Source organism: Strigops habroptila, chromosome 1, assembly GCF_004027225.2.
Source record: "Strigops habroptila isolate Jane chromosome 1, bStrHab1.2.pri, whole genome shotgun sequence".
Taxonomy (NCBI): domain Eukaryota; kingdom Metazoa; phylum Chordata; class Aves; order Psittaciformes; family Psittacidae; genus Strigops; species Strigops habroptila.
In genome coordinates, this window is record NC_044277.2 from 29328870 (window position 1) to 29614141 (window position 285272).

Sequence of the window (285272 nt, forward strand, 5' to 3'; positions counted from 1 at the left end):
CGCACGTGCCGGCGGGGCGGGTCCCTCCGCTGGGGCGAAGGCTCGAGGCGCGGCCGGGTGCGAGGCGCGCTCCCGGCGGGCGCGGGGCCGCGGAGAGCAGCGGTGACCCCGAGCGGCGTCCCGCGGCACGGGGAGCGCGAGAGGGGCAGCGGAGAAACTCCTGCGGCATCGCCTAGTGAGAGAGGAAGGGCGAGGAGAACGCAGGAAAACGGGACGAGTGATGCTGAGGCAGTCACTCTGCGCCTCACACGGGCGCACTGGTGCCCAGCCGGTTCCCGAGGAAAAGAGGATTGACTTCCCTAAATCCGCTTCTCGCAGTGCTGCTGCGGGTGTCACACACCATGGAACGGCTCTTTGGGTTCAGATCATCTGCACAGTGGTGTCACCTCCCAGCCTCTTCGGCACCCCCAGTGTGTTCACTGTAAGAAGCAGCAAAGGCCTCGGTGCCGTGCAAGCACTCTCCAGCAGTCACAAACCACAGCCCATTCAGCCTGCTGGGAGGAAAACTGACTCCATCCCAGCCAGACCCAGGGCAACAGGCAACAAACGATGTCAGAAAGAAAGGGCGATGGAGTCCTCCAGATGAAGTGCGGTGGTGTCGCTGTCCTGTAATGCAGGTACATACTACATTCAGCAGTAAAAAAAAGATACACCTCTGTGTCTTGGCCTGGAAGTACATGCAGGTGTCTGGGAGAGCTGACTTTGGGTTAAACTTTGGAGAGGACTTTGCAAAAATACTATAAATACTGTAAATACTGCTGTAAAGGAGAATGCTTTCCTCCTTCATAAGAGTTGCTTGGGATAGGAGACCTTCGATAGAAAATGAATTGATATTCTGGAAAGATTAAGAAAATCTTTTCTAAAATTATGGGGGAGAGAGGAGGGAAGAATCTGTCATGGAGAAATAGAAACTGTACAAGGCAGTATCAGATCTCCAGGAGAGGAGCAGAGATGGTCTGAATTTAGGCAAGGGCGCAGAGGAGTGATGGGAGATGAAGAATTCTGAAATTTGCTGTGCCTCACTGGGGCACAGGATGGAGATAGCGATTCAGATCTGGGTCCGTCAAAGCAAAGGGTTACCACGATGCAGCCTCCTTAAAATACAAAACAGACCCATATTTCATAAACCTTTAAGCTTTGCGAGGTATTGATGTTTTTGCATTCCTGCGGCACTTGCTCCTTGCCTGTTTGACAGCTGACTCAGCACTTAGCTACATTAAAATTTCTTACCCGTTTTATATTGCTTTTAAGAAATGTTTATAACTTGTTTCTCACCATATGTTTAAACTAGTGCAGATTGCAGCAAGTGTATACAGTAAGGTTACATTAAGAATCCCTGCTGGGATTCACATTTATGAAGCGGACTACTTGTGATCTCAGGGAACATACCCTGCACCCAGGACTGGTGTGTTTCAGACCTACCCAGCGGACGTCCAGGAATGAGCTGGGATAAGATACTTCAGAGGAATGCTAGGCTAACGAGCTATTGGGTCCCTGTCTTGGAGTGCAGAGAAATGTTATTTGATTGCAGCAGGTAATCTAGTGTGCTAACAGATCAATGCAGAATCATAAAATAATTTAGATTGGAGGAAGCTTCCAGAGTTCACTCAGGGCCAACTTCAAAGTGACAGTAGGTTGCTCAGGGACAACGTCTCAGACTCTCCTGGGCTGTGGGCTGAGAAGACCTTTGGTAATAGCTCCTCCCAAATAATCTCCTCATAGTTCTGCTTTGTCAGTTTGCTACCAGGGATTCCACCGCTGTGCAGCACACTCAGGAAAGGGAACTGAACCGAATCACTGTGCCTCATTTAACCGGTCTATAGTCAGTGTGGTTCTGTCACATCGGAACTGAGGTTGTATTGGTCTGTTTGATAATTCTATTTTACTGAGTGTATTAACTTTTGCGTAGCACTTTTTTTGTCACTGAGTAATTTGCAAAACTTTTCAAACCACTTGATCTTCACTGCAGAAATTCTTGTTTTCAGACTGATTTGTTGCAAGTGAGGTTTTATGTTGTATTCATGATGGGACTAAATATTTCAAAAAGCCTCTTGAGATGCTGTTATAAAAATGCAGTTATTTTGCAGAAACATTAATTTGCTGTTTCTTCATCAACTGGTCTTCAGTGCCCCTGTAAAACCCACATGCTACTAAGGTTCATAACTGAAAAATAATCATTGATGTATATACCTCATGGCAATTTTTCATCATACCTTTTTCACCCATAGTGGTTAACCATCTTCATCCTATAGGTAGCAAATGCTGGTTTATTCAGTCTGAATAAACTCTCCAGATACAACATGCAGCTTCATTTCTCTGATAGTCCTTTAGTTATTTCTGCTTCTTTCTGCTGTGTTACAGAAAGACATAAAAACCTCCTGCTGTTCACTGGGAAAGAATCATAAACTGATTTGGCTGCCTGCAAATGAAAAATCAGTGCCTCACACCAGATAGCGGAATTAATAATTGATGCATCATGATACATACACTGCTCCAGTGTGGCATTTTGCTCCAAATCTAAACTAACCCAAATCTAAACTATGCAGTTGCCAGTACTGGTAGTACTTTGTGCAGGGCACACACCCTAGGAAGGCATCACTTGTCACTTAGTTTTGTTTTCCAGCATCAAAAAGTGATCTTTAAAAACAATTAAATGGACATAATGCTGTGAAAGGGAGCGAACATGGCATGAAATCCTCTTCATCATTCCAGCTGTATATGTATTTGGGGAGAATGGTTTATAAACCTCCTTTGAGGGTGAATATCATCACTAATAAATTCCATATTTAATACTACTTAAAGCCCATTCTAACAAAACATTTAAATGTGCATTTGTATATTCTGCTGAATTAGGGTTTCAATGAACAAACTGCAAGCTCCTACACAAAGAGTAGGATCTTTTGCTTTTAGATAATAAAGCCCTTTGTGCAAGACTCCGAGGATTAAATTCTCATACTGGTATGATGCCTGATGTAGAGTACCCTGCTGATTAGGGACAGTGTGTTATTCGTAGGGGTAGTGAGCTTGTTATGCACATCCGGTGTCTCCTTTTTTTGCAGCTGAGGAGAGTATTTAAAGTCTGATCTAACTCTAACAGAAATGAGTGAGAAGTAGATCATGCCATGCGAGACATCTCGTGCAGTTCCAGTGTATACCAATCATAGCACTTCCGGAAAAATACTCCTGATACTAACAGCACGTTATACCTGGAAAGATTTGTGTCCTGCAATTCCTGCTGTGACCAAAGAAACATGTTCATGATGAAGCTGACTCCAAGACAGCTTCTGAAACCAGTGGGTTGTGGTCCTATATGCTAGAGCACATCTCTGCAATAAACGTTTCAACAGTAAGGAAGATTCAAGATTTGTTTCAAAGAGAGTTCAAGTTTCACTTACATGGATTTTATGTTACTGGAGCTCTGTATTCCTGGGCATATGAAGGTTTCAGTTGAAACGCTCCTGCATATTGAAGAATTTTGGAAGCTAGAAGTTGACCGGTAGGAGAGGAGGCTCTTCTGTCTCTCAAGCAAAAGCATTACTCTGCAGAAGAGGCTGATCTGCTGTGTGGATCACACAGCAAAGTGACTGTGTCAGAATCAGAGCCTTGTTACTGGGGCAGGAACAAGCGCATATTTGTTCTGATATTCTGAAAGTGGAAAAACAGATCATAGCAGAAAATAAATAGTATAAGCTGTCACTTTGTGCTGTGCTGCTCCACAGAGCAAGTACCAGGAAGAGAGTACAGTGATTGAAGCTCATGAGGAAGGACTCGGAAACCTCAATGCCATGCCTAGCCTGAGGTTATACTTATGCTGCATGCTCAGGTGCTGCTGAAGTAGACATACTGAAGTAGAATTTGGTGGCACGGGTTCAGCTGCCTAGGGAGCACTGAATGCCCTGGGAAAGCTTGTGTGCTGAGATTTCATTGCTGTCCAGCCTGACACAGGCGTATCCATGCCACAATCCTTGCTTCCAGATTACAATTAGAGAAGGCTTTTGAAAGTGTAATTCTCGATAATTTGTATCTCACACATTTGTAAAGTGTCAGCAGAATGTTTAGGCTACAGTCAGTAGCTGTTTCTGTAGTAAACTGAATTCAAATTGTGTTCATGCAGTTACTCCTATTGGAATGCTTTTTAAGTGATACTTGGAAAGGCAAATCACAACGTTTTTCAGATCAATTACTTAATTTTGCACAATACCACCTTCTGACCTTTGACAGGGTAGGAAGGTATCGTGAATTAAAACTTAACCATTCATTGTCTCATAACTGTTCACTCTCAACACACAGCAAATATGAGATAACGTGCCTTAACCTGGCCCACAGTGGAGGGATTTTCGGTGTAATTGCATTAACTTTGTATTTGCTGCAGAATAAAACATACACATGGACAGGTGTTGTGCATGTAAGATGTTGTGTGCGCGCTTGTAAAGCTATGGACAGACAGCATGTTCCAGATCTAACTCTGCCATTTGAAGATTTTGTCAGTTTGCGCCTACATACCACCTTTGATGCTGTAGTCACTACTGCCGTAGCTCTGCTGGTAAAAGGCTTTCTTTAAGAGCACTTTGGTTTGCTTCAGGCAAAGCGAGCAGGTTGGTTTAAACCCTCTTTGTTGCCTGATCCATCTGCCTTGTTGGAAGCACACGCTCATTGAATTCCTTCTGCCAGCAGAGCTGTGCGGGTGGAAGCGCTCAGCAGAGGAGTGGGAAGAAACAACTGGAAGAACAATAATGTCACTGGCCGGCTCACCCGTCTGCGAGCTGGGTGCCAGCGCATGGCTTAGTCCTGCACACGCTGTGGGTGTTACACCTCTCCCAGACATGCCCGTGCCTTGTCTGTTACACATGCCTGGCTTAATTCTCTTTCATACTAAATACTTTTATATCACTCTGGCAATACAAAACAATTTCAAAGCATCCAGAGATGTTAAAGACTTCTCATTGAGCAAAACAATGTGTAAAGGTCCAACAGATGAATATCAGTGACTAGTATTGCAGAATTATATCTGTCATTTTCTCATCCAGAACCTGAGCTATTCCTTTAAAGGGTGCCAGATGCACGAGGAGCCCTGAATGTGGAGTGGCACTGCTGCCTCTCAGTCAAGGCATGGGCTGTTTTGGGGCTGTGTCACACCGGTTTTGCATTACTAGGGGAAATACACATTGCAGAATGGGGTTCAGCCTTCATTCCCAGCTTGCACATTTTCTCATGGTTGGTGTGTGTGTGACTTCTGTTACTCTTAAACCTAGAGACAAAACAAAGAGTTTTGTCTGCCTGGCTGTGAACAGATGTCCTTGTCCCCCTCTTTCCATGTATCTGTTCCCATTGTTGAGCATTCTCTGGCTGCATCATCGCCTTGCCTGAAAGACCCATGGGATGTGCGGTGGCCTCCCTCTTGTCACAGATCCCCCAGCTGTCTTTGGCAAACTGTTGCTGTCTGGCAGATTAATTGCAGAGTCTATCTCCTGCTTTCTGCTTTCTTCTCCTGTTCAGCATTTTCCTAATCTCTTTAGTTTGTATTTTCTTGTGTTTTCAAGTTGGGGCTTCTAGACATTCTTACCAAGAGATTGTGCTACTGCTGTTGTTGCTATTATGACTTCTAACTATATTGCTTCTTTTGGAAAGTGCTGCTTAGTCTGATCTTCTTAATATTGTAGCTTCACGCAGTTGTTTTTGGTTATTTATTTTTTTTTCCTTCCTGTCTTTACCCTGCACAGGGACAGCACTACTATTGGCTTCCTCAGTCACCTGCAGCCTACATGAAAAATAATTATTCTTCCCAGCAAAGCACTTGAGCATGTGTTTACCTCTAGATAAGTGCGTTTTCATGTGCTTCCAGGAAGAAAGGACATAGGGTTTTGCTAAAGGGTTCTATTTTTTTCAGAAGTAGGACTGGAAGAGCTGATGTGAAGCATGCTTCGAGAGGTGGAAACCACTCACTCACTGGCCCGAGTGCTCAGAAGATGGAGGGATTTTTTTCTGTATTCCTATGGCTACAGCTATGGCCAGTTTAGCCCGAACAAATGCAAGGAGTTTCCTCTTAGTCCCAGCCCTCTTTTAGAGTAACATAGCTTGTTTCGACCTAACACTTGTTAGTCTTTTCGTGTTTACATCTTGCTTATCATTTTGTCTGTCTTTGGGTTAGGCATCTTCTCTGAATGGAGGTCAGCTCTGAAAGCAGCTGGATTCCAACCTTTACCTGACAGAAAAAAATAGTCCATTCTTGGTATTTCATGTCTTTTGTTTCCTTTGATGGTCTTCCACAGTAGCCCTGTGGTTTTTTTCAGTCTGCAGCTAGGACAGATGTGCTTTATCAGGAAGTGAACGAGCTGTGAAAGATACACTCTAATCAATCAGGAGGGGAATGAAGATCCTCTGCTGGGTATTTAAACAACTACACGTTTCCCATGGCTTTGATCAGTGTCTGTGAGGTTACAGCCTCCCCCTAATGCTCTGACTGCTGACTTCAGGGAATACAATTTAGCCCTCTCTTTTTAGCCTGCTTTCCATCTCTTGTTTTTCCTAGATGTTCCTATACATTTTCTTATTTCTATGTCTGCCAGTGGGCTGACGGTATTCTCTTTGTCTTAAGTTACCAAAGTTCATAGAAAGTATCTATCTCCATTAAACCTTCCTGATACTAATCACTGAGCACTTACTGCAGTTAGTATGGGCTGCAGAGTCTCAGCTGAGCAGTTAGTCCACGCAGCGGTGAACAGGAGTGAAACTTGAAATTTTGCTTATTAAAATGTCCTCCTCCTTGTAGGACAATGTTTGTGAATCCCTGTCTTGGGAGGAGATAAGGAAACAACACAAACTGATTTATTGTGGCACACTTTGCTAATCCTTCAATTCTATACAGCATCCATAATTATATTTGCTGGAGGGAATTCAAGGGATTCCTAAAAATACTTTTACAGGATATCTTTAATCACTCAGAAAATCAAATTTAAACAAATTCCTTAAATTGTGTTACATCTGTCAGCAAAGATGCAGATGCCAGGTCAGTAAGGAACAGTAAGTAACTCTCAAATGTTATTACTGAAGTACACATTATAGGACGCTGCAGTTTCTGCTGTTGCCCAATGCCAGACATGGTGACACAAATCTTTTCTTCTGGCAGTCTTTGGCAGGCGATGCGCAGGCACGGCTGCAGTGCAGCTGCAGTGTAGCTCAGGCAGGGACCAAGGAGAAGATCTTGGCTCGGCTTCAAAGCAGGTCCCAAGGGAAGGAGGAGCAGCCCTGGCCAAAGCCTCCCTGCATTGCTTTCGGGAAAAGCTTTCTCCAAGGTCACCAGCTGCATTATCTCTGAATTGGCCTTGAGCCTGGGCAGCCAAACCCCTGGGAGGATGGGAGTGGGCTTGGGGCCTTGACACTCTATTTTGTCCTTCTGACCTAATGCTCCCTTTTTTCTGTTCCAAAAGCAGGCTAGTGCAAGCAAGGGAAGGAGTCCACAACTGATTACCTTTGTACTGCCTTCATGCCATCCTTAATGTACGTTTCCCCAAACCATCCAAGTCCTCAGCCATGCCAACATGCTCCTCTCCACACAGAGTGCTGCATGGGTTCTTAACATCCAGTGTCCATGACCTTATGATTATTGCATTCCAAATTATAATAATACCCATGGTCATCTTCGCTACCCTGTTAAGTAGGGCCTGGGAAAGTGTTGCCTAAACATTGGTGGCTGTTCCCTTCACTATGGCATGGAGCTGGAGCATGCACCAGAAGCATTAGCACCTCTGATGCCTGCCTGAAGTATTCTTGCTCAACATCCTCCTGTTTTCCTCCTCTTCCTCCTGTTTGTGGTATGGATAGGCTGTTGTCCTAAGCTACTGAATCTTAACAGCTTTGTGTTGCTGTGGGGAACATTGCTGCCAAATGGGTGTTTCAGAAAGACATGTCTATTTTCACCAGGGAAAAAAACCCCAAAACTGTTTTTATAATACGGCTAAAATGCGAACTCAAATGCCTTGTAAAATCCTGGTTTAGTCAGGAAAACTTTAGGTTTACCTCAGTGTAACTACTCAGGATTTTTGGAAGTTGTAAGTAAACTGGAAAACATCGAATTGGTTTTGTGTGTGAGAGAATGGATGGAGGTGTAGTACTACTGACATCAAATCACAGTGGCTACTTGACTTCCTGTCAGTGTATTCTGTAAGCGTTCCTAGAAATTAGGCATATATCATAATCGAGTTAATTATGTCAAAGAAGAGTAAACAAAAAAAAAAAAGCCCTGCAGACACATCTATGCAAATGGATTTTAAAATTACACTTGGCACCCTCATAACATTTTTATTTAATCTGGGAAGGCTGCATTTTCAAACCAAGTGCTAATGCCAAAGCACTTAGTGCTGGTCACCCAACTACATCAACACACTCATTTCAGCAGTATGATTGAGTTTTCGAGGACACAAATAATGGCATCAGCTCTTGAGTCAGAAATCTCAGCAAGACAGAAGAGGTGCGCCCAGAAATTTGTCTGATGAATTTATGATACACTGCAGTTTCCATTGTGCAAACGCACAAACCCATAGTCTGTGCAGTCCACAGCTTGGGAGCAATTCTGGGTTTCTTGGTGATACTCAAACAGTAACTCATGAAGCCAGCACTGTTTAATCATCTCTGTTTGGCCAGGAGACTCCTCTGTCGGCAGATCTGTCGTGCCCTGTTCACACATCCCTTCCACCTCTTGGTTAGGCAGCAGCTACTTTCTGTGTCTGCAGGAGATTCCTGGCACCAGGCAAATCCATGTGGTATGGCAAGCTTGTAGCAACTCTCCACAAGAGAGCAGGGCTTCTTCTAAGTATGTTTGACAGATATTTTGGGTTATTTTTTTTTTATTTTTTTTTTGCATTGTCTTATGAATACATTGCAGCATATATATTAAAGAAAAGCACCCAAATTATCAAAGGAAATCATTCTACAAACCTCTCCCCTGGGGCAGAGGAAGGGAGAACAAAAGATGTGTTGCTTAATGCACTACTAGAAAGCAACTGGATATTGCTGCAATGGGGTGAGAACATGAATAGACTAGCATGTGATAAAAAGCTCTATCTGTTACTGTTTCTACTTGATTAAAAAGCTGCACCAATGTGAATTATATGTCCATTTCAGTTCAACATGCATTATATATTCATTTTTTTTAATTGGATACTACTTGTTTAGGATTCTTCTATTGTTTTCTTACTTGCACAGTGGCACTGTGAGTGAATTCCTTCAGTGACTGTGGAACCATAAGTTACTATAAATCATTGACTCTAGCTGTGTGTGGCTGTAAAATAAGCCAATTTCTTGAGCTCACTTCGAGTGGCTTTCTTGGGTCATATTTCAGTAAAGCTGGATTGCTTTGTTAGCACAGCTCTAAATATAGGTCAACCTTTACATTACTTGCTTCCAAAATTGGTTCAAAGAAGCATTCTGAGTCAGAAATACAGTTGATACAGAGGACAGTGAATGCTAACCTTCCTGGAGGTACATTACTATTTTACCTGAGGGGTGAAGTTTATTCCACACTGATGCCTGGCTAACTCTCCTAGTCACTCATTGCATGAGTTGAGACGAACCTGGAGTCAGGAATTTTTCCACCCCTGTGTCCTTCGCACAAGGGGAAGTACTAGAAAAGACATGCTGCATGCTCCCACCTCATTTATAGCAAGTTACTCACCCAGTTTCCAGGTGCATGTGGGAATGGGAAGAGGCTAACTTTATACTTCATTCACTGCTTTCTTGATTATGACAAAAAAGGACTCTAGGTTTTAGAAGTATTAGGGCTGGCTAGAAGCCTGTTTTGCATTGGAAATATACTTTCTGGGGGAAAAAATTTGCATTTTTATAGGCAATTTTTAATTTTTTGTTACAATGTCTTTGTTTGGCTGATGTATCCGGAAAAGTACTTCTCTCACTGTAGCACGATGCTTTCCCTCTGACTGCCCTGACTGGTTTGTTATGGGAGATGTAGTTTGGCCAGCTTGCCATGCCTGTGGGAAAAAATGGGACATCTTTACTTGAAACAACAAGCTCTTTTAAGCTATGGAGCTACACCACAGTGCAAAATGAAAGTTTAAAATTGAGATGACTAGAAGCAAAGTTTTTTTCAACATGATTCTCTACAATGATGTTTCCTAATCAAAAGCTTTGGAATTTATGTTCTGCGCTTCTCCAGGATATACCTTGCAACAGTACCTTCAAACAGTCAAATGCAGCTATCGATATCTTTGAGTGTGGGAGAGTAACCATTGGTGAAAAATATAAACAACTTGCTTGACTAGTATAACAATAAATAAAACTGCAGCAGAATTTGCATCTATTAATAGAATCATAGAATCACAGAATAGTTTGGGCTGGAAGGGACCTTAAAGCTCATCTAGTTCCAACCCCCCGCCATAGGCAGGGACACCTTCCACTAGACCAGGTTGCTCAAAGCCCCATCCAACCTGGCAATAAGGTCTCTCCTGAGCCTTCTCCAGGCTGAACAACCCCAACTCTCTCAGCCTTTCTTCATGGAAGAGGTGCTTCAGCCCTCTGATCATTTTCTTGACTCTCCTCTGGACCAGCTTTAACAAATTGATGTCTTGCCTATAGCTGAAGTCTGATTCTTGGTGGTGACTAAGTGCTGGTTTCATGTAGGAAATGTTGAAATGTCAACTTTCTTTGGGATCATAAACCAGGATGAAAACACATAGTGACACTTCCTCATTTCCTGAGCTTGATGTAAAACAACATCTTCCTTGGTAAGTTTGCATAAACCTATCACTTTTCTCAGGTATTAAATGCTTCTTATGAAGCTGATCTCAGTATGAAGTAGGACATTTTAATAACATTTCCATAACATTTTGTTTAATAGCTCAGTAAGTATGCTAGCAACCTGCCTCTTGTCCAGTCTTTCATAAATTAATGCATGTTTTGTATCAAAGCCAGTATTTTAAAACTACAGCAGACGTAGAAGTCACAAACAAATGTTTATGTGGGAAAACAAAAATGCAGGATTGACTCTCTTAGTATGGACTATTTTAATCTTGAATATATTAAACCTTATTTCTAAGTAACTGTTGACTATGAAGTAAAAGGTTAAATTAAAAAGTAAGCTGTGGTGTGATGGCAAGTAGACTGAAAGACCTGTGACTAGAAGTACGACTTCCTAGTATTTCTAGAAGAGTGTCTGAAGAAATTAGTGACTATTATTGAGAGTCAACATATTGCTCAAATGGCTGTTGCAGAAACATGTCATTCTTGTTCTGAAATTCTTGGCCAAAACATCACCGCTACCCTTCTTTGGGTATATTTCTCCATTAACAAATGCACTTGATAAATTTTTCTACTCTTTTGAGTGAATTAATTAATTCATGCTTGTGCAGTGTTTTCAAGACAGAGCAACCTACTTTGAACTACAGTAACCATGACTGCTCCTGAAAATCTAATAAAAACTTTATGTGGCATAACAAATCTGTAAATGACAATCAATACTAGTAGGGTTTTAGACAATGAAATTTTGCTTCAGACTTGTGGAAAAAGAGTCATTGCTGAATGGTTCCAGAAATCTAGTCTCATTTTGGTTTTACCCTCATATTAAAAAAAAATAAATAAAAATTCTATTGTCAAGTTATATGGAAATTAAAAACATACAAAGTTTCATTCTCTTGCTCCTTCACCTACCAGCAAAGGTGGTTTCACACTTATTACCGGAAAGGTTTTGGCCACTGTGTGCAAGCCAGTAAACACAGATGCAGACTCAGTCCTTTGAACTGTGGCTAAATGCAGCTGCTGTTGGAGCTGGAAGCACAGGCACAGGAAAGCTCTAGTGTTATGTGGTCTGGAGCGCATGTTAAACCAGGTAGTGCTCATGGGGAAAAGATGACTATAGACCCTTAGCTACACCCTGCTCCCTTTCCTCTCCAAGTACATATATCCCTGGATGTTGTTGCTGCTGCTGATAATAAATAGTGTTATTACTATAGACCCTCCATCATGTTCAGGAGAAATAAAGTGCAAATTTGAGTGCCCTGTTCCAATTATACATGCAATGGCATGAAGTATAGGCAGATGTTCATATTACTGCAAACAAGCTAAGATATAAACAGGCAGTGCCTAAGCTGCATTTTGATCCCTGTGTGGGTGTTCTCACTCTGCAGTGATTGTGAAGCACCATCACTAAGTGTGTGAACCTGCTTTTGAGTTGGGAGAGTGTTCCTCATAGCCCCCTCCAATGTTGAATGAGTGGGTTATATGGTTCAATTCTAAGCTCTGGAGATGCTGTTAACTCTTTCAAAGTTTCAGGACAGTGGAGCTGCACTTCTCTGAGGTTATGACCCTGCACCAAAGTTAGGAAATAGATTGGACAAAAATCTCACAACCTGCATCAGGTGTCTTTGGTCTGTCACATCACCAGCAAGCCCACGTGACTGCATCATCAAAACTTGCCTTCAGAGATGATGTATTATTGCTGACATGCCCTCTTCGTGTCCTGTATGTCTGATATAAATCTTTGTGGGTTATCAGGGTAGCTAAATACAAGAAGAAATCAGCTTCCTATTCTGGATCCATGTGGGGCAGCAGGGGGAAAAGAGGTGTGATGAGCTTGCAGAGCATGTCAGCAAACACTGGTGGATTAGGAGCCTTCTGCCCTGGGATCAGCAAGGGTAGACAAGTTCTCTCACAACACCTCATGTACACTAGCTTACTGCTAGTAAGCATAGATGTTTTCTCCAGAAGTCCCAGTAGATACTGTGACTTACGGCAAACACTGGCTGCTGTGCAGTTCAGTTAGGGTAGATGCTTGTTAACCTGTCCCAGTAAACTCTGCAAAGAAGAGGTTTCCTCAGTAACATCTTCTTCAGAGAAGTATGGAACAGAGTAATATTGCATAGGAAGAAGGCTGGAAAGTTCCATAGGAGTTCAGCTGGAAAGAAAATCTCTTCCCCACCCCTTTAGTTTTATCACTGTGGGCTCTTGCAAAATGTCTTAATTGAAGTTGGCAAACTATGTTTTGTGTGTGGCATTCAGCTTCTGATCTGCACTGGGGGCGTGTGGCCTGCAGGGTCACAAACAAGATGCCACGTCTCTTCAAGAAGAGTTTTGGCCATTGAATCAGACCACGTTTGGTTCAGCTCCTTTTAGGCAATACCACAGACTATAAAAATTTCCTTATTAAATTCTCCACCAACTCCATTGTCCTAGCATTTCCTGCAAATAACATGGTAACCTGGGGTAGGGAGTGTTTCCCCTGAGCTGGTTGTGGACTTTGTGCATCTTACCACTGTAATTCTTTGTCTTCAGTCTTCTTGTTTCACATTCTGGCAGCTGTGACTCTCCTTAGCATTGACTGGTTTCTGCTTTTCATCTTGCTCACACCTTTGGCTGTTGAATGGAGCTGGAGAAAGTCCAGACGTCTCTCGAGTGCCTAATTCTTCAAATCAAATCCATCTTTGCAGGTTTGGGTTTGGCTTTTATTTTTGGCTAATGACGATAGTGATAACAGCATTGCTATGGTGATACTTTTTATCTTCACAAAAATTGTGAAACCTTTCTTCCACCCTTTTCCAAGGTCTTTCTTTCATTTTCAGTCTCCTGTTGCACAGATGCATTCTGCTGCATTTTTAACTATTACTCATCCTTCACCGTCTGATCTCTTGTCCTTGTTTATGGCCTATGCCACAGAATTTGTCCTTTGTATTTTACTGGGTTGTCCTGGTCCCATATCCAGTGTTACTGTATGAATAAGGTAATCATAAACCACCTACAGTTGCTTAAGAAATTCTTCTAATAAATGTTGAGCAGGCAGAGTCAGTGCAACAGTCCCAGTGACAATCTGTCCCTTGCAAGGGATCCTGGCACAAAGACCTCTGTCAGGAAGCAGTTCCTGCATCCCAGCTGCTCAAACAGTTGAGAGACTCCCCAGACACCTTCTTGTTTTTGTGGCCAGCTCAGTTCAAATGCAAAGATGAACCTCGCCATGTGTCCTGTGACAGTTTTTCTTCTCCACAGACTACAAATGCTTTTACACCTTTCCTTTTTTCAGAGACCTGCCCTCTACAAAATTTAAACTTTATTTTGTGCGTGTATCTGAATCTTTTCTGCCTTGTCTTTTCTTCACACAGTGGGATGATGAGCTCTTCCAAAAATCTGTTATAGGCTGAAAAATCATTGCCTAATCTTTCTTCCTTTTCAGGTGAGAGGCTTCACAGTTTTCGATCTTCTTTTCTTTGCCATTTCCTCTTGGAGGTCCCCTTGAGTAAGACTTTCTTTCAAAGCATTTTGCTGAAGATGTGATTGCATCTCCTTTAGAGTTCTTCCTTGAATAAATTTCTCATTTATTCATATCCTTCTCAATCTTTCAGCTGCTACCATCTGTCAGGGGCTGCTTATGTCCACCTTTTCCTTAGCTGGATAATCTCTTTTTTTTCATAGAACCCATCTTACACTTCTGACTAGCCCCTCTGAATGGCTGCACTGACAGTTTTCTCTGTGTAATTATGTTCCCTTTCTTTTACTCCCTTCACAGACATTCATCTGGTATAACTCACTCCAGGTTTTCCTCAGGCTATTTTACAGCCTGCTGGCACTTGAGTATTCCTTTATTTTCTATATCATTCATATGAGCTCTTCTAATTCTTTTTGCTTATTTTTCACAAAACGTCTGGCTTCCCTAAAATCTGCATGCTGAAATATCCTTAGATGGTTACCTGTTGTAGCACCACTATCCACAATACATTTACACTGTGAATATCCTACACTTGAAGTAAAATGTTTGCATTATTTGCAAAGGCTTTGATTTTTTAAGCTTGTAAGAGCCAAGCTGGGGTCCATTGTCTACCACTGCCATTATCAGTACGCTATTCCTGGCAAATACCATGACTATGACATCGATTATATGGTCATCAGCTGTGTCATATTTCTGGACAGAAGAAATCATAACTGAGAGACAGCATGGAACTTTTTTCCACATGCAGTCACAGAACGGACAGGCCCTCTGCAAATTGTATGCTCAAAGAGGGTCAGCTGGAGCAGTTTGCCCAGGACCCCTGGCATAACCCCAGTGACCAGCCTCCAGCAAAGCTTTGTGCCTCTCATCACAGCCCTCTGAGCTCAGGTTGCGGCCAAGGGACAACTCTGCATCCATAAGTGCAAATACTTTTGGTTAGTACGTTAGTGTGCACTACTTTGGATTCCGGTCTTTGCTCTAACTTTTTCAATTCACACTTAGTAGTAGCAGAATTTTACCCATTTGCTATTTGTCTACTTCTTGTAAATTTTTATTTATTTTTTCCCCCCCATGATTTCTATACTTGAGTTTAGTGTTATTTTCTTTTGTCCTCATGTGCCTGTCTGAATGTCGTGAGTGCTCTTGCTAATGACACTGAAGCATCAGGGTCATTTTGCTGGACACTGCTAGCTGGTGCACCAGAATGTCCTGACTGGCATGTGAGACACCCATGTTCACTGATGGATAAAGCATGGGGCCTACAGGGCACCCATGCCCTGCTGGAGCAGCACATGGGATAAGACAAGACTCTCTAGGGCACCTTCAGGGCAGTAAATTTCTTTTATTTAGGCAACCGAATTGAGTTCCTATTACCAAATCCAGGTTTTTCAACCCTTCCCACCGGCTGAAATGACTGCAAATGTATTTTTTCCCAAAAGAACTGTTTTTTTCCCCTCTCTAAAAGGTATTACTTGTCACACCCAGATTTTCTTTGCAAAGTCTGTACTGCAACTGCAGATACCACATCAACCTGTCTGAAGTTTTTGCAGAACATAATTTTAGTCTTGCAAATATAGCAGCTGTGGGGAGGTGGGTGCTCCTGAGCTGAGCTTGTTTCCAGGCTGCAGGCAAGTCTTTATCCTGCTTCTGGCAAAACAGTCTGCTTGCCTTTTGAAGCCTCTCCCTAAGCTTTCACTTTTGCTCTAGCTGTGTATGCTGTGTATCAATCTGCGGTTTGCTAATTTAAACCGCTGTTTGTTTATCTCCTTTGTCCTCCAGAATTTGCTCTTGGGCTTTTGCCAGGCTGCAGAACACACATGCCTATTTTGTGGGGGGAAAAAAATATCCAATTTAAGTCAGGAGCTTTTTCTTTGTCTTGATCCTCTCCTTCCTATTGCTATAGATGACATAGATCTTTGGAGGCCACTGAACCAAGAAGTAGCTCATCTGTTGTAAATGACCTGAAAGTGTTTTGCCTCTTGTATGTTTATACATATATATTTAAATATATTTCTTACAGAAATATTATATATATATACACACACACAGTTTTGTCCCAGGTTCAGTCTTTGTAGGACTGCAGTATATTTGAGGGTGTGTCATGTCAAGATCTCTCCCTACACCTGCATGTCAGGTCTATCCCTTCTCCTCACTATCTGCCATGCAAGAAGAGCTGGACCCTTCTGGCCTGGCCTGCCCATCTCTCTGTCGCACTGGGGAATGGGTTGGAGATGATGGCCAGCTCCCAGCCTAACTGAGGAAAGGCACTAAAAGCCCCTGTTAGCCTGCCCAAGCAAAAGCAAAACAGCAAAGTGTGTTAAGCTGTGATGGCCTCTGGTCCCCCACTTCTTTGTACTGCAGACATCGGTCCTGGAGCAGAGCCCTGCTTGGGAGCAACAGAAGGATCATATGGGAAGTTACAGCAGTGTTTTGCTGTGACACATCTTTGCTGAGGAAATAGAGTGCTGATGGGCTAACAAGAATGGCTTCAATAGGAATCAGTTAACACGAGCCTGAAGCTAAAGCTGGGCTTTCAGCATAAATCAACTGACCTAGAAGCTTTTCACATATTTGTGTCAGAAGGGCTCATGTAGCCAAAAAGGGAAAAACAAAAAAAGAGAAATGCTTGTGTGGCCAGCTTCCCCTTCTGTAAATAGAAGAGGTCACTGCTCATATAATTAGAACTGAATGCAGGATGTATGTTGGTATACACAAAAAGCAATATGTCTGTCGGGAATAATACATATTTAGTCTAAATCTCTGCTTACGAGAGAGGTTTAGGTCACAGACTTCACAAGGTTTTCTTGTCTAGGTTGAATGGTAACAGATAGGATGGAGGGATTTCTTTACCACCAGTGGCCAAATATTCTTGTGTCCAAACAGGTGTTGCCCAGCCTTTCTGTAAAGAAATGAATAATTTCATGATCTTTTTTTACTGGAAAAGGCTCTACATAAAGCCCTCGAGCCTGATTTTCCTTTCAAGCCCTTGTAACTGCAGAGGAGGGAGGAGAGGGGCCAAGAATCAGTTATCACCACCCCCACCTTGCCATGCCAGAGCCTCAGCTGTGACACTGTTTTGAACAGAAATTACACCCAATTCATTTCTGTCAGTAGCAGCAGCCTTTTTGCTGCTCTGAGCTGTTTTAGTGAATTACAGTTTGAGGGCCGGCTGTGCTGCCCTCCTCTTGCCATGAAGCAGATGATGAGCTGCTCAGGATGAAGCACTGGTCTTCCTGCGATCTCGTGGATTTTTAAATGGAAAAATGTGAGCTGTCCTGGCTGAGATTTTGAGGTAATCTTCCACTACAAGTCCCTCCAGCAAACAGTACAGCTTTGTTACCAGGTAGCTGATGAGGGATGAGTGCCTGTTACCAGTTTATTGCTAAGTAGCAGGAATTTGAGACCTTTTTAAGACTCTACCTCAACTGCAAAGCCATCCCAGGTAGTTCCTTATGGCAGCAGGCTCAGCCAGGCTGGTGCTGCCCCAGCCAGCACAGCCTCTCACCCAATGTCCACTTCAGCGACGTGCAGGGAGAGGAGCCCAACTGAAACGAAGAGGAGATGCAGGGTTATTTATTATTACTTTGCTCATAAGATGACAGTGGAGCCTGGAACATTTCAAGGTCTCTTTATGTATACATGGCATGGGTGTGAGGCACAGGCAAATGGTCTTTATAAGGCAACGATTGCTGGGTGGCCGAGGCAACGCTAGCGGGGACGATCCATGCTCTGCTGCTGTGCAGCCGTGGGCAGAGGAGAAGCCTCACCCTTCCCCACACTCATTTCTCCCCTCTTTAGGTAAAATAGGCCAGGGGGCTGGGTGAGGGGGCTGTAGTGGGAGCCCACACCTAGATGCTGGAGCAGGGTTGGGCCGTTCGGGGCAAGGGGGAGCTCAGGGTCCTGGCAGCCACCGTGCAGGAGGCATCAAGGCTGAACTGTAGCTGAGGGAGAAAGAGGGAAAAATAGTTTGCAACCTAAATTCTTGGCAGCAGCAGAGGCTGAATGAAAGCATTGCTACAGTGGTGGTCTCTGAGCTGCAGGGAAGCCAGGATCCCCACCACATTTGCAGTTATATTTCTTCTCCACATCTGGGTTGCTGTCTTCTGCCCTTAGCCTGTGCTGTGGCTGCTTATATAGGAGGGCAGTACAGAACTTTTGGAGCCATTTTTGTCGCTGGCAGATTTGGATTGGACACAGCAACCAGAAGCTACAGTCTTTTGTCAAATATATCAGGTGCCAGTCGCCCTAAAATTTTGCTGTCCCTGATGTGGCATCACAGTTTCTGTGCATGCATCCATACTCTGGAGCAGCCCCGCTCCTCTTGCCTGTCCTGAGGGCTCCTTTTTGAGGTATAGAGAGTCCAGAGCTACAGACTACCTGGTTTCTTCCCAGAAAATAAAGCATACCTTAAAAAGAAACCCACCTTACACCAAAGCAGAGACATTTTTACTGAACATCAGGCTGGGCTAAAAGTCTACAAAAGACATAAAAATATTGCAGAGAGAATTTTCTTAATTTTGGGAGGAGATCTATAGTACACATTAAAAACAAACAAAAAAACCAACAAAAACCCTCACAAACTATTCAAGATCTATAAGCAGTGGGAATCGTGTATATGAGATGTACTTATTATGTTTTAGCTCTCTGAAGCAATGTAATGTAGTTGCACCTAAATCTGCAGTTTTATGTCTTCCTCATGTTGAGAGGCTGAATGCTTCTAAACAGATTTCTGCCAGGCATGTTTTGTATACTAAAGGTGGCATATGAAAGAAGAGGAGGAGCCTGGAAGGTATGGTGTGCAGCAGGGCTGCTTGGCTTCAGACAGGAGGTTTATGTGGACAGGGAAGATGTTCCAGCTGTGGTGCTCACTGTCCTTTGTACAGTCACGGACTCTGCTTGCAATCGTGGCCATCATTCAATAATAGTTGAGCAAAATAGATACAGCAGAGATTAAGTGGCTGGATTTATTCAGTGTGTGGTCTTCATTGTTGGTAAAGGTTGTGAAAGCTTCTTGTCTGTGCATGGGAGTGAAAGACCAAGATCAGTGTTTTACCTAACTGCTCCTGTTTAACTTAACTGCTTCTCCTGGGGAGAAAATTAACCTCTTGACTTGGGAAACAGGTCAGATAGAGAAGCATTAGATCTGTGTGGATTCCTGGAGGAGTAAAAGCATGAAACAGTTGTCTTTTGTCACAGGAGATTGTGAAGATGCTGAAAATGGCTAAAGTTCAGCTCCTGTGAGAGTGGGTCTGGGGTGTTTCATTCCTGGGGGGGTTTGATTCTGCATTTTCTCAGCCTGGGTTTATTATGAACTTCAGGATAGTTAATCCTGATCTGCTCTCTTACATGTGACAGCAGAAGCAAAAATTTTTGCAACTCCTGAGACTAACAAGGTGCTCCTGAACAGAATAATAGATGTGAATTAATACTGAGGAACTAAGGCTTGTTCGTACGACAGCCATGCTTCCTTTTTGTCATCCCTATCTCATTACATGGGAAAGTAATTATCATTCCCATTTTGCAGCTAAGAAAAGGGAGAGAGAGATTCAGCAACCTGCCAAAGGTGAAGCAGACAATTGTTGAAAGACCTCAAAATAAGAGCTAATTTCTCATGACTTTTGAGTCCTTTGCACATACAGGCACTATACTATATATCAGGACATGGCTTTGCTCTCATTAAAACTGTGGATAACCACCCACTAACCACCCTAATGCAGGTCTGATGTGAACTCACAATTGTATTTCTGATGAATTATCCATAACAGTAATGTTAAGGCCATCTGGACGAGGACAGATTACACCTGATGAGGAACAAAAAAAATGTCCTTTGGGGACAAAACTACTTCTTCAAACATCTTTTGAACACACTTGAACTGGCAGAAAGATTTTGCACCACTTCAACACCTTTCATCAGATGGCTGTGATGCATTTGAGCTGGCAGCAGGAGCCCTCCCAGTGGAATTAGCACCCCATGGAGTCACTGCTGGGTGTGACCCCCCTTCTCTCCCTCCCCCCCCCGAAGCAAAGGAGCAATCAAATGCTAAGCCTCTCTGATGGTGTTTTCCATCTGTTTTTTCCACCAGCATGCAACATGCAACTCACGACCATTTCTAGGGAAGCAGAACTGTGTGATCTCCTCTGTGTCCGTGTTTTCCTGTCATTAACATCTTTCGGTCTACTTGCAGCTTTGACCACATTTAATACAAGTGTATATGTCTCAATCTTCCTGCATGTCCGGTATAAATAAGTCACCAGGGAGAGGAGAGAACTCAGTTTGACTGAGCACAAGATCTGTCCTAGTGATTTCTGATCCTGATGTCTGGGTCACACAGCTGAGCTTGGCAGAGAACACGTGGCTGGCAACCACGTGTACCATGAACTGTGCTAAGGTTTTACCTACACAAGGCAGCCAGCCAATCAAGAAACAAAAATCCTCAAGATAAAGGACTTCAGTAATTACACTATGAATGGACCTGTTGAGGAAGAAATGAGATAATGAATGTAGTGAACAGTGGGTGTTATAATATTTGGGGTGTTATAATATTATAATTATTTTCTTACAAACTAACTGTATTGCTTTTCACAGATCTTAGGTTTTAACCTGTAAAATCCCCCACAGATTTTGAGATAGGAAGGTGCTCAAAGTGTTCATGTACTTAATTGTAAGCCAAACTAGCTAACCAGTTTACTCAGGAAAATAAGTCCTCAGGAACCTCTCTACTGATGAAGATCATATGTTGTGAGCTGAATATGTGTTTCTTCCCCAAGGATAAAGCACTGGGGGTTTTTATGTAGAACAAAGACATTCGGACTTTTTTCCATTTTTTTCAGGGATAAAAAATGAAGGTTGAGAGAGATATTTTGGGTTGCCTCCTTCACACATGCTTAGCACGTACTCTTATTTTAGGGTTTCTCCAGGACTAACATGATACTTGATGCACCAATCCTTCTCTCACTCTTCAGCTCCCAAGCAGAAAGAAGCAGATAGATAGACTAACATCAAGTGGACATGGTGCATGGCCCAAGCACCTAATTATCATGTATGTCAGTAGCATGGCATATAGCAGAAGTTCCCTGACTTTTGCACCAGGAGAAAGAGTATAGGTCAGACTTGACACTGACACTCCTTCAGTCTTGAGCTGGGGCTCTGCAAGCTCTCCATGTCGGTCTCTTCTCCCAAGTAACAAGTGATAGGACCAGACACAATGGCCTCAAGTTGCACCAGGGGAGGTTTAGACTGGATATTAGCAAAAAATTCTTCACCGAGAGGGTGATCAGGCATTGGAACAGGCTGCCCAGGGAGAATCACCGTCCTGCAAGTGTTCAAAAAACATGTAGATGATGCCCTTAGTGACGTGGTTTAGTGGTGGACTTGGCAGTACTGGGGTAACATTTGGACTTGATGATTTTAAAGGTCTTTTCCAACTTCATTGATTCTATGATTCTACGATTCTATGGCTTTAGGAGTATAGCTTTTCTTCTTGCTAGTTGGAGTTAGTCTGAAATCTCGGTTCGATATACAATATACAAGGTTCAGAGCTCCAAATGCTGCTGATTGATATACTTTAGTGGTGAGGGCTACCATGGTTGGGAAGGAAGGGAGGGAGGAAGGAAGAGAAAAAGGAGAGGAAGCACAAAGGAAGGGCGGGAGGAAGACCAGTTTAGGGTTAGGTTACCAAGAAAAGTGCTCAGAAAAGGAAATAATTTTACTGCTTGTGCCACTGTAATTATTTCCCCTCTGTGCATGCTTAGGAGGGTGCTGACATTAATGTCAGAACCGTAGTTAAAGTAGTCACTTATGTACTCACTGACACAAATGAACACTGAAGCACAAAATGAATTTAGAATAGAACAAAACTTCAGTTGCACAGATCTAGTATTTCCTAACTTCTAAGTGCCTGAATTTGCTATCCAAACAACATTGTTTTTAAATAGCTTGATATTTTATATAGCTTTAAATACTGAGTCAATGCAGTTTATAAAGCTCTTGGGATCAGAAGAAGGCAGAGCACAGTGCCAGGAAGCTTCACAGCCAAAGCAGTGACAGCTGGAGGTGGCGATTTGAGGCTTCTGTCAGTTTTTATAAGATTGGTGCATTTGGAGAACAGGACATCATGTCAGTGGCAGAAGAGAAACAATCTTTTATCCCACGGTAGGTAGTCTGATGCAGAAAGCAGTATCTGAATATCAGTTCTGCTTTGCCATAAACAAAGTGACCCCACGTGCAGGCTACCATGAGTCCTGCAGATTTCAATTGGTGTCTGGCTTCCAAAGGTCAGCCATGTTCATCCAGAGTGTCTTGCCCAGGTGGTTAAAACTGTCTTCTGACATGGGGCTCAGCCTGCGGACTACACAGGTATTTCAAAATACAACCTCTAACTCCTAAACCTCAAAGGACTACCATATAATCTCCAGTTGTGGTCTTCCTGGTGCCTGTCATCAAAGGAGGCTCTGTGGCCATGATGCCAAATGGATGGAGGGGCATAACTTTCCCTCCAGTTCTATATGTTGTTAGTGAAGGAGGTAAACAACATGCTTGAGAAGAGCGAATTGCTGCTGGGGTGCATATAGTCCCTGTGATATGTTGTCAGAGGAGAGGGGGAAGTGTTTGAACTTGATTACTCTCCAGTGGTTGTATGGAGCATCTGAGTGATATGTCATATGGATTGGATTGCTTCCCAGGGCCAAGTGCTTAAAATTATGATGAAGTGGCATCTATATTCCACCTCTTGTTTTTTTTTAACTTCCTACAGAACCTTTCTTACAGGTTTGCCAAAAGGAGAAGGCAGTTTCCTTTTCTGTATTTAAAAGACATATGGGCTTCAGTGTGAAGAGAAGAAGAAACTTGGTAAACCCAGCGTATTCTTATTTATCATGTCGATCCTGAGATTTGATCCAGCAACGTGTTTATAAGGACAATGCTGCTATCCCACTGAGCATTCATTTTAAGGAGAAGGGCAGTCCTTGAGCTCAAATGCATGTCGGAGGTAAGGCCAGCATTTAGGAAACCACCAAGTTCACAGAAAGCAAGCAAACAGATTGTGAGAATAGGAGGTTTTTATGGTGAGGGGTGTCTTATCAATGCAGAGAAATACCTGATGGGGGGGGGTGTAACAAGGACTTAATAAGAAAGACGTAATAATATTACTGAAGACATAATAACACATCTAGTAATCACATAATAACATTACAACGTATGTTACATTATGACATAAGACATAAATAAGAATGACAGAGCAGGACTCCTCTGAGTGGTATCCAGTGAAAGGACAAAGGGAAATAGGCATGAATTAAAACACAAGAAATTCTGTTTAAATTTAAGAAAGAGCTTTTTTTACTGTGAGGGTGATCAAACCCTGGCACAGGCTGCCCAGAGAGGTTGTGGTCTCCACCCTTGGAGATATTAAATCCCCAAAGAGGCATTGTCCTCGGCAACCAGTTCTAGGTGACTCTGCTTTGAGCAGGGGGTTGGACTGGATGATCTCTGTGATTCTGTGGCTCTGTGAAATCCACTTCTGATGATAAAATGTGGCAGCCTTGACAGCACTGTCTCCAGTAACAGCCACGTCATCATACTGGGAGCCTAGGAGCCACAGGTTGGATGCTGAAAGGCATCAGTGCACACTGGAAATGCTGCATTAATGATGTGCTTTCATTAAATAACTTATGAAGAATCATGGTAAACAACAGGTCACAGATCTCTTCTTCCCTATACTGTGGGATTTGATCACTAAGTAACACAGAAAAATAATAGTTCTGTGTACCGATCAAAACAGTTGTCATACAACAGAAGTGGAAATCTGTGCCTTTGCCACTGTCCCAGGCTTCAGTATTTGTACACACAGCTATGTTTCTTGCTTAATCATTAATGAAATAGAAGCAGTGAAACAGCAGAAACTGTTGTCAAAAAAAGATGTTATGGAATATTGTCTTTAAAATACTACGTTTGTATTGTGCCAGCAACTTCCTGGGTGCAGCTCAGTGGAAGTTCTTCAGTGTTTCGGTGTCTGTACTTTGTGAGGCAGAAGCATCATTAGTTAAGGAACCCGGAACCTTTGGGGATATTTTTAATGACGTACTTCAATGAATGTCATTTTAATGGAGCATAAATATATAAATAAAACCTGTGTATCCTTGTTTCTCACACTGTGTGTTCTCAGGCTGAATAGTTATTTTTCAATGAGGTTTAAATTTCCTTCTGTACCTTGTCTCACCCTTGCATCATTCCTTAGATGCCAGAGCATCCTATGAAATCTGATTCTGTTGGTTTCAATCTTTGATTGGGCATGTATGTACTGAATGGACAGGCAAGGCAACTACAAAGGCTGGGATTGTGATGGGGAGACAAGAGGAGGCAGATCACTGCAGGGTTTTGCTGTTCTTTTATCCACTTTTTTTTGTTTGTGTGTGTAAGTAGCACCAATACCTTTTGCATTTAAAGCCTTTTTTATGATTTAGTTATTTAACATGAGAAGTGGCAAAGGGCCCACTTGCTAATCCTAGTTATACAGCAGCATGAATAACATACTTGTTTATAGTAGAAAAACTTTCTCTGACAGCCAACATATTGAGGTTGAACTTCATGGTGAATCTGCTCTGAGTACATTTACCTCTGTCTTTCCATTACTCTTGGACGTTAATCTAGCATAATCGTCAGGTATTAACCCTAATGTTAAAATAGATTGCGGAGACAAAGCCCATTAAAATAATCAATGTTTGGTCTCAGACAAAAGAAACTCCAGCTGCTAGCATTTGGGGGTGGGAGGCTGTACTCATCAAAGTGACACTTAAATTATATCATTCACATTTAGGGACTATTTGTGTTTATTTTGTGCTCAAACAGCCTATTCCTGTTCTGGTATCAGTGCTAATCTGGAATAACTCCAGTGAAATAAATAGCAATGGCACGGTAGCATCTGTGTGAGGTCAGAGCCACTGGTGAGGGAGAAGCTTGTAGTTAAGGCAGTGGACTGAGATCCGGAAAATCAGAGGTCAGTCCCCTTCTCCACCACAGATTTCCTGCGTGAATTCAATATACAACCCAATCCAGAAAAGCAATCAGATGCCTAATGTGCATCCCAGGTGGAATTTGGCCTCCTAGACCCAAGTGAAAGTAAACCTTCCTCATTCCGGAGTACCTACCTCTTCTGAGACACCTGCATTTTCACCTGTAGTAACTAATAACTTCATATTTCTTGAGCACCGCTTGGCTAGTCTGTGCTGGGCCTTTTGTCGCTGTTTTATTTCCAGCTTTGGGCTCATGACCCGAGCACCCCTGTCCTTCTAAGGGACCAGTCTGATAGGTGATTATGCCTAATCTGGGCTGACCGGTCGGAGCCAGCAGCAAGGGCAGGCATTCAAGTTAAAATGTATCCTGCTTTAGGGCCGGTGCTGGTGCCAGGAGTGCTTCCTTTACACGAAATAGGTTTGTTGACAATCCTTTCCCAGAGGGTAGCAGACTACAAACATGAAGCCCTGTGGCACAAGCTTCTGTTTGTGTTACTTGATCAGAATAAAAGTCCTGCCTGTTTAAAGCCTTAAGCACCAGATATCCTCACCAGCTTTATATCATAAATCCTACCAGTACGTCTCAGACATCGCACAGGCACTTTCTAAATGGCCTGGTCAGTTTTCCTATTGGCAGAGACAACTGAAGTTACCATTTTATTAGGTAGTAAGTGTGATATTTGATGTACCAGAGGTGCTACATACAATAACTCAACGTCTGTGCAGGCAGTGTATGCAGAGGAGACCTGCTCATGTGCAGCAATCTTCTCCAGGGGCAGCTGTTCTCTATGAATCCCCCCAGAGCATCCTGGTGACAATCCCGATGGTACATGTGCACTGCAGACTGCTGAAACCTTTTCACCACAGATCTGTGTGACGGGACTCCAAGGAATATCCCTGTCAGACAGCTTCAGCTGTTACAAGAAAGATGAAGCCTGGAGGAGAATGTGCTATTTCAAAATGCATGCACATATATTTATTTTCTAATTTGCTAAGGTTTAAGATTATGCAGATATACAAAAGTGGTTTAGCCTGGAGTTAAGGCAGCTATGGAGGGTGTGCAAACATAAAAGGGTGTGTTGTTTTGGCTTGTTTAGAAAAAATATTAAGTTGGGGGTTTTTTTAGGTCTTGTTGGGTTTTTTTTTTCCTCTCAGAAACATGTGCAGCAGGAAGGATGAAGACTGGCACGTTACTATATAGAACTTCATTTAAGTGGCCACTTGAGAAGCTAGTGTGCTCCCCTGACTGCTCTTGCTAAATGCTTGGCGAGGCAACTGAGAGACAGACATGGATGGAGAACCTCATGGCTGTCACCCATCATTGCTGCAAAGCCCTGCCAGCTGAATGGCAGCTTAGGAGCCAGAAGATCACTCTGAACTGCCAGAAGTGCAATAGGGAAAGACACACTTTGGAAATATGATCTTCAACTGTATTATCAACATTTGTTTTACTTATCAACTGCAGATGCCCATGTCCATTTAAACCCTATAGAGTAAAGCCCATGTCTTTGCACATGGCCTGAAGTTCTCCTAAATAACAGGTAAGCCGGTAACAGACTGGGCATAATATACCATCGCCTATAGCTGAGTAACCAATTAAATTATCATCCTAAAAGCTTATGTTTAGTGGCCAAGCTTTCAGGCTTCATCAAGAATTGCACATTCTGTGGGAGAAGTTCTGCATCCTGACTTCAGCAGAGTTGGGAGGCTGTGAACTCCACCCACTGGTGACCTACATTTGGCTACCTAGTCAACCTCCTCGCAAGAACTACAACGAGATGCCACTAGCAAATTACTGAGCTTGCGTCCAACACTCCTAACCACACAGAAAACACTCAGTTTGGGAGCGTCTTGCCAAAATAAGCACATCCTCACCCACGCTGGACTGTCTGTCTGAAGGCAGAGGCAGTTAAATATTTCTCTGGAAGATGTTTTTTCTTGCTGGAAGGTAAAAGGTCCTTGTTTCTATGTTGGCGTACTTCCAAACTCTGTCAATCCTCTTCATGTAGAAATCCCTGTTCTGCAATACACACTGAAAAGCTTGGCCTTTGGATCTGTTTTTCTTCCTTACCCAGAAGTAGGTGGAGTAAAGGCATCTTTGAAAGAACAGGACTTGTGGAAAACCGAGTTCAGCAGGTCTGAATTAAAGCAAACAAAGCTTAGGGCACTCCCTATTTTGGTGGATTCTACTTGCTCCTTACCTGTGCTGGGTTTCATTTCCACCTGAGGGCTTTGTCCATCCCTGAGGAGGCAGCAGATGTCAAAGCAGAAATGGCCAAAGCAGTTCACTTAGACCCATGGCTTCTGCTGTCTGCAGAGGCAGGCTGCCATTGCTTATCTGGCTGCTAAGTTCTGCACAGCTCCACATGTGATGTCTTAGGCCCGTTTTGGAATGAACTAACATGCGGATTTGCAAATAATTTATATGAACATATGCCTCTGCTTGCAGTGAGTACATCTTTTCAGAGCCATGGCAGGCAACTGGCTGCACAAAGTCGTGAAGTTTGGGGAAGCAGAGTAGGAATGGGTTCCAGTTGGGGATGATGGATATTCTGAGTGAAGGGTGGAAGTATGGGGCTGTGTGGGTATGTGCAGCATTCGGCATTTCTGTGTTTTCTGCTTGTTGCCTAAGGGCTGGGTGAGAAACAGCCGGGATTTGTGGATAATTTTGAGGGTGCTGGCTGTAGGTGGAGGGGGCAAGTGGAAGTCCTGCTTCATGGTGGTCTCAGATGGATTGGGTGGAGGGACATGCAGTTCTGGGGGGAAGAGGTAAAATGTGCTGGAGGCTGGGAGTGAGGAGCTGTAGCTGGATCACTCTGGAGAGTGGAGATATGGAGTCATCTGCGATTATTTCAGGAGAACAAGAGAGCTGAAGGAAGCTATTCAGGGAAAAGAGGAGACTGGAGTTCCTCTGATGAGAGAGTCACACTGATGGCAGGTGAGAAGATTTTCAAGTCTGTCAGTGCTTGATTCTTTGTGAGGTGCCAGCATCCTTCCTCCTGGCCGCTTGGGAGGCAGCAGGGGAGCAGCTGGAGGCACATGGCTTCTTCCTGTATTCAGCTCTGCCAAAGATGAGGAAACCCTCAAGATGAGATAAGGCAGATCTGATAGGGAGCTTATACTTGCATGCTCTCAAGCTTTTGTTTCCCTCCACAAGATAAATGAAGGAAAGGAAAAGGGAAAGTCATGAGAGAAAAAAAAATGCATAGGGTTCAAAAATGCCGCTAAGAATCATCATTTTCATTTTTTGCCATTAAAAATATTCTTTTCCTGCTTTGAAAGAGCCCCAATTGTTTAATTAACCCCAATAAGGAAATGGAATTTCTGTTCTTTATAAAAATCTGATGTGCTGACATTTTCCATCCTGAATTAGAATTAGAACAGGCACAGTGAGGAAACGCAGTGCAACAAGAACTGAGACTGTGTTGAAGGAGGGGTTGAGGGAGGCCATAGTTTCATGTTACATTTTCTTTGTGAGCAGTGCAGCCCAGGATGTGCTTTGGTTTGGGGTTTTTTGGAGGCCTGTTAACCCAGTTAGAAGATCAGTTCACTGATCTGGTTTACTGGGCAGCCCTACGCTCGGTGTTGGTACAGCTGTGAGGGCAGCATGGTAACAGCGCAGGACTGGGAACAGGCAGCTCTGAACAGGCCTATCAGCCAGCTTTGTTGGAGAACAAAATGTAACAAACATGGAACTATAACATTGTATGTTTTCACCCATAAGTAAAATGCAGTCTTTTCAGGAATTAAAAACAATGGGTGGTTAACAATATTCAATAACACTGTACAAAAGCAGAGGTTAGGAGGAGAGAAAGAGCCTGGCTAATGCTGAATGAAGATTCTCAGGTCTATTATCTAGGTGTATTGGTATTCACTAGCTTGTGTGGGGGCTACATGTTTTAGCAAATACTCCCACCAGAGCTCAAGAAAATAAACCTGTTTGTTCTTTAAGATAACCACTCTCATCAGCTCAGGATATGTGTAATTAATAGACTTCAGTATCCCATGACGTTTTGGGAACTCAGTTTTGAATTGAAAGTCTATAATCGTGTTCATAGGAGAGGCTGGTCTGGAACAATGTTCCTTTATTTACAGTGACTTCACTTCTGTCCAAACTGATCCAAGTCAGGTAGCTGCAATAATTTGTGCAGGTGACTGTTGATACAGTAAGAGACCATGAATTAATGTTGAATAGCCACTTATTGAATAGGTAGGAGAACAGGTTTCTTGCATGCATCAGTTAATTAAAGGACAAGTTATAAAGGCAACCGAGCGTGAATTATGGTGAGGCTAAGTTCCTATTGTCTGAGTCACCCGCAGAAGGAGGAATTCAGAGTCCTTGCGCACTGCAGAACTCACAGTTAGACAGGGATTGGAAGGCTGCCTGGCATGAAATTAAGCAGCTGCAACTTGCCAAGGAGTAAGGACACATCAGTCACATCTCTTTTCCCTGAAGTGGCCTCAGAGGCTCCATCCCACCTGCAGCACCCAGGTGTGCTTTCAGATTCCAGCAACGGGCTGCACATCTTGGTCATGTCCCATTGGGCAAGGCACAAATATATGGGCTAGATGTGAGCCGTAGTGTGCTTCAGCAAGTGCTCAGTCTGGATACCTGAACAACCAAGGCCCATGAGTACGCTGTAACACACTTCAGCCACTTTTCAGCTGAAATAGCAGCCAGAATAGGTAATCCCCAGGCTGCAACCTCCAGGGACTGCCCAAGTCCTGTGCTACCTGATGTGCCTGCTGAGCATCAGAGACTCATGTGCTTGTCTTACAGTGCTTCTGCAACTTCAGGGTAGTAGAAATGAGTTTTAGTGAAGCAAAGGACCTGGCTCAAGCAGTTATATACAGGCGGTTTAAATGCCACCTGAGTCCCTGAACTTTCAAAGATGGCTTATCAATAGGAGACACAAATGTATATATATATGTACAAACATATATATGCACATGTGTTTGTAAGAAAGAGAGTAAGTACCAACTGGGGTAGAAAAGTTGTTTAAAAGTAAGAAACCTCAAGTGCAAATAAGGCAGAAGAAAATTGTTTTGAGAAACGATAACTTCTGTTTATATTTTGCTTATTATGGTCAAACCAATCCACACAGAATGAAAGGAAGGCAGTTGCTGGAGGAAAGCTGTTATCTCGAGTAGAAAATGTAATCACAGTCTTAGTCATACGGCTTAACAAAGCACATTGCTGTCCCATTTCTGTAAAATTTCTCCTTCATGTAATGTCACAGGTACAGAGAAACCCAGAACCACTTTCAGAGGTCTGGAGGTCTTGGGAATGGCATGTGCCTAACTCCTGGCTCCTAATATCCATAGTATTCCAGAGTCTCCTGGCTCTGTCTGGACAGACATGTTGGTGTGTGCTGACCAGCCGTGCACAACCGACCAACAGGACCTCTTTAAGGCTAGAGGTTTGAGTCCAAGTCCTGGTGGCCATACACTAAGATGGAGCAGCTAAATGGCTGAATCTGTCTTTTCATCTGGCTTTTAAGCTCAGCCTTCGGAAGGGCTGATGCATCTGCTTCTACCTTCACAGCAACTTGCATCCGGAGCTCACAGCATGTCTATAACCAGATCTGTGTCCAACCTAGTTCATGCTGACCTTCCTCTGTCAAGGGTTTTTAAAACACAGTCTGCCAGACATGGCAGCCAATTTGATGTCTGCAGTTTTAATAACAGCTAGACTCTCCCACTGGTGCATGAGTTGCAGGAGGACAAGCTGTTAGTTTCAGACCTCATGTGGTTTTGAAATGGTTTCATGTGGCATGTACAATAGCACTACAGAAACTGTAGTGATATTGTACACTCCCCCAAGCTTCTTTAAAAGTCAGTACTGTGTGTGGTTTCTGTAAGTAATGCATCCTTCCAGTGGTCCCTGAGCCTCTGTGTTGCTGTAGCTGCATATTAATCTAAAATTTAAACATAGCTGATGAACAGAGATTCCCAGTTAGGGAACAACCAGTTAGGTTGTTCCTAATGCCATTTTCTGTCTGTGTATGTACATAATTCATTATGTGCAGTCTCTTCTGTTTTGATCCTAATGTGTTAACCAGGTGGATGTGGTGTCTGCATATGGTACGGTTTACCTTTGGCATCTGCTGGCAGAACACACTTCCTAAGGGTATCTCAGAGGGAGAGTCACAATGGACATATTGTTCCCCTGGGACACTGTGGCCTCTCCTTGCTAAAAGCCAGTTTTCTGTTACATCTTTGGCAGAAGGAAAAGCTAAAGCTCAGTGGAGATGCAGGAATTTATTTTTCACTCAAGATTTACTTAAAAAAGCAGCAAAAAAAGATAAATAGAAGACACTTAAGAGAGCTGAGGTTTTGGATTTTTTTTTCTTCTTCATGGTGCTCTTTGATCATGCTATGAGTGAGGTGATGTAAAGTGAGGCATGAAATTCAGCATCCCATGCAGTGAGCGTGCAGCCTTCTATGCACCCAACAAATGATACGGCTTGTCATGTTGTAAGACATATTCTACTTCATGACCAGAAAACAGTCCAGCAGCTATGTTAAAAATGGCTGTGCCTTCAGGCAAGGCTCAAACACCACCTCTCTCCTCAGAGGACATGGAGATCTTTCTCTCCAAACAGCCAGGCCTGTTCATAGACCAGGCTGTCCTCGCCCAGAGCCCAACAAGGAGTAAAAGGAAGCTCCCTTGCCCCACATACCCGCTGTTATCTCCCCATTTTCCGCCCCAAGCCACACCGCAGCATTCCTCACTTCTTCTCTGACCACACAGGCAGAGCAGGCAATGTGCTCCTTGGACAAGCCTTTGGTTGGAGCTGCGAAGGCCATGGAAGAGGGCTGGGGCACAGCACACTCCTTAGCTGGTCCATAGCCAGCTGTGTGCACAGCGCCAGCAAAACATTGTACAGTTGGGTTTGATTTTGTAAAATAGTCATATATACAGTGAAGAAATGAAACAATTAATGAGTAAGTTCAGTACGATTTCCCTGGAGGTTGCTTCACTGGTTATGCCCCATTTCTGAATACTTTTCCACTTCGTGGAGACAAGGGATGTAAACCTGTCTGGGAGAAGTCTAGCATGCAATAAGCTCATACTTTCTTCAGCATCAGGCTTTGCTTTTGGCAGTGTCTTAACATTCTGTAAGTTGTATATTCATAGAACTAGAGGCAGCTTTGGTGTTAGGGGGGGACCCTGGCGACAAACAAGATTTCTCATTTCTTTATTTTTCAACATTTTCTGTGGCTAAAACCGACAAATTGTAATTATTAAAAATGCTTCGATGAATCAGTGAGAAAGTCAGAAAGCAATGTAGAGGAATGGTTTGGTTACTGGTCACACCAAAAGGGTGAAGTCTCAATCTGTACTTAAAATCCCTATGTGCAACAGAAAACATTAAACCACAAAGTCTGTTTTTCATATCTCACTTTTTATACTTTGTAGTTCATCAAAAGGTAGTCATGGCAATGACTTGGGGAACATTCTTAACTGACCTAAGATCTTTTATGCTTGCCCAGTTCAACTGGTTTGTCTCTCCAGGAAGCAAGACCTGACACCTCATGACCTGCCAGGAGGGCTTCTGGGCAGCTGAAATTTTCCTTCTCCAACCTCAAAATTTGGCTAGAGACATCCAGGCCAGAAGTTTTAAAAATGCGATCACTCGGTATTGTCCTGGGATCCCAGCTCAACTGATGGATGTCATAGACTTGTTTTGGGGATGGACCAGGCCTATTTGCTGAAGGAAGCTGTTGGACTGACCATATTATAGGGAGCTGAAAGAGGCATAGCCAAGGAGATGGGTGTCGTGGTGCAGAACTGTGCTCTATCCTTGGCTCTGTCACAGCAACCTCATACACACTGCTAAAACCAGACTTTTCAAAGTGGCTGCTGGTGGTTCTCTCTTCCAGACTGCCTGCTTTAGAGCTGGCTGCTTCATTTATCCTCAGGAAATCAAACCATGTGGAAATAAAGTGAAAAATGTAGGAAAATACAATACTCTCTCTTCCTGGTATGTGTAACTTTAACTCTTCTGCAAATGGATTCAATTTCCTTTCGCGTAGATATTCTCATTGCCTGCTCCAACTCACAGATTCACACAGCGAGTATGGAGTGGCACAGAGAAGGAGGAAGTGAAATAGGGCGGTATAGTTTACAAGCATTTTATAGCTGTAACTCATTAACGAAGAACTCAGTCTCCAGTGAGTGGAACAACTTTAATGTTCATTTTGCCCTTGACATTTTTCTTACACTGACACAGGCTTAAGGCAATGCCTACTGTGAATTTCATTGTAAGCCCATTTCTGATCCTTTTTTTCCTTTTTATGAAGCAGGATGTCTAGTTATCCAGTAAGTGGCAGCAAGTGGCTTAAAAATTCATCAACAGTAAATTGTTATCCAGTGAATCTTTGACCAGTGCATGAACAAAAGTAATGGATTTCTGTACATGACTGCAGCGGGTGAAAGAGAAAGGAGAGCTGTGTGCTCTCCACACTTGCTAAAAGTGTTCTCCTGAAGAACTTGCCTTTAAACTAAATGAGTAGAACTACCTCACTTCACAATATGCTTTAACAAAAATGATGCATCTATCCAGTTCGGAAGAGCTCATCCTGCCTAAGCCAAAAGATGATCCATTTGGCTTCGTGGTGATGTCTTATCCACATGTCTCCTGTGGATGGTGAGGAGGCATAAAACTGAAAACAAACAAACAAAAAACCCAAACCACCCCCAAATGCCAGGCAAATAACCACCTTATCCCTGTTTTGTTAAATACTTAGGAAGGTGAGTAAATAAAGAAATGAGGTGTTCAGAAAAAGAAACAGTCATAAAGAAATGTGATTCAAGATCACCTACAGCTTCCTGCTTCTTTTCGCCTTGTTTTTTTTTTAAATAAACTGGATTACAAACCAACATTATTATTCATGAAAGGAAATGGAAACAAGTATTTTCCGCAACCTGTGGCTAAAATAGCACTGAAGTTTCTAAAGAGGAAATGTCATAAAGGACTATCTAAGAAAGAAGCCACATCTGGTAAAAGTTTTATGAAAAAACCCAAACAATAGTATGTTGAAACAGCAATTAGAAACATTATTCTAAGCATTTGTTTTCTGTTTCTAATACAGACTTTTTTTCAAAGTGGAAAGGCATATTAGATTCATCTACTGCTGATGTGAAAAATCTCCTGGGCAGTGGGCTAGATAGCTCATTCAGTGGGCTAGAATGCAAGCCATTAACAAGCCATTTAACGTGCACATGAGGCTGCCCAAGAGGCAAATTTCGTGGGTAGTTCTGGACATTCTCAGGTGAGGTAGGAGTTACTCATTAGTAAATGCTGTCCTGGAGTAATCTCTTATGGTGAAACAATGAGTGCCATTTGCCAATAGTAGAGTATACAAACTCTTCATGGTTTTCATCTTATTTCCAGGCAGATACAACTGCTTATCAGCCTGAGATGTGTAAGTGGTTACCTTGCCTGTTTGCAATTTAAAGCAAGGCAGTGAGGCTGACAGGACTTTGTGGGGGCTCTATTTTCACTGTAGTACAGAAGATACTCAGTCCAGCACTGTCTTTCCATCTAATGGAAAGCACCCGGCTAAGATAGTCATATGGATGGCTGAACTACAAATGACCCAAGAAAACTAAAAAGGGAGTCATGCAGTGAAGCTGATTCTGTATGAACAGTCTTTCAAAGTCATATATTGAAATTACCCTTGAAAGAGATGACAGCTAATGGGTCCTACTGAACTCATCATGATCATTTGAAGCTGCTTTGATGAGGCAAGGGATTGGAGCCATCTCCTGTAAGGTGAGTGGGTCTAGGTGTTACAGTGTCTTCAACTTTGAGATGTTACTGAAGTCCACCTGGAAATGAGGTCTGGTACAGATAGGTTTTCCCTTCCCAACTATGGATGAGGATGACTACATAATTCTGGGGCTTGGGTTTCTGCTCTACTAGCAAGAGCAATTCAAAAGGTTAGTAGTGATATTTAAAGCTCTACATGAGTAATGAGCTGATTGTCGGAATGATCTGAGAAGTAGCTAACCTTTTTAAAAAAACCCAACCACAAGCCCACAAAAACTGTACCCAATGGCAAGTAGGGTTTTTGTTGTTGTGTTGTTTTGTTCTTACTAATTGAACAGAGCCTCTTAAACCCAAGTCTTCGTTTTTCCCATGTTAAAGTCCCAGACTGCAAATCTAGGGGTATTGAGGGTATGTGGGAGGTAGTGAAGAAACATGCAACTGGAAGAGACTGCCTGTATCACTGACTCTAACCCTTTCTATCACAGGCAACCCTATCACATGCTCACTCTTTTTCCTGCAAAGGAAAAGTCAACACACCTTCCTTGGGTTTCTGCCTTATTGCTGTGCAATGACACAGGTGGCAGTGTCATGCTGGTGTCAGCACTGTCCTAGGTCAAGTATCCCACTCAGCCCAAAGTGGAGGCCTTTTTTGAACTTTCTGTTCCCTGAATCTCATTTCTAAACTGGTCCCTCTGCATGCTAGAGATCTCTTTGCCATTTGGGTGTCCTGCTTCCTGCTGGGGAATAATGCCAAGTAGAGCAGGAGGTGAGGATTAGCACTGTTTGCTGGAGGGGACGGCAATCAGTGGAGAAGCTAAGGCAATGGAAGAGGAGAGATGAGAGGGCAGTGGTAAAATAGAACAAAAGAAAACAAAATAAAACAAAGAAAATGAAAAGGAGTAGAATGAGGTAAAGAGATAAAAGATAGAAGAAGATAAAGCCTCACATGGCCAGGCTGTACAAATTACAGGTTATGGGTTTCTTTTGCATGAAGCTGGAGTTTCTGCTGCCATGCCTGAAGAGTTACAATAGTTCCTCTCTTTGTATGCTCTAGTATGAAATCACACTGTGTGTATATAGGTGAAAAGAGTCATATTCAAGATTTCAGAGGATACCTAAGCAAGGCCTTGCAGTGCGGTGTTCACATTCCCCTTTGTCTCCCAGACATACCTCAGTAGTTGCATCCTGTGATCATGGTTTGCCTTTTCCATGGTCATTTCACAGAGATGTCTCATAGTGTTCTGTTGACTTCTGTGTATGGATCTTGCTCCATCATTCTCAGCTTCTCAGGTGCCAGGTCAGTTTTCTGGTTTAAAGTTTTTCAAGCTTTTGTCAATCAACCACCCACCCTGCCCCCCAGCTATTGCAATTACTGTCACGACTGAAGTGCACAAAAGAAGAAAATGTGGATTTTTACTATGGAAAGAAGTTCCTTATTTTTCAGAAAACGTGTCTGAAGTGCTGTCATAGTCTCTACTGTTGGGCTACACTAAACAGTGTGTTATTTTCAGTGTCATGTAGACAAAAAGACCTTAAGAAGGGCATCTGTGCTGATGACATAAGATGGACTCTCAGGCTTCTTGCTCGGGCTGTTATTGCTTGGTTTAAATGTCCTGGTTCTTTCCTAACAGCCAGGGCACACTACACTGTGCTTCCTGCATCAGGTAGACTAAGGTATATAATTAACCATATAGAATGATGCATGAGGAAAAAAGACATCAGAGTACCTGTAACCCTGTAGCGTACCTATAGGTAACAGTAATCAATTTTAAGAGGATATGTGTTCTACAGGGACCATGGTCACATCCAGAGTGAAGCAAAATCCACTGGAGTGGGGCAAATGTGGTAGAGCAGGCTGATAAATCTGGGCTGCTTTTTCCCTTTTGTATCTATCCCATCAGTATCCTTGTCTCAGCCAGTAAACAAGACAATCTGTGAAGAGCAGTGGAAACCACCCACAGGAAAATTAAGAGCCTTTTAATGACTTCTATAAAATCCTGATTGTCAGTGCACTTTAGTGCCACTCCTACAAATGTGAGAGGTGAACCTCAGAGCAGCTAGAAGCTTGCCCCAAGGTCTGTGCTGGGGTAAGATGGCACTCGACCACATGGCCACTAGCCTGTGGCTGAAGGTGGTCATGTCTTTGTAGTCTCCTGGCAGAGACACACACACTGAGGAGCTGGTGTACTGCCCAGGAACATCCACGAAGCAACACTGTCATTCCCGCGGTGATTTCCTGGAGGATAAATAGGGTCAACACTAACAAACTACACTATTTCCAAAATGCCCCACTTAGCAGCTTGCTGAAAGGGAAAATTTGCAGTGCTTCCCACAGCTCCAGACAGTGGCAGGCGCTTTAGCTCGGGCCTGATTGTGCTTTAGCCTGCTTACCTAAAGAAACTGCCATCTCCCAGTTACCATTGAACCTATCCAACTGCATTTCAAAGGAGGACTTGCAAAGAGACAACACTCCTGATGAGTTTTCCATGAAGATCAGCTGCTGTGCAGAAGAGAGAGACTCAAAGTTACCTTCTTCCCCGAGAGAAGAATGGTCATCACCAGCAGCTCTCCTGCAGTAGCAGGACCTGGGGATACAAGCAGATGTGGAAGGGAGCTGGGGGTGTTGGTGTCATGGGAGTCTGCCGAGAATGAGAAGCTCAGCTTTCAGGATGCAAATCCCCAGGAAAAGCAGGATTCATTAGTTTGCTGCTTACAGGAAACTTTCTGAAACTGTTCTCACATAATTTTCTCATATTCAATGAAGGCTGAGTTTTTGTCAGGAAAAAGTAGTAAAAGATACTTAGAAGGCTTGGGACTGGAGGCTCATAATGTATCTACTCCCAGCCATGGCCAAGGCTTTCTATACAGCCCTGAATAAGTCACTCAATTTTTCCATGCCTCAGTTACCTCATTTATAAAACTGGAACAAAAATACCTTTTATCACCAATTACCTTTGGTAGCTATAAGTAACATTTCTTCATCAGTGTCAAATCTGAAATGCCTTGGATGACATCTTTTCCCAAACTTGGTATCTGATTTCCTACTTTTGGAAAATGATTTGCCTTTCTGCACAGGTATTTAAAAGAACAACATGTAACATTGCTGTGATTGAGGTAATGGCTTTTAAGAAGGCAGGGATAAATAAAACCAGTTGCCTGACAGAGGAAGATTAGTCTAGACCATAGGATCAAAGCCAAGTCTTCTTTTTTATTCAGAGGAAGATCCACTCCCTACTGAGATGCTGATGATAAGGCCCTCAACCAAGGGAAGAGAAGAGAGCAGCCTTTGATTGCCTGAACCACCCCATCCCGAGTGTGCCCCCAGGGGAGAACAGGTTTACCTAACAGCTTATTCAACTCCTCCTTTCTGGATAACATCCTAAGCAATGCCTTTACTATCTCACCATGTAACACATAGGGAAAAACTCTTTTATTTTTTTTCTTTCCCCTAGCCTCCTTACCAGCCTTTCCAAGTTCCCCTTTCAGAATTAAACCCTCTGTATCTGAGAGAGCACATGTCAAAGCACTTTGATATTCTGGCAGCTTCTTTTCCTTCCAGCACTTTGCCATTTAACTTGCAAAACCAGCCCCTCCGGCACAAAGTTCAAAAATGACCGACATGGTCAGGGCCAACGCAGAGAAATATGCTTCCAAATACAACCTGCTCATGTCTGGACGGCCACAGATTCAACCAGTGACCTTCTCTTCCCTGGTTAAGTCCTGTATCCAGATCCTGCGCATCTATAGGCCAGATCAGGGCAAGAGCCAGGAAGGTCCATAGCTGCAAGGCGCAGTGGCGAGTTGGCATAAGTCCCTTGGGAAGGCTGTTGGTGGAAGACGCTTTCACTTCCCAGCAGGTCCACACTCCATACTCACCTTTCAGACTCTTCAGTCGGTGTGAGCAGCATGTTGTGCCCAGCAGGCATGCTCTGTAGAGGATCCCCTGAACTTTCAGGTTTGGCAGCATTTCTGAACGGGTTCTGCTTACCTTTCCCCTGTAAAGCTTTGCCTCCCTGACTCCTGCCTGGAGCCCCTAAGGGCATGTGCTCTCCCTGTGCCAGACTTCACCCTTCTCTGCCTGGCAGCTATGCAGGGATCTGCCACTCCGATCTTAGAGCACCGAAAGAACAAGCTAAGGAGCAACTTTGCTTTGGGAGAAAGATCCTCATGAATGTTCCTGCTAAACTAAGGAAAAGTGAATATACATCCTTGCATCCTTTGCCTGCCTCAAACTCTGTGCCTATGCACTTTTACCAGGAAACAGGGATTTTGGTGGACTGGAGTGCAGCATTTTGTGCAGAGAGAGGCCAAGCATGGCCTTTATCCCTGCCTCCTGGGTAACCTTAGGACATGCAAACATGGCTTGGATTTTGTGGTTGTGCTCATAGGATAAAGACTGAACTGCAGCGTTAAGCTTCTCAATGCTCAAGGAACACTAAGCCCACTATAACTTGCATGCTGAAATGTTGTTTATGCAGAGGATTAAGAGATCCCTCGGATAAATGTGTTTGTTTTGACTGCTTATCTGCCCTGGGGAGGGCAGAGGAACAACTCACATGCTTTTACATCCAACCGTAACAGGCATTTCTAAGAAAACTTAGAAGTAGCATGTCTGGAGTTAGACTGCAAATCTCCAGTTTCTGTTGAATCTATTTCTCTTACATGACATTTTCCTACTAGGCTTGTATTTTTTCCTTGCCCATAATATGATTGTTGGGTTTTGCTTTGTTTTCTACTTTTCAGTAAAGATACACGGAGAGTTACCTACCTGTGTGTTTTGGGCTGATAATTTTTGTCACTCTTCCAGTGATGGCAGAGGAAATAACTCCTCCTAGGAATCAATTCAAGCTTTGCAGCAGTATACACACTGGTATTACAGCTCTAGTTTCGGCTGCATCTGCCAAAGACACCTGGCTTTCTGAGACTGGCATAGGTAGTCCCAGGCTCTTTGCAAGTGCTTAATTTGCTTGTGTTTGGAGGTAAACCTACTTAGTATAAAGCTGATTTATCTAGGTTCTCACTCCGCCTTCAATCTTCTCTGTGGTACTACAGTTTCTAAGGATTTCCCCCAAGTTATCACGTGCCAAAGCAACTGGCCTGCAGCACACTGTGAGATACTTTCTGGCTGGCAAAGGGTCTCCATTTCTTGCCCTCTAACACATTTGCTGCTTTGCCAGTGCATGATCCTGCTCAGCTTCATGTGTCTGAGAAGCAACCACAGCCCCTCATGATGGTAACAATGCTCATCCATGATAAGTGGGCAACTGTTGGCAGTACCAGGGGCCTCCAGATCCCTGTGTGGTTAGAGGACAGAGGGCAATGAGGAGACCAACAGAGCACATGGCTGAAAATAGCCTTTCCTGTAGCACACAGAAGAGCTGGAAGCCCTGCCCAGGAGCCCCAGGTCTGTGCTCACCAGCCAAATGTGACAGCCAAAGGGTGGAGAGTTTCTGAAGCCGTTGCTTCTGATGCTTGTCTCTGGGTCATAGAGCATGTTTAATGTTAATCTGTCAAGACCATGCACTTATCCAGTGCCAGTGGCTTATGGTTCATTTTGTTTAAACATGGAACACAAAGGCTGTGAATTTATTGAGTATTGGCACTATTTGTTTTAACCATGGTATGGTAAATCTAAAAAGAACTGCATTGTTATTTTAAACACTGAGTGACATTTAAATGGATGAAACTTCACGGCAGCTCACTCGTGACATGTGTTTTATCTGAAATAGTGCTGTACACTTTTGGTGGTGAGCAGTAACAGTAACAGCAGCGGCTTTAAAGCTCTTCAGAATCTGATAATGCCTTTTTGCAAGGTCTGCGCCCCAAAGCAAGAGGATGGTTTTTAGCTTGTGTACATGGTCAGTTTTCCACAGGCAAAGAGTGACACAGTAAAAGTTGTTACTGCGTGACATGGTTCCCAGGGGCTGCCCAGGCTCTCAGGTGCTGAGTGCCAGGAAGCACACAGGGCTGGTGATGCTGGGTGCCGGCGATGCTGATCAGTTCTGCCTGTATCCAACAGTAGTGGCACGCATATTCATTAGTCAGCTTCTCCAAGTAAGTTATTTAGGTTGAAGAATTCCATTGGTCTATTTTGCTTTAAACGTACCAAAGATTTTGGTGGAGAGGCCATCTAATTATGTGCCCACTGTAAAGGGATCTGGGTATACATCCTCCAGCTGACACAACACAGGGTCCCTTCCTTAGTATGTTACTTGATCCTGTTTTCCTCTCCTCTTTTTAGGAGGATCCTTTAGGGTGTGTGATCTCATTGATATGATTAAAAAGAAGAAAGATACAGATGTGTGTATGAATGTTTGTCTGTAATACGTGTTGTAGCCACTGCAGCAGTTCTAGGGTGTTCTCTTCCCTCTATTTACTCAAAACTCTTATCTTACCATTTGGTAACACCATCCGGCCCTATGAGTATGTAAATGCCTTGTTCTCACCTGGGAGGGGTAAGGGAAGGAGGCAACAGATAAATGAGGGGACGTGGGGGTCCCGTTTCTGCCCATCCCTTCCTCCATCTCTCTTTTGCCTCCTGCAAGCCAACAGCTGCATGATGCAGATGTTTGTGGCCCAGGTACTCCCAGTCTGGGAAGCAGCTGTTAGGACACTGAATAGAGGCAGTATTTTTTTTCTTGTGGCTTTAAATACCTGACAGGAGAGGTCCTGGCTACCTTCTGCAGAGGCAGCAGCTGGGATTGGAGTCTAACTGTGACCAGGCATCACTAGCTCTGTCTGCTGCACCTATCTCCTGGCTGCATGCCTTCCTTTTCTCCTGCAGCTCAAATTAAAACAACCCTGTACCCATATGTCCCTGCTCCTGCACTAGTCAATATCAGGGGGCTGGGTGCAGGCAGTGAAGCCCACTGGAGATGTGCAGTAGACACCCCAGCAGCAGAGCTCTGATGGGTAATGGTTCAGCTCTGGCAGCCTTGTGCCCCTGACTGAAACCCATTTCTGTAGGGCTGTGGTGGGAAATGGGGCTGCCCTTGGCTGCGACACTGCTCACTTTGAGTGCAGGGCGTGCTCAGAGCCCTGCAGGTACCGAGATCCTCTCTGAGAGCACATGAGGTTTGTCAACAGGACAGCAGCCAGTCATGGCAGCAGGGTTGTGAAGAGGTTTATAAACTGGACTGCAGGCAGAGGGCTTTGAACCTCTGGGCTGTACAGCCCATATGAGGGAGAAAAGGTGCAGAAAGGAGTTGTCATCTTCTCACCTACTTAGGGATATGAATAGCTGAGCTGTTCTGCAGGTGAGCTGCTTTGGGTGTTGAGTGTTCTTTGTTCCCAGGAATGCTGCACAGTTCCCTGGGAGAAATCCTCCCACCTCTGAATTTCACAGGGTTTTAAATTCACGGGTCAGATAATCGGGAAGACCAGATGCTTGTTTGTCTTCTCCCATTTCCCCCTCTTTAGTAGCTGAGATGCAGCAGCGTGGGAGGCCGGAGCTGCTATTACCACTGCCTTTTTTTTCATCTTGTTTTTGTAGTTCGTTCAAATGAAAGAGCCAGTTGACTTTTTCATTGGCAGGCTTCCCCCCCTCCAGGAAAAGGAGAGAAATACAAGAGCTTGCTCTGCTTCCCAGCTTGCTCTCCTTCCAGTTCTGGTTCCCACCCTCCCTGGGGCTCATATTCTGCATGGATCAGACAGCAAGGGCCAGCAAACTGTCAGCAGAGGTCTGGTGCTGCACCGCAGATGATGTTCACCAGCACCAGCCTGTACCTCATGTACGTTAGTCTACCCTAGACACACTGTGTCATGGTTTAATTCTCAGTGTCTACATCGTTGTCAGACCTGGGCAGAAGTAACTGAGGTCCGTGTTATGCTTAAGAGAGTTCAGTTAATATTTAGACAAATGTAACTTCAACCAGTACTGGACAGGTAGCTTCACTGATACCGCACAATATGACTCTATACAACAAGCTTGCTATCCACCTGTACAGACTAACTGGGGCACAGTGAGAGTGCTTCCAGTTTACTGCGAGGTCCAGCTGTGTGAATTCAAGGCCTGGCTGAAGGCGTGCACAAAAGACCACCTAGATATAAAGGGGCATCCAGCTATACGGAGCAGGAAATAATAAATCATCAGATGCAAATGCAACACCACCACATTGCTCTCCTGTTGTTGGCAGTTGAATCTGCCTGGTCACAGCTTTGGGATCCAAATCTGCTCCTAATCTTACAATTTTGGCTGGTTCTTGGGCATTTCTGAAGAAAGCAAATTAGCAACTACTCCGTTGCTGATAAACCTCGTGGTATAAATAAATAAACCGAGATATAAACCTCAATACAGTTTGATTCCCTAGGCCTTATCTACTACAGAAGCTTCTGTCTTAGATGTAATATAACTTATCAGTTTAAGTATATTAAGCAACAGCCCTGGCATAGTAAACGCAGCTGATAACAGCAAAGACACAAGCATATGCTGATCTTATTTTAAGAGTTGCAATAACCTGGTAGAATTACCCTTTAAAGATACAAACTGCATTTATAAAATGACTCCCTGCCGACCCTTTTGGAAGGAGGCCAGGCTTTAGCTTGCAAACCATTATGGGCATGAATTGTATCTTCTCTCAGCCCCCAGCACAATAGAGCCCTATCAACGCTGTGGTTCGAAGAGCCTTCAAGCTGATTAGTCACACCGCAATTTGGGTTTCTTCCATTGGAGTACTTAATTAGATTGAACTCTGCTAATTTAAGAGATAACAAGATAAGGTAAGCCCAGTTAAGTATGTGTGCTGGCTTTATCTTTTATCAGCAGGAGGCTGCTTTTTTTCTCTTACAACTTGCAATTCCCCACAAGGTGTTATCAGCACTCACCTGAAAGAAAAGGAACCGGAGTTCCCATTCTGCAGGGAGCAGGCAGCCCTGGAGAGGAGGCCCTGCGGAGTGGGCAGGTCAATGAGCACTTTGCAGGCCTTCAGAGGGGGACAATGGCCATTGTGTAAAGCCAAGTGGGGGGCCCATTGACACGTAAACTGTGCCTGCACGCACACACAGAGATAGCTACACCCAGTACTGAACTCCCTACAGCTACAAGTACAAAATATGTAACTACTGTCATATAAACCACACTGATTGTAAAATTATGATTAATTTACTGCTCTGACTTAAACGACCCTGACTGGTTTCAGTGGAAGTGACATTCCAGGAAAAACTGTCCGTCCATCCATCCATCCATCCATCCATCCATCCATCCATCCATCCACCCATATGTGTAGATATACATGTACTTAGCCTCACAATTGATGTGCCTAACTTGAAGGTGAACTCTGTACAAATTTCTAGTTGTGGAACTTGTTTGACTTGAAAGGTTTGTTGGTTTCATAATTTCTAACCTCAAACACCCCCAAATAATGAATCAGATCTCAAAACTGGTATTTAGGATCTCAAAAATGTAAGGAACTTCTGAGCTTATTTGTTCTCATTTCTTTAAGCCTTTGATATCACGTTTCACTCTTTATAGCGGAGATGAAGACAAAATGATTCAATGGAAGTTGACATTCCTGTCTAATCACTTATTTCCAGGAGCCAGAGGCAGAAGATAATTGTGTTAAAAAAAAAAAGGGGGGGGGGGTAAAGAAAAAATAGAGAGGTGCTGTAAAATCACAGGCTGGAGACACCAGAGCTGCGTATTTTGTAAAGTACAAGGAGTTTCCAAGGTAGGGGAATGGTGTATGCTTGTGTTCGAGTGTGTAGAAGCCTGCAGCTCTGACTCCATGAGGGCATAGGAGCTCACTCACTGCTAGGACACAGGCGGCTGCTCCTCTAAGCCAGGGAAGTGCTGACCCCAGAGTACCTGCTGTTTGTGTCTGAACGATCCTGGAAACAGCCACCAAGACTTCCTCCAGAAGCTGGAGTTGCTCCCTGATGAGCAGCATCTCCTGGTTAGTGACATGCAATTGGGACCCCGTTATCTGTGCTTCTGTGCCGGTGTTGAGGTGAATGATCCAGCACTCAAGACATCAGGACAAACTGTAAGTGCTCCTGGCTACGGGTTATGATCTCATGTCATCTGCCCAGGTCTTCAGGGGAGCTACAGTAGGACGAACAGCACTTCCATAAGCTCCGTTTGCATTTTAAAAGAGCTGACTTCAACCTGCTTTAAGGATTGAAAGGTAAAAGGGAGAATAAGGATCTAGACACACTGTTCCAATGTCTAGAATGATAAAGAGGGAATAAATCAGCATAGATGAGAGAAAAGCTATTCTTGCTTTGTTGTTCTAGTTATACTTATTCTCATTAGTATTACTATTATTAGTATAATCTTATGTTAATAGTATTATATTGCCATTACCGTATTTTGTATTTCTACATAACATATATTATTACTATTTTATTTTATTTAGTTATTGATTACATTATCATATTATTATATTACACTGTAATATAGTAATATAATTAGTATCATTAATATTACTATTGGTAGTATTATGTAGAAAAACTGTGTGCCTGAAAAAGTTCTCCTTCAGGGAATGGACACTTGAGGCCCAAGTGTAGTGATAAATGCATAAGTTATGCAGGGAAAATATCTTCCCTTCTGTCATGCACCATCTCATAATAATGATTTGGGGCTTCAAACATGAAGAGTAGCTTCCATTGACCCTGTAGTAACTAAGCACTAAAAAGAAACAGCCCAGAAGTGCTTGCAACTTGTATATAAAGGCATCTGTCCTGCAGAGAAAGGATGCTGTTTTGAAAAGCTACCAGTATGCCTTTATTACAAGCACCATATTCAGCTGAATACTTGCACTTTACTTCATTACAGTTTTGGAATGAGTTCAAGTCAGCCTTTCCAGGCTCTCATCATGCTGTGATTCATGCAGGTCTCCCACCTCATTTAGAAATTAGTCCTATCTGAGGTCAGCCTATCTACAAGATGAGTCACCTGGCAAACGTTGGCACCTCAGCTGTTGTGCATGACCTTCTGCAGCAGATCACTGATAACATATGTAACACTGCCAAGCTCATTTTGTCATGCTAAAGCTCACTACTTATTCTACTTTGTTCTGTCTTTCTGAAGTTAGAATGTGTAAAAATACATGAACAGTATAATGATTTGTTCTTCTCATCTTCATAGTTTCTCAAAGCTCTCATCTTTATGGGCTTTTTCACCTGTGGCAGACTGAGGTCTTGAGTCACAAGCTTTCCACTTATCACCAACTGATGTGCATGACCTTCAGGTATGCTTCTCTCTTCCCCTTAAAGTATAGGTGTTTTTAAAAGGTTTTGATTTGAATCATCAGCAGATGCAGTGATTGGTCACCTAGTATCCGTAATTTGGGGCTAACTTCAGCAAATGGCAGTAGTTTGGGACAGATTGTCTATATAACATGTTGTCACTATCACATTTATCTAACAATATTCAGAGGTCTTTAATTCTGTATTCATTAATTCATTGGTAACTGAAGCTGTGCTGCCAGATAGCATTTGGCTACAGAACAGTTTAAAGGGGATTGTGAGGTCTACGTTTGGCATTGGGTTATCGTAGTTCAGGAGAAAAAAGGTGGTGCTGTAAACTGGTGCTTTTGACTGAAATGAATACTCCCCCTGCTCATTTCTTTGCACTAAATGGCATCACCACGGGTGCAGCAGCTAGGGAGAATCCAGAAACAGCCACAGCTTTTCTGTACATGCAGCAACATCCTACACTGAGCATAAATATTTGTCATATCCTACAGGCCCTACTAAGCTGCAGATGAGAAGTGAATTAATCTAGTTTCAGGCAACAAAGAAATTAATTTTACAGCTAGTCTTTCCATATATTTATGTATCACATCCCCATGTAATTTTTATGACAGTTTCCAGCATGTTCCCATGAAACATGAGAATGGGGGTCAATAAGAATTAAATATTAACACAGTAGCTGGGTACTAATGTCTGACCTTATCACTAGTCTAACAGTGGTTATTTAATAAACATTATGAGATTGGGATATCTCTTCTAACATCATCATGAATCCTTAAAATGTGGCTTCCCCCTGCTCTATTTCCTCTCTTCGCAGCCTCTGCAGACACTTTTCTAAAGCCTGACCTTCAAGCTAGTTCTCTTTAATCTTTCCAATATTGTTTGCAACACAGTTTTCAGTGCATTGTCTTCTTTAGGTCCTCCTTAATGCCTCTTCATTTCTTCTTTCTTTTCTTCTGTTTTCTAGTTCTGTCTTTCTTTTTCCTCAGAAGGCCTTGCCCATCATCACTCAGGCTCTTTTTATTTCCTGGTCCACACTCAAGGAGTTTGCTCACTCTGTATGCTCTACATGTCAACATTGCTTTGAGCAGCCTGGTCTAGTGGAAGGTGTCCCTGCTCATTGCAAGGCGTTTGGACTAGATGACCTTTTAAGGTCCCTTCAAACCCAAACTGTTCTATGATTCTATGAAATGACAAATGTCATTGCATGAATAAGGACTGTGAACTCCTCATGAGGTTATTTGTGGTGTTGCTTGTGTGGAATAGCTTGTTGAAACTATATTTTCACGACTTCTCTCCTGTATAAAACCTTGGACTTCATTGATAAAACTGGTACCTTCCACCAAAGCCCAGTTAGTCTTGTTGCGGATTTAATAATGTTAATGCTGCTTGCTTAGAAAATGCATGAATGCTCATTTCTTTTCCCTAATGTCTTGCTTTGCTAGCATGGTGAACAATGTGGCATAAGGAGCACCAGCTAACAGTGTTTGATTCTAAGAGAACCTGTTTACCTCTCCTACCTTGGACGATGAAAGCTTTTGCTAATGATTTTACTGAAATCTTTATAGAAAATAACTGCTTAGCTATAGGATGACAGTGGAGACTCAAAAGTAAATGTTCAGTGCTAAATGGAAGGCTTAAGGTGAGGAATAGTGTGTGTGACTCATGTTAATAAATCCACTTCAGCGCATAATATGGGCTCAACCATCACTAGTTTTCCCTTCAGGTTTCCAAGTCATCATGATAACCTTGGGTTATTAAGGCACCACATGGGAGCCCAGTTATAGTCTTGCTTGGCCAGTCTCTTTACTGCTTCTCTCAAAAACACCAGTTTCTGCAGCTGGGATCATGCAGCTCCCTGCATCACCTCCTTTTCTGAGGCCCTCTGCGTGGCTCCAGGCAGAAAGGCAATGCAGAAATACAGGGCAAGGGAGAAGATGAGGTCCAGCTCATCCCAAGGCAGGAGTGTGCACTTGCATTTGTGTCAGCATTTGTGCTGATGCTGGCATGGTGCTGTGACTTCAGCCACAGTGACCCTGGAGCTGGGCTGCACACGGGCCAGCACGTCAGCTGGTCACACACAGCGCAAAAGCCACATGGGAAGGCAGTGGGAGAAACACTGAATTAAACGTGGTCAGAGAAGGAATATTGCAGCATAAAATCTTTGTGGCTGATTTTAGCAGGGGAAGACCACCATAGTGATCTCAATACATCCCAGGAAGGAAGCACATCATGTGCATGTAGATCTTTATGCACGGAGGCAAGCAGCTCACTGCGTGTAATGCATACATGTAAATAACTCCTTAAAACCTAGGCTAGTCTGGATCCACCTGGCCATCTATCTATCTCAAAAATGCTCAGAAAGTAGTTCTAAAAATGCCACATGTGGCTGCTGTGGGATAAACTGAAGTTAAAACTTCTTGTAAATAGAGTCAACATTAGTGAGATGATCACTCGTCCACTAAAAGAAAGTCGTTTCTTTGCTCCTAAGGCTGAATAAACAAAGACTGGGGACACATTCACACATCCTACTGTTCAAAATAGAACTGTACATAAATTGTGAGGTTTGAGTAAGGGAAATGAGATCAGTAGCACTTGTCAGGTATGAGTCATCCCTTCACAGTTTTTTGGACCATGGGAGTGAGCAGCATGTTCCAGGCAATATGCTTACTGGAGTAAAAAATTCAGTCACCACAACCTATTTACATCAAACAATATTATTGTGGCTACAGCCTCCAGGGAGGACCTGAGCTGAATGCATAATGGAACTTTTGATAGCAAATAGAAGTAAATAGAAAGACTGGGAGTAAAACTAATTTAATGAATATGGTTTATTTAAATATTTATAGAATAAACGTTGCTCCAGTACACATTCTGCGCAACTGAAAGAAAGATCTGGCTTTCCCCTGTTTAAAATATGAGGTGGGTAATATTTAATTCAAACAAAAATGCTTATTATTAGATGCTGTAAGGTTGCATTGCAATATCTAACTTCTAGATGGCTGGCTTCTTTAGTTAGATCCTGAATGCAGAGCTAAGCACCCAAACTTCCTTTGTGGTGTATCAGGAAAGAAGTAGAATGATACAGAAAGAAGAAACTGCATAATCATTTGGGGTTCTTTTGTCAACTACGGTTTATTGTGAACCTGCAGCATGGTTCCTACACATCACACAGGGCAAACTTAGCTTCATTTACTCTAAATTTACTCTATTTCAAGCAGTTTTTCGCCTTACCTGCACTGGTGTTTTAGTTGAGGAATGTACTTTTGAAACCAATTGTCCAGTTGTCCCCACTTACTGCATCTGGTGTAGCATGATTGGAGTCTGTAACCTAAGACTCCTTTCAGATTAAATTAAACCATGCGATGTGCTCCAGGAGCACGTCTAATGTGCTCGAACCACATGTGCACGTTCAGTCCATTGGACCAGAAAAGAGCTCATCTTGAGTAACCCTCTTAAAAGGCACCTAATGTAGATGTCAGGCTTTCAGCATGAACTGTTTCATTCTGCCGATCCGCTCCTATCATGCTGCATTACTCATGATGTAGACAGAGCCCTTTTCTCAGGTCACTGCAGGCTGCTTGGACTGACATTTTTTCCTGCTTCCCATTTACCACTGGCCTGCAGCTAGCTCTCACCTTCACTAGCATTCAACTGCCCCTTCAGAAGTCATCAAATGGCTGCACACGCAAAAAAATAAAGTCTATCTCTGTAAAGTGCAAATCAAATATTAGCAGATAACTGACAGGTAGTGAATAACCAGCCTCCTGGCTATGGAAAAGGCAGTGAGAATTGTTACTTTATTGATCGGTAATAAAAATACCTTAAAAAGTTTAACATGTGTCTGCTTCACTTCCCCTTAGCTGCATAATCACTGACACCTTGAACTCTCCCAGCAATCTGTTAACACAGGAGTACACGGCAGAGCACATTTCTGCCAAATCCCAACTACCTTGCACCAGTACAGTCAGGCCTTTATTAGGTACCGGCATATGATTAGTAATATCAATACACTACATAACCAAATGCCTCTGTTTAGGTCAGTGAATCAGAGTTCAACAGACAATTTGGATCTAGGTGCTCCTGCTGCCCAGCTTGGCAAGTCCTCCTCCTCTCCTGGCCCAGCCATCGCTTTCTGCACAGAGAATTGTGTTCGGTGAGAGGGAGCAGGAATGCCTTTGTACAGAGCCCATCCTGTGGGCGTGCTCAGCATGCTCAGAGCAGATGGTGCTCCTCACACAGGTATGGGTGTGAAGAACCTGGTCTCTCAAACTCAGGCTTTTCAGCATTAGCTAGGTGCTGGGTTGCTCTCCACTGTCAAGGCAGAGCTACACCACAGCATGCTCTGAAGCAGCACTTCAGGCGTAGGAAAGAAAACAGAAGCAACTGAAATAAGGAATTTCCTGGGTTAGGTTGAGCTATGGAGGTGCAGCAGGTTGCAATAAATATAGTTTTAGGGCACCTGAAGTTTCAAAACTGGAACTTCTTTCAACTCACTGCACGTTAAGAGCAACGCAGGAGGAACTACAGAATAATTAGGGTGCAGCAATACATACTTCTGCTTATTTCACAACAATTTTCTACTGTAAACTTTCTCCTGAGTCCTGTTGGATCTGGCCTTTTCTTACCATTCACACAAGTGATTAAAAGTGTATCTATCTTAGTACTCTAGTAGGTGCTATTTCAACCTGAAATCAGATACCCTTCTATAGACAAAAGACAAACACAGTGGGTAATCTGTGTAGGGTTTCTTCAAGTTAAATGGAAAGAGAAAAACAGCGTCTGAAGGCTGTGATAGTTAAAGAATAGGAACTTATGTAATGCGTGACATGAAAGAGTATCAGGAACTAAAACCCGACCTGATGGAATGAGTTGCAAATGCTGAGGAAAGCAGGTTGGCTGCTGGAAGCATATTAGAGGCTGGAAGCCAGGAAAAGTAAGAAAAGTCATGGAGAGAGTTGCCCTGGGACAGATCTCCTGGAGACAGAGAATTTGGGCAAGCAGAGCTGAGAGGAAAAGCAGTCTTGGAAAGAGTGAGCAACACAACTGTGCGCTGTTTGTTTCCAGGTTGTTTTGGGGACATAGGCATGCATGGACTTCCCTGTAAACAAACAGGACTGCACAACCAAGAATAACCTTACTCATATAATAATTTTCTTCTCTTGCTAGAAATAAACCCACAGTGCCTCTGAATATAAGTTGACTGAAACAAAATACTCATTTAATAGGAGCACGTTGGAAAACTGGCTCCTGCTGCATCATCCGTGTTGTTGTAACTGAGCCCTCATGCACACGAATCCAGGTGGAGCAGGATCCCATAGCAGACATGTCTGGGAAGTTGTCATCCCACCTCTAAGCAGCATCTTAGCTTTGGAACTGGTGGCTTCTGATTGCATATGCGTGTCCAGGTCTGTCTCTGGTGAGCAGGAAGCAGCCAAGCAGCAAGGTCTGAGACAGCTGTACTGCAGTTACAGGGTCAGCTACTGAGCACCCTGCCCATTGCTCCTCCTGAAGCCTTGCAAGCAAAGTATGTGTTCCTACAGGGTGTCCATCTCAGTTTAAAGCCCTGGAGAGAAGCCAATGGGGAAAATTTCTGTGACAATGATCCTCCTTGTAGTTCCTTGCAAATGACGTATTTCCCTGGCCAGGCAGGATGCTGGAGGTGTAATCCTAAAATGTTACTTTGAGCAAGCTGTGGGAGATACTCAGAATTTCTGGTTGAAAGCTGAGTTTGTTAGGGATGGTTTGTTAGGGTGCATAACATTTAACATATTTTACAACAGCCTTTTACAACAGAAGGGTGGGAACAGAAATCTTGCTAATTCAGGAGTAAGCTTGCTGAATTTGTGCAGGGACTTGCATGAGGTGGTTGCTATGATAGCAGAAGGCTGGACTCAGCCTGTTTATAGAATCCCACAATCCTCCTGCAGCAGTGCCTTTGAGGCTAAGCTTTCTGACAGTCTACATGGTCTTGTCCTTTAAGATCACTTGAAGGTCACTATTTTTAGGTGCCACAGTACACCTATTGATCTTCATGGAAAAGCAGGAAGCTCAGCTCTCTCCCAGGCATAGTCTTGTTACTTCACTAGCAGCAAGATACACCGACAATATGGTAAGGCTCTGAGGGGGGCTTCCTGTGCATCTCAGGAGAATTTCACACCAAAGTTATCATGGAAAAGCTGTAACATATGGTCCCCCCTAAGTTTACCTCAGTCTTGTGCACTGAGAAACAGGAAACTGTCCAGTGAGCAACACACTGTAGCCCATCTGCAGCCTCTGTAGCTCATGCCTCCTCTGTGGCTATCAAACACTATCATAGAATCATAGAATGGTTTGGGTTGGAAAGATCATTTAGTCCCAATCCGCTGTCATAGGCAGGGACTCATCGCACCAGACCGTGCCACCCAAGGCTCTGTCCAGCCTGGCCTTGAACACTGCCAGGGATGGAGCATTTACCACTTCTTTGGACAACCTGTTCCAGTGCCTCACCACCCTCACTGAAAAGAACTTCTTCTTTATATCTATCCTGAACTTCCCCTGTTTCAATTTGAACCCATTACCCCTTGTCCTATGGCTACAGTCCCTGATGAAGAGTCTCTCTTTGGCATCCTTGTAGGCCCCCTTCAGATACTGGAAGGCTGCTATGAGGTCTCCACGCAGCCTTCTCTTCTCCAGGCTGAACAGCCCCAACTCTCTCAGCCTGTCTTCATACGGGAGGTGCTCCAGCCCCCTGATCATCCTCGTGGCCCTCCTCTGGACTCGCTCCAACAGTTCCATGTCCTTTTTGTGTTGAGGACACCAGAAGCGCACACAATACTCCAAGTGAGGTCTCACAAGAGCAGAGGGGCAGGATCACCTCCTTTGACCTGCTGGTCCTGCTGCTTTTGATGCAGCCCAGGATATGGTTGACAACCTCAGCTCTCTGAGCCTATCTTCGCAGCAGAGATGCTCCAGTCCTCTCATCGAATATGCCTTTCCTTGCTTAAAAGTTCCAACATTGATAACTGAGGTCCGAAATGTTGGTGCCCTGACAGTTATCAGCTAGACAGATTTGGGCTGTGTTAGTGCTTGCTGTGGACACCAACCAGCTAGTTCCCCTAGATGACGAGCACCATATGCTTACGTAGGCTCAATACCATTTTGTTCCCCTGCATCTACCACACACACTGAGGCTTGCACCTGCTCAGCTCTTTCCCCCACTGTCTCTTTCCATTCCCTACACAGCATGGGAGGCAGGCCCCTTATTTTAGTACCAGCGCCAGCACAGCTGTGAACCAGCATTCCCAGGTGAACTGTGCACAGGCAAAAGAAATCTTAGTAGAAGGGCTTTTTACTTGCCTGCAAATCCTTGACTGTTTTATAAGGCCCTAGCTACTCCTGCTGCTCCAACCCATGTGTTTACCCCATGGCCCTGTCCTCCATCCCTTCCAGCCCCAACCTGCGATGCTGGATGAGTCCCACGCCACTCAGGTGGAGCTGTGTGGGCCCCATGCTGGGCATTCCTCAGCTGGGCTGCGAGCACATATCAGAAACAGCTCAGGGCAGGTTGTGTCAGGATGACGAGGTCTTGTCTCAGGGACAAACAAAGCTGGACATTTTGGGGTCCATGACCAGACATGTCCTGTTCACTCAGTCCCTGCCCTCCACCACGGGCCATTTTTGACTACTGCTCAATGTTAGTCCCTGCAAAGCCTTCCTATTTAGTCCCCTGAGCCTTCATTTCTGCACAGTCAGCTTTTGAAAGCAGGTGGCAAGGCTGGTACCGCATCCATTCAGGTGGGCTTCCAGGGACAGGGGCTGTGGCTTGAGCACCGTCTGCCAAACAAGTGATCAAGGAAGAAAGGGAGCTGTTGGGGCAGCCATTTCAGAATGTTTCTCTGCACACTTTGTTGTCCTCATGCCTGCCAAGGTGGCACGCTGCCTGCCAGCCTGCTGCCAGCTCCCTGTCGCTGCCAGCCCAGCCAGTGTTACTGCCACAGGGCACCCATTTCTTGCTGCATATTCACCCACTCTGGAATGGAGGTAATCTGTAATGTGCTCACACTGCGATCCCTTCAGCCAAAGTCTTCTGTGCTTAGAAAATGAAAAACCCCAAAACCCTCTTTGAGCACCCTGGGAGCATTTATCCAGAACTGGAGGTGGAAACGGGGAACTCTGCCATACCTAAGCTGTACTGCAAACATTCCTGTACGTACCTGTACCACATGCCTGTGAATGCCTGAGGTAAGATCTTGTCTCATATGGGAAATCTGGAGCCTTCTGATCTGTACAGACTGATTTAGGCTGAACCTCTGTCAAATGCATTCAGGTTTTGGGGGGCACTGCACTGGAAGGCTGCTGCTCCAGAGACCTAGCTCCTTGCCAGTGTGGGAGAGCTCCTTTTCCCCCTGTATTGCTGTAAGGATTTGGTGGATATTGCCTGCCCTTGCATCACTCCATGTATAGGGTATAAGTCAGAGTGGTGGAGGAGATGATACGAGAAGGGCCTTACAGGTCAGCTTGCAAAGACTTACAAGAAAAGTGCCATGCCAAAGAGCCCAGGGTCTGCAGTGGGTGTGTAAGTTCAGTGCTTCTTCATGCAGCACCCAAAGGGGCACCCTCAGGTTTGACCTGCCAGAGCACTATAGATGTGACTCAGGATTCCTCAGAACAGTGTTCATCAGCAAGAGGATTCCTTAGGTGCACTCTCATTTGATGTGCCAAGTTACTGCTCTTCAGAAGTATTAAGATATTGGCACTCAGAAAGCATGAAGAACATTAGAGCTTTGTTTAAAAATAGAGGCCAAAGCTATGCATGCTAGAGAGTCGTATGGGTCTGGTTGTTTTGGGGGTCACTGTGCAGATCATATCCTGGGCAATAGCTCTCTTGACAAGCCCAAGCAAAATATATCTTAGTTTCAGATTCAGCAAACTGTTAATGACATAACTCAGTCATAATATTACATGCTCTAAAGGAATATTGCCGCCTGTTCACTTTCAGTGTAGCACTAAATAGAACCGTTGTCATTTGGCCATGAGTACGTTATCTTGGGAAACCCCCAGCTGTTTCAAAGAAAATGAAAAGTCATGCCCACATGATACACTGACTTTCACTGAGATAAATCAGATTTTACCTGGGAAGTTTTACCTGGGTCTAGTCCAGGGTAGTCCTTCTCAAGACCAGATGTTCATTTTCACATAGATATCTCCAAGACAGCTATTTCCAGACTTTTCTTTCCTGTCAACTGTATTCATGTAGAATCAGTTTGAGTTGTAAAGGGATCTTAAAGATCATCTAGTTCCTACCCCTCTGCCACAGGCAAGGATACCTTCCACTAGACAAGAATCACAGCCCTAAAAGCCGTGACGTACACTCTCAGGTATACGTCAGCTGCATCAAACTCTTATGGTCAGACTTTGCCATGGTGATTTTAAACTTTGTGCTTTACTCACCCCAATGGTGTAAGTGTAAGTCCATCAGGGAAGACTGCTTAGTAACAAACTCACGTCTGTTTGAAGTGGGACGGGCTCTTACACTAGAGGCACAACACAGTCCAAGCCTGCTTGCCACCTGGAAGGAGTACAAATGAAATGGGGGTTAGAGAAGGAGGAAGGACACACACATAAATAAGCCCTGAGGAAACAGATCTGTTTGAGCATAGCTGATGGAGGTTCTGCTTCCTCCAGGCCCTGTGGAGATCCACTGGCCCATCAGATCATATCCACAAAAACAATGATAGTGTTCACTGCTCCATAAAGGTCTCTGCCATGTACAGCAACAAATCTCCTGTTAATAATATAAATGAAGTTCATTTTTAACATCCTGCTTAATGGTACATTTATGGCAAAATGAATGACGGTGGCAGAATATGTAAACCACTATATTTAGTGACAGACTCACCTGTCTGTTGGAGGTCTCACCGTAATTGAAACTGTCACCTTTAGACTCTCATCCCTCATGAAAATTCTATCAAGCCTGCAGAAAACAAGTGGTGACAAGACTGGCTTTTGGCAGGCAGGCCTGAGGCAGAGTTCTTCCAGCAGCTTTGCATCTTTGGCTTAGGAATGAGGGGAGAAGGAGAGGGAAAATACTGTGCATCCTATGAGGAAGAGGTGACACCATGGCTGTGACACCGTTTGCTTCAAAAAGGAATATAAAGCAAAGCCACAGGGACAGCTGAGGCTGTGGATAAAACTCCATCACTGTTGGTGATTGTTACACCACAGTTTTACCAGAAAGAGACAGGGGCTTTACCAAACGTGTGCAGAAGTCACAAATTATCATTGGCTGCACTGTAGGAAAATCCCTTTTCAGCAGTAGCTTGTAATTTGCATATACCAAGCAATGAGTAAAGACAGGAAAAGGAACTGTGTGTTGCAGGTAATGCTAAAGTTCCAATTAATATTCTCAGTTTCATAGTTAGCCAGTGTGAGTGACAACAGCAATGTGTGGAGCAGTGAATATAAGTGGAACATAACCAGCGGCAACGTTTGAAATGACTTATAAAAATGGGAACAGGAAGTACAGAAGGTCAAGGAAAAAAAGCTCAGTACTCTCCGGATGATGTATTGCTACCATGTAAAATGCGCTTTAGCCACAAAAAATGTCAAGCGTGTAAAGCACAGTCAACCCTTCTGTTGAGTTGTCAGCTGAAACAAAGGTCTCATTTACATAAAGTATCCCTGTCAAAACAAATGCCTACTGTTCTACCTATCTTTCTGGGCATCTTTAATGGCCACGCATTCCTAAACATAGGCCAGGAGTCTGTGTGTAACATGAGGAAAACTGCTTTCACTAGAAAGGGAAATGAAGCATCAGCTTGGCAAACCTCCTGCCATTCTGAAGGCACGAGGGAGAAGATGCCTTCTCCTCCTGTAACATGAGAGGTAACCCACTGGCTAAGTAACCTAGCTAACAGTCCAGTTACCACATCACCATCTGGGATGGTGAATTATCTTCGCTACTCAAGTCTTTCTCAGGCTAGAATTCTGCTCGTGCTTTGATATTGATGGAGTATGTCATCCTACAGCTTTGACGGTCATTTCGACCAACCTCATGGAAATCCTGCCTCCTTCTGACAACCGTTAAAACCCAAGAAGCATGTTAGACACAAGCACTGAATAATAGTATATTTTCAAAACATTCTGACACATGTTTAATAAACGCCAGTTGCACCATAAAGAGGTGCAGTGCTATGTATTTGTATGCCATTATTACTCTAGAGAGGGGAGTTTTACTGACATACTCCCTTTGACTTACCACAAGGGCTGAAAAATGGAACAATAACTGAGGATTGCCCAGGAAACCCTCCAGACACAGTACAGGTGAAACATATTCTTTGGGCATAGCATTTCAACTTATATTTAATCTAACTTATTTTTTTTAAACTGCCAGCAATGAAATGTGCAGCTGGGCTCTGAGAACCAATGATCAAGAAGAACCCTGGAACAATAATGTGATGATAAATAGAGTAGAAATGATCAATAAATCACAACGGGTTAACAACAAGAATAATGCCTGGGACCTAGCGATTATCAAACTGTGTGAAGTCCTTTGCTGTGAAGCAATTACCTTCCACAGTATTTCCCATTTCCACAGTACGTGGCCAGGCCTGTTGATTGAAGATACGTCTATGATGTCAGGAGCTATAAAAAGTGTTTCTATGCCTTGGGAATGTGAGTTCTGTTAATGCATTACTAGCAAATACTGCTGCGGAATATGGGACAAAGCAAGAACATTGACAAATGCCAGGGCCAGGTTACTATGACACTGTTACATTGTACAATAATGCTGAGGAATAAGCTGACCATGCTGTTTAATTTATTTCCTGTCGTTCCCTCAGCTTTACACTTAGACTTGCTTTGTCTTTAGCTGAATGATTTGAAATTGTTCTCTTTCAGGTAGAAATTTTAGAGGGGAATCTTTGCACTTCTGTATCTGTGAAATATCAACCTGTACTAAAAAGATGGGTGCCTTCTTGTAAGAAGTTGCAATTGAGCAACTGTTTGCCAAAAGGAAAAGAATAATTGAATAAATGCAAAGTGTGATTTACAATCATCCATGAAAAATTTACCAAGTTACCAGATCGTGTTAGATAGCAACTAAAAAAAAAAAAGGGGGGATGTTTTATGGCACCCAGGTTAAGCAAAAGAGATGAATCTTAATGTGCTCACCTGGTTTGCTCTCCATCCCTGCAGTTCAGTATCTGCCATAATGAACAGGAAGAATTTGCAGAGAGTTTGCAAGCATTCTGCTAAGTGCAACAAGACTTGCCTGAAGTTTGGCTCTACCATTGACGTGTGTCACTGTTATGGTACTGGTGGGGATGTGGACATATAATATAGCCAATAAATGTAGTGAGGGTAGAGAACTTTGTAATTTTGGAGGTTATATTAGCCAAAAAAGTACTCTGATTGGTGCGACTGATTTTTTTTGGAAAACTGTTAACAGCTATGCTAATGAGATAACTCTTTGAATAATCCTCTACATGAAAAGGGACTTGTTAGCCTACATAAAGTAACAGTATTAGCTCAGCAAATGTTTTTAAATGTAGAAGCCAAAGTGAGGCCTGAATAAAACTGGAGACCCAGGATACCTCCTTGAAGCTGGACCTGTGAGGTAGGACTGCACGATTTAGCTTGAGTCTTTTCAAAATTGATGATGGTAGCTGAAATCATCCAGTGCTGGGTTTCCTCTCCCTCAGCTCGAACTCTCCAGGACACTGTGGTATCAGGCCAGCCTGAGATCCTGTTTAAGAAGAGTATTTCTAGTGAACAAAGCATGCATAAACCTGGTACTACAGCTTCAAGCTGCTTAGCATTTATTTGCCATTTATACCGGGTCAGTAAGGGAACAATGTAGGTCCCTGTACAGCCTCTGGTCCAGCGCCCACTTTACAGGCTTCAGGGCTAAGGCTGGGGAGCTTTATAATGATGATACAGCAAGGCTCATTTTTACGGACCTGCAAGCAAAGCAGCACATTGTAAAGCTTGGGTGTTCATATCCTTTATGAAGCAGGCACATGGGTGGGCACATACTATGCTCTTACATAGGAGTTATGTTTCTAGAGGGATGTTACTGTGATTGCACACAGGCTCTCAAAGGCCCAGTTTGGACCCAAACAGAAAGCATGGGATTTATCCTCTTGTTTTCAGCTATATAAAGGAAAATGCACTGGATATACATTTCAGTCACTGCACCATAGATCAGCAGATGGAAAAATCTGAGTTAAACCCCAGATATTGGAAAGGCTTTCTAATAAAAACTTTATTGTGCCCATCTGCTGCAGCACTTCAAGCAGCTGAAAATCACAAAGTCAAAGCCATTAAAATATTGCACAAACAAACACAAGATAAAACTTACATAGGCAAATACAGTTAAATCATTGTGCCAAGCTGAAAGCCTCTGCAGACACAGACTTCCAAGAGGATTTATCCAGCTTCAGAAAACTGGAAGTGGTGGGGAGGTTCTCATGGCACATACAGCTCAAATTCAGCTACATCACTTGCTGGTTTGAAGCTCTGCAGCCCAGCAAGTCAACCTTTAAACTACATCCCACTTAAACCCCAGTCTTTTTAAGACCTGAATACAGCGGCTTAACAAGGTATGGACTATAGCTTACGTTTTCTTTAACCTTTGCCTCTGATTTCTGCAGGGAACCTGCTGCTCTGGGTTCATCTTTTTCAAGGTTTCTCTGTGCACAAGCATCAGCTTTGAAATGGAGCACAGGGAGATGGGAAGGGAAAGGCAGAAACATGCTTGATGGCATATAGAGCTAGAAACTAGCAGAGCTGCCTGCAACAGAGAATGAGGAAGCTTCATCTGTGTTGAGACATCACCTATAGGGTGAAACCACATACAACCAAATTTCTGAGAGAGCTAGGCAGTGGGCACTGATTAAGACTATGTCTCTATTGCACCCTGCAGTTTGCTGTAGAGTTGGAGCTCTTTAAAGCTTGAGTACCAACGGAAACTACTATAATGTCTCAAGCATAGACCAGATCTACAGACATACAAAGGATAAGAGTTTAAGTTAGTTCTAAAGGTACAGCTGGAAAAACCACTGACAGATTTGTCTGCATTCCCCCCAGTGCTGGATATCATAAAAGACACCCACCACCTTTCCACTGTTCATTCAATGTTAACTGAGGCTCCTTTGTACTCACCAGGTGTGGTCTTCAGTTGTATCAACTCATAACTGTGCAGGATGTGATCTACTGCAGGGATTGATTAGATCTGGTGGGGAGGCTGAGGTCTGTGCTCTGAGACCTTTGCTTTAAATTTAACTTGCAAAAGTTTACTTTTAGAGCACATGGCAATGGAATGGAAAGGGCCTCACTTTACACTGCAGGGAAGGCTAGAGAGCCAGGCTCCACGTCTCCTGGGAAATGGGGGATTAAATAAAAATCATTAATGGGATAGAGTAACAAGGCCATGCAAAATATGACGTGCAAAATATTGCTTGATCAGCAGCACTGTGTTGCTGTCAGCTGCGGCTGAAAGTGTAAAACAAGAACAGACCCAAACTGCATACTAATTTACATACTTACATCTGCAAAAGCTTCAGTGTGGACTTACACAGGGGTAGTGAAAGTTATCTCGTAGCACAGTTGAATAGGGGAACTGGTATTAGCTGTACTAATGAAATAGCACTTTTGGTAATTTAAGCTGCATCTTTACTAATCATGCCCAGGAAAGCTGAAGGCTTTTGTTCTCAAAGAAATAATACTGTGGGTTTAGAAGAAAAAAACAACGCCCAAGGAAAGGGTGTTGTTAAGAAGAAAAATATTTGGAGTAGAGATACTGCTGATGAAAGAGGGGAACAATTCAAACAAAGGAGGAGAGATAGAAAGGAGCACTGTTCTTCTTACGTTCCTTTAGCAACCTCTTCTGAGGTGTCCACGCTCTCATTTGGGAAGGCGTTTCTGCTCACTCAGCTATCCCTGCTCTTTCCTCCTCTATCAGACTTCAGCATGGTACTTCCCGAATCTCTCAGGCGTGCTCTGCTGGCTTAACTTTGGTGTGGTAAATGGGTCACAGCGTCCAAGGTGGAAACATGATCCTGCTATGGCTGAATGTCTTTATTAGAGATTGAGAATACTGAGAGGAAAGCCCATTTATTTCTGAGGTGACAACCATCATTATAAACCTTCAACCTCTTACTAAAAAAACAGTAAGCAAAGAAAAGGCAGCTAGAATGGATAATCTGAAGTAATTACAATCACTTTCATTTGAACAAAATCTCATATTCTCATTTCTTCCAAGCCACAAAGAATATTAAAACCTCCTTTGGCATGGTCTTTATAGTGGTTAATGGTGGGAACAAGCATTCCTTTGGGCTACATAAGGAGGAAAAGAGTAAAAAAACATGTAGGGCTCCATTGCTGTAGCTAATGTACAATTCTGCTTCCATGAAGGAGAAATTAATCCAGAAGGGACAGATTTTTTAGCTTTGTTTTCACTAGAGGACAGATTTGACATGAGTTTCAGCGGGGAAGGAAAGCACCGGGAACAACAGGAGGTGGGGGAAGAGACAAGACAGGAGATCAGCTCTTAAATGTCAGATTGTCCTGGAGGATTTGGTCAAAGCCTCTCTTTGACTCGGCCACCTTGGGGCCCTAGGATGGTGGGTTTCCACACACAGAAACCGACAAACTCAGTAGCCAGCTCCTGCCCCTGTTGGGTGGCTTCACACCAGCCAGGAGCAGGGAGCTGGGGGGCACCAGAGCAGCTCCAGCCCTGGGCATTGGGCACCTCCTGGGGATGGGACCGGCTGGAACACGGACATGGCTCGATGGGGCCTATGGCGATGCAGGGCAGGGCTGTGGGAGCTGAAGGTTGAAGGAGGTATTGACTCACAGAGTTGCAGCGGTAGCGATGTCAGAGCTGTAGCACTGTGGAAATATAATTGGGGCAATATTTGGGGGAGAGAGGAATTATTCTGAAGCACAAGGTCACTTATTCCTCCAGTCATTTCAAGTGGTGTAATAAAAGCATTTAGTTTGTGCAAACCTTTGCATGCTGTCAGGTCTAAGGTAAAAGGAAGAGTAAACAAGGAACCAGAGTGACATTAGCTGCAGTCTGGTGTGTGCTGTCCTCCCCCTTATATCTGCCCATTTAGTTTATTTATGCATTTGAACTTGCTACAGTTCACCCTCCTGCCCCTCCACTGCCCCCTCTCCCTCCTTCCTCCTGCCCGGTCCCCCTTGCTGCCTGCCCTGGCAAGGCTGGTACAGGGCTCCTGAGGCTGGGGCAAAGCTTGGTAGTCGGCTGTGGAAATTTCGCACTGTGATAGCTTTCATGGGAAGGGTGAGTTAATTAAGTCATTAAATCCTTGCTTATCTCTGGCAGGCAAAATTAGGGAGTCACCCTTACTGGAACTATTTCAAAGCAAGAGAACTTCAGTTCTGTTTTCTCCTTGTTTCTCTTTCACACAAAGCCCAGCATTTTAAAGCAAGGACTGTTTCGAGCTTTAAAGTAGCTCATGTTGCCGTTTGGTATATCTTGTGGCTGATTGTACCAACTCTGCCTTAGCCTTTTGGAACATAACAAACGAATTTCTTTCTTTCCTCCTCTATGCATGCTCAGGAGCGCATAATCACCCTTTTGCTTTCTTTTAGCTATTTTACAAAACAAAAAGTCTTACCTGTGCAACACAAACAATTTAATTTGAACAATTAAAGGAAAACAGCTTAACTGGAACCCACTGCCATCATTTAAGTCTTTTTCCCAGTAGTGCTTTGGGGAAATGATGGTGACTGGAGCCAGTGAGGATCTGGTTTTTCCAGAAAGGGCCGAGCCCTGCCATCAGTAGTGTGCAGGTTGAGCTGAAACTGCTGAACAGACTTTCCAACAAGGCCCGATGAAAAGCTTAGAATATTGTTCTCTAAAAAAGGGAAATATTGTTCCCTATAATGGCAGAGCTATTGAGTTTTTATTGCATTTGAAAATCTTTCAGTACTTAGGAATACATATTGGAAGAGTCATATCACAGACCCTGCAACGCATTTAAAGTGTAAGTTTTCCTTCATTATTTCATGAAACCTGCTTCTTATTTTTATCATTTTGAATAGATTCCTCTGTTGGAAAAGTGTAAAATAATTTCCAAATAGAACTGGTAAATACCCTAGTTTTAAGTTCAAGTAAACAATGGCTGAACCCTGAAACCTGTTGCTCCCAAAATCAGCACATAAATTTTGAGGGATAAAAGGAGATTTGGAGACTTTATATGACTAAAGAATTTTAAATTTTTAGTTCTAGTGGCTGAGACTTCCTGTTTTCAGTCCTTCTCAAATGTGAAGAAGATTTTTCTTTAAAATCTTATTGTAAAGGTTTAAATCCCTCACAACCAAATAATTCCTGGAAACTTTAAAGAAAACAGTAGACATTGGAACACATCCTATAGAATTTCAAGAAAGCAAAACAGATCTCATTGGCTTGTAAGAGTTACTTAAAGCAAAAAGTATCTATAGCTACATCTGTTCTTTTGGAAAAAGAAATGCGGACCTGGAAATATCCCAGCCTTCTCAGACAACACTGATATTCTCCTCATGCAGCTAGTCATCTGGGGGTATTTCAAAGACTGGGGTTTTGTGCCGTGGGCTTCATCCTTTGAAGTTTCTCCCCTGCTGCATTTCAGTTATAAACTGTAATTTCCGAGTGTGGTATTGCTAACCTCAGAATATTCATTGCTCTCTGCTCGGCTATTTTGGTACTTTACACATAAACTTAATCTCAAAATTAGGTTAAAAAGTAGTCCTTTATATAAAGATAGGCTTCTTAAGAGCCCTTTTATTTACTTGCTTGTTTGTTTGCTTGAGGTGAGAAGTTGGAGTAGCCAAGCCCTCTTCTGTTGTAATTAAACGGTACACTTGGAGGCAAAAGGAAAATATGTAGTGGTTTGTTTATTCAGGAGGAAATGTTTGATGTAATTTAACAGATTATATTCTTAAAAAGAAACAGGACCAAAAATAGATTGTGAGCCAAATTCTGCCTTTAGCTACATCTTGCAATCTGAAGTGATGCCAGAGCCGTGCTAGGGAGTGGGTTCCTGAAAAACTGTGGAGGCTGTGGTGGGAGGGAGATAATTACCTTCCTCTGACAGCTAGAAAAACTGCCCTTTGGTCTGCTTCTCTGCCAGCTCCAACCTCTGCCTGCACCAGGGGGAGAGGCTGGGGAATGTGCTCTGCACATGAAGCTCCCTGGGCACAGCACAGACCAGCTGTGAACCACTGTGGAGAACAGGGCGAGCGAATGCATCTGTGACAAGTGAGAGATACCAGCTGAGATCACCACTCTGAGAAAATACACCATGGTTTTTGCAGTCACCTCGAACGGAGCGTGGAAAGTTCATGCATCTCTTCTCCAGTGCTAGCTCCCATAGGCAGTCCGAATACTGAATTCTGCTCTTGGAGATACCTGTATGAACCAAGGGCCTGAAACAATTGCTGTGTGTTGTCTTGTAGTTTAGTCTTAGAATCAAGATTTTGTACAATGAAGGCCCATTATTGCTTGGTCTTGGGGTACCTCTGCAATGCAGACACACATATTGGAGCTGGCGCTGCAGTGAGGAGCACGCTAGCTTCCTGCTCCCAGGTAGTGTAGTGCTGTTCTGCAAACCAAAAAAGGACCAGTCTTGGAAAGGGCATAGGTTTGTGAAGGGTAATAAAATCTTAAAGATTTTAGTTGCACTTAGAGTAATTCTTCCCCTCTTTTTAAGAGACAGACAAAATGCCCTGTATATATTACAGTGACAACATCCCATCCCTATTTACCTTCCTTCTCAATTCCAGATCTCAGTGAACACAGAAGCGAGGGAGAGCAGGGGGTGGGGAAGTGTACAGACCATTAAGCTGAGCCTTTTTTCTCTCTTCCAAAAAAAAACCAAACCCAAACCACAACTGAATAATTTTAATTACTGGGAGTCCTGGCTGAATATTTCAGGAAACTGGAAAATTTCAATTAGGAAATAAAAAGGAGAAAGGAAATAAAAGAATTCCCAGTGTTTGTCATCTACTATGCATTGCCATGATTCAGCTTTTCCACTTTTTGGGTGGAATAAGGTGAGGAGAGGGCTTTTGATGTTGTTAGGGCTTGGCATCCTAAAAGGGGAAACCAATAGCAGTGGCCAGTACAACAGCAGGTAGTTTTCAGCAGCTCCCTGACAGGGAGCAACAGCTACTGTTGAGGATGCTCGTGTTCAAGCTCTGCAATTCTATCATTTAAAGGTTTGAACTTTTGATCCTCATCACCATCCCTTCTTTACAAAAAGCAAAACACTGAACAACAGCAGATACCTAAGGAAGAATATAAACCCATGAAAAATACAGAAATACTATATAAAATAATTTCTTTGTCTCCAGCCATTTGCAGCTTGTGACCACCTTAGGTAGAAGGGATGACTCATACTAAACAGTATTTAGTGGCTTTTTCTGCCTTTTTTGTCCTTGCTTCTTGAAATTACAGATACTTCCCAGACTCTTGTCCTGTGACAAGGAGCTTCACAGATTAACACTGTATGGTGCTAAGAAGTACTTTCCATCATTTAACTTTTGTTTCATGCTTCCTGAATTTTTGTGTCATGAGAGAAGGTTGTTCTCTGCTTTTCTTTGCTGCATCAGACATGATTTTATCAGCCTCTGCCATAAGTTAGTTGATGTCCTTGCTCACTGCAGGTGGGTTGGATTAGATGACCTTTAAAGGTTCCTTCCAACCCAAACTATTCTATGATTCTATGATAAGTCCCTTGCCCCCTTAATTTCTTTTCCCTGAGGAACAGATGACCTGGAAAATAGAGGTGGATGAAATACTTCCAGGTATATTTAACAGAACACAGAGTCACGAAGGGTCTCCTCATAAAAGCAAATGCAACAACCTTAGTCTCTGCTACAGTCTCCATTCTTGAAGGAACGTCTTTGTGCAGGATAACACTCAAATTTGAGTCCTAAAAGCAAGACCTTGACCTTCTGCCAGTCTAGTTAAACCAGCTTTACAAGCATTATAAATCCTGGGCTGGTTCAAAGATTTTGAACAACTGCATATTGTTTTGAATCACAAGCAGCAGCAAAACCTTCGTTTCCCATGACTACTTCAGTGACAATTTTAAACTTTGGAGGAATAAAATGTTACTTTCAAGGCATTTAGATAAAGGGTCTACTTCAGGAAAGTATTCTTAATATTTGCAGCTAGTGTTTTTCTTTGCTCTTCTTTCTTTGGTATTAATTGTACCATATTTTCCAACAAACTGCACCTGCCCTCCTGTGTTGGGGGGCCCTATTTTGCAACTGTATATGAGATCTACAGGAATTTGAAGGTGTTAAGAGGCTCTGATGCTATTATGCAATGACTCTACTGCTCCACCTGCAGGCCTGGGTCTTATCTTTAAATGCACTTGGCATGGACCAAAGACCTGTATTTCAGAGGCAGAGGTATGTTCAAACAGTGTATGTGTCCTGACATCAGTGGAATTGAAGACCTGGTAAGAGATTTTATTGCTATTTAGTTTAGGAATAGTTTGGAGAAAATGTTGGAGAAAGTGAAAACATTTATTAGGTACCTATAAACCACACTGTTTGGTTTGACTACAAGCGTTTTCTGACTTCACTTTGCACTCACAGGCTATTCTGGTTACATCTGCAAGTGCCCAGAAGGATTCTGGAAGATGACTTGTGAGATAAAACCAGCCCTTGCTGCCCTCCCTGCAACAGGACTTTGACATGAGACCTTGGAGTGAAACCACACTTCATCTCAGACATAGCTAGGAAGCTCAAGGACCGAAGGGAGGACAAAACCTGGGAAACACTAAACAAATCAGCCTGAACACTCACATCTCATTCTACTCAAATGGCCTTGAAATGTGTTTACGGACAAAAGAGCTGTGAATTGTGCTGTTTGACTGTGCTGGAAATCACTGTAGGAAATCAGTGTAGGAAGCCAGCGTTAGTTCATTACATTCACAGATCTTAGGAAGTTGGTTTGCTTTCTGTAAAATATTACAGTGCTAAGAAGCTTTTGATAGCAGAGCCTTTCCTGTGAAGCATCAAATTTAATGCTGGCCTTATTTTAGTAACAAGCAAAGTATGAGGAAGGAGCACATTGCAAAGCAAAGCCACAAACCCCTCTGACTCTCGAACTGCTTGCAAGACAGAACTGATGATTGGACAAGAATCTGATCATGGCCACAGGGGAGAGGAAATGGTATTTCAGATTCAGAGAGGGCTCTAGCAAGGTGCTGTCATTGCTAGTCATGTCTTCCTCTTTGCTGGTCAGGAGAGATGCCTGCGTTGCCCTTGGCTGAGCACACTGGCAGGAGGCAGTGCTGTGATGAGCACCAGCCCCGCACTGCGCCTGCTTCTGATGACTGCTCATGAATGTGCTTTCTTTACTTTTTATTATGCAGCTCAGAATATGGTGTCTAACAGGCAAGAAAGCTTGCAGAGTGCAAACATGTAACACCTGTTTGCCTGCCTTCACCAGCAGTTCTCACCCAGATGGTCTCTTAGACCTCTCTTGCTTATGCTGCTAATTAGACTTCTAGTCCTATAGGTGCAGAACCAATGCAGCCTCCGCCAGGAATCAATAAATGCAAAGCAGCAGGCAGCCAGCATGCAGCCCATTAGATACCAGATGCTTGTACCAGGGTGCTTTCCTGTAATAGCATACCAACAAACCTGAGGGGAATATCTGAAAAGGACTCCCTATCTCTAGGGTCTTGCATATCTGCGCAGTGTCCTTGGAACACGGCTTTCCAGAATTGGACGTGATGTGACTTTAGCATCGTTACCACAGAAACTAAGCAAATGAGCCAACTCTTGTTATCCCTCAGACCTATGTCCAGGCACAAGACACCCTGCACAGTCTGAAAGAGAAGCGCCCACTGCAGCTCTGAGCCCCCTCCCAAACTTCCATCGTCTCAGTGTAAATCACTTCTATCCATTAACTTAAACTTCTCTGTTTCCACATTGTACGTGTTCATAGAATCATAGAATAGTAAGGGTTGGAAAGGACCTTAAGATCATCTAGTTCCAACCCCCTGCCATGGGCAGAAACACCTCACACTAAACCATGTCACACAAGGCTCTGTCCAACCTGGCCTTGTTATTGGTGTTTGCACATTTACTGCTGTTTGCTCTTTTAGTAGGGGCACTGGAGGGATACCAAAACTGCGTTTTGTGTAAGTATAGGGATGGTTTTGTGAACACTTGGAGTTTCCCACGCAGGATCCACAAAGCATTTGCAGGACAGAGCCTTTGTACAGATTATGAACCTACCTCGGCCTTGAACCCCAGTGTTTAATATTCACGGAGCACCAAAAGCACAGCATGCCCCATGGATGGTTCATAACACAGCTAAATGTGATGCATCATGGGACTTACGCATCACATATAATGTGTCCCATGCGGTCAGGTTTTCTGAAGGGACATCGAAACCTCTGGAAAGTTGCTGAGTCCTCATGTCCCAGCCATGGCAAAGCTCTCTCCTTTGCTTTCCCGTGTGCTGTGCAGGAACAATTATGGTTTGAAACAGGTATTGTTCTGTTGCCTTCATCTTTCTTTTAATAGCTACCATGTATGGCTCTTTTTCCCAGCCACTTTCAGTCTCATCTTTAGAGAGGAGGGTTAAACAGGTTTTGTTCTGTGAGGCAGTAGGAGGCTTCATTGCTTTATGCGGGAGAGGATGGGGTGCCTCAGGAGACCAGCTGATTCTGTTAACATGTATCAGGTGGAAGAAGAGGTTATGGTCCTTTAAGTTCCCATGCAATGGGGACTAGCCCATGTGCCAAAGGTTCACATGACCCTGTGCTCATGTGGCTACATCTGCCTGCTGTGTGTGGCATTTGTTCTTCCAGAGAGATCTCAAGGCACAAGCAATGGCATTTACTACCCTACCATCACGGCATGAAGAGCTGCCATGCCCATAGCTGTCTGATGGCAGTTTGAAAATGTCACAGCCTACCTGAGCAGCTGGATGGAGTGTGGAGAGAAGAACCTTCAGTTCGTCCCAAAGACTGGAGTTACCTGTATCTTGGCCGTGTATCCTGCCAAGACTCAGCAAGTGATCCCGTGGCACATGGGGCTCAGCACAACACAGAGAGCACTGCTGCTCCGAGCACATACATGGTAGAAAATTCCCAGTGCATTCCCAGGGAAGCAGTGAGAAGCTCTCCCATAAAAGGCTGTTGTTCTAGAGATGTTCCATTTCATGTCAGATAGTACGAACCTGCAGGAAATAATTTTGAAAGAACATCTATGCAGGCATGTGAGGCAGACTGGAATCTAAACAACATACCTGCCCTTGGGGCGAGCTCTCCCCTCATGTACCTGTATCTGACCCTTTCACAGTATTTTGTGGGGGGGCATACACAGCAGGAAGGATGGTGAGGGACAATTCCTCTTTGCAGCACCTTGGGCAAGCATGGGTCTGCATGAGAACTGCAAAATTTCTGCTGTTAAAAAGAGAGGAGGGAAAAGAAAGTGGGACAGCTCTCGCAACTGGTTCCCCTGCACACTGCACGGGGGCAGGGAGACGTCAGTGAGGCTCAGAAAATCATTAACTGCCCCTGCCAAGGTTCCTGGCCTCAAGGACACAGAGCAGTGGCGTGCTGGAAGACTGCAGGAGTGCAGCAAAACAACTCTGTTGATGCTGGGGGAACCAGAGCGCCTCGTCCATGAAAGGCAGAACTCTGCACACACTTGTAAAGCTGCATTCAGGTTTGCTCCTGGCATTCTTCATCCCTGATGCTGACACAGCACAAGGATGTGAGCGATTGACGTCCTTAAAGCTGTTTGTTTAATTCTTATTTTTTTATTGTTATTCTTTTCCTTTATTGCCGTTCCAGGGAAAATTATCCCTAGATGTCTGATAAATTTCTGACATCCTGGTCTAGTTGCCTTGTCATTGAGGTCTTGTTTTCCTGACCGGACAATGCGCTCTGGTTAGTACCTCTGTTGCTGGGAAGATTAAACTCAGCTCTCCCTCTCCCCCACAAACCTGGCAGCTCCCTCACTTGCAGTGCAATCAATGAAGCCTCTTCTCACAGCTGAGAGCAGAAAGCTACCTCCTTTCCTCATGACCTTGGGCACACACAGAGCCTTTATCTGAGGTTGCTTGTTTCTTGCAGTACACAAGGCGCAAGCAAGGATTGTTCTCTCAGTGTGGGATGCATATTTTGACCCTATTCCTCACTCCCCGGCCCAAGTGAAGATAAAGAGCATTTGGGGAGGCAGAAGGCAGATTTTCCCCCAAATTGTGTGCCCTCACCAATCAGGTGACTGCTTTCTCTAAAGAGATCCCCTCTCCTACCCCCTGACTATAAGAGTCAAACTCCACCTATGCTCCCCTGCAGTGCTGGCATCCAGTTTCCAGGACAGAGCTTATAGCTGCCGTGCTGTTTTGAGCTGTGTGTGGTACCTGAGGTCCCTGAGCTGGGAACGAGTCCCATCACTGCAGCATAGCTACCCCACAGTGTCCTGTGCTCAGGGCTTCATCCCCCAGGCATCAGCCCAAGGCCACAGCGCTTCCTCCTGTCCCCCATCCTCCATGTTTCCTTATAACACGACCTGGTGCATGGCACCCATATGCACTGACATCCATCCAGCCGGAAAGGTCCTAGTGTTTACAAACTTAAAGGTCAGTGCATCTCACTGGGCATGAGCAGGAGAAACACATCAACCTTGTAGGAAGAATGATGTGTTGCTGAGTGTAAGTTTACTTTTGTGCACTGTAAGCACAATCCTGAGTTTTCAAGGCTTGTTCTCACCTTCTGTTTTATTGCAAGGAAGGTGCAGTTGTAAGCGCATGCTGGCATGTGCTGCCAGCATGCAGTGCCTCATGTAATGTAATTAACATTTTGACCACTGGATGTTACTCTTGCTCCGAACACCGACAGGGGAACACAGGATAAAGACTTACTGGCAATGCAATCTTCTAATTTTTTAATTTAGAGCCTAGATAAATCAGACAGTGACCTGTGGGTAGGTGAATCACTTATTTATTGCCTGCCCATCAACTGAAGATAAATAGTTAGAAAGTCGTTAGTCAGATATAAGGGAATGTCTGCATCAAGCAACATGCAAACAATTCATTAAATTAATGGTACTGGACTGAAGTTTTAGTAATGAAGAAGCAAGTGATTTTTCAAACCATTGGGCTTGGGAATTCAAGCACACTGCCCCAGACTTCATGCCCCACTGGTGCATGAAGCCAGAGATAAACCGCATTTTTTAGGTACCTCTGACTGCTTATGCTGCACTCATTAATCCACCTCCCCTAGAGGAGTTAGTAAGCCTTATGTGTAAGCAGTCTCTTTTAAAAATCCGTGGGTATATTATTATTATTCTAATCATATGCAAACATTTTTGAACACTTCCCAGATCTCTATTTATTTTGCTGTCTACTACATGCCTCCCCTCAGCCTTTCTGTATGGATCCCACACACTTTGTGCATGCAGCTTTCACTGATGTGAAGTCCTCCTGTCAGATGAGCACAGCTGGTACGGTTGAGATGTGCCGGGAGCAATTCATCACTTATTGATTGGCACCTCTGTGGAATACTTCCTTTGTGCATAGTATGTTGCAGGAGCTCCTGTTTTCGTCTTCCCTGAATAAGGAGAAGAGCCTTTGAATTATGCATGGTAATTTGTCCATCCATAGGTGGACACTGTAAGGGTGGACGATATATCCATCTGTAGGTGGACACAACCATTACTACACTCGACAAAAGCTGCCAAAAGCAAAAGAAATTCCTTATATGGCTGCAAACCAGTTGTCCACAAAGGTGGTTCTGCGGTTTTGGGTGGTTCTTTTTGATTCCTTACGTATTGCAGGAAACATCCAGGAACTGTGCCCCCAGCAAGGCAGTGTTTTCATGCAGAATAATTTTATCTGTTGATCCAGTAGTTTATTTATGCATTGCCCTGTCATTCCACAGTTTCTGTATCTCCAAGTAGGCATCTTGAAGAACAGGTTTTGCACACTTTTCTGAGGTTTCTATGTGATTCCTGAGCCAGTTTGTCATGTCTGAAGAAACATCTGACTTGAAATCAGAGGTAAAACGTTTATTTTTGACTCAGTGTTATCACTTAAAAAATGGCCAGCCAAAAAGTCTGAACCGTTGTCTTTATCTCATCCTCAGGAATTCTTAGAGGCTTAATACTGAAAATAGTTTATTTACCAAACTCTCCCTCTCTCCGTTTTGTATGCTGTAGTTTGTGCCTTGTCTCTGAAAGACTGCCAGTGGGCTGATGGGATATTTTAACACCGAAAATGTGGGAGCTTTTTAAATTGACATGTAAAGGTTTTTGCATAATTGATCCTACTAAGGTAACTCTGCTTGCTTGCTAGAGCAGAGCAGCCTACACCTTTTGCTATGCCCTTGCCTGTTGTCATGATTTACACACCGGATTAACATGAGCGATAATAAATAAAGTGTAGCTCCATAGTGCATAATCCTCAGTGCTTTAAATTAAAACTGTCTGCTGTGGGCATGAGAGTGATTGGAGCAGAACTTTGCCCTGCAGGCACTTTTTTCACCACCCCATCTGTTGCCCCAAATACTAGGGATGGAAATGCCCATTTTGCTCATTTTGCTTTTTCTTTATAAAGCTGGTTTGTTTTTTTGGTATATTTTCTTTCTCGAGGCTGTTGCAAACAGCATATGAAATACAACGTTCAAACCAGGGCAGAGAAGTGGAACGCGTACAACAAGCCAAAGCAGTATAAAATATTCAAAGAATGAATACATGTGCATGTAGGTCAAGTAAAACGAGGGATCCCTCCTCTCACTTCTTCCTATGACTTTAACACATTGCTACTCCTTAGGAATTTGCCTGGAATGTCTTCTTCTTTTTACACTCTTCAGCTGAACAGAGTTGGTGGCCTGACATTTGGTCCCTGGAGTCTTTTCCATGTGATCTGCCTCCATCTCATGTCAATCCTCTTTCCAACAGCTTGAGGAAGCAACCTGAGCTTACTGTAACCCCATATAAGACATGCAGGATACCCGGATTGGAATAGGTCAAGTTCAAAGCATCAGATTACCCAATCCCCTTGAATTTAATCAGAGGCTGGTTTCTTGATTTCTTTGAATTGCCTATGATTTAATCAAAGTGAACTCTTGGCCAGATTAGCTCTGAAAGGTTTGGAGAGGAGAGTCCAACTGCAGGCCAGAGCAGCATTTACAACACTTTTATCTACAGGAGCTTTGTTTCCCCATCTTCCTTTCTCCTCTCTTCAGGACCATTATTTCCTGCTACGGGCTGGAAAAGCATCTGCTCTGGGAGAAGATGGAAACGTGGGAAACAAATTATTATGAATTATTTGCCTTTCATTAAACATTCCTTTAGTCCTCTATTCTTTCATATACAGGGCCAACACAGTCTCTTTTGAGGGTACCTAATAGTGCAAAATTCCCTGTGCACATCCTTTTGTCTCTTTTCTTCATATATTCTCCATGTGAGATTGCAGCAGTGACAAGCCTCTTTGCCATACCTGAATCTTGCTCAGAGTGACCAATAGGTGAGAGATCAGATGAGAAACATTCAAACTGCTCATTTCCTGCAGAAATTTAACAACTTATTGGATGAAAACTGGTAGATCAATAAATATATATAGCCAGGTTTTTAAGCTTTGCACACAGAAATAGAGGTCTAACTCAGTGAATGTCTGAAAACTGAACGGTTGGACACTCTTGCATTGATCATTTCACGTAACCGCAACTGTTAGCGTAAAATCAACTATTCCTGAATTATTACTTTACAGCTAAAACTTTGCAGTTCCCTCCTACCTCATGCAAAAGCCTCCATGGACCAAATACCTATGTTGACGTACTCAGATGTAGGGTCCCTGTAGGACCTGAACATCAATGTCCAGGTTTCAGGTTGTACCATCTGGTGCTGATAAAGAGTTGATTGTGGGCATCTGTTGTTACATCTCAGCAACATGTAGAATGAAGATGGGGAAAAATGTTCCTAGTTTTCCTGATCTCCCGTTCCATCACAAACCACGTGTCCATTGCTAGAACAGAGCAGCCCTGGACATTCCGTCAGTTCAGGTCCAAATGCTCTGACAGTGGTTGCTTCTAATACCACCTTGGGCAGTCTGCTCCATACACCCCAGGGCCCTGCTTGCTGCCCCATGCAGAAGTCCCTGAAGCCCTCCAGGGCACCACGGCTGAAAAACTGCTCTCTGGGGGGTTTAGGTCCCCCTAAATGTCTCTTTCACCCTCAGAGGCAGACAAGTGATATCAGATTCCTACTGGTTCAGGAGGGAATCACTGGCCTCCACAACCAGGCAGGTTGCTCCTTCTTCCCAAGGCAGTAGCTGGGAAGCAGTAGGTGGGGGCTGCTCTGCCAGTGGGAAGTCCCGTGAAACATCAAAATGAACCTCTGGGTCAGGCTTTTCCTGTTTGATTCTGCACGCTCTCTATTGTCTTCTTTCTTCAGACCTACCTTAGGCTCCATCTCATTTACAACATGTGTCTGATTCTATGTGACTGCTCACCTCTGAATTGTTGATAGTTAAGTAATACAGTAAGCACTAAAAATTTTCTGTATTTAATATTATAATTGGGCCATGTGTCCCCTCTCTGGCTCTCAATGTGCCTGTTCTTCTCCATTACTGTTTCTTATCTTACTTCTGCCAGCACATAGCATAGAATGAATAAAATTAAAGCAACTGCATTAATAGGAGTTTTTCCTGCCTCCTTTGACAGGCACTACTGTTTGTATGGAAGAATGGGAAAGGAGAGTTTGCTCTGTATGAATTTCTACCCAGTACTGCTGGATCTGGCCCCAGCACAATTGTTCAGAGCTGTTCCTTGGGGTCTCTGTGCAGAGAACTCAAAAGAGGCAAGGGAAGCCACCGGGCTGCCCATCCAACTCAAGCCTACCTGAGATACCTGTCCTCACTCCGCATTAAAGCTGCATTAACAGAACAGCCCCTCCATGTGGTCCAGATAAGGTGGCAGATGTATTTAGTAGTGGGAGCAGGAGTAGCAATAACATGTAAGTTGTGGAGTATTTTGCCAAGAACGGACCAGCTCCTCTAAATGGATTACATTAATCTACAAAGATAACCCCCTGGGTTTTCACACTCCCTGCAAAGAAGAGTGAGCAGTATGTTAAAAAGCTCTCCCTGGTAGCTTATCTAAACCTGGCTTCTCCTAATCCCACAGTTGCAGCCCTGAAAACTAAAATACACTTGCTTTCTCCTTTTATCATGAAGTCACTCAGCACTTATCCTGCTGAAGATTTGGGAAAATTTTAATTCACACTAATGAGATACAGTTCTCTTCTGACTGCTATCTGTCCAAGGAGATTAGGAGAAGGTGGGGAAAATACTGTTTCTAAACGGGGATGGAAAAAACAAACCTCCTTGCCAGGGCACTGGGCACATCCCCTTCTGGAGCACAGCTGGCTGCGTCCAAGGTTGGCTCCCCTGCTGGTAAGGGCTGTTGCGAGGAAGCACAGAAGCAAGGGCCTACTACTCCTGCCTTGTGGGAGCTGCTTTTTAGCTGAGGCTTTACCCCTGGCCCCATTGCTGCCGTGCCCCAGTGATGCCTCATGGCTCCCGTGATTCTGGCCCTGATCCAGCTCCACCAGCTCAGCTGACTGGCTCACCCTGGGACATGTCCTGCTGCTGTGGACTTGCTTGGTGACGACCTGGCTGTGTCTGACCCTGACCACTGCCCTGGACCTGATCCTGCCCTAGACTGGCTGCTCAGCATCCTGGTCCCTTGATGAGAGCTCTGTCCCACTGGCTGTGCTGCCACAGAGCAGCACTGCGGTCCTCAGCACCCAGAATCGCATTTAGGCTTTCCAGAGAAGAATTTAACCCCATTCATTAATATTGATTTCAATTCAAAACCCGGATGAGACTGAATTGGCGTTGTGTGGCCACGTGATGAAGCTGTGTCTGCCCAGCTCATTATTTCCACTGAGTACTAGAAGATTTGTCAATATTAATACTGCATCCTCAGTAAAAGTCAGCTTGTTTAAGCTGAAGTCAATATAAACTACACTTATATATGCTGGCTGAAAAATCTGTCCATATTTTCTAAACACCTCAGTCGAGTTAAAACCCCTGCACCTTTAGAACAAGAAATATCTTGTGTAAGTATCTCTGTGTTAATATTTTCCCATTATGCAGATCAGAGACTTGGGGAAATGACATTAACACTTTTCCTTCAGTGCTGCTTATAGCTTTTGACAACTTCCTGACATCGATAAAGCATGTTATGAAAAGCAGAATCAGCAGGCTGAAGACACCGAGTTATGTTTTTATTAAAAGTATTATACAGCTGTCATGCAATGTCACATGTAAGCACCCTCACAAGTTTCTAGGGAAGCAACGTCATGTATGCAGATGGTCTCTGTTTCCACTGTTGCCTTTGCCGTGGCTATAAAGATACCACATCAATGGAGAGAGAAGGGAATGGGAGCCCTGAAACTCAAATCCACCCCTCCTGGTTCAGGGGTGACCCTGGGCAAAACACAGGACATATGAATAGAGGCACAGCTCTATGAGAGCAGTGTTAACCTTCCAGATGTATATATCAGGTACTAAACAAATATTTAGAGGCACCATTTTCACTCCATTTCTCACGTGAATAAATGCTGTCAGATTGACCTCCTTTATAATACTCAACCCTGAGCTCAGTTGTGATGTATTATGTGGAGATTACTCGGACATCTCCTGTTGCAGTATGTACCTCGCAAAAAGTGAAGATACATCTCTGCATACTGGACCCACCACCAAAACCATGCCTCATGGAGCTACACCCTGACTAGTTCAGGGACTCATTATGAGTAGCTGTGCAAGCCTGGGACTCATGCTGCAGTCCGTATTTATGCTGCTCCTTGGGTAGATTTTACAACCTACAATTCAATTCCTTGCTTTACAGCTACATTACTGAAAATCCCAAAGCTAGGTAGTGTAAAGCTGACCTGGACTCAGCACAGTAATGTGGCATAGCAGGTCCTTCAGCATAATGTGACACAACAGGGTGATGTACAACGAGAGGGACAGCAATAGATTACCACAATTGACTGGGCCTGCAAAATGTGTTTCCATTTGTATCTGACATTGTTTTGCCAGTAGAGATGATAGCAATAAGCTTGTAGAAGTGATCTAAAAATGGTAGCTAGTGGGTTTGGAAAATGAGTTCCAAGCACGAGGCATCAAATCTGTGGTGAACAGGTCTTGCAGCTTGATGTGTAAACCATAGTATTGGGTTTTTTCTCTAAGAAGTCCCACTTTTTCTCAGTTCTTGATTATGTATGGCATTCACCTTGATTTTTCTTCTTTTCCTGATGGAGTAGGGCTAATTAAGCTGTTTTGACACTGATGTGCACGTGATCCAGATGGGGACAGCACTGTGTCATTAAAACTTTCCAGGAGGCAGAAAGATGAGTCTGAGGACATGATCAGTGTGTTCCCCCAAGCTTCTGGATCGGAAAAGAAAATTAAAAGAATCAGAATTATATCAAACACCAGTTTTTAGCCATTTTCATGATTTTGGATATTTCATCCTGTCTTCAATAGTGGTGATAAGAAGGCAGCTATTTAGGGAGAGCATGTGAGCCTGGCCACTTTGCACTGCTCATTTCTCCAGTGCACACAAGTACATTAGGGCTGTGAAAGGGACATTCTTGCCAATTCTTTTTAGTATTTATAGTCCTGTTGTCTGCAAAGAAGAAAAGACAAGGTAAATAAAGAGAAGCCTTATCAGAAAGGAAGACTGTTGGAGTTTTGTCTTCTTTTCTCCCTGCTAAGAGCCACCTCAGGGTGCCTTCCTCTGGCTGTTGGTCTCACGGATTGTTTCTCCCCTCCAGTCTGCTGTTCCGCCTGCTCTGCCCTGGGTGAGGGATCCATATGGTTTGCAGGCTGGGAGGCTGCAAGCAATGCATGATGAGCAGCGAGAAGGGAATGCACTGTCAGCAGACCAGGCTGTTTAACTACAGTTCCTATAACCATTCACAGCACAGCACCTGGAGGTGCTCTGGGGAGAAACCCATAAACATCAAATGGAAGGTACCAGCTTTTCCCCTGGCTTTGATAAATGAGTATGTGTACCTTCCAAATGTTGTCTGATGGCTGTGAGACACCATTAACTGCAATGAGGTGGCAGTTGCTGCAGAAACAGGTCACTTGAAGAGCCAAGCAGTTAGGCTAGAAAAGCCAAGGAAATCATCCATGTGTAAGCTGACTTCCTAAACATCCACACCTCCTATTGTATGCACATAGATGGAGTGTGTAAATAGGTGGAGTATTTATCATCAGCCAGTTTGAGATGTTCTTCTTTTCTTTTTTTTTGGGGGGGGGGAAGAGGGGGAGTATGCATCCTCTTTAAAAATGAAAGAAATGACCACTTAGAGACAGAGAAAGCTTTGCTAAGAGGTCTGTCTTCCCCTGGCCTTATTTATTATTTAGTTCTTCAGCTGACGTATTTAATACTGCAAGGCACTTGGAGACTCCAGTTTGAAAGAAATATGCTGCACGAAATCAAGCTTCCTCATAGAAGCAGGAAATATCTTTAGAAGATAATTGCTTATTCAGAATTAAATAACCTTCTTTATTACTGCTCTGTTCAATAAGGAGAAAGAATGTGCAGCACGTCTTTAATTTCTTCAAGATGCACGCTATGTGGGTAGCCTGATTCCCCTCTCATTTTCTGGTTTGATGACAGTGAAAACTTCACACCAGTGAATTGACTCTGACTGTATCTTGGTAAACATAAGAAGAGAATTAGGTGTGTTATCTGTGATATTTTGTCTTAATGCTGAAATTGGTTGGAGACACAGAGCCACATATTGATTTACTTTCTAAACTCTGAAGATAAAGCATAGAAGAGATGCAAAAGAAGCTATGTACTTTGTCCTAGGCTGTTTTAAGTTGACAGCAGTAGATAATACATTAAGTGGAAAGCACACTGGAGACACCATCGTGTACTGCGATCACAAGAGAAATAAAAATAGAGTTCAGTTTTCAGAGAGAACAACCACAGATATTAGTTCTTCACCCAGGTAAGAAGGTACTGGCTCCAGGCTGAGGAACAAAATCATTCACGTGCCTGTTGCCTTCACATCAAACCAAAATATTGCTCATAAAGCTACTGTGAAGACTTTGATTAAATGATTAATTATCACAGATGTGTTAGGAGGTGAATTGCAGGACATGCTGCCTCAGGACTTTTGAATTCACACTCTTCTATACCCTCAAACCATGGCACCTCAAGATCTGTGCGTGTAGGGGCTGTCATACGTTGACTTCTCCTGGTTGTGTGGAAGGGGGTTCTCCTTTCAGCAGAACAGGCAACCAGCTGTTTTCTGAGACCTCCTTACAGGTGCTGAGGATGTTATTATTTATTGTGTTTTAGATGCTCCCAGGGCTTTGCAGAATAGATTTAAAGTTTGCCTTTGGTAGTAGTCCCTTACTGCAGTGCAAAGTGAGTGGCAGTAAAAATAAACCTAATGTAAACATACCACTGCTTCGAGCCAGGAGCCCAACGTACCCACCTGGTAAAGGTTTAAAAGGACAAGGCTGTGACCAAAGTTCTGACTTGCCTTGCAGGGTCCTGCCTGTGGAAACCTGACCAAGATCCCCCAGCTGACGTCTTTGAGTCTGAGGATGAGGGAAATAAGAATAACTTTGAGTTGGAGTGACCAAGTGTGTTCACGGCTGCGTGAGGGAGAAATGGAGCAGCAGGGACTTGATGCATATGCAAAAGAGGGCAAACAAGTGTGCACATGAGGGGCTGGACGGATGTGTGAACAGTTACACTACAGAGGGAGACATGGAGGTTAAACAAATCCAGATTGTAGCTCTGTCCCCTGCTGTACTGCACACCAGGAGTCCTGGAAATAGCTTCACATTATTTATCTTCCAGCCACTTCCAGTTAGCCCCGAGAGGCAGCTACCCTGCAGTGTGGTACTTCAACATACCTCAACATGACTTTCCTCCAAAATGGCAAAGGAAAGCCACCTTGCTAACAGCACGCTAGGAATGCTCATCAGCCTCTGCTGCCATGAAGGGAGGAGAATCTGTACTGAAACCAAGCCTGACTATTAATCAGATTCATACCAGAAACTCAGACTGTTTATTTAGTGAAGTCATGGAAATGAAAAGTGTGTAATGCAAAAATACCATTTGGGGAGAGTAGGGGAATTTTTCAGGCACAGAATTTTCACAGCTATTCACCCAGTTTGCATTTATGTATTGACTTGGAGAGCTGCTACTGCAGCAAGGACTGAGACTGGAGCTCTCAAAACATCAACCGAGCAATCTTGAGCTGAAAGAAAGAGCTGAGAGATGCAAATTTGGAATGAGGGTGTTAACAGCTATATGTGGCCCAGCTAGTGCTGTAGGAGGGCGGAATACTACTCTAAGAGGCATAAGTTCTCCTTGAGGTTACTTCAGGTTATGTACTGCACGTACACTGCTTGCAATCAGCCAGTGGTATTGCTTTATTGTGGCTTACATGCGAAGCCCCTCAGCAATTGCATGGGCGAGTAAGAACACCCTCATGGCTGCATTTAGCACATGCGCCAGTGTATAATTCATGCACAAAATATACGGGCTTTTGCAAATGAATCAGGTACTGGGATTTTTTCTTTGAAGGAAGAAAAAGTAAAACTGAAACCCTCTCAGGTTGGGCATGGCAGGTGGCTGCCTGTTCAGAACCACATCTATGCCTCCTTGCTGCTGGTGAGCAGGGAAGTGGCTGCCCCAGTTTTGACAACTTCTGGTGGAGGTTTAGGTTCACTGAAAATCAGATAAATTCTGTGCTGCTTCTAAACAAGTAGGTACATGGTAGGAAAAGAACAGAGGAAGCCTGCTTTATCTGTTCTGTTGTGGCTGAAGGTGGAAGGATGGTCTGTCTTCTTTGGGGAAATTCCAAGGCAGGATTTTTGCAAGGAGTTTTAAACTGAGCTTTATAAGATCAGGTAGGAACTATGTTAAGGGATGTAGCATAGATGGCTTCACAATAGTCTGAAGGAAAAACTAACTTCCATGAGTTGTGAGGGTGGTGAGCACTGGAACAGGTTGCCCAGAGAAGGTGTGGATGCCCCATTCCTGGAAGTGCTCAAGGCCAGGTTGGATGGGGCTTTCTGGTCTAGTGGAAGGTGTCCCTGCCCATGGCAGGAGGGTTGGAACTAGGAGATCTTTAAGGTCCCTTCCATCCCAAACCATTTTATGACTCTATGATATCTGATTTGTGCATCTCGTGTTTTGGAAACATTTCTAAGAGCGATTGTGATGAACTGCCTCATGGCTGGGTAAGTCGACAGTGTTACTAGTAAAAGATTAATGAGATGAATGAATCTTTAATCTCAGTATTTCTAGTCTAATTTGTTGCTCTTATTTTCACATTGCCTAGCTCAGTGAAATGCCTTATCAATGAAAACAGCCATTTGCTTAGAAGCTTGAAACAAAGATTGTTTCTCTTCAAGAGGCTAGATGCTACATTATGAAGGAACTATGAGGCTTGGCTTTTTGTTTGCAAAATAGGGAAGGAAAAAATGTCTGCTGAGGAATTCAAAGGCTGAAGTTGTATGGCTTGTGTTATGCAAGCAAGCAGACTTTTGCAATAGTCTTTTTCTGCTTGTCAAATCCATAAACAATTTGCAGTAATTTTAGTTAATTGGGTCATAGCTTTTTTTCTCCCTTGTAACCTATTAATTCGACTCCTATATATTTCTGCTGGCTCCAGTTCTGCTTTTCTTGTCCGCTTCTAGCAAATGATAAATAATCTTTATGTTTTGGTTTACCAGTAATAAAGCAGTCCTGGTAATACCTGGTCATCTCACAAGAGTATACGGAAAGTTAACTACAATTTGAAAAGCAATCCTAAATCCTCTGGTTCTTAATTACTATGGAGTAACTGTACAGAACTGCAGCCTTAAAAATAATTTAGTAATGAGTTACTGGAGACATGACCTCATTTTATTCCTAGTATCAATTTTTAGAACATGAAAATATTCCATTTAGTCTATTTTCTGGAATAGAGTACTTGTGACTGACTAATTAGCAGCAGTTAGTTGACACTGATGTAGTTTAGCTAAAGCTTTATCTGCAGTATATTTACTAGAGTACTAAAGGTGCTTGCTGCAGATGGTAATGCATGTGGCAAAGAAAGGATTCTGCTTCCCAGTCGATATAGTGGAAACAGCTCGGAGGCTTGAGAACACTTTATCACATCATTCCTGGAGCTATAATTGAGCACACGCTATCAAAGGAAAAGTTACAAAAGTTAGAATGAGAAGTTAGAAATATTTCTTCTGCTTACAAAAGAAAGCAAAGAGTGAAGGTGGGAAGGGGCGGGGGAAGGAGATAAACAAGTATTCCTAGATATACATGAGTTTTAGTAACTTTGCAAAGGGAAAAAGTAGTGACATTAACATCAAATTAATAATTGCATTACATCGTCTTTCATGTGATGCAGCTTACAGCATTCATGCATCTGTGAACACATCTATGCCAAATTTCTTTGATCTCATGAAAAATAAGCCTTGATATGAGTTTTGAGGTCTTAATTAAAATAAGCACAGGGGTACTCTTCCTTCATTGGGAAATGATGAAATGACCAGGAGACAGACAACATCCAAACCCATGGGGTGCTCTAGCTCTCCCTCTAGTGCCTCTGTGGCTGCTTTAACACAGGGGTCGATTTTTAAAAATCAGTATTATTTGTCTTTTTACCTGCCGCCAAGGCTGTGCATCCCACACTCGCTAGCAGCTGTACAGAGCGGGTGTCACATGCTGCTGCAGAGGGGAGGCATGAACTCTCAGCTAACAGCCTTTTGCATGCACCCCCGCATGGTTACAGGAAACAAGCTTCATGTAGGTGGGTGTCCTGAAGCCTGGTCCCTTGATGGAAGGTTTTGTTCCTGTAAGGATTTTGGGATTTAGCCCAGCACAAATAACTGCCTTACAGCTAGATGACTACTGTGCAATGACCATGGAAGCTCCTGTGTGATGGATTGTTCGGCTGAGGTTCTTTTGAAGGCATTTTCAACAGCCCTGCCCTAAATGTATCAACACCCAAAATGATGAGAGCTGCGGGGTAATCTTCTTCTAAAGCATTTAACCAACCAAGAATTTAACTCCCACTTGCAAAAGTGGCCTTGGGCTTGGAGGCAGTCAGGCATTTAAAGAGGTAGGAAAATATCCACAGATATTTTCAGCAACATACCATGCTTAGTTTGCAGTGCAGTGGGAGCCTATGAGATTTTAGACTCCCACTAGGCAGCTGCTTATGTACCCCAGTGTGTGTGGTCTCGACCTGTAGACACTAAGAGGTGTGAAAGATTTTCCACAAAAGGCTTTTAGCAGGAAATGCATGAGTCAAAACTATAGACTCTCTGACTTGCTAGTCAGCTGATACCTAGCCTTAAAGAGGCACTTACAGGTTCAGTGTCTCTTTTTAATGGTACAGTTAATCAGGCAAAGGCAGTTCTGCTTTTAGGGATTTCTAATGCTGCTTCGGGTGGGACATATTGCATAGGATTTCTGATCCAATGTATGCCCCTCTGGCTGCTAGGGCTTTTATCCAATACATGCTTTCAGGTTATGCCTGGTGTATCTCTTGACCTCATGAATTTTTTTTCATATGTAGTGGAACTGGTTCCATTGGAGGGACCGAACATCATCCTAATCCATGGCAGGGTGCTTTGCCCTGAGGTTGGAACACATTTATGGGAGATAAGAGCTTAATTCCCGGCCTAGAAGAGGTAGTTGGACTCAGGTTTATGTTAATCACCTTCTCTGTGAAGAAATTTTTCCCAATATCAAGTCTAAATCTCCCCTGGTGAAGCTTGAGTCTGTTTCCTTGTGTCCTATCACCTGTTACTTGGGAAAAAAGCCCAGCCACCTCCTCTCTCCATCTTCCTTTCAGGTAGTTGTAGAGAGTGATAAGGCCCCCTCTGAGCCTTCTCTTCTCCAGACTAAACAATCCCAGTTCCCTCAGTCGTTCCTCGTCAGACTTGTTCTCCAGACCCTTCACCAGCTCCGCTGCCTTTCTCTGGACCTGCTCCAGCACCTGAATGTGTTTCTTGTAGTGAGCTGGGGTCCAGAACTGAACACAGTATTCTAGGTGCGGCCTCCCAGTGCCAAATGTAGGGGGATGATCACTTCCCTGGCCCTGCTGTCTATGCTATTTCTGTTACCAGCCAGGATGCTGTTGGCCTTCTTGGCCACCTGGGCACACTGCTGGCTTACGTTCAGCCGGCTGTAATTCTTCGAAACCTTGGCTGTTATTCACTTCTGACTGCCTTGCCAGTTCTTTTCAATAAAAGCTGATCTAGGGCGAATGTATTTTAAAACTGGGCTCTGATTCCACAGCGGGAGACGTAGCCTGTCTGTACGGCAGAGCACTGGGAAGGCTCAAGTGTTGTGAGTGTGAAATGAAATGTGACATACAGCTGCGATGTGAGCTGTTTCTGTTTGCTGCTCTACTTGTATTCCCATAAGATAAATGTCCCTTGCACAGGACAGGCCCAGTGTCACTTGGAACAAAGTATTTTGAAATCCTGTATTTAGGTGGGTGGTCTCAGGATCAACTAGGCTTGCCTTCTATACATGTATGTGGGGTATTTTTTGTTTCTATAACTGAGTGGAGGAAACAAGAAATATTGGGCATAAAGCTCAGTCGCTCAGTACAATTCTAGTCCTATTGTCCTTCACTTTTGTCTTTTTTCATAAAGACAACAAGACCTTCAGGACAGATTGAGTCTTTTCTTCTCAGTTCATGTGTTTATATTTTACGATCATAATTGAACCCCCTAGGCCATATTCATACTACTTTTAATAGGCATCGGTTCAAGTAACAGATGCCCATTACAACGATTCCATCTCCTCTCCAGTCAGGGCTAAGTGTAAAAATGGAATATGTCACCGTATCTGGAGATGTAGGTTTTTCATGTCTCTTTTGCATCTGAAATCTTTCTGGACAGGACAGCTGGGGACTTGGTTGGGATCTGATCCCACAGGTAGCCCTGTCGTCACTGTGAGTGGGCCACAGCTGATAGGGAAATGAACTGCAGAGTGCCTAGGGGGACTGGGAAGGAGGATTCATAAACTTAGACACCGAGTTCAGCAAAATGACCCTGTACATTAAGGGTATACCTGCACTGAACAGGGCATTCCTCAGCTGGGTGAGTGGTGAGTGTGTCAGCAGTGGTCTGCTCCGCTCAGGTGGGTTGGTGGGTGTCACTGGCAGAGGGTCCTGAACCAGCTCTCCAGGTCATACTCCTTTCCAGGTCTCTAGCTCTTGCTTTTTAGGATGTGCTGGTGAAATATCCCCGCCCCTAACAGGAGCAGTGAGATGCTGACAGCTTCACTGCTCTGCAGGCTGGTTCCTGATCAGCGTCTCAGTGCTGCCAGGACTGCTGCTGATGTAAAGTAGATGCAAAGTGAGGCAAACTTTAATGCTCTTGATATTCTTCCACTGTGATTACAGATCACGTATCACATAACTGCTGCTCAGTGGGAAAGCTTGGGACTCCAAGTGGAGTACTGTGGGAAAAATCTATTCTTTTCTTAAAAAAAACAGCTGATGTACTTTCTCAAATATCTGAGTTTGAGTTTTGAAACAGGCATAAAACATAACTGAGATATGTGGGATGAGCCCGTGGTGAGAATCATATATTTGAGCAAGTTAGTTAGTTTCTGTGCTATGAGATGGAACAAGGTATAAATGTGCAGGGATATATTCTACTCTGCTTGCTGTTTTTATGGCACTGTTGTAACAACCTCCTGCTGCAGCTACGCAGATCCTAGAATATAAGCAAGCATTCCTTTACCCTAGCAGAAGCTCAGCTGCCCTGTAGATTAAAAATACCTGGATTTGCTGCTGCTGTTTGTTATGCAAACCAAAGCCATCCTGAGTTGGCACCCCCTGACTTTCTATTGTGCTCTGCCTTAGCATGTGACCGTGCATGCTGAACGCTGGTGACAATTTGGCTATTCACACAGCCCATGCCGTGGAGGCCTTGCTGCTCGGTCTGCACAAACATTGATCTTTTCAAACAATTAAATCCATAGATGTCAAGGCCAGGGATTTGAAAAGGGTGGAGGAAAAGATCTATTTGGTAGCTTAATATTCTTGGTGGTCTTGTAAAGCAGCCTGCTGGGCAAAGCGCATAATGAAAACCTCTCTTCACTTAATGTTATTTTAATGGAAAGAGCTCAGATTGCAGCCAGGACAGTCGGTGGTGGTTCTCTTTTCAAGTCTCACTAACGCACGATGCACCGGCTTGCCTGGTGCAACGCTAGCGAGCTCCGCAGCGCAATCTCCGAAGTGAAAATAAAATCACAGTTTAAGCTCTGTAACGTGGTGTGATCCGTGAGTGTGCGTGTGCTTTGCTAACGAACACAAAATAGAGGGGAGAACCGCCAGCGCGGGCGGCTTCCACAGCAGCACTGCTGGATCCCTTCCCTGGTTGCGCTCAGGCAGCCTCCTCCTGCTCGGTGTGTTAATTACGGGCACAGGCTGTCCTCTTCCCTCACCTAGCCCGCGCAGGGTCGCGCTGGGGATCGCACATGGCCGCGCCGCAGAAGCTGCACAGGACCCCCAGGTGCAGGAGCACTGCGGGGACCCGGCGCTGCCCGGCAGCGGCAGATACAGCCGGTGCGGCTTGACTGATGGAGAGCCCGCGCCGGGTCGCGCTGCGGCCACGAAACGCGCCCTCTGGGCCCGCAAGGGTCCCGCGGCGGCGGGCGGTGGCTGCGGGCCCGAGGCCGCTCTGGGCGCGCCCTGCCCCTACTGCGGGCCGTGCCCCGGCCGCGCTCACCTGGGTGGGGCGGGGCGCGCCGCTGACTGACGGGCCGTGGCCCCGCCCCCCCGAGCCCGGGCGGCGCCTCCGCTGCCAGCCAGCCGCCGGCGGCCGAGCCAGGGAGAGCCGGGACCAGCGCTGGGGCCGCCATGGAGCCCCCGAGGGACCAAGGTAGAGCGGGGGGGGCGGGCGCTGCCGCCGCGCCTCAGGCGGCCCCGTGCGGCGGGTGGCGGTGCCTGGCGCTGCCGTGGACCGGGGGGACGGCGGCTCCTCTCGCAGTCGCCGGCACGCTCGGCCGGGACCTGCCCTGCCTAGCCCTGCCCTACTCTGCCCTGCCCGCGGCGGGCCCGGCTCGGCCCGGCTCGGCTCACCCCGAGTCCCCCTCCGCGTCCTGGGGCGGGCGGGGGGAAGCCCCCTCATGAGGTACCTCCCGCGGCGGGCGTGAGGGGATCCCGGCCGCGGCAGCTCCGCTGGGCCCGGGGCGGCGCGGGAGGGTGCTCCGGCCTGCCGCGGGCTGCGCCTCCCGCCGCGGGAAATGCGGAACCGGGCGGCGGAGCGCGGCGCGGCTGCCGATCCCCCCCCCCCGGGAGCGCCGAATCCCGACCTCCCCGCCGCGGCTGCGGGGAGAGCAAACTTTGTGTTTGCCCCCTGGAGCAGTAGCAGAACGCGTCCGTGTTACGGGTGTGCGACTTGCGATCAGCCGGCGCGCTTCGCAGGTTTATTCCCTCTTCCGTGTCGCCAGCCCGGCGCTGCTCGGCAGCTCCATGGTGGCGGCTGCCCCGCCGCTCCCCAGCGGTGGCAGAGCGGCTCCGCGGCTGCCCAGGGCCATGGCGCTTCCCTCAGCGGGTGCGTGTGGCCTGGGGAAGAGCGTTGTGCTGGCTGCCGCGGTTGGAACAGCCTCCGTTAAACTTAATGGTTTATTTAAATCAGAGGAAAAACCCTTGGGACTGCTGTCGAAGAGAGTAGTTGGTGCCTTGATGAGGGCTGAGCTGATTGCGGGCAGAGCAGGGTTTTTTGTGAGGAAAGCTGCTCCCACAAATACACCTTTGTAATATACAAAGGCGTATTACATATATCCATCCTACTGATCCATCTGTCAGTTTGAGTCTTTTGTATGGTGTAGTACTGAACTGCACACCAGCTGCTCTGCACCGGCCGAAGTAAGGCAGGCCGGGATCGATAAGCTACTTTGTTTGAGTAAGCTGGTACGGCTGCTCGGCCTCTGTGCCCTTGGGCTGGCTCTGTTCGGCGTTTGCCTGCTCAGCATGCCCGGGACGGTGGGAAGTGGTCACTTGTGGCGGCAGCGGTGCTGGAGGCACACGAGGCACTGGGACTCTGCGGGGTCATCTCTGCTCTGCCAGGTGAGCTGGTTCAGGCACCAGCCTTCGTCTGTCCATGCTCTTGTTTAAGAGTTTTGAGGCTGCTGTAGTACACTCGTGCAATTAGCAATGACTTCTGACTTAATCTGTACGGAGAGAAAAAGGCAAGTTATCTTTGTGGGAGCTGAAGATAATCTGGTGGAGGGGCTGAACCTCCTCAGGGAGGTTCCTTCAGCCATTCTGAAATCTGTGTGTGTCTTCAATTTATATAAGTAAAAACAAACAACCAACCCAAACCCAACCCCCCCCAAAACTAAAAAAAAAAAAAGGGGACAAACCCCCCCAAACCGTATTCTTGGGGACTGACGAGTGGAACCATTCAGCTAGAAAACAGCACAACTGTCAGTTCAATCAGGGTTTTAATTGCAACTGCAGGAGCATTAACAGAGGTTTCAGTGTTCATCCTGAAGTTCTTTGTCCGTGTTTGAGCCTATTAAAAGGCAAGCACCTTCATTGCAACTGCAGCGTCTTGTACAACTTCTAATAGGAGAGTAAAAGACTGCAATTGTTTGAAAAGCTTTAGTGACAATGCTGATGCTTTCTAGAGGCTTGTTTCGCTATTGGAATAATTTTTGTATGAATACTGCTTTGGATGAAGAAGGTACCGCACCTCAGGTTCAGAGGTATATCAGAACAGTGTATCTGGTGTGATGTGACTGCTGTGGATCAAATATGGTGCAACACCTTCTTTGTCTGCCTGCGTTTTGGAGGTGATTATGCTATTTTCTCTTTTGGGTGAGGTGAAGACCTGCAGGTACAGTGGGAAAATCTAGACTGGCCAATACACTTGTGCCTGTTCAGTTAATGGCTTCTAATACCCTGCTAGTTAGCCTTCAAAGACCCATCTTCCTGGGAAACTGGAGTGCTTGTGTTTGAAATTGTGCTTGATGATACGGTATTACTCACCAGAGCCACGTACTTGGCTAAAATCCAGGCTGCCAGGTCCTGACTCTGGGGCTGGCTTAAACATCCTGTATTGCCTCCTCTAACCAGAAATTAATTTATTTAAAAGTGTGAGTCAGAGGTTGCACTTTTCTTTGTTACGATGACAGCTCTCTCAGCTAGCAAAGTTAGGAGGTGGGAAGAAAATCCACATTATAGGTAAGACTGCAGCAAACTAGACAAGGCTGATACTCCAGGTGTATAACGTGTTTAAATCTTCCCTCCCTCTTGAGCAGTCAGGTATGGCAACAGTCCTTAAACAGTTGTTACTAGTCTGCCACCGGCAGCATCGGAACCGGTGAGCAACTGTTCACTTGGAGTGTCTTTGTTTCCAGTGAGGGATGTTTGGCCTGGCTCTGTGCCTCTGCATGGTGCTCAGTGCACTCCAACCGCTCTGGGAAGCTTGGGCTGCAAGTTCTTGGGGTCCCTTGCTTTGTGATTACAAGCACCAGAACAGTAGGGTTGGCTCAAGCCAAATGGATATAATATTCTCCTGAGATGAAGAGTGTACAACAACAAAATCCTGTACCTTGTTTTGCTTGCAAAAAGAGTCTCTGTGCCTTGCCACTCTCAGTGCTGGTGCAGTTCGCCACTGGAAAAATAAGGATGAAGCCACCTCAACAGTAGAAGCAATGTGCTGATGTCCTCTGAACGAGGAGACCGTGCTGCCGAGCAGTCTCATGGAGACGTGCAGCACGGCGCAAACAGTTCCCTGGTAAATACTGCATCCCTGATGTTGTGTTTAGGGGGTGCCTCTTACTCTGCAGCAGCTCTTCACTTATGTAACCTGGTGTCTTTCAAAATCTTTTGGCTTTGTGGGACTTGGAGTCCCAAACCACTGCACATGGTTCCTTGAGACCATAGGTAAGCCTTTCTTTTCCTAGAGCCTTGACTTGCATTTCTGGGGCTGACAAAATGGACCTCAGTGTTCCTGTTGTGCAGAAAGGTCTTGTTGCTGGCAGTAGCGCAAGGTTTCCCCCATTGTCCTAATGAACGAAGCTGCACTTTTCTCTGCTGCTTTATTTGCTTTCTTTATCACTGGGTACTTGCAGTACTGGAGGTGGGAAACTTTTTTTTTTCCTTAACATGCAATTGTGAAGTCAAACACTCGTAAGTAAACACGAGTGGACAGCTGTTGTCAGAACTGCAAAGGAAGAATGGTTTCACTGAGCTGAGTGTCTGTAGCAGCGAGTTGAAGATGAAAGAGAAAAAAAAAAGCAAACCAGTTCTATCAGTAGGTCCCTTGAACAACAGCAAGTCTGCCCCTCTCTCGCATGAAAAGCTTTGGAAGGGGGTGTGGGAATCATGTTGTTGTGACTCGAGCCAAGGGTCCTGGCTCGACGGGGTGGTGTTACATGTGTTGTTTAGCCCTGTTGTTGTCCTCCCTGTCAGCTGGTGCAGGAATGAGGTGCTGACATGCAGCGATGGGAGCGCTGTGCTGGGGGGATGCTGGAGTAGCTGATGCACAAGCAGCTGCCCGTGGATGGGCACGGGCTGGGGGGCTGGCGCAGTGTCAGCTGTTCCTGCTGTCTCCAGCACTTGGGCAGAGAGGGGTAACTCGAACTCTTCATTCATGCTTGCACCCGCCTCAGGAGCAGGTGGAAGAGGGAGCCTGCCCCGCTCTTCAGCAGTGGAAAGAATCTGTTGCTTGTGGTGTGTGTGTATCTTCTGTCCCTGTTTCCTATAACCAGCACTGTCACCTGCAGTCGTAACAGTGCTTCACCCAGCCAGACTAAAGCCTGCTCTCAGACCTTTTGTGCTAGGTAGAGCTCGGCTAAGGATCTGCTTCCTTTGATCCTCCACCGAGGCCAAGCTGTAACTGCTCGGGGCTTTTAAAATCCCAGTGGCATGAAATTGATGCAAGTCCTGGCTGTTCCAGTTTCCCACACTTTGAAGCCATGTGAAACAGCCCAAGGGCTCCCCCTTCTCCCACTGCAAACACCCACCTAAGCATCGGGAGACCTTGGGGGCCCTGTCTGGCCTTGCTGGCTCAACACAAAGCATTGTGCCTTGGCTCCAGTTTAAGAACTGCACTGGTGCAGGCTGGGCAGGCGACTCGCTCTGCTTGATCTGTGTGCTTTGTGGGGAAAGTGGGAACAGCTGATTTTTATGGCTGAAGTTGGCTGCCATATGTTAACACCTTTCCTAAAGCTGGTCTGGGCACAAGTGCTATTGAGCTGCTTTCAGCTGTGCCTGGAAACTTCCAGGCACGGCCCCTTCCATCTGCAGGGGCTGGCAGTAACCGTGTCCTGCCCTAGTCTGCCTTAGGAATGCTATTTGTATTAATTTTCTTGCTTCTATCTGTCTTGTATGTGCATTTTTTTTTTCCTCGTCCTCTACAGCTGCTAAATACAGTAGCTCTTAACAGCCTCTGCTTCATGAGCCAGATCTCAGCACAGTCCTGTGAGGAGCTGGGTGACAAGGGAAATGGGCACTGGGGCTTCTGATGCTCTCTGCCATGCACTGGGTGAGTGCACCGTGAAACCTTTGGCTGCCTAGAGTGTTGTAAAGGCTGGGGTGCTGGCTTGGCATTTCCTCTTCCTTCACAACCATTTGCTCCTTTAACAGGAACAGATCCAGACAGTCTTCATGGGGAGGGAGCCCCTCAGCTAATACAGAGAAGCCTTGTGTGAACTTAAGGGGCTAGATTTGCCACCTGAAATCAGTGAGTTGCTTGTGGATTGCAGATTGCTGAGGGTGCTGGACATTGCTGCAGGTAAAGGAGGATATTGGCTGTCTCTTTTCAAAAATGATGTTTCCATGGCAGCAGATGCAGTGCAGGGAGTCGTCTTGAAAGCCAGTGTTTTCTTGACCAGCTTTCAAAACATAAACAAACCCCCAAACAACTCTATTCTTAGTTTAATAGGAAAGAACAGCAGTGTTGGTTGTTTCAACCTGTGCAGCAGACATCTGATGGGTGTGGGGTTTTTCATGTTTTCAAGAGCAGCTCACCTCCAGGTAGGATCATGATGATGATGACCCCACTGTTGCATGTTTGTGATATGGGTACTTCTGATTTGAGGTTTGCTATATGGAGCAAAGGAGGTATTTACCATTGTCCTTTTAATATCCTGCAGTGAGTAAGCAGAAAAATGTCAAACAAAGGGTGACTGAAAGGGAAAACAAGCATTAAGTGAGATTAAGCACTAAATTGAAATGCTCTTGTTCAGCCAAAACTGTCACACTGTGTCAGCTTCAATTTAAGACTCCAGAGGGATGGCTTTCTCTCCTATTAAAGGTAGCAAGCACCTTCAGAACCCCTCATGTTTTGGAGTGTATTAGAGACTGGGACCCTTGACACAAACCCCTCACATTGGAGGACGGGCTTTCAACCACAAGCCTTCTCTTTTGAAAAGGGCAGCAGTAGCAGACCAGCTCTCCATAACTTGCTAATCTGGATCTCTCCTGAAGGTTCAGTGTCACTCCTGCCATTTCCTCTTTCTCCTCTTCCTCCTTCCTCTCTGCCCCTGGTTAAGGGAGCTGAAAGAACATGTAGCTGTGTGTTGGCTTTGGTGGTTTGGCAGAGTGATACCATGAGCTGGGGTTACCAATGATGAATGTGGTTGCCCCACTGTGAAAACACTTACCTTTGGCAGAGGTGTGGACAGCTCTATGGGTTTTTCTTCTGTTGCAGCTACAAGTGGTGGCAGTCGCCTGTCTGAGTCTGCAGCTACTTGCCTGGGGGGGGGACGACACAGTTGGGAGTTCACTGGCTGCCAGCAAATGCTGGTGTGAGAAAAAACACTCATTGTGCTGTTATTCGCTCCAAGCAGAAAGGGTGGATTGATGCTATCTAGTGAGAAACCAGCACTACTGTTGTGGTCTGAATGCTGTCACTGACAGAGGCAGCTTTCCTGTTTCACAAGCTGGCTTCTCTATTGCAGAGTGTGAGAGCAGAGCAGTAGGTGTCCTTGGATGCTCACTGACAGTGGTCCAGCAAATGTGTACACTGCCTTGGCCGAGCTGGGGATGGATGCTCCAGCAGAACTGAGGTCTGTAGGAACATGGTGTGCTGCACATGTTCGGAGTGACAGGTTTTGAACTGCCCCTCTCCCGTTTGTAGCCTACCAGCAGCACAGTAAATGTGTGCTGTGCTTAAAAACTTCATAGGCAGACAGGAAGCATGCTTTGTGTGTGTGTGTATATATATCTAAAGGCAAAAAAATTATAGTTGGTTCAATTGAAATTTTAATGATCTAATTCAAGAATGAGTATTAGTTTAGATCTTATTACAGAAAAAGACTACGTGGATGAAGTCTTAGTGCATGCAACATTACCTTTATTATTACTTAGTTTCTACACCTCTCCCTGGTGTTATTTTCATCCTTCCGCTGGCTTCTGAGACTGGTAGTGTCATTTGGGTGGCGGTAGGGATGTTATAGCACATTGTCAGCATTGTGACTCCTTTGCTGGAGGAAAAGGATATTGATGGCTGCTTCTTCCTCACTGTAGGATCCACTGGGGTCCTTCTGTCATATTTGCTTTTTACATGTTTGCTCTTTCCTTCATTGCTCTGCAAGCTCTGTGTTATGTCCAAATCTATTCTATGCAGTGCTTTTTATGTATGTTAGATATTATTTCTTTGCTCTCTTTATTACCTTTAAAATAGTTTTGTCCAGCTGCAGATCTCTTTTGGTGATTGATGACTTTCCTAGAGCCGTGGGGTCTCCAATGTCAGCTCTGTGCCCTATTACTTACCATACCATGTCTGTACTGTCACATCCTGTGTCTCTACTTTCTCAGATACACCAAATAAAACAAAGCTGCAGGCTAATCAAGAAGAGTTTAGACAGAGCAAGCCTGACAAGCCTGTAGTCCTCAGGCCTTGCAGGCTTGGTTTAAAGCTTATGGCCTGTTTCTAGCAGTGGCAATATGGTATTGTGGGGTAACAAAGAGGCTGGTGAGCAGCTGCAGCTTGCTGGGGGTGGTGGGAGAGGCCAGCAGAGGCAGAAAAGCAGGATTTTTCCCTACTTTGCTTCCCTCTCTGTAGCAACTAGAGGGGAGTGGAGTTTCATCAAAGCCCCCTAAGCCTGGGACACAGATTAAAAGATGTGCCAGGGGAGGTGACCTGGGCTGGAGCTGCTGTTTTCAGTCAGGTGCTTCCCCTGTGCTTGGCTAGGATCAGAGCCCATGCTTGGCTGTGATCTCAGGTTATGAGAAAAAACTAAAAAACCTTGAAAAAGCAGCTTTTTAAGTAATGCTTCTCAGCTGCTCTTTAGCATGGCAAACAGCATGCTTCAGCTGTCAGCACTGGGGATGTTGCTCATGTCTGTTTTGCTTTGTTTGCTTGTTTCTAAAGTACTTTAAACTACTAGCAGAAGTCCTAAGATGAGCAAAAAGCAATCCACCTCATCCCTCTCTTTAGCTGTTCTCGGCTTAAACATGTATCACATTATGGCATTAGAGACTCTTCATTAACTTGATCAGGATGGCAGAATTTCAAAGAAACCCCTCTGACGCTGCTTCTTGAGTCATTGCTGTCTGATGTTCATTGCAGTGCTCTACAGCAGTCCAGACACTGGGAATACTCTGCTGGGAATCTGCAGCCTCTGGAAGGGAGGGCTGCCTTTGAAGAAGGCCATTTATCTAAATTTAGATCTTCTGGTCCCCTGTAGTCTCTGCAGAGTAGTCTGGGTCCTGACATGTCCCCTGCTTTTTCTCACAAAGGCTCCCAGGATTGGAGCTGTGCAAGGACTTGCCTGTGTCATTAAATAAGCTGTCCTATAAGTAGGAACCAGTTCCAACCCAAAAGAAAGGTTGGGGCTATTAAATGGACACAGCTCATGCTGCCTCAAGTGTCTTGCTCACAAGTTGCTCTAGTGCTGTGTAGAAGACGCATCCCTTCAGCACATCTCAGAAGTGTTTTGTCTACATCTGAGGAGTCTTGAGGAGCAGACTGAAGGCAGAGCAGAAGCACCCAAATCAACCGCTGTTTTTAACTAAGCTGCTGACTCTTCTGTACTCTTTGATTACTGTTTGCAAAGCTTAGTTTTATGCCTGAACATAGACAGGCTTCAGTCTGTGTGAGTGGATTGCAGACTGCTGCATGCTGTTTCTATAGCACCACTCAAGGCTGTGCTAGGCAGTCCCTGCAGAGGCCTGCTGAGCAGCCGACGGGCCTTCAGGGGCAAGGAGCATCAGGGCTAGCACCAGCCTCGTGCACCGGCTGGGGAAGGAGCCCTGTTTCAATATTGACTTTCCTGTTGCCAGATGTCACTGTTTTGGCAGAAGGAAAACAGGCCATTTTACTGCAGTGTGTGTTGCTTAGAGCTGTGAGCTCTTAAAAGCACCATTCACACTGTGTCTCATCTCCTCCACAAGCCACTTCCAGTGTTGTGCTCCAAATAGTTTTTTTGGAGGGGATTTGAGCTTGAGTAAAAGGATAGACCTTCAGTGAGTTTTTCCTGTTTCTCCCAGAATCATTCTGGTGCCTGCCTGGCAGGTATTTGTTTTACCTTCTTGTCCTCTGGGTTGTGACAACCCTTTGTGTCCCCTGCCTAGGAAGACTGCTTGGGTGCCATGCAGCTGCAGTAACCCAAGTAGGTAGTGTATGGGCCCTTGAGCAAGGGATGTGTCTACCCACTGTAGTCAGAGCATTACCGTGTGGGCTGTCACCACCTCTGGAATCATGTGAAGGACCAGGGAGCAGAAGTTACTGCAGAGAGGATCCCAAAGACATAACTGTCTGGACATCTGAAGAACGCCAGTGATGTGTCTGAAATGGCAAGCTGGGGTTGTGCTGCTCCCTGCCAAGCAGTTGCCCATCCCTGATCTTACAGAGCAAGACTGAGCACAGCATGGGTCCTGCTCCCTTGCAACTTGAGTTGCAAGTTGTGCGCACTATTAAGTGTGTAATTTGTTCTGGAAAAGTGTTGTGGGTCAGGGCAACCCCCAGTATCGGTACAGGCTGGAGGATGAAGGGATCGAGAGCAGCCCTGCAGAGAATGACTTGCGGGTACTGGTGGATGAAAAGCTGGACCTGAGCTGGCAGTGTGTGCTTGCAGCTCAGAAAGCCAAATATATATGGGGCTGCATCAAAAGGAGTGTGACCAGCAGGTCAAAGGAGGTGGTATTCCCCCTCTACTCTGCTCCCGTGAGACCCGCCCCGCGATGCTGCGTCCGGCTCGTGAGCCCTCAGTACAGGAAAGAGATGGACCTGTTGAAGAGGATCCAGAGGAGGCCACAGAAATGCTCAGAGGGATGGAACACCTCTCCTGTGAGGAAAGGCTGAGAGTTGGGCTTGTTCAGCCTGGAGAAGAGAAGGCTTCTGAGAGGTCTTATTGCAGCCTTCCAATACTTAAAGGGGGCTTATAAGAAAGATGGGGAGAGACTTTTTAGCACAGCCTGTTGTGACAGGACTGGGGGTAATGGTTTTAAACTGAAGGAGAGTAGATGCAGACCAGATACAACGAAGACAATTTTTACAATGAGGGTGGTGAGGCACTGGAAGAGGTTGCCCAGAGAGGTGGCAGATGTCCCATCTCTGGAAACATTCAGGGTCAGGTTGGACAGGGCTTTGGGCTCTGTCTCTGCTCATTGCAGGGGGATGGGCTAGATGACCTTTAGAGGTCCCTTCCAACCCAAACCATTCTATGATAAATCACAGACACTGTCTGAATCTATAATTGGGAAACTTGCAACCCTTAAAGAGTATTTGGGACGTCCTGCTTTGACACCTTTCTGTGTGGGTTGCAGGTGAACATGAGTGCTGTGGTTGACAGGAGCAGGGGTGAGCAGGGAGAGTTAGTTTCTGCACGTTTCTGAACAGTACCAAGGGAAAACTGTTGGAATAAATTCTCTGAAGCTGAATAGTTTTGGTTGGCTTATGTGTCTGTCACCAAGAAGGATTTTTGGCATGATGGGTTTTTGGAGATAGTATAAGAGGGAAAGCAGCTCGAGTGTCAGTGGCATCTGCAGATCAACATGTTAAGTGCTTCCAGCAGTGGCAAGGGAGTGTTTTTTTTAGTAAACATAAAGGGGAGAGCTTTACTGGAATAAATTTACAGTTATCTTTAACTCCATTGTAGGACATCGGTTCACGAAGTCTTTAACATGCTTCTGTTTCTTATTGACAATTCAAGATCAAACTTCACCTTGGTGTGAATCACAGAAACATACTTCCATCCTCAATGAAAAGTACCTTCCTTGACAAAAAACATCTTTTGAGAAAGTAAAAATATAGAATGGGAAGTTAAAGACAGACCTCTGTGTGTTTTCAAAAGGAGCTGAGAAGACCTTTTTAAGCTCTTCGGGAGGGAGAACTGCTAAGTCGAGGACAAAGCAAGCATTAAGTGAAATAACTAAACTTCTGTAGTCTGCCTGTTCCAAGGCAATGTCACTAGAGAGGTCTTGTTTCCCCTTCAGGCAAGGTGGTGGCAGCAGCATGTCTGAGGGCTGTGATGGCTCCTTAATAATAATGCCATATCACAGCTCCGTAGCTGAAGTGTGCACTTGGGGATTGACAGCAGTATGCACATCAGTGCTTGGACTTTCCCTTCTTCAATATCCTGATCAATCTGACAAAGCAGAATGAAGAACGGTGAATTGCATTATTCAAACCTATTTAAGCTCTGAATTATTCTGAGCAGTTTCTGTGCTGATGGCTGAGGTGTGATGTGCCAAACCTGATGTAACAGTGATTTGCAGGGTTGAGCATAAATCAAATCCTTGAGCATAAAGCTTGAAAAGTTTACCAGGCTAATCCATTAAAAACCTGATCCATTAAACTCAGACTGGAGTATGAGCAGTACTTAGAGTGGCTGCAGATATAGGTATTTTTTTGTTGTGTGATGTTGATAGTTGTGAAATGGGGTGTGTGCTGGGTTAGCTTGTGCAATAGGGAACAACGCTAAACTTAGACTTCACTTAGTAATGCAAAGCTTTATTCTTAGGGTTTGCAGTGATGTTCAGTTCCAGGTCGAATACTGTAAGAAGGCAACTTGTAGAAACAGTGAGTGCACTTCTGGGCCAGCTGCTCACTAAAAGCAGTGGAGGTGGGCTTTCTTTAAAAAAAACAACGACGAAACCCAAAATAACCAAAACCACATAAAAACAAACAAGCCCCCAACAAAACCCCTTTCCCTTCTCCTCCGCCCCCCCTTCGCCCCCAACTTTGAGAGCTTCATCTCAGTTTTCTTCAAGATACATTCTTCAAACCCACTGCACTTCTTCCCTCCTCCTGTAGTTTCCATCATGTCCGCTGTACTAGGATCAGGCAAACTGTCTGCCTGACTTTGTGTTCATCTAGTTATGTCTTGCCAGTTTCATCCACTCTCTTCAGTAAAATAAATGGTTTAATGTGCTCTGCTTACTTTGCTGTGAAATAGAAGTGAGGAGCCTGGAGATCAGTTTATCCAAGCATATTGATGTTTAGGAAAGCTTACCTTCATGTGGAATGGACTGGGACACAACTACATCATGCTTAAATACAGGAATACTGTTTGGAAATCTTGAGAGATGAATACCTTTATGGTAGGTTGTAAAAAAGCAAATACAGATTGCTTGCCACCCAGACGTGAAAAGTGACACTCATGTCCGAAGTCTGATCTGATGGAAGAGGGTATGTTCAGGTTCTTCGAAGACGTGGAAATCCATGAAAGCTTTATCTCTTTTTGGGGGAATCATCTCTGGACAAACTTTCTTGACCCCTTTTTTTTCCCTTCCTATGCTTTTGAAGTGATTAATGTTTTATGACTGTCTGTTGATTTGTGTGACAGCAGTATCTCTCCAGGCTAACAGTTTCATTTAATTTACTGTCCTAGTCTGACTTGGGAGTAGGAGCAAACGTCTCTTAACAGGATTTACTCAGCTCAAGCAGCATTAGAAGTCAGTCAAGGACATAATCAATCAGATAAAATCTCAGAGTACTTATTAATATAATGGAAACTTCAGCGGTCATAATAGTTTAAAGGTAGATGCATTATCTGCATTATGTAAGAGAAAAATAAACCAGTCAGTGCAGTTGCTTTGTTAGTGAATTGCTCTTGTTCATTGTGTGCGTGGTTACAGGATTCTCCCTCTTATCTCTCAAATGAAATTAAGAGCAGTGCAGAAATATTCAAGCCCCATATCTTCAGTTTGACCAGTTTGCAGCCCTGGCAGTTCAAGGTCCCTTTGCTAGTGACGGCCATTGCTCCAAATCTGTTTGGAAGCACTGCAGGAATTGGTGCTGCACAACTGGGTGTGCTGTGTATGGGCAGCCAGACTCCATCTGGAATAGAACACTTCAAGCACTACATGGTTTGGTGGGTGACTGATAAAACGCTGGACTGTGAAGGAACATGAGATGTGTCTTGTTTGATGCTGCAGAGAAAACAACACAACTTACTCTGTGTTTTCAAATGTGAGATAGGCAGTAATAGTGAACTGCTGAGAGTACTTCATACCAGCAATCCGTTGGTGTGCCATTAGCACTCCTATGTTAACTTTTATTTTCCTAAGCTTAAGCAGGCTCACCAAAATTCTGTAATGGGTGAGAAATTAGATGAATAACACGGGCTTGTCTTCGTTATGGGTTCATCTGCTTGGATAAGCTACGTAACTGGCTCAGTGTCTGTTACTAGCTTTTAAGAGCTCATGGATAGGCTGGTTCTCTGGAGGGTGCGTGGCAAAAAGCATTGCTAGTCTAAAGGTGTGGTTTGGGGAAGGAGGATCAGGAGCATGTTCTTATGACCCAAGAGATTCCTGGGGCATATGTGATCCCATGTTTGTTGTACCAGTGCAGTACTTCTTCTGGCTAGGCAGGGTTTTGCAGTTTCATGGATGTTTCACACTATGTTCTCAGGTAAGCCAAGAGTAAAAAATAGGATTTCTACCCAGCTTGCTACTTGGAGTTGCTTGTGTGGGGAAGCCATCCTTTGTGTCATACAATTACACTTGTTTAACAGCACCAGTCTAAACCTTAAACTGGTTAGTCAAGGCCTGAGAGTATCAACATGGTAGTTGCCATCATGTTGAATTATTAAGTAAAGAGCTTGTCTTTGACACTGATAACTGAATAAGGAACCAGACTGCAGCAGGAGTGTAGCTTAACCATGCAACCACCAACTTGTGTGTGGAAATTCAGGCAAAAAAATGTACGTTTTCACAGCTCTGCAGTTTCCAAGAACATGATGTGACTGCAAGGAGCTGTGAGACTTGAGAAATTAGAAACGTTTGTGCTTCTCAGAAGGGACCTCTTAAAAGTAACCGCGTCCCAGGAACTTATGCGCAGTTCCCTCCGTTTGATAAGAGTGTGTACAACAAGGGCAAGATTCAGCTGTAAGTTTTCAAATTAATTTCCACATTTTAATATGCATTTATCAGGTGGATGTAATTCTCTCCCAAGTTGCAATAAGTTCAAGGGTTTGAGGATGAAAAGAGTAAGTTAGAAGCCTGGGCTCTTATTCACGTTTGTAGCTTACTTGAAATGCCTCCAGGCTAGCATCAAGTACCTTCAGCTGACTTCTGACACATTGTTTGGATCTGTTTTAAGCCAGCTGATGCTGTGACCCCAGAGGAGGGCAGGGTAGCTCAATGAGGGGATTAGGCAGAAAAAACCCCAGTAAGGCATCCAAACAGTCTGGTAAAAGGTTGATTGCCAGGCTTCTATATAAAGGCTGCCACTGAGCAGCGTGTGTGCGTGTAACAACAGAATTCAAAGTGGTGCTTCCATTAAGTCCCATCAAATCTGCAGTGAGGTGGGCAGGGTTGAAGCTATCTGAACACTGCCTGCATTTGGAAAATTGGGTGGGATTTTAGGAGAGCACAGCCAGCTAGCTGTTTCCTTCCCTAGTGTTAGAGATGTTTGGAGTTAAATTATGTCAGCAGGAGAAGGCTGTTTTGACAAGATGGAGCTTTCCATACCTCATTGTCTTCTGATGGTAAAATTGACAGTGCTTCTAACAATTCCACTCCAGTTGGTGCTGTGTGCATCCTTTGTGGGAGCCCACCTGCAGGTTACTGTGCTCTGACTATTTCTGGGCAACTTGTGCAACGTTGCTAAAAATTACAAAGTCCCAAGCACAGAAGCGACTCTCCCAGTGCTAACATCTGTAGCTGGACTGACACGTGCTTGGAAGCTTTTGTGCCAGCTTTTGTCTGGACCGAGGAGCTTTGCTAGGAGAACCCAAGAGTAAGCACTAGGGAAAGTTGCTGGAGGACTAAAGGAAGCTGCTCTGGAGTGGGTGAAGAATAAATCGAGGAGTCCGAGAAGGGAACTCAAAGACTTAACTTCAGTCTAGTTTCCTTGGGCTCTGTTTAATCAATAGATTAAAGGGTAAGAGGAGGAGAGCCTCCTGCTATAAGGTAGCTTTAGCAGGGTGACAGTGATAGCTAATTTGTCTACTTCAAGCTTTTGTTTGTATACAAGCGTGAACTCTTCCTGCTGCAGAGGCATACATTCACTTCCCTCCTGGGGAAGGGGGGGTTGTCAGAGAGAAGTGGATGGCTTTCTAAAACATATTTGCCAAGAGCTGCTTTTGTGTTAAAGGTCTGGAGTCATGTGTCAGGCCCAAGAAGTTGCTCACTCATGCATCTTGTAAGCAAAATGTATTTGTGTAAAAGGGACTGACTTACAGGACTTTGTTTCCCCAGAATCTGGCCCAACTGGTCAGCTGCAGTCTCCCAACTGAAATCAGAATAGTCTCTGCTGTTGTAAATGCTCTTACCTTGCTTGTCAGCACCATAATACTCCCATACACTGGGGAGATGTGTGGAAGTGCCAAGTGTTCTGTGAAGTCTCTGTCCATACCTCAGTTTAGAAAGTATGGGAGAAAATTGAACTTTATTCTGTCAGCATATACCTTTCAGTATGTGATTCAGCCTTATACATAAGCAAATCTGCTTTGTTCTTAAAACTTTGGTGTTGTATTCATGGTGGGGCCTGATATTGTGGAGTGTGAGTTGTGGGCTTTTCTGGAGCTGCTTTTCACAAATGGAAACTCTGCGATGCAGTGTTGAAAGAGTTGCTTTGACAGAAGAGCAGACTTGCCTTCTGGAGGAGGCTGGGAGTTGCTCTACTCGAACTCACTCAAGTAAAGCTTTTAATTAGACTGTAAGGTTTCATACTAAAACTTTGTTTAAAACAATTCTGTTCTTCACTACAGCCTTTTCTTCCTCATCTTTTCCAACTGTCATCTGGCAGCAGCTCAGCGCTGCTTCTCCAGCATTTTTGACAGGTTCAGTCTCTTGCCATAGATCAAAGTCTCTGGAGAATGGTGCATAACTGGGATAAGCGGCTGAAGTCAAATAACTAAATACATTCCTCTAAAATCTTCCTGCCAGGGTTTTGTCTCTGTTAGTCTCACTTGGAGATGTTCTTCTGCATTTGCAGAGTTTGGCCTGACTTCTGCAAAGTCGAGGCAGTGCCCTGCCTGATCACTGGTTCTGGGGTGCTGGCTGCTGTGTGCTTTGGCCTGTACTCTTCCCATAGGTTATTGCTGGAGCTGACAAACATGACTGCTTTGGCCACTGTTTGAGACACAAAACTTTGCCATAAGCCAGGGATTTCTGCCTAACAAAGATCTCGTAAGTGCTGGAGCAGATGTCTTGTAGCAGAGAATCTGTGGAAATACAGGGACTTCTGTCTGATAGGAATGGGTTAACAGTCTTACTGTGGTATCAGCTTGCCTAGTGGCAAAATATGCTGGAGCATGGATCTACTCCCTCACAAGATCTCAGGAAATTAGTCTGAGTTTATAATTGGATTGGAAGGAGGAGAGGAGAGAATTGCTGCCTTTGCTAAGACGTGCGTCAGCTGTCAGAAGTGCTGTGGGCTGAGACTTTGGTGTAAGAAAAGAGCAATACCAGCAACCCCGTAACCCTTAATGGTAACACTCACAGGGGTTTGTTTCGCGTGGTGATACATCTTGGGAGAATACTGATCATTCCAAGAGGGTTTTGTTTGGTTGGGGTTTTTTGTTTGTCTGTTTTAATATGAGTAAGTGAAGGCAGCATTCAGTCTTAAGAAATGCTGAAGAAGGTATTTCTATACAAAGAACTATGTTGAACAGTGCTGTTGCGTCAGGGAGAGCTAGTCCAGAGAAAGCATGTGGGGGAGGTTGAAGTAATGAGATCAATATGGTGGTGTTGAGTTGGACTCTGCTAAAAGACACTAGATGCCTAAACCCTTAAGCCACAGTCCACTGACCATTACTAACAGGGCTGCAGAAGCCTGTGCTAATACTCTTCAGTAGCTGCTGTAGCTGTGCAGCTCTGTTGATGTTGTGTACAAATCTTGGGGGCTGAAAGAGGTATCTGCTGTTACAGGGAAGGGAAAGAGCATGTTGTGGAAATAGGAGCTTGAATGTGTTTGAGCTTCTGGCCTATAGTTTCAGGGCATCTTTCTCTCTTTATGCAGTTTTAAAGCCTTGGATCAGGTGCTGAAAAGCTTTACTCATCTGTGAGCTGGTAAGACTTTGAAGAACAAATTGGTGCTGCAGAACCTAGGTTGCCTTATGATGCTTAAGTAGCTTTATAGCTCTTAAAATGCCTTATGCCCTATAAAACTCAGTTGGAGCTGGAAGAAGAGCCTGACTGTTGCTGCCTGATTGGGATCTACCTGGCAAAGACGGGGGAAAGCCTGGCTGGAAGTCCTTACCCCAGCTGCAGTTACCAGAAGGCCTCCAGAGATGCAAATTCAAACCTGATATCAGCTGAGCAGGCAGTTGAATCTTATCTATCAACCTTGAAATAAGAGATTGGATCTTTTTGCTATGACCCGCAAACAGCAAGTGCCTCTTCCCCCTCTTTGGCAAACAAATTCTTCCCCTCATCTTCCCTGTCCTCTTTTGCTTGCTGATTTAAGTGCTGGAGTCATGTTAGGCTTGCCAAAATTAGGGGCTGTGGTGCATGGGTTTGGCAGATCTGTGCTTAAACTGGACACAAACGTAGGATGCCCGAGATGGTGAAGGTGCCACCTAGCAGAGCAGAACTCTGCCTTGATTAGGCACAGATCTTGTGAATTGGTTATTTAGGTAGCTTTATCCAGAGAATTGTTTGGATCTCGCCTAGAATAGCCTCTGCATTCCTCCGATCCCGAGGCATTAGTGGTAGCCTTTCCATTTTGCATTTAACTCTTGCTCTGAAACACTACTGAATACATAGCTTAGTTTCTTCAAAGCCCTGAGATGGTATTCAGTCATACTTGAGCTGGGTTTGGTTTCTTTAGGGAAAGAGGGATATAACTTTTTCATGTATGAACAAAATACTGCTCTGCCAGATCTAAATGTGGGAAAAGCAGTTTCTCTGCAAGGCTACTGTAACGTCTCGTCCTTGCTTAGCTACCAACAAGGTAGAAGTGCCTTAATACTATCCTGCCTTACTTAAATTGCCGCTGGAGCCTTGGGCTAAGGTGAAAGCTGTGGACCTGGGTAGCAGGTGGTATCTGAAGAAAGAATGCTATCTGAGACTAGGCAAGCAAATACCTGGCTAACAGTGTTTGCTCAAACTTAACAGCTCTACTGGCTGGGCAGGAAGTTCCCTCCCTTGTGATTCATGATTGCTGACTGTTGACGATAAACAGTTACCCGGGAAAGCTTTAAGCACACTCTTACCTTAACAGAGGAGATTGCAACATGCTTAATGGTAGGAGTGTGATGGTAATGCTTTGCTGAGGCTTTCCTGAGCCACTTTGTGACATTCTGTTGAACTTGGCAGTAATTGGTTCAGGCATCCTTGACAGAAGTTACTTACGTCATGCCTCGAACACCAGCTTCTAAAATGGCATTGATGACTTAAGTACCAACCTCTTAGTTACCCTGAGTTGTTAAGGCAAATAAATACTTGTTCTGGAACAGCAAAATCTCTTCAGTTTTAATCTCTAGCATAGTGACCAAACCCCCACTGCTACTTGTCTCTGGAGCAGGTGCTCCTTAGGCTTCCAGATCTCTTCAGGTACTGGCTTGCAGCTGATATCTGCAGTAACAAAGTACACCTGTAACAATTGAATTTGCTATGCAAGGCAAAGAACAAAGGTACTTGAGCATGCACAATAACTTCTCTTAAGGCACATAACAGAAGTCTAAAGCTTCAGCACTCAAATGTATGTCTTGCACTGGGAGCAGAGTCGATCTTGCAGGGTATGGCTCTGCAGCCTCAGTTCCACTCTGAGCCAGCTGCGTGTGCCCTGAATTACCATGAGGAGGAGGAGGAAGGCCACGCAATGGGATATTTTGGTCACGGGAGGGCCCGTTAGAAAGGCATCATAATGAGCCTGTTTTTATAGCATAGAGAAATCTTGATTCCTGCCATTCCCTTGCTATGTTCAGACTGTCAAGAGCTGCTAAACTGAACACTAAGAAGCTTCGCACTGCAGAGCAAAACTGTTATTTCTGGTTCCATGTTGCTGCTGTCATCCCCATCTTACTTTCCTTGGGCTTCCTTGGGGTCATCACTTTAATTTGGGAAGTCCTTTGGAGAGAAATTAATTCCTCCTCCGAATGCACCACCAGCAGCTAGCAGAGTCTATCTTCTTCAGACTGCCTTCAGGCAATATAGGGGGAGCGCTGCCCTGAATCCCTGGGTATGCTAACGAGCTACTGGGAAAGAAGTGGATAAAGTGACTTTTGTGACTGGCAAGGGAGTACTTGTCTTCCTAGAAGTGGATGAGTTAGGGATAGAATCATAGAATCATAGAATCGTAAGGGTTGGAAAGGACCTTAAGATCATCTAGTTCCAACCCCCCTGCCATGGGCAGGGACACCTTGCCCTAAACCATGTGGCTCAAGGCTCTGTCCAACCTGGCCTTGAACACCGCCAGGGATGGAGCATCCACAACCTCCCTGGGCAACCCATTCCAGTGCTTCACCACCCTCACTGTAAAGAACTTCTTCCTTATATCTAATCTAAACTTCCCCTGTTTAAGTTTGAAGCCATTACCCCTTGTCCTACCACTACAGTCCCTAAGGAAGAGTCCCTCCCCAGCATCCTTGTAGACCCCCTTCAGATACTGGAAGGCTGCTATGAGGTCTCCACGCAGCCTTCTCTTCTCCAGGCTGAACAGCCCCAACTCTCTCAGCCTGTCTTCATACGGGAGGTGCTCCAGCCCTCTTATCATCCTCGTGGCCCTCCTCTGGACTCGCTCCAACAGCTCCATGTCCTTTTTATGTTGAGGACACCAGAACTGTACGCAGTACTCCAAGTGGGGTCTCACAACAGCCTAAAAGTTGTGCGACAGCAGGTTTGGAAGGGTGGATTTCAGTTCTTTCTCCTTACAGCTGGATTGGCTTGTACTTCAGGGTGAAGACCATCAAACTTCCCTAGGTGATGAGGAAGCGGCTGGTTCTGCAAGACAGCTTCCTTCATCACCAGTCAGGACTTGACAATGAATGAGGAGGGGTGCTCCTGTAAATAAACTCTTGCAGGGAAGAGAGCAGGAAGCTGATGTGTTTGGGAGGTGCTGTAGCAACCCAGCTATACGGCGGCCAGTGTAAAATAGATTAATCTGAGCAGCCTGGGTAGTCTGAAGTAAGGAGTGCTTGTGTGGTCCCTCTTCTGGCAATGATCTTAGGACAGTAATGTTTCTAAAAACGAGAAAATAGTCTTGGGTGACTTCTGGGCTTGTGCTCAGGCTGGGAGTAAGTCAGGGCAAAAGCAGAATTCAGCCTCTTGTAGAGGCTCAGATCTGCAACTTGGCAAACCTTCCCTGTAAGGCAAAGGTGTGTTCCAGCAGCAGGTGATGGTCCTGCACTTGTCTCCAACCAGACTGAAGAGTTGGTTCATACATGGTTCTGGCTGCAGCAGTGGCAGGCCAGGCCAGAGGTCTTAGACTGGCAATCCAGATGTCTCCAGAGACATGAAACCAACTTTTGCACAACAAAGATGCAGGAACAGGACCAGACTTTTTTGAATGGCTGGTATGGGGTAAAACTGAACACAGGGAGTTACCTGTAAATGACAAGAACATAAATGTTGAGTCCAGTAAATGCCCTTAGCCAGGAAACAGTGTTCCTGATTGCTAGCAGAGATGAACAGACCTTCATAAGCGGTTCTTTTTCATGTAATGGCTACTTCACTTGTCATAACTGGCTAGCATTGACTGGTGTTACACTGAGTGGCTCTCTGGGGTTGGGAAGGAGTCCTAGTGGGTAACCTCACCTTCAACTCTGTTGAGAGAGCAATAGTACAAAACACATCTGAGATAATTTCACCTAACTAACTGGTTAGGTGATCATTTCACTTAACCAGTTAGTATACCTATTTCCTGAGCCTTTTGTACAGAAGGCGGTCCCCATCTGCTGAGTTAGATGAAGAAAGGATGCAAAGCAGAATTGGTAGCTATTCATATTAGTGTGCTTGGTTAATAGGGAGTATATCATTACTGTAGCCATGTTACAATTCTCTGCTGCCTCTGGATGATTTAACTAGAATCTGTGACCAAAGCTTTGACCTTTGTCAGGCAAACTTTGCAGTATTTCTGGCAGATGCCATAGCCATGTGTCAGAAGTGCTAAGGGACATTATATTTTCTTCTTTTCACTGGGTTTGGAAAATAGCAGAGACCTGTGTTTCAGGCTCCAATACTGTCATTGTTATGAGCCTGCAGGTAGTCTGCACCAGCAGCCAATGTAGGTCTGCAGCCTAAGGGAACTGCTCTTTGATTAGCTGGAAAGTCTGTTCCTGACTGCAGTGGAAATGGGAAGTTAAAACTTCAGAAGTGGTACGCTTTCGTCTCGTGTCCACAGGGAATACAATGCCCAGGCTCCACATGGGCATGCTGCAAGGTTCCTTCCCTTCTGCTGCCTTGAGCTGAGGCTGGTGTAATGTCTCTGATCAGTTCTGTCTTAAAACATCACTCTTACCGTGGAGGAAAAGATTAACTTCCATTTGGTCATACTCCTCTGTGTGCAGGCTGCAGTGAAGAGCCCATGTGAAGGTGTGGGTTGGTAGGGAATCACTGTAGTTGCTCAGTGTAAAGGTGATCTGCACTGCTGGTAAGTGTGTCTATTCACTGAAAGAAGCTGACCTTGGAAGGAAAAAATAGAATGTGGTGAAGCACTGCAAAGCTGTGCTGACTGCTTCTTTTAGGTAAGAAGCCCTTCTGCTTCCCAGGGCTAAATCCATACACCCAGCATGATGTCAGATGGCTTACATAAGTTCATCTTTCTTTATAGTATACGTGTCAAAACATAAATACATTTCATCAGGACAACACATTCCAGTGTTGCCGGTTCATGGCATAACTGGCTGCTGTAAATGATGCTGACTGAAGCACCAAGGGCATAGGGCAGTGCACTTCAATCATCTTAAAACCAAAACCAAACCCCCTAAAACCTCTCATACCTAGATACATTTAGCCTCATGGGCAAAAATCATAATGCACATTAGCAGGTTCGTTCTAAAACTGAGGTGGTGCTTATGGCATAGCCTTCAGAGATGAGTGCTGCTTCCTCCTGTTCTGAGCTTGCGCTACAGCGTGATACCTGGGCAGCAGGGACTGGGTTCTGGCTACTGGAGAAATAGTTACGCATGCAGAATTTTCCATTAATCAGAGGAAAAAGTCCTACCCAGATGGTATATAGGATAGATTACGGCTAGTAATCCTTTTGTGTCCTAGAAGATTAAGAATATCCTGGTGTAGCTGCAGTCAGCTGACTTTTTATTTAAATGATTGGAAGTTCTTGGTGCAGTTCTGCAGAGGACCAGGCTCTTCCAGAAGCCCCGGATAGTGCGCTGTGAATGTTTGTCAAAGGAACGGTCTGTGTAAGTTCAGCCCCAGTTATAAATTTACAGGAACTCAACTTGTGCCATGTGAACAGCAGCAGCTACAAGATGGCTAAGGAATCGCTTGCTAGACAGCTCTGCCAAATCTAACAGTGGGGTAAGAGAGCTGAATTTTCTGAGGAGGTACAGTGAGTGTCATGTGAAGAACCGGAGGGTGTCTGAATCCTGCTGCATGGGTCGCCCCAGGACGCGAAGATGAATGCTTCAGTGGAAGAAGAGGATGGCTGCACGCTCTGAGTTTTCTGGCATGGATCTGTATGAGGATTACAAATCACCCTTTGATTTCAATGTTGGAGTGAACAGAAACTATCTTTACCTGTCGCCTACCATAAACCTTTCTCCACCTGGATCACCTATGCTGTCAAAGTCTGGTAACTTCCTTCTCTTCCTTTTCTAACACCCTACATGGAAAGCTTAGTGATCAATATCTGTAAAAAGGAATTTCTCAGATTAAGAATCTGTAAAATTTGGCTGAAATGCAGGTGTAAATGAAGGGAAAGGCTGACCTGCTGTTAACTCTGGTAGCTTATTAGCTCTGATGTGTCATGTGTCATGTAGGTTGTATCCCATCTGCTATATATTTACCAGCTTTACCTTATTTGATATTTCTGAATTCAGTAGAAAGGCACTTTGAGGGAAAGCAAAGCGAGCAAAAAAAGATTAGGAACAAAAGGGCAACTTCTGCAAGACTGGAGCAATTGGCCTATTTTGTCTATTTGCTTTTTTTAGCGGGAAGGTAGGAATTGCATACTTAGTACGACTTCAGAGCTCTGGTAGTCTTAATATCTGCCCTTGCCTTAGTACTGAAAATATCACCGATTAACGAAAATGCTCTCTAAAACCTTTTCTCTGTTCCTTCCAGCATTCAAAATGCTGTAAATCTTATGCCTGCAGATTCTGGGCTTGCACTCCCTTGAGGAAGTGGCTGTTGGGTGCTTGCTGCAGCTGCATCCATCTATTGCTTAACCATACTAGTTTCTAGCTGGTAACCTCTTGTACAGAACACCTACAGCTCTGCCTCCCAACACATCCTGGTCTGGTTTTACCACCCTTTCTTTCATTTCTGTGTTGCCAGATGTCATCTTCCAGAGTAATTTAAACAGCTTAGCCCTACTTCAGGTGTGGCAAAGCAAAGTTACAAAGGTGTTGACTTCTTTTTCATGGGCTCGTTCTTCAAAGTCCTAAAGAAATGTGCATCCCTTGGGGAACCTCTGTGTGAACCAACCAAACCCCTCTGAACTTCAGCTAGAGGCCACTGAGGAGCAGTGGTCGGCTTTCACCTCTGCGGTTACTGCATCTCCCACCTCTTCTAAAAGGGAGGGAGCCATCCTTTGATGATGCATCACCACAAACACCAACCTTTGCTGGGCCTTTCAACATTCTTTTTCATTCACTTTGAATGATTATATGATTAGTGTTTAGGAGAAGCCCAAGCACTTGCTCCCCCCAAGAAATATGTCTCTCTTGGCTTTTTCACTGAGATAAATGGGAAGCACTTAAATTAGATCTTTCTTATATATAGCAAAATAAATATCCTCTGTAGCCCTGTACATTTCTCAAATGTTGGAGTGATCTTACAATCTTGTAACAGCTTGTTCTCCTGGGCTCTAACAAGTGCCATTTTCTTTAGCTTTGCCAAATATGTAGTGATAGCCAAAATGCTCATTCTGAGTGTCTGACACAGAATATGTCTGTCTAAAGATAAAGCTTTGTGAAGGCTGACCCTCCCCCACGCCAAGGGCTGCTCATGTGAAATGACCAGTACTTCCTTAAACTGCTGATTACTGCTAATCTCTGAATCCAGGCCAGGAAGAGGCAGGAACTTCTGGTTGTAAGAGAGCATGAATTTGGGTTGAAACCAACCACAGCAAATCCCAAACCAGAAAACCTGAGTGCAAACTGGATGACTCTAATGCTTTGCCTGCCCTGGCAGAATAATAGGGACATAAGTGCTATTTCCCTTAAAGCGATCTGTGGAGTCCTAATCAACTAACTTGTTCATGTCTTTATTTGATTCATTTAAGTAGATCTAATAAACTGCTGGATAATATGTTAATCTGACAGACACTTAAAAACTGGCCTTAAAACTAGGTAAGTTTTCTGTATATTAGGTAAGTCTTCCCAGATTTTTCCCCCAATAGAATTTTTACTCTTTAAAGAGTTTGAGAAGTGAAATGCTCAGCTAAGCTTGGTGTAGAGTACCCAGTGACTGAATTTTAAGTCCTTTGCAACTCTAAAGATGCAAGAGAACTAATGTGACAAAAGGTGACAAGTTAGAAGCCAGTAACAACAGTTCTGCTGGTGAACAGAGAAGACCACACATGAGAAATGGTCTCTTAATAACAGATTGAGCCAAAGTGCTTCCATCTGTTGGCTGACTGCCATGTCCCTGGTTTCTTGCCCCACACCCCACAAAAATATCTAAGGTGGGCTGTGCACCTTTCCTTATGAAGCTTGCTCAAGGCCAGGATCTTACTGTCTGTCAGCCCTAGTTTATGATGGTAGAATGACAGAATAGTAAAGGTTGGAAGGGACCTTCAAGATCACCTAGTTCCAACCCCCCTGCCATGGGCAGGGACACCTTCCACTAGACCAGGTTGCTTAAAGTCTCATCCAGCCTGGCCTTGAGGACACTCACAACTTGGGGCATCCACAGCTTCTCAGGGCAATCTCTTCCAGTGTCTCACCACTGAATTTATTCCTTGTATCTACTCTTTTTTTCATTTATAACCATTATCTTTTGTCCTGTCACTAGGATGGGGTATATCTGGGTTGTAGCCACACCATTGTGGAGGTCTGTGGGTTGTTATCTGTGTAGACAACTGCTGCTTGGCCAGGCTGCCTGGTATGGCCTTCGTATAGCACAAATGAACTCAGTGTCCTGCATGTATTGACGTAAATTGAGGAATGGGAGCAAAGTGAGCAGAGAGGTGAGGAGTAACAGGGTGAGAGGGAGGTGCCAGGATAAACACTGATCAGAAGATGTTTGCATACTTCAAATGGAGCTAAAGAAAAGATTATAAATAGGAGGGGGGCAGACAGTGAGGAGAGGAAGGCATGGTTAGGTGTACAGAGTGAGGTATGCAGGACTGTGAGTAGCAGTGAATTCTTTTCTTTCTAAAAGATCTAGAAATGGGAATGGGAGGAGAGGTCATTCCCTTGCTTCTTGGCATTGTGTCTCAAGTTAAGTGTAGGCAACCATCAGCACAAACTCCCTTAAAACACTAGTTTTCCAAAGAGAAGATATATTCCTAAAGCAGAAGCTATTGCAGCGGGAGACACTCCAGCATGATTTCCTACTGCTGGATTCCCTTGATCTATTTTTGGTGTGATAATCCAGATGACTCTTCATAACCAGATTGAACAGGCTTTCCTCTGGAAGTGCTAACGCTCTTGGAGTCAGCGTGGTCTTTGGTACTTACAAAGTTTCTGAAATGGCTTTTGCAACAGCAAGCTCTGTAGTCCCTGAAAGGCCTGCGAATGGAGAACAAGGCCAGGAGGCAGAGGCTGATGTACCAGGAGTCGTAGAGTGTAAGAGGAAAATGCAGCTTGAATTGTTGGTTTTCTTTCAGTCTTGCAGGCCTGTGTAATGAATAGGATAAATAGCAATTTGACAGAAAGGTATGGCATTCGTAACAGTTGGATGGTAAGAAAAGGAAATACATGGAATCATAGAATAGTCTGGGTTGGAAAGAACCTTAAGATCATCTAGTTCCAAGCCCCTTGTCATGGGCAAAACAAAAGTTACCTGATTTGTTCTGAGATATAAGCCATAAGCCTTTCTGTTTGTTTGTTTTTTTGGTGCTGTAGTGCTTTGCTTTGGGCATTAGACTCAAACTTTTTTTCTGCCCCAGATTTCTGCCAAAAAATAATGTATTGGGAAGCCTGTAGGAATGATGTTATGTTTGTGTAGAAAGACAGACATAAATCTCTGGGAAAACATGGTGTAGGTTTCAAAACTAAACCCCATTCTGCATTTATTTGCTTTCTGTATGCTTCCTTCTCTGTGTGCTCCTTGGTAACTTACCATTTACAAATGTTCTGCCCATGTAGCAGTGTGCTTCTAGAGGAAGAAATGTACTACTGTCTGTTTCTGGACAAATACAGCTCCAAAACATGTTTTGGAAAGAATTTGTGGAATTGAGCTTTACCTGAGTACAGTAATTTGATCAAGAACAAGGCCTTTTCTTAGGCTTGACAGCTGCTAGGAGCATGTTTCGTAGGATACATACAACTAATTACAGACACGCAGAATCTTTTTTCCCCCTGACTTTTCAGTTGATTGTGATGTAGATATTTGATATCAAGCCTCACAGTGAAATCATAGTTGTGGTCTCACAGCACATGAATGAGTTCTTGAATTCCCAGACCAAGCAGTAGTATGGGCTGCCATCAAAAGCTGCTGAAATCAGGGTGGGATTGTATTTGGTTAATTACTGTAGTAACTAGTAAGGTAACATTACTTGATATGTCCTCAATTTGTCTGAGTTATATATTTGTATAAATACATATATACACACACATACACACTCTTTCCTTACAAACAATCCTCCTGGTTCGTTGGGGTTTTTTCCCCTCTCATATGTTAAGTTTCTTATTAAATTTCTTTTTTTACTATATATAAAGCTATTTCACCTCTTGAATAGAGAATTAGTTCTGGGAATCCACAACCATTCCAGCATGCAGTCTCTCTGCAAACTGGTCTCTTTGCAAATTAGGACATGATTCCTTACTCTATGTTTAAGCATCAGCTATGAAGATTCAGAATAGTAGATCTTTTGCTGAAAGATTTGTTTGTTGCATTAAAAGGTGTTCAAAGTGGTCCTACTGCAAGGACTAAGAATAAATGAATCTTTAAAGTGAGCGCATCATGGCAATGCAAATAATATTGTTCTCCTTGCTGTCCCTGAAGCTGTAAAGGTGAAAACTGAGGAAGGGATGTTTGAGATTCATACAGAGGAGTTTAGCAGAGTTTTAGTTTCTGGATTTGGAAGGGGAAGAGGCAGCAGTGTGAGTGGATGCACATCCTCACCAGTCCCTTCTCAGTACTCCCCCACTTTTTCTGAAGCGATGGCCTTTTGTTCCCAAGCTCCTTCTCCAGGCTTCTCATCTGTTCATGTGCAAACCAGCAGCTTACTTCTAGTTCCACCATATCTGTGACTTTCTAGACACAGTGGTCCTGGTTACTTGGGATGGAGAGCTTAAACTGGGTATGGGGGAAGAGTCTGTACTTGCAGTGCAACCCTTTTCTCTGCTGAGCTTGCTTATCACTGTAACCATTCCCAGTGTGTGCAGAACAGGCAGGTTTTTTTTAATCTGATGCAGAGGGCAGTGCGGGAGGGAGCCTCTGTCTTGGTCCGGAGCACCTCCAGTGCTCCCGGAGTTTCTGTGCTGCATGAGTGAAAGGGAGCAGAGAGCGCGTGGGCTCCTGGGTAGCGTAGGACCTGCTGGTTGGGGTGTAGGGTTCTGTGCCGTGGTCTCTATCAGAGCTGTGGGATGTGGTGTTCTCAACGTGTTTCCAGTCTACTATTATAGCAGCAGTTGCAATTATATTGAGCTTTAATACCACTTTGATAGAATGAAACAGCCAGTAAAATACCTCTGGTTTCCTCTATGCTGTAGTACTTGGAGAGTGTGACTTTGGGGTCCTCTTATCGGTTTTCTTGGTGCACTGGCACAAAAGGGCTGTATATTATTAACATTAGCTGCTATCTGGCAGACACACGATGATCTGACTTCTACTGGTTTGTTCACCTCAAGGGCTGCTGAGAAGTGACTCTATACCTGAGGTTGGGGAGGATGCCGCTGCTACAGTTGGTATGGCAGAAACACTCTCAGAAGAAGAACAGGATGAACTAAGGAAAGAGCTTGCTAAGGTAAATCTCTTGCAAATAGCTCTTAAACTGGTTTTGAGAATGAAAATCTGGGATAATGCCTTCTTTGAATATACAGTTAATGCTTTGTATATTTATTCTGTGAGTGTCTAAAGCCGGGTATAACACTTCACTGTATTGTGGGGAGGGTAAGGGGGGGTGTCAAGGAGAACAGCCAGTTCTGGCTATGGGGAGTTAAGCTGAAAGTGCTGAGCATTCAGATCTTAAACCTAGATACATGAATGCCTACCCCTTTTTTACCTCAAGTGAGAGGGGGGTAAAGAGGCTGTCAAAGAGAACACGGTTGGAAGCCAGAACCAAGTATTGTCTTAACTGGTGTGGAGTAACTGAAGCTGATGTTTTCATGAAGGATGCTTTGTAGTAGTGTCTGTGTAGACACTGTTTTGCTAATGTCTAACCATGTAACTATTCTTGTCCATAATTCATGCAGCAGATTTTTTTTTTAAGAGCGAGTTCAAGAAGCACTCTTCAAAGCACAGTCAAATATTCAAGCCTGATAGATGCACTGCAAAAATTGTTAAAGTCAAGCTTTATTGAGTCACCAGTCTTCTTTTCTTTTGTTGCTCTTTAGGACTTTAGCACCCTAACAAAAGACCTGAACTTAAGCTTAAGGTTGGCAAACGAAGGTCAGCTGTGAGATAAGCACATTTAATACAGTCTTGGTTTTGGTAGACCTGAGTATTATTTAATGCCAAGCCAATCAGCTGAAGATGGTGAAGGAAATCTGGTCCTGCTAGGCAGGGTACATCATGCTGGACTTTGGACAGTATCCAGACAAAGGTGCATTGAAGGTTTGGATGTATGCCTGTGTACATGTGACCTTTGTGCCTATGTCACATCCATACAGCCCACAGAATGGCATTGTAAAACTGTTGATATCTCTGATCATGATCTAGTGGTGTTTCCGTGAAAGGCCTAAGTGACCATCTGTGTACAGAAGGAAGTACACAACCAATACGGTTTCTAGTTGCTGAAGAGGTGCTGTGTTTTTGTTGTTGCTGGGGGAGGGTTGTTGGTTTGCTTTTTTGGTTTTCTTTTTATTTATTTTTTTAACTGCTCAATCTTCCACCATTTCCACCCCTGCTCTGGGGAAGGCTGGCTTAAGCCACAAAAGAACATTTCTGTTCAAGCAAGGAGACAGACTTGTATATGGATCAGATACACTCTGAGTTTCCTGATACTGGTCATACCTTGGTATCTCTTCTGACGTGGAAGGAGAATACAGGCTTGGCAATTGTCCCAGGTTTGTCTCATCTTCAAGCTTCACATAGATTGATGTTGTCTAAAGGTAGTGATTTCTAACTATACAGTCTTTTAGTTACCAACTTCCTTACGCATATCCCAGTAACAGAGCTAGCTGCAGGTAGATTACTTTCTCACCAGCTTTTCTTGTAGACTATGCTGGATTTCCCTTTTAGTATTTAGAAACAACTTTGAGGCAGTGTTAAAAACATGTTAGCCCTCCCATCACTGATACCTAGTAGATGTTTTAATAAATACATAGTTAAATGGCTAGGTATATAGCTTTTTAATTTACCTCTCAACTCTGCTGCCACAGGTGGAAGAGGAAATCCAGACGCTCTCACAGGTGCTAGCTGCCAAAGAGAAGCATCTAGCAGAAATAAAGAGAAAGCTGGGAATTAACTCATTACAGGAACTAAAGCAGAACATTACCAAAAGCTGGCAAGATGTCACCTCAACCACAGCGTATGTACCGGTTCACAATGATTGTCTCAGCTGTTGATGTGAAAACTATGTTGTTCTTGTGTCATGTCTAAACCCTCTGTTATTGTGAAATGAGTGCAGATAACAGAGTTACGGCCACTATTCGCCATATCAGCTCATGCAAGATAAGCATGATTGACCATAATATGGGCAATTCTAATACACTTTTTGTCTGATATACCTGAGATACCATTACTGAGATACCATGGTGTCCCAAGTCCAACAGAATATCCTTCTTTTCCAGCGTGAAAAATTGTGGTAAACTGAGCTCATGCAGGAAGAGTGCAAAGTCACAGATAACATTCTTGCCAAACACAACTGTTAGCTTAAGGTCTAGAGTGAACTGCCTTCTGCAATTGATGACTACACAGAATGTAAGAGGACATACCTCTGACTTTTTATGCTGAAATTTATTAACAAAACCATTTGGTATGAGATTTTGGGCACTTGGCACACACAAAAAACTAATCTTCTGTCCTTTTCCAGTGTGTGTGCTTTTCAGGATGTTGTTTTCTTGGGGTTTTGTGTCTGTGTGGGTTTTTTTGTGTGTTCGTCATTTTGTTTGGTTTTGAGTCCTGCAATAGCAGATAGCATCTGGTCTGGGGGTGAGGTTAGTAGGTGTGTGTTGGTGAACCTGATCTGAAGTCTGAGGTGGCAGAGATGCTGTAGCCAGGAGGGACTGCAGTGGCTAAAAATAATCTCTTAAGTAGCTTATCCATTTGACCCTAAAGTTGAAGTATACCTCTGATACAAATCTATGTACACTAAAAGGTTCCTTATGTGGTCTGTTAAAATAACTACAGACTTCATCTTGTTACAGATACAAGAAAACATCAGAGACCCTGTCTCAGGCTAGTCAGAAGGCTTCTGCTGCTTTTTCATCTGTTGGTTCAGTCATAACCAAGAAGTTTGAAGATGTCAGGTAGGTTTCTTTAGCTTCTCCCAAGTAGTTACATTTTTGATTTAAGCATGTGATCACTGAAATAAATTTCTGCTGTTAACATACGTAGCACTTCTAAAAGTCAGTCTATCAAGAACCCTCAGCTTCTGTTCTAGGAGAACTGAGCAACTTGCTTCTAAATCTTGCACGTCCTCTCTGATGCAGAAAAAGTTCTGCAGAGTTCTGTGGTGTGTAATTTATGTATGTAAGAAAAGCAATGTATGCTGTTACCTCCACTGCTACTCTTGTATTTCTGGTAGGGTTGCAGGTGGCAGCGGCTCTGCCTGCCTCTGTGTGATACACAGAGCACTGTCATTTCTGTTCTCTGACTTTCTCAGCTTGTGAGAAACATTTAAGCAACTAATGTCTTTAAGTGTTTGTGGTTTGGTGGTTGTTTTGTGGGTTTGGTTTTTTTTTTGTCTTGTGTGTGGATTCCTTTCAGGTGTGTGTTATTTCTTTGTAAGCTGTTCTACCTCATAGCAGTGGCTTGATTTTATTACCTTTTTAATAGACTATTGGCAGTTTCTAATTCTCAAATATTGGCATACAACATATTTTGACTGTGTCAGATGACACAGCCCTTCATGCACGTTAGGTAAGTTTGGTGGTCATTTTTAGCACCGTTGTGAGCTGCATGCGAAACTCCTGAGTGCAATCCAATTGTATGTTTAGCTTACAGTTCTTTGATTATGTGATTTTTATTACTGGAACATACACAGCTATTCATCTCTGCTTGTCATTCGTTGTGAATAGTGGATCAAACTTATTTTTCAATTATTGGGCAAATAAAAATTCACACATTCTCACAAAATATTGCTGCATTGGAAAGCAGTGTAATAAAATCAGCCCTCTGTTTTCAAGTGCTGCCATTCACCTCTTTCTTGCTTTTGAAGTCTAGTGAGAAAACACTTTCAGGTGCAGCTACAGAGTTACATACTTTTCTTCAGATTTATCAGAACTTCCTTTCTCTCTTTAATGCTTACTCTGGCATTGTGCAGACTACAGGCATTTTCACATTCCTTTAGGTAAGGTGGGCGCAAGAGTTGTTTCTGAAACTAAGCATGTAGTCAGCCTGTCTCCATTACAATCTTTTAAGTTTTTGTCTGTAAAAGGTAATTTTTTTTCCTCCAGTGTTAATGTAGAACTGAAGCTCTTTTAATGTCGAGGAAGATGTTTCTTCATGTTCGCCTGGTAACTATCCAAGAACATGAAATCTTGAGCACACATAATAATCAATTAGTCTCTCTTCCTTCTAAGAAAGGAATCTGTTAAAATGATTCTGCAAGGTTGATTGGTTGTTTTTTTTTCTGTAAAGAGACAGAATATAGTTCTGAGGTCAATGGCATGCAGAATTCCTCCTTCTCCTTGTGTGTACAGTGTTTGTGCCTTGACAGAGTAAAAATCTTCCCTTTTTTGTGTCTATTACAACTCTAATCAAATCTCTAGAGTCTGAGTGTAAAATAGTTTATGCATTCTCTGTTCACAGTTTGTCTAGTGAAACAGTCCTTATCTTTGAGTGAGTACTTTAGCAGCTCCAGATTCTGAGTGTTTTAGTTACCTTGTCTGGATCACCTTTTATCTGCCTAGTCTAAGCAAATATTCAGTGTTAAGTTTTCAGTAGTTAAAATTCCTGTGTAGCAACTTCTGTCCATTGCTGTCATCCATCTACACACCTCTGCGTGTGGCTTCATCTTTTCTGTACTCTCCCATTAGGTAGCTAAAGACAGCAGCAGGTTCTCTGTCAAGATGTAGGGATCTAGTGAAATACTAACTAGGAGCTATAGGCCCAGAGGCAATGCCCGTGGGGCAGATGGTCAGTGGCAGGGGGATGCCAGCAGAACTCAGACTCTGAGGTGAGCTCAGTTTGCTCAAGTGCAAGAATAGCAGCCTGTCTGAAATACCTCTCCTTTAGCATCAGTGAGACAACAGGAGCCTGGAAGATGTCTCTATGCCTTTTGGATGCAGAGCTCAGCAGGGTTCTCCTGGTTTCTTCCTTAAGGCTATGGTGTTCCCCTACTAGTATTAGACTATTGCATTTGACAAGGGCAGACTCATAGCTCTCTTCTGGGTTCAGGAATTTAATACCTCAAAAGAAGAGTGTCCTAATTACTCAAGTTAGTGGCTAGGTGGGTGTTGAGTACTCTCTATAAGAAACTGGGCCACTGGGAGGGGATGTAACAGAGCCAGAGGAGCCCACGCTGTTGGTGTGCTTCCTGGGGAGAATCATGGTAATGGAAATTCAAGGTATTGTTATAATTCAGGAGCAGCTGGGTTTAAAAACAAAACAACGACGAAAAGTGGGAAGAATTAGTGTTGTTCAAGGTCTTAGTTGCACTTAAACAGGAGATTGAAAAACTGTGGTTTTTGCTTTCATGCGGACCAAGTTCGTCTGGGATGCAACCAGTGAATTCAGGTCCCAGGGTTATGTGATTACTCAAGTGGTGTCTACCTTTTTAAGACTGCACAAGTCTGAACTTTAGAAAGTTTTAGATGCCCAAGTTCTTCCCTGGAAATGAGAACTCATGGGCCTGATGTTTAATATAATAAATACTGGATATGCAGGTGTGTTTTTATTCTTAATCTCATGTAGCTTCTTCATCATGGCTTTGCTTTTCTTGTAGTGTTTTAGCTTAGGGACTTGTCAGCTGTCATGGCACGATTTCTTCTGTGTTGGACTATTTCCACGTGTTCCATGCAGCAAACATCACATGCAGGTTTTCATTCTTGCACTGCAAAGTGATTTTGGAGGGACTTGCAAAAGGGTGTAAGGCAGTTAATGGAAACATGAACTTGGAAAGTACTGAAATACAGAGGGAGAGAGGATTGGTAATGTGAAGTCAGTGCATTCATTATTTCTTCTTTTTTTGTGTTTGTTTCCTCCGCTTTTTGTTATGCTGAAAATGAACTCTGTTCCTTCTTAGGTTTCTCCTAATACTTTATTCTGCTTGATAAGAGCATCTTGAACTTCTGATGAGCTAGCCATCCTTGTGTAGGCAACCTTGTAGACAGCAGTAGAACCAAGAGGTAGCACTCTGCAAACTTCCTTGGCAATCATGACTTTGCACTCAGCTCCTCTTGCACTGCATCCCTGTTATGGGGCAGAAGTCCACCTTTGCCCTGTTCTGAGACTGCAAAATAATTTTCTTTGCTTGCTTTGGAAATCTGATATGATCATGGATTCCTAAACATCATCATGTATCAGCATATCAACTATTAACAAAAGCTAATAACTAGTGCTTGTGCACTCTTAAGCCCATGTTTTCCATGTTTTTTTTTAAATGATCTCTCTGAGATTAAACTTCCCTAGATGCCTGTTAAAAAGATCTGCAATACACCATACGTTGTTGCTTTTCGGTGTAGCACATTACAGATTGTGAATATATATGGGAAAAGGAGGTAATTTTCACCCTCTTTACCCTTAAACTTCTTGCAGGGTGGGGGGAAGTTGCTGAGCACGACTGGGCAGAGAACTATTTTAGTATCAGCCTAGTTCTGTACTAAAACTTGGCACATAGCAAGACCAGAACTTGTAGCAATCTACATTACAGCATGGAATATAAATTACGCTCCAGAAGACAATCAGCTTCTATGTGCTCTGGAAAAGCTTGTGGAAGCCAAACCATCCATGAAGATGAAACACAGCAGCTGAGGAAAGGGATGAGACGTGGGTGGCATGGATTACTGACATGTGTCAGGACAGCACCTGGCCTTTGCATACCTGATTCCCAGTACGGTTTACATACCAACCAACCTTCAGTTGCCTTAAGGGATCTCAGCCTTAAAGGAACTTTTTATGTGTGTGTATTTTTCTACCACTGTATTCTACTGATGAGCCTCCCAAATGAATCTCTTAAAACTTATTCTGCAGTTAACACAGAACCTTTTTGCTTTTGTGAATGTATCTTCCGTTGTGCTGAAATACTAATTGGAGTTTTGGAAGTGCATCAAATATGAGAGTTCCTCCCACCCTTTCCCCCCCCCAGCAATTGTCTGGACAGCATTCTCTTGAAAGGCGTCATAAAACCCAGTCAGAATTTAACATTCCAAATATAGTTATGAAAAACTATGATCATAATTTTTCCTAACTTTTTCTAACTTAATATGGTGGTATTTGACAAGAAACATTTAAGTTAATAGAAGACTAATATGTATCAAGAGTAAACTGAGATTTTGTAGAACATGGAATTAAATTAGATGATCATGAAGGTATTTGGGAGCTCCTTAGTCTACATCCAGTCACCTCCTAGGTGTAGGTCTGTGTTGTCAGTAAGCAAACAGTAACTGTAAAAGCAACACTGGCAGGTTACAGAAATCCTACATGAGTATCAGAACAGGGTTGAGACTAGGACTTTTCCCTCCCCTCAGCATAAACCTGACCTTGACTATAGATTAGAATCATAGAATCATAGAATAGTTAGGGTTGGAAAGGACCTTAAGATCATCTAGTTCCAACTCCCCTGCCATGGGCAGGAACACCTCGCACTAAACCATGTCACACAAGGCTCTGTCCAACCTGGCCTTGAACACCGCCAGGGATGGAGCATCCACAACCTCCCTGGGCAACCCATTCCAGTGCTTCACCACCCTCACTGTAAAGAACTTCTTCCTTCTATCTAATCTAAACTTCCCCTGTTTAAGTTTGAAGCCATTACCCCTTGTCCTACCACTACAGTCCCTAAGGAAGAGTCCCTCCCCAGCATCCTTGTAGACCCCCTTCAGATACTGGAAGGCTGCTATGAGGTCTCCACGCAGCCTTCTCTTCTCCAGGCTGAACAGCCCCAACTCTCTCAGCCTGTCTTCATACAGGAGGTGCTCCAGCCCTCTTATCATCCTCGTGGCCCTCCTCTGGACTCGCTCCAACAGCTGCATGTCCTTTTTACGTTGAGGACACCAGAACTGTACCCAATACTCCAAGTGAGGTCGCACGAGAGCAGAGTAGAGGATGTGACTGTTCTAGCTAGAAAATTTGTATTGGTGAGTAGATGATTTGTATTGATGAGTATGAAAATCTTACACTGAACTGGAACTGAAGCCTCCTGAATGTAGGAATAATTCTTCCCACAGGAAAATTACTTGATTGATAAGACTCTTGAGTGTTCACTTTGTACCTGATATTGTCACAACTGTAAATGCAGCATGACTCTCATTGCTTGAGAAACTCGAGTAGACAGACCGTAGCAGCTATGCAGAATATGTAGTAGCAAGCATGGCACTTGAATCTTTCTAAAAGGGAAAAAAGTTGTTGCAGCTTTTGCTCTGATGTACTTGTGTGTGTGCATGGCTAAGCAATTTGTAAAAGCAAAACAAAGCAGTTAGTACATAAGATTGTCTGTTTAACAAAGATAGTATCCAGAAGTCAGCTTTCTAAGCCAATCGCTTCTCAGTCTATCACTTAAACTAACTTCTTGCTTTCTTTTTCCTTAATGCTGGCATTTAGTATACGCTCCATACAACATTCAATTAGCATGCCTATTATGAGGTAATGTATGCATAATGCAACTGTTGGGTTTGTTTATGTTCATGTGTGGAATCAAGTCAAGTTGCACTTAAGTCAACTCACATAGATTTAAAACAAAATCAGAAACCCACCCACCTTTGTAATGGATTGGAATGGAACATAAAATTTGGTTTATTTCTGCTTAATGATGGTGGTTATCACCCATCTGGAATGTGACCAAGTGCACTTCCCTGCCATTTAGAGAATTATAACAACTTTTCCCTGCCTATTAGAAATGTAATGCTACTAAATGACTCCAAGTTTAAAAGGCAATAGCTTCTCACATGGGTTAGAACAGTCAAAGTGAGTAAAAGATACTGTGGTTTCACAAGGCTCTTGCTGACTTGGAGTGCTGGCCTTTTCTCTCCCCTTGCTTGGCACTGTGTCCTTCCATCTCCTAGGAGAGTTTGGTTTGATATATATATATTGGTGTCACTGTGTACTTTCTCAAATGAAAGAGTGCTGCTAAGTGTGAGTGACTTACACAAATACCAAGCTAAGGGGGAAGGGAAGTTTAAGACCTCTTTTGGGAAAAAAAAAAAAAAACCCCAAACCACCAACCCTCCTGTTTTTCATCTTTAATAATTATTTTTAGTGTCCTGTGAATCCCTAGGCCTGCTGTGCTGAAGGCAAGCATTTCCCATTCTGCATAAATGCAGGAAAGGCGTACAGGCTGTCGCACAAATGTGCAGATGGCAGTGCTAGCTAGTTGGAGCATTAAGCCACTCATCTGACCCTAATAAATAATACACTGGCCCTCAGCACTGAATATCCCAAGGAATCCTGCTTTTCATATACAGAATTTACGTTTGTAATATCATAGCTGTCTCCAGCACTTTAAAGGCAAGGGGGATTCTCCCTTAAGTTTAACATGTTATTAGAAAATGCCGCCATTAACCCTATTTTGTTAACTGAACACATGCCCTATTAAACCAAACTAGTTTTCCTATAACAAGTGGAAAAACTCTGGCAAGCTTTCTTCAGCACTAAGGTACTAGTCTAAGCAGAAGTGATGACTAAGCTGTTCTGAACAAACCCTTTAAGCCAGAAACCTGTTTGAAATCACTGGGAATAATAAGCTAAACCTAAAATACTTGCTAGTTCTCCCTTCCATGTTGTGATGAAAGATCCTATTGCTGAGCCTGGCAGCGCTCAGTTGCAAGAGATACAAATGAGCTACATCTTGAGTGCATTTGAATTTTAGTTTTATAATACTGGGGGAAATCCAGATAGAAACTATTTTTAGGCTACCCTTAAACCAAGGAAGAGCCCCAAACAAACAAAACTTACGTTGACATTAGGAAAAGCAACTGTCTGCTTGTTTTGTGATATTTATAAACTAACTAGATATGTTTTTAATTTGTGGTTTCTTTTATTATTATTATTTTCCTAGAAATTCTCCTACTTTCAAATCCTTTGAAGAAAAGGTTGAAAACTTGAAGGTAAGTGTCACTGAAACTCCTTGGTGATTGTGGAGCTGTGGATGTGGAGAAAAGACAGAAGTGGACTCAGGGCAACCTGTGTTTTAGTTACTGGTAAAGTGTTGAAGGTGCTTAGATGACATCTTTTTAAGTGCTGTGGAAATGGTTCCTCTGCCTAATGATCTGAGGATAAAAAAGGGGCTTCCTGCACTTCTTACAGGAGGATGCCTTTAACTACGGGACTAACAGCTAGCTAACCTGCACAAACAGCTAGCACAACATACCTTGTGTTATGTATCCAAAATGGTCAAGGCTCTTATTTCCATGTCTTCCAAAGGACTAGTATTCTACACAGGAGAACAGCTTGGGATGTTTCTCTTATTTCTGGCATAAAATACACAAAGCCTTTGTACCTTAATTTAGAATTTACTCACAAAAGCCTCAAGTGCCAGAAACAACCATTATTAGCTTCTCCAGGTAAAAACTCACTTTGACTAATACCTGTAACTGGAACCAGATTTGACTGTTCTCATGGGTGCACTGGGCTGATGAGAAGCAGGCAAGTGATAGCATGGGGAACTAGACGTTCTCTTGAAAACTAATTGACATTAACATTCCTGCCATTTCCACAGGGATATAATGTAGAGGGAAAAGGCAAACACATTACCTGAAGAAAGTAAAATAGTTGCTGTGCTTCACTAAAGATTTTGGGAATTGCTGTTGAGACTGAAAATTCTTCTGTGTTCTTTTGAGGTTCAGTGTTCTTTTTTTAAGCAATACAGAAGCAAGTTTTAACTCCGAACCTTTCAAAGCCTAAATGGCTTGAAAGGCTGCAAACCTATATCCATTTTTAACTGAGGGCATGTCAACCTTCAGACTCCTTGGAATGAGGGCTGCTGCTTCATGCTGTGTGCATCAAGAAGGCGGAGGGAAACTGCTATGTTAATCTGCTGCTGGTGGTGGTTTTCCACATGATACTTAAAAACTTGTCTTTAGAGTACTGCGGAGGTAGCTCCATCCTGGAAAAGCTGCTCTGCTGAAAAGTTATTAAACTTCCTCCTGCAGAGGTACTGGCTTATACAGCTCAGCATGTTTGGCATGTCAAGTAACTGCAGTTTTATGTTGAGGCGCTCTCTGTGTTCTAGTCTAAAGTTGGAGGAAGACAACCTGCCGGGGGAGACTTTGGAGAAGTTCTCAACTCTGCTGCCAATGCCAGTGCCACAGAAACTATCGCAGAACAAACACAGGAGGAGACCCACTGAGATTCCTGCTGCTGTCCTGCTACCACTGCCAGATGCTGCAAGCAGAAACTAAGCACACTTGTAACATTCTTTGCGCTCTTTCCACCAGATGTGCTTTTATTTAGCACGTAGCTGTTTTACCAGGTTAACTGATACCAAGCTTTTTCGTGGGTTCAAAATATTTTTGAAACTAAAATACGCTGTTTGGGGTTTTGTGTGGGAAGGGGAATTTTTATGCCTTTCAAGCGTTTAAAGGACTTATCTGTAATTTGAAGGCAACCTTTAAAATATAGCAATGAAAAAACCCTCTTTTGAGAAGTTAATTATATTGTACATATACTGTGGATGTGTAATTCCTTTTGAATCTGTAACTACTTCTCAACTTAATCATTATGAATCTGCTGCTGCTGCCAAACTGAAGCTTGTGATTATTTAAGTGTTGCCTGCAGAGGACGTCAGACCAGGAGGATCACGCCCAGCTAAAGAAAGGATTTCTCCTTCTGCAGGCTTTAAATAAGTTACTCCCAGCAGGATTACACATGGGTAGAAGGTACTGTCTAACAAGCGTGTTCCTCATACAACAGATGCAGACAGGGTAATACATAACATCTAGAACTTACCCATTTGTCTGTGGATTATCGACCTAGGAAGCTTCTGACCATCACAGGTGGAAGCAAGATGCCTAGCAGTGCTGGTTTGGTTCAGTTACAGTAATGTTTGCAGTCTTGTTTTTTGTACATGATGCTAATGTGGTAGGATGCGCTCTGCTGAACTTCTGATCAGTTGTGAATAAGTTCATCTTAATTCACACATGGTGGCATCACACTTACACTAACAAAGCATGGACTGTAAGAATAAGCCTGAGCACGATAGTGGTTCTTTTCGAGGCAGCAAGAGAACTGCTCTCAAATGCTAATGCTGTTTCCCTCGTAGGCTGACCATTGGGAACATTTGCTACACTGTCTTACTCTTTGTACGTGTTCAAGGCCCTGTTCCTGTTTAAGGCTCCAGAAATCTGTCGCAGCGCAGTGTAGCTCTCCTACACGATCTGTTCTCCTATAAGATCTTTCTCCTACGTGTTGCTTTAGCTGATGTACTCTTCAACTCTCTTCTATGTTGTATGTGTCTGGCACACAGCGTTGGTACGGTTAGAACTGGAAACAAGTTTTGAAAACAGTTGTGTGAAATTCATGAAACTTTTAACCTGCCACAAAGGTCTGGAGGAAAAAAAGTTGGCTCCTGACAACCTTGTGTGTCAGATGTAGTAACTATGCTTAATTACATGTGAGAAGCTTAATAAAAACATGTATGTGAGGAATGTATTTTCCTGTGACTATGGAGGATTACTGATGTTTTTATTTCTAATCCAAACAGTCCTTTTGAGTTTGGTTTCAAAGTAGCACTGACAGCTACTAGTCAGTGCGGGAATCTATGTAGAGGAGCCTGGTGTTCCTACAGGCTAAGCCTGGATTGACTTCTAGTGCCTTACATAAAATTAAACTGCCCTGGTTACGTTGGGAAGCTGAGGAAATGGGCCGAGGTGCACCCTCAGCCTCGGACAGCTGAGAACGGAGAACCGATGACACAGCGGGAGTGGAGCTCAGCACCAGGTAGAGCAGGTCCTTCCGGAACACGATCCTTCTTGACGGGTTCCGTTTCACTGATTTAACTGATGAACAAACACGTAGCCCAGAGCTGGGCCACTTCTCTAAGGCCGCGCGGCTGCATCGCTGGGTCTGCGCCCTGCTACACTCGGCTTTGCAGCTGCACCCGCGGGTGTAAGCACCCTTGGGGTGGCTGTTCCCGTTGAAGTTTCACCGCCGCCACGCCGTTCCCGAGCAGGGATGCCGCCGGCCGCGGCCGCCGGACCGGCTCCTCCAGCCAAGACGCAGCTGCCGGCCTCGGTCCGCCCCCCCCGCTAGCCTGGATCGGCGCTGTCCGCCTGGCCGGGCACACGGCGGCTTTCCCCGCGCTGCCCCGCGGCCGGCCGGGGCTGTCCCGCAGCGGGAGCGCCACGGCCTCCCTCAGGCGAGATGGCGGCCGCCCGCTCTGCCCCAGCCGAGCCTGATGCGCCTGCGCCCGCCGCGCGCCACGCGTAGCGCAGGGTCAGGGTTCGCGCTCCGCCCCGCGCGCGGGCAGTCATGGCGGCGCGGAGCGGGATGCTGTGGGCTGCGCGGGCCGTGAGGCGCTGCAGCGGTGCCCCCCCCCCGCCCGCAGCAGGCGGCGGAGCGGCCGAGCACCGAGACCGCGGCCCCCGGCCCTCGGCAGGTGAGGGCGCGGTGGGGAGGCCGGGTCGAGCAGGGCAGTGTCCGGGGCGGTTCTGGCTCCGCTGCCCCTGGGGGGCCGCCCCGGCAGCGCTCCCCCGCGGGCCTGCTGCCGCTTGCCTGTGCCCCTCGGCCGGTGCGGCGGCGTGCTGCCCCGCTGCTTCGCTTTGACCTTCCTGAAACGCCGTCCCCCTGCCCAGCCCTTTGCCCGCGTCCCTGCCTGTTGCGTGTGTATGTCCCCTGCCCAGAGCAGCTGCGGCTGCCCCATCCCTGGCCGTGCTCAAGGCCAGGCTGGACGGGGCTTGGAGCAAGCTGGTCTAGTGGAAGGTGTCCCTGCCCATGGCAGGGGGTTGGAACTGGATGAGCTTTAAGGTCCCTTCCAACCCAAACCATTCTGTGATTCGCACCACTTCATCCTCCCTAGTGACTGTCCTGCAGAAATGTTGACGGTTCTTATGCCCTTTTGTTTTTAACCTACTCCTACAAAAGTCTAATATAGAAAGTGTACAAGTATTTTTGGGTGTGTAGAATGCAAGGTACAGCTCTCTGGGCAAAACTGTATTCAGGCTTTTACAGGCAGGCAGGGAAGATGTGGAAAATCTTTAGCTAAAAGTATTTTAGCAGGTCAAATCAAAGACCAGTTAGGCCAGTACTTTACAGATTTGTAGTGGAAATATGAAGGCTGGTGTGAAGGAAACACCTGTGGAAATGCAGGTGTATGAAAGTGTCAAAAGAAATAGCAGGACAGGGGTAGAAAGAATCTATGTTAGTGTGGGAAAATGCAGTTCTCCAGGAAGCTGTTCTTGGGAGTGAAACTGAGGGCGGTGCTGCTGTTGTCAAGGCCTGCACTCTGATAACCTGCAGCACAGATGATTCACCGAGAGCGGACCCTGCTTCTGAACCACAACAGGAGGACAACAGGCATGTGTTGTATTTTATGTGCCATTTGTTTTCCTGTTACACCATTATGAAAACAAACATGGAAACATAGACAGCGAGCAGCAGCCTGCTGTTTATTGAGGCTGCACTAGGTGAGATTCCGGAGCAAAGGAGCACCCTGTAAACAACTGTTGATCCTGAAGGGTGTAAAACATTTGTCCAGAACCAAGTTCATCATTGCCAAAAGGAAGAATCTCGGAGGTGTGGTGAGGCTTGATAGCTGCCATCCTTCGTCCTCAGTGCTGTACTGGAGTGCTCTTGTCCTGTACCGCTTTGGTTATGTGTCTGTGGGTATGAGAATGTGAGTGAATGGAACTTGGGAAAGAATGAGTATGAGTGTTAAAGTGAACGTAGAGGTTTTGTGAACCATTGCTTTCTCTGGCTGTTGCGCTGATTTTTGTCATGCTGATATTCCCCACAGTGTCTGTTGTGACAGTGGCTGTAGGTGACGTCCAGGGAAGCAGAAAAAAGCACTGTGTGTGTTTGTACTAATGTATCGCAGAATATCTCTTCCAGGCTGAAAGCCCCCGAGCTCTGATTTTTTCTCAGTTGGAAGTGATTCCATGCTGCTCTTCATCCTTGTCACTCTTCCTTTTCTAACTTTTCCAATTCTGTTTGATCACATTAGGGGCTGGAACTACTTGGAGTGTGGTAGGCTATGGAGATAAATGCTGTGAATTAATATTGCAGAACTGGTTTAGTACTGGGAGTATAGACAAGAAATGCCTCTGTCATTGAATCCAGGACCTGATATCCAAAATTACTGCGTGATCTGTACCTCTTTGTTTTCCATTGAATATCTGCACTAGCAAGGCTGGCTGTGCAAAAAGCAAAGGTCTGCCTAGCCCAGGGTGCTGGCCCAGGCGGTGTCCAAGGGTGATGTCCATGGTAGAGTTTAGGAAGGGATGCACTTGCTTTAGGTGTGGAAGATGCTGAATGCTACTTCAAGTATTGGAGGGGTTGATTTTTCTTTTTCTTTCCATTGAAGTAAGAAGCCAGAAATCTTCTCTTTTCTCTTTCTATCAATAAATAGTCATCAAGCCTTTAAAGTTACATAACTGAAATGTTACACAGTATCCACAACATCATTTCCAAGTGGAATTACGTGCACAAGTATAAACAATGCAATATAGAAATCAAACTAGAAGCGTAGAGTGAAGAGCTGGCCTACAACTCTGGATTTCTCAACACTCTGCTGAGTTACTCTCTCAAAAAGAGGAAGAGCAATAGTTTGCTTTGCAGTGTCACGTGATGTTAAAAGCATAACAACGAGATGAAGTAAGATTATCGTGAGTCTACCTTCATGCTGTTCTTAGCCCAGCTAGCAAAGACCGCGGTGAGCCCATGTGTGATTGATGATTATTCAATTACAGCTCTTTTGAGAGTGTGCAGAAGAGGGAAATGAAAGGGCTCTGACTTGTAGTGTAATCTGTGGGTTCTGTGTAGTTTCCTTGAAATCACCTTTTCACCATTTTTAACTGATTTTAAATTGCTAGGAATTATGTTAGTTGGTAAATAAATTTTCCACAGCAACCCTGATGCTAATGTGGGATTACTCAGCATAAAGCTGGGTGGTATTTATGGGAGGATGTACTGGATGCTGCTGGAAAAATTCAAAACATTAGAAGACCTTGTGAGGAAATCCCTCTACTAAGGGAAGCAACGCGCTCTCCTCAGGAGGGCATGCGATGGCTCCAGCTGCAGTCTCTTCCTACATCTGCAGGATCTGCTCTTCCAAGCAGGTGGAATGTGGCCTTGCTCATCCCTTGCCTGAGTTGCAGCCAGAGGAAAGCTTCTGCTTGTTATCTGCTGGCAAAGAGACAGGTACAAAGTGTTACCTGGCTTTTGGTTACTTGTATCTGAAAGAGCACAGAGATGTTATTTGGGTCCTTATGTTTCTGTTTCTTTTGACCATGCTTCATAGGTACCTTAATAGTGCTCTCTGCCATGTTGGTAATTTCTTAGAGTTTTGTTCTTTTGTTACTGTTTTGCAAATAGGGAAACTTACAGAGCGGGCACTTAAATATTGCGTAGAATTGTTAAAAAGTTAGCAGCTTGGTAAGCAAAGTATTCTGATAAATCCACATGATATTTAACTTTGTCTACCACCGGCAGCTGCTTACTGCCTTCTTTTTGGTCTGTGTTTTTATAACGTCTTAAGTTTTGCTTTCTAAGCTGAACAAAAAAAGAAAGACATGTTTAAAGTTCTTTTTTCTCTGTGGAATTGCTTAAACCTTTCAGAAGGGCAGGAAATACTTTAGGTGTTACCTTTATTTGCAGACTGAAGCTGCCTGCTGAGCAAAATGGGAAAACTTGCATTTTAGGAAGGACCTAATGATTTTTATTGGTACAGGTAGAGAAATGGTTTTTGAACTACGTTCATAGCGAAGTTACCAACATTTGAAGAAAATGTAAGAATGAAGTAACTAATTAAGAATAAATGGCATATTTTTGTGCACTGTGAACTAAATAGTCTAAAAATGCTTTAAAATATAAGTGGTAAATGTCTCAAATGTATTTTCAGGTAGAAGTGGGTTATCACTATGCTAGCTTTACTGCTGGTCTGCAATATCTATCATGGTGTGATAAACTTCTCTTCTGGTACCTTTTCACTCTGTAGTAACAGGCACAAACCATCAAGTGGGTGCTGGAGCTCAGTGACGTGAGGGAAACGTGGTCTTTGTTGAGCAGCAGAGATGTCCGGCCTGCAGGGATGCTGCACTCGCGTTTGAGTGCACCTCCGCGCCCGGCACAGCAGAGGGCATTGCTTGTTTCTAGATGTCGCAGGAAAAGTAGCACGTTTCAGGAATTTCCCATTTAGTTCCTTGAATACTGTCTTGTAAGGGAAAGCATTCATTAAGAAGAAATGTAACTGACTTTGTCCAAAGTTCAGATGGAAGGGACTGGGTTGGTATCAATACATCATAGTAAGTAATTTCTGAAATAGATTAGAAATTATTCTTCCGGAAATGTCTGTATTTTTAAATTTAGTCAGCCACAGGTTCTTTCTTGAAAGGGTTCGGGGATTCAGAAGTTTCAGTCCATGTATTTAAATTTCATGTCACTATTTAAACAAATAAAATATCAATATTCAGAGAGAGCAAATACAAGCTATTTTAATAGGTGATATAAAGAGTTGCCTTATCTATGTATGTTTTAGGGGAGGATTAAACACTGAAACACAAATGTGAGAATTTTGGAAGAAGTATTGCACTTTGTTCTGAAAGCTACATGGATATACTTTATAAAGGATTTGTATCTGTCTTGCTTGTGCAGTATCTTGGCAACTGTATGAAGACAGGCTGAGAGAGTTGGGGCTGTTTTGCCTGGAGAAGAGAAGGCTGCGTGGTGACCTCAAAGCAGCCTTCCAGTATCTGAAGGGGGCCTATAAGAATGCTGGGGAGGGACTCTTCATCAGGGACTGTAGCGATAGGACAAGGGGTAATGGCTTCAAACTGAAACAGGGGAAGTTTAGATTAGATATAAGGAAGAAGTTCTTTACAGTGAGGGTGGTGAAGCACCGGAATGGGTTGCCCAGGGAGGTTGTGAATGCTCCATCCCTGGCAGTGTTCAAGGCCAGGTTGGACAGAGCCTTGTGTGACATGGTTTAGTGTGAGGTGTCCCTGCCCATGGCAGGGTGGTTGGAACTAGATGATCTTAAGGTCCTTTCCAACCCTAACTATTCTATGATTCTATGAACCTCAGTTTAAAATCATGTGTAACACTGGATGTTTTGAAATCAAACATTAAAAAAAACCCAAATTATTTTAAATTTAATTGTTGATGGGAAATATTTCTCCCAATGTATCTTCCCAGCTAAGTTAACATTTAGAAGATGATTTTACTGAAGTTGTAGTTATTTGAGAACAAAAATACTTATATTTTGTGCACTTTTCACTTGTAATTTTCATAGTATAATATTTCTGAGGACAAACACCTATAACCTTTGTGTGGATGGAGTGCTTTTCCAGTGTTGTTGAATAACTTGAAACATTTTTTGTTTTGGTGACAGATATAACATTTTATAAAACCTATATGCCAAGGACAGAGGTTACTCTTTTAGGCAGATTACCTTCTGGCCAGCATTCAGGTACTGAAAACTGCTGATTAACTGAGAGTCAGACTTCCCAGTTGTGGGATTTGCGGGAGCTGGAATGAGTTTTCTTTAGCTGGAAGTTTCTCTTGGCTTACTTTGCCAGCTTGTATGGCAGCATTTGAGAAACTTAGGATATGTCTGCTCCCACTACGCTGTGGACACATGCTGGTGCTTTCAGGTTGATGCTAAATAAGGACTGTATCACAGGCTTCTCAGCATCCTCTCAGCTGGATCTGCTCGAAATCCTGGTTGCATTATAGTGGGAATGAGCCTGTTTGTCCCTCATTTGACCTCTGTGAAGGAGCAGTTCTAACTTGTGAATGCTCTGGCTGAGACACCAGAACTTGGCTTTTCTGGCTTGGTTCGTCCCGGCTGTGGGCACAGCTGGGCCTGACAGGTGACCTCCTTTGCATAAGATAGAAGTGCTTGCATGGCAGGATTTTGTAAAACTCACATGGTGTTGGAGCAATACTGAAGTAGATAGGTCTTCCACTGTTGTGGGGCGGCAAGGGCATAATGCATGCAAACCCCTTTGGAGGATGTAATTATAGTAAGATTGTACATGGTTGTGATAGGCAGTGGTGACTCAGGAACACAAACCCGTGTGGGAAGACCCTGAGCACCTTACACAGCTGTGTCCTTGGCTGGCATGAGGAAGACCACAGTGCTGGAGGAGCAGTGGGTTGCAGTTGTCTTCTGGAACTCACTCCTTCAGAAAGCTCCGGGTGGGCAAGTGGTTGCTTTGGCATTGCAGGAGGTCTGTGAGTGGTAGACATTATGCGATATGCCTTGAATGACTGGCTGTCAGGGTAGAATCCCAGAATTCAAACTATCTTGGGACTAGCAGGATCCTGGAGAAAAGCAAGTTGAATGTCAGCTGCCCACTCTTGATTGGCTACATGTTATATATCTGTAAGAAGGTGCATGGAACTGTAATGTAAAGGTTAAAAAGGAATTGAAATACTTCCTAGTGGTTAATGTTATCAACAGGATATTTACATCCACTGTTGCTGTGGGTTGCTCTCCTCCTATGACTATTGAAACAGCAACCTGTCCTCCAGGAGCCTGCAAAAAAAGGGCCTGGAAGAGCAGAGCGGTGATAATTGGAGAAGCTGTCAGGCTGGAGATAAGACAGTGCTGTTGTATGGGGTTGCCAGTGTCCCATTTCAGCACAGCCACCCTGTACAGCAATCTAAAACGTGAGGACGTGGACATACGATTGCTCTGTGTGTGTTTATTTGGCACAGTTTTCTTTTTGAAGTAATCCGTGCAGTAGGTTCACCCACTTTCCCTGGTTTAGAGACTAGGTGGTTTCTGTTCAGAATTGCACTGGAGGGTTCGACATTATATTATAGCAGGGAAGAAATGCAAAACAGACAGTGTCCTGATTTTTTGCTACAAAATAGTCCTTAAAAGAAAGCTATAGACAAATACTGATTTTTTAAATTGTGTATAGAAGTTACTTAAATTCAAGAAAAATAGGCAGCTTTAGCGTGACCAAATCATGCACTATTTTATGTTAGGAAATATATTCTTAGCTCAGCATTGTTTAGCAAATGAGCCTTCTGGCTAGTCAACAGCGTATTTTCAAAGCTGCATTTGAAATTCTTTATGGAAGTCTTGTTTGGCAGTTTCTGCACTGTGTATTGAATCGAAATGTGAAGATAACTGGAAAACCTTCTTTTTACTACAAACACAAAGAAATTGGTGTGGAGTCAACCAGTGCAGCAGGTTGTACATTTATAAGATATGTTGGGTAAGCCCTGATTGTTTGGGTAGCATTATAGTGTGCTAGCACTAGGAGTTTGCTGCTTTCTGGTGTTTTACATGGGCAATTGGTTGATGAAGTTTCAAAAAAGGGTCTAGAAGCAGCTGTAGATCCATCTATGATGTCCTTCCCTCCCCAGATATACTCTGTTGTTTTATGCTATTCCTCCTAAGCACAGTTGTGTAAAGTCACAGGAAAAAGAGGTATAGTTTTAAATTTTAGTCATGTATGTCACTGTATGTAACATCAGAAAATTCAGACTCAAAAAAAATAGAGTATGCCTTTGACCCTTCTGATAAGGGGCAGGTATAGCCACAGCTGACTAAAAATGTCACCTGTCTTTGGGCAACTTCTAGGCAATACTGTAATATGTGTCATAGTTGTTATTACTGTAAATACTTATACTCTTTCATGAGTTTGAAGAACAGTTCATGTGCTGCATCTTGATGATAAGTCTAAGATATATCCATCTTCAAATAGAAAAAAGCTGCAGATAGCCTTAACAGCAACATAAAGAGATTTCTAGACAACAAAGAAGTTCTGACATTAAAAGTACAACTGAGGAAAGTCTGTTGAATATTATGACAGATGCTATTCCTGTGATCTCCCTTTGGGTTGTTTTTGTTTTTTTTTGAGGTCTGCATGACCCTACTTGAACACTGTAATTATGGGAGACAAAGGTTGCTTTCACCATGGTGTTTCACTGATTAAGTGCTGCATGCATTTGGTTAATTGTTATTTGCATCTCTTTTAAAGATGTGCTTAGTTCACAATATTGCATTGTTCATTATTACGAGGACAATATATATACAAATATATACATACAAGTTTATTGCGTGCTCTCTGCACAGCTGAGATACTTTTAATTAGAAGTTATTCTGTATGCAAAAATAAAATTAGGTGTGGAACATATTATATTAATCAGTCAGCATTGCAGCGAGTACCAAAACACGGAGCTTGATGGAAGGATGTCGATGAATGTAAACTGATACCAAATCGTGTGTGATCAACCTTTCATTGTTTTTGAAACACAAGTGTAATCTTTTCGTAATCTCCAATCAAAACATAATTTAAAACACTTTTTAGAAGGCTAATTTCAGTCTGTGAAGTTGGCTTAAAAATTGTGTCTGTAGCCAAGCAAAATCTTCCAATGCTCTTTGCCAAGTATGACAACTATGACCCTTATATGTTCCTATTACTATGTTTGTTTCCCTTTGGATAATGCTATGAAATATGAATCGTCCTATTCTTAGTAAAACTGAAGTTTAGTTCTTCTCGTTTTTTTTTCATTTTGGGATGAGAAAGGTTGGTAAATAGGAACTGTGACTTAGACAAAATGAAGATGTTCAGTGAAAATCAGTAATTTGTGTATTACATGCGTTTCAAAATAGCTTTGTAGATATTTTTGTGTAGTAGCCTCTGAGTCACAGTTCTTCCTAGGTGGAAGTCAATGAAGCAACACAGCTCTTACAGATTTTCTTTAGGAGTTACGTGCCAGAAGATTTTATCGCTTACCTATGATGTTGGAAAAATGGTATCGCTATTGTTGACAGTATAACCACACATTTATGTAACTGAAGATTAAACAATTGATTTTTAGGCTGGAAGGAATCACTGCGGCCATCTAGGCTGACTTCGACTGACATAAGGCACTGAATTTCAGTCAGAGACTCTTGCACATGCCTTGGCAAGCTTGTCTTTCAGATAAATTAGTGGACTTAAAAATAAATAAATACCCTCTACTCTGCTCTTGTGAGATTCCTCCTGGAGTACTCAGTCCAGTTCTGGGGTCCTCAGTGTAAGAAAGACCTAGTGCATCCAGAGGAGCGCCATGAAAATGATCAGAGGACCCCTCCTATGAAGAAAGGTGGAGAGAGTTCGGATTCAGTCTAGAGAAGAGAAGACTCCAGTGAGACTTTATTGTGGCCCGTCAGTGTTAGAGGGCCTGTAAAAAATCTTTCTCCATCTTTCTTACCAGGGCAAGTAGTGATGGGGCAAGGGACAATGGTTTTAAACTGAAAGAGGGTGGTGGGAACAGGTTGCCCAGAGAAGTTGTGGCTGCCCCATTCCTGGCAGTGTTCAAGGCCAGGTTGGATGGGGCTTTGAGCAACCTGGTCTAGTGGAAGGTGTCCCTGCCCATGGCAGGGGGGTTGGAACTGGATGAGCTTTAAAGGTCCCTTCCAACCCAAACCATTCTATGAAAAAAGTGTCAATCATAATATACGCCTATAAGAAAGCAACATGAGAGTTTCTATTCCAGTATTACTTCTGGTGTTTCCTGTCCCATGAGGGCAGCTTGGATATCCACTTAATGGGGTTTTCTAGAGGCTTCCCCCCCCCAATATTATTCTAGTTTACTTGGGACTAAATTGAAAAATAGAGTAAGATATTCTTAATTTCCCAGGTTTATTGCTCAGCTGGTTTCACATGGATTGGCAAGAGCAGCTTTAAGTTCTCTGCTTTACAACTAAGGTTTGTAATATCGTCAGATTGTTTTGTCCAAGCCTCACAGAAATCTTATGGAGTAGATCATGCTCTCTCAGATGTTCCACAGGGGAGAGGGTGCTCTTCAGGGAGTTCAGTTCAGGTGTACTCCCAGGTCATGCTGGGACACTGAGACTTCTAGCATGTTGTATGCAGCCAAGTCACTGCCAGATTTTACCTTCAGGTTAGCGGTGAGTATGGAGATACCTTAGCTTTCTGTACCTCTGCTCCTTACAGCCTAATCCCGCAGGGTTAAAAAAAAAAAAAGGTTAAAATGAAGAGGTCTTTACTATTAGACTTGCATAGTAAATTACTTGCCAAAAATCCTAATACCTACACTGAAATTTAAATGACGCTTTGCCAAAACACTTAGTCACTGCTTCTCACTAAGGGATGCTTGAATGCCTAATATCAGCTTTTTACTTCCAGCCTTTTTGGCTGAAGAGTTTTGTTTGTTTTGCTTTCTAAAATGAAACCACATTTCTGCGCTGTGCTGAGGAGAATATGTGGATGCTTCTCTTTTGGTCGAAACAGCAGAAGTTTGCTTTGTTTTCTGGCAGTTCATTGGGGGTGCTTGTAGTTTAAAGGTTGTGATGGGAAAAAACTCTGGACAATTAAATTCCTAAGAATGCAAAGTTTTTGAAAGTTAATACAGATATCATAAAGATAAGAATGAAAAAATGTATCAGTCACTTTCCCTCATTCTCTTCTGGGCAAAAAAGGCTTCCTTTGCTTTTTTCCTATCATAAAATCTGGGCTTTGAGCAACCTGGTCTAGTGGAAGGTGTCCCTGCCCATGGCAGGGGGGTTTGAACTAGATGAGTTTTAAGGTCTGTTCTGTGGTTGTAGGAAAAGCTTTCAGTGCTCACTGTGCTCTTTTTGAATAACAGTTTTGTAGTATCATGTTGTATTAAAAAGTGATTCTGTTTTCTTTCTCTCCTGCTTTCTTCAAAACTTACCTTTAAAAAGACGCGTACAGACACTATTTATGTTTATTCCAACACTGTACAATTTGGGGTTTGCTGTCTTCGACGGTGCAATTCAAATCATTACTCAGGTATGGACAGAAATTAATAAATATGGTATCTCCTGGAATTTCTAGCTATACTGATATTTCTTCTATTGGACTGTAGATATTAATTCATATTAAATATATATTAGAACCCTTATAACTAAAATAATTACCTTAATTCAGGTCATCATAGTGTAAGCTGGTGTGCAAGTGCTGCCTTCACAGAAATTGGGCCTTGTAACAATCCGCGTAGGAAGTGATTCATATGAAGCTTTTTGTAAATACCTCCTTGGTTAATATCAGCGAAGCTTCCAGCTTGCTCCTTGACTGCTTTCAGAGCTCTCCTTTGTGACTTTGCAGTCATTAATCTTAGATTTTTCCCTAAATCACCGATTTTATTTCTACTTTGAATCACAGATCCTCCTTTTATGCTTTATCTGGATTATTTTCCTGCAGTAGTTTTATTAAGTGACACAAATCTTGCTTTTCTTTCAGCTTTATACAGTAGTTAATCTTAACTTACCTTTGCTAGCAAGAATTTTATATTAGTTCTTCACTATTATCCATTTGTATGGAATAAAAAGGAGAAGTATCTTACTTAAAGAAAACTGAGATCTTCTTTGTCTTTGTGGTTGCCCAGTTTGGCTTGTAAGTTGAATCTTTTGGGAAGCAGTATGAACTCCAGTTGTTTGATATTTCTTTTATAGGACAAAACCTCAGGCTGCTAATCAGGGAGGAAAAAGATCTATGTTATGATGGGGAGAAAATGCAAAACAGACAGTGGACTTTAGAAGAACAAACTCTTGAGTTCACGGCTTTGATTATGGCTGTGTGCTGTTAATGGGATGATGTTGTGCTGTTACTTATGAGCCTTAGTAGGTGATTTTCATGGCAGTGGTGTTTAATTACTCTGATGCTAGCTAAAACTTGTGTCCTAGTTTCCATTACGTGGAGCTGTCTTAAGAATAATCTCCCTGTTTTCTACTATATGCATAGTTTTGCGTGGCTAGTTTATCCATAAACATTTGGGGGTTTTAAATAACAGCATTTTAATATTTGCCTTAGCTTAGAATCAGGCTTCAAAATAGCCTTGTACATCTTTTAGTCACCAGAGCATCAAGCTGGTGTCTATAGTATGTATCTCTACGTGTGGATAATGTTCATTAGCTAGCAATTTGCAAACTGTCCTCTTTCTTTAATACTGCTTGAGACGACTGCTGGTCACAAATAATAGGATAACGAATAATTTTATGTTTTTTGTGAATGTTTCTTTTCCAAGTGGTAGAATGGAGATGGAGAAGCGAGAAGGTACGTGTCATACTGAAGAGATGGTTCCTGTCTTTTCACTACTGTTCACATGAAAGTCCAAGTGATGCTCCAGAGTCGTATTTTGTCTTAGACTTCTGATTTCTTCCAGTACTACAAAATATAAGCAAGTCATGTACTGTATATGTCAATTATTTATCAGATTTCATTTCATAGAACCATAGAATAGTTAGGGTTGGAAAGGACCTTATGGTCATCTAGTTCCAACCCCCCTGCTGTGGGCAGGAACACCTCGCACTAAACCATGTTGCCCAAGGCTCTGTCCAGCTTGGCCTTAAACACCGCCAGGGATGGAGCATCCACAACTTCCTTGGGCAAGCCATTCCAGTGCCTCACCACCCTCACTGTAAAGAACTTCTTCCTTATATCTAATCTAAACTTCCCCTGTTTCAGTTTGAAGCCATTACCCCTTGTCCTACCACTACAGTCCCTAAGGAAGAGTCCCTCCCAGCATCCTTATAGGCCCCCTTCAGATACAGGAAGGCTGCTCTGAGGTCACCACGCAGCCTTCTCTTCTCCAGGCTGAACAGCCCCAACTCTCTCAGCCTGTCTTCATACGGGAGGTGCTCCAGCCCTCTTATCATCCTCATGGCCCTCCTCTGGACTCGCTCCAACAGCTCCATGTCCTTTTTATGTTGAGGACACCAGAACTGTACCCAATACTCCAAGTGAGGTCTCACGAGAGCAGAGTAGAGGGGCAGGATCACCTCCTTTGACCTGCTGGTCACGCTTCTTTTGATGCAGCCCAGGATGCGGTTGGCTTTCTGGGCTGCAAGCGCACACTGCTGGCTCATGTTAAGTTTCTCATCAACCAACACCCCCAAGTCCTTCTCTGTAGGGCTACTCTGAATCTCTTCTATTTATTGTTTACATATCTATGTATAATAAACAAGTAGGTGAACACATGGTCTGCAGAACTATTGCTTGTGTTGTGTGGAAAAAATGGTAGGCACAAGCCTTCTACAAAGGAGTATGGTGCGTAATACTGTAGTGAGTGCTGTGTATTGAGGCGATTACTGGTGGTGTTTCTGCATCTCAGGATATATGCAGAGTGTGGGACAGTATTAAAAAAAAATCAGGGAAAAGGACAAAAATTCTGTGTCAGCCTGTCCTTTGGGTAGAGATGTGAGTGGTAGAGACCCGAGGCGGCAGCATGGGGTGTTTTGCCTAGTGCAGAGCTACTTTAGAAGAGGGGCCTAAAAGTCTGTGACTGCAGGAGGTTTGGAGGGCTCTGCAGGTTTAGTGGGAGTGCTGTCTTGGTAGACAATAGCTGTACAGTGGAATGATCCTGAAGATGCAAGACTGGGTTGGTTTTTAAGAAATCTATGTGAGGCACTTAGTAAAGGTTAACAGTATTTTAGAGTAAATAAGTAATAAATGTTAGCGTCATCTCTTTTAAAATATTTCTTTTTCAAAACTTTTCATTACTATTAATGCAGGAAGTGGAGCTTTTGCTTTGAGAAAGCTCTAAAGTCACTGAGCACTGCTAGGCATAAAGTTGTGAGCATGTTAAAAGTTGGAGGTATAGAAAGTACTTGAACCTTTTTGGTCGAGGGGAGACTGAAAGCTGTGCACATCTGAGATGAGTTAAAGGCATGAGGCCTAAAAATTGAATGATTGTATTCTGAGACCAGGGTAAGGTCTCATGAGCTAGTACATAGTGAATTTTTTTTTAGGTTGCTGGTTGAAGTGTGTGCGTTATCAATATATACTTGGTCAGAGAGTAGCTTAATGTATTGGGTTTTGGTTTAATACTCTTTATAGCAGGCTACCAGTCTTCTCTCTTTCCTAAAGGAAATAGTATACGTTGAAAGTGGTCTCGGGAGGTCATCTGTTCAGACCCCAGGCAGGACAAACTTTGTTCAGGTTGCTCACGGCCTTTTCCACTCAAATTTTGGGAATCTCCAAACCATTGGGCCTTAGCTATTGTGGCATTGTACTAACTTGTTATTGCAAGTCAGTTTTCCCATTTTGTTGTTTTGTGTAACTATCTTTGGACAGAAAAATCTTTCTAGCTTTGGGTGACAGTGCTGAGGAAAACAATTTTGATAGTTAAAGAGGGTTGTGTTCTTTGCATGCTGCTTGATGTTAATATGTCATTCACCTCTTAATTGTAGCAGTCAGATTACCAATCTCCCATCTCACTTCTTCATGTTTCATCCATATCTTTCCCATTCTAACATGCATGCTACTTGCCTTTGCAAGCAAACATAAAACACCTAGCTAGGGTTTAAAGGCCTATTGCTCAGTGGGTGGGATAGACCACCCTGCTTTTGTATAGTCTTAGGCTTTGCTCCAGAAATGGTATGTTACATTCCTCCATTGGAGTTATTGCTTTCTTTTGGATCTTACTGGGTTTTAATTCTGTGACTTTTTCCACTCTCTGGTTAATATCTATTGTCCTGCAGAGTGTTCTGTTGTTGCAAGAGCTATTGTTTTTGTTGGACTAGGTGTATGGAAAGTGAAAGGCATCCAAATATTTGTGAAAAATTATAAAACCTAGAAATTAGAAGGAAATAGGGTAGCTATTTAAGGAGGAGGAGGGGGAAAAGCCTTTGTAGTTTAGGTACTTGAAAAGAAAGTTCCCTTTGTGCTTCAGAATTTTGTAATATTCTTCAGTTTTTGCAACTTGATGTGTTATTGATGTATCTATCACAGCTGCATGGCCAACACTCCTCAAGAACCAGAAAAGTAGAATGCTTAATAAAGCGTGTTGCCCTGTTATCTTACTGTTTTACTGTTTTTCTGTCATGCTACTGTGGGCAATCCAGTTAAGAAGCTTTAGAAGTTGTGGAGGGAAGTACTCAAAATGTCATTAAATCTCTTTAAACGCCTGGGATAAATTACTGTTAATGAGATCTCCTTTGGGATCTCATTATGGGTTATGCAGAAAACCGGAGAAAATACTATATTTTAGCTCCCTCTGTTTCTAGACTGTCCATAACAGACTCATTGATGGCAGTAACCAGTGGAGTCTCCTGAGGATTCTTGTATACATAAATCAGATACTTGCACTCTTGAGAAGTTCCTCTGCTGGCAGCAGAATGGGGACGTCTACAGACGTGTAGACCTATGATAGAATTCAAACCTATTCCCCCCAGTGGCTTCCTGAAAAACTGCCCACAATGAAGAATGGCCAAGGATTTCTTTGTACATTAGTGTCTGTATCTTAGTGAGTTTAAACTCCGTTATAGTAAGGAATGAGCACATCTGTCCATGTGTAAACCTAGCATTTGTGTGTTGTGTACAGAGATTATTTCACAGGCAGAATTATTTCATGGGGACAATTTTGTATCTGTATTTTTTCCTGCCAGAGAGGTAAAGGGGAGGGATGTTAACTAGAATGGACCATTTTTAGGTGATAAAGACAGGAAATCCGTAGGATGCTAGTGTGTACCCATCTTCATGTTGTGGAGATAAAAATTTCACAAGCAACGAGTTTTTTTGCAGTTGAGAACCTGTGTGTGCCGTGGTATGAAGGCAACAAGAATGGGGTGAGTGCATTTTAACAAGTGTGATTGCAGAGATGGATGAATTTACACTGAATTGTATCATTGCTTAAGAACAGCTCAGTGTTTCTCGGTTTGGTGGCCGTTACTAATGCCATCTTTCTAGATAACATAGGAAAATCTCCTTCAAACCAAGCTCAGAAGTTCTACTAACTCAGGCTTCTTCCAGATGATCTGTGTAGAAAAAAAGGCAGTTCAGTTGTTGGAAATGGATCATTTAGTGTAGTGTCTGATTCCATAAGCATGAATTAAATTAATCCAAACCATAGGTGGACCTCCTCACATCCTGTTGAAATATGAAAACAAAGCTGCTCTTTACCTGAGACCCAAACTTAGCTGTGGAGTGTGTGTGTGTATATATATATATATTAGCCTATGAATGATAACATCTGCCTGCCTTTGTGGGGTTTTTTGTTGTCTTCTCACTCATTCCTGCTCTCACTTTCTGGATGATTGTTTTCATTGGCATCATCTTCCTTAGACAAATCGAGTTCAGGAGTGAAGGGTGAAGAAATGGGATAACGCTGGCTAGGGAAATAGGGAATTGAACCATCAACTCGATCCATAGAGTTTTGTTGTATTTGGCTGCTCTAACTTGGTGTTGAGTCACAAGGTATAACTAAGATGAGATGCATCATCTTTGAAAACAATGTTTCTGAGCATACAGGCTGATGGGAAAATGGTTTTGTTACTTTACAGGGGCAAGCAGTTGAATTCCAAGGCAATCATGTGATTCTGCAAACCCTAGTGAGTTCATAGTGAGAAAAGCAGTGGAATACCGCTGAATTTTGCACTTTGGTGTATCTCAGTTTCCTTTAGAACAGATTTTGGCATTTCAGTATGAGGATTGATTTATAATATCTTGCCCAGATGGAGTCATTTTGAGGGGATGTTAATTTTGAAGTATTTACTTTTAGTTTCTGGTTTATACATTGATTTGAAGTTGCATCTAGATTGCTGCTGCCTCCTCAGTTCATATGATAAATCTAATTTAGAGAATTAATAAATTCTCTTATTGCTTCCACTATTTTGCATTTATTCTTGGTGCATCCTGTGCAGTTAATTTTCATGTGTTTGAATTTAGACTGCATTGTGAAATTGAAACAATCCTGTGTTTGGAACTTCGTCTGATATTGGCTTTCCTGTATAAAATCCTACTGTTTGTGGTTTACCATCACCAGTCCCTTTCTTTTTGTGGCGTGCATGCATGCACGTGTGTGCGTGTTGCACTTTGCTCGACTCTTGTCCTTGGGATGTTGCATTTAACAGTTCATTTCTGAAGCAGCACATTTACCATGTGTCAGATCTCTGGCTTAGAATTCCCGAGGCGATGTCATGTCAGAACAACCCGTACTGTTTGTGCCTTCCAGCAGAGCTGCAATTCAAAACTATCTCTTGTTTTGATTTAAAAATAAGCTTCCAAATGTACAAGTGGAAAATGATGGCATTATTCTCTGTTCACATAGAATATAGATACATTTTCAGCATCCACTTGAAGTAGTCAGTGGGAAAGTGTGTCACTGAAGCCAACAGATCTCTAAACTTTTAATTGCTTCATTGTTTTGTTCTGTTTAGTTCTTCTGATGGCTTGAAAGTAGTCTGAAATCTTGCATGAAGTAATTATTATATGAGTTAATTACCACTAACTGCAGGGGAAAATTAATAGGCTTTCTTTTTTTGAATCTGTTTATCCATCTATAAAATGATTTCTTTAGATTTGCTTTCAGATTTCAGGTACGTATTGCTTCCAAAATGCATTTTCCCTTTACTTTGTTCCTGGCAAGAAGGCTTTACTTCCTGATTGTGTTTCAAGGGTGGTAATCTTAACAAGTGGTCAGATTTAGTATATCAGGGAAAGTGTATGTGAAGAATGAGCCTCACTTTGGTATAGCTGGGTGTTTTCACCTAGCATGTGATGGGAAGCCTGAGATAGTCAGCTTTCTCAGGTCACAGGATAGAGAGGTCTCCATGAAGAAGAGCGGGAGGATTTGTGTTTTCCCATTTTCCCAAAGCTCTGTGAGAAGAACCTAGCATTTTGTTTATTTAGTTACTGACTTAAAGTATTTACTTTGAATACTGTAGAGTGAAAAATGAGAGAAGTGATGGTTCAATTTTGTTTAATGTGTTAGATTAGTCCTGTGCATGCGTTCTGCCTCTGCTGCTTTGGCAAAATGGTTTTGTTCTTTAAAATAAAAAATAAAGTAGTATTCATTTTTAAACAGTTGCATGGATAGCTGCAAGGTATTAATTCTGTTCTGTTTTTCACTAAGGAGATAACAGAGATGAGGGATGTTCTTTTCAGGAGTGTCTCCTAATACTGGGACTGCATTTTTAAAATCTACTTATCTAACCAATAGTACAACTGGCAGATGTTTTCAGGAGATGCAGTGTGTTATGGTTTTTGTGTGACTGAATTAATGAAAGCTTTACCTTTAATGTGTACAACGGTTGGGTTGGAGAAATGTACCAGATGCCTCCTTAGAAGTCTTTCTTACTAAAAATGCACTGGACACATGAAGTCTTTACTTATAATTTAGTGAGGAAAGCCTTTTTGCATGTTTGACTTAATTCTTCCTTCAGATAGTATGTTTTGTGAAGTGTTTTTTGATTTATTTTATTATTTATCTGTAGGTTCCTTCAGGGAAATCGGAATCCTTTGCATCCATGTTGAGACGCTCTCCTTTAATTCAGATGGGACCTGCCAAAGATAAAATTGCCATTGGTCAAATATTCCATATTGTAGAAGATGATCTTTATATAGATTTTGGTGGAAAGTTTCACTGTGTGTGCAAGAGACCAGAAGTAGATGGAAAGTAAGTAATAAACTCATGGTAAGCAATTAATACATGTGAGCGGCATACTTAAATGCTTAGGTAATGGGACTTGACCATCTTCTGGACTGATCTTGCATAGTTCGTATGAATTTTGTGATTTAAACTGTAGTAAAGATATTGTGCAGAATGAAAGTATGATCACAAACAGATCTGCGTAGCTCAGATATTGTTGTCTTGAATGGAGATTCCTTTGCAAGCTTGCACTATTGCTACCTACATTATTCCAACTTAAGATGACCAAGGGAAGTTACTGGGTGTTTTGTCACTGAGGAAAAGGGAAATCATTATTATCTGCGTTGTTAAAACAAGCACTGTTTATTGGAATACTTGGCAGTTCTGTAAGCATGGAACTTTAATCCCATGTAAGTTGTAAGCTTCCTTGGGCAGTAGCTGTCTATGCTAAATATATATACATGAGGTGATGTAATGGGGAGTTCACACCTTATTTGTGATAATACTGTTCATAATAGGTGATCAGTGCTAATGTGGTCAGATATTCCGTATTGTAGAAGAAGATTTTATATAGATTTTGGTGGCAAGTTTCACTGTGTGTCCTGAATTAGAAGAGTTGCACTGGGGAATGTAGTAGTTAGAACTAAAAGATAAGGAAGCAATGAATTCTAGTGGAAATAGTGTTTATAAGCTTTCTAAACTGTCTTTAGCACTTTATGTATTATTCAAAGATATCTTGTTTCTTTGTGTCCAGGTTTCTTTAATGCTTAGTTTTTAATATGTAGGCAATATACTGTATTTTTGAATTTCAGGATGAACTGAGTCCTTTGTGCCTGTCACATCTGGGAGCAGGCAAAGATTATTCTTAGTCTTGCTGCTGCTGCAGTGGTAAAACTCTTGCTGCTCTTTGCATCTCTTGCTAATTATAACTGAAGATGAGCTTTGCCTTTCCCAATCCCATTCTTGTATGCTTGAGGTGTGTTTCTGTATTCATCTCAGTCCGTGACCATCCATTTTCATTTTGTGGTAGAGTTCAGACCAAAGTTCCTAGTTCAGCTGAGCTAGCCTTCTGCCAAGCCTGCTCGCTTTTTGCACGTTGGGGAAGACCCTTCTAGAGCATTGAGGAGTTTACCCTTATAGATCAATGGCTTCCTCTGGGCACCTTTACTTGTCAGGTCAGCTTCTTGTCTACCCTGAATAAACTGAAGTCTGCTGTTCTGAAGCCCAGATATCTAGTCTGCCACTTGCCTACCTCACTTTCCTTCAGTGTTTAAGCTCTGTCATCAGTGATCAGTGCAGCTGAGGCTGCCATCAGCTACCATGTTCCCAAACAGTTCTTTGCTGCCCGTGAGTAACATATCCAGCAGAAGACCCTGTCCGGCACCTCTGGCAAAAAAATGTCACCAGGGTGCTTACTCAGAATTGCTTGCTCCCCTCTATGTGTGTTTCTACTTGAGCAGACACCAGGGCATTTGAAATCCCTTGTGAGAATCAAAGCCTGCAATCATGAGGTAGCTTCTGGTTGTTTGAATGAGGCTTTATCCTCTCCCTCATCCTGACCAGACAGCCCATAGCAGACATCCACCGTGACATTGTCTTTGTTGGTCTCCTCTCTTATTCCAACCTGTAGCTCTCAACTGTCTTCTTGCATGGTTCATAGCAAGGCTTCCATGAACTCGTGCCCCTTCCTTGCTTCCAGTGCAGCCCCCTTTACTTGGTCCCATGTTTGCTTGCATGCTTCCTCCCAGGTTTGGGGAGCAAACAACTTTGTGCATTGTTTCCAAACCCCTAACTAAGATTCATTCACCTTGTGAATGCTGAGCCCACTGCTTTGGTTTTACTGTGTTGTCTTTTCAGGTATTTGCAACTCCTTCAAAATACTAGTTTATCATCTTTAAAGGAAAAACACCATTTTCTTTCTCTTGCCATTTGTATAAGGAGATATCTCCATGAGAACATGTGCTTTCCATATTTCCTTGGTCATTTGGCTTTTTTCTCATCAGAACTCAACTATTTGCATGATACTATAATAAAATTTTGTTTTTCTTATGTAATATTCTTTGCTGTTTGAAAGTGCTAAAAGTTACTTGAAAAGAAACAAAAGTTCCACAAGAGGTTTATATCTGTAAAGCATGTTCCCTTAAACTGCTCAATCCTGATCCCAGCCGTCGAGATTTCTTGTCCAAGTGAAAGACCCTGTAGTACTATCAGCAGCTGGCAATAAGAAAGGATTCCACCCTCAAGACTGTCTTGAGTAAAAGAGCAACTACAAAAAAACGAAGTGTTCCTCACTTGGAAAATTTGGAGTAGCTATAAGATACTTTTTTTCTATCAGTTGTTCTAAAGCAAACTTAAACATTAATAAACAAACAAATAACTAAAACCCAAACAAAACACCTTAGGAATAGGAAACCTTAGAATAGTAATGATACAAAATTGAAATTGAATAAACATTTGAAGCTAGCACCCTCACCCACCTTCTTCCTATCCTCTTTGGGAAAACTATTTCATAGGATTGCAACAAATACATTTCATGGTATTGAGATTGGAAGCATGCATCAGCTTAGAGACAAACTGGAGTCAGGCAGGGATGTATTTGTTTATAGATATCAACCACATTTTGTTATTTGGGATTTATTTAATGTGACAGGAGTATTTATTACCCTTATGATTTCAAGGTCTTATTTAACATATGCTGTACTTATTTAATATATATTGTAATTAGTAAAAACACATCTCTTCATACACTTTGACTTAAATGCTGTATTAGATTTACGTTGTTTGATGCCAACAACATATAGCAATTCTGTAAAGCAGCTAGAGTTTATACAAATGAGAAAGGGTCTGTAGGAGAGTAAGGGTGAAGTAACTTTCAGTTGTAGGAAGCAAGTGGTGTATTTTTTCCTTTTTTTTTTTTTTTCCCCCTTTTAATGTGCAGAGGAAATGAGTTCTCAAAGAGGAAAGTGTCTGTCTTAGATCTCCAAATGAGCAACAACTTAATCCATGGCAAAAAGGCGCTGTTGCAACCTGCTTCTGCCATTATCAGATGGAATTCCCAAGAACCAGAAAATGAGGGAAGGGGTTGTGCTGACATTGCCTGTTGCGTGGTCTGCACCTGTACTGTTAATGACCAATTCCCATCAAAAGCACAATGGCTTTCAGCAATTTGCTAAAATACAGGATTGCGGGACCAGCTTCCAAAGAGGATTAAACTGCACCTCTCCATGCCAGTGTAATGAAGCTTTATTTTCAAAGACTGCTGTAACCCTGCAGCAACTCCAGTATTATCAGGCTGTAGGATCAGAAAGACACTTCCTTTATGTTTGACTATGCAGCTGGTGCAGGGATTTCCAGTATATCCTGTGGCGATTTTACTTGACACCTTTTATACAGTGCATATTTGCCAAACTTAAATAGTAGAGAAGGGCAGAAATCATTTGATGCTGGTTGTGATTTAGAACATGACAGCTTAATGAGCATCATAAAACATTACCTAATGCTGTTTCTGTAAATTGTATCAAAATATTTACGCTGTTTGAATGGCTGCCAGGGTAAGTTTTATTTGGGAAACATTCTAAATTCTTCTCTTTTTGTTCTATTTTTAAAATATTTTATAGATAAGGGCAGAATGGAATCCAATTAAAAATAATGTGTCGTCTTAGACCAGGTAATGTGAATAAGGCTGGCTGTTTACTAGCACATTCAATTTATTAAGACAGTCTTAAATTTAAGTTAATAGTGATAGGTGAAACTACTTAAAAGGTCTTGTAAGATTAAAAAAATCAATTTCTGGGGAAAAAAAGGGTGCATGGAGAGAGATGCTCTGCAGGGGGTAGGATTTCAATAAGACACCATTTGGTTTACTTCCAGTTTATGTATTAAACAAAGTCACTGCGCGTTAAGCTGGAGGGTGAGTTTGACGTTAACTACCTCATTTTGATGCCATGTGCATATGCTGTTTGAATAACTAGTGCATCTTTCAACCAGAATGAGCTACTTCACACAAAGGAACGAGTAATCTACTTTGCTCTCGTTGTGCAGCAAAGATAGTTGCATGAGGAAGGATGTCAGTGTGTGGTAAATTCACCCTTTGCTTGCTGAACCCTGATTTCCCTGACTTGTATATATAATAGTGCAGGACTACTATGGAAAAGTTTGAAGAGATGATGTAAAAGACATAACCTTTCTAACTCTTTCCTTTAAAGTTAAATTGTGGTGCGACACTGGAACAGGTTGCCCAGAGAAGCTGTGGATGATCCATCACTGGAAGTGTCCAAGGCCAGGCTGGATGGGGCTTTGAGCAACCTGATCTAATGGAAAGTGTCCCTGCCCTTGGGAGAGGGATTGGAACTGGATGATCTCTAAGGTCCCTTCTAACCCAAACCATTCTATGATTCTATGAAATAAGGACCAGACAACTGGCAGGAGACTGGCCCAGTAGAGAAACCCAGCACCTCTCTACATTCCCTGGGGCCTTCACGCTTTCATTGCCAGAGGAGTCACAAGCATCAAATTCACACTTAACCTGGTGTCTGTGACTAACTGGGAGCAAAGTCTCTGAGTAGCAGTATGGGCCACCTGCAGGATATAGATCTGGTGGCAGTGGAGAGACTTAATGCTGTTTTTCCTTAGAGTATGTATTTCTTCCCTATCCTGTACTGCTGCTGGCTGAAGTGGTGCTGCTCTGGCAGCCTGGCGCATCCTACAGCTTTCATGTTAAACTTTGAATGTTGATGGAACTATTACTGCCAAAAAAAGAAGAGAAGGTAATGAATGTGATATATTAAGGAAACATTTCTTGCTGCAGTAATGCTGATTTTAGTTTTACATATTTGTTTTTATAGTGGTCTACTTCCTTTTTGCTGTTTTTTGCCAGCAAAATAGCATCCATCTGTAATGTGTAATTCTCGAGGGGGGGAAAGAAGGAAATTGCTAAGCAGCAGTACAAGTGATAGAATAAATGATGCTTTTTCAAGTACAATTTTCAAACTTGTGCAGGTGCAGAAAAACAGGGTCATATGAAAGAGACTGAAAACCTATAGAAACTTGGTTATTTTTAATTTTTTTTTTATTTTAATAATGCATGTTGAAGGTACTGATAAAATGCACACCATGCTGGATTGGGGTGCAAAATTGCTTTTGATTTTTGTGATGTATTTTTGCTTAGAAAAAGGCTCAAGGTCTGCTGAGGAAAATTTTTGAACTCCCGCTTTTGGTAAGTGTAAAATACTAGCAGTATTTTCTCATTCTGTTTATGTGTTCACATTGTTGCTGTTTGCTCATTGGCATTAAGTCGGTGGTTTCCTCCTTTGCTGCTTCCCTTCTGTTGTAGTTTTCATTCCCAACAGATCAGTCTTTTTCTTAAAAGTGTTTCTAGTGGTAACCACACTGTAGAAAAAATCTCATAAGATGATGGAGAAAATATGTAACCAGTCTTAGAGAATTCATTATCTTTCTTCCTTTCATCATCTTTTGCTGCCATTGCCTTGTTCACGTGCTCCGTTGTTAACCATTTGTACTCCTTCCAGGCTTGTTTTCTGTATTCTTTTTTCCAATACCGATTTTTAGTATGAATTTCAAACACAAATATAATGTAGTTACATTTATAATTAACTACAGTTTTATATTTTATCTATTCATTATTATATGTTAGTAAGCATTTTTAACTTACGTATTATTTCTGACCTTTTTACCAAAGTTATCCCACTGAACCGTTAGAATTTGCGGTTTTGGTGTGTGTTTTTAAGCAGTCACCATGTTTTAGAGGTGGTCATATTGCAGCAATGCATGATATGTTCCTTCTAATAATGCTTTTGGAAAGTTTTGTAAAAAATTTTTGCTCATTTGTACATAAGTAAAGCAGAAATTACATAACTTACGCAAAATACCTATGACCATAATCTCATTTAGTAAACATGAACACTTACCTGTCCTTTCACACAAGATTTGCTCTCTTCCTTTGTCATCACCTGATTTGTTTGTTTGTTTGGAAAGAATTTCTTGCCTATCAAAACCCCACCAATATTAGTGTCATAAGCAAGCACCCTGGGAGAGTTTGGTAAGTTTACATGGCAATGATTGCCTTTCTGCCTATAACTTCACCTGGTTTATGTCCATCAGTGCCATGTTGCTGACTAATACATTTGTAATACTAAATAGACAGCTATCTGAAGTCAAAGCAATCTTCATACTTTCCTGCTCCTTCCTCACCCTCAGTAGCTTCCAAGTTGTCTTACCTATCAGGTAAGCACCTACTTATTGGAGGGCAAAATTCCTCTGCATTTTGAAAGATGAACTTAGACGATATTATTTTTATGTTGAACAATTATGACCTGATCAAATTTGCTGAAGTATAAAAGAAAGTGTGCACACACACACTTTCCTGAATCTCTTCCAGTTTGTATCTTTTATGGAAAACATAACCAGACAGCTGGTCTCCACACTGTGAAAACAGTCTCTTTCTGTGATTAAAATTACCAGAATGCCATGTTGAAATTCTCTGAGGAGCAAGATGGTCTGCCGTAGTCATCAGCAAACTTGGGGTTTGGCACTCTGGTCAGCCTTTGGTCTCAAACGTTGCCCAAATTCCAGGGAGAAATGCTAAGCAGGACTGATGATGTTGTCCTGTTCCCACATACCAACGTTGCAACTTAAAAAGGAAGTTTTATTGTTTATGTTGAAGAGGGCTAAATTCAAGGAGGTGGCATGAGCTCTCTTTTCTACAAAGCTTCCAAGCAATTGGCCATTGCTCCGAGCCCAAACAATGCACGTGGTGCCACTCTGTCTGCTCTTGAACAATTTCAGCTCCCTTTTTTTAAAAACAGGCATGCAGAATAGCTGTGTGATTGCAAACTTAATCTTTGTACTTCAGCAAATAACCTCTAACTTATTTATAGCAGCATACATTTTGGAAATTACAGCATTTTTATCCCCTATGGACATAGCTTATTATTTGCATGGTTTCTTTACAATTGTGACTGCTTTTGCCACCCACTGTATATCGCTCTTCAGTGGTTATTTTCAACCACAAATGGAGGTGTTGGCTTTGTGTGGTTCTGTAATACACAAGACTGTACTTCCAGGGTTCCTGGAGCCCAGTCTGTAAACATTTTTCTTGGACTATACTGCAAATTCTTCATCCTAGATAGATACGCTAGAGTTTAGTTAATGTAATAATACCATGGGACAGGTGTCGGTTATCAAAAGTACAATTAATCCATCTTAATGAGGCATCCCATGCAGCATTTGGTACAGAATATACAGCATAGACCTAGGATTACAGCCACAGCTCTGCATGCGAGCCTGGTAATCACTCTTTCATCTTTGTTTTCACTTCTGTTGTTAGTTTAAAGTAGCAGAGAGTTATGGGATTTGATGGCCTTTGGAGGAAAAAACCCCACAAAACTAGTAGCATTTCCTAGTGAAACCTTTGTGCCAGCTCTCTCTTCCCAGGACATCATGATGAATGGGAGATGGAATATGCTGTATAAAACATCTTGGGAGAACAAAGCAGTCCATAGGTGGCCTGGAGCTTTTTTGGCAATGTCAAAGTCTGTAAATACTCTTTAAGCCACACTTTTTCTCGTATGTGGACGTGCACACATACACGATAAGAAAAAAAAAGTGCTTGAGAAACTTATTACTGCATTAGAAGGCTTGAGTCTGTAGAAGGATGAGGTCAGTTAACTCTCTCTTTTCCCCTAATCCAGGCATTGGCTGTCAAGAACTTTAGAAACCGGAATTATAAAGTCATGGCTTGAAACAATTTCAATTCTTCTGCCTAGTATTTTGTTTTGAAATTGATGAGAATAAATTACTTGAATCTCTGTATGCAGCATATTTGAAATTCTAGCTCCCCACACACGCACTTTGAGAAAGCCTTGCCATTTACATGCAGGGAGGAGCTCTCTCACTTCTAGTAAAGCAAAATTACCTCAATAGCTATTCAAGGCTCAAGGGATCTCAGCCGTTCCAGATGCAGATGATTATGAATTTTAGTGAAAATCCTCATTCTTCCCAACATGTTTCATTGACCAATGGCTCTGGATGACAGCGGATAAGGTAGGGACATGTCAGTTATACAGGTGTGTGGTACTTTTCAGGGGTACAGGGACCTGTACTTCACTAACCCACAGAGCAAGGTGCAGATGTTTCTGGCTTAAAGCCTGGTCAGTTTGACCTGTTTCTGTAACACAAGTAAGGGCTAGATGAAAAAACAGTCCAGGTTACCGAAGCAGTATAACTGCTTTATTAGGTTGGGTGTAACTGTGCATTAAACCCTCTTCTTAGCATAATGAGTTGAGCTGCAGTGCTGCGCTGATGTGGCCTTTGATTTCAGTTTGGGAGCCAGCTTGGTCTAAACTAGCCCATGGCCTCTGCACTGCATGGCAATCCGCTGAGAGGTGTAGACTTGCCCAAAGACAGAAGCTGTTTAGTTTCTAGGTTGAGAAACTGAATTAATGATGGTTTGGACCAAATGTGAATTAGAAGTCTTCATATAACATAGATCTTACTCAGGAAAATTAATGCTATCATATAACCGTGGAGTGGTAATTACTCATCCCTCTGGAGCAGTTTCAGTAAGCAAGTCTGAGAAGGGAATTAACACAGCTAGGGAAACACACTGCAGGTAATATATCAACCTTGAGCTCTTCAGAAAGCATGAGTCAAGCCTCCCACAGATCATGATATTAAAGTTGGTTTTATTTTTTGTTTTATTTCTTTTTGGGTTCTTCAGTCTTTGTGTTCACTTTTTTTTTTTTTTTTTTAACTTGGCAGAATAAGAATTTTTAATTAAACCAACTTTTTTAAAAAGGCAGTTGAGTTACACAACTGCAACAGCCAACATTTGAAGACACTAAATACCAGAAGGATATGATAAACTTGTTAGTGTTAGCAAAGCTAGAGATGTTGTATGGAATTATTTCACTGATAATTCTTCTCCATCTGCTCTATAGATATATACTAAGATTACTCAAGCTGGAGGCCAGTAACTAGCAGTGTACCCCAGGGGTCAGTACTGGGTCCAGTGCTGTTTAACATCTTCATTAATGACCTCACCTGGGGCAGAATACACCCTCAGCTAGGTTTCATGGAGTACAAAACTCAGAGTAGTTGTTACACAGGGTGACTCTGCTACCACCCAGAGGGACCTTAACAGGCCAAAGAAATGGGCTGACAGGAACCTCAGGAAGTTCAGCAAGGAGAAGTGCAAAGTCCCTCCTCTGGGGAGGAACAGCCCCAGGCACCAGTACATGCTGGGGCCACCTGGCTGGAAAGCAGCCTGGCAGGAATGGCCCTGGGGCCCTTGTGGATATACGTTGAACTTGAGCCAGCAATGTGCCCTTCTGACAAAGGTGGTGAAGGATTCCTGGGCTATATTAGACAGGGCATTGACAGTGGGTGGAGGGAGGTGATCCTCTCCACTCAGACCTGGAGTACTGGGTCCAGTTTTGGGCTCCCCAGTTCAAGAGACCCTTAAATGAAGGGCCCCTAAGATGATGGACTGGAGCATCTTTCCAAGGAGGAAAGGCTGAGAGAGCTGGGACTGCTCAGCCTGGGGAAGAAGAGGCTCAGGGATCTCATCAATGGGTAGAAATATCTGAAGGGAGGGTGCAAAAAGACAGAGCCAGGCCCTTTTCAGTGGTGCCCAGTGACATGACCAGCAGCAATGGGCACACACTGAAACACAGGAGTTTCCCTCTGAACATCAGGAAACACTTTTTCACTGTGAGGGTGACCGAGCACTGGCACAGCTTGTCCATGGGGGTTGTGGAGTCTGTCCTTGAAGATACTTAAAAGCTGCCTGTGGCCATTGATGATTTAGTCATGCATTTGTATTTGCAGTCAGCTGTCTGTATGGAGAGATTGCTCATCGGAGGGAGGAGTGGGTGTTGACTGCTGCTTGGAATAGGCCCAAAAGATTGATAAAATGAATTGTTACTCCTACACACCGAGCCCCTGACAGATGCTGTTCTTCCCCTGATGCTTTCTGTAACTCCTTGTCAGCCTATTTAGATGCCGTTATCCAACCAGGGCACGGTTGGAAAAAAGCAGGTAAATTCCTGCAAAGCAAGGTAAGCCTTTTAAAGCAGAATGTTTCTGAGCTGTGTAGGGGATCCAGCTGCTTTGCTATTATTGGGCAGCTCAGCAAATCTGAATAAAAAGAAAAAAAAGGTGTTGAGGCAAAAATAAATACCATTTTATTGCGTATCTATTATTTAAGATTATTTTCCTTTTCTGTTCACCAATACGCTAACAAAACCAACACAGCTCTTGCCACCTCACTTTTCACATGCACTTGTGTGGAACTAGGATGGGAATAGCAATTCAGTATAATTTTTGTATCAAATGTTTTGGAGGAACAAGCAGAGGCAATAGAAGAGCTAAAGCAACACTTGGGTTGTATGTAATTGCAGTAATGTACTGAGTAAGGAGCAGCTGATGCAGTCCCTGCTGTTGTATTTGCTTGCCTGATTTTTCTTCAAATTTTCAAGATTAAATTTGAGATCCTAGGCAGGTATTGCTGTTGTGCTGGAAGAACTGCAGTGAAAGTGAAGACTTAGGTATTTTAAAACAAACAAACAAGAACCCCCTCCCCCCCAAAAAAAACCCAAACAAACAAAAAAACCCCAAAAAAGGCAAGGCGGGGGGGGTGGGGGTGGGGGGAAGTGTTACTCTTCCAAGAGTATTCAGTAGTTGTTAAAACTTGCCTTAATAGATTTTGGAGTCTGTGTGTGGTCACTGCTTCCATGGCTCTGTCAGCATTTTAGGCATGATAGCAGCCAAGCAGGGATGCAGATGTCTGCTGCTTTGTGAACTTGCTGGGCACAGCCATGATTTATGGACACTGAAATACGAAGTATGATGATATTCAATCATGGAACTTTTTTTTTTTCAACAAAGCCAAAGCTCTGCTTTTCCTCTTGTGATAACTGTCAAGAGAGACAAATTTTCTATTTTCCTGTCTTAGCATTTTACAATAATTTATTTTTTATCTAAAGAACTCAAAATCCAGCCACCCAGTTTGGGTGAGAAATAATAACACCCCCTGGTCCTCCAAATCCCTGAAGGGATTGTTCTGAAAAATACTGAAGCTATATTTTAAATGGTCTGCTTTGAGACTTGGCAGGCTCTGATCACACGGAAAAGCTCACATAATGTGGTCACGCTGCATGAGCACGTACCCACTTAACCAAGAAATTGAGATACGACTCTGAAGGCAGGGAAATAACTATTGCATACAATGAAAAAAGCCTATCACTTACTGGTGTTTGGTGACTTCCCATTAGTAGGGGAAGAGGAAAAGGGCTTAAGCAATTTTTATTTGATTAATGATTTTATTAGAAGGGATGAAGGATTGCTTTCTTGTCCTCTGTGAAACCTCTTGTTCTTTATTTTCATAGTAGTTAGCAGGCTCTTCCAGAGACAGTGAGATCTTCTAAACCAGTTTCACGGCTCATATAAACCCATATAATGCATGTCTTTATAGAAATGCACAGTGCCCATGTTTAACCCTTTTTGAAATCTTCTGGAGGAAATGGACTGTTAATTTCAAAAATTTAAGTATTTAAACTATAATCTTCTGCAATGTGAAATCCCAGTCAAACTTTTCAGGTGTTTTTCCATACAGCATAAAGAAATGTAACTAGCGCACAAGTTTAATTTATTTGCAGTTTGTACTCATTAAGTTCAAGTGTTCAGGTAGAGATCTTAATCTGAGTGGTAATTATAAATTGGTTGCTAATCTGTCCTTCCACTTGGGAATTCAGTTACTTCTTTTCCTGTGGCTTTATACATTTGAAGTTACCTGAAAGTGTTTTAATCTTTCAGATTGAGTAGTGCCTGCTCCCCCTCACTCAGCTTTGGGTCCCTGGTGCCTGACCAGTTTACCGCCTAAGTACTAGATTTTGCTCCCTCTGCAGCCTTTCAAGACTGTTCTTGGCAGCTGGCTTGACAGGGCTGCTGGAGACGAGACTGAAACACGCTCTGCTTCCCCCAGACAGAGCTCAGTGAACAAGCTGTGATCCTCTGCTTGGCAGGAGGCAGCGCTGCCACTGCTGCCAGCCTGGGTGCGGGGGGATGCAGAGCAGTGGTGATGCGTGGCAGCACATACAATATCCCTTTCTGGGTCTTTCAGTGACTTGAATCACACATTGCTGTAATGTGGAGGTTGGTGAAATATTCCTCTGTTTTCTGCAAGATGTATTAAGAATATGCTAAGCTTTGGCCTTGTGTACATGCGAGCAGTCCATTTAGCTAAAACTAAATTACAGGAAGCCAGGGGAAAGGAATAATGTATGGCTGGAGTAGGTCAGGATAGGTTTAACTTGCTAAGCAGTGATTTAAGCTTAAAAAAATAAAAAGAAAACTGAAAAGGAGTTTTGCAGTGATTTATCATAGAATGGTTTGGGTTGGAAGAGACCTTAAAGATCATCTAGTTCCAGCCCCACTGCCTGGAGGGCAGCTTGGTGTCATCTGCAAACTTGCTGAGGGTGTGCGCATTCCCACTGTCGGTGTCGCTGACAAAGGTGTTAAACAGCGCTGGTCCCAATATGGTCCCCTGTGGAATGCCACTCGTCGCTGGTCTCCACTTGGACATTGAGCTGTTGACCACAACTCTTGGATTGCTTCCTCCCTGCTACGTTGTCCCTCCAACAGATAAAGGGGTGATTGAAGTCCGCCACGAGGACTAGGGCTTGTGGACCTGAGGCTGCACCTATCTGTCTATGGAGGGCCTCATCCACTTGTCTTCCTGGTTGGGCAGCCTGTAGCAGACTTGCACTGTAATGTCCCCTGTCCCTACCCTCTCTTTAATCCTGACACATAAGCTCTTGGTTGGCTCCTCATCCATCCCCCTTTGGAATCCCTGCTGAAAGAATCGGTGGAGCAGAGTTTATTTCTCTGTTTCCCTTTTCTCTCTTCACAGGGCAAACTTGGAAAGTGTTTCTCTGCTGAGAATTTCCCTTTTATTATTAAAAAATAAAAGTGTCAGATGTTAATTCTTCTGACTTTGTGATCAGCCTTTAGATCTATGAGTATTCCTGTGGTAGGGCAGGTAATAACCGTAATAGTAGTTGAAAGGTGAGGATGTTCCACCTTTAAAGTGAGCTAAAACCTGTCTGTTCTGGATTGTGATTGATCAGGTCCTTGATAGGCTTGCAGGCATACTTTGGTGTTTGTAAGAACGTCTGCCTACTTTACATGCTCAGTGCCAGTATACTCACGTGCAGTCATACATCTTATAGCTCATGTTCAAAGCAGGCAGACCTGCTTTATTTAAATAAGGCTATCTGGAGATGTAAACAGTAAAAATTCTTGTGCTGTTTAAAAATAAAGTATTGGAGAATAAGGTGATGGTCTTCACATATCTTTCAGATTAGTCACTCACAACTCTTTTGCCAAGAGTGAAAGGCATGGCTTCAGTCTCCCCACATCTTTATGACTAGCTCACACATAATGAAACTTGCAATTTGTGAGATTTTTTTCCTGGCATTAGACACATTTATTTTTCAGTATTTTGGGGCTGCTTCTGTAGCTGGTTGATGTAATAACATTCCAGTATTTTGAGCTAAAAAAAAACTTGAAAGAGCAGTAGAAGGCATGCTAATACTATCTTGGCTATTAGTGATGAGATGAACAATGTTCTTTGTGTTCCATTCATGGAAATCCAGGGATTTGTTTAATTTCAAATGCAATGTTTTTCTCTCCTCCCGCTTATTTTTTAATTAAGTCACAGTCTTAAAACATGTTTAACAGTTCTTTCCCTCTTTTGTCGTGTATGACTTTACCTGTACTGCAGTCTGCTTGAGTTAAAGAGCAGTTATTGACTCCCTTACTAGCTTCATGCTAATGATTCCAAAGTCTAAATACCTTTTGCAAGGAAAGACTTCACTCCTTACAATAAAGTATGCATATTTTGTTCTATGCTCTAGTATAGGAAGGAGATGAAGGTAGGAGGTTTGATGTTGTGCTAGGGGGCTACTTTTGTTTCTTAAACATGCTGATAAGGATGGTAACGTAAATTGTAGAAGTATGATTTCCATAGAGGGCAAGTTGATCAAAATAATTATTTGGAGAATAGCAGTAATCTATATGAAGTGTTGTTTTTTTTCTCTGCTCATCAGTAACTAATATCCAAGTGTATGCAATATTATATATATGATAATTTTTCCTTCACCCTTTATTTGCACAATCCAAATGTGATTGTCTTTTGCTACTCTTCTCTTATCCTACTAAGAGAGGAACTTCTCTCTTACAGTTCCTTTAAAAGTCTTTGCAGTGGTGATTTTCTTGAGCAACCTGGCCCAGCAGGAGATGTCCCTGCCCATGGCAGTGGGGTTGGAACTGGATGATATTAAGGTCCTTTCCAACCCAAACCTGTGATTTGATGAAAACGATGACTGTATTGTTACTGTCTTTGACATGCCCTTTGAAGGGGTGTAGCTGTAATTCCACATCCCGTGCTGAGTTTTATTCCTTGGATGAAGTTGCAGCCATGAGTTAGTTGGGTCATGGTGTGAGGCAAGGCAGGGCAGGTTATTGTGTTTTTGGAGGAGATATAACATGTTCCTTGAAACTACCACACTGTCTCCATAGCTGCATCATCATCATCATGGCGCGAGGCCGAAGCGAGGAGCGTGGTGGGCCGGTGGAGCCACGTGACCGGTGGCTCCAGGCTTCCCGCCGGAGCCGTCAAGCGCAGGGGGATCCGCCGCTGGCTGCCAGGGCGAGCGTGGAGCCATTCTTCCGCCTTCACTTCCTCGGCTCTTTAGCCCCCATTGAGCGGCGAACAGTGACGGGGGACAAAAGCTGTATACACTGTACAAACAGAGCACTAAAGCGGCAGTACACTGACTCATTCTTCGCTCTGTGTGAGAACTGAGGGGGACTCTATTCACCGCCTTTGTGCCGGTGTCTGTCAACAGCGCTGTTTGAGGCCAGCCCCATTGTGCCGGCCAATGTTTCTTATTGACCCGAGTCTGTGCCCGCAATGTTCCCAGGGTCGAAGTTGCGAGCGAGAGAATGTTTGAAAAGGGGTAATCGTGGGCTAAATGCGTTTTGCTGCATTGTCGTCTGACCTATTAAATCTAAACTGCGGTCCGCGTTCATGCAAACAGGTAATTATGTAGTCACAGCTGCGGCCATTGACATCTGGTTACCGCCCTGTGGAAAAAGGGGATGGGGCGCTCGCCTCTTCCTCCAGGCTCTCAAGCGCTGAACTTTAATGATATTAACTGAAAATAGAGGGTGGATTAGTGAGACTGACAGGTCAACAAGGTGGATACTTTATCCGTGTAGGCAGAAATAGGTCCGAGCGCAGTTGCTTGGGTATTTCTGCTACCTTATGCATTGGATTTTTCCCATAGCTGCGAGCTTGGCTCAGCTCTAGATCCAGTTCTTATTTAGCAGTTTTAGATCAGGGGAAGCTGCAAAATACTTTTGTCATCCTGTCTGGCAGAATGTCTGTGCAGAACAGGTCTGCAAACAGCCACCACATTAACTAATTTTATTTCTTTTTCCCAAACCAAGCAGCCTACAATGGCTCTGGTCCCTAGAGGCCAGGTTGCCAGGATTTCCAGATAACAAACCTTCATTATCTGTAGGCCAGCATTTCAAAACTTCGTCGTAAGTGTACAGGGGTAATAAAACATGGCTGGCCATAAATTATTGTAGGGCAACTGCTTTTTCTTTTAATGTACTTTGGAACTGAGGCATGGTATTTGCATGTGAATTAGTCTGACATATCCTCTCTCTCATTCCCTCCTGCTCGCCCCTTCAGCTGGGAGGGAAGAGGTCTTCATGTAACATACCTAATTATTAAAACAGCATGTTTTTCTGTCCTGTGCAACTTTCAGTGGCAACAACCACTATGGAAATTAGGAGATAGGGTTCCAGGGCACTGGGTGACTTTCATGGCACATCAAAGTTGGGAGCACACACAGTGCTGGGCAGCCCTGGCTGCAGGGCAGGAGGGGAGTGCAGCCAGCAGATAAATCCCTGCTCTAAGGGATCTCTTGCAGGAATGAATAGTTAGCCTCTTCTCCTTGCATTTGCATCCCAGCACTGATCCTTAGGAACCAATTATTCTGAAGAGTTGTTGCAATGTGGAGTGTAATCAACAGGTAGAGTTGGTGCTGTGCGTTATGGCAACTACATATATGTAATTCTTCATAGTTATGGGAGGACTGTAATTACTGAAAGTGAGAAACTTTCTCCTACAAAGGCATGTCCACTGTTTCGGAGCAGAGAGATGGCTCTTCACTCATGGAGCAGGGAGGAAGAGAAGCTGGTCTGCTCAGGCTCTTGGGAACCTGCTTGTATTGTGGGTCTCTAAAATTGTCTTGTACAGGCATCTGTTACATAAGTAGCTTTTTCTCTTTTTCTATGGGTTGGTTTTATACTTTATTCCTTCCTTTTTCTTACTCCTTATAGGCCTCTATAGAATTTACTGACTCTATTATGTAAGAAGCAAGGGTGAAAGAGCAAAATCCAAAAATATTTCAAATATATCCCAAAATGTGTTGGATTAGCATCTTTTTCAGGCAGGGGACAGCAAGGAAGAACCAAGTCCATCCACTGGCAAACGACAATTAAATTACTTGTTCAAAATTGTCTGATTCTGTGGCTTTTTGATACTTACTGCTGTAGGAAGGAGTATATTTCCTTAGGGACTTCTCTAGGAGGTACTAGGGCTATATACAATCTCTTTGCTGCCTATGTGTCAAGGCATTTCTTTGCAAATATGCAGAAGATTCTATTTATGCCTTCCCCAGTAGATTTATTAGCTTCATAAAAATACCATGTAGTCTTCTGAATTTGTTGTTTCTCACCTGTGTAGCTCTGTCTCCTAAACCATTCATCCATTTCTGTGCTTAAAAAAAGAAAATATTCAAAATAGAGTATTTCTTCCTCAGCACCCTGTAAAAGGAATACCAAAGAATAATATTTATCTGAAGGACTCAACTGCCTAAAACAGTGTTTTCCTCAGCCCTGTTATCTGTAGAGGAAGTAAGTGAGACTGAAGAGTTATCCTATAGAAGTCTGTAAATGTGTTACACTCTTTAAAATACTTTAATTCTGTAACTAAGAAAACCTGTTCCATTCCAAACCTGAAAAGTCAGGAAGAACTCGAAATGAGAATTCTCAGCAGAGATCAAGAAGCCTCCTAGGCTAAATTAATTTTTCTCCTGACTTACCTAATGAATAAAAGTTGAACAAACTTTTGACTCTGGTGCGTCAATGTTGATGCTGTGTGTTTCCTGTGATGTCTCAGCTGTAATTCTGAGTGTCTCTTTAGGTAATTCAGAAAGAGTTATGAGAATACGTTTTTCAGAGAGGCAAAGAACATGTTTTACACAACATTATAGCAACACAAGAGGGACGTGGTCCTGCTTGAGTGAGTCCAGAGGAGGCCACAAAGATGCTCAAAGGGCTGGAACACCTCTTCACTGAAGACAGGCTGAGAGAGTTGGGCTTGTTCAGCCTGGAGAAGAAGAGGCTCCAGGGAGACCTTATAGCAGCCTTCCAGTACCTAAAGAGGCCCACAAGAAAACTGGAGAGGGACTTTTTACAGGGGCATGTAGCGACAGGACAAGGGAGAGTGGCTTGAAACTGAAAGAGGGAGATTTAGATTAGACATTAGGAAGAAATTCTTTACTCTGAGGGTGATGAGGCGCTGGAACAGGTTGCCCAGAGAAGCTGTGACTGCCCTATCTCTGGCAGTGTTCAAGGCCAGGTTGGACAGGGCTTTGAGCAAGCTGGTCTAGTGGAAGGTGTCCCTGCCCATGGGAGGGGGTTGGAACTACATGGTCCTTAAGGTCCTTTCCAACCCAAACCGTTCTGTGATTCTATGAAAGATGACTTCTTGTCTTTAGATATGTCACCCAACTTAGTGAAACAGGTATTAACCACTGCACTTGTCTGTTTGGAAGGTGGCTCTTTATAATGACAGGTAAGTTGAAAACTAGATGCTGAAATAATTATGTGCTCAGTGAGTTGGAGTGTTAAAGTACTAACATCAATGTAATCAGGGGGAAACCTTGCATGGTGTATGTAGCTTAGTTTAATGCTTCAGCAAACAAGGCGTTATAGATGAACTTCCTACAGGTCTAGACAAAATGAGAGAGCAGAGAATGTGGACTTCTTCGGTATGCACTGAGAACTGACTACCTGCACATGTGGTATATGTGCTCACCATCCTGACCTACGCTTCAGAGAGATCAACTTCAATGTGGGCTTCCCAGAATGAAAAATTCATAATTACTGCATTTGTCTAATTCATTTTCTTGAAGCAGTGGTAGCTTGCAGAAGTAAAAGGCAAATAAGCATAAAGAATTTGAGTTGTAATTAATAATGATGTGGGTTTATTTTTTTTCCTTGGAGGTGATAGTACTTGAAATGCTTACTGTTAAATGGGAAACAAGATATGTCTGATCATTGCTTAATATCTTTTCCTTTGTCTTTCACAGTAGCAGCATGTATCACATGAAAAAATATAGTAATTAGACATTTACAAAGAATTCTGCTTTATTTTTTTTTAATATATTTGTTTATGTAGGGGATTAGACTAAGTCTTAATATATCTTTTTTCTATTTTAATATGAGTTAGCCTATGTGAGGCTAATCATAATTCAACAGTATTATCTATCGATCGATATCTATCTATGCAGTGGAAATGGAAACATATAATATTCTTTCTGAAACTGGTATACTCACTTGTTAAGACAGCCCGAAATATGATGCATATGTAGCCATAATCTCAATGGGCATAGTTCATGTGCCTTTCTTACAAGGAGAATGAAGTGCGAGTCAAAAAAAGGTTTATAAGAGAAATTAGTTGGCTTGTTTCAACAGAGGGCCCCAGGACGTCGTAACCTATGTGTAAAAACAACAGTATGCTTGGCACGTATTGCCCCTGCGGGTTCAAAAGAACTCTATGGAAACGGAAATAACCTTTCTAAAAATATGTTCTGGGCCAGCCTTTGAGCGCTGGAAATCAGGTTCCGATAGCGCAGTGTGGGAGAGCCCTTTTCCAATACATGTTGTCTGTCGTTTACAGCTATAAAGAATGCACAGCAGTGAAGCATAGGAATGGACAGTACCTATAGATAAAGGCTTACCTCGCCACTGCTCCTTTTAGGATTTGTCTTTGTACAGCCACGGGAAGGGGTTCCTCGTTCTGTGAACTTGCAGTGCTTGAATGTTATCTTGAATGTTAACTTGAATGTTAACCATTTTTCCTATAAAATATTTTTCATGTTTTAAAAAAGTACATTTATCTCACCGGAAAACTGGAATAGCACAAAACATTTGAAATTATTCTTACTAGTTTTTTAAAAAAATCATTCTTAAGCCTACTAGGAAGCTTATTTACTTTGGTTAAAAAATGTGCAGTATCATCTAATACTGAGACAACATTGTGAGTATGTTCGTGTAACGTAGTTTTCTGGATGTGTTGAAATGAAGAGCTCAGATGTTGCTTTACGGAAACACACCTATAGGGAGGATCAAATATTTTGGTTGTTAACATACTGTTCTAAAGCGGAGAAATTCACTTTAAAAAAGGAAAACTTGTCCACGACCAAGATCGGATCAGTAACAGCTTTGGAAGATAGCTCTGTTTTTCTTGCAGTGGGGGCTAATGCACAGTAAAAGCAAAGAAGTAGTATTGGTTTACAAATTACCTCATTTAGACTGTGTGAAATCCAGATTTATTGCCCCAAAGTAATCAAAACCTCCATTACAAATGCCTTGTTCTAATCTGTAATATGAGGGCAATTGGCTGGCGAAGTACATTTTCTGGTTTTGTAACTCTTTAAAAGTTGAAACAGTTTGATTTTTCCTGGGTTTTTTTATTGCATGTAGACATTTCTCATATTCAAGTTGTTTTGGGTTTTTTTCCCTGGTTATTAGGATGAAATTAACTTATTTAATCTCTCAGTCACATTGTGACTTATATTGCTTTTCGTTAGGGAAGATTTCCGTGTATAGACAGGATGCAGTGCTTAAACAGGGGTTTAGAACAAGAAAATATAGATTACAATCAATACAAGTCAGCCTTGACATGGGCTTCCTTTTACCTCCTCTGACTATTGTCACAACTTCCCCTCATTCAGTTTGGTGGTGGTTCTTTGTGTGAGACCAATAGATAGTATTGATAGATCAGCAAATGTCACGTTTATATTTGATCTCTTGTAAAATCAAAATGCAGCTCTGGATCCTTCAGAATTCTTCATTTCCCTCATGACAACATTACTGCTCTGCAGCCTTTAAGAATGAAACAAAAAGCTGTTTGGAGAGTAAAGAATTTTCAGCAGTCTATTCCTGCTTTATTTTTGTAAAGGAATTTCTGCTCTTGGATAATCTGAGATCTGTCTGTTGTTCTTTGAAGGAAAATAGATGTGGCAGTACACATCAAATTCATGCAGGAGAAATACTTACTTGCTTTTAGAAACTCTGCTATAGTGCCAACTGCCTGGTTAATTAATCTTCATTTATAGAATTGGTGAGGTAAAAATGTGGAGGGCTCGGAGCCCTCACAGTACTGGTGATGGGAAAGCTGCTCAGGTATTTCTAGCAAGACGATGCTTATACCGTGGTTGCTTCTGGAGAAGGTAGGTGCAGCAGAGGGTTAACTCTCTGACATACTGAAGTGTCTTAATTAGAGCTTGGCAGAGAGCCATGGTCAGTAGAAAATGTGCTGTGCCTGAGACAGCAGCAATAACTAGTGGTTTGAGCCTCTGGCGAGGTCTCCTGCATTCAGCAGCACTCTCTGCTTGTGCCTACCTGTTGTGGGAAAGCACGATGCTGTCCAGACCTGAAACAAAGCAGCCGAGCATTTTCCCACCCAGCTTCACCATTGTAGCCTTAAAAAGAAAGGATGTGGGGATGCAGAGAGGGGGGAGATACCTGTCAATAAAAGTAGCTTGTGCAGCGACTCACTGCACATAGCAGCCTGCACTTGAAGGAGGGGCTAGTTAAAACTCCGGAGCAGCCAGGTTTTGCATACTGCAAAGAATGGGTACAGTATTTGCCTTAAAATGGGAGAATTTGAAGTTTGAGGCTGAGAAGATTTTAAAACACTGATGACCTGTGGTGATGCTTTTCAAATTGGGAATTACTATATGTTTTTGAAGAATGAGGATGATTTCCTTATCATTAATAGAATCATTAATAGATACTGCTTTCCCAAAGTTATTTGCAGTCCTGATGGGAAAAATACAATACCAAGTTGTCCAATTAATCTCATATTGTCACAGAATGGATGCTATAGATCAAATGTAAAGCAGAACATCAAACCTGCTGCTTAAAATGAAACACTAGAACTAGTTACAATTTCAGAACTAAGTTGCTGGATCTTACAGTGAGAAATAGAGAGATACAGACTTGTGATAAAATCGAGCTACTAGCATTGTGAGCGTAGAGGCACGTATTCAGAGAGACAGTAGGATCTTAAGCTGGTATGTTTGTAAAGTGTGTAGAAAGAAATGTGTTTTTAAAAATAACTCCAAACCCAGCAAACAACTGAATTTTTAAGACTTCGTCTTGGGGTGTGTGTGAATGTTGAAATGTATTTGAAGAGAAGAAAAATGTCTTGTAAGTTTGAGGGAGTTTTCAGAGGTACCAACAGTAGTAAAGCTCTTCTATCTCTTGCTGAATTTCCGTTGAAATTAAACACCTAAATCCAGTCTGTGAAGGCCTGAAAGTCATCTCCATTTAGGCACAACATCAATAATGCATTGCAGTCTGAATTTACAAATACACAGTACCAAAAATAGTCTTTACTGTTATTAATATTTAATAATAAGTAACAAGATAGAATCAAAAACATACTTGTGTGTATATTTAAATGTCCAGGTAGACACTATTCACTTCAGTGGGACTCTGCATCACATAGTAAATCCCATCAGAGGAGACTTGTAGGTCACAGCAGAGTGGACGTCCTGCTAATTAGGTGCTGAATGGTCGTTTAATCCATGCCAGTTGTGTGCATAACAAGAATGTTACTTTAGCACCTCACTGGAGCATTTCTTGAGTTTCTAGCTCTACCTTTGCCCGTTGAGTGATGGCAGAGTGGCAATGCTAGTGTTGGCTTTGTGTGTGCCGGCTGGCAGGTACCATTATGGACCTGTTCTGCACTGAGTGGGTTTTGGTTATATGGAGAGAAATCTAAAATATCAGCTGTGAATTACAATCTGCAGTTTCCTCTGATAAAACCCCACTTGGAATAAGATGGTACAGGCCCTGGAAAGACTATCTCCCATTTTATGCTTTCTGCTCACAAGTTTGACTCTTTGCCTGGGATCATGCATCACTTCAGAGGAACTCATCAGAACCTTCCAGCAGTGAAAGTCCATCCTGCAAAGCAAAAACCCCCTTTTTCCATAGCATTCAATTATAGTACAGGCTACTTCAGAAGAGAACGACCTTCTTTGTGGGGAACACCGCCTGCTTAGGTCTTATTGCATGAAGAAGGGTGATCTCTCTTAATTTATAGTAAGTGCAGATAGTAAAGAATTCTGGGTCCTATGGTGACTTTTTTCACCCTTCCCGTATTTGTGATCCATACAGCTCCCTTCTCTCCATCCTCCCTGACCATCTCTGGTCATGTGAGAAACCAGTGAGTCTGTCCTCTTGTTGAGAGGATTTCTTAGGCCTTGTGATGGGGCAAATCCTTAGGTGTCATAAAACATGTTGGATTGGGAAGGTGACATTGGCCTGCCTTGGTTTTGGTGAGTCGAGCAGCATAGCTGCCCTCACCATGGTGCAGCTGTGATAGCCTGTGGTTGGGACAGATAGTCACTGGTCAAAAGACATTCTGTGGCCTTTCAGGCTGCATGACCACCTTCCATGTCAGACCAAAGCCAGTCGCAATGTGTTTTCAGTGAACAAAGTATGTTGTTGAGGGTTTCCCTCAATATAAAAGGATTTAGTTCTGGAGAAACTTGTTTCTACAACTATTCAGGGATTGAAAATGTACATTTTTTAATGGAGGATCTCTTGATTTTGATCAAATTATGTTAAAAGAAGTGCTGAGTCTGTTGCATGCATTTTAATAGGTATAAAGACATAACAGTTTGTTTAGCACGCAGTTTCCGGTCACTTCTTAGGTTTTTATTACTTCAAGTGAAAGAGGCTGTACAAGCATAAAAAAAATAAGCCATTTAAAGGAATTTAAACCAATTAAAACAAGGTTGCATTGCTAGTGAGAAAAAAGGACTTTTTTGCTGAGTTACCTTCATTTTACATACAGACTTATTTTTTCATCAATGTTTTTAAACCACTGTCTTTTTTAAACTGTTTCATGTTTGTTTGAACAACAGAAAGTTTCCAGGCCTCCTGTGTTTTCATTTTTCAGTGACTAAGTTTTACTTTCAGGTAAGTCATAAGATTCCTTGTCTTTGAGTATTTTGGTTTAAGTAGAAGGGTAGCTTTTAAAGACTTTACTTCCCTCTCATCACAACTATTTAACTCTTGTCTGGGGATATTTGAAAATAATTGAGGTTTTTAAGGTGTTTTGAATGAATGCAGAACACAATTGAAAGGAAATGAAGGACTAACCAGCTAAGGACTGCAGATTCCTTTTGCATCCACCTCCCTCCTGCCTGCCTGGGAGCTGATCTCCTACCTCCAGAGCCTCTCATTGTGGTTGCCTATGGCTTCTGGTGGCAGAAACAAGAATGTAAAAACAGCTATTTTGGGTAAGAGAGCAATACTTTTTGCAGTACTTGATTTCCAGCAGTAGTCAGCGCTTGGGGAAGCTTTATGGGACAGGGCAATAGCAGAGCGGTGCATTTGTTCAACTTCCAGCGCTTGGGGCTACAGGGGCTTCCCGAGCAAGAGACAGTGTCCTTGTGGTTAATAGCCCTTTGCAGATCTCCCCTGCCTCAGTAAAACACTTCTTGAACTTCTGTCAACTGTTTCAGGATTGACAGTAGCTTATGACAGAGTATCACAGTCTGTGTGATAAATGAAGTTATTCTTTCTTAGCTTATCAGTCATGCCAGTTTTATTTAATACCCACTTATTCTTGCATTAGAAGCAGCAATGAACCATTTTACCCACTCAATGCTTTCCGTGATTCAAGACTCCAGTATATTCTTGTTTGTCACACAAAATGGAAGTTTAACAGGGGTCAGAAGCAGGGGGTACCAGTTACACTGTTCAGTCTTTTTTTTTTTTGAGGCTGAACAGTCCTAGGTATTTTTTCAACTATTCTCTGAACACTCGGAAGTTTAACTATATCATTTTACAAGAGAGAGAATGAATAAAGGGAGCACTTCTTAAGGCCGTTATTTTGTACAGCAGCGTAAAATATTTTCGGTTTAGTTCTCTTTTGTATCTAAATACTCAATTTGGTTTTTGACTACAGCAGAATCTGAAGCAGCTGTTTTCTTCAGAATCATTTCCTTGTAACACCACAGTGTTCTTCCTGAGCAATAGAAAATAGTTTAATATGCATGTAAAGTTTGGGCATTTCTCCCTCAGTGTACAATGCTTCACGCTTACCTGTACTGAATTTCATTTGTCAGTTTTTATCCCATTCACAGCTCTTTGTGACTGGCTTTTTTAGTAACATAAACAGTTGTAACCCAAGTCCTGTGGGACTTGACTAATGAGTTCCTTTTATTGAGAAAATTAACCACTTTATTCCTCATTTCATTTCCTGTCTTATCCCATTCATTGATGTGATGATTATCCTTCTTACCTCATGACAACTTAGCTTGGTGTTCTGTGCAGGGTGAGGTTTTTATGATCTCCTTGGAAGGGACCTTCTGAAAACCTCTGGAAATTCATGTAAACTGTTTTGGAAGTAAACAGATCTGATGTTTGGCTCCTTTCAGCCTCGCACCAAACCATCTGATCCCGGTTACATAGTCTCTTAGTTTTCTCACTGAAAAGAGGGGCAGGAGGGCATCTAAGGGCTGCCTCTCCTTCCCTGTAGAAGCTGGAGTGGCTCTTGGTCCACCATCTGGACCAGATTGTGCTAGTTTTATGAGGTAACCGGTGCCCTCAGCTAAGGGAAGAAGAAACCAAAATTTGGGGTGAATTCAGCGAGTGGGAAATGAGATATGTGAAAACTTAAAAGGGTATAAGGAAGAAGTTCTTTACAGTGAGGGTGGTGAGGCACTGGAATGGGTTGCCCAAGGAAGTTGTGAATGCTCCATCCCTAGCAGTGTTCAAGGCCAGGTTGGACAGAGCCTTGGGCGACATGGTTTAGTGCGAGGTGTCCCTGCCCATGGCAGGGGGGTTGGAACTAGATGATCTTAAGGTCCTTTCCAACTATTCTGTGATTCTATGACATAAATGGGATGCTAGCAGTCATCGCTTGTGTTCTTTAAAAGTAACCTTTTTCTTGGTACCTGGGCCATTGTTCACAGATTGAGCAGTGTTGTCTGATATGGGACCGTCTGTGAGAAGCCTTTCTTCAGAGTAGTCCCATTGAGTCCACTGGAAGTGGCATTCTTACGAGATCTCTAGTCTGAAGTAAATTTACTCAGAAGAAATTAATATGGTTAAAGCAGTGAATTCTTTGCAGTCATAAAGCCCAGGTCATGACCTTCATATTTTCTGTCTGATTGGTTCTGAGATTATTTCTGGATCTGTTATGTCTGCTTTCATTTCATTACAGACACAACTTCATCAAATATTAATAGCAAGGATAGGAGGATAAAACTTTTGCATCTGGTTCCTTGCTCTTCCTCGCTGCCTTATAGAGTATTCTGGAAGTCATGGTCAACTACTGCTGCAGAGCCAGCAGATGGAGAAAAAGAACACTATTCTGTTTCTGTGTGAATATGAAGTAAGAAATGACTATTGTTTGAATGAGGAAGGGGGTTAAAGTGTAAGTAGCCAATCAATACCATAAATAGAAAATCAGGTTTCAGAAGGTTTCATTTTGGAAAGACACCATTCCTCCCAGCTATGCCCCCTCCGCCCAGTCAGTTATTTTCCCCCTTAAAATATTTGATATACTTAAAACTTTCTGGCTGGGCAAATTGGCAATAAATGCATGTAACATGCAGTCTAGCAGCATGGCTAGCTTCTACCTGAATTGTTTATTTTAGCTTTTTGCATCCTGCAGCTGATGGAAGGATGTGATCGCAGAAGTACTGCTCATAGGAATGCTTTTGTTTTAACCAGGCTTGAAATTGGCACCTGTCAGGTACACATCAGCAAATGATTATAGTTACGTGAATAGTGGTACAGCCTCGCCTGCAAAGGCAAACGCCTGGACCAGCTGGCAATACAGCAGTTACAGCATTTTATCAATCGATCATTTCCCTAACAGAGAATCTCCTACTCTAGTACTCCTCCTTTCTTGATTTGAAAGTACAATTTTCAGTCATTTCACAGTTGCTTTGTAGCCAACTTTAATCATAGTGGAAAGCATTCATTATATACTGAACTGCATGACGTGTACTGACAAGAGTATAAAATCTTTCCCCAATTTTCATATCAATAAATCAGATAGCTTGTAGAATAATACAAAAAAAGTGTATTTAGAGTAAGATTTTCGATTCATGAGAAAAGCATCTTTTAATTCAGGTAATAGGCTGTTAATAATTCATGGTTGGAAACGGTCTACATAATTACTCAGAATTCTCACTTATAACAAGAAAATATTTTTATTCAACAGTGCTCATCTGTGCTCACTCTTGTTATGAAGCGTAAAACTTCTCCCATAGAGTTTTAAGAAGTATTTTATGTGCTGTTCATAACAGTGAGCCTCATTGTATAGTCAGTGTATCCAGGCTCAGCCTCTCATAGTTTATAGTATTCCCTTAAAGTTTTAGTCACTTTGAATATTAGTTAAGTATGATGGGATAATGGTCTCAACTGCACTTTGCACATTAAAATCAAGCTTTTGACAGTGTCCTTCTATAGATTAGGGCAGTAAAGTTTAGTTCTGGTTATGTCCCTTATGTCTCATCTCCTGCACCCATTGCCATGTACACGTGCACATTCCAGCAACGCCGTGAGAGGCATGGCTAACATCTGTTGAATGCAATCCACTCTTTGTTTCTCTTTCCTTTTCCCAAGGGTAAAGTTTCATATGGAATTTTGTTTTTACAGATTTTAATTCGTATCTCATTTGTTAAGTTTGCTTCCTAGAAGGAGCCCCAGCTGAAGGAATGCAGCTTGTACTTGAAACACAAAGGTGTGCCAAGGGGTGGTTTTCATGTAGGCAGGCACTCTTTTCAGAGCCTGTGTCTTGGAGACCTAAGTTTTGGTTTGTGAATAAATAACTCCACATGCTTCAGCTTCAAAAATACCATTAAATAATAGAGAACTGCCCACTAGAAGATCTTTTATGTATCCAAGCCCTTTGTCTTGAAATACCTCTTTAGGCCAAGGGATGAAGATCTTGTAATCCAGCGTTTTATAACTCGGTATGCTGATCAAAGGAGGGGTTTGATGTGCTCCTGGTAACCTGTTTTGCGAAGGAACTTACAGCTGTTGTTTCCTCAAGAGTGGCTTGATGCCTGGAGAAGTGATGATGCTGTTGTCCAAGTGCCTGCTACTTCCCTCTGTCCTATTGCCCTGACAGTTGGGAAACTGAGTCTTTGGGTGGTTTGATGTCTTTTGGGTAGTTGAAAATGCTGTTCACGGGAGAAGGTGGAAAGTGTTTTCCTCAATTCCCACCTCAATTCCCACCTCTTAGTAAGGTCTGATCATTTTGTCATCTGAGTGCTACTGAGAAACAGCGAGAAAGCAGTGTCAGAAAATGACTTCAGAAGAAGGCAGTTGCCCTGCTTGCCTAGTTTAAGATGTATTTATTTCTAAGGTCAGCCTCAATCATGATGTCACTTTTTTTTTCAATATCTGGTTGTGGATATCACAAAGTATTATTTTAATTTTTACATGAGATCTTTGTGCAGGTGGGACTTTTGTAATCATTTTCCTTCACAGAAACCATATTGGTTTCTTGACTCTTCTAGTCAGGAAATGTGCTGCTGGTGCAAACTCAGGAAACACATGGGTCAAATTTGCAAAAGTTGGGTTGAAATCCCTTCAGGCTGTTCAGTATTTCCTTATGTATGCAAGGATTGAACTGGAGGAAATTTGCAGTTGTTTAATTGGTGGTGGAAGGATGGGCTCATGGCACTAAAGGAAAATTTTGGATACCTGTGATGAGAACAGGTCTTTGCAATGCATTGAGCTAGACCCTGCAGTGAACTATGAGCTGAACTGAGGAGACAGTGCTGAGTAATGCTGAGATGCTGAGTTATTCTTTGAACTGTGTTTCAGTAACTCATACTGAAAGAAGGTGTCCTTTTCCAGTCTCTTGGTGTCAGAATTAGCTTTCCATAAACAGTGATCACATTTGCTTTCTTTTTTATTTTAGAAAATTAGGCTGGTCTAAGGTGCCCTGAGTTGTTCACTGGGATGAGAAGCATGATGACTAGAGTATTGTCACCGCTGATACACCACCTCCTTTACTGATCTGCAGACAGAATACCGCTGTCCTCCAGTCAGTTTAGTAATTTAAGCCTTTGTGAGCAGACCATACGTAGTTGAATTTCTAAGGTTTGTGTGCTTGTTTGAATGAATGCTAGTTCAAAAGCATTATTCAGATTTTCCTTCTCTGTTGGGTCTGTTATTTGTCAGGTGTTTCACTGTGAGTTAACATTATATCTGCTTTGCATGTCGATTAAAATAAAGAAGTTTGCTTTCTCTCAGCTTTCTACCTTGTATTTAAAAAAAAATAAAATCACACCTTCAAATTGAATATAGGTTAGATATTTCCCTGCTTCTTGCAGGGGGGTTGGACTACCTGACCTTTCAAGGTCCCTTCCAACCCAAACTATTCTGTGATTCTGCCATGCATTTATGCTTTAGTGACTAATTTAGTTTGATTAAAGAAGCTTTCTTTCCCTTTTGCTTATATTATTGATGTACCATGCAAATTATTTTCCTTTGTTTTCAAGGCAAAAAAAAGCTTAATACTTTTGTTAATTACATAAAAGAATTAACATTGTCAAATACCTGCTTTTAATAGGATTTGGAAATACCTTTAAATATATGTTTCATGCTTCTCATTCCACGCACAAGGTGGGTGCAGGTTTTCTGCCTGCAGTTTGTCTAAAAGGACATTGGGTTTCGTCTCGATCAGGGCTTGAGCAGCTTTTGAGCATGTGAACCCTGAGCTTACAGGCAGCTCCTTCTCACCAGGAGCAGGGATGTGCACGTGCGAGCGTTGCGCAGTGTGTTTCCAGAGTGACAGTAAAAAAAAAAAGAAGGGGGGAGAGGAAAAAAAAAGAGAAAAGAGGAAAAAAAAAAAAGGACTGGCTGCAGCCTGCTGAGTGTAAGCAGCTGCTGCTCGCTGTCTTGTGCTGTGAGAGCACCTTTCTGACAGGTTCTCAGGCTCGGCTCCGAGGTCAGCACAGGATTAGGATGGGAACCCACTTTGCCTCTCCTGACAGCTGCAGTGTTTAGTCACCACGCGGTGACTTCAGCCCTGTGGCTTCTGAAGAATGTTTAATTAGTTTGCCCGCTATCAAAAATTATCTCAAGCAGAGACACAAACATATGTTGGAATTGGAGAAGACATAGTAGGGGGGCTGGTGGAGGGTGGCATCCAAAAATATGAGAAACAATTTTTTATACAGGCTGATGCACTTTGATTCCGATCTTGTGATTGTGTGTTTTAGTATTTGTTTATATATTTAGTTTTTAAATTTCAGTTTATTCTAGTATAAAGTCTGCAGGGAACCTGTGCTGTTTTCACAGACGTATTTTGAGGATTTGATTTGTAATCGAAGTGTTGTATCTGGTATTACCATAGTTCTGCATGGTCTGTGTTTTGGCATGTGGAAATAAAATTTAAAGTTTTCATAGGTAGTAATCCCGAACTGAAGAGATGCTTTTGTTCTACATAATTATTTTGGAGGCATCCCCTGAAATCAACATTTCTTCTCTAATGAAAAAGTATGCTGAAGCGAACAAGTACTCTGCTGTTCTCTCCCGCAGTGTAAGAGGTTGGTGGGAACTTGAGGAGCCTTGGGAAGACACAAGTGCCGTTGTGCGAGGAGAGCCAGCCCGCCTCGCCAGCACACTGAGAGCATAAGCCAAGTCAAGCAAGTTTGTAATAGATAAAAGCATTGGATCTCTTCTGCTTTCCCCTGGGACTGGCGGTGTCTTGCTGTAAATGGTGACTCCCATCGCACCCTGAAATACTCCTGAAAACCCAGTCATTTTCTGAATAGCTTTTAAAACTGCGTGAAATGCATTAGCATCCCCTCCTTGGGAAGCTTTCTGTAGGAGAACAAACCACATTTGAAGGGTAAAATCCTTTTCATTTGCTTGAATGTTTACCTGCATGGCTTACAGTAGGAGAGGGGACGTGGGAGGTGAAATGTGGCAGCACTTGCTGGGTTTTCACAGCTGTGTACGAGATGCAACCTGCAGCCACTGCTTCCACTTGGCCAAACCCCACAAGAGTGGTGCTCCTGTTCAGGGGTATTTTCCCACCAGGAGGAAAGCTGAGGGGGAGTCTAAGGAGAGCTCATTGTCCTAACTGGTAGAGTTGCTGAATATTTAGGTCACATTAGACCAGCAGACATTGCAATACAGAAATACATGGATAGACATTCATAGGAACCCTGAAGACAAATGCCCAGCCACCCTGTCTGCAGATCAAATGGGTTTGTTTTTTTGGTTTTCTATCCTTGTCTCTCATAATTTTTCTACCTTTCTTTTATTGACTGCTCTTAGGAATGTTTTTTCCTATCATTTTAATTGTAACCTCCTTGTGGTATGGATAATCCCTAGAACAAACTTCAGTACATATTTATTTTGTTTGAAATTGTTCTGAATTATAATGATCTGTACTTTTTAAAAATAGGTCCTGAGTAACCTCGTGGCCTGTTTTTCATCTTCACCTGTCCTTCCCTCCTGCTGTTTTAAGCTCAATTAATTTTTCATTAAAAATAGGTTTATAGGCTTTTCAGGGTAGGACTTGTATCATCTTGCCTGTTTTGTTCCTATTTGTGATCTTGGACTCATATGAAGAGTTAATGACATTATAGGGGAAACAGCCTGTCACGTGTACATATCCTAGTTTGTGTGAAAAACTGTCAGTAAGATGTGTCTCTCTACATGCTATCATATCAAATTACTAATTTCTGTTACTGACTTTGGGATCCTCAAGATGAATGTTTTAAATATTAATGAAACATATTTTTCAACACCCCACTGCTATAATAAACTATTCTTCCCATTTTAGGAAAGAAAAAATTTATAGCATGGAAACTGTAAGGTACCCATGAATGCACACTTTCTTGGCAGGAGTAGGAAGTAACTGAATGTATTATTTCTGTGTTTTAACCAGAAGACATTATTCTTCCTGGCTGAAATTTGTTGATTCACTTCATAATTGAAAAGGACGCTTCTGATAAATGGCATAAATGTTGCTGTAGCTTTCCAGCATCTGTTTTCTGGCAGTCAGAGTGTGGAGCAGCTAGGAGCTAGTGAAGCATCTACCTCCACTCGTGCCAGTTTGCAGAACTGTGCTGTAATGGAGGGTGTCAGCAGGATTCTTCTACTCTGCTTTGCAGTGAGAAAAGAAACTCAACACTGCCTTCTTCCTTAGTGTTTAGATTCTTATTTTGCTTACATGAGATTTGTAAGAAGAAATTAGGAGGGTTAATAGTGTAATACATGTAATTACTACATAAAAGTATGTAGTTATATCATCCCTCAGCCAGTTGCTGGAATTAAACATTGACTGATGTTTTGCTTAATATAACATATTTCTGAATCCTAAGATAAAAATGATGCGCATGGTCCTGTAAACAGGTTTTTGCATATGTTGTGGATAAAGACGTATAGAGAACTCCATGTTTTAGAAAAAACTATAATTTTGCTGTAATCCCGTTATTTATTGTCTACTGCAGTTGTTTAATGGGCTTTTTCTATGTAAGACTTGTTTGTAGGGAAAATGTTAATACCTTAATTGGTTTCATCTGAGAAAAGTAAAAGCTAAATAAGAGTGTGGAATTCCTCTGAGATATGTGGGAATTTGCAGTACCTAGAGAAAGAAAATGGAGAAGGTAAAATTTCCTTCCAACCCATGTACAAATTGGAGTTGCCACTTGTGGAATATAACAAAAATAACCTGTATGAAGTGGCATAGTTATTATGCTATAATAGAGGAGTAGAGCTAAGACTGTTCCCTTCTCCAGAGTACATATTGCTTGAGTACACTATTGTCGGGGATTGGCCCATCTCTGCAATGCATCTGGGAGTATTTCTTACGTAAGATTTTACTATCTAGGTCTGCGTATTCTCCTGACAGTCATTGTTTCAGAGATAGGCAGAAGAGTTTTGTTCTTATGCCCTATCTTGTACAGCTTCCAGTTCCACATCAGCCACTCTTCCCGTTGTGCCTCTGGTACTGTAGGTACGATAGTCCACTACCTGTGTGATAACAATCAAAGGTAGAGTCTTTAGGAAGGCAGGAGAGTACCTAACTAACAGCAGGGTAGTGTAGCTATTATTTCTCTAAACCTAGCTAAACTAGAGAGAACCCTAAATGTGCTTAAAATCTCCAGATCCGTCACTGGTGTTTTTGGGTGAATGATAGAAGTCATCCTTTTCACAGTACTGGTGTGTGTTAGCTGTCATGGTAGGAATCTGGTCTTCAGCTAGGGGAATCATCGAATCACAGAATGGTTTGGGTTGAAAGGGACCTTATAGGTCATTTAGTTCCAACCATCCTGCCATGCGCAGGGACACCTTCCACTAGACCAGGTTGCTCAAGCCCCATCCAACCTGGTGTTGAACACTGCCAGGGATGGGGCAGCCACAGCTTCTCTGGGCAACCTGTGCCAGCGCCTCACCACGTTCATCTTAAAAAATGTTTTCTTTATGTTCAATGTATATCTACTCTCAGTTTAAAACCATTGCCCCTTGTCCTTTCACTACAGGCCTTGGTAAAATGTCTGTCCCCATCTTTCTAATAAGCCTGCTTTATTTATTGAAAGGTGGCTAGAAGATCTCCCCAGAGCTTTCTCTTCTCCAAACTGAACAACTCCAACTCTCTCAGCCTGCCTCCATAGCAGAGGTGCTCCAATCTCTGGTCATCTTCACAGCCCTCCTCTGGGCCCACTTCAACAGGTCCATGTCCCTTGTGCTGGGGGCCCCAGAGCTGAACATGGTGCTCTGTGTGGTCTCAAGAGAGCAGAGTAGAGGGGGAGAATCACCTCCCTCAACCTGCTGATTACCATTGCTGGTTTCTTTTAGCTTGTGTACCTTGCCATTCCTTTTCTGCTCTAAATCTTTGGTTTGGGAGATATTTTGAAGGTTTTTGCTTGATTTCCTCAGCTATTTCAGTGTACATTAGCATTCAACCCAACAGATGTATCGCAGAAAAAGGAAAATGCCATTACTATTTTGGGAAGAAATTACAAGAGCCTCTTCATTTACTGGAGTCTTGGACAGTGGGCAGGGAAGTTCTTTGCTGATAGAGCAGTGGAAGATAACATAATGGAGTGGAAGATAACATTATTGGTGGTGAATTAATTTTACCTTTGTATATAGGGTGTTGATAAAATGCAGCATGTCACACCGATGTATTCCCTTTCATTAGAAATGTTGTGTGAATGACAGGAATTGGGCAGGAAGCAGTAATTATCAACTGGAGTTTTATGTATAATTGGACCTATAATGAGAGGTGTGAGTAGTTTGTTTACGGTGTGCTTCAGTTCTGAAACAGAAAAACACAGCCAGCAGCACAATGAAGAGTTGTCCTCATAAGTTCACTCAATTTGATACCAATGTTAAAATTTATTTGGTATTAAAACAGTGCATTGCAGGCATAATGATGGTTCCAGTAATTTCAATGTACATTTAATATAATATATACGGTTATATCCTCAGTTTTGAGGCAAGACAAAAGATGGATGGAGGAGAAGTTGTGGTTGAACCATCCCAGGCAGTGCTCAAGGCCAGGTTGGACAGGGCTTTGAGAAACCTGGTGTAGTGGAAGGTGTCCCTGCTCATGGCAGAGGGATTGGAACTAGATGATCTCTAAGGTCCCTTCCAACCCAACCATTCTGCGATTCTGTGAGCAGAGCTTGTGCAGCATTTGTTGTCAGCTGCAGAATATCAACAGAGATCGCTTTTTCCACAAGTGGTATAAGCTGCATGCAGTATTTATGTTATGCAGTGAAGTATGAACTGCTACATATGCCTGCTGAGTCAGGGAGCAGGGAAAGCAGGGCATGTTTGTCTGGTTTGTATGCATGTGTTGTGTATTCATGCGCTCCTTTCTCATGCACAAACATGCTTTTAAAGCAATCAAAGAGGAAAGATCCTCGCAGCTGTTTACAGAATCTAGCTAGCACTCAGAAGTTGAAGAGGGCTTAAGTTGCCTATGCATCCTTAATTTTCGTCTTAAATTTTTCTAAGTCTTTATGTTGTTTAATGCATAGAATGAATGGTATTTATGCAATGAACAGCTATCCCATGCTTTGAATAGTTTGTAAAGAAGATAAGAGTTCCCTGTTTCTTCGTGACATTGGTAAGATAGCATTATATTAATATGCTTCACAGTCACAAATTAATTTAATTTTTCAGGATCCTATGAGCAGAGAGGCATATTTATCCCATATTTATCCCAGTTTACAAACGCTCAGCTCAGGATCAGAGATTAAGGATGCAAGTATCTATTATAAATTCTGGGAATTACGATTACACAGCTTGAGCCATTTCATCTTCCATTTCTCCTCTGACTCTGATACCTAGCACTCTTCCTGCAGCTGTATGAACCGAGCAGCTGCCTTTGCAGTCAGTGCCAGTATTAGATACTGGCCTGTGCCTCCAGCACTTTTCCTTCAGCTGCATAGGCAGGCAGGCAGCTGCTTTTATGTATTAATACGTGGAGCTGGCATTGGTTATTAAGGCAGCTGCTCGACTGTCCTTACAGCTGGAGGAAGGGTGTTTCCTACTAGGAACAGCTCATAAGAGCGGAGAGACTTCAAAACAAGGAGGGTATGGCCTGCTTTTTCATCTCTAAGCTGTATTGCTTAGGGCTGTGAAACTGTTTGATTTCATTAGGAAGTGTAAACAATTAATGGAAGTAATTGACTACATTGAAGTTACCATTTTTTAGTTCTGCATTTTGTGGGTTTAGACTGGCGACAAAGTCACTGTGTAACTTGTTTTTTATTTTTTTTTAACCAGAAGTGGTTTTATTGCTGAATTTTAACCACTTGAGTTGAAATTCTGTACTGAATTTAAAATCATGTAACACTATCTCTTTAAGTTGTACAATTAGTGTTAGGATCTGTTCACAAAAGTTTTAACATTCTGCTGTGATTCTCATGCACACAGAGAGGTAAAATGGAAAGTAGTGCATGGCCATCCTTCCTTGTAGCGCTTGGCTGTTCAGAGTACTTCTGTGGGGTTTAAAGATTCAGATGAGTTTGAACCCTGAGCTTTTACTTCTGCCCTTATTTAGAGAAAAAGAATGAGCGCTTGCATTACGGTTTGTGCAGCTTTTGACAGATGAAAGCTCTACTCTGCTGTATTTCATCTGGTCATCAACAGCCAGCGGCAGCTTGGTTTTGGAAGGCCTTGTCCATATGAAACTTCCTTCTGTCAAATTCTCAAGTAACATAAGGCTTAGAAGAAAAGAAGAATGGGGATTAGTGAAAAGCCTGAAAGTGCTGTGTGTGACATAAAGCTATGCCATCATCAGTAAATGACATAAAGCCCACCACTAAGCTACTTCAGGCTTTGTGGACAGTGTTGAATGAAGTAGCAGAGTTCTGCAGGGAGCACCATAGTGTTTTTTGAAAGAGGAAAACAGAGAGAGAGCAAGGTGATATTTAATATTCTGTTCTGAGTGGGAAAAGCAGGGTTCAATGGCACAATACTGTGCACCTCTCGAGTCTCTAGCAAGCTTTCATATAGAGCTAGTGAAATAAAGGAGGTGTTTGAGGAGTAAATACGAAAGCGTGAGAGGATCTCAGTATTGATGGGAGCGTGTTCCTCCATGCGATTGGGAGTCCCACACACCATAAGCTGCTCTTGGAGCATAAACAAACACTTCTTGGAAGAATGTGGCGGGCTTTCCTTTGATGTTGCAGAGAGGTTTTGGAGTACGTGTAAGAAGTAGTCTTCCCCTTTTTCACACCCACCTCCTCACGCCGCATAGTTAAAATTAGTTTCTATTCTTTCCTATGGTATTTGCAGTATGCAGAGTGGAAGTGGTTTTTTTGGGGGGTATAATGAAAATCTCCTTTCCCTTCAGAAGTCTTCAGACCAAAAGTTAAGTTTGTCCTATACTATTTTTGGGTGACAGTTCAAAGAAACATTATTATTGAGCGTAATTTCTCCTTTGATATACAAATGAGGTTCTTTTGATGTGGGACGGTTGTTCCCATAGCAAAGCAACTCTTCAGTGCAGTTCATTATTAGCAAGCAATTGTTAAATGCGTACATCTGTTTATACTACGTAGGCAAAACTGATTGTGGTGCTACCAAAGCGAGCTTGCCTTGTACACTGTGTTCTATACCTCCTGTTACTCGTCATGCTGAATTCTGTCAGATTTTGAATGCTTGGAATTAAGTTATCCGTTGTAATTTTTCCTTGAGTCTGCTGTTTGTTTGTTTTACTTTTTGCATTGCAGAAATGTTTCAAGCATTTCTCAAGTTGCTGTGGGTGTTTTTAATGGAGTGTTATCCTGCCCTGCTTCTGGGCAAATCCTGGAAATTTGACAGGGGTAGCCTTCAATGGGGAGATGCCTCATGCTACTTGCTTGATAATCCACATAGACTGAGCTAAGATAGTAGGTGTTTGTATATGCGTAGAGATTTTGTAGGTGCTTCTGGTGAAGGATCTTTGAATTCATCAGCTTCTCTGGGCAATGGTCATCTTCATATGACACTGTTATTTTCAGTCTCCTTTAGTGTCTGGTTCTTCTCCTAGACCAAAGGCAGCGCTGACGGCTATTCATGTACTGCAGCCCAGTGAGAGAGAATGAGTATTCTTTGGGAAGAAACAGCAATTTCTAGACTTTTTGTTTTATTTCTCCTGGACAGAAAAAGAATGATTTGCATTTCACAGTCCCTTGATCACTGTAACAGTCACCAGTCATATGATTAGAGAATGAAGTATCATTTTTTGTGTTGGATAATAGAGAGATTGCACAGGATGATTGCTGCTAGTGCCAAGAATAACAGCTAGTAGTAACTGAGAACATCATCTTCCCCTGATGTTCTCAGGGGAAGAAGAGAAAACTGAACTGGGACTTAGAAAAGTTAGCCTCTTTTTTCTGTTTTATGATGCGCATCCTATAGCAGTAAAACCGGTGATGTTGAGTACCTTAAGTGTATACCTAAGGGACTGTGGGAGAAATTTAGCTTTCATCTTTAGCTTCACAAAGCTTATTTTTGTCACCTTAACTTTCTTATAGCTTGCTTTCACGTCATATATACCAGAATAAAAAAGTGTTAAAGGAAGTCGTGTATTTTACATTTTTTTTTGGTGTTTTAATCATTTCAACATGAAAACAATTAGTGCATGTATTTGAAACCTACTTCCAGTATAGAAAATGATTCATAGAAGGTGATGCAGTCATATCTTTTGATCTTTGCTGGAGGAAGAACAAAAAGTTGGCTTGGTTTAGACAATTAGCTTAAACAATTAGCTTAGATATTAGGTAAACAAGTTCCACTGTTAGGATGGTGAAACTCTGAGAGGGCTTACCTAGGGGCTGTTTAAACAAACCTTTCCTTCATAGAAGTTTCTTAAAAACAAGTTAGATAAATATTTGTAGGGGGTAACCTCCTTTAGTGTAAAAGGGAAGACTGGAAGTCTCCTCCCACCTTTAATTTTTCTAATTTAAGTCAAGCATTTAAAAAGTGGCTGGTCACTAAGACTTGCTTTTGAGACCCTTTAAGGCAAGTACAGTAGAAAATGCAGCTTTCCAATACAGTAGCTGCCAGTAAACACTTCCAAATTTCTGAAGTAAACATTTCTGCATGCTGCGTGTAAAACACAGTCATTTTTCCAAGGCTTTAAGTTCCCTCATAAGTGACCCATATGGATGAGAAATACCCATAAATACAATCTTAAAGTAATCTGCTCAACTTCTTTTGTAAATGACCATGAAATAATCAGGGAAGCATTTGGCTGAAATACTGATGGAACTGTTACCCGTAATTGATTCTGCCACCTCGGTTTCATTTTGTGCATTTCATTCAGTTCTCATTCCTTTCCATTTGCTTGGTAAGTGCTGGAAGGAGCTGGGGTGGTCAGTCGTACAACCTTATCTCTAGAACAGTTTACTAGCAGGCTTTGCTAAACTGTAACTTGAGTAAATAATACCTTTTCTGGCTCACCAAGAGCTTGCACTATTTAGCAAGAAATAACCTTGTGATGTGCCTTCTCAACTTCTGTCCCTCTAATTTCCTATTTATCTCACCTATGCTATTATGGAAAGTGTTTTTATTGAAGAATGAATATACTACTTACAGCTTTGCAGCTGGATTGTTTTCAAACTAGAAAATGTTAGGGAAAAGAAAAGAAAAAGTAAAACATATGACCATCCAGTATCACCATCACGTAGCAGTATTTAGTACAAGCCTAGACACATTATAGTTGAATTAAAATCTGTCATTGCTTGACTGCTTGCATGCACATGCGTAAACCAGCTGACTCCTAAAAAGGAAACTTTTTAAGAAGGTATTCAAATCAGGAAATACCTGTTGAAAATGCTGAAGAGTTATAAACTTGGGAGTTAGAGTTGTTTTCCGTCACTTACTATGACACACTCCAGCAGCTTGAGTTATAGCAGTGTCTCACTCCCATAGGTTGGAGAATGGCATCTTTAAGACTAATATACTACTACACTGAAAATCTGCATATTTTTAGTCTTTCGAGGGATGTAGTTTAGTTACCTCTGTTTCATATCAAACTGCTAACCTGTATATTACTGCACAACCTGCGCAATTACTGCACAAAGCAGTTCGCTGTGAAGCATTTATCTTGCAACATCCAACGCATGAACTAAGGATAAAACTCAGGTGTTTGAATATTAAATTATTTCATTTTATTAGTCCTCACTTTTTTATGTTTTGGCTTGGGTTTTTTTTATACTTTATCCAGATTTCTTCAGAGTAGTAGTAGTATGAGACATTTTTAGTCCAGAGTTAACCTATCCAGTTGTTATGTTTGAACATAAATTGTAGGTTGTAGTTAGAGTGGTGCTTATATTGCAATATCAAATGACACAAGTGGTATGATTTGTTCTTTTTCCATCGCAAAGATGGATGAGCATGTATTTGACATGCAGACTATGATGATGGTATTCCAGGAACATTCAGTAAATACTTCCCCAGTCTCTTCTCTAGTCCCTCCAGCAAACTTAATTTGATTTCTTAAGTAAGGCTGAAACACTGAAATCACGCCTGATGAAACTGGTAGAAAACCAGTGAAATAATTATTTTGAGCTAAATCTGTGTTCTGTATCATTACGTGACAAGAGTGCGAGGAATCAACTGTTCACATAGCAAAAGGGAACCCTTGGACTTTCCAGAGCCACTGGAAAGTGGTGAGGTTACAATAGCTGCTGCCTTACCATTACCCCAGCTCAGCGGGGTGAGCCTGCCTCCTGCTTCCCACTGCCATTCGGAAATGCTGCTGCTGTGCCTCTGGGCCACAAACATTGCTCTTGGGGCAGAGAATGCCATGTACAGGCAAATCTAAGTCCCCTGCCAGGCGTTTCCAAATCTTTTCTAACAAGCAGTAATTGCAGTGCTAGCTGAACTGCAAAACTTGCGTGGTTTCTTCCTGTTTTTTATTGCAGTCGATGAAGTAAAGCCATCATTCTTGCCTGTTTTTGCTGGTTTTCTGCGCCTTAAGTGTGGCACGATGCTAAAATCACGTTAAATCTTTTTATATATTAGATTTTATGTCTCTTTATGTAAGTTTTATTTACATATTATAAACAACATGACTTTTTATATAGTAAAACGATTCCTATGCAGAAAATGGTACTTTAAGGTTTAGTTAATTACTCCTATTTTGTCATGTAATATTACTGGCATGATTCGATTTGGTTGAATCTGTTCTGCCCGTGGACGAAAGGCTAAAAAAATTGATCACATATGGTAAAATGAAAGTTAAAGTATTTAAGCATTTCCATTTAAGACCTTTTAATTGCAGTGTGGAGTAAATAGTGACTTTTTACCTGACATAATTTTCTTTGTGCGTTAGTTGTGCACAGCCATCAGTACTGGGGTTGAATAACTTCACCTTAAGCAGCGTGCTTTCTTCTAAGTTTCTTCTAATAGTTCATTTAAGTTCGTAAGTGTGGTTAATGCTGAAATGGAACAGATGAGATGTGGCTGAGACAAGGTCTGAGAGGGTGCAAGTGCTATCTGCTTAAAGAACTTGGTAGATAGACAAATGGTGATGGTAGCAGCGCTGAGTGTCCTTCTGTCTGTGGAAGGATGTATGCTGTGTGTCCTGGTTGAAGGTTGAATTTCTACAGGTGATAAATGGCCGAGCAGGTGTTGAAGACGAGTGCTATAGCAAAATAAGCCTGTACCTGCCTCCTGGTGCTGAGCTGTGCTCTGGGCTTTGTGGGTGTTTTATCACCCACGTAATCTGAGTTTATTCCCAACTATAAGAGAAACTGAATTTAGCCTGGGTGACTGAGTTCCTGTTTTTGCCTTGTATACTCTTTATAACTAATACCGTCAGCTGCAAAAGTGTTTTACCACAGGCGCAATCCTTTAAAATGCATAAGTAAATTCTTTCAGAGTTGATAAAAAACTTTAATGGAATTGACGTATCAATAGGCAAAATCATTTGTGAGTAGTTTTTTATCTTTGCCCCGCGTGAGAAAACTTTGAGAATGATTCTTTCCACCCCAAGAGTATTACGGATTGCTTGGACTGTCAGTACTTCCCTTAAATCTTTTGTGGAGTACAATAAACCTCCCTGTCTTTTTTATAGAGTGAGTGGTAGAATTTCACCCCCCATTTAAAATGCAGATAATACATTGTTTGGAGAAGTTTGTTTGAAAAGGTAGGTTAAGCTGGAATGAGTCGTCACCTAGGCGCTCTCTGTGTGTGTGCATGTATCAGGAACTTGATACTGTGGGAAAGCTGCGAGGCACCTTCTAAGGTGATGGAAAAGAAATACTGTACTACAATTAGTTTTACTCACAAATGAGAATAGGATTTTGTTATCGTGATTAATTGCTTCTTGCCCTACATCACCAGAAGGAAAGCAATAGCAGGAGCTAAAATTCTTGAACGATAGGAAGAAAGAAAAGACTTAACAAGTGAAAGGTACGGAAGCAGCCTTGAGGTCTCTCTTACTTCTGCTAACAAATATAACCACAGGCTTTGGCTTCTGAGATAGATGGAAGTGATAAGCAGGTCCCTTTTCAATGACCAAGCTTATTTGAACATTGATTGGGACAAAACTGTTCTTTTTTTTATTAGTATTGCTGAATCTTTAATACAGAGTTGGCATTTAAACCAGCATCTATCTTTACTACGGACTAGTTTCTAACATTTTGGGTGCCCATTTGATTCCAGGCTTATAAACTGAGTTTTCCATTGGCTTTCATTTGCTTTAATGAAATAATACACTGGCAAAGCCTGTTGTATTTTATCCTATTCTCTATCTAACTAGTTCCTCTTGGTCTCAGCCAGCAGTGGACAAAGGGGTGGAGGGGTCCCAAATAATTTTCATGTCCTTGTTTTCTGCTGTGAGCAGTAGCAGGCAGGGTCCATGCAGGTATTGTCCTGAGCTGCTTGCACTGGCTATCTCCCTTGTGCAGCTGCATTTGGAGCTGGGTCAGGGAGCTGGTGCAGAAGAAAACTGCTTATTCTTTTTTTATTTTATTCTTCAAATGGATTCCTGGTCAAGTTCACAGCCAGAGAGATTGTCCTGTCACAAGGACAGCATCAGGAGTGGGCAGGCAGGGCTGAAGAAGGCTCAGGCTGCCCTTTAAACAGCTCAGGTTCGTACTGGGTGAGCATGACCCAGCCTCATAGACTCCCACATTGCTGATTCATTTGCAGCTCTTATTTTTGTTCCGCCCTGCATGTGTGTAACCTTCTCCTTCAGCTCTTTTGAGATAATTCACCATAGCAAAGCCAGTGCATGCAAAGCCTCTACCACGGCTCTCTACAACGGAGTTCCTCAGAGTTTGAGGGTGGTAGGTTAAGCAGGCGAGGTTTTCAAGGAGGCTTGGGAAAAGAAAAAGAGAGTAAAAGGTTCAAAATGGAAACCAAAAGAGTATGTGACCTGGAGAACTGTATGGAAGGGTGATGGGTGGATGTGCTGGGCTTCTTTGTAAATATTTCCCAAACCACTTGGTTTCGTTCATGTGTGCCACACGAACTCAGAGTCTGAATAATTCACTGGCAGGATGTATTTAGTTTACTATTCCTGAACAGCTTCAAAACCTACTAAAATACAAAACTCATTCTTACCTGTCAGAACACAAGGTGAACAAAACAAACATCTGATTACAATTTGCTGTAGAATGGTTTCCTGTGTTTGTAAAAGGGCAAAGTGCATTTTATAACTATTTGAAATCTTTGGAGTCTTAAAATATCTTTTCTGTGTTTCTAAGAATATAGACATAAATGTTCAGCAGAGTTATTTTGCATATAAAAGAAAAATAGGGAGGCGGCTTGAAGTCTGTTCCTATGATTTTTCAGATAAAGGGGGAAACCTTTCAGAGCCACAGTGCAACTAAATTCTGACTGAACACGTGAAGACCCTTGCAGAATTAATGCACACAGAGGAGATGGGGACTTTTATTTTCTTCAATATTGAGCAGTAGGGCTTGAAGATCAGGACTTGGAGGCACTACAAAGGAACTGCAGTGATGAATTAAGGAGATTGTGATACAGAGTTTGAGTATTTTTTGCATATTATCAAGAGTTGAGTGTAGAATGTTCAGCAGGGGTAGGTAACAGAGAGAAAATGAGACAGGATATTAACAGCTTCCCTTTTTCACTCCAGTAATACAGGATATAGGCCAAGGAGCTTGGTGTTCTAGCAGTTGATGCAAGCATTAGCTAGGAGCAAATGTTCTCACTGAATGCCTGCATCCCGTGATACCAGCTAGAGAAATTTGTGGTGACATTTTAAAAATCAAATAAATGCTGATGAGGAGAAGAGGGGTACCAAAGGAAGTTGCATGGGGAGTTTCAGTTTAACTGCTGCAAGTTTGGCAGAGAATGTGAAAAGTAGAGTAGAAATGTGTTATGTTCATAAAGACTAATTACTGCTCTGAAAGTAGTCCAGCAAATGAGGGATATTGCCTCCTTAGCTTATTCTATCTGTTCTCCATTATTTGGGTTCAGCAGCCACTTGTGCAGCCGTATTGTACAGCTGTATGTCGTCCCACAGAGATCAGTAGGCTTATCCATGTCAATGACATGGACCAGAACTGTTGGAGAATGCAAGCAGATATTTCAGGATTTGCTGTCTCTGTACACGTTTGCACAGTGCCTAGCACAGTCACACTCTGAAACTGGGTTGAGGATTTGGCAATAACAATGAGGGAAACGGAAAATTCTCTAAATATCATATGCGCTTCTTACATTTGACTGACATCACCATTTTAATCAGGTTTTCATGAGCATTCACATCAACTAGTTTCACTGAAAATGGCAAAATGAGAATTAAAGTATATTGTCTGTACATACCCAGATATTGTATTAAGCAATTATTTTTATTTTCTGGTAATTTTTATTCATGCATAGAACAGGTGAAACATTTTTCACACAGTACTAAGCTCAAGTAAATGCTCCAACTTCAAGTATTTAGTTGTGTTTTATCTAATTGAGTCCTCATTTGGATTTCATGCTTTGCAGTCACCTCTTTTCCAAGGTGTTTGGGGTGGAGATATGCAGTTTATTCCATTCGCCAGGATCCCACGGCTATCATGGGATGCACTGTGAAGTACATCCAAGTGGTTCTGTGCAGGAGATATTGGCACCCACTAACCTCAATGTCCTTCAGGTGTGGGCTGGTTTCTTGCAGTGCTGTGTCATGGTTCTTGGTATCCTGAGTTCCAGCAGGATATACGAGCTAAAGGGCAACATTGAACTAGAGCTGACTCTTCCCACGCAGGTGGCTTTAGACCTGGGTCAGTAAGGCCTTCTGGAAGGTGGAGCCCAGTGCAGAAATGTGTAATCGGTCTTGATTTGGCAGGCTCAGGGCTAAACAGGAGCTAAAAAATTTTCTTTGTCCTTAGCAGACAGTCTGACAAGCCGCTTTCACGGTGGCACTCAGAGCTCCTGATGTTCTGAGTCTAGTGTATCAGATCTAGTACCACAGAGCAGCAGTTTGGATCTGCATGGTTTGGTAGTCAAGGTCTGCTCAGTAAAGGTGTTTAGCCTACTTCCACACACAGGGAGCCCTGCTGCAGGCATGAGCTCTGCATGCCTGAGTTCAGCCCTCTCTGCATTGAGTCTCCTCAGCTGGGAGTGCTGGATCGAGCTCTCCAAATCCAGAGTAAAATGCCAGGGACACCTCTCCCAGGTGACAGAGCTGTTTTGTTCCCTGTGGACAGGAGTTGTAGGAGTTCATGTAACTCAGTTTCCTCTCTAGAGAAGGCACACCAAGATAACACTGCATACTGTGAGCAGGAAATGTTATATTCTTTGTCTGACGTGCAACAGGTATGTCAAAACCTCCCTGTTTTGCTCAAGGTTGTTCCCAGCAAGGTGAACGTTTGAGAAGCTGATTGAAAGGCTGAGCTCCATTGTAGATTTACATCTCCTGGCTCCATTTTCCCCAAAGGGAAGGGGATGTAATTTCAGACCCTTGGTTAAAGAGTTACAAATATTTGGGGAAACAGATAAGTTGCTGCTAATTGATTCCCTGGGCCACTTGTTCCCAGTTTTGGAAGTACTGCTGGCATTAAAGGTGAGGCATGAAGCAGCCCGAGTTAATGGTCTCTGCCAGATGAGTAGGTTGCACCACACAGGTTGGAAAGGAGCAGCTGGAGAATGGGCAGGAAGAAAAGGAGAATTTGGCGTTAGTAAGCATAGTTCCAGAAAAACACTTACAGTTTCTTCTGATTTCTGAATATGTTCAGGAACCTGAACATATTTAAGTATCGCTGGGTCAGGATAGTCCCACCGCCAGAAAGTACTTCTCCACATCATTTTTTCATCCATCAGTAAAGAATTGTTGAATTATTTAAATAGCTGGTTAAGTAGGTCTTACAAAAACAAAATATAAATGCTCATCAATAAGTGATGGTCTTCACCCTCTGTAGAGGGTTTTTCTATAATCACTTGCTTCCATTAGGCTGGTTTTTATTGTTTTGATTTCATGGTACTGCAAGTTCCTAGTTCACATTCTCTTTTTCTGCTCTTCAAGTGATTGCTCTTCAAGTGATTCAGAAAGGCAGCAGTATTTGTGCTGCTTTTTGTCTGGTTTTTTTTATTTCTCCTCTTTAAACTTCGCTTTGCTCATAATCAAAGCCCATGAATGCATCCATCTTGTAGGAGACATTTTACTATCTGTAGTTCGGCATTTAATGAATAAGATCTGCATTACAGTCATCATAACTTGTCCTAAGTAGACCCAAAATCCTCAGATTGTTTTATGAAAAGTAGATATATGTGTTTAACACCTAAAGAAATCCTTTCTGGTTAAAAAATCCAGGCTAAAGCTAGATACGTGGGAGAAACTTAACCCTTCTCACTGGGCTTGGAGAAGTAGTTGATAACTGCGGCAGCTCTTTGACTTCCTTGTTCACATTAAAAAATAAATTAAAGGAAGGAGGAAGGGAATGAAAGAGCATTTCCTTACCAGGCAGTCACACAAGCTATTGTCTGTGAGCTCCCTACCCCCATGTCTTTCACCCAGGCATACACACACGCACACAAAAAGCCAGTTTTGTGTCCTTCTGAGCACACAGATGTTCCTCTTGGCATCTCTACAGTGTGGATAGGTTTTTTTGCAGGCGCAGAATGTGAGGCTTCTTTGTTGAAGACAAAGTGTTGCCTGTGGTGGGAACTGCTGCAGTGATGGGAAAGTATCGTAATGTATTGTTGGATTACTGTGTTTTTTTCCCCAGTAGAGACAGTACATTAAAGTAGCTTTGCGGGCAGTAAATTGTTTGAGCCAAGCCTGGCTAATACTCTCTCCTTGGCAAGCAGTTGTACAAGGTGTGGTTGGCATAGTTTGGACAATCACGGGGTTTGTCCTGGCCATGTGCAGTGGTTCTGCTGCGTTGAGTAGAAGTCTGACCAGCCATGTTTGGTGAGCTAACAGGAGTGGTCTAATTGTGAAAATAGAGCTCTTTATTTTTCAGTTGTATAAATATCTGACACGTGCCTTCTTCTAAATCATTTTTAGGACGTTGGTTCTGGGTTTTCTATATAATGGTGTTAAGAAAACAGCTTAAAAGTAGAAGCTAATAGCATTAGATGTTTGCCTGAGCTTTCATACAGAAAAGCATGTAGCCCTTTCAAATTGTTTCTTGTGCTGCAGCCTGCCAGAAGACATGGTGCTTCTTTGGGCACAGTTGATGACGTTGCCAACCTGAAGCTCAGTCCAGCTCTTCTGTTCTTGACGGTACCAAGCAAGAGAAACACAGACCTGTCATTTGGGGTCTTGATTAAGTTCTTTTTGTCCATATCATGTTATTTTTTATCTCCGTTCCTGAAATATGCACAGATTTTGTCATGACTTTAACTCTTTCAGTTGGCAGTTGTGTACCCCCATAATAAATATGTTCTGGTGTGAAAGATCTGCCTGTGTAGATCTAATTGAAAGATTGTGCAGTTTAAGATTGAGAAAATGAGGTATGGCTCAAGAAAGAGCTTATAGATGAAAAATCTCTTGAAGAAGCTGCTTCTAGGGAGAATTTGAAGGTGAGACTATAGAGGAGAAAGTTACCATTATTTTGTTTGTCAGTTTGTTCCTCTACTGACAGAAGCTTTATTCCTTCCTTTTTTTTCCCCAGATATTTTTATTTATCTCTACTTCCCTCACTGTGGAGAAAGATTGATGAAAGTGATGATTTAATTTTCTGTAGAGTTTCAATCTTTCCACATGTAGGGGAAAAAAAAAAAGAACCACAGCCTTGCAACCTTGTTTGGTATGTTTTCTCAGTCCATGTTTGTGTATTGCGTTTAATGAGAACATATCAGTGTTTCTCTATTGACCAGAAGACAATAAAATGGTTATAAAAGGAGGCACAAACCAAGCAAGTAGATCAGGAAGATGGTTATTCTTCTTGTATGTCATCACAGCAGTTGTTGCTAGTTCATTCCCAGGTGTACTCCACATACTGGATGCAGTTCTGCTGTTATGAATACACCTGCTTTCTGCTGTTCTTAAATAAGCTTTTTTCATCACCGAGGCCTATTTGTTGTGTGTCTCTCCAATTTCCCTGAATTGCTTAGATTGTCCTTACTCAAGCTTTTCCCTTTTTTTTCACTCCATCTTTAAAAACTACAGGCATGCTCCTGTTTCCATGTCAGTATCTCCTGAACAGAATTCCCTTTGGAAACCCTTCCTACCCTTCTGCTACATTGGTTTCAGGATCCCAGGACATGTTCTGCTGCTGTACCCAGCAGCACAGGTTCTTTCCTGGCTTTACCTGGAGGTCCCTCCTGGTCTACTTCCAACTTGCGATTGCCATTTTTGCGTGCATATCTCTTTTGATATAAACTGTACATTTTTTCTTTATTGCCTCCAAAATGAAATTTTCTGACATTCCTTCTAAATTCCTTTTGATAGTTGTATTCAGTGATAGTCTACGTTTCTTTAACCTCAGTATTACAGCATTAGGTTAACCTTTGTCATTTCTAATATCTTTATAGTGTCTGGTAATACCTTGTTTCGTGCTATTTTGTATGCTTTTCCCCACCCTTTAGTATTTCTAAAAGCTGCCCTGACCAGTCTGAGCTCATCCCTGGCGGTGTTCAAGGCCAGGTTGGACAGAGCCTTGGGTGACATGGTTTAGTGCAAGGCATCCCTGCCCATGGCAGGCGGGTTGGAACTAGATGATCTTAAGGTCCTTTCCAACCCTAACTATTCTATGATTCCGTGACATCATTGGTGCAATAGGTGAGTGGCTTGCTAGGTGAGCTGTCTCATTGTTGGCTCTTTACCTAGACCCACTGTGTTATTCATGGATATTCTCTATATGTTTTCCTCTTGTGTTTCATGAAACACATTTTTTTTTTAAATCTGAAATGCACTTTTTGCACAACTACCCCTCTCCAGTCTTCAGTTAAGATCGCTTAATATTAATTATTTTCAGCAGAAAGTGTAACCATCAAACACTGGGTTTACTCAGACAGGTGCATGGCATCCTGCAGAGAAGTGAGCCTTCCCCATGCTTCTGTGAAGCTTCCTTGCCAGTTCTTGAAAATCAAACTGACAACGTCAAACCAGTTGTCTTTTTAAGGCACCACTCCCCAATAAGATTTTCATGTTGCCTCTGAATAGGCTTTTATTAACTGTGAAAGCCATTTGAATGAATAATGCAAGTGTTAGCTGACAAAGAAATGTTCCTGACCAAATCTGAGAATGTTCCTTTTACATGACCTCTTTTTTCATCAAAAAGTCCGTTCAGTATTGGTCTGTATTGTTCATTCATAATATAAGTAGCTGAGATTGTTCTTGGGACGCTCAAATTAAATGGACACTAACAAGGAATTGAAACTTAGCAAAGTATTACTTGACATATCTTAAAATGTTGGATAATGTTCTCTGGTATTTAAAAATCATTTAAATTTTAATGTATGTTCTAGATTTGCACACTCAGTGATGCTTCAGGGTGATTTGAGTGCACTAGAAATAGGTTTGTAATCTGCTGTTACAGTGGTACTTTTTCCCTGCAAGGTTCCATTTATCCTCTTTTAGCTTTGTAAGGCCATAGTGTTGATACTGTCAGATATTTTTAGCTAAGATCTTTGTTTACTTCTTCACTGTCTTGCAGTTGTCTGAGCAACCTGCATATGCTGCATCTTCTAGACCAACTGCTACTTAAATGTATTTTGCCATGGGTGAGCAGTAAGAGTGAGCAAGCCAGTGGGCAGATGTTACAGGCAGAGCTTTTGCGTAGGCACCAACAGCCAAGAGGAGAATTGGGGAAAAACATGAAGAGAGGTTCAGGGAAGAAACTGTTATTTTTTAGCAGTCCTTTGGGAAGGAGCAGTCCTCCCTCAGCTTTAGTGGATTGATAAAGGAGAACTCCAGCTCCTCTTGTCTTAGAGCCCCATCCAGTTATTCCTCCTCTTCACTGAAGCCCACTCTCACTAACCCAGTATTCTCCACAGACTTCACCCACATTCTCCAAAGCTGCATTTCTCACCCTGCATCTCCTCCAGACCCCGCTCTCCTCCTCTCAGTCTTTCTCTGAGACTCCAGACCATTAGTGCCCAGCCTTCCCCCATCTTTAGCACCTTTGCCATCTCTCCTGTTGGATTCACATGCAACTGAGAATTCAGGCATCTGCTTCAGCTGTTCAGCAACTCCATTTTCTGTCTGTCTGTATATGCCAGCCCTTACATTAACATGGTTACCAGCACTCTCTGCCACTAGAATAGCTGTTTTAGCCACCCTACCCATCTTCTGCATCCAGCTCTCCTAAGGGAAGAATAAATCAAGCTTAATGTGTCGATGTAGTTTAAAGGCAAAGAAAGGACATGAACAGTACTCACCATCAGCGCAGATGGGAACTTCAGAGCAGGATTAGAAGATGTGTCTGCAAAAACCTGCTGACAGTGTGTGACTTCTCCTGGTTTGCTGAAGTTTTTCCTGTGTGACAGCTTCTCCAAGCTGTACAAAGCTTGAGGGTTGAGCGCTAAGGCTGGGCAGGTTTTTAAATTCATTGTCATTGTTCTCATAGCTAGTGTCCTTACCCAGACAGTAAGGGGCAGAAACGGTCTGATTTGAATTTTGGTGATAACCGTGTCTGTATTATCAAAACCTACTATTTTTAATCATATATATATTTACATAAAATCCTTTATTATATATGAGCTCTGCCAGGATGGCTGTTGCAGTGGGACTGGAATCGGATAAGTGAGAAAACTGAGAAGCACCACAAGAAAAAGAAGACAACTGAACTTAGTTGGTACTGGTGAAAGAAAAAACTGTGATGGGGTAAGAAACTGAAAGGAAAATGAGGTTGGCTGGGACGAGGATCGGTGAGGATGCAGTAAGTAAGAGAGGGTGAGAAAAAATGTCTAACTGGTTATCCTGAGATAGAAAAAGAAAACTGCAAACAACCTGGTCAGAGATCCGAGGCAGCCAGAGAGATCAGAGAAGTTATGATTAGGGAAATGGAGTAAGTGGAGAAAGAGAGTAAGATTGAGACTACGTGTATAAAAACTAGAACAGTATTGTGTAAACTGTGTTTGAAATTTGGAGGGCTGAAGGTTTACGACTGTGCAAAGTATCTGACTGAGACAAAGTCCCAGCGTGGATAAGGGAAGGGCCAGGAACTGCAATAGAGATCACTTGTAGATAGATGGACAGAAGAGTATGAGCTACAGCATGCTTCACATGAGTTTGTTTGCTTTTTTTTTAATACCTCTTTCTTAAATCTTCTAAGCAGTTTGCCTAGCTTCTAGTGCCCATAAGCTTGAAGGGCTATGAGATTTTTTAATGTTTTGTACTATAATGGCTAATTTTTAAATATGTTTAAGTATATAATCTTTATTTTTTAGCATTTTGTAATTACAAAGGACTATTTTTAATCAAAATTGAAGTTCATTGCATCTGACTAATGAACTCAGATTTCTTTTATTTTAATGTTTCCTCTCAAGTTAAAGGATATGGACTGAGAAATCAACTGGCATAAATTACTGTATGGTGACATAACTATATCTGATACAAGTTCTTAGATGACAGGAGCCACCTATTGCAAGTTTCATTTGTCAAAGCTTACCTCACCATGCCATAGGGAAAAGGTTAGAGCATTCGTCTTTGTGATACGAAGTCATTTTAAAATATCTCTGGATTCCTTTTATAAAAAAGGGAACAATCCTGTCCCAAGAGTCTTAGTGAATGAAAATTGATTCTTGCAGAGACTAGAGCAAAAATTACAGCAAGATTTTTTTGGGATGTTCTAGTAAATATTGGGTACTTTGGGTTTTGTCTGAATTGATGGGAAGCAGGTTACTTTTTAGAAGCTTTTCACAACTGAGAAGTTCTATTAAGTCTAAGTGTCCAGACTGAGTGGAACAGAATTAGATTTAAATATTTGGGCCCTTCAGCTGTATTTTTTTTTTTTTTTGTGTCTTAGAAACAAATGCCGTTAATTGTTGACCTCATTGTAATATCAGAGCCTCGACAGTGGTTTGCTCAGGTTTTTTGCATGCCAATCCTAAAACAGTTCTTGCCAGGCTTTGCATTTACCATCCGTTAGCTATAGGAATGAAAACTTCCATATTTCATTCACCTACATCTGTGTCAGTTTCAGTCAGCTGCCAGTTGTCTCCACAGCCACCAGTGGAGGAGACACAGGGAATGGTGACAGGGTCTCTGAACCTGGGTCCCGCAGAATGAAGATGCCAGGGCTTGACCAATATGTTAAAGTTTTGGGCAGCTCTGTAAGCATAAACAGAGATAATATTCTATGCCCTAATGATGGGTGATCCCCAGACTCTGCTGCTCTTACCAGCCTGGTAGTTGTCTTCCCACCAAGTGTCAGTACCTGCAGTGATGTTAGCATGTGTGCTTGCTTCTGTAAGCGCCAGTTGGCTGGGGTATATTTAAGTGCTTCAGGGTGTTTTTTACATCAGGATCTAGCTGATATCCTCAATCTCTTTCTGGTATTCATTTCACATTTCTGCTTTAGCAGTGGTCAGAGCAAAGTGGGGCTTGGCTTTAGTGCATAGAGCACCTGTTGGTTGTAAGGGTGCTTGGCGTGGGCTCTACTTACACATTCTTGTTCGAAAACACAAGGCGACAATGACTGTTGTTTAAGCTGATGGTTTCACACAGGCTTACAGCATTCTGCTAAATGCTTCCAAGAATATGAGAGGCTTTTATCTAGCGGAGTATCTAGATCTCTGCTTGTATCTAGCAGAATATATAGCCTTTTTCCTTATAAAAGGATGGCTTTGACACAAGGAGCAAAAATCTTCTGAAAAAATATTAAGCAGGTGTCACAAATGCTAGATTTTCAGAACAAATAACAGCATGTTTCTTGCTTAGTTCATGGAAGGAGGAAAACAAATTGAGTAGAAAACAAATACAGCTGAAGTGGCAATGAGTTGATGAGTCCCAAGAAGAAAGATTACATCTTCTGACAGAATATAACCAGCAACCTTGGAGCATCTTTTTGTGAAGTGTTTGATTGCAGAGAAGAGAGATGCTTTGAAAATCCTATTTTGAGCATCCATCCTTTATTTGAATGACAGGGTGCAGTGGTAATAAATAATGGATGAATAAAATTTAAGCCAGAAGGGACCTTCAGGTCATCTCTCAGGGCTTCCCTGTATCACGAGACGTGACATTTCAGCAGGTTATCCTGAACTGAACTAACACATCTGTTTTCACATCTCTTTAGCTGAAGCCATCAGCAGCTGAAAAGTCTCAGTGCTTGGAGTTTTTTTTCTAGTGGTTCATCAATATTGTTGGCAAAATTGTGATTCTCATTTGCATCTGTTGGACTTCTCTTTCCTGCTGTTACATGCTTTCCATACATAGATTTAAGCACCTTTTAATACCAGTATTTTCTTTCTGTAAAGGTTTGGACAGCTCAATCTTTCTAATAACAGATCAAAATCTTTACATGGTTATTCAGTTTTATGCATGCTCTTTGTCCTCTCTTTAATAGCCTTTAAAGAAAGGTTGGCAGCAGGATACTACACACTCTTCTGGTATCTCTCCTACATCCCATGTTCTGCTCTGTGCTGAATTTATGTTACCTTTCTACTGCCACTTTCTGCCCTCTTGCTTGTACATACAAAGCTAGGATTTGGTCTTTTTCCCCAGCATTGCCTCAGAGCTCGTACTGAAAGGGGGGTGTGTGTGTTATGAGTGCTCTATCAAGCTGCTGGAAGCAGGATCACCGTCCCCGCATCACTATATGTGCAATGTGTACTTCTGCTGGAAAAAACTGCTTTAGCAAGACGTAGATGGCTACACAGAACTGTGCTGCCTTCAACTTGACAGCAATCTGCTAATCTCATCAGCGTTTCTTCTGAACAAGAATTTCATGTATACTGGCAACTAGTGAAGGGTTGCTGGGAAGTGGTGTGCTCATGCAGAGCTCCTTCCCTGTATAGCATCATAGGGTGACCTACACAAAGTCATATAGATCTGTGCCAGGGTAGCTCCTTAAGCCAGCTATGTGGCCTCCCTTTGCTGAGGAAGTTGAGACCAATATGGACTTGGGCAGTATCTGTGAATGCTTCAAAACATTTTTGAGAAACAAGATGAATTGTTCTGCAAATGGCTTCATTCCACCCCAGCTGCACTGCTTTGCAATTAGAGGTGGGCTTGCTTCTGGGGATATATTGTAGGATCACTATTACTGATGGGGAGCTACAGGCTGATTTTGAGTAGAATGGTGAACAAAATATGTGGAGAAGAAGTGATGGCCAAATTTATTTCATTACCGTTTTTATTGTGGTATTTTTCTGAGGTTGATAATGTGATGTCTTCCACATAGTAAAAAAAAGAAAATGAAACAAGAGTCTTGTAAACTGTTCTGTTCTGTACTCTGTTAAGGCACTGAAACAAAACCTCTTGAATCTGAAAAACATTTTGAAATTCTCGCAGTACAAAGCCGAAAGACATCCAGACTTCTCATGGCATTCTCTGAGAGTACCATGGCTCAACTCTAACTCTGTGTGTGGAGTGGTTTATATTAATCTATTTTGTATGGGAGATAATCCAGGAATTCCTGTTATTGCAGTTTTCAAAAGCCATCACTAGAATGTGTTGGGAGACGTTAAAAAGTAATGATGCAAAATATGTAAAAAATTCAAATTAAATTCTCTAAATGACACCCTCAATATAGGAATTAAAACCCAGGTTTCGTAGTTGCCTTCCTGCTCTATTCAGAAATGCATGTTTGTGCTGGATGAGAGAGATGGCACAGAAGAATGAACAGTGGGTGCAAGTGGTTGTAGCTAGCCCTAGCTAGTTGATTCAGCTTTGCATTGCAGAGGTTATCATTCCAAAATGAGGCAATGGAGACTGAAAACCACTAGCAAAATAGAGGGAATATGAAATAAAATATTCCACCTGTCTCAAAATATCAGTCCTGTATTTTTATAGTATGGAATAAAGGGTATCTTCAAATACATTTTTTGAAGTGAGTGGGAAATACTAGCCAAGATGTGGTGAGACTCTACCATTTCTGTAATTACGTTGTTATTTTTGTAGCACTGTTTCCAAGAATAGAAGGTTTGTTGCTTTAAATTTTAAACTAATAACTTGGAAAGTTTTAATAGAAAAAGGACTGCTTGCTAATTTGTGATTACATGCAGTTTTAAATATTGGATAGTTTAACAAAATGCTTTAATGTTGACACCTATAATTTAGAGTTTGAATAAAGTCCTTACTGCCATGTAGTAATGAGGATGCTTCCTCTTCATGTGAAATTGCACACCTGCAAAACTACTGCCCCATTTTCTTGGTAGCAAATGGTATAATTAGGATCAAACCTCCACTTTTAGTTATAGCCTCCTTATTTTTACATGCTTATTGCTTTCCAAGTTAACTCCCTTCGTAAACCTGTCACTATAGCCTGAAATGACTTTTAAATTAAAAAAAGAACATTTCCCCCCACCATTCTTGAAAATTAGCAAGAACTGAAATACATCATTCCATGTCCTCCCCTTCCAGTTCTATTAGGTAAAAATACTGAGGGTGGGGGTGTTGTTTATCCATATATTTTATGGGATGTAGTAAAATTACTTTTAAAAAATTACAAGTTTGAAATCTTGATTGAAGAGTTTTGAGGGTTTGGGCTGTTTCCTTTAATTTATCGTTAAGATTTTCAGAGATTTAGAGCTTCAGTGCAAAAGTGAAAGGATTAGCATGGAGACCAAATTGCAATAAAAGGGATAGAGTCAATCAGAAGGAAGCTTCCAAGTTGCTTCAGTTTGGAAGTGAACGCTGTGCTATTCATGCATGGTCAGCAAAGAGAAGACCTACTTTATGTAAGTTAAGACACAGTAGTTTGCATGCAGATAAAATACTCTACTTTTAATGTAATAAGAGGACCTAAACTTTAATTTTTGTATTTGCTTTTGAAGTTTCTTGAAGCAGCATTAGCAAGGCTGTGCTGTATGCTTCCTCTGTGCTCTTACATACTCTATTATATTGGTGATATATGCTTGTACAGACTTACGGTTCAAATAAGAAGAAGGGTTTTCATCTTGCTTCTTTTCAAATTCTTTTCCGTGACAGTCCAAAAATGGCAAAGAGCACTGAAGCAACTTAAAGTCATCTTCTGGAAGCAGATGTTTGAGGAAAGGTGCACCTGTACTCAGTGCTTTGCCACTCCAAAAGAGATGGAGAGAAGCCTGCAAGCACTCATTAAAACTAGAGAAAGCTTTTTGGAGCCCATTGATCCTTGGCTGAAGTTCAGGTGAAGGTTTCTGGTGGGTGCTTCAGTTGGTGCTCTACTGACACTGGCCTGAGATGGGGTCATAGCTCACCAACAGCAGCTGGTGGATTCCCACCTCTGGAGCTGCGTGTTAGGCAGAATCCTTCCATGCAAAACTGGTGTTCCCAAAAGGTTAAAATTGGTAGCTCTTGTAAATAAATTCTATAGAAGTGGAGAAAGCTTTGGCTCTACTTGCAAAATAATTCTTGTAAGTTCTGTGTATGGAAGGTGTAGGTAATTCCTATACCTTCACTTATATATGCAACTAAACTTCCTTTGTCTACTTCAAACTGAATTTAATACTTTCACCTGGCAATAGGAAGTGGTAGGAGGAAAACACGTGCAACCGTGACAAACACAGTACTTGGTGGTTGGGTGAAGGTTAATGGTTCCTGCTGATGGTCATGAGATAGAGTGATCTTGAATACCAGCATTGTTCCTTAAAAATAAAGCAATTTCTTTTACAAAATGGAGTAGATGGTTTCTTTCCTTTTACACTGGTGTCCTGTGTCTCCAAGAACACTGTTCCTGAGAGTAATAAAATGCCTGCTTTGTTTCTGGGTCGTTTCAAGCTTCTGCTTTAACCATAGGATAGTTTTATCAGGTTTAAGGATAAGTAACTTCATGGATAGAATATGCTTGCTACGCATAGAGCAACCTATCATTGCCTCTTACTCTAAATGTGATGGAGAGACCACCACTGCACATTGTCTTTGTTTCTACTTTTTCTACATCTTCCACTTCTCTTTTATGCTAAAGTGTGTTGGCTGTAGGGAACATCTGTCACAAACCCAAATGTTTATATTCATACAAATTGGCAGTTGTGTCAGCTCCTTAAAGTGATGTTCTTCAGGATCTCTTTGTAAGCAGATGTGCTGTGAGTGGAAAACCTTCTTTAATAATTGAGTTAAGTACAATTAAAGAATTGTTGGAATCTGTTTGTGTTGCTGAAGCAGCATTGAAGATTGTGGGGGTTTTTATGAAAATTCAGTTGCTTGGATTTTGCATTACAAATATATGCTAAAGTCGTGTCTGGAAATATGAGCAAAGTCTTCATAATGCTAAAATGGGGGAGTTGCGCTTATGATTATTAATTTATTATTAAATTAGATGTATTAATCATGAGAAGTACAGTTTTTTCACAGATTTTCTGCATGGATTTTCCTGGTTCTAAATAGCACTTTTAAAGGCTTGATTAGAAAATAAGGTTTCACCTGTTCACTTGCCACTTAGCACTGTAGTCTAGCAACCAACCCAAAAGGAATTATTGGATGATGATAGTATTTTGTATTTCAGTTACAAGGATGGAGCTCAATATCTCTCCCACACTGTGCTATCAAATGGAGAAAGGATTTCTAATTGAATTTAAACCTCATTCAGTTTGATCTTCTGTAGAAAGGTTGTTGGACCCTGAAGCTGGTTTTCACACTCGTGTCCTGCCTTGAGTAGCTGGTGAGCTATGTCTCCTCTAGGAGGAAGGAGAGAGAAAAAGGCAAAGGGATGGGTGGCTTTAAAATTTGTCACAGAACCACTAGGTTTAGTATTAAGTTTAATTAGGTTAAAAATGTGTCCATCTTTTAAAAACAGCACAGAGTTCAGTGTCACTCAGGCTTTAATAGTTTTATGCAGTCTTTACTTTTCAGTGACTTTTTTCCTCTTCTGTGACTCTACTCTGTATAGTTTCCTTCGTTTCTACACTATTTGCCCACAGTGTTTTCAGTGCTTTTTGTCACCTGCTTTATCATTTATCCCCTCTTTCCTATCTTCCCGAGATTCCCTTTTTCTCATTATAAGGTGTCTGTTCCCTCTTTTCTGTTTTCACAGACCATTTCTCCCTGTCGGATTTCCTTTTCTTCCTTTTATTTTGCCTTCTCTCAAACCCTAACCTTTCTCGCTGTCTGTCATTAAAAAAACTTGTCTTTTCTCATGCTCCATCCATTTCTCATGCTCATCGATAAAGGCGGAAAAGGCAGGTAATTTATACCAAAGATAATATTAGAGATCATGGTAACTTTATGGTTGGATGTGAAGGCAAGCCATCTAGCCAGCAGCTGTCAGTAAGGTAAAGGTTTTGTTCTATGCTAGAGAATTTTCTGGACATTTCTCCCATATATCCAAATGGCTAAAAGCACTAGTCAGCTGGTATCTTCAGTTAAGGTTCTTCAGTGAGGAGCTTTCCTCCGCATTCCCCTTCTTACCTCAAAACATCCTGACTTCTTTGGGGACCTGTCTCTTTTCAATAAGCCTAACAAATCCAGGAAGATACTGTCTATTTTTAAGGTCTGATGCGTTGCCTTTTAATTCTGTTTTGCCCTTGTCTTGCTCCTCTGAAATGTTGCACATTAGCTTCTGTGAATAAGTATCATCACTTGTGAAACTGTTCCATTTTAAGTGCAAATATTTCACAGAGAGAGGGGCAGAATTTACCCTGTCCAGCTATCCACGTAGCAATGAAACGTAATCTGGTCTCTCTTTGGTAACTGTGCCAAACTCTTCACTGCAGTAGTGGTTACTTGCATTTTGGACAGATTAAGGACTTTTATGTTTTTAAGAAAATATGTTGTATTTCCACTGTGTTGATTCATGCAGATCATCACAGGATTCATTGGGATGAATGTCGGCAGAAACCTTGCTGGGAGAGCACCCTGTGTAGTTACTTGTTCAGAGTGGAGATATCAAAGGATCTTCTTTTGCAGTTTGTAACAGCACCAAGTATATTACCCAGGGTTAACCAAGAGCCACAAGAAATTAATGTAAGATGGAGTTGACAGAAAATGGAGGGAAAAAAGATAAGTGCAAGTCCAGGGTCTTTTCTTAAGATGTTTAGTTCTCCAAAAGGATCTTGGCTTGATATGCTGAAGCAAGTTGAAACCTGGTTCAGTTTTGCTTCATGCTAGCAATCAGTTGTCAGGCAGTGAAGATTGTCTGCCCAAGCTGAAGGTAAAAATGGGCAAGGTGGAAATCTGTGCAGCCAGACTTCCCTGCTACATTTGCTCCAGTTGGTAACTGGAGGATGTTTCAAACTTTCTCTTGCTTTTGCTCAAGGTGGCCAAGCTTGATGCATCTTCAGCTCTTTATGCTTTGACTAGAAAAAATCCCAAAAGTATGACTTATACTTTCAAAAGAAGAATAATTCTCATTTTTATTGCTGGACTTTGATCAGTAGCTCTGCAGGTGCATTATAAAGATGCTAGTATTTCAGAAATCCTCACTAATTTGGCAGGGCCATCTTAACACACATTTTTAAAACATGTTGAACACTTGTATCTTCTGACTTAAAAGGAAAAAGAAAGAAAATGAAGAGTGTAAAACCATAAAACACAACGTTGTAGGCAGAATGGTTCATTACAGAAGTTGTGGGGTTTCTTTTTAATTATATGTAGTAAAAAACTTGCAGATAATACCCAGTCTTTGGAGAAGGGGATAAGACAAGAAAAGCTTCCTTGCCTAAGGCCCAGAGTTGGAAATACAAACCATAGTTAGCTGGCATTATACTTTTTGATAATAGCAATGTCACCAGTGATCTAACGATGACTTGTCCTCCCTTTTAATGATATGTTGTCCTGCAAATAATTGTGTGCATGATAGCAGATGATACAGTAAAATATTTTGATGGAAGAGACAAACAATTTCCTGTATAATGAACTGCTTCTCTGTAAAGCCTGCATTCTGTCAGCGGGGTCTGGTGGTGTCTGTTCTTCTATGGGCAGGATTGTATCAACAAGAGACTGGCTCTGTGGTGTCACAGAGTGTGTCTCAGCAGTTTTAGTGCTGATGCGTTACAACTGTTTTGGACTTCCATTGCAGCACTTTTTTTCCTATGGGGCTGCTACTTCAGTCTGCAGACAGAAAAACAGCCTTAGGAGATGCAAGACTGTAGCTTAACAAAACTTACCTGTCTCCCCTCTCTTTTCTTCACAGAAAATATCAGAGAGGAACCCGAGTACGCCTGAGACTGCTGGATCTCGAACTCACATCTAGGTTCTTGGGTGCAACAACTGATACAACCTTGCTGGAAGCTGACGCGGTGCTTTTAGGGCTTGTGGAAGGCAAGCAAACAAAGTAAAAGGAGTAAATTTCATGTAAATAAATGCATTTGTGCTTTATAACAAATTATACAGGTGAGATGTTTCCTTGGAAAATACATGAACAGATTCTGTCAGCTCGGTTATGTAAATAATGAGATCAATAAAAGACAATAAGCACATTGTACCTGATTCTTGCTACTCCGTATTTATTCACTCATCTTTCTAGCCCTTTGCCTTTAGTTTTAAATGTGGAAGGTTAATTCAGGTTGTATTAGTTGAATGTTTGCATATTCTTATATGAAGAATTCCAGAGTTCGTCTTTCCATCCCAAAGGGATGTTGACGTAAGACATTGTACTCCCATGGAGGAAGTCCAAAGCTGCTATCATGGTGCTCCTTCCAGTACAGTGTTTCAAGCAGAACAACATCAGGGGTTCCTGATTTCTAAGTTGCAATGCAGAATGTTTACTGCAGATATTGGGTTTAATCTCTGTTATAATACATTGTGCTTTTATCTCCATCTGCATGAAGAACTAGAGATTAATTTTTGCTTTAATTAGAGCTCTCATTTGCAATGCATATTAATGAATTTTCTCTGGTTATTAATATAAAGAAACTATTTCAATGTGGTAGGCTAAGCGTAGGTCTTAGGTTTCTATAAATATATTTAAGATAAATATAATGGGTGTTTGAACACACAACCAAAGAGTCATGCTATGGTGCTTCCCGTATCTTTTTTGGAGCATTTGCTGTCAGAGAGCATTTCTTTTGATTTCTGGTATATCCAAATCTGAATTCTGCACAGTCATTTGCCATCTGCTTAGTGCCTGGCAGTGTGCTGAGGTTAAGTGAAATTTGCCATTTCTATCACCAAATGACAAAAGAAAGCCTGCTTAATCTTAAAATATTTTTTCCAAATGTTGGAATAAAATGAGATCGGTTAAGGTGGTATGCCTTGTTTGTTGGCAGTGACTGTCCAGTGACAATGTGTTTTTTGCTACATGTACTAATTCAGCAACATGCACACTGGCTTAAGCATGTATTATTCAAACCCACCACAGCCTTTCTGCTGGAGCTGGCCACATGGACAGGGATGGGGCCACTGAAAGACAGTATAGCTCCTTCTGCCTCTCATGACTGAGTGTATTGGTATTTCAGTCGTGTGAGGGAAGAGGAGATAAGGGATTCCTAAACAAGCAGGGTATCGGAGCCAGCTCCAGGCTGCCATAGCTCATGTGCGCCTTTCCTTGCCTGCATCTGAGAGATACTTGGGTGAGATGGGATCAGAGAGCAGAAAACAGGAACAATTCTGTTAGATTGCATCTGGCCTATGGGTGAGATTGCCACCCAAACTAAGTCTTCATATGGCCCCACAAAACTCATTTAGAACGGGATACAAAAACTTTAATCTGCTGAGAGGTCTTTTCCAAAACGACTGTCATTTCTCTTTTTAAAGGTTGTTTTCTTTTAGTTTGGATGGGGCTTTGAGCAACCTGTGATCTAGTGCAAAGTGTCCCTGCTGTGGGTGTGGAACTGGATGATCTTTAATGTCCTTTCCAACCCAAACCATTCTATGATTCTATGATTTTTTTTGTTTGAAAGCATATACAAAGAAGAGTATGGGATGGGAAAGTGCACTCCTCTGCCCACCTCTGCCCAAAAAAACTTGACAAAAGTGACAAAAGACAACTCCTTTCCTACCTTTGCCCCTTTGTACATCAAGAAGAGGGGTATAGTGCAGGCTACAGGGAGTTTCCGAAATACGTCTCATACATGATCTGTCAAGGAGAATATTTTTAATATATTTATTTGCCCAAAATACTAGGAGGAATCACATGGAAAATGCATAATCATTTTGAAGGGAATGGGCATGTTTTAGCAGATCCTTTTATAGTTTTTCAAACTGAAGTTTGAAATCGGTAAGGAACCAAGCAAGAGAGAGGAAACAAGCAGTGTGAGCTTGTTTTCTCTTTTGCTTTAATTTGCTCATTCATCTCAGGGATCTTAACTAGGGAAGTTTGAACATGAATTTCATTGGGTGTTAGCCTCCAGGCAAAGAGTTATCCTAGCACTGGAGCAGGAAAGGAAGGCCTTTTTAAGAACCCAGAAGGAATTTAAAATATCAAAGAGAAATCATGTCTGTTCAATGTAATTCATCCTACATGCTTGATCAACCTTAAGTAAGAGTGATTTGGGAGGAAATGCATGTGTTAATGTTTTGGGGGCAGGCTAAGAGTTATTTCACAGTACGGTATCAAACAGTGATTTTATCAAATCTTTCTCTGGATGACCGCTAGAGAAGTGGCTTTAAGAGACTGTAGTCATCGCTATTTCAAATCCAGCTTAGTGTTTTATTTGGAAACCCACAATTCACATAAACTGACCCAGTTTTACAAATCGTGTGGTTGAACCTTCAGTGGCTTTAGGCTGCTGCTGGCCTTTCTGGCCTTTGGAGAACCAGTCACTCCAAAGCTCATCTTCAAGACAGTTATTTATTGGATCTCTAAATTCATCAGACAAGAGCTGTCCCATGGAGGAATCTGTAATTGGGGTGGCCTGTGCCCATCACACATAGCCGCAATTCTGTACAACTCCCAGTGCAGAATTACAATGGCGGAGCAGGGAATTCTGAAATGTCTTTGTGGTGGGCTCTTGGGGTTGTGTTTCATACTTGTAATATCTGCATATGACAAGAATATGTGCAGAATATATGTCCTTAATGCAATGTAAGGAACGACCAGTGCTCATTACTGAACAACCACAGCAGCAGAACTGCGTGACCCTGTGTCTATAAGACTGTTCTCATTTTTTATGCCAATCTTTTATCCAAGTAGAAATTGATAATGTAAAGAGGTATTTCTAGGGCCATCCATACATAAGAATTAACAAATGCAGACATTTTTCTGCTGGTTGCCACCTATCCCCAGGAGTTCCCTCCTCCTTCATGGCCACATGCCTTTTCGCTCCTTATCTTTGTATCTTTCCAGGCGCACACAAGGGTAGGTACAACTTGTTCTTGAACAACGCACAGTGAGGTCTCCTCGTCCTGTGGTTCAGGATTCCTCAGTGGCCTTGCATGTACCTTGGATTGGGCAGTTGCATGAATCTGACTTCCTGTTTGGAGGTTGTGTATGAGGATAGTTGTTTCTACTAACATAAAGGAAGGGTAGCACCACCCCAGCAGCTCCTGCAGCACTGTGCCCAGCCTGCACCACCACCTGGGATACTCTTATCATAAAGTCTACTACATGCATTACCAGTATTAACCAAATGAATGCTACTGATTCAACATTCTGAGACTTTGTAGCTTTAAGTGTAAATCCACCATTTTGCTGAGAAGCCTGAGGCTGGTGTAAGCTGAGTTCTGCAGCTACTTTCATCTGACTGCCAACATCAGGCATGTCTCCATGTACCATGCTGTGTTTTCTTCTAAATTTTGAAATTTTGTCTTACTCTGAAGCGCTGACCAGATGAGCGAAGGCAATTACTGAAGTCATATGGAGATTGCCCAAGGAAGTTGCGGCTGCCCCATCCCTGGCAGTGTTCAAGGCCATGTTGGATGGGACTTTAGCAACCTGGCCTAGTAGAAGCTGTCCCTGCCCATGGCTGTAGGGTTGGAACTAGATGATCCTCAAGGTCCCTTCCAGCACAAACCATTCTGTGATTCTATGATTTGATCTCACAGAATTCATGTTTTAGATTATGCAGCTGAGAAGACATTCAGTGTTAGCAGACCTCTTTGTTTCTTGATCTGTTTTTCAGAAGATTTTTTTTCTATAACAGTCTTAATTTTTTAGAGTGTTTAAGGTTTTTTGCTCTGAAAATTTTCAGGTACCTAAACCACATCTGTTTCAGGCAACAGACCCCAGTTCATTAGCAGATACTCAATTCTCCATCCTCCTCTATCAGATACAGCTTTGCGTGCTGGCCACATCTCTTAATTGACAAATTTCTCACTTAAATTTGGATGAGGATGACAGGTTCACTTCAAGTAGTTGTAATTCATGCTCGGTATGGTGTAAAACTTAGACTTGGAGATGTAATGCTGAGTGCTCAAGAGAACAGCGTGGAACACATCCTCAGCAGAGGGAGAAGAGCTTACTCCCATCTCAGTCTCGCTGTCCCCACTCCATTGGGTGCTCTATGTATGTGCTGGCAATGGAGTGCTGGGTGATTCGGTGGCAAGTAGCTGTGTGCAGGTACAAATCTTCACTTCTATGCAAGCAAGAAATGTTTCTATACATTCTGCTAGAAGAACACGTACTTTTTCTAAGCCGTGACTGAAGTGCCCATGAACTTCACCCTACTACATATCCGCTTCTTACTCCACTCAAATACTATACCTGAATGTCCATAGTGCTTTCTGGTTTTACAAATGTGCTTACAAGCAAACTTATCTTTAATAAAAACCGAACCGAAGCTGGTTTGGGTCTTAGCTAAAGCAATAATTTGCCTTTTGTGTTATTCAGATCCTGTTTGAAGGCTTTAATAAATACTCCTAAAACTCTACCTTTTGTTTTACGAACACGGCATTAAAACACTTTATGCATGCTTGGAAAGCAAAATAGCTTTATCATAGAATCATAGAATAGTTAGGGTTGGAAAGGACCTTAAGATCATCTAGTTCGAACCCCCCTGCCATGGGCAGGAACACCTCGCACTAAACCATGTCGCCCAAGGCGCCCAAGGCGACATGTCCCACCTGGCCTTGAACACCGCCAGGGATGAAGCATTCACAACTGCCTTGGGCAACCCATTCCAGTGCTTCACCACCCTCACTGTAAAGAACTTCTTCCTTATATCTAATCTAAACTTCCCCTGTTTAAGTTTGAACCCGTTACCCCTTGTCCTACCACTACAGTCCCTAAGGAAGAGTCCCTCCCCAGCATCCTTGTAGACCCCCTTCAGATACTGGAAGGCTGCTCTGAGGTCTCCATGCAGCCTTCTCTTCTCCAGGCTGAACAGCCCCAACTCTCGCAGCCTGTCTTCATACGGGAGGTGCTCCAGCCCTCTTATCATCCTCGTGGCCCTCCTCTGGACTTGCTCCAACAGCTCCATGTCCTTTTTATGTTGAGGACACCAGAACTGTACGCAGTACTCCAAGTGGGGTCTCACAAGAGCAGAGTAGAGGGGCAGGATCACCTCCTTCGACCTGCTGGCCACGCTTCTTTTGATGCAGCCCAGGATACGGTTGGCTTTCTGGGCTGCAAGCGCACACTGCTGGCTCATGTTAAGCTTCTCATTAACCAACACCCCCAAGTCCTTCTCTGCAGGGCTGCTCTGAATCTCTTCTCTGCCCAACCTGTAGCAGTGCCTGGGATTGCCCCGACCCAGGTGTAGGACCTTACACTTGGCTTGGTTAAACTTCATAAGGTTGGCATCAGCCCACCTCACAAGCATGTCAAGGTCCCTCTGGATGGCATCCCTTCCCTCCAGCGTATCAACTGAACCACACAGCTTGGTGTCGTCAGCAAACTTGCTGAGGGCGCACTCAATCCCACTGTCCATGTCGCCGACAAAGATGTTGAACAGGACCGGTCCCAACACCGATCCCTGAGGGACACCACTCGTTACAGGTTTCCAACTGGACATCAAGCCGTTTACCACAACTCTTTGCGTGCGGCCATCGAGCCAGTTTTTTATCCACCGAGTGGTCCATCTATCAAATTGATGTCTCTCCAATTTAGAGACAAGGATGTCATGTGGGACAGTGTCAAACGCTTTGCACAAGTCCAGGTAGATGACATCAACTGCTCTGCCCCTGTCCATCAGTTCCGTAGCCCCATCATAGGCCACCAAATAGGTCAGGCAGGATTTGCCCTTAGTGAAGCCATGTTGGCTGTCACCAACCGCCTCATTATTTTTCATGTGCCTTAGCATGTTTTCCAGGAGAATCTGCTCCAAGATTTTGCCAAGCACAGAGGTGAGGCTGACTGGTCTGTAGTTCCCCAGGTCTTCCACCTTCCCCTTCTTGAAAATGGGGGTTATATTACCCTTCTTCCAGTCATCGGGAACTACACCTGACTGCCAGGATTTTTCGAATATGATGGACAGTGGCTTAGCAACTTCATTCGCCACCTCCTTCAGGACTTATACATGTTCAGGTTCTTAAGGTGGTCTCGAACCTGATCCTCTCCTACAGTGGGCCTAAGGTCTTCATTCTCACAGTCTGTGCATCTGCTTTCCAAGACTTGGATGGTGTGGTCAGAGCATTTGCTGGTGAAGACTGAAGCAAAGAAGTCGTTAAGAACCTCAGCCTTCTCCACATCCACAGTAGCCAGTTCTCCTGATAGCTTCCGGAGAGGGCCCGCATTGTCCCTAGTCTGTCTTTTATTTGCTATGTACCTATAGAAGCCTTTCCTGTTATCTTTCACATCCCTTGCCAGATTTAATTCTAGCTGGGCCTTAGCTTTCCTAACCTGGTCCCTAGCTTCTCGGGCAATGCTCCTATATTCTTCCCAAGCCACCTGTCCTCGCTTCCGCCTTCTATAAGCTGCTTTTTTCCCTCTAAGTTTCCTCAGCAGCTCCTTGTCCATCCATGGAGGTCTCCTGGCCCTCCTGCTGCACTTTCTTCTAGTTGGGATGCAACACTCTTGAGCACGTAGCAGGTGATCCTTGAATATCGACCAGCAGTCTTGGCCCCCCTGCCCTCTAGGACTGTATCCCATGAAACCTTACTAAGGAGGTTCCTGAAGAGGCCCAAGTCTGCTTTCTTGAAGTCCAGGGCAGTGAGCTTGCTGCATGCTCTTCTCACTGTCCTGAGGATCTCAAACTCAACCATCTCGTGATCACTAGAGCCAAGGCTGCCCTGGAGCATCACATTTCCAACCAGTCCCTCCCTGTTGGTGAGCACGAGGTCAAGCATGGCACCTCTCCTTGTCAGCTCCTCTATTACTTGAAAGAGGAAGTTGTCTTCCACACAATCGAGGAACCTCCTGGATTGCTTGTGCTGGGCCGTACCGTCCCTCCAACAGATGTCAGGATGGTTGAAGTCCCCCATGAGGACAAGGGCCTGCGAGCGTGAGGCTGCTCCTATCTGTCCGTAGAGCGCTTCATCCACAGAGTCCTCTTGATCAGCCGGCCTGTGACAGATCCCCACAGTAATGTCCCCCATCGCTGTTCTCCCTGACCCATAAGCTCATGATGTGGAGTTGGAAGAAAAAATGAAAATAGTTCAGTGTTCTTTTGATGGCTGATGTGCAATAACTAGACCTGGTAAATGCCTGTGGGTTTGTCTGCCCTTTCATATTCCAGGCCTTTAGGTGATGAGATGAAAAAGGGAAATGCTGAAGAAATCAGGCCTGCCTATTGAGAGCAAATTAGCATCTCGCCACCAAAGCTTTGGCACTGAGCTTGTTTGTAAAGAAAAGAATACTTCACATTTTATTTTTCTTCAGGGCATTCTGCAAAGTTTAGGTTCCTCCTCATTTCTTGTTACTGTCACATTTATAAACCAGGCAAGTTATTGTGCAGGCTTTTCTTCTGACAGCATTAGTCCCTTATGCTGGGGAAGCTTTTCAAGTCTGTTTTGGCTAGAGAGCATTTCTGCTAGATACAAGCGTGCACACTACATGTGTTTTCTAGTAAATTATGCATTCTGGGGAAGTGTTTATCACATTTGAAGGGTCTGGACTGCCCAAATGAGGCTATTACGTTGTCATCTGGCTATAACCCAAAATAAATATTATCCCTGGTATGACTGCATTAGACTAACATCAGTAAGTTCTTAAATGCTCTGTAAGTGTTCTTGTTTCCTTCTGGATTGTGTCTTTTCCAATCAGAGTTAAGCAGGCTGATGCGCTCCCTCTACACAGTGGCTGTAGCGAGGGAATCAGCCATGTGTTAACATTGCAGCCTGCCTGCAGCAGGCTGGGTGGCAAGTGCAGCCAAGAGTTACACTTCCCAAATGGGTTAATCCATCCAAGGCTCCCTTTTGGGCAGATGCTGTAGTCACTCTGCAGCTTTGGGTTTGCTTCTGAAAGTGGCAGCGTATTTAAATTATTTCAAAATGTTGACATTTAAAGTAGTAAAAAGGTCTTTTTTCTGCTGTCTTTATGAGAAATCAAAGAACTACTGAAATAATCAGCTCTTTTATTAACTGCCTTTCACACAACAGCAGCTCAGCTGATGGAAACTCTGCTTGTCTTCTCAGCCTCAAACCTGGTTGGTGTTTCAGACATGACACATAGGGGAACTTCAGTGTTTTTTCACAGTCTCAGTCCAGCCAGCATGGGGAAGAATGTTATAGAGCTAATGCTTCTCTTCCCAGGGAGAGGAGTTGCCATCTTCTCATAAAAATAAATAAATTGACTAAAAATTAAACACAAAACTAACTGAAGCTGAAGGCCACAGTCTAATGTGCCAATACCAAAACATACAGAGATATCAGAGAAACGAGCTCAGGATGTGTCCTGACCTGACTCACAAATGAGTGTATGGCCATTGTGCTGAACATGTCTGAATGGTCATGGTGACCAAGAGAGATGCCTGAGGACTGGAGGAAAGCAAATGTCACTCCTATCCTCAAAAAGGGCCTGAAGGAGGACCCCAGCAGTGCCCAGTGACAGGACCAAAGGCAATGGGCACACACTGAAACACAGGAATTTCCTTCTGAACATCAGGAAACACTTTTTCACTGTGAGGGTGACTGAGCACTGGCACAGATTGTCCAGGGAGGTTGTGGAGTGTCCATCCGTGGAGATATTCCAAAGCCATCTGGACATGCTCCTGGGCAACCAGCTCTGTGTGGCCCTGCTTGAGCATGGGTATGGATCAGATGACCTCCAGAGGTCCGTTCCCACCTCAACTGTGCTCTGATTGTGTGTTCTGCCAGCATCTTCTGATGCCACTCTGAACACTGCTGCTTTTATTTCTCCGAGTTTGTGAAAGCTTAGAACTTCCTCTGTACACCCTGACATGGAGATGATCTGCTCCTTAGCTAGGAGGGTATGCTTTTCACTTTGAGATCCAATTGCTAAAGGGTTGTCTTGAGAAGTGACAAAGGTGGAAATTGGTACATTCTGTGTATCCTTGAGGCTGGCTTGCTCTTTGTTCAGCATGGCCTTCCCTGCGGCGGAAGGGAGACGGTGGATACTGCATGTGGCTGCCATCTCCCACTTCTACCAAAGGCATCGTTCCTCTGCATGTATGGGCAAACCAAGAATAGCTTCTAACTTTAATTTCCTTAGGTTCAGGCTCCTGTACAGTGTGGTAGAGAAGTCCATCAGCTCAGAGTTCAGCATCAGCCACACCAAGTTAAAGGGCAGTTTTGTCAATGTGGCTTGCAGCTGGCACAACTGTTCTTCAAGGATGATTTTTCAGAGTGGTGATGGTCCATGGACTCCATGTTTGAATGTCCTCTCTTGCTAGTCACTTTCCCATCTACCAAAGCTCTTGTGTGAGCTCCCCTGGCTTGTTGCAAGCTAGCATGGATCAAGCTGTTAAAATACTTCACCCAGAGAATGACATTTCAATAGGGCTGGTGTGGTTTGCTCAGGATCACCCAATTGCTGATCAGGCGCTGGCATGTGATTTCATTGAGTCTTGAGGGCCAGACTTTGCTGTATGCAATTGAGGGGCTCACGTGCTCATTTAGGCTCCCATTTGCTCTGGAAGACCATTGCTGCATTCATAGCAGCGTTTGGGGTGGCAGGGTCTTCAGCAAGCTTGGGAAGGATGCATTGGCCCCAGTGGTTGGGGTTTCCCTTCGCTGGGCGAGCAGCGGGGAAGCGAGAGCTGCACCCAGCGGAGGCAGGCGGCTGCCTGGCAGCTTGAGCTGTGAAAGAGCAGCGTTGGCTCAAAATCTCTGCCGTGCCCTCTGCACGTCAGGCCACGGCTCCTCTGCACACGCTGGGTCCCGGGGGAGCCGGAGTTTCATTTACCGATGGAACGACTCTGACAAAGGTGCCCCCGTTCCAATTAGCGCTGCAGTCGTCAGGCCCGATGGCGGGTTAAACCGAGTGGTGCGGGGCCGGGGGACGCCGGCAGGGGAGCGGGCAGCGTGCGCCGGGGGGGGACCGGGGCGCTGGACCCTTTCAAGCAAGCTGCGGCGCGCCGGGTTCTTGTGTGAAAAACAAGGGGCACAATGCTGGAGTCGTAACCTCCTCACCCCTGACGGCATGGGAAAGTGCACTCCTCAGCTGTTGGGTATAGAAAGGCTGCTGCAGGCATGAGAAATGTTCATAAAAATGCCGTTTAGAGCCTGCCCTTCTACTCCGCACATGTCATCTTGCCTATCAAGCTGCCTAATTGGAAAATTAGGCTGGCCTTCATTTACAGCCCTGAAAGTTCATGACAATAATTTCCCAGAGACTTTTTTCTTTTTTTCTAGTTATTGCTATAAACGGTTTCAGCACATCGGAAATCTTTTTTGGAAAATAACCCAACCCACCTGGAAAGAGCAGACCTTTCATTTCAGAGAGATTCTCTGATTTGTGTGTGTGAAATTGTATTGTTGTGTATCCTGTGAATGATCATCCGGAGATGAATGTGAGCCCCTGTGTTTTTTCCATTCATCATTTCTATTTGACCGTATGCGGAGAGCTGAGCATATTTTAATTTAGAGCATGTTATAATCTTATTTTAGGGCTTAATGCACCTGCTATTTTCTATCTGCTGAGTCTCTTGAAACAGCAGTGAGCAGAAGCTGCCTTGCAGCTGTAAACGTCCCCCCCCACAGGGTCGCATGTCTGCGGGCACCATTGATCCAGAGTCACTAAGGAGATCTGCGATGGTGTGCAGGGTCAGGCCAGAGGGTTGAATCCTTCCTGACTATGATCAGGGCTCAGCCTTGCAGTTAGCCACATCCAGACAGCTGCAGTCTACACCTTTGAGATGTCTGTTTTGGACTCGGTTTAGGTGACATGGTGGAGATCTCCTTTCTGTGCCTTCAGAGTCCATCAGAGTCACCTGATGGGGTAAAGGCAGCAGTGACCATGCATGCCAGGCTGTCTTGCTTATCCTTGACTTTTAGGACAAGGAAGAAGGATTTCAGCTGACTCCAACTTGTCCTCTGCGGATGGGAGCTGTGCTCCATGCTGGCTGAGCAAGGACTCGGGGAGGCAGCACGGCAAGGTGCTTTTGTTGCTCCTGCTGTTGGCTGCGTTGGAAGCTAGACAGGCTGACAAACCTTTTTACTGTGTCTCTTGGCATCAATAGAAGTGCTTGATGTGTACAGCGAGGACTAGAGCATGGCTTGATAAACCTGCTAGGCCTCTGGATTTTTATCTTGTTGCTGAAGAGGTCCATATCTAAGATGATTTTCAAGGTCAACATTGGGTATCTTAAGACAGCTGCCATGTGCTAAGGCCATGGACACATCCTCCCTGGTCCTGCTGAGCCATCTGGAGAGGCTGCTACTCTTGCACAGCTGCTCTGCTACTTCCCACTCCAGAAACACACTCCTGGGTGAGCTTCCAACCAACTTTGACCATGGTGTTTGTACAGTTTAGGGCTAGTTGGTCATTCTGGTTACTTGTTTTGGAAGATGTGCTTACAGGAACAGGGGTGGGGAGTGGGAGGGAGGGAGAGAGAGAGGGAGGAAGGATATCTGGCATGAGTTGGGGGCAGTTGCCTTTCCATCTCCAGGAGAAGAGCACATCCTCTTGCACTGGAGCAAGAGGATGCCCATGGGTGAGGCAGCTTAGGGTCAGGATGCAACCCCAAGATTAGAGTTTGGCAGGTTCAGCTCTTCTCTTGGTGAAGCAAGCTATATGTGTGAGCAGGACCCCAAGCCTTCATCTTCCCCTAAAATTGTCACCACACACAGGCTGGCGCTGCGATCCAACACTGATGCAGAAAGAAGAGTTCACTTGATGAATTGCCACCAGCAATTATGACAATGATTTTCCTTGAGCTATCCTATCCATCCAAGCCATGAAAGCCCAAACAACTTTGGTTAGGCACTGGCAAGGCTGTGGAATTAAATGTGAGTTACGTCAATACAGCTTGATTCCCTTCCCACAGATCAGAAGGGAAGCAAAGGTTGGGTTTTTATGGGTGAAAACCAAAACATTAGGGTAAAGGAAATAGAGAGAACAGAGTAAAAGCAAAGCAAACAAAACTCCTGCTCATCTCAGACTCTATCTGCCCTCCCTGCAGGCATATAGTGTTGCATGGGAAGTCGCCCTGCGATGAAGGACTTGTGTGTCTTTGAGAGCATCACGGCCATTTCACTGGGCAGAGCAAGTGTGTGGTCCCTTGTGCAACCCAGAGAGGTTCATAGTGTATAGTATGGAGCACAAATGTGCATGGGTACTGGGTGGAGAAAATAGGATGTAAAAGGTGCATTTCTTCCATTCACATAGAAAGATAAGAGCATGCTGCTGGCTGTCCACAGCAGTACCTCTGGCAGCACATCGCTGCATCTCCCTTCAATGTCGTGGCAAGATCCAGAGCTGAGCTGAGTGCCCCCTGCAAAAGGGCCAATTACAACATCTCTGACCTTACTGTGGGTGCCTTGTTTGCTGGTACAGCGGGGGCACCAGGCTGGAGGAGCTGCCACAGAGCACCTTGATGCAAACCACAGTAGTACTTTGTGAGCTCTGAAGATGGGCAGCTGGGAAGGACCTTTTCCAAGTCATTAGCCCCAGATTACCTGCTATTCATAGAAAAGCACAGCCATACATACATGTTACTCTATTTGCACTCCTTGGCACAGGACATGGTGTCTGGCCCTGCCAGGGATGGGCCTCCTCTACCGCCTTCCCTCCAGGCAGGCCTGCACTTGGCCAGCATGAAGTTAACGGGAGTGATCTTCCCTGCCTTCCACTGCTTACAATGGAGATTAGTTCAACGGGATGAAAGGTTGATGGTGGGAAAGCATGTCAGAAAACACAACGCAGAGAACACAGCTCTTGGGAGAGAGCCGTTTGTTTTGTTATTTGAAAGGGCTCAGGATTTAGCCAAGGGGGCGTAGTTACAATTTACTTTAAGGGATGCTGACAACTGCATTTGTCAAGTTAGATTATGGTCATGCTGTCATAAAGGATCACTTTGTTTTTTTACTGGTAGTGTATATCTGCAGAAGTACTTTGGGCCTCAATGAAGATAAAAATACGGCTCTGATGTGCGAAAGCCTGTACTGCTGCCTGAATTTCCATGCTGCTGCATGGCCCTTTGGCCAGGATGGGACTATTCAGTGCATAGATTTGAGCACTTGAATGGATTTTAAGTCTTTATACATCTGAAATAGTTTGACCTTCTGACAGCCACACTCTCTTGATTACTTGTCCTAAATACAGGAGGACTGAATGGGATATGCCCAGATATTTTCTAATAGGTGTGAGCTCAGTGCTGAAGAGACTGGGCCAACATGGGCACCTGGATCTGCCTGTACACTCAGAGGTAGGCACTTTTATAGCGAAGTGACCTCATGCTCTTAAACTTACATTTTGCTATCATTATCATGACTTTCTTACCAATTTATACTACTGTGCTTACACAGAATATTACTATTTGCCATCCCCATTTATTTGCCTAAATTTTTAATTTCAGGCTTTAAATGTCTGAAGATTGATCTATGGGGTTTTTTCGATTTCCTCAGAAGAATACCTGTCTCTATATTTCTCAATCAAATGTTTCCTTCCTACTAAAAGACCTGCATATTTGAAAAAGCCAAGTACTCCCAAGGAAGCTGCCAGCTGCCACCCAGCCTGTTTGCTGGGAGGATGATGCTTAGCAAGGGTACAGGCGCTTCTGGGGTCCTGAGCCACATGGGACAATTGTGAACCATTTCAAGCTCCTGACATGAAATATAGCCCCTCTCAGCTGTGTACCAGTGAATGTGGGCAGCCCCCTGCACAAAGTAAGTGATTTGAATGTAAATGATGATAGAACTTTGCTGCAGTTGTCCACACTGAGGTGCTAGTGAAGAAACAGCTTGAGTTTGGTGTGCTTGTGCTAGATTCCTCACCACCCCTTCTCTTCGTGGGAAAAGAGGGATGAAGAACTGGGTCAATGCATGAGGAGACAACTGCCTGTGCTATTGTTTTCCCATTTCTTTCCAAATACCTCTCTCCCTTGTGCCCCATTTTTGCTACTCTTCATGCTGTGCTCCTGAAAAGCAGTGGTTCAGCTTAGGTGAGTTCAGTCTTTCTACCCTGAAGGGTTATTGTGAAAAATTTATTTTCTGCATGAGGGTGGGTACATTAACACACACCTCTCACACCTAGGCAGAACAGGATGTTGGCAGTGCACATCTCATTCACCTGGAGCAGTTTGTGGGTGCTCATGCCAAGTATTCACTGCATGCTCACCTGAATGGAGGCCCTCCTGGAGTGCTACCTCTGGCTTTTCAAAAACCAGGGTTAACTGGCAAGCCTTGAGTTTATTGTATGTTGCTATATTTTAGTATAGGGATACTCCAGTTCTGAGTCTGGCCTTGCATTTGATTCCTGAGAAGCACTTTCCCATGGCCACAGGCGCAGGTAGCTTTAGTCACTGGAGCTTGCTTGCTGGCATCCTGCTCTCCCCATCTTCTCAAGTTCACGCTGCCTTGAAACTGAAGCTAAAGGAGACTCCACTGGGCTTTTCCTGGTGCTTTTCCTCCTAGGGGCCATGTTATCCATGTGAGTGCTGCGACAGCCGGGGTCTGGCCATGCCTTGCCGGTGGCACAGCTGTGCTGCTGGCCCCCGTGCAGAGCCAGTTCTGCAGTGCAGGGCTGGTGGGCACACCTCGCATTAGCCATGTGGCCAGCGTTTAACCGCAACATCACCGGCTCGCGTCCCGACAGCTGACAGCCTGAATAATTTACTGCATGCAAATGGTGGGACCTGCTGTCTCTGTTAGTGCCAGGATCCAATTGCCACAGACCATTAATCGTAATTACTAGTTTGTGCTGACAGGAGCAGAGCCGTCACCCTGTGAGCGATTAGGCAGCTACTGGGAGACCGTCCTCCTCCTCGCCCTCCCCTGCAAGGTTGCTGGGGCTTCTTTCTTTCTTTTTTCTTAATTTAACTAAACTGCAAGGCCAGACCCAGTGACTCCCATATGCTGCGGCCCCCAGGCAGCACAGGAGAAGCCCCTGCCCCAGGAGAACATGGTTGGGTTAGGGACTGATTGGTGCCTGAGGGTTTTGTGAGCGCTGCCCCAGGGTGGGCAGGACACTGTCTGCTTGAGAGGAAGAGGTTCCATGGCACAAGTTCTGCTGCAGGGGATCAGTGCCACCAGCCCCAGCTGACTTGCAGGGGACCATCCTCCAGTGTGGCATCTGGCACGATCGTCAGTCCAGTTTTAAACAGCTAAAGCAAAGGAGCATCCTCTCCCTGTATTGTCTCTTAGATTTCTTCACCAAGAAGCTTCTTCATGACAGCTTTCCTCTCTTTTCCTTTTTTACTTTGCCATTTCCAGGCTATCTTTCCCACCCTTAGCTGTGCCATCCCTTACAATGGCTCAGGCACCTTCCCTGCATTCCTCAGGCACCTTCTCTGCTCCATAAACCCTTCAGGTTCTTCTGTGAAGCAGATTTGGTCCTCAGTCATCTTCACTGATCAATCAGCTCTTTGTGAACACACTAGCTTTCAGTTTTGGGTGCTTATGCAATGAGGGGAATAGCAGGATTCAGGTCCCAGACCACAGCGGTTATGTTCTATTGCATTTGTAGCTGCTGCTCAGCTGTTTCAGCCATTGGGAGCACCTGGGAGGGTGGATTCCCAGCAGACATGGTTGGAGCAAGGTGGAGAGGCAGAAAAGAGAAGGCCTTCCTCCCTCCAAAGCCTGGGAGAGCAGGCTAGAAGCAAAGGAGGGAGGGAGGTGAGGTGGTGGGTGCAGGGGACAGGGAACAACAGAGGAGGAGGCAGCAGAGGGACTGGATGGTCGAGCAAGAGCACGCACAGCTCTGCAGCAAGCCCAGGCCTTGGGAAGCTCCGTGTCAGAGCTGGGCATGAAAGAGCAGGGCTGCTGGTTTTGGCTTGCAGTGGCAAATGACAGTCTTTCAAGTCGTCACTTTCTAATTGATGACTGACTGCGTGAGAGTGCGAGCCCACATGAACAACTGTCGTTTGGGTAGCTGGGGGATGCAGAGGGCCAGGGAAAAAGCCCCTCTGGAAATGGTGTAATGAGCCTGTTTGGCATCTCAAAGCATGTCAGCTATTTCAGGTATGTTTGCTAAACTTCTCCGTTACTTGCCAGCACATGATACAGCTATGCCTGCGTGTGCGTGCATGCTGCATATAAGAGGATGTATCCTGGTGCAATGATACACAGGTTTCTTTTAAATCTATCCTGTCAGGCCCCATGTATAGCAGATGAAAATGAGATGTGCTGGTGTGTTTCTGCTCTTGTTGACACAAACCGTATTTAGTCTTGACCAGCTCTTGGACATTTGAGAAGAGGGAATTATTTTTCTTGTTCCTTTTCTTTAGGTACTCTCTGGCACAAATCACAAATAGCACAAGCCCTCTGTTACCCATCTCCCCTCCCTGTCAATCATGTACTTGGAATACACAGCTGAATCCAGGCAAAAATGTTGGAAAATCTCTGCTGGGGGGAAGACATCATCTGATCCCTTCCCTAATTAGAACACAGGCTTGATTTGTCTATCTTGAAATGTGAAAGGCATTTGTATGTTAAGGAAATACTTAACAAAGGCTTATTGCAACCCTGCACAAATGTATGCAGCTCTCCAGCCTGCTCAGTTTTCCCAGGAGTATGAGCATTAAGGGGAAGATGCAAACATTTGCGTCCTTCTGGTGCTGAGAAAAAGAGATGACTGAGGGCAGATGTGATAGAGGTCTGTAACACCATTTTATGGTAGCGGTTGGTTGTTCTTCCAGTGCAAGAAATAGGGGCATCCATTGAAGCCAGCAAGAGGCAAGTTCAGAGCAAATGAAAGACAAAACTTTCTCCAGATGATGTGTAGCAAGCTCCTTGCTGAAGGAAGCTGGGGAAACTGGAAGCATGCACAGACTGAAGGGGAGACACCACAGATGGAAGGAGGGGAAAGCTGTTGTGGGTTCCTAAATGCACAGAAGATGCTGCTGGCTGCGGCAAATCTGTCAGCAGTTGGAAGGTGGGCAATGCCGGACTGACCCAGTAGAGCTGTTCTCATGTCGGTCATCCCCCCAAACAGGAGATCTACCCTTGGTGAGGTGTCTGGGCTACATCCCATGCACTGTGTCAGCCAGCTGTGGTTGGCTAAAACACCTTCAGCCGTGACTTCTGTCTACCCTCTCCATCCCTCTGATGGGTTTCAGAAGCTCTGTGTCCTCCAAGGCATTTATCAATCTCTATCTGTGACTGGCCCAGAAAACCACTCTGCTTGAGCTGGCCTGACAAGGAGGCTCAGTCAAAGCTGTGCTAAGGTCTGCAGGTATTTCTGTGGCTGAGGTGCTTACTTTGCTTTCATGCAGAGAAGGAGTTGGTCCCCAAAGCCCTGCTGCTCATGATGCCTGTGGGATTGCTCTGGCTCAGAGGAGCTGTTTCTGATTGCACATAAACACTGGCCACGTTGTTCCAAACTGCAGCTGCCACCTTGTACCAGTTAAGGCCTCCTCAGAAAGCACCTTCAAAATTGCACTAAAATAGGTACGATAAAAACAAACCCAAACCAAACAATGCAAACCCACCACCAACAGCAAAACCAAGCAATTTTTGAAATTCAATTATCAAATGTCATGATTTTTCATTGTTTTGATCTGACACAGCTTATTTCTGAATGATGAACATGGGGTAAATATCTAGAATCTCATTTGAAATGCTAGAAAAGCATACTTCTGCCTAGCCTATTCCAGTTTCATCTTCCACATCTGTGTTTTGCTGGGATTTGCTGTACCAGCCGAGGCATGGAAAGGTCCTCAGCAGCTCTGCAGGTGCAGGGGCTGCTAAACACAAACGGTTTTACAAGTACAAACTCACTAAATGAGTTTAATTTGTATATTCTTCTTTTTGCTTAGGTGACCTTGCAGTATGGCCTTCTGAAATGCATCTCCACGGTAGTGGGATGTCCCATGCACCTGCATGCTCTATGGTGCGCCATTATCTGTGTCTTGGTGCTTTGCTCTCCCCTCATGCTTGGCTTTTATAAGGAACTATGCAGCATAACATAGTTGTGTTCCTGGGGGACGGGCAGGAAGAAGTGACACTTTAATTGACCATTTTACATAATCTCTAACAATAGAAGGGTTTTAGTGATTTGGTACAGCCTGTACTCAACATAAAACCCAGTCTGTTATCTAGAAGTGCTTAGATGGTGAGATAAGCTGTTAATGCTAGTGGAGGAACATTACTGAATAAGAATACAATGATGATTATTTTTTCCCACTTCCACTCTTTTTTCCTTATTTAAAATGTTCCCTTGAGCATTACCTGATAGACTTGGGTCCTGCATCAGGTCATTGTTTTGGTTGGACAGGCTGAGATCTTTTCCTCATTTTAGCTGATGCTAAAATTGCGTTTTATTCCTTCTTTTTTAAGTAACTCAAGATATATGCTAACTGAGATACACGTGTTCCAATCTGATAGAAAGAAGCTTTTACATACTAAGAAGTAAACCCCCGCCTTGTTCCAGATTACAGGGATATGTATTATCTCAGTGATAATTAATACTTAAATAAGAGAAAACTTTATGCAATGAAAATTTCCCCCTTTTTTTGCCGAAACTCTGCAGAACTAGCAGCTGTTGTACTCCGTTCCAGGATGTATGCTGATGGGTGTCTAAATAGCACTTATTGCAGACAAGAACGATATTAGGACAGTCTATCAGCAGAGTCATCTTCTGCGGCTTGTCATGGAGGAATTAGAAAGAAACCCACCTGCAGTCATGCTGGAGGTGCCTGTGTTTGCCAGCTGAGCGGCAGGAGAACAAGGAGCAGGGCTTTTAGCTTCCTTGATTACAAAGGTGAGGGGAATGGAGTCAGGCTCCAGTGCCTGTCCTTTGCATATGTACCTCAGTTCTTGAGTGTGCTAGTTGTCCTCAGCTCTGCAGAAGCAGGATGTTCTCCAAGGCAGTGCTGCTGCCTGGCATCAATGGAGGGAATCGGTGCCTTGCGAAATTGGCCCTTCCCTAAGAGTCCCTCCCTGGAGTCAGGGATGCTTGTCCACATTCCAGGACACCTTAGTGGGTCTGTCACACTCCTGTCTTAGCCCCATCCTGCTTGCCAGGAGGGAAAAGCAATGCGGGGTATGGAGGGAGCCAAGGCGACTTCTGCAAAGGGGAATTTCATTCTCACAGGGGAGAGGGAGTTCTCCTGTGGTGTGAGAAGTTGTGGGGACAGATACATATTTTGGGGAAGGACTGGTGAGAAGAGGCTGCCCTCAGGAATATCGGGTTTGATGGAATCCTGCCCAAAATATCTGTGCTACAGAGGGGCAGTGGGGAGGCAACCTGGACCCAGTTGCTCTCCTAACTTGTGCAGTGCAGCTGTAGGAGAGGCAATCGATTCTTGCAAAAATGGCATTGCAGAGGTTAACAATTCAGCATTGTATGCTGTGGCAAGGAAGGCAAGTGTCCTACTGGGACACTGTAACAGGAGAATAGCTTGGTAGGACCTACAATCCAATCCTTCCACACTTGTGTGGCCTCCACTGGGACACCAGTTCCAGGTTTTAGTTTCAGTACTGCAAAAAGGAGGTGGGTCAGTTGCTGAGAATGCAGAAAAAAACAGTGCTTCAGGGGCCTGGGTTTACATTTCTGAGGAAACATTGACAAAATCAGCATTGTTTGGATTAATGAAAATATGGAGGGTTTCAATTCATACATGTCAGCTGTGGGGAGCAGCATTCTCCGTGTCCGTGGAAGACAGGAAAGAAAAATGATGGTTTAAATTGCAGTAGGGGAGCATTGCATTAACCTTCATAAAATCATTTCTATCAGTAAGGAAACTGAAGGAGTAGGAAAAATTTCCTAAGGGAATTTGTGCAGCTTTCGTTACTGGAAATCTTGAAGGACAGCTCAGACAAGCATCTACCTGGCTGCTCTCCTGCCCTGAGTGGGGGAGTAAGTGAGATGACTTCTTGAACTCTCTCCTCTTGTAGGACTTACTCAGTGAAGGGGCATTAAACGTGTTCTTGAATCAGAGTGGAGTCCATCAGCTTTTGTCTTGGCTAGGATACAAGCGTTATAAATAGTGCTAAAATTGATCCATATTCAGGAAAGCATTAAACAACGAATCCATTTCAGACACGTTTATCACCCAGTGGGTTTTGTCTTGCGTAGGAAGGAAAGGGCTGGTAACAGATGTCTTAATTAACACGTTTCAGAACTCACAGTGTGGATGCAGTTGTGGTAAGCTTTCAACATCTCCTCGCTGGCCAAGCTGAGAGCAACGCTGCCAGAATTTCCCAACGCATCTTTCGATCCCGGCCGAGGACCAGCCCAGAGGGGTTTGAGCATGTGTTTAAAATGAAGCATTTGCTTGGTTTATGTGCTGCCTCTAAGGGTGCCAGGCGGGGAGATTCATGTCTGGGGTTGGTGCTCACCCAGTGGGAGGACATGTCATGGCTGATGCCTGCAGGATGCGCCTAGCCTTTGCTGGTGGCCCATCTCCCCATGCGCAGCTCTGAGCAGAGGCTGCTCCCCCTAAATCTAGTTTCTGCCTGAAAAGATCAGCACACCGAGGGCTTATCAGAGCAAGTGAGGTGATTCCTGGTCTCAGCAGCACGCAGTGGGCCTGGCAGGGTTTTGTCTATCTATCTTCCATCTGTCTGGGGACTGCCAGGACATGTAGGATTTTGCCATCAGCTCTGCTTGATGCTGGGTGCTGAGAGCAGCTCCTGCTTGCCCCAGTGCCCAGCCCCAGTAAGTTGGGTGCCTCCACTTGGCTGCTCATGCCGCTCCAGGTAATCTCTACTGTGTTTTTCTATCACCCCCAGTTTTTTGTCAGATTTATTAAACACCTCACTGCAGAAGATAAAATTTAGTATTGAAAGTAACGCACAGATGTTGTTACCAAGCAATGCCGAATGAATGATGAAATGTAAATTAATTAATATTTTCTTTTGACGGTTTTTTTGTGTGTGAAAGCCCTTCTCCAGATCCTGCATAGTTGGGTATTTTCTGCTTAATTTTTGTGGTGTGAAGTTGGTGGAAGAATACAAAATACACACTTCTATATTTTAAGCCACAGTATTTAGAGGACAGACACTCTGTGAAATACTTGACCACCTTCATTCAAAAAGGACATACATCAATATACATGAAAAATGTTTTCCTCCACCTGTGGAATGAATACAAGCAATTGCTTCACACAACTCACAGTGGTACTTTCATTTCCCTGTCAGAATATGATTTCTATCAAACAGTTGTTGTGTTTGTGTCCTATCTGATTTACCACTTTTCATACATGTTTTCCATGCTGGACCCTGTGCTCTCTTGCTTCATTTAAAGCCATCAGCTTTTTTCCTTACTGTAGGTTATGTGCCAGAGTTTTTGTGTGCCAACTAGGTGTCTTTTGCTGAACCTCCTAGGCTCCGTAAGGATATATTAATTTCCTCCCTGGGTAATTGTAAAAGCCTTACTGCTGTTTTAGCAGGACTTTTAGCAGGACTTGAAGATGGCACATCCAATCTGAACCAATGTGATTCTGTTTAAATACCTGGTGGGTTTGCTTTTTTAAGCTATTTACAAGGGTGCTGGATGGTAACCTGTGCAGCATCAGGGCAGATTGCTCCCAATGGTGATGCTCATAGTGCAGCCCGTTATCAGTCTAGCAATTGCTCTTGGAAAACATTTAGCTATGGCTGTCACCAGCAGGAGACCTCATTCTAGGTAGATGTCAGCCAACTTCACTGCAGCATGTGGGGGTTTCTGTGTGCGTGAGGCATTGCCTGCTGCCGTCTGATCACAGGATGAGGACCTGGAAGAGTGTGTCCTCTTTCTCCCCAAAGCCACCGGGGTAGTTCCAGCTCTCTTGCAATGAGTGGCAAAACCTGCTTTAAAATCAACAGGACCGATATTTTTCCCTGCACAGTCAGGGAAAGCGAAGATAATACTGTAAAAAGCCTGATGTAAAGAAAGGCTGGCAAGACTCTGGGGATGAGTCAAAACTTAATTCATTTTTAATCCCAGGGCTGGCCCGCTGTTGCTATTCTGTTATCAACCTTTCTTAGCCCCTCAATATTTTGATTCCAAAAAAAGAGACTAAAAACAATAACCGCTTGGTTAGCAGAGGTTTCTTTATAAACAGTATAAATAGATGAGTACTGCACTGCCCTACACCGAGAGCTTGAAAAGGGTATTTAGAAGGCTCCTTAAGTTAAATGAAGTATAAGATCTTTATTGGTTTGTGGGCTGTAAGCGCCTGTGGCAATCCAGAGACAAACCAAGACCAACAGGAAAAAAAGTACCCTTTGATAAATAACCTTTCCATATTAAATGCACATCAATCTGACATCAACAATTAGCTGTCAGGTGCTTGGCTTTGCTAGCAAAGGCCAATTTTCAGATTAGTGCTAATTGCAGGGCGGGCTGACACATCAACTCAGAGCCTTGGTAGCTAACGGCTGGGGTAGGAGCAGGCTTCAATAGCGGGAGCAGGGGAGGGCTGAGGCTGTCTCTCTCCAGCTTGCTGGCAGTTTGACTGTAGACTAAAGTAATGGAGCTGGCAGGGTGGAATCAATTACTGGCCAATGAAGATTTTCCCACAGGTCGAGGCTTGGGAAAAAAAGGACGTTCCTGCTGCCGAGACAGCTGGCATGGACTGTCCACTGGGAAAGGAGCCTGGAGAATGAGAAAAAGAGGGACAGTTCTCGGTGATAAACTGGTGACAGACTATAAATTATGAAAAGGGGATTTGGCAGAGGATTTAGAGCTTGCTACCTCTGCTTTTCCCTCCTCCAAGATTTTAATGCCAGCCATGTTCACTGAGTCATTCAATTATCTTAGTTAGAAAATAAGAAGTGTTAAGAGAAAAGGCTCAGAATGTATTTTGCTGAGCAGGGTGTGCGCACATGTGAGCTGAGCTTTTAAAAACCTTTAAATGAACACTTTCCCGTCCAAGAAAACCTTCAGACTGATTCCCTTGATGCAAAGCTTACTAATGCTGCTGTGTCTGGTGCTCTCTTGTGAGACAGTTGGATTTCTGCAGGGCTGTTTCAAAGGTCACAAATTTTGATCAATCTGAAATTTATTTTCCTGCTCCTTTTCCATAGCAGTTCAGTTCAGCCCCAAAGGAAACAATTAGCAGTGCAGGAGTGAAGCACATTACCTCTGTATTTCACTGCATCCTGGGCCAGCAAAGGCAGTGATGACCTGCTCTGAAAGTGTGCTTCACTGGCAGAAAGGAATCACTAAAGCACTCATGGTGGGGAACAACCAGCTCTTTCTGTACTCAAAATAAGGTGTTTAAGTTCTCAAAATTAAAACTGTTTAAGCATGCACTGTAGTGAAATCTTACATAAAAGGACTGGCAGACATGCCAAACATCCTATTCTTCCTGCTCTCTTTTAACGTGTTTTCATACTAGGAAGCAGATTAAAATTGTTTCTTTCTGTCTCCTTTTTTGTACTCAGGACAAACTTAGTTGGAAATCAGGGGGCGACATGTAAGCAATTGTCATTTTTTTGTGTGTAACAGTTATTCCCAATATTGTGATCAGGACACTAGAATCTTCAGGTTATTTTTGTAGCCTCATTATAACTGAACAATATCTGTAGTGGGACTCTTGTGAGGCTGATGAATTTTGTCTGGATTTTACATCGGTGTAACTGGTATGATGACTGTGCCTGCACCAGCAAACCTGATACTTGACGTATGTGCCTGTGTGCTTGTTTATGTGCCTATATTGGTGAATCTCTCTGAACCTCTGTGCACTCCAAAATAAAACATAATGAAGGCATCAATCACCCAACAACAACCAAAGAAGAGAAGTTGTATACACCTCTATTTTGTAGTGTGCATGGTGGCACAGGACAGTTCACCCTTAGAACAGAGCCACAGCCACGCAGTGATGCCCCAGCTGTCTTGGAGCAATGTTGAGCTGTGGCATGGTAGTTACTGTGGGCTTCTTTTGATTTGTTTTCCGTTTTCTAAGCCAGCAGGATGTGCTTGATTCAAGTTTTTTTGAGCTTTCTCGAAAATCTTGAAATTTTGAGCTTTTTTTCATGGCCCTGAGGGGATAGAATCTATTTTTTAATGAAAGCTGAAATTCTCACACAATTATTTCCATTTGGGAGCTGGAGCTTTAGGAAAACACCCATTATCACAAGACGTCAAGAAAAATCTCAGGAGACCTGGAAACATTATGTTTTAGGTTAGGTTTGAAAGGCTTTGTGGTTTACATCAAAGTTTAGCTAGATCTCGGTGAAACTTCCCAATTGTGGGTATCAGCAGACGTATGGAAAGGAGCTTGATTGGTGCTTCAACTTGCAGGCGTGCCAGAGAAGGATATCTCTTGGCTGTGCCCAAGAGCTGGGACAAAGTACAGAAAAATCCAGTGGTCACCTGGCTCAGGCAGAGCCCTTTCTCCTCTACAGTGTGGCTGATTCCTCCTCTCACCAGAACTTTCTTTCTCTTTTCCCTTCTACCAACATTAAAACAACTCCAGCTGCTGTCCCTCAGCCATGACAGGGCAAACCAGCTCTCCTGGAGCTTTGCAGGTTGCTTCACCATTTCTTGTCAAGGCAGATCGGGCAGTGCTCCTTATCAACCACAGCCACAGGAGTCCCCAGTTTGAACTGCAACTTACTTCCTCAGGTCAGACATTTCTAGGTTGGGTGCCCCATGGGATGAGCAGCCCCCGTGCTTGTTTTGGGGTTAGCCTGACAGGTGGGAATGGTGACTGAGGTACCTACTACAGACAGTGCTGGCAATTCAATACTAGCAGGATTGGGCCATGCCATACTTTTATAAACTCAGGAGCTGTCCTCTTGGGGCATGCAGGTCGAAGGGGTTTTAAGTGTGTCATACACATGGTGGCCTGGCAGCAAATTGGCTTGATTGAATGGAGCAAAAATGCACCCTCAGATGTTCGTTTCCCTCTTGGGTACCTGTGTCTCCTCACCAGTGCCTATTGGCGGGGTGATGATGGACTTAGTTAAATTTAGGTGATGTCATGGCTGCAGAGCAATGCAGTAAGATAAAAAAGAGACAAATTCAGACCAGACTGTGTCCTTGGCATGACTTGTCATTAATAATTGCTGAAGGAACTGTCTTCTGTTGGCTGCATCCTGTGGCCCAACGCTCGTTAAGGGAATCTCTGTGGCTTTTTTCTGCTTGGTCTTGACTGTTTCGTGACTCGCCTTATAATAGGCTACCTTCCCATGTGACAGTAACATTCAGAATAGGAGAGAGGCTCATTAATGGATATAAATATGTGGTAGATATGGCACCAAGATGTCAGGAGGAATCCAGCCATAGGCTGCTGGCTGCAATGAGAGAAAGGTGTCTGAGCAGCAGGACAGCTCTTCCAATCATTTCCATGGTCAAAATCTCTCATTAGACATATTCAAAGTGGAACTGGGAGGTGAATATATGGGACAAGCTGATTTTAGTATACAACAGCGCATTGCAGGACTATTGTACTGACTGTATAATTTATTTTTATATGTAGTTTCAATAAATCCTCAGGGATAGCCTTGCTTCAACATTAGGCCTGGCTTACAGCAAACTGTGAGAAGTTTTTAATGAGTCTTATTCAGCCTTGGAAGAGGCCAAACAGGCCAAAACGGAGATTGCAAAGCTCTTCCACTGGGTACGGAATGATTTTTCATCATTCAAAGTGCTGTCTCCGAAGTTCTGCTTGAAAATTCTCCCGTCTCCCCAGAATAATTCAGAGCAGGAAAGCCACTCAGCAGGTTTTCTGGAGGGGCTTCGCCATGTCTGAGGCATGGCTCATAGTGATAAAACACGTGAAGTGATCCACAAACCCTATAACAAGGAGTTGTGCCAGATACCTGTGCTCCTGGAGGGTCTTTGCATATCTTTCCCCTGCCTCTCCCAGGGAGACAGATAGGGAAGTACTTTTGGTTGGTGGAAAGGAAGCCATGAGGGCTACACAGCCTCCTGTCACTTTCTGTTTTCTTTCATGCCCCCAAGCATGGACTGGAATTGGCCATGTTTCACTGAGGGTTGAAACAGTGCTTGCATGGCTACGGCGAGGCCTGCTGGGGCATCCTAGCAAACACACTACTACTCATGGGGGGACAGGGCAACAATACCGTGGCCCAGAGGATATCTCCACCCAGAGACCTGAGCTGATTCCAATCTTGAAACACTGAGGAAACAATTGAAAGCTTTCAGGCTTAGGTAAAAGGACTGAAAAAGGCTCTGAAAAATGTTGGAACGGTATGAATCAAGTGTGAGCATCCTGAACAGATTCCTGTTTAAATGGCTGGCACAAAAGGACTTCCCCGGCAGGAGCCACCCTGCCATCCCTAGGGATGTTTTCTAGACAAAACACAACATAAAAGAAAAAAACCAAAAAACACTCAAACACCCCAAATCTGGCTGCTAACACCAGTTAGTCTCCACCTCCACATCCCTGCTCACATCTGAAAAGCTGAATCACTCTGGCGTGATCCAAGCAGGCTTACATGGCACGTGTTGAAGCTCCCATGGTGGGTGATGGTTGTGGGGTCACCAGCACCACCGCAGCCAGTGACCTGGGAACAGGGTCTGCAGAAGTGGCTCCAAGTTTCCCAGCTCATATACATCCTTTGAGTGACTTTAAGAACTTGACTTCTGACAGAGGCTTTCCGTGCCCAGAGCCAAAATGTGAGGCATTTTAAAGGACTTACTCAAACCCGCTATGACTCATGCGAAATAAAGCATTCTGGATATGAAAAGGACCATTTATCCCCTCTACACACAAACCCATTTTTTTTTTCCCCTCACCACATTGTAAGCTCTTGGGAAAGCATACTTGTTATCGCTCTCAATTCAGGGCTTATAACCATGTGGTATCTGATTTTCTCCCAAAAGGAAATAATGAAAAAGCATCTTTTTCTCTTTTTTTTCTCTGCCAGCAATTCAGGCTGTAAGAAGATTAAAATATCAGGTTTTCTACTTCATGTTTTCTTATGTAAATACATAAAATATCATGACTGGGAGAGCTGAAAAGCTGCCTATGAAACACTGTAGCTGACAGATTAAAGCTTCATTTCCTGGCTTTGTCATGTATTAACCTGTTCATCAACTTAGTGTAAAAAACCATTTCAAAATATCCAACAAAAATACAGAGTAAATTTGACTTATCTCTTTTTTCTGTTCACGTAATTGCCTTTCATTCAGATAAAGTCAACACCTGGCTGCCCAGGAAAGCTCCTCTGTCCTGTGCTATCCTTCTTTAGCCAAATGTTTCTGGTATTTCTTCCTTAAGAGCTCACACAACCTCCGGCATCTGCAGAAATCAGATCCAAAGCTCAGCCTGGTCTATCAGGAAGCGTATGGCCGAGCTCGAGGGACAATACTGGCAGAGGGGAGTGTGCAGGGGGGCAGTGGGCCCTTCTCTGAATGCCTGGTGCCACATGACGGGGCTGCTGTAGAGCGCGCTCGGAAAGACTCCACTCACGATTTATTTTTGCTCCTCTAAATATCTTTTTAAGTCACTTCTGCTTATTTGTACAGCTTTCCCAGAGTCCTCTTTCCCCAGCTTGTTTATAGTTGGAAGGCCTTCTGCTTATTGCTCATCCTAATCTCTTGCATCTTACTTAGCAACGTTGAACCTATTGCCCTCATCCCTGTCTCCACTTTACTACAATTGATTTAGCTTTCTTTATGGATCCCCTCTCTCTTGTCTGTTAGGCTTTCTGTCTATTCACAATGTGTTTGCAGTTCCAGGATCACAAACATGCTTCCAGGGTTAACTCTTACCTTGCAGAAGGATCCTTTTCCCTAAGATTAGCTCCAAAGCCAAAGCTGTCTCTAGCTACTCCCCCATCAGCCTTATGTCTGGAGGCAGACACCCTCTGGTTTGCTGCTGATTAAGGGCAGTGTTCCTTTTTCTGGGACTGTGAGGAGACCACAAAGGCATTGCTCCCTGGGAATCAAGTCTCCATTCCTACCCCTTCCGTGACCTAAAGCTTCATAATCTGTGGCACTGGCTTTTCTCCATGAAGCTTTCCTTCTTGCTTCCTCCCTTTGCTCCTTCTTGAACGAGCAAGTTTGCCTGAAACCTTTTTTGAACCCATTTTGTTATTTCTAGAAGCCATTCTGAACCACTGATACACATTTCCACTTCTCCAGAGATGTAAAGGCTGGCAGTGTTACATTCTTGGCATATGTAAAAAACATCTCCCAAATGTCTCCCCTTAGCATCTTTGGAGGTCTGTATAGCATCCATCCTCACATTTCTTGACCACAGTGTTTTCCTAATCTCTACGTTTCCTTGGTTTAGTTAAAGTATTTGCTTCCGATTTCAACCTTAACAAAAAGCTTTTGCTCTCACATTTGTTTAGTTTCATGCAAGAGAGGCAAATGTAAACTCTCCAGCTCCTTACATTTAAAATCCCTCAATAATTTTGTCATCCATTTATGTCACCTGCATGGTATAGGTATTTTAATGAAGACAATATTGCTAGCTCAGCATTTATTGTATATATTCAGGTAACATGCAGTAAAGCATGTTGCTAGTCTTCATTATCCATTACAACATATTTTCTTTCTCTGCCGATTGACAATCGAGGAGCACTTGCCCTATCATTATTTTTTTCATTCCCTGCAAACATCCGAGGTGCTAACCAGGTTGCTTTTCTGTAGTAGCAGGTAATTCATTTGTCTCGGTGGTGATAAACTGTTGGTGTTTTCATTCATGCTGTTTCATCATTTAAAAATACTAATTAATTATCTCAGAAATCCTGAGGTTCTTTGCTGATTCCTCATCCTGCTCAAGTTCCTAAACCCCTAAAAACTGATCTTAGATTTTTAACGGAGGAAGAACATTTACACATCGCTGGTGAGGGTTACTCACTAAGAATACCTTCCAGAATAAAATAATGTATTATGTATTTATATTTTGTCTTTCCTCAGAAAGTGCTTTTAAATGTCCATAGTGCAGAACCTTTTAAATGTCCATAGTAAGTAGAAGGACATCACATACCACTGACATGTATAACCTCAGACATAAAAAACCCCCTGCACTTTCGAACATCTTATTTTTGTAGGCTTCCTCTTTGACGAACAGAGAGGGAAAACGAGCACATAAAATTAACCTCCTGTCAGTATGTCACTAGTTTCCAAAGAAGGTGATCTGAGCTCCAGATCTACCCAAGGAACTTGTCTCATTCCTCCAAGTTAAAAAACAATGAGTTGGAGCATCCTGATGTTATCTTTGCCTATCCGGACAGCACAGACAGCCTACATTCTATGACTCACGTGGTGTCGGTGCAAAGAGGAAAAATTGTCTATAAAAAGAAGGAAAGAAGAAAAGGCGCTTCCACAGATCCTGCTGTATCATTGGATAGGTTAATTCCTGTCTGCACTCTGACATGGAGCTGTATCTCAGCCTTGCGAAAGGAAACAAATGGCAGTCTGGTTTGCAGATTTGGCTGTTTTCTAGTAAGTCAGCTCCTGATCTGTGCCCCTCTTGCCAGCAGAGCTTTCTGACTTGTGCTGCCTGCTAACTTTGACTCAGGCCTGGCTTGGCACTCTCTAAACCTAGGGAGTGTCTCCAGTGACTTCTGGGCATGTTGGCTCCATTCTGGATTCCTCACCATAGATGCTTTCAGAAACATGCTACAGAGCATCACGACTCTACTTCTTCTTTTTCTTTCTTTTTTCTTTTTTACCTAAAATTAACTTTTGTTTGTTTGTTTTGTCCCATGGCTGAAGGAACCCCCTGCTCAAAGTGGCTTGGGCAACAGCGTCAAAGGGAACACGCTGTATTTTATTCTTTCTCTTCTTTGGTGTAAAGTATTCTCAGGGGCTTTTGGATGGCCTTCTCTTTCACTCTCACCCCTGAATGAGGTTGTTGGGCAGAGGCAGCTCAGCTCCCTTGTGCTCTGCTCTGCAGCCCCATGAGTACCTAGTGAAGTGACTGATACTGCAGCCTCTCCTTCTGTGCACAGACCCTTTGATGTGACTTCAAAGGGGTTGTTTGCAAAGGGGCTGCAGGTACAAGGCAGTTAAATATGGCCAATACCATCCCTACTGTTTAATGATTCAAACATCATTTCTTATGAGCAAACAGAGGCATTTTTTTATATTGTTGACACTGATCCTCTAGCTTAGCAAAGGGCACTTGTGCAACATTTTCTGACTCAATTTATCATCTGCCCTAGGCATTCGTTGCACTTTGCTCATCATTAGGGAAGAAATAAAAGCCATTCGCTAATCCCCAAACCACTTTGTTCCTCTCTGGTCCTTCAAAGAGCAGGGCCCCTAAATGGTGATTAAGGACTCTAGAGACCTTTCTCAAGAGAGATTCCTTTCCTTCGCCATATCAGGCAGAAGGAATCAAATTCTCAATCTGGGTATAATGGTTTTTTAATTAATACCACGGGACCGAAAATAAAATAAAATAATTATAGGGGGCTTTTAACCTTTTTTATAGGCTTTTTATGTTGCCTTTAAATAAAAACAACTCTCTCTGCTCAGCTTGTGGATTTAGGGTGATGGTGTTAATTTGCAGGCTGAGGCAGAGATGACGGAAACAGGGAGTTGCTGAAGAAGCAAGAACATCTTCTTGTGCTCTCTTGCTCTTGTCCATGGGACGTTGTCTGCACATAGCCAGAGGAACTTCAACTCCCCCAGAAACATGGAGACAGGAGAAGCCAGGGCATGGGCTGAGCCTAGGCCCCACAGCAGCCGCTGGACATGGGTTGCAGTGGGTATGCTGCCTCTTGAGAGCAGCTGCCCATGCGTGGACTCTCCTCTCCCCAGCCTTGGCTGTTTGCTAATGGACACGAACCCACAGCACCAGCAGCTGTGGCAAACACTTGGTTTTCTGCCCCCTTGGTGCTAGCTGAATTCTCTCATGTATGTTCAAAATGCAGGGAAAAATACTGGCATCTGCGGTCATTTGCACGGGTGTGAGTCAGGTGCTGGGCAGAAGTTCAGCAGAACATACCCACCCCAAAAGTGGGAAAATTTAGATGCCTCCTTTTCTCTTTCATGACACTTCTATTTTTTCATCTGTGTGTTCTTTCTTCTCTTCTGGAGCCCTTTCTGGTAGCATGTGCCCTGTGAACACTGATTTGAGACATGATCTCTAGTTAGACTTCTTTCCTCTCTCTGTCCCTCCCAGGCTGCATGGTCACATTTCTCATTTTCCTTTGAGCACAGCAAAGCTTTTTTTAGCTCTGCTGCTGCTGTTGGAGGGGACACAGGTGCACGCGTGGGAGAGCAGAGGCACAGCCACAAGCTGAACTCTCTTTGTTTTGCTGTGAGAGAACTTTCTTTTTGTATGTCCATGCCCAACCAGAGAAAACATGGGGGTTCAGAAGAAGCCTTTATGAGAGAAACGAGATATGTTTCACCTCTTACGGCTGGCTTCAAAAGTGCAGCGTGCTAGAAAACTGTGAGGAGTCAGTAATATCCATGAAAGAAAAATAATTGACATGGTTCTTCTTATTAGTGTTTCTAGGTCTGGGAGAACAGTGGGAAAAACACTTTCTAAAAGCCCTCTCCTGATATCAGCAAAACTCTGATACTCTTGTTTAAAAAAACATGAAATCACCTCACAGGTAAGGACAATGGTACTGGAGTTTTAAGGGGGCTGCAGAGCCACCACCATTTCCATCGAGCAGGGCAGAAGCTGGAGGCTCCAGCTGATGGCTCAGCCCAGCGATGCTAGCTGGTGATTCCCAAAACGCAGGCCAGGCACCAGCACTGCCCTGGCTCAGCCTGTGCCCCAGCCTGAGGATTCGACATGCAGAACAGGTCTTATTGGGGGCTCCAGTGTAGCCCTCAAGAAATTACCCCCAGGGTTTGCTAGAAATTGGAGCTGTTGGTACCCACAGGAAGAGGAAGAGGGCACTTCTGTGGCAGTAAGTAAGCAGGAAAGCTTTGCTGTTATCCATAGTTAATATCCCGGCACTTTGCCAAACCTGCAAGGAGGACTGGTTAATGCCTTTTTTACAAACCTCTGGCCAAGCTACTAAGCTATATTCTCCTCCCAGTTCAGGCCCTCTGGTGTAAATCTGGAGTAAGCTGGTGCGAGTTGACAGAGGCTCAGCAGCGCTAACCGAGCAGAATTTATCCCTTTGGTTTTTCTCGCCCCTGGCGGATTCATCTGTCATTGGGAAGAAGCAGAAACTTATAATTAACAGAGAAGCAGGAAGGGAAAAGCAGAGTTCAAAGCCGTCTGCCAAAAGAAAACGATCCCAACCGAGTCTCCCATGATTGTGTCTGGGATGACAATCGCAGCCCAGCACTTCCAAGGACAGCTTATTGTTGTGCCGCGCTCCCTGTCCTCGGCCGCCGCTATTGTCCACTGGCCTGGCCTCGCTTGTTGAGCTGTAAGTTGCCAACCCCAAATTAGGACTCTTCAGGGGCTAAAGGTCAACTGGCAGCTTTGGGATCTTTCGGAGGATGTGAGTTATAATGAGATCACCGAAAAGTGTTCAAATGACGAGCAGCGCAGTGGCCGAAGGGGTTGGCTTAATGATGAGGAATGGGGCAAAACCGGGGGGCTGATCCATTCCTCTGGGTGAATTTCTATACAAGCGCCGGTCCGTATAAAACAAGCCCGGTTTAACCTACTTAAAATGGGGTTAAAAGGGGTCATAAATCTCTACAGGAGTTGAGGATCCACAGAAAACTCGATCTGATCTCTTTTACATCTGTTTCAGGTTCTCAGCCTTATCTGCTTCAGCTGCCTTTACTCTTTGTGGTTGCGCACAAATGCCATTAAACAAAAGTCCTTTTGCCGGGGCTGAGTGGCAGGTATAGGGTGACTGTGCGGCAGGGGAGGCGGAGGGCAGGGAGCGGCGGGAGCTCTTGCCGCCGCCGGCCCCCGAAGCCCGCCTGATTGACATTGTAAATCTATACAGAGGGGTTGTTTGAGGGGAGCCTGTCAGATTGACAGTGTAAATGTGTAACACACACAGCCTGGGAGAGAGGAGCCTGCCGGCGGGTGGGAGAGCGCCGGCGGAGTGTCGGTCACACGGAGATTGAATTACAGCTGCATTAGATCAGAGCTGTGGGAAACGGCACCTCCTAAACACACACACGGCCGCGGCGGGGGCCGGGCGGCGGGAGGGAGGGAAGGAGGGAGGGCAGCTGCGGGGCCGGGCCGAGGGCAGCTGCGGGGCCGGGCCGAGGGCAGCGCGGGCGGAGCGGGGATGGGAATGGGAATGGAGCTGGGGATAAGGATGGGAATAGAGCTGGGGATAGGGCTGGAACTAGGGCTGGGACAGGGGCTGGGCTGGACCTGGAGCTGGGGATAGGGATGGAGCTGAGGATGGAATAGGATTGGAGCTGGGGATGAGAATGGAGATTGGGATGAAGATGGGAATGGAGCTGGGGATAGGGATGGAGCTGAGGATGGAATAGGATTGGAGTTGGGGATTGGAATGGAGATTGGGATGAAGATGGGGATGGAGCTGGAGCTGGGGCAGGGGCTGGAGCTGGGGCTGGAGCTGAGGATGGGGATGTAGCTGGATGTGGGGCTGGATCTGGGGCTGGGGCTATAGCTGGGGCTGAGACTGAAGCTGGAGTTGGGGATGAGGATGGGGCTGGGGCTGAAGCTTCCCCGACTACCCTGCAGGGCCCTGGCTCTGCTGCCCGCCCAGCCTATCCCTCCTCAGACAGCAGCTGGACAGAAGAGCCAAAAAACCAAACCAAACAGCCTCAACCCCCCCCCCCCCCCCCCCCAAAACAAACAAAAAACATCCCCCATCACCAAAAAATAAAGGGAAAGGAAAAAGTCTGGGATGGGAATAGCAGGGTGGCAGCCCCGCAGCTGGAGGAGCTAGACTCCAAAGGAGATTTTGCTGGCTTTAACCGATATCTTTTAAGATTCGCGGGTTTATAGCATTTCACTGCCACTGTGGGGAAGAATCTTAAGACCCTACAGGCCCCCTCAGATACCAATCACCCTCCTAATCCTTTTGATTTGCCATATACTCTGCTGGCATTTCACAAACCTGCGGTATTAATGCCCCCGAGCTGGAGGGGGTGGGGCTGGAAAACAGAAGCATTTTAAGCTCTATTAGAAAGGGCAAAAAGTCAGCTGGCTTTGAAATGAACTCGCTCAGCAGGAGCAGTGGAAGCATTTCCAGGAGACAGCGGGAAGGCATTTGTTTTCTTGGCTGGCACCGAAGAGCCGGCTCAACAATGCATGGCCTTCTGTGGGGCCATTGCACCTCAGTGCCTGCAGCCACCCCGCTTCACCCGCACCACCCCGCTTCACCCACTGCCACCCCGCTTCACCCAGCACCACCCAGCTTCACGTACTGTCACCCCACTTCACCCCCCATCACCCGGCTTCACCCAGCACCACCTCACCACAGGAGGAATCTGCTTTTGCTCTGCTGGGGAAGAAGCAGCCTCCTCGCCTCCCTTTTAATCGCCTGTGTTTGCACATCTCCCTGAGGGCTGGGTGAGCAGGGGTCAGAAAATGACCATAAAGGCTCATAACCAGAGACCATACTTTTTCATTTTTTTGTTTCTAATTGTTATTTTTGTTATGCAACCCACTTTTCAGGACATTATTTTTTATTTGATTTTCCAGTGTCCCCTGCTTTGCATAACCCCCTCTCTGCCCAACTCTAGTCGCAAACATTGGCCAGTCCATTTGGAATTTCTCAACCTCCAGCCTAATTCTCATAAATAAAACCCAAGCCAAAGAGCAAGACAATGCCTGACAGTGGAGCTGGGGCTCCGCAGAGTCCGCAGATCCAGAGGGCAGCTTGCCCCCAGCTATGGGGCAAGATCAGACCTATGCTTTACAGCTCTTGAAGTCTTGGAGACTTGCTGCAAGGCTGGTCTGTGCAGCTTGGCTGAAAACCAGAGCAGCTGGCAGCAGGGAGAGGCTGTTGCTGAGATCATGCAGTTGTGTGTCCAGAACTGGACATAAAGGTTTGCTATGATTTGTAGCAAGTGGCCCTGCAATATAAAAAACAGAGGCATTTTTCTCCTGCTCTTCCCAGGGACTTACAGACTGGACTGGAGCCCTGTAGGATGCTCCCAGTAAAGGCAGACCCCTGGCACTGTCACATTTTGTCACACTGAGCTGCAGCCTGAAGTGAGCAGCAAATGACTTGTGCTTGGTGTGAAGGGCACACAGAGGGTCACCACGCATCCCCTGCCCGCGCGTCAGCTGGCAGGAAACTTCCCTGGCTTCAGGTCGTTTCACCTCCTACATACATCACAGCTGATCACAAAATCAGGCCTTAATTGACGTCTCTCTGAATGACCCAGATCATAGAACCACAGACTGGTTTGGGCTGGAAAGGACATTAGAGATCATCTTGTTCCAACCCCCTGCCACAGGCAGGGACACCTTCCACTAGACCAGGTTGCGCAAAGCCCCATCCAACCTGGCCTTGAACACTGCCAGGGATGGGGCATTCACAAATTCCTTGGGCAACCTGTTCCAGTGCCTCACCACCCTCACAGTAAAGAACTTCCTAATGTTCAATCTAAGTCTACCCTCTCCCAGTTTAAAGCCATTCCCCTTTGTCATATCACTACATGCCCTTGTAAAAAGTCCCTCTCCGGCTTTTCTGTAGCCCTCTTTAGGTACTGGAAGGCTGCTATAAGCTCTCCCAGAGCATTCTCCAGGCTGAGCAAGCCCAGCTCTCTCAGCCGGTCTTCACAGGAGAGGTGCTCCAACCCTCTGATCATCTTTGTGGCCTCCTCTGGACTCACTTGAGCATGTCTACATCCCTCTTGTGTTGGGGGTCCCAAAGCCGAACACATTACACCAGATGTGGGGTCTCACAAGAGTGGAGTAGAGGGGGAGAATCTCCTTCCCTGACCTGCTGGTCACACTGCTTTGGATGTGGCCCAGGATACTGTTGGCTTTCTGGGCTGCAAGTGCACATTGTTGGGTCATGTTGAAGAATGTCTTGAAGAATCTTCTACTAAATCCATTCAAACTAAGCCAGGTTTGGCTGACCTGGCCTGTATGAGTAATTCCCATAGCTACGGTGGCAGTGTGGCTGAGGTGGGTGGGATGGAGGGATGATGAACACTTTGAACAACAACTGCTTTGGCTGTAGCAGCTGCAGCCAGACCAGCTTCAGGATCCCTGTTCACAGCAGGATGTACCTTGGCAGCAGGAGTGGCTGGCAGTGGGCTTGGCCACTCTTCCATGACTATCTAGATTGTCTGGTTGCTCACTAGCACCGTTTTAGTCCAGTCTCCAATATCCAGAAGGGAGGAGGCCACTCTCTTTTTAGGAGAAAGAAAGTTAAGCTGTGTTGTGGCACTTGGCCTCATGAGCCCTGGCCTGTTTGTTTAAGAGTATGGACATAGTCCAGGTAAAGTAAGCCCAGAGCTTTACAGCAGGGCTTTGCTACTCCCAGTTCACAAGCAACCTGCCACCCGACAGTCTCTGGCACTGCTTCAGGTCATAGGAAATTAAATCTCAAGACAGAGCCTGGCTGACTCTGCAAGGAAAGTGTCCCCTGCAGTGCATCTTTTGCTCAGTCCCCTGGCTCACAGGCCAGCCAAGGTCAGGGAAAGACATGAAGATGGACAGATCTTTATATCTCCTGCTGTAAGAGATGTCTGTGTTACTCAGTGTAACGGGAGCTTTGAACCCTGACTGCTTGCAAGGTGCATTCACATGGGGTTTCTTACTTTTTATCCAGAGTTCCTTACAGTTCTATATCTGCTACAGTATCTGGGCAGGAGGTTACATTTAATTTCATGGTTGTTTATAGTTGGTTCACTTTTGGAAAGAGTGTAAGGATTGTTCCAGAAGTTGTTGGTAGACAGCACACCCCCAATTCATGTAGTTTTGTTATTCATACCCTATTATACTTACAAAATGAGAACTGGAAAGATGTGTGCAGCAGTGTCCCCCAGTTCTCTGCCTTCAAGCTCCAGTAGCCGCCATGCTGTGCTCTCATTGACCAAATCACTGCCTGACCATGTCATTTGGCCAGGCCTAACCTTGCTGGAGGAGATCAACCCAACTGTCTGGTGAAGTTGACACAGCCTTGTGGGAGAGCGGTAGAGTCCAGGTGCCCCACTCTGACCAAGGGCCAGACCTCCTTCAGCTAGTACTGACCATGGGAACATGTTTCTTCTTGCAGATATCTTTTGTTGAAGTCTCCCATCTGCGCCTAGGATGCCCAGGAAGGAAGGCATTACTCCTTCAGGTTGATCCCATAGGACTAGAATACCTTTTTCAGTGCTACATTACTCTGCAAGGAGGAGAGAAGATGCTTCTCCAGCTTGTTGACTGATGTGGGGTTTGTCACAGCTCACTTGCTGAATAACTTACTGATTCTGGTCCCTGCTGCTGTCACTTGGGGGTAACCAGTAACCCTACACTGGCAGCCAATCCACCCCGTGGAAGGGCTGCAGGGAAAGAGGGATTGCTTCCACCTCCTCATAGTTGCAGCTAAGCAGTCTGTGTCCTGAAAAGAGAGAAACAAATTCTTCTGAAGAATCTGCTAGTTGACAGCAGAGCGTTACAGGAGACATTTTCTTGTACAAAACAACAAAGACTGTGAAAAAAATGGAGGCTTTTATACTCTGCAAGTTTTATAATTGAAAAACTTTTCATGGCTTTATGAGCCTTTTTCATGGACTTTATGAGAAGTAACCATTGAATGAGGTAGGAATCAGAGCTACAGGTGCATTTGAGTCTCAGACATTTTGGCAGGTATTGGCCTTTGGGTGAGAAGGTGTTAATGCAGTGTGGCAGGGCAGGAAGGAGCATGTGGTCCATTTGCAGTTCTGCAGAGGACAGTCAAGGCATACAGTGCAAATAATTCACCTTTGAATTTCCAGTGCTATCAGGACTGAATCAGTGAATCCATAAAATCTGCCCATCAGAAGCTTTCTGTGGAGTGCTTTGCAATAGCAAACAGCAATTCCTCAAAGCAGAACTCTTCCCAGAATAGGATTTTGGAAAGAGAAGTGCTTTAATTTATTCAAAGTTTGAAATGAATATGCTGTGTCATAGTCACTGAAATATAATTTAGTTTGACATTGTAGTTAATTTACTTTAAAACATGACTGAAATAAAATTTCTCTTAAATAAGTAAATTGTTGCGATTCTTTCCTATATTATACACTTGCCAACATTTTTGAGAATTCAGTTTGGAGTCTGAATGCTTAGTATGAGAGGTCCTCACCCTGTAGCTTCAGAGAAGACCCACCAAACAGGAACATCAAGAAAGAGGATGATGCTGTCCTTCCTACAACTTGAGTTTATCATATCTTGATGAGATCCTGGTTATTTATTTACTTGCAACAGGTAACTCCTCTTCTTGTTTACTGCCTGGATGCAATATAATTTTTCTTCTCATTCTCATGACACGTTAAGGATCAAAAATTATGTTTTGTGTTGGGGCTGCTGCAGTTTTCAGGAGAGATGCAGCAGTTCGGCTAGGGAACAACCCAGGCCCTCTACAGGACTCTCCTGTCTCACATAACTGCTGATCCCTGTCTCAGCTGAAAGCAAACCTCCACGTGAAACACATTGGTTCAGCCACCTCAGCATACCTCTTTATTTTATTATTTATTTTTTTTAACCTGAATTCCTGACGGCTCCCAGCACAGATTATTTCGGTCCTGGCTCACAATGGAGCAGGAAGGCTTGCTACTGAAAAAGATTTCGGGTTTGAAAGTGCTTGCGGTGCTGGGGAAGCTCACGGGTTGCAGCCAAGCAGGGCAAGATCACACTTCCAGGAAAGTATGACTAACCCAATTTCCACATTGACTTAGCACACAGAGTGCCCTGGTAAATATAGCACCTCAGAGGTCATAGGGATGGGGTGCTGGGGGTAGAGTTCAGTTAATTTATGGCTGGGCAGTGCAAATCAGGGGATTCAGCCCTTTGATGTCAACCCTGTTATCGGCACCGCTCGCTGGGTGTGTGAGATTAGCTAGTGTGCATTATAAGGTTGTGGAGCAGGATGTTGTTTCCTGGGCGGGCAAAAAGAGACACTGTAGAAGTGGGGTGGTGTGACCCTCAGAGCTGGTGGGCTGCTGACCGAGAAAAGCAGGTCTTGAAGGGGTGGTGGGGAGGATGTCACCAATGAAACAGCTTATCAAGGTGAACATCTGCAAATGCATGCTCTTTGAGCTGTTTAACCTGCCTTGATCCTCAGAGACAGTCTACAGAGTAGCTGCAAGCATGGGTCAGCTCCTCTACTGCTGGCAACAGCAGCAACAGCCCCTGGTCCTCAATACCCGTTCCTCCAGAAGTCGGTCAGTATGTTGTCTGGCCACAGAAGATAAATGCTCCACTTTTCCTGTCTGCACGTGCCACCCAAACAAGGGGTCCTGTGAACGGGTGTGGACACAGGACCCTGACAGACTTGAAAGAGAAGCCAGGTACTGTTGCTTTCACCTACTTAAAGGTCCTCTGATCAGTCTCAGACAGCTGTTCTCTTCTCTTTCATTGCCCCTCTACTCCTAACAACATGCCTGATACTTCCTTCAAAAGAAGTTTCCTTGTACGAAAGCTAATAATGAAATGTCTCAGTATTTTCAGATCAAATAAAACTAGTTTGTTTATTGTAGTATATTTTAAAATATATGGTGTATGCAAAATACAGAGTTGGGCAACAACTTCGTACTACACCTCTTTGTTGCACCTGCCCAACATCTTCATAGTACCTCCGCTGGTGATGAATGGGGACACCTTGGCCACGTACTAAAAGCTGCCTGGTATGCTACTGAGCACCCATGGGATCTCTCCTTCAGTGACTGTAGCAAGCAACAGGGGAGCTACCGCATCACTGTCATGTACACTTTTCTGTAAATTTAATTGAAACAGGAAAGATTTACAGGAGCCTTGAAAGCATCATGAGAAAAGCTTTCCACACTTTTGAATTTTGATTCCTTTTGAAGACTACAGGAATTTGTATCTGAAAGTGTTCACATACACCTAACAGAAACAAACAGCAGCCTTGTTACTTACGATGTCCGAAACCACTGGAAAGTGGAGAGTGGCCCACTAAAAATACCAAAAAAGAAGAAATCTTGTGTAATGGGTGAGGCAAAAGAAGTGCTATCTAGTGATTAAGGCAGGCGAAGGACTGCCAGGAGGTCTTTCTGGCAACAGTTTTATTCCTGGCTTCCTCCCACAGGCTTCCTGTGTGCCTGGGCAGGTGCTGAAGGGCCAGGCAGCGTAAGCACGTCTGGGTGCACACTGGGAGCAATGCCCTGGGACTGCTGCCAGGGTGATCGTGGGGTCAGGACTTTGCTCTTGGAGCAGCTCAGGAGCTGCTCTCAAACTCCAAGCCAAGGAGTGTGGGGCCTTGTCTGAGGCAGGGATCTGGGGAAAAGCCACCATGGGAAGGTTATCTTGTGCTGGAGAGGCATCTTGGCCATGGCATCACTGTCTCTGGATAGGCTGGCCAGCCCCGCCGGGCTTGTGCAGCTGGAACAAAGCAGGGGTTTGAGTTATGACTTTCTGAGCCCAAATCTATGTTCTTCAGGGGCATCAGCAGTGTGGCCTCCTCCTCTGCACTCACAGTCCCTCCTCATGCGGTCATGATGGGAGTGGGCTTGGGAGACTATAAAGCTGCCTTCCTCGAAGCACACCTTCTTAGGGGAAAGAAGAAAGCGGGATTGAAATACAGAGGATCATTTGTGGTCTAATCAAAGGGGCTTTGCCTTCTCCTCTCATCACCCTCCAACTTGGTTTCCCTTCCACAGGCAGGATGAGCAAGGCGGGTGAGGGAGTGACACAGATTCAGAGGCACCAGCCACCCTATTTATATCCATTGAACATTAAAGGTGATCGCCCTGGGGTGTTCGTGTCCCCCCCACCGGCCGCGTCACGAGGCTCAGATAACAAACAGAGTCCTGGCTGCACAGCAGATCTGTCGCAGAGATTATCTGCTTGTTTGAAGTGAAATTTAGCTGGTCTTAATCAGAAATCTAACCGCATCAGGTTCGCATTAGCTTGTGCGGAGGTAGGAGTTTCACACGCTGACATGGTAGCAATTAAGTGAGTCGCTACTGGTTCTTACCCCAGGGTACAACTTTGTTTTGTTCCTTGCAGATTAGTGGGGCTGCGTGCGTTTCCACATAGTTTTCTTTCCTGTAGACCCTGGCTATTTCATGTTGAACCCTCTGGGACCGTTTATTAGACCACACAAACGGTAATTATTTTCCAAAGAGGCGGAAAGCGTTCCAGATCTCTGGCACAGCCAGTTACAAAAAATGTTGTGAATCTGAGCAAGGGGAGGGATATCACTAAAGGCCAAAGAAGCCTTAAACACAAACACAAGGGCTGACATATTTTTGAATGGCAGGAACAGAATACAAATACTCATTGCAAAATGCATCATTATGCCTTTCTTGGCATGGGAGGTGAGAGCAAGGGGAGCTCCTCTTGGGTCCCCCTTCATTTCTTCCCTTGGCTCCTTGGCTTGGACAAAACCACAAACCTCATCTCCTCTTCATGGAAAACCCTCCCAGAGGACCCAATTATAGCCTGGTTACCCCTCACATGAGCCCACTGGGAGAACCCACATGTATTTCAAGACTGAGGCTGAAGGCCTGACATGCAGGAAGGGGCTGGATGTGTCCCACCCTTGGAAACAGCACTTTGTATGAAAGGAAGAAGTCCACATGGAAAAAAAGGTGAGATCTGTAAGTTACAGCTGATCAGGATGAATGCACACACACACACACTATCAATTATCTCAACCGAAAGTGAGCCGCCTGCCACTATGAGAGCAAATGTTTTTCACAAGATAAGCTGCTCTCAGATGAATTTTCAGCATGTGACAGTTTTTCATCTGTGTGGCAACTATCTTTTCCTAAACAACCCTATGTGTTGTATATGCTGTAATGAAAGGACTGCTGTCCATTGCTTTCTAGAGTTCCCACCTACAATATTCTGAGGCAGTCATGCAGGGAGTATCTTATTCCAAACCCATTGTGTTTCTCTTGGTGTTTGCATCAGTCAGGAGTGAATTCTTTTCCTGCAAATTGAGAGACAAAATTCATATCTATTACCTCAAAAATGTGGAATTCTGGAGCCAGAATTGCTTCCACTCTCTAGACCAAACCATAAAAAACCAGAAAGAAGAGAAATCAATAAAATATCAATTTGCTGCCTGGTCAATGGCAATAGGTGATTACATTACCCTTGTGTTATCTTGTACAGTAACTTCATCTCATTAAGTCATAGAAGCATAGAATCATAGAATAGTAAGGGTTGGAAAGGACCTTAAGATCATCTAGTTCCAACCCCCCTGCCATGGGCAGGGACACCTTGCCCTAAATCATGTGGTCCAAGGCTCTGTCCAACCTGGCCTTGAACACTGCCAGGGATGGAGCATCCACAACCTCCCTGGGCAACCCATTCCACTGCTTCACCACCCTCACTGTAAAGAACTTCTTCCTCATATCTAATCTAAACTTCCCCTGTTTAAGTTTGAACCCATTACCCTTTGTCCTACCACTACAGTCCCTAAGGAAGAGTCCCTCCCCAGCATCCTTATAGACTCCCTTCAGATACTGGAAGGCTGCTATGAGGTCTCCACGCAGCCTTCTCTTCTCCAGGCTGAACAGCCCCAACTCTCTCAGCCTGTCTTCATACGGGAGGTGCTCCAGCCCTCTTATCATCCTCGTGGCCCTCCTCTGGACTCTCTCCAACAGCTCCATGTCCTTTCTATGTTGAGGACACCAGAACTGTACGCAGTACTCCAAGTGAGGTCTCACAAGAGCAGAGTAGAGGGGCAGGATCACCTTCGACCTGCTGGTCATGCTTCTTTTGATGCAGCCCAGGATACGGTTGGCTTTCTGGGCTGCAAGCGCACACTGCCGGCTCATGTTAAGCTTCTCGTCAACCAACACCCCCAAGTCCTTCTCTGCAGGGCTGCTCTGAATCTCTTCTCTGCCCAACCTGTAGCAGTGCCTGGGATTGCCCCGACCCAGGTGTAGGACCTTACACTTGGCTTGGTTAAACTTCATAATAGGCTGACGCTGATCCCAAATATATAGTCACTTGTTGCAAGAGAGGGTGGACCTAAGCTAACATTACTGTTGGATGACTTGGGCAACTCTTCTACAGCATTTGAGTCCCCTGAAAGCTGTTTGAAGAGCCATGATTGCTCATGCATACACTGGCCTCAGCAAGTCTAGATGGGAACCTGCCTGTGTTGGACAAGCACAGAGAAGCCGAGGGAGTGAACAGAGGCAAGAAGGCCAGTACAAATTTTCTCGGCTCCGATGTCTACATTTCGGAGGGGCTACAACATCCAAATACAAGTAACACATGAAGCAAGGAGGCCAGCATTTCGAACAAGCTCAGCCTGGATCTTTGCAGCAATCGCCACAACAGCTAAGTTGTGTTAAGTCCGTAGAGGTTTTGAAAGGCAAACATTAACGCTGGCAAGCAAAGATGATGGCAAATCCAGCTGTAAGCCACCAGCTGAGGATTTTCTAGAGATAGCGAATGGCCTGCTGCAGAGACCTGACTCCTGTCACGTTTGTGGACTCAGTGAGTGTCCGCGCTGCTGCTCGTGCCTTCTGATGCAGCTGGCGGGTGAGAAGCAGCCCAAGGCCATGTAGTTCTCCTTTGCTGGTACATACTCTTGACAGGCAGCCTTTGGCACTGCATGGAAGAGGTGCCCATGTCAAGGGTGAATTTCCAGATCAAAGACTCAGTTCTGGCTCCATTAACACCCGTGTCATCTGGAGGGAATTGAGCTCCAGGTCAGGAAGGCCTCAGCTCCAGCAGCTGCAAGCTATACCTGGCTAGGAATCAGTCCATGCGCTTCTTATCTAAGCAGGTGTATTTTAGCTAGCCTGCACCAAACTTGTCCTGCTATCAGCAGCAGTGCAGTGGCATGAACAAGGGAAATCAGGCATAGTCCTTGGTAGACTTGTCCAGATGGTGACTGGTTCTTCACAGCTGGGGTTACTCGTGAGCACCTCCTGCATGCCATTACATGTAGGTTCTGTGCTGAGGAGCACTCCTCCTCTTCCAGCTCCACGGGATCCTGTGGGCCCTTTGTCTATCTTTGTAATTAACAGGACTACCTCTGACATTAGGAGGGTAATGGCTATTTTTATATTCTTTCAGCACTTTAACTGGGAAAGTGCTGTACGTTGCCTCTAGGAAGATTGTGTCCGTGTGTGCGTGTGCCAAGAGCTTTCATGCATAACATCATAGTTATGGATTTTAATGCCCTCCTCCACAGTTTTGCTGACCGAGTGAACAGCAGCATCAAGCACTTTCTATGTTAGTGGCCCCAAATCCAGACTCCCTGTCTTCCTCTTGGTTTAAGTTTAGATGCTGCGTTTCTCTATGGAGACACAAGTGACAAAGACTCCAATAAGCATAATTTCAATGGCTTTCTAAACTCATCCCATAACAGAGCAGGCATGTTGTATTTTGTAAGGCTTACAGAGTACTAAGCCAAATCAACTGACAGTTCAAAGGAGGCTGGGACAGAAATTCTTGTTCCATAATTATGCCATTCCTGACGGCAGCTACCACTTACATTTCTTGCTGTTTACTTTTCAAGAGGTCAACAACCAGTGTATGCAGGGAGGCTTTGCCTGGGAGTTATAATATTCCAATTGTGGTGTTCCTTTCAGCAGCTCCTGTCTTTTACTGGTCCAAGGTAATAACCTTCTTTATGTGTTTTCCTTTTTCTTCACTGAACGAGAACTACTCTCTTAAATTATGTATATATATGTTTCCCATTAGCCAAAGCCCCCCCACCCCCAGTATTTATGAAAAAGTATAACAATGAAGATATCGACTTCCAGTTTTGAGCCACAAGATTGATATTCCTCCAAAGTAAATACTGGCCTTGGCTGTGCCACAGTCAATATTTACCTTGAGTAAAATAAATCTTGCTGACAACCAAAATCTGAAGTCAATATTGGTTTGCTGTAATCCAGCTGGTATAAAGTAATCAGTTTCCTTTATATTATGTGAATGCTTTATGCAAATATTTTCAAGTTAAAGGTGGGCTCTACATTCCTGTAGTTGTAAATGCGGTACTGAAACCATCCCCCATTCTCAGTTATCCCAATCCTGGGAACTCTCCACAAGAGAGCATATGAAAGCTCTCCTATCTCAGAAACAATCTGTGAGTGACTGATTAACTATCTAATCTGTGTACCTACTCTGAGGCCCATTACTCCAGTGTCTAAGAGTCTTCCAAATCCTTCAGAGAGGCAAAGTTTGCAAAGAAAGGGAGTATCTTTCACTAGACCAGGTGATATAGTTGAGAAAGTGGATAAACTGGGTACACAAATCTTAGATCTAAAGATACAGACTCTTCTTAAAACCCCTGCATCTCATTTATTTAGACCATCAGGTCTACAGCAATATCATTGCTACTACTACCTCTAAGGACAGAGATAATTTCTTCCTCCTAATCCATGGGGAAACATTTTAGTAGTCAAAAGAGGCCCTTCTAAAATGGATTTCCTTTGGTAACCAAGATTTGGCAACCATGTCATTTATCCGTGTTATTGTTTATCTATTGATCAGTCACTCCCCACTCAGTACCATTGAAGCCTGTTGGCCAACACCCACCATTTGACAAATGGCAGATTCAAACTAATGAAGATCCTATATGTTTTATGCAAAACTGGTGAAGAAGAGGGACCTAGATTAGTCTTACTGGCCTTGGTCATGCCAGAGGAGTCGATCTGGGTAGTCAGCATGCCCAAGCCTTCATGCCCACTGCAGCACAGTTTGCCTCCTGCCCATGTGCCAGCCTGTGGGCGCAGGCGGCAGCACTGTGGAGCAAGCTGACAGGTAGAGATACTGCGTCGATATGAGGATGTAGAGCATCACTCCATCGTAAACAAGGTTGGAGTCATTCTGCTGACCATGGAAAAGCACCATTTTTCAAATTTCTGTGTGTAACCAAGTATACTGTACCAGTACACACACAGAGAGAAAGTTGAAATTAGGTCATTCACTTAATTTGTAGTTCCAAATAGGGTGGACATCTTCGCAGAGCATTTTGCAATTACCATGACCAATGCACCCAGAAGCCTCTCTTTTATCTGGAACTATGTTGTTCCACTGCAGTGGCTGTTGTAGGCAACTGTGGCCATGAAGTCTGTGTGAAGCTCCCTCAGGCAGCTAAACCAGTCGCCAATAGGCTTTGCATATCAGGACAGAAATCGTGAGCTGCTTTCCATATTCAGTGAGAAAACAGGAAAAAGAACAGAGAGCTTTCGAATGACTCACTGATGGGCTGGGTTTTTTGTCCTTGCTGTAGCTTTTAAATTTCTAAATATAAATAATGAGTTGCAAGAACTAAAAAATCATTAACTAGATTAAGTCCTGATGAAGTTTTGTAATTGTTATAGTGCCCAGAGTTGCTCTGCTAGATTATTTTTCCTTTGGTTCCGGTTACTTTGTGCAAAGATGCTGGTGGTCTCACAAATTCTTAAAAGATATCAGAAGAGAACCCTCAACACTCCCTGCAGTGCAATTCTGCTTGATTAGCAAAATCTCTAGGAGGTCAGTGGCTAGAACAGTTTGTGAGTTGTACTATAAAATAAAAAAATAATAATAAATTGTAATGTTTAAGGCCAGTGGAAGACCACAGCTGCATAAAGCTGCAGACTCTATAGGCTCTTAGGGCTACACTAAAGCCTAGCTTTCCCCTCGGTATTAGTGTATCCATTCCCAAGGACAGGGATGCTTTCCACCACAAAAAGGAAGATCTGACAGGACAGTGCTCAGGCCTATTTGCTTGTCACGACTGACAAAGGTATAAACCTGGGGCCAAGCCTAGGGTTATTTACTGGAAATAATGAAGTTAACAATGCACATATAAATGCCCTCCATATTTCTATAGGGTGTTTTCCTCACTGGCCACCTGTTTCCTGACTAAAGCAGGCTGTGATGCAGGGTGGGCTCTGCAGGTCTTCACCTCATTAAGCTTCTCCACATTGATGGTGGATGACCCTGACTCCAAGGCAGACCATGCCTGCTCATCTGCAGAGGGCTGGCTCACCAGCTACTTGATTACATCTCTCCTGAAATTCTAGCTCCTTATCTCATTGAAAGCTAGACTGCAAATATTTCCCCAATTTACTTACCAAAGCGATTGGAGCTACTGCATGGATGCAAAGTGTCTGTAAATGGCAAAAGAGGTTATGAAGAGAAAGCAGGATGTGCATGGTGGCATGAGGATGCCAGCTCTGAAGCCTTGCACAGTGAGTCTGTAAAACACTTCTTTCCATGACAGGAAAATTATCCAGCCTTGCCCTGGGCCAGCCTGTACCTTCAGTAATTCAAAGTATTTTCTTGTACTCTGAGCTGAAGAGGGTATCGTGAGACAGGTAACCCAGAAAGAAAAAACAGGGTTGGGGGATGGCATAAATGACAATGTCCAAGTATTAATGTGATACTCAAAGAGATGCCCTTTAAAGCTGAGCTGACTCACAGGGAAGTGTTTCACTGTTTCCAAAACCTAGGACTTGTTTTCCCCACAGAAAGGACAGGAAAACCCCAAACCAAACAGACTGAAGATACTTCTATTCTCCCTGACCCAAGTAAAAACAAAACAAAAGTGTAGAAATACTGGAATTTCCCAGAGGATGGAAATTTACTTTTTTTCCTAGCTGCAATCCCACAGCGGCAGGGCAGCTGAGCCATTTCTTTGGGCTTTTCTTTAGACATTACTGGAGCTACATAGGAAAGCAAAGGCTATACTTGCACTAAGCCTGACTAGGGTTATTGGCAGCAAACCTCTGCTTTCATGAGCTTGTGCGTGGTGAAAGAGAATCAAATGAAGCCTTAGACCTTCTCCTGTTTCTGGGTGAGTGCTTGGCACTCTCCCTCCAATGTAATAGGTTAGGACCTGCCTCCTCCTGAGCATGCCTGTGCCTTTGCTGAGCCTGACCCCGATGCTAATGCAGGCATTAGGCACTCAAGCCAGTTGCCCAGGGTTAAAATGTGAAGAGCCCCAGCTATGACTCTCCCTATGGGGGTCACTGGCTGCAGGAGCCCCCTCCTCTGTGCAGCTGCAGCACTTGTCCTTGCTCGCATGCTCTTAGCCCCCCACTTTTTTCCCCAGCCTGTGAAATCAGAGAACACGGAGGGTCACTCTAAACCAGTGAGGCAAGGACTATTGATGCCTGAGGAGCACAGCCTCACGGCATGCTGACTGAAACAGAAGGATGGGTTTCAGCCAAGGCCACTGACATGACACCAGAGGTCAGTGGGACCCTGGCAGCTTCCACCAGAGGGGCTCCATTCTGTGCTTGGCAGAGGAGCAAGCTCTGAGGAGGTTCTAGTGTGCTTGGCATTTGGAATGCACCAGGGCTGTGGGTAGGAGGATTTAACTGGAGATCTCAAAGAAAAAAAACAAAACACCCTCAATCAAACCAAACATTGAGTCTACAACCTGATCCATGGACAGGTACTTGGCCTCGCTGTGTGACTTGGCCTTGCTGCCTGACGCCTGCACTAATAAGCAAATGCCATGACTCAGGTAATTCTCTCTCTCTCTGTCTCATTTTGTTTTGCAAGCCATGGCATGAGCTAGCTTTAGCCTTGCCGTAAAAATCTGACTCACTTCCTAAGGGCAGGCAAAAATAACCTCAGGATTTTTTAAAATCCTGCTTTCACCTTCTTAGCCACAACAGAAAGACATTGGGGATTTCTTGAGGGAAAAAAAAGAAACAAAAATCATTTTTTGTAAACACAGATGAGATGTTCTTTCCAGCCTGATTTTCTTTGACTCTATGAGCTACTCCTTTTCAGAAAAGAAAATCTGTGCCTCTTCCATGGCTAGCATTTGACAATCAGCACTTCTTCTCTCTTCCCTGAGTGGTAAGCCAGGGGGAGGGAGAGGGCTGAAAGTAAAGCAAAGAATTGTTCAGATTGCCTGGATCCCTCCGGGAAGTGATCTTTCTGCTTTTACTCCAGACACACGCCTCCCAGCTAGCCAGCAGCTCCAACTAATTAGCACACGTGATGTGAATAGGAAATAAAGCCACAAACAATAGTAGCGTGGGAACGCAGTGTAAACTGCAATTACATAGACCCCCCCGCCTTCCCCCACCCACCCCCCACTCTGCCCTTCCCCAAATAGATAAATAAAGGCATAAATAAATAAATAAGTGTATAAATCCCAAAGAGCTGCTGAGGATACAGCAGATAAGCGTGGGAGGCAGCGCAAACCGTGCGGAGCAGGAGGTGAAGGTCTGCATTTGCAGGCCAGCTACTGCTTTCATTCCATACTTCAAGTATATCGAGGCTGCTTCGTTTCCTTTTGTTCAGTGCTGGGGCACAACAGAAAAATGTGTTTGGGGAATTTCAGCACTTGCCAGGTCATGGGGGAGGTCACTCCACTTTTGTTGGGAGAGAGGCAGAAGAAGAAAGGGGGCAATCAAATATCCTCCTTGAGACAGCTTACAAGCACATGTCTCATGCTGTCAGGAGGCTAGGCTACAGTGTGACACTTCCAGCTTCTTGTCTTCCTGCCAAGCTGAATATGTTTGGTATACGTTATATATGTGAGAAGTGGTCACCACCTCCACAGCCGACCACAGCTTTAAGACATACTATAACAGAGCTATTGTGTGGGATTAAACACATTTGCTGTGGTTTAAGCATTACGAGCGTGTGACTGTTTGCACTTGCTTTAGAGCACTGTCATTAATACTGACCGTGGAGGTGTTCATACAGAGCTCATCATCACAGCATCACAGCGCTCAGACAGTTATGTATCGAAAGGCATGTCCTAGTGATTTGGTTTTTTGACAGGTAAACCCAAGGGATTTTTATTGCAGCTACAGCAATATAAATCAGAAAAGAAGCCTGGGAAGTTACTGTTATAGCTGACCTGGCATGCGGCTTTGGTAGCTCCTGTTCTCATATAACTGAGATTATCTGGAATAAACCTTTCAGGTGGGTGCTATTTTGGAAGAAAACTATTTCCCCTGGAATAATTTTTCTTCTTTTAAAGCAGATGAAATGAAGGTCGCTCTGAGAACAGTGGATCCACACAGGGTATTGGTTTTGCACTGCTATACTGGTCAGCTCTGCAGGATTCACAAGTCTTGACTTTTCTTAAACCTGTAGGAATGCTGCAGCTTTTAAGTACTGTAAGCAAGACTGAAATAGGGCATTTTGCAGGAAAATACCCTCAGTGTCAGCACAGGCCATTGTTACTTTGTTACTGTGTTTTCATGGCACTTCAAAATTGGCTTGAATCTCAAAATTAGCTGCTTTACAACCCCTCAGTTTGGAGTCAAAAACTCTTAGGTCAGGTGCTGATACACATGTAGATTATTTAGAAAATAAAAACAATTTAGGAACCTAACAAAAAGTAGGTTCAGTATGTAACTTTGTTCTGGCAAAATCAGAATGGCACTTTGGTTGTTTATTTTTATCCTGGTATTCCACAACGTAATGGAAGAGACAACTGATGATAGGATTTGATTTTGCTATCCTCCAATGTCCAAATACTCTGCCTGCCTGGAATAAGGTTTCACATTCAAGCCAGTCAAGCTTAGTTTTTATTTCATCTGAAGTAGGCAAATCAGGTTACTTTGTCAGGTTCTCCATGATGAAACCTTCGAAAGCCCCAACGGCCTTGTGACAATTAAAAATCCCTGGCACTTTCTCACTCTTGTCACACATGCTCAACATCCCCTCACAGGTCATTACTCTGTGATGGGGGGTGTCTTGTGCAGTGGTTGTTTCCTCAAGCCTAGCTTTTGCTCAGGTGGCTGACTGCTGTGGGACAGCAGGTGTCTAGTAAATGCTGCGGCAGAAAGGTGTGAGGTGAATAGAAGTTATCATCTGAGAGAAAATAGAGACACTTTTCCAGGAGTCACTGCTCACCATGTCTGATAATATGATATCCACCACTTTAACTTGTCTGTGCAATGGTCATCAAAGGTTTTAATAGCTGGTACCTTCAAAAGCAATAAATTATTGCTTTGATTTGCTTTATTCCAAACTGTACTTACCAACAGCTACAGGGCATGCTCAACTTGCATTTATTTTTGCACGATGAAATCTAGTTCTGGGAAACTTTTTAGGAAAAAAGATAGTTTCTATTTGCCCCAAAGTCAGATTTTCCCCTGGAAAAGCAGACTTTTAAGTAACAGTCTGCATTGGAACAGAAGGTCTGGGAGTTGTTTTCTATCCTGTGCTTCCTAGCAAGAATGAATAGCACACACACACTTTTCTCAAAGATTCATCTTACTGGCAAAGAAAACTCAAAGTAGGGTTCAGACTGTAGACACTCTTTGGAGCAGGGACTTCCATACATCTCTGTATAAAACAGAACATGGTTTGAACACTGCTCTCAGAACACTGAAGTTGCAAAATTGCTAGTCAGGAAAAATGGCTAGTCAGGCTGTTTCTTGATGGACTGCGAGGATTTCGACAGCAGGAAACCAGAGCAAGTTTCTGTATGATTATTCCTCAGTCCAATTATGAGAAAAGTACTGCAGGAACAGTAGAAAACTATCTTGGCAAACTACAGAGGTTTGGTGGAAAAGAGGTCTGAAAAAAGAAAAACAGGATTTTACTCTGCAATATCTGGTGCAAACTCTACTGTGCTACCGAGAAATGAATACAGGCATAAATAAACAGCTCAGCTACAGGGAAACTGTCAGCTTGGTGGGATGGTGTCAGTAGGTGACACACATCCATGGCCATTGTCCACTCTAGCATTTGGCAATGCTGATGGCGGCTGTCTTGCCAATAAAATGTCACTGAATTTCTTGTGGGATTTTACACACGAGGTACACGCTCACACATGTGGACATGACATGTCCATATTTTTCACATAATTTTCCTGAGCAAAGGTAGCTGCAGATCAAACCAGTATTTTCTACACTATGCCACCCCAAGTCAACTCCCTTTTCATTTGTTATGAGACAGCCATTAATTAACATGACCTGGTGTCATTCCTCCTGCAGGATCTTGGCCTCCTTCAGTGCACAGGACAGACTGTGCTTTGGAAATGGAAGAAGAGATGTCTAGTGGAAGAAGCTGCTGTCTTTAAGAGCCCTGGCTCAGAGGGAGGCTTGCATAAAAGGAGAAAAAGGGTCGAATTGATTGGAAAGGAAACCAGGTGATAAAATAGACAACCTGCCTGTTCTCCCTCAATCAGAGGGCTGACTGAATATGAGGTAGCTTTGCCTGTCAGCAGCTTGAATGTGGGTTCACAGATTAGCCTTTTACACAGTTATAGCCCAGGTCTGGCTTTGGAGATGAGCTGAAGCCTTAATAGGTAAATGCGAAGACTACCTGCATTGTTTGGAGCCATCCAGAAGAGAAATCTGTCTGCACTGCTGCTGTTAATATGCTGACAGCGCTAGTCTTCCTTATTTATAGCTATACACTACTTCCAAAAAATGAGAGCTGAAACCTAGGTTGCAGCAGAAGTGCTGCAGCTGAGGCATTCTGCTTACAGCAAGGACTTTGTTGTAAAAATGATCCCCATCCTTGCCTAGCTTGAAGACAGAAATGTCCTGATGACGTGGACATCACTACAGATGCATGTCGGTGTGAATGTGTAATGCTTACGTCCTTCTGCTGCAGCAGATGCTCCAGCACAAAGGCATCTGCACTGCAGAACTTGGGGCCAGCATGTTCAGAGAGCACCCAAACCTAACTTCTGAACTGGGTATCAGAGATGTGCAGATACGAATTTCAGTGTTCAGCTCCTGAGAAAATATATTTACAGTCATTTACATGACATCTACAGTTATATACCGCTAACAGATCATGCAAGAAGTCTAAAGAACTCTTTCGTCACTCCTATTAACTTCCATTCCATCTATGGTAACTAGTTTTGAACTGTGCCAGTGGCACCAACAATCAGCACAGCAACTTCTTGCTTGCAGAGCTGATGTTGCAGCTTGGTATTCACGGGGGGGTCGGGGGGTGGCGGGGGGGGGGGCGCTGATGTTTTTGCCTGGCTGGAGTGCCAAAGCCACTGGTTGAATTGGGCACAGTCTCCATAGTAACAGCAAGTTTCCAGGACTCGGGGCGACAGGTTGACGGGATTACTCTTCAAAGCACTTGCTCCCTTGGGAGAGAAGACCTAAAGGAAGGGGATGGGAGTTAATTTAGCACATACAGTAGAGCAAGGGTCAGCGCTGGCAGGTCTCTGCTGGAGGGAAGCCTGCAGCAGCAATAAACAACTCCCTTTCAGCGGGGCTTTGACTAGCACCAAAATTGCCGTAGGAGGCATTCAACAAAGAAAAACAGGGGGTGCATACAAAAAGTGACAGTCTCTTGTCTTCTAAGTGACAGTTGCAACCAACAGCTCCTGAGCATATCAAACCTGAGTCTCTGCTTTACTGTGATGGCTTTATCCTGTTCTGCCATCCCTCTTTCAGCACCAGGATGGCCAGATGTGGCTGCAGTGCCTGGATCTGGAAACGCTGAGTTGTACTAGAACTGGAAGTGATGGGGAAGCAGGGGGGAGGTAAGCATGCTGGTGTGTATGGTAGGAAGGGGTGTGGGGCAAAATGTTTGGATGGTGGGGTCACTGAGGCACGGGCATGGCTGTAGGGAGGTGGGCATGTAGAAGTTAAAAGCGTGCCTGTGCTGCAGTGTGAAGCAGGGAGAAGGGAGGCACTGTGACGGTGTAGGGGACAGGAGAGAAGGCTGTCATCTCCTAAGGTTCATTGCCTCATTGCTGTGAAGGTATCAGTGGGGCATGAAATTAAGCTGGTTTTGGAAGTGCCACCTTCTTGTGCACTGTCATTTTAATTTCCTTCGACTTTGGGGAGCAAAGGGCTGCTCTCCTGTCTGCCCTTCTGGCAAGAGAGGAGCACGACAGCGCCGTTTCAACGTGTTGGTTACTTCTGCTAATAAAACTTCCCTTTGGGCCATGGTTAACAATTAGACCAATGCTGAGGACCAGGCCCTGCCCAGTACCAGAAAAGCACAAGTAATTTAAAGCTAGTTTGGTTGCCTGTTCCTCCTAAGTGCTGGATGGGAAGACTGAAACCACACATGGGCAAACATTCCTTATCTTCCCATGGCTGCTGCTAACCAACTGCAATTGTTCACACTGAGGCCCAGCCAAACTTTACCTGCCTTTTCCTGTAAATCATTTGGAGAAGTCAGTGTCTTCACAAGCTCTGAAAGCACCTTTGGAGGCTGCCTGGCCCCAGTGGTTTACAGAGCCAAGGATGGGAGGCAGGATCTGACCGCTGGGAACCTGGGTGGCCAGACCTCTACTCACAGGCAGTGAATGCTTCATGCCAAGTAACTTCTTTTACAATGTTTTTTCCCCATAGTAGGAAAAAGACATACATATGCCTGGATGGGAGAAAACAGATGGGCGGTCTGCAGGCCGAAAAGGCATAAATGTCACTGCACCTTCCACTGACCTGGCTTTTGCTCCTGTAATAACAAATGGTGCAGGCAGAGATATTTCACAACAAAGCTATAGAGGCTGGAAAGGTAGATGTAATAGAAATGATGACACAAGCTTAATCATAGCACTGCAGAAAGCACAGATTTATGAAAAATGTAATGTGGGAACAGAATATTTCTATCGCCTTCTGTTAGCTACTTAGAGGTGGCCCCAGGACTGTTTCTATCTTGTTAACTGCAGCTCTTTTACTACTTTTAGCCTGGTCCCTGCTTCCATTTTCCTTCCCACCAGGGACGCTTTGCAAAAGTATGGGCAACTCCATGAAATCAGGAGCAACTCTGTGCCAGGAACTTTCACCTAAACAAATGGGAGGCTGAAGGTAGCTATTCTAGGGTCTTGAAATGGGGATATCTGGGTTCATCGATTCTTCCCTGTCACACTGTGCACATCTTGGTTATCTTCAAGCCCTTCCACTTGCGAAATGCAAAAGAATTAACTTAGAAAAAGAGCCTTAGTTGAAAGGCTTCATGTAAATGAAAACTTAATTACTATGAAACCACCTCAAAGAGTACACCCTCATTTCACCTGTCCCATTTTGCCGGTACCTGAGCTTGAGAAAGCTGGCAGAATGACGAGCACTTGTGCTGGGAAACACAGCAATTCGGGGGCAAACGGCAGCAGATCTCAGGGCCCTGCTCAGTGAAAAGCAGCATGTGTCCACTGCGAGCACGTCAGCCTGAGCTCTGCACACACTGCAGGCAATGATGACCTGTCCCGTCACCCCTTCTTCCTGGCCAGCCACTGCAGAGCAAAGCCTGTTGTTTGCTTTCGGATTCTTAAAAGCTGCTCCTGCTTCTTCCCACCCACAAAATACAGGGGAGGGGGGGACATGGAAAGGATCTGGCTGGCAGATCTGCAGGTTAGAAAGGCACAGGCAAGAGGGACGCCTTGATTTCCTTTGCACTGCCAACACATTAAAACCCTTAAGTTTAATCCTCCTCAACTTTCGGGCTTTAGCCCCCCATTTAACGCATCTTTAAGAAGGAGGGCGAGGGGCGAGCAGCTCCCACTCAGGCTTCCCCTCCTCCTCACGCGGCACGCCAGGGGCCTCGGGGAGCCGCTCCGACGCCAGGCCGGCCTCCGCTGGGTGTCAGCAACCCGCAGGGCTCGGGATACCGGGGCGGGAGGGCTGGAGGCAGCCGGGCGGGCGCCCCGGCTTTGCCCTGCGCACCCGCACAGCCCCGTTCCCAGCCGGGGACGTGCCTCCCCCATCCCCATCCCTATCCCCGTCTCCATCCCTATCCTTATCCTACCCCCCCTTGCCTGCTGCCCCCCCCGCCGGGGCCCGCACGCGGCGGCCGCCGCTGCCGCGCGCCGCCCCGCGCCGGATCGCCGCCGCCCGCCGCGCCCCGCTCCACTTTCCCACGGCCGACGGCGCGCGGCCGCGCCAACCGCCCCCCCCGCCCCGCCACCGCCCCGCTCCCAGCCGAAGGGGCGGGGCTCAGCCACCGGCCGGCGGCAATTGGCTGAGGCCGTGGCGCCGGCGGCCAATGGGTGCGGCGGGGGCCGCGCGTGGCGGTGCTGGGCGGCGGGCGGTGGCGGGCGTGCTCTGCCCGGCTGCCTGACCGGCTGCTGCGTCCGGCCCGCCCGGCCGCCTCCTGCCTGGCCCGGCCCGGCCCGGCCCGCCCGCTTGCCGCCGGCCCGCCCTCCCTCCCCTCCCGTCGGCGGGTAAGAGGCGAGCCGTGGGAACGCCATGGGGGAGACGGGCGCCGGGCGAGGCGCGGGTCGTGCGCTGGGCGCCCTCCTCCCGCGCGCCGCCCGCCGCCTCCCCGACGGCCGCCCGCGTCCCGCCGTGACCACCGCCGTGACCGCCGCTATCGCCATGAAGCGGGCGCACCCCGAGTACAGCTCCTCGGACAGCGAGGAGCTGGACGAGGCCATCGAGGTGGAGAAGGAGAGCGCGGACGAGAATGGGTGAGCGTGAGGCGGCCCCTGCCCTCCCCTCAGCCCCGCGGAGCACCGGCACCCCGTCCTCTTTCCCCGGCGTGGCGGTGCCTGTGGTGACCGGTGTCCCTCTGTTCCCTGCAGGAACCTGAGCTCGGCGGCGGGCTCCATGTCTCCCTCCACCACCTCGCAGATCCTGGCCAGGAAGAGGCGCCGAGGGGTGAGTGTCTTCCCCCCTCAGTCCCGACTTCCCCCTCAGCCCCGGCCCCGGCTCCCCTCAGCCGCGGCCGCCCGCCTCTGACCCCTCGCTTTCTGCCCTAGATCATCGAGAAGCGCCGCCGCGATCGCATCAACAACAGCCTGTCCGAGCTGAGGAGGCTGGTGCCCAGCGCCTTTGAGAAGCAGGTAGCGCCCTGTGACCCTCCGCTCTGCCTCCCTGCTGTCCCCGGGAGGAAGGGTCACCCCTCTTTAACGTCTCTGGTTCTGCCTAAAACGCGTCATGCTTCCCCTTCTCTCCTAGGGATCAGCCAAGCTGGAGAAAGCAGAGATTCTGCAGATGACTGTTGATCACCTGAAAATGCTGCATACAGCAGGAGGGAAAGGTAAAGTTTCGTGCCTGACAGTAGGTGAGCAGCTCTGCAGAGAGGCTGCTGTGAGAGGAGTGCGTTCCCCAGCATGGGGGGTGCGGAGTGCTTGGAGAGAGTGAATGGAAACTCTTAGGTTTCATCAGGAATTTGGGACTTTCTTCTGCTTGACAAGATTTATGGCATCACTAGCACTGAAGTGTTTTACAGGACAAGCTTCAGGTTGTTCTAGGGGAGAGACTACAAGTCTCTAGCAATGTGTCAGTGCTGCTGCAAGGATTTTGGCAACTTGGAAAACTCAGAGTTTTTGTTGTTGTCAAATGCTTGTTTCTCTAACTTTTAGAAAGTTCAGAACAGAAACTAGAAAGAAATACAGGTTGAAATAAGTAGTGAAAAGAATTGGCAAAAACGGCAAAATGCAGTTTTAGGTACATTGCCTGCCTAAGTCCCTTCTGATAAGTTAGGACTTGTGTTTCTAATGAATTTCACTGCATTGTGGTTTTGCTTGCACTGGGGGAGACATGGAAAGAACAAAAGTACTTTCCTCCACTGGCAGTGTGCAGTTCCAGTTTGAAAATGGCAGTCTGTGGCTGGTCTTGGGACTTGCAGCATCACAGCACAGATATAAAAGAAAAGCTTGTTAGACGGAAAAAAAGAAGGAAAAAAAAAAGGAGCTTGGCAGCTAATCTATGGTTGGGAATACTAACCACATCCAAGTGAAATATGCTTATAGGGGAGGGTGGAGTGGGGAGGCTGCATGCAGACAGCGACTAGAAAACGGCATCTTGAGACTCCATTCTTTGTTCTCTTAGGTTATTTTGATGCTCATGCTTTGGCTATGGACTATCGGAGTCTGGGCTTTCGAGAGTGCCTGGCTGAAGTTGCTCGATACCTGAGTATTATAGAGGGTCTGGACGCCTCTGATCCTCTTCGAGTTCGCCTCGTGTCTCATCTCAACAACTACGCCTCTCAGCGGGAAGCAGCAAGTAGTGCACACACTGGCATTGGACACATTCCTTGGGGCACTGCCTTTGGACATCACCCTCACATATCTCACCCGTTGCTGCTGGCTCAAAATGGGCACGGTAATACCAGTACTACAGCATCTTCCACAGAACCACATCACCAGACCAGAATTGCTGCCCCACATGCTGAAACTTCCTCACTCAGAGTGCCCCCAAATGGCAGCGTTGGACCAGTGCTCCCTGTGGTCACATCTACTACCAAACTGTCTCCTCCTCTCCTCTCCTCCATGGCATCTCTCTCTGCGTTCCCTTTTTCGTTTGGCTCCTTCCATCTGCTGTCCCCCAACGTGTTGAGCCCGTCTACACCAACGCAGTCAGCAACCCTTGGCAAACCATACAGACCCTGGGGGACTGAGATTGGAGCCTTCTAAGAACTAACTCTTTAGTGAGGGTGGGGAAGCCTACAAGCCTAGCTGAGCTGGGTTATGCTACGCTTAAAGTTGAAGTTCTTAATAACTGGGACAAAGGTACAGCTTCACCGTAACTAAGTTTGTCTAAAAACTGTCTCTTCGGATTTTTCTTTTTTTTCCCCTACATTTTTGTATTAGCAAGCTATTTTGTTTGGATTTTTTTTTTTTTTAATAGTTGCTGAAGTTGTCCAAAAATAAAATTACAATAGTGGTTGTTAACACTTGTGTTAGATCTGTGCTGAGCATTTAAATCACTTTTGTAAACAATTTGTTTCCAATTTTTCATTTTTCTTGAGTACGTCAGACTGCCTTTTTATGAAGACCTATCACCTATTATTGTTAGCAGCAGCCTAGTTTAGTTGTTAATTTTTCCAAGACCACTCTTCTCAGTGCTAACAAGCTGTGTTTTTGTTAGTGTTTTGACATTGAGATGTTCTATAAAGAATTACTCTTTTTGTAAACTATATTTGAGTCTTATATTTCTGAACAGAGCGTTGACAAATCAGCTGGACCAGCCTCACCTGCTTTTATCTAAGAGCTCAATTTCATTTCTTCTGTAGTGGTTTGGTCTTACTTTATTCCCTAGTGGGCAGTTACTCACATCTGTAACATTATTTCTTCCACCAAAAGGAGCAGTATGAGCAAACTCTAGAGTGGGGAGGGTGCGCAAGCCAAATTACATGCTGTGTTGGTGGTGGGTTTAGTTGCCGGGGAAGTGAAAGGGGAGAGGGAGGAAAGTTGTCACCTGTGGTAGTCTTCCAGCCGGAGCTGGACATATGTGTATTCATTTCATAGGGCCAGATTCTGCTTTGAGTTACAGTGGAGTAACTGTTCTATTGCCCTGTATTCTTGGGTAACTGAGATCAAAGAGACTCCTTCCCCTCTGTGAGCTTCAGACTTGCACCTGAAACAAATGATGCTGGTATTTAAATAACCAATGGAGTTGGTACAGCAAGAACCTGTTCGGTGCACAGCCTTGTTGCTTAACAGATACATCCTAACCCATTGATTTTTCTGTGGTGTTTTGCTTTTAGGTGTTCAGTGCCACCCCTCATTTTGTAAAGGCTCTGCTGCATTCTTGTGTGCATGAGTGTGTGTGCATGTACATCTATATTTTGGTTGATTTCATAAGAATCTTAATCTGAACAGGTTTATCTAGGAAGTTCCATGGGACGGGGTTTGACTGCTCTTGTATTTGTGTTGTGGCTAAATAAAGGAGAAAGAACAAAGTATTTTAAACTACACGATTGTCTGATATGTATCAGTGGAGAATTCTATGCCTGTGGGTATCACAGGAGATGTCAAACAATTGCTGCTTAGTCCTGCTGTGGGCATTTGTATTTACTTTTTTCTCAAATACTATGGCATACTGGGTTACACTGGCTGAGTACGTAAAGAACCGCAGTGCCTCAGAATAACAGTCAAGGGAAGGAGAACATGGGATTCATTTTGCATGTCACTTTTGCTCACCTGGCAGTGTGTGGGCAGACAGCGAACGCACTCAGGTTACTGCTGAAGAGGAGGTTAAAGCTGCACTGCACCTGAATACTACTACTGATTTTTATTTGTATTAAAAAGTGATCATTTTTAAAAATGCAGAGTCCCATGAAATCTTTATCTGTCCTATAGCTCTGTAGCGAAGTTTTGTACCTAACAGTCTGATTTAGCTCACATTCAGTGCATTAGAGCAGAATCTACCCAAGGGCTCCTATGGATCCTGCATTTGTTACTGAGCTGTACTATCGGTGTCTTACACTTTTTCTTTAAGTAACAACCCAACAGGCTGACACATAGATAGTTTTTCTCCAAATGCAGTCCATGCTACTTGCAAATCTCTACCTGCAGAACACCAACAACTTTTCCTGGCAGTACCTCGCTTCTTCCCTATGTGTTTGAATTCATAGTATGCTTGCAGTGGTAAATGGCACATCCTTGTCTGGGTTTAGCTCTGCCAGAATAGCAGAAAGAGCTTGGCCCTGTGGGATACGAGAGCTTTGTCTAAAGAGGGGCTCTCGGGCCAATTAAGGAGTGGCATTGATGAGAGGCTTTCTCGGAAGAAGGATTGCCGTGAGGCTGGAAAGAGCGGGAGAGCATTCAAGTGCGTAACCTTGTTTTACCTTACTCCCTAGGCTGCAGGAGACCACTGCTAGAAACGAAAGGCAAAACACTGTGGGAGCTGGAAATACATAGGTGTTATTAAGGACAGATTATAGAGCATAGTATTTCATGTAGAAACATGAAATAAGAGGCTGTAAAATTCCAAATCCAGTTTCCTTTTCACAGTGTGTATTGTCTCCTATTTAATTATGCTCTGCCCTGTCCGTAATAGGTTTTTATACCAAATTAACAACTCCTACCTAGAAGATTGCTATAGTGCATGCAACTATTCTTTAGATCTTTTAATAAATGGCAGTGCTTCTCAGCCTTTTAATGGTTATTTCATTGACATTCAAATGACTTTGCCTGCCTCTAAATAGCTGGCTCTTTTGTGTGGAAAGACCCCTGTAATTATTTTTGTCCCACTGTCCTATTCTTGCATAGACTTCAGAAGCGGAGAGTGCAATAAAAGTTTAGCTGCTGGTGTTTGTCTCTATATCTACTGTCTTCTCTTGCCATTACCAGTGGCAAAGGTATTAATGAAAAGTATTAATTTTATTCATTTTTCTTACGTTTTAGAGACTCAGAACCTACCGATTGTTATTGTAGAAGGAGATGAACAAATCCTACAAACTCACAAAACCTAGTAATTCAAATGGGAAGAGCACTGGCCCGGAAGCTGAAGCACCAGGATTGGAAGTCCAGGGTTATATTACTGCTTCTGCTGTTAATTTAGTAAATTGTGCTTGGCGATCACTTAATCCATACCTGTTTTGTCAGCTGTGAAAAAAGAGGGCAGGGTTTGTTCTCTTTTCATCAAGAGATGGTGGTAGTAGGAAATTTTATATGTGAATGACAAATGGTGCTGTTTTTTTTTCCTTTCTCAAAACCTGCAGTTTTGAGGTATTCTGTTTCCTGTAGGATGCTAAAGACAGACTGAGAAAGGCAAAATAAACTTGCTTCTATAGACACCAGATATCTCTTGAGCCCGAAACATTTACTTGTTTACCCTATTGCAAAACAGCAATTCAGGAGCACAAGCTTAACCAGAGGGATGCTGGAGAAGAAAGGAAATGCATATGTGACTTGATCCCATGACCCCCCCAGCTACCTTCGATTGCTTTGGATGAACTGTGTCTGCCCGGGAAATCCTCAGGCTAAAGCTTTGTGTGGGAAGTAAGATGATGGGGTATTTCATATAAGCTAGTATTATCTTCCTTTATCAAGGAAGCTGGATTTGAGTGCAGAATAAATTTAAGAGGCTGGTAAATGCTGCATAAACCCAGATCCAAACCTTTGGAAATCCATTCTTGCTCTGGCATAAAGGAATAGCTCATGACAGTGACATTTTTTAGCTTTTGGAAAGAAGCTGTCAGTAGTTCTTAAGACAGTTTCTGTTCAGCGCTCCTGTCTTAACACTAGTAGCATGACAGAGTTTATTAGGATCATGTTGAAAACCCTGTGAATCCTGGCTATTGCTCTCTTCACTCACACATCAGCATGCGAGTCCCCAGGTGACAGCAGCCTTCCTAGACTGTTGCATAGCAGTGGGAAGCCTGCCAGCTTTTCTTCCAAGCAACAAACAAGCCCAAGTGAGCACAGATAAACTGAAATCCTTCTTCCTGTTTTATATTGTGTGCATATTCACAGGCGCTACTTGCCAGAAACTCCCAGTTTGGAACATAACACACTCTGTATGGAGCTGGAAGTCTCTCTAGTGAATAACGTGGAGGTCATGGGCTTTGTGCTGGAAGGCAACAAAAATGATTTACAAAGCCCTCTTCTGAGGCCTTACATGAAAGGTTGCCGAGATGGGTTGTGATACTTGTGACTCAGTGTGCTGAGGCACGAATAAGCCCATGTATTAACCAGCCTACCCAGCCTCGTGGAGCAGAGTGTGCTTTGCCTGTAACTGAATGCCTCTCCACTTGCCCAGCTTATAAATAAAAATTAGAACAGTCCTTTTCTTCTGGAGCCAGAAGATGCAGGCATTGACTCATGCTTGCAATATAGCAGCTTGACAGCAGTAAATGTTGAAATGCCAGTGCCTAGTAAGATACAGACACTTGAAGGTGTCTTTTGGGAGTCTGAAGTGCTCATTTGGTGAAAGCTTTTATTAAGGAAGTGCTTGGCTATTATATGTTGTTCTCTCTTATTCCAGCTAGTCCCACGCATATTTTTTTCTCTGGCAAATTCTACTAATTATTCATGCAGCTTGAAGGAGCAGGCCAAACTGCCTTGCTTTGACCTGTGCTGTGCAAGCCTGCCTGAGTCTTCCCAGAAGAGCAAAGTTCATAGGCAGAGGTTCTCTTCCAGCTGGTTCTTCTTTTTTCTTCATCGTGTAACACAGCTGTATAACGCAGAAAGGGCTTATCTAAGTGCTCAAAACAGCTGAGCACTAGGGGCATTGTGCCCTGCTTATGAGAGGCCTTAGCCACATTACATTGCTCAGACTTTTTCAGTCTCTTTTATGAGGCTGCTTTCTTCAGGTGAAGCCTCCTGCAAAGGAAGGTGGGGTAGCTGAAGCCAGTTCTGCATGTTGTCTGTACTGCTGCTCGTCGGGGCAGCCCCAGCACAGGGAGAACTCTGCATTCCACTCTGTTCTCTCTGCGTTGGAAAGGCTTCTTGGAGCTTTCCAGGTGGCTTGTATTTCTCCAATGTAAGCTGTATAAGCTAAGCACAGACAGTAGTAACAGGTTAAACACTGATGGTATGTGTGTTTCTCTGTTTTGCACCACTTTCTTAGAAGAAAGGATGTTGGGAATAGAAAAGTTGGTGGAAGAGCTCTGCGAGAGAATGGCAGGGGGCAGGAAGGAAGGCAGGAAGGGGCAGGATCAGAGGAAAACTGAGGCTGTGAACAGATGAATGAATGTTTACATTGCCTGTTGCAAAGATACGGAAGTTAAGTGATGTCAGATGACAAAGTAAGCTGCATGCAAGTACGTAAAAGGGGTCAGAGCAGGGCAGGTGATACTCTTAGTATTCATAACTTTGCTCAGTAAGCTAGAATAAGATGAGCAACATGCACAGACTGAGGCACATAAATTAAGACCAGCAAGGTGCTGAAACAAACGTGTGAATGTCTTCATGGAATTTGATGGGTCACTGGCTAAGGAGGAACCAGGGCTCAGATGGACTATTGCTGGCTATAGGAATGCATCACAGCATGATTTACAGATTGCATTTGTACACTTTGGTCAAGTGAGTGTAAGGAGGTCAAGGAATTAAACCATGGTCCGTGCACGAGATGGGGCTTGTGACTCAACTTGGCAGAGAATTTGATACTCCAGGATAACTGATATGAACACCTAATGACTGGCAGCCACTTCCACAGATCCCTCAGCCTTCAGCAGCAGCTACCAACTAGCTGCTGGTACAGCTGCTTAGCTCCTGGACTTTGGTATGGTGTTTCTGGGCATGTGTTAGCCATCTGTGTAGGTGTGAGGTCTCCCTCACCATCAGGTGAGTAGGGCAGCTCTCCTAGTGAAAGTGAGCATGGAGCCCAATTCCAAGGTAAGCACCATCTGGTAGAGAGAATGCAGAGTTGCTAACTTTCTTAGTATTAAACCTCTGCTACTGATAGTGCAGATAATAACTTGGTAATGCTGCTTCTTATTATCACCAAGTCTGTCTTCTTTAAAGAGGGGCCATTTCAGAGGCTGAATTTCACTATGAAAAGATAAAATGAGAATAATTGTCATCTGTTGTTGTTCAGCGATGGTTACATAAAAGTTTGTAGGATTGGATAGTGATTAAAAATGTAGCAAAGGGAACCGAAGTGTGTGCTGTAGGAACTCTTTTACATGCTACACAGCAGGTAGATCTATTTTTTAATTCATCAGGAAAACATCAATGTGATTGAACAATGTTCCCTGTATAATGTAGATGCCTAACTGTCTGTAGATTGCCCCTTTGAATTTCTCTGGGATTCATTGCGTCTTCTGTTAAGAGGAAATTATCAACAACAAGAGGAAATCCTGTACTAGTACTGAATAGTCCTTATTTTAAAGGTACTTCCCTTCTTGTGGGAATTGTATATAATCAGAACAACACTCGATAAAACAGACGAATTATTTTAAAAGGAGATGGCTCAGCCTTTTATTTAAGAGGTCTGACGTTATTGTACCTAAGAAAATCAATTGTTAGAGTGGATGACATTCTTCCATGAGTTGCCTGTGCTTCCCAAAGGTGGGGCAAAGTTTAAGGCATTGGTAACAGGAAGTTTGGGCTCCTTAGAGACTTTCATGTTTTCTGGAGCACGCAATGACAAAATTACTCTTTTTCTTCCCCAAAATAGCTCCAGGAATAATAATGATTAAACTTTACCCTGTTCAGAATTGGAATAGATGGGGGATGCAAATGGTGCACGTATCTGTTGGACAAAACCACATACCCATTAGGTTGGTGTGGGCAGGGATAACGTGCGTTAGTTAGCGGTGTGTTGTAAAAGCCATGCAAGCAGAAAGAGCAGCTCTTTTCAAGACAAACCCTTCCCTTCTATTAGGTTTGCGTGATCTGTCCTTCTGTACTTCAGTTCCAGCTGCACAGACCTTTTCCACCACATAAACCAGCACGGGTCGAGCCGGGTCAGGTGCAGCTCCCACCTGAAGCCAGGGGCTGAACTGCCATGTGGCCACAACCATGTCCTGAGATTTGTGGCACCAAATCAACCAAGAACACTGAGAGGTGTGATTGTCGATCTAAGGCTAAATGGTTGGCACTTCCTCACTTGTTAAATCCATGCCTGTTGCAAAGGAGAGGGTTGAAATCCCACATACCATCCCTGGCCCAACCAGCCGCGAAGCTGCGAGCAGTCTGAATGAGTGAGATACTCACTGAAAGAAGTTAAAGCAAAATTGGTTATGGGGCTTTACAAGTCTTTGAGTTGTTGGTGTTTTAGGCAGAGTTTGTCTAATTTTTATGTCCTCTTTGGGAAGTAAGAATGTTCCCTGCTTCTTCACGGTGCTGACAGAGGTCTGCAGGACTCTTTACACAGCCCCCTCAGGCCTGACCTCATCCTGCCAGTTAACAGACTGAAGCCTCATTTTCTGCCCCTGCAGCACAGCAACATCCCAGGCTGAAAGCACAGCAACATCCCAGGCTGAAAGCACAGCTTCAATGGCAGGGCTGGCTGAGAGCCACAGGGGTCCAAGACTGGGAATTCCCATGGTCTGCCCCCAGGGACAAAGCTGAAGGAGTGACGCATCAGGTTTCCGGGTAGAAAAATCCCTGCTTTGCTTTTTTATTTTATATTTTCTTAACAGCATCAGTATCATCATAATGTGCTAGCCAGAGAGTCTGACTTGAAGCATTTTTTAAGCAAAGAGGGATCAATAATGAAATTAGTCTTTAGCTTTTGTTTTGGATTATATTTTCTAATGCAAAATAAAAAAAAAAAAAAGGGTTCAATATCCCTTCTTATTGCCAGGTGCTTTGCTAGGAAGTGCAGCCTTCCCTCCATACTGTTTTCATTGCCTTGTGTGAGATAGAAGCCCAGTCTGTACCAAGCAGTTGCTGAGAAAGCTGAGATTCAGTTTTATATAATGAAATAGTTTTTATACCAGAGCCTACTAGGAAACAGCCTGTTCAGCTCTGCTATCTGCATTGCATTTACTTTTATAACCCAAAACTCCCATCGGAAAGGAGACATTTATGAGATTGTACATGACACATCCCAAACAAGGTTCCTTTAACAACTGTGTCTGACTGACTGAAAAAGGCTAGAGAAGACTTTGCCAGGGGCTAGTGCCACCTCAGATTTAAGTTTCTGGCGAGAGCGTCTGCTCCTCACTCGTTTGTACTAGAAGAACTGTTGCAACAGTGCTGTTAATCCTATGGGACAGTGAGAGATGATGAAGACAAATTTGTGTACCAGACTTGTACCCAGCATCTAGCCCCACTTTGTTCCAAAACTGCAGAAGTTGCAGAATTAAGTGTATTCCAGGGACTAGGTAGGGCACAGAGGGGAAGTTGAGACCCCTTTTATGTTGAAGCCTGACTCTAAAGAGAAATTTTTTATTAATAAGCCTCTTTCTCCCTATCCCAGGGCTTTTGAGTCTCAGGACTATTACATTTGCTCCCCCAAAGTTCAGTGATATTTGCAGTGTCCTGTGTAGGTGTGGCACTACATTCTGGGTAGGGAGTCGGGAATTAGAAAGTTGAGAATCAAATAGCTGAGTTGCTTGGCTGATGTGTTTCAATCTGGGTTTGTTTCTTTCTCCAGGACTTTCGCAGCAGTTCCTGGATTCAAAGCACAGCTGCTCTTGACTTTCTGGAAGCCACAGAGGGTGAGTACTTTTTCACATCAGCCTGAGTTACTTCCCATGTCAGAGTTCCAGGCAGTGGGGAGCACAGGGAACATTTGGAAAGCCTTTTCCTAGTCTCCTACAGCATTTAAGCAAACGGAAGCAAAAAAAAAAAAAAAAAAAAAAAATGGAATCCAGTTTCCACAGTACCTTTCAGTACCCTTAACTATAAGACTATTTGACACTCCAAAGTCTAATGCATTCAACTATTTCAACAACAATTAGACCCCTTCACTACTCCCTGATGAAAGAAAACCCAGACAGCGGTTGGACTTAGGCAAAATTTATAGTTCTCTTAGATGTGTTTTTGTGTGTTTGACTTCACAAGTCAGCATTGTATTTTTAACACAGTCTTTTGTGTATAATGTACTAAGTCTAAAATAAATTATTTAAAGTCACAGCTCCCCTTATGATGTCTCAGATCATCATGTGTATGGTTCATCAGTAGGGCTGAAGGTCTTGGATTTGCTACTTAGAGCACATCAATTGGGAGAGATAATTGGTGACACATGTAGGTTTTCTTCATGTGGACCAGATCTGGAGAAGAGTGGGTTTAAAGGCAGAAAAAGTATCCATTTGAGGAGCTCTGCGTGGGGGTGATGGTGGGGGATGCACTGCTGAAGGATCTGTTGAGATAGCAGAGATAACCAGTGTGGTGCTGGGCTATAGTAGGGATGTGGGGAGGTGCAAGCTGGCATCCCAGAGGAAAATCTTGCAGTGACAAAAATGTTTAGGAGGTGAAAATTGGCAGTTAGAGTGCAGCCTCAGGAGGAGTAAAGACATGAAAGGAAGCTGTTTGGGGCTGTGGAAAGAGGTTAGGGTTGAGGAAAGGCTAGTGTGTGAAGGGAGAGGATACTCCCCTCAATCCTCCTCATTTGCCAGAAGTGTCACAGTGGTTACCAACCCTGACTCATTGGTAACTTGGACACAAGAGGCAGGATCGCCATCAGCTGGGCTGTACCTTTATGCTGACTGAAGTTGCCTCTATTCATGAAATGAACGTAATTACCTGGATGAGAAGCTGGCAAGAAAACATTGCTCCTTTTGCTCAAGATGGCCCAGAACCTGAATTGCTACAGACACAGCTGTGCTCTTGCAGGCTTCCCTGAGCACAAGCAGTACCATAGTAGCATATTTTTCCCCTGACTAATAGCTTATTTCCCTTCTGTTGCCTCTAGTTCTACTGCCTGATACCAGGGACACTCACAAATGTGTAGCACTAAATAAACAACTAGATGCTTCAGCAAAGCATTTGTGCCTACACATGGCTCAGTTGCTTCAAATGGCCAATCTGTACCTTGGAGTGGTGGCAAGAACCTGTTTAAGAAATGAACATGGAGCTCTTATAACCTTGGGCAAGTTGTCTCCTCATGATGATGTAAGTCAAAAAATGTAATTTGGGCAGGAGATTTGTTTAGGAATCTTTTGTAAGAAGAGAAAGACTAAATCTCCTTAGAGCGGGTAGGAAAACTTTTCTGAAGGACATAAAAAATACGTCAGTTATGCCTCTTCTTAAGGAGTGAAGAGAAAACACATTACAGAGTAGTGTGTCTGCAACAATTTTGCTTTGTGCTCTGGCTGTCACAAGACAGAGGAGGAAAGCTGAGAGGCAGCAGAGCAATTGCTGTTTTCAGTGGTGTGGCCCTTGGGAGCAAAAGGAGCGCTGTTTGGGGCGGGGGTGTTGGCTGCACAATAGCGATGGAGCTGTTTGGGAAACATTTTCATACTATTTTATGAGAGAGAGAAAATAGGCGTCTATAGAAATAACTTTTACAACTTTGTTCATTTAAAAGAGAATGAGAGTACAATGAGGGTGCTTTGTTCAGCAGAGGACTTCATAGTATGTATTGTGTCCTGAGGTCTTTGTGACTTTCTGCTGGTTGGGGTGCAGTAGGCTGACTCTCCTTGGTGTTCCTTCATCTCCCTCTAAGGCCAGCAACTGTATCTGGGCTCAGTTCTAACATGTATGGCACAAGGAAAAGAGGATTTCCTTAAAAACCCAAAACAAAGCAAAAAACCTGTGCAGAGGCTTGGCACCATGGGTTAATAATTAAAAGCTTCACCATGTTGTCTTCATGGGGATGAGATCACTGTTGCAGTCCAAGAGCGCTGTTTCTTTCTGAGACCTGTGGGAACAAGTGTAACATGGTCATAAGTAATAATTTCAGTGCCACTGAGCACTGAGAGATCCCTTAGAGAAAATGATCTAGTGTCAGAAAATATCTTTCTGCTCTGGAGCTGTATTGGCATCTCTGTGGAGCGAGAGCATTACACTCCTGCAAATGCCTATTCCAGGTGAGAGGTTCATGTTCTGGTGAAGTAGTCACTGTTAATAGGTTTGAATTAACTGTTCTTAAAAAATGAGAAAATAGTACTGGGAAGCTTAGTCTGAAAAGTGAAATGTGATGGGCATACTGAACTGTCAGAGTCCCACAGGCTCATATACAAGCAAACCTAAAAAGTAACAGCAGTTGCAGGCATCACTGCAAATCATCCCTCCTGGCCTCTGAACTTCCTCCTGTAATTCCAGAGACAACCCAACCTGTGCATCACATGCAAGGGATGGCACAGTGTGACCTTAATGACGTGCACACCACTAAGGTGTCCAGATGAGCAGGGAAGGATCAGTGTTAACAATTTTTGTTTCTAACATATGCTTCTAACATATGTTTCTAACATATTCTGCTATTGTTGAAGGAGTCAGATACAATTCAAACCACGTACACTGCTGGTATCAGAAACAAACCAGGTCACTTTGACTTTTAGGAGGCAGTGACGCCTTGACCAGAGAGGAAACCTGATGGTAAAGGACAGTGGTGCTGGCTAGAGGATTTGCATCAGCAATGCCTCTCATGTCACTGAAGCTCCAGAAAGTAAGCCCAGCTTCTGAGAGGGAATGTTTGCCATCTACTTCCCTCTGTTGACCGAGTTACTGAAGTACACTAAGCTTTGGTAAACTGAAGGCAAAACTCACGGACAATAAAATGGGGTCAAAAGGCAGACAATAGGCCAGATTTCTGGCATTTATGAGCTGGTGGAGCTTTGCTCAAAATATTGCAATGGCTGAGGATTGGCCCACTTTGCTCTTAGTGTAAGCAGCCCCCTTTATATAAGACCATGCTCTCAGAAAGAAAAGACATGACTTATGCGTACACACTTTTGCAGGTGCTTCATCTTTTTTTATGTCTAAAAAATAACACTTTTCTTTCATCAGGCTGTCAGTCATTGCTGGCCATTGGCATAAAATCAAGGAGGAAAATGAAGCAGAACTACAGTTTTCTTGTTCCAAAGCTGTTTTTAAAACAACAGCTTTGTATTAGTCACCAAATGCGGGCAGTGGTTCAGGAGAGCTTTCCGAGAGTATTGGTTTCTGTCACTGAAGTGTTGGTAAACTCACACTGGCTGGGAGGTTCAGTTTCCAGCCCTTCATGAAGTGCTATGGAAATGTAATATGCATGATAGAGAGATACCTTTATTAAACCCTAACTGCTCATTTGCACTGGAGTCAAACAGCATAAAATCTATCATCCTGCCCTGCTCTGCCTTGACCACAGAGTATACATTTCCCTCTTCTGAGCAGGGAGAAATGGCAGCAGTGACTCATGTTTGACACTTACGTCATTTGACATGAAAACCATTTCCACTGGAGACTTGCAAGACCCTGGCTTGCAGTTTCTTTTGTTTTCTCACTACTTCTCTGGCATCCTCCTACGTGACATTGTGTTCGAAAATGCTAAAAGGGATGCTCAGTCAACATAATATGCACTTGATTTATTTTCTGCTGACAGAAGAGTTTTACTCAAAGGGGCTTCAGCTCTCTATAAAGCACTCCTCAGATTTGAACAGATTTATGTTTGCGCTGGTTGCCTGAGCCATGCTGCAAAACAGCATATCTATGCTCAGAAATAGACTTCACCCATGACAAAGGCACCTTTATGGCCTTGACACAATCCCTCCTCTGGGCGCAGAGGTAGCTTTGAGGTGTCTCCTGAATTTGTTGAAAGAGCACCATCAGCTCTGTGTTATCTTTTGAGAAGTGAGCTAAAGTGTCCCATCACCTGCTGGACACTGTCGCAGCTCACGCTGTGCTGAGGTGCTACTGCCTGGGAGAGATCTTAGAAATACTGTGGATCTCTTTAAGAGAGTAAATCTCTTAAAGCTTCTTGGCAACAAGATGTGATCATCTGCCCATATACAGAATATATTGGCTAGCCACCACATGGTAGTTGTCAAAAATAGCCATGGGATCTCCTGAATGTGCCAAGAAATGCTGCAGCTCTTTCTTGGTGGCCTTTGATCAGAGGCACAAGCTCATGATTTACTTGGCTCTGTTCAGTAGATACATGTATTATGACTCTGGTTTTAGCTGTCACCACCAGGCATCATTTGTTGTTGTCTTGGGGCCTGCTCTGGTACATACAAGTACCAGTGGATTTGCTCAAAGGTCAGTCATTTTTTAACACTGCAATGAAACGGTTTCTTCCCTTGTTTGGCTCCTACATGGTTCTGTGATCACTTGGGGTATCCTGCTAGAATCCTAAATAATCCTAGATGATGTGGGATCACTACTGAGCTCTCCTACTTCTAGCAGTTTCTTCTGGTTCCCTTAAATGTTCTGGGTGATGGACTACTGGGTGTTTGCCCAAACCCAGGTATCATTAATCAAGTGAGCATAAACATTCTATTATTTACCTCTCTCTCAAAAAGAGCTGATAAAGAAACTTCTTTTTGGGGTGGATTAAAATATATATATAAGTAATCTTTTCAGTCATCTTCACAGATGCCTAACTACAACTTATACAACATGTCTTTTACTTCAGGTTTAGCACTTTACATGATGTGAGAATTAGATAGAATGCACAGAGCCATTGCCTGACTTTCTACTTTAAGGATGTGTTGATTTGTAACTGGGAGTTATGGTAAAGCAGGCAAGCTCTTTCATGCATTTCTTTTTGCTGTAAACATGAGACCTGCAGTGCTTGCATCCAGTACGCAAGGACTTACTCTTAATAAGCGCCACTGCTTAGGTGCTTTGTTGAGAGGTAGAGTACCAAACCTACTATTCCGATGGCTTCATTAATAGCACAAGGACTGAAAAACTCATGAGAGCTCTGGCAAGCGGGAAGGTAGCTCACCCAGAAAGTTCATCTGTGTTAGAGGATGGAGACATGCAGCTCCTGAGCTGTGTCCCACATGGAGCCACAGGTACTTAACCAGGTAGCTTTTTCTTTCTTGGTAGGAAGCCAAAGACAGTATTTCATTTGCTGATACTGCTTTTTTTCAGTTTGAAGTCAGATACAGGTACTGTTTGGATACATGTGAGGAACGAAAGAATGATTGCCACAGTTTCAGATCAACAGCAGTGCACTTTCCATTTTAGGGAAAATTATGCCATGGTATCCAGGTAAAAAAAACGATGTTGTCTGAAGTGCCATAGTGTGTGCCTTTCCTTATTTACTCGAGTTACTCTAAATGTTTTCTTTTTACAATGGCTCAGCTTTTCAACTGTGAGATTTTGAATGACCTATTTGGAGCCTGATTCAACATTTACTGACACTGTGGAACAAATTTCTGATGGTATTAGTGAATATTCAGATCAGATCCTTTATTAGTCATGCAAAGGTCAAATGAACAACCACACTTCTTAAGTCTTATTTTGTCCTTTTCGATGAAGTTTACAGTTCATTTTTAATTGTGTGTTTTTATGAAGTGTGATCAAAATGAAAAGATTTAAATCTATAACTGAAGAGATTTTACTTTGAGGATGTATTTATTGTGACTGTTATATGACCATTGGTTTTTCTTCAGAATTATAAAAACTGAGATAATGTTTCAACACCAAAAATTCATTCAGTATTCTCTCAGGGATGAAAACATGAATGATCAAAACTAGTTAAATGCTGACATAATGGAAAACATTTGCAGCACTTACTAGTGATATCCAGTTAAAGAATTCCATATCAGTTCAGAATGCCATAGCCATTTCATTATAGAATAGCATAGACCAGAACAGAACAGCACAGAACAGAATAGAATAATATTTCAGATGGAAGGGATTTACAACAACTGCCTCATCCATCTGCCTGACCAATTCAGGGTTTACCAAGGTGAAGCCCGTTTTTAAGGGCATTGTCCGAATGCCTCTTAAACACTGGCAGGCTTGGGACATTGACCACCTCTCTACGAAGCGTGTTCCAGTGTTTGGCCACCCTCTTGGAAAAGAAATGCTGCCTAATGTCCAGTCTAAACCTCTCCTGTGATCCATTCTTTTTTAAGAACCCATGAAAATGGCCGTAGTTTCAATAAATCAGTAAATCTGATAGATAGTGATTAATGCGAAGGAAACTTCTCCTTAAGTAATTTTGCAGATCTGCACCTGGTTTTCGAGAGGCAAGGTTAATTCTTTACAAAGTAAAACACTTCAGTTTGACAACAGGTATTGGATTCTGTGCAGTTCCTTATGTGTGACTTAGACAGGTTTCTACAGGGTAAGCATTGCGCTGTTTCAAGAAGCGCACATGAATTGATGAGGTCCAAAGACCCAAAATGATGTGTTACCTTGTTATTTATGTTGCTTTATCCCCTTGTGCAAATGCCAAAGAATGACCTGCATTTGCTATGAAATACTTTTACCGGAACTTGTGAATATTATGTTATCGTATGATGGACAAAATATGTAAGATGGGGTAAACCAGACATATTTTAGAAACTGTCTGCCACCTTCTTTACATGTTTTTCTCTACCATGGCCTCCGAGACTTCTTTTGCCAGCAAATATTAAGCAGTTCGTAGTAAGGGGGGTTGTGTCCTTCCTAAGATGTTCAGTAACACTGAGAGACTGTTGTACTAAATGAAGCTCAGTGCCATGCACAGGCTTACTCAGAGGATCGATAGCTTGTAAGGGTACCTAAAGCAGTTGTCTGAGGGACTTGAGCCATGAGAGAGGCCCATTTAACTAAGGTAGGTAGCATGTTAGTTGTCCAAAGTGAGAGTGAGAAGACAAAATTAGAGAAGCTTTAATTCCTGCTTTGAGTTGCCTTGAATTTAATACTATTTAAAGGAACAGTGTCTGGACATCCAGCAACATTCCAAATGCAGCTTAAAATCTGTTAGTGGTGTCTGGCTAGCAGCAGCTACCTGAATGCAGGACATTTTTACCTGAACACACATCTATCTGGCCTGCTGTTTGCAGGAGGGGCCATTCTGTGTCTTGCAAGTTGTCTCCAGTTCATAAGGAGGCTGTTTCTGTGCAGCACTATGGACTGCATGAAGAACTCTGCTTGCTGGTCCCTTGTCAGAGGTGGGTTTTTTCTTTTCTGCAGCTTTTTTCATAGTTATGTGAAAATAATTTTATGATTCCATATGGAGCTGTTAATGATTGATAGTTTGTATTACTTTAGGGGCATATCATACGCAAAGCCTATGATGACACGTAGTTAATGGTTTCTCCAGTAGCAGGCTGATTGCTATCTTTGCTATTGAAAGTGCCACATTTGTATGTTCCTAGTGGACTTGTTCCTTAGATTTAAATTTAATAAAATATCTGTTGTTACTGACATGGTTACTGCTGTTGATCTGTAGCAGCTACCTCACGCAACGCAATGAATACCAAGAATATTCATAGTATCACCCACATACCCACTGGCTTTTGACTTCCTAAAGCCTGTTGCTTCATCAATGCGGTTTACCTCCATCTCCAGGCATTTTCTCAGATGTAAGCGTCAAGATGGTAAGATTCATGAGTCTTTCCTAATTCTGAGAAAACTGTGGAGTTATTGATTCTTCTCTAGGCATTTTGATATATCAAATTTATAGTCTTTCTTTAAGACCAGCTGCTGAGTAAAACTGCAACTGCTCTAGCAACTTGCAGCTGTATTTTCAGCCAACCCTTGTCTGGCCAAGTGTAATGGAGATCATTTCATACTTAACTTCTGTTTGCTTTCTTTTAAGACCAGTGTAAACACAGTGGTCATTTGGAGAACAACAGTGTCTTCATAGTGATGCAAAGATGCAAAAGCATGTTTTAAGACTTTTTCTTAGTGAGATAATATGCATTGTGCAAAAGCTTTTCTGTGCTTTCAGTCAACTGTAGCTTCTACTAAAAGGGTAGCGGAAAGAAAATAAGTAGTTGTTAACACTAAAATAACAAATAGATCACTGAGCAGAATAAGGCGAAAGATCGTGTTTTCCGATGTTACACAAACCAAGAAAGATTAAGTTTATGGGTATAGCCATGGCAGGATTCAGTATCAGAGTATTTGTGTTTGATTTCCACTACAGGGATAGAAAACTAGATACTACATTTCGCGAAAATCGATATACTGTTTAGAAACATTGTGTGTTCAACACCTGTTTTTATTTACACTCCAGAGCTGTACATCATCCCATGCTGGGCATAGGACTATAGAGCTACAAAATGCATATATAGAGCTCTTTAGCAAGCTGGAATACTTATTTCTTGGTTTTGTCCTGTCTTTAAGTCCTTTGGAAGCTAGTCTGACAATGTGCTGGGAAAAAGGTGAGATACAGCCTACACTTGTGTACTTTATTTCCCTAGGAAGTAGTTATCTTCAATTTAGAAACCTCTTGCCATTCACTCTGCCTGGAGAATCCATAGAAGAATACAGGTAAAATATTTATTTTTAATTTTTATCTAAATTTATTTTATTTTCCATTGCTGTACTATTAAACTGTCTTTATCTCAGCCCACAAATTTTACTTTTCCTCCCCCAATTCTCTCACCCATCCCACTGGGGTGTGTGTGGAGTGAGTGATCACCTGCAGGTTTAGCTACCTGCTGGATTAAACCATAACACCCATACGTAGATCTCCTTCCCCCAAGACCCCTCCTGAGGTCCCAGAGATGAGGGGAACTCAAAGCAGAAGCAGCACCTCCAACTTCGCCCTTCTTGTCCTCCAGCACAGCTGCTGCTGCCAATTTTCTGCTGTTTTCCAGTGGCAGCCAGCAGCTTCCTCTTTCTCTGCAGTTCCCAGGGGATGTCTTCTTTCCCTACAGCTCTGCTGCCGGTTGTGTGCATGGGCAGGCACCCAAGCTGACACACCAGGCTGGGCCGAGTCAGGCTCCCTCCAGCATTGGCAGGGTGTCTTAGGAGCATGGCACAAGGAAAGCTGGGCTTGCCCTTCATGGGGATGTCTAAAGGTCTGACAGCAAGTGTTAATTCAGGTGCAGGCTCTTTTCTTGTGAGTAAGCACCTGTGCTCCTTCCAGACCTGTCCCTGAAGGCAGAAAATGTGTATTTATCCAGTGCTGGATCCAGGTGGTCCAATGGAGTGCTTCCATCCTGCACTCAGGAGCGGTGGTCCAGACTTGCTAGGAGTAGGAACCGTTCCCTAAACTCCAGACTAATGGAACAGCTAATTTTAACTTGTTTATTCATATGGCTTCCTTACCCTTTTGCTTACATACAGTGCCTGCCCAGTGCTGTATTCTTAAGGAAATGTAGAAAAGTACAGAATTTTGCTCAAGGAAATAGTATTATCTTTTATGTTGTATATAAACCCAAATCCAGACTTCAGGGCAAATATAGAATGTCAATCTCCATGAAGCGGGATTTCAGGATAGTGCACAGCTTGACAGGCTTTTCAAAAATAAAACTTACCATCTGTAGTTGTCTGTTAAATAATCAGAGCTTGCCCTCTTCTGGTGACAAGCAGTGTACATGGAAATATTTTTCTGTAAACTGCGAACCTGTGGAAATCACTATCTAAAAGACTCCTTGGAAAATTACATGTTTTAAGAGTTAATGTTTTTAAAATGTATTTTGTTATGCTCTACTCGTTTTCCAAAGTTTGTTTAAAAGTCTGTTGCAACTACAGTAGCTAAAAGAAATTTAAGTTGTAGCTCGGCTGTTTCCTTCTATCTACAGTATCTAAAAGAAATTTAAGTTGTAGCTCGGCTGTTTCCTTCTATCACACTTGCCTGGGCTGTACCTTGGATAATGCCTTTCATGTCCTCCATCTCCAGAAGCTGCCCAGGAGCATCTTTTTCTGGGACCCATTTGACCAAAGCCAACCTGTTACAGTAGGAAGACAGTTTTCAGCAGCTATTTACTGCCACCCAAAAGAAAAGGAGAGTGACATCACATTGTAAAGTTGAAGAAGGTGACTGTTTCCATAAGTAAATTGCCAATTATATACATTCCTGCAGTCTTTTTGCACATTGGAATAGAAAAAGAAACCTCCATTAATTTCCCCAGAGGAAAAGTTAAAGCTCAGATGCTGTCAGAGCATCAGTATAACACTGGAAGTTATGAATGGCTGAAGCACATGTGTTTTATTACACATTGGGCAAGCCCCTAACCCACAGAGAGTCCATAGCATACTCTGGTTTCTTCTGCTCACAGAGCTATGGGTTACATTTATCTATGTACTGTAAGCTGGGTTTTAGGGTCCTCTGTCTTGTGCCCTAGTTGCAAGTATTGGGATTGAGGTGGAAAAAGTTCAGTGTTTTTGAAGGGAGACAGCTTCAAGGGTGACCATCATATCTCCTCTGCTGGGACACAAAGACTACTTTCCAAATGTGAGAACTGTTTCATGGTTCATTTATTCCCTGATCTGCTGACAGTTTTTGATGCTAGCTCTTCTTGATCTTCCCTATACTTCTGACATTGCTTTTATCATGTCCTTGATCTTTCTTTTGAGCTGGGCACTTTGTATTATCTGTTGCTTTCTAGACATGTTTGAAGTTTCAGTAATGCAGATATTCTCATAGTCATGAGAGTTTCTGATGGTGGTGTTGCAATAAATGTAATTCTGGCTACTCCTTGCTCCACACAAAAATATCAGCCCTTTTTGGTCTTATAGCTATCTGTGGTCGTGCCACTCACATTGTAGTGGAGTTAAACCTGAACATGTCTGGACTCAGGCTTCAGATTTATGAGCCACCATCTACATGACTCAGTGTAAACTGCGCAGCAGACTAAATGGGTATCTCTCAGAGGACATCCTTGCAATCCCTCGTGTATTTAGAGATGATCCCCGTTATCAAGACTCGCCACTGCACGGCACTATTGCACCAGCATCACCGCGGCACCAGCCGAGTCATGGGAAAGACTGTCTAACGTTCTCCCTCGCAATATCCCTTCTGCCACCTCTGAAATACGCTCAGAATGGGACGTGCTGTAAGATGGAAGTAGGGCCTAGCTCTTCTTGTGCAATCTTCTTTTCTCTCTGCCAGAAACCCGATGAGAAGGCTTGATGTGACGTGATGGGATCTGGCAACAGTTGAATGAGAAAAAAGATGTTCATACTGCTCTAAATGTAGGTTTTAAACCATGACCCTCTGCTGGGAGACAAGAGAAGTACTTCTTTGTGTGGTTTAAAGTGCTGGGAGTAAAACTCTTTCCTACAGTGATCACAGAGCCCATCTCTGCGACAGGACCGCTGAAAAGCAGACAAGTAGAGAACTCTGCGTGTGTGCATAAGATGTTGCTGTACATCAGTGACATGTTTGGGGATTCTGGAGTGAAGGAACAAACACTGCTATTTGGCTATAGAAGGGTTAGGATTTTGTTCCAGTCATCCAAAACCCCTCCAAACCTCCATGTGACAAGAAGCATGATAACAAAGGGAAAAAGGCATTGTTTTCAAGTTCTGGATCAGTGATGGGTTTAAACCCTACAACCAAGCCTCCTAACTTTGGAAATATTTGACTTGGTTTGAAGATAAATTTGTGGCTTCAGTAGGACCATGTGAAGTGTGACAGGTTTGAATCGTTCCTGTTCAATTACTTGGGCAGTCTCCTCGTGGCAGCCTTCACATAACTGATGGGTTAACTGATGGGAGAACCCTACCCAATTTCAGAGGGGCAGTTCTGGGACCTGAAGGCCATAGATCAGAAATGCCTTTCTTGATGTGCTATACAGCTCTGCCCTGCTGTATAGCATCATATATCTACCATATATCTATCTTAGTGAAAGGAGGGAGCATCTGCATGGTGCAGCGCCAGCGCTCCAGGCTCCCTTCCTGCCCTGTGGGAGGTTTCAGGCAGCCTATGGAAAATGCTCTGCATTTCAGCATCAGCTGTTCACAGCATGTAGTTGGGTGTCTACAGTTATCAAAGCAGCGGCCTACTTTTTTTTATCTAAAAGTCCTGAGCACTCTACTTGCCATTGAGTTGAAAAATAAGCTGAAATATTTCAAGTAGCAAGAATGGTGATACTTTAAAAATTTATGTTTTGAATATTTTATTACTTTTCAAGGTGAACCTTAATCTGTAACTCCACATGAGAGACCCATGGCACCAATATGCTTTTACTAGCACAAGCAGGGAGGAGCTAGGAAGGCAGTACTAAAACAAAATACAAGGAAATAATGTAGGCTGCCATACTGCAGCTCTCCAGGTATTTCTATTTGCTATTATAGATTAAATATGCAGTGTATTTGCAAACAGACTTTCAAAATATAGTTACACCTTAATAAAATGAACTCTAAACCCACAATTGTTAAAAGATGCAAGTGAACAGGAGCAGAGTATGGGCTTTAACATGGGTCTCTGGCACTCACACTGCGTTGTTCTTCACTTGTTTCCCTGGTGCAGTCTTGGCACTTGCTGAGAAGCATTTTCCAGGCAGTGCCCAGGTCTGTGCTGGGGCGAGCATATGTTGGGGACCATCCCAATGGACACTTTGGATGTGGAAACCCTCATTTGTGGGGAAAGAGAGCTTAGCTTCATGGAGGCAGGCTGCCCTGCCTGGCCTCAGCACCAAAGATTTGTCCTTGGCCCATTCTCCAAGCAAGCATAGCCAGCAGGACAAACAGGAAAAGGGGCTTGAAGTGCGACCAGAGCTTGTTAAATCAATGGACAGGGAAAACTCTAAGCGACTTGCCACTGGGAAATGAAACCAAAATCCAGGAGCCCTCAAACCAAGATCCTGGATCTTCAATTGAAATATAAACATGACTGAGTGTCCTTTTTTACTGGGTCTTAAAGCAATATACAAACTTTGAAGGCTTGGCAACATTGAAGCTCATGACATTCAGATTAAAATTTTGCTATTTGGCTTCTCTTCCAAGTTTACTTCTGGTAGTTTAGCCAGAAAGACAAGGAGGTTACGCAGGGAAACCCAGCTGCCACAATGAGTTGGAGTACTCCTGTCATTCTGTGGTACAG

At 43.6% G+C, this 285272-nt stretch overlaps 3 protein-coding genes and 1 long non-coding RNA gene across 12 annotated transcripts; all 4 read left to right on the forward strand.

Moving 5' to 3' along the window:
• The first annotated feature begins 86534 nt into the window (after positions 1–86534).
• TPD52 (tumor protein D52) lies at positions 86535–127004 on the forward strand. 9 transcript variants are annotated; one of them, XM_030495974.1, is made up of 8 exons: positions 86985–87100; positions 114711–114826; positions 116403–116551; positions 117390–117491; positions 118508–118534; positions 122947–122988; positions 124400–124448; positions 125573–127004. In XM_030495974.1, exons 1-8 carry the CDS (start codon positions 87079–87081, stop codon positions 125687–125689), a joined length of 624 nt encoding a protein of 207 aa, XP_030351834.1. In that variant the 5' UTR covers positions 86985–87078; the 3' UTR covers positions 125690–127004. The 9 variants fall into 9 exon arrangements, with proteins under 9 accessions (XP_030352245.1, XP_030351920.1, XP_030351834.1 ...); XM_030496213.1 differs by lacking the exon at positions 86985–87100 and adding an exon at positions 87267–87352; XM_030496466.1 differs by lacking the exon at positions 86985–87100 and adding an exon at positions 108799–109321.
• Positions 127005–127735: 731 nt separating this feature from the next.
• On the forward strand, positions 127736–205663 carry MRPS28 (mitochondrial ribosomal protein S28). Its single transcript, XM_030510477.1, has 4 exons — positions 127736–127763; positions 127854–127936; positions 145697–145878; positions 205368–205663. The coding sequence occupies exons 1-4, from the start codon at positions 127736–127738 to the stop codon at positions 205510–205512; spliced, it is 438 nt and encodes a 145-aa protein (XP_030366337.1). The 3' UTR covers positions 205513–205663.
• On the forward strand, positions 161284–178509 carry LOC115612453. Its single transcript, XR_003993032.1, has 3 exons — positions 161284–161294; positions 161976–161980; positions 176765–178509. It is a non-coding gene; the product is annotated as an uncharacterized LOC115612453 (long non-coding RNA).
• Positions 205664–261342: 55679 nt separating the features above from the next.
• On the forward strand, positions 261343–264979 carry HEY1 (hes related family bHLH transcription factor with YRPW motif 1). Its single transcript, XM_030505567.1, has 5 exons — positions 261343–261751; positions 261866–261941; positions 262043–262126; positions 262242–262323; positions 263118–264979. The coding sequence occupies exons 1-5, from the start codon at positions 261531–261533 to the stop codon at positions 263699–263701; spliced, it is 1047 nt and encodes a 348-aa protein (XP_030361427.1). The 5' UTR covers positions 261343–261530; the 3' UTR covers positions 263702–264979.
• The last annotated feature ends 20293 nt before the right edge of the window (positions 264980–285272 follow it).

Bases quoted from the DNA above. Each gene is read 5' to 3' on its own strand.
- HEY1 (XM_030505567.1), top strand. From the start codon at position 261,531: ATGGGGGAGACGGGCGCCGGGCGAGGCGCGGGTCGTGCGCTGGGCGCC. The intron at 261,942-262,042 runs GTGAGTGTCTTC...TTTCTGCCCTAG, and splicing joins CCAGGAAGAGGCGCCGAGGG to ATCATCGAGAAGCGCCGCCG. The intron at 262,127-262,241 runs GTAGCGCCCTGT...CTTCTCTCCTAG, and splicing joins CCAGCGCCTTTGAGAAGCAG to GGATCAGCCAAGCTGGAGAA.
- TPD52 (XM_030496466.1), top strand. From the start codon at position 109,150: ATGCTTCAGTGGAAGAAGAGGATGGCTGCACGCTCTGAGTTTTCTGGC. The intron at 117,492-118,507 runs GTAGGTTTCTTT...GGCATTGTGCAG, and splicing joins AAGAAGTTTGAAGATGTCAG to ACTACAGGCATTTTCACATT. The intron at 118,535-122,946 runs GTAAGGTGGGCG...GCTGGCATTTAG, and splicing joins GCATTTTCACATTCCTTTAG to TATACGCTCCATACAACATT.
- MRPS28 (XM_030510477.1), top strand. From the start codon at position 127,736: ATGCGCCTGCGCCCGCCGCGCGCCACGC. The intron at 127,764-127,853 runs GTAGCGCAGGGT...GCGGGCCGTGAG, and splicing joins GCGCCCGCCGCGCGCCACGC to GCGCTGCAGCGGTGCCCCCC. The intron at 145,879-205,367 runs GTAAGTAATAAA...TTTTCTTCACAG, and splicing joins AGACCAGAAGTAGATGGAAA to AAAATATCAGAGAGGAACCC.